Below are 270782 nucleotides of genomic sequence, written 5' to 3'. Positions count from 1 at the left end.
AATTGGTGCTTTACTGTTAATCTATTGTTTTCAGTACCTTTGATGGTGACTTTAGATTTAGTGGATTCACTTCCTGCAGCATTGGTTGCTTTACACACGTAATCTCCTGCATCTGTTTTAGCAGCAGTTTTCAGCTCCACTGTTGCTGTTCCTCTAACAAAGGTGACACTACAAGTATTTGAAGACTTGAGTTCCCGGCCAGCCTTGAGCCACTGAATCCTGATTGGTTGTGATCCCTCTACATGGCAACTGAGCTGCAAGCCCTCTCCTTCAGTGACAGTCACTGCTGACAGTGGCACATCAAACACTGGAGGCTTTTTGGGTTCTGGGTAAAAAAAAAAAAAGAGAACAAACAAAAAAACTTTAGTCCAGATCACTGACCTGATATTTAACACAAGTAGACAGATTGCTACAAATGCCAGAAAACCCACCTTTGATAAGTACTGAAGAAGTACACAGGGCACTTCCTGCATCATTTGACACCTTACAGGTATACAGGCCAGCATATGCCAGAGTGGACTTTTTCACCTGAAGAAGCACCACATTGTTCCTGAATGAGATTTCATTATTTGCTGACTGCTCGACTTCCTGGTTATTCTGGAACCATGAAACAATCAGTGGTTGTGAACCAGCAACGCGACCTTCTAGTTTAAAGGAGTTGCCTTCTGTCTCTTCAACAGTTTCAGAAAGCTTCTTGGTGAAAGATGGAGGCACTTTTCGTTCTGTCGAAAACAAATGATTATATAAATAATTGTAACTAAATATTGTGCTCCCCATGGCCACTTTTTCTGTGCCATCCCCGGACCTTCCTTCTGCCAACTCCAGTGGCAAGAACTGTTCTTTACCCATTAGGAACATTTATCCTGAAAGTGAGAGTGTGCTGTTCCTACTTCCTACACTCCTGCTTTCCTAGATCTGGGCCACGGTGACCATTTCACAAATCAAAGTCTGTACCTATCTAGGCTCTCTGTAGCATATGAAGACAAGTTGTGACCCTCCATCAGTAGTGGTACTACAATTCCCAGCATGCCATGCCAGACTATGCCAGGCAGGTCGTGCTGGATCTTGGAGCACCACAATAGCTTTGACACTGTTTGTGTATGCCTGACCTTTCATAAGTATGGTACGATGACTACAGCCAATTAACTTGTATTAAAAAATGAATAATGAGGTAACAATGAGTAAATAATGTGCAACTCCTGTGATTACTAGTGGAAACTAGGATATATAATATAGGTTTGTTATATTGAGTATACTTTAATCTACTTAATCTCATCTTGTAATTTACAAGGATATAAGAGGTTACAGATGAGTATAGTGACCATATAATGGAAACAGGTGACTTCAAATATTCTTACAAAATCTATTAGAGGATGGAATTGCTTTAAATACAGAGGGGCATATTCAATTCCGATCCCGATTCGCGGGATCGCGCCGGAACGGCTGCGAACCTAATCCGCGGTACCGCAATAACGTGGATTTTCGTTCGCAGCCCACAGGGCTGCGTACGAAAATCTGCGTTATTGCGATACCGTATTACCGGCAGTAGTGCGCATTTTCAGCGGTAACGCGCGTTACCGCGGATCGGATCGGAATTGAATATGCCCTAGAGAGTTCATACTGACATGAAAGTGATGACATAACTAACCCCTTCATGATATTTTATTGGCTTGTGACTAGACCGAACTTTCTACATGTTTGATATGTAATTCTTAGCTGCTAAGTGTACCCTACTAGGGTTCAGCACAGGTACAGTAGAGCTTTCTGTCAGTAGCATAATAAAATAAATAGCTTTTTATTATAAATGCATTGCACAGGTTAAAACAGTTAATTGCATTAAAATATACATTTTTCTGTAATTCCATGTTAGCCAAAAAGGAATCTATTAGATTTTCCGAATACAGGAAATATTTGTATTTTATGTAAAGTATGATGAGACATATGGCATAGAAACAAAGGAGATTTAATTTTTTACATGTTTCTTTTCAACAATTTTTTGTTATATTCTTCTTTTTTTTTTAAATTAGGGGAGTCTGTCTCGGAACTCTGCTATTGCCAGTACTGATATATTCAGTGTACATTGTATCTGAAAACAGCTGAGTATTGGATCTATCAGACCTGGTACATAGTCCAGATCTGACTCAGATCTCCCTTGAGAGTCTGCAAAATATTGAATTTCATGCCAGTTCACTTTGAGCGCTGTGTACAGTGATCCAATCAGCATAAACCATAGGTAACGCTTCCTGGTTGCTTTCCAGGAATCTAAATCTGTGGCTGAGGCTACATCGATTTACATAAGCCTATGCCAGGCAACAAGGGATTTAGCCCCCATTATAAATGATTATATCAAAAAGCACATATTAAAAAATACTAATGAAGAGAGTGTATAAATAAAACAACTTGCTCAGCTGCTGAAACATGGAAAATCTGCAGCTACTGTCTATTTTTATTTGCAGAAATTAATACCTTGTACACCAAGTTTCACTGAGCAAGAATCTTTCCCAACATCATTGCTGGCAGAGCATGTGTACTGGCCAGAATCTCCATGATCGGTTTTCAGAATTGTAAGCTTTGTTGTATTCTCCGTCTGGGTAACCTTAAAGTTGCCACCAGTTTTGACTTCTTTGTTCTCTTTCGACCAAGTCACTTTGATAGGCTGCGTTCCTGTCACATGACACTCAAACTCTGCAGGATCTCCCACAGGAACATCCACTGGTGAAGGTTTCACGTCAAAGAATGGTGGATTTCTGCCCTCTAAAATGTGTCAAGTTAGGAAAAAAAAGTACAGTGTTAGCAATGCTGAAAAGTTTCTGGTAACTTTGGTAAAATATGAAAATAGGCAACACACAAACCTGTAAGAATGAGTTTGGCATTAGAAGAGGCAGTGCCAACAAAATTGGTAGCCGTACAAGTGTACTGCCCAGCATGGTGTCTGTCAGTTTGCAAGATTTGAAGAGTGGCTGTTTTATCTATATATGACGTTTGAATATTATAGTCATCTCTTAATAGTATACCATCTTTATACCAAGAAACCTCAATAGGTTCTGAACCAACTATTTGACATTCAAATGACACCGGTAAGCCAACAGTTTCCTGTATGTCCTTCACTTTTCTGGCAAAGGAAGGTGGAAGGATACGCTCTGCAGAAAGACACGATGCAGTAAAGATTGTTGAATGGTTTCGGAACACTTCATGATGCAAATAAAACTGCAGGAAGCTCTCACAGTTACGCATCAGCAGCAACATCACAATTACACTTCATATTCTGCCACCACTTACCACACAAGTGTCCTTTGTATTGCACAAGATAAAATAAAATAAATGTCAGTCTTAATTTAAAAAAAAAAGATCATCTTTACCTTTCACGGTTAGAAGTGCAGAAGAAGAAGCCGCACCGACATGATTTTCTGCTTTACATATATATTCGCCAGAATCCTGAATCTCCATTTTACTGAAAACAAGGGTAGCAACGTTGTTTTTAAAGTGCATTTTGCTTGTAGCGGTTGGTCGCAGTTTAGTATCACCTTTGTACCAAGCTACTTTTATTTCTGGCGTGCCTTGAATCTGGCACTGCAGGGATGCAGCATCACCTGCGCTGACCTCCACTGATTCTAACGGTGTAATGAAATATGGTGGTTCTAGGGCAAAAGACAATGCAGTCAGTACGTGTGCATACACTATACAGATAGTATATTGTAAGAGTTAAGTAAATGATGAAACTAGGGGGTAACTTACCTAATACTGACACCTTCGCTTCACAGGTGTCCTGTCCGCTTGAGTTTTCTACACGGCAAGAGTATACACCTTCATCATCATTGGTGCTGCTTGAATATTCCAGTATGCAAGATTTGTCTGTTGTCGTTATGCTACATCTCTCAGACTGAGACACCTCAGCACCATTCTTCTTCCATGTCACATGTATTGGAGGAGTTCCCTTATATGTGCACTCAAGAATAATCGGTTTCCCGGTATCTATCTGATAATTGTCCAGCTTCTTCACAAATGCAGCAGGTTCTATGGGGAACACCAATTATACAAAATGGTGAGTGTTTATAAAGTACACATTTAGGGCTAGATTTACTAAGCTGCGGGTTTGAAAAAGTGGGGATGTTGCCTATAGCAACCAATCAGATTCTAGCTGTTATTTTGTAAAAGGTACTAAATAAATGAAAGCTAGAATCTGATTGGTTGCTATAGGCAACATCCCCACTTTTTCAAACCCGCAGCTTAGTAAATCTAGCCCTTAGTGTGTTTTAAAAACACAAACAAACCACAACATTTCAATATATTTTAATGGACCCACCTTGAACAAAGAGTTGAGTTGAACAGGAGTCCTTTCCGGCATCATTACTGACGTGGCAGGAATAGTCACCGCTTTGTTGGCTGTTGACATTATAAAGCTCTAGCACTGCCAATGAGTCAGTCAATGTTATATTGCTATAGCTTCCTGGCAAGATCTCATCACTTCCTTTATACCAAGCTACTTTAAATGGTGGAGTTCCACGAATTACACTTGCAAAGGAAACTGTGGCTCCTGGAAGAGCTTCAACAGGATCTGGCTTCTCCACGAATGATGGTGGCTCTAAAAACACAAAAAAAGCCAGATATTTACTGGAGAGTCCAGGCAGTCTACCTTATAAACCAAGAAATCTATCTACTGTTTAGACAACTGACCTTTAACAGACAAAGCTGCACTGCATTCATCAGATCCAGCAACATTGGTAGCGTGGCAAGAATATTTCCCAGCATCTGATGGTGACAATTCACTCACTTTCAACAAACAAGTGTTGTCTGTGAGGGTAGTTTGGTACTTGTCCCCACTGATGATTTCTTTGCCATTGAAAGACCAGGAAACAAGGATGGGTGGTGATCCAGATACTTTACATTCCATGGAGGTTGTTGATCCAAGAAGTCCATATGTTTCCTTCAGTTTTCTTGTGAATGATGGAGGAATGATTCGGTCTGAGAAACACAAACAGTAAAAATAAGTGAGCAGAAAATGAAAGAAAGAAAGAATTAAATACAAATGCAATAACAACACATTAGTCATTAGGAAAATGCCACAATATATTACAAGGTTTAATGTATGCAATTACATCAATTGTAATAGGTGACTTGCCGGAGACTCTGATTTGAACCCCAAATGACCAGGTATAAGACAAAAATCAGAATATAACCTCAAATCAGCAGGAATTCTTTGCTTTCTATTGGTTCTTATGTAGACTGCTATTATAATACAGGTGTATATATTGCTATATAGTGGTCATAACCTTTGTCCTATGCATTATGCACTCTCTATTATGTTTTAGTTACTTATGTCCATGCTCCATGATAACGATATATTATCATTAACAATGGGATGTTGCCTTTAAAACGATGGAAGGTAGAATACAGAATTTACAGAAATGTCATATTGGTGGCTGAAATGATGAATTCCCAGTTGCCCATGTAGTAAATAAGTCAACCACGTCAGCGTTCTAATTCCTGTTGTAGCCATTTCAGTACTCTGTTGGATGTGCTAAAGACTTCTTTGGCACAAGTAGTGTGTGGCCACGACCACAAAACTGTTCGATCTATAAACTAAGTTTTACTCGCTAAACAAATAAATGCAGGCTTATATTCCCAATAACAGCAGTATGCAGTATGGCTGAATACAATAGCTAAAAAATTGTATAAAAGCACACAAAATAACCAACCTGAGACATCAACACTGGCTGTACAGCTGCTCTTGCCAACATTGTTCTTCACCTCAAACACATATTCTCCACTGTCAGCTTTATCGGTGGATAGTATCTTCAGGCTAGCAACTTTGCCAAAGAAGCTAACTTTGTATTTCTCGTCACTTGTCAGCTCTGTTCCATCCTTAAACCAAGTGGTTATGAACTCTGGGGTTCCACCAACAGTACACTCCAGAGTGCAAGAATCCCCCGCAGAAACGTTGGTCGGTTGTGGTTTTTCAACAATTATTGCTGGCTCTGGAATAGAAAGATATCATATAGATTTGGAAATAAAAAAGCGAATAAGCCTCTACTGGATGCTGCTAATGTGATATTTCTATGTGCTCTATATTAATTTATGTATATTACGATATTACTATTGATTTGAATGAATGAATAAATGAATGAATGGATGAATGAATGAATAAATGAATGAATGAATGAATGAATGAATGAATGAATTAATAAATGAATGAATGAATGGATGAATGAATGAATGAAAAAATGAATGAATGAATGAATGAATGAATTAATAAATGAATGAATGAATGAATAAATGAATGAATGAATGAATGAATGAATGAATTAATAAATGAATGAATGAATGGATGAATGAATGAATGAAAAAATGAATGAATGAATGAATGAAAAAATTAATGAATCAATCAATCAATCAATGAATGGTATGTGGTATCAAGGAGGAAATGTTTGATAGGTACCATATATGAGGTCACATACATTACCGAATTAAATCGCGGTTAGTAAACACTATTAAGGGATAATCTTTTGCAATAAATCCTATCATAAATATCTTCAGGCCCACAAATTGTGCTAGTAGGAGTCCTAAATCAATGCCAGAATAGTAGCAATAAATTACCCCCAATATATAAAAATATAATATTCCAGACGACAAGTATATGTAAAGTTAGATTCCTTAGTAGAGAACTGCATGAGTTAAAATCTTATCAATGTCCTATACTGAAAGGCTACTAACCTAAAACTGATACGTTGGCAAAGCATTCCTGTGCTCCAGCTTCGTTTTTGATCTGGCAGTTGTATTTTCCTGAATTCTCTGGATGGGTGGTTGCAAAGTGAAGAGTTGCAATGTTGTCTGCGAATGAAAAGCTGATGTTTTCACTTTCTCGAACAAGTTCTCCTTTGTCTTTCAGCCATGCAACGGTGATAGGCTGAGTGCCGTCAACCACAACTTGAAGCTGAGCTGGCTCTCCAACCACAGTGGTAATATTCTCAAGCTTCTGGACAAACCTTGGAGGTTCTACAAAAGACAACACTTGCTAAAGATTCTAGTACGGAATAAATAATTTGACAAATCATTTGCTTTTGCTAATAGAAGTAAGTTTTGGGAGTTTACCAACCTTTCAGCTTAAGAGAACATAAGCAAGTGTCACTTCCAACATCATTTGCTGCTTTGCATTGATATTCACCAATGTCACCAGCATCTACTTTAAGAATGTGAATGGAGGCAAGGTAATTATCGGTAATGATCTTGAATTTCTTGCTGCTCTTTATTTCTCTTCGGTCTTTGAACCAAGTCACTTCGAATGGAACAGTGCCCTTCAACTCACATTTAAGAGTCACGTCAAGTCCTTTTATGGTCAGTACAGGTTCTGGCTTTGTGATGAAAACTGGGGATTCTACAATATAAGAGAAAGTATATTTTATTTATTTCCATAATGCATAAGGTTACAGCAGAGGAAGATGAGTGATAATAAATCAACTTTTATTAAAGGGATGATTTTCAGAGGACTCATGAAGGGATTACAACTTCAAACCTATATACACAAATATCCAAAGGACCATTCAAAGTCATGTTGTTTAGGAAATTATTTGTAAGGTGGCTTTTAACTTCAGAAATCCCCTCCTACTTATTTTAAGGAGTTGTAATTCAGCAACAAAGAATAGCCACCAAAAGATTTAAAAAAAAAATTAGAACAGGAACATAAAAAATGATATATTTTTTACATCCAACTGAGTATTCTAAGAATATTGTATCCGTGCTAACGTTTTCAAAAGGGCACTGAATCCAAAGATTATAATATGCAATTTAAAGTGTAATATGCAATGAAATAGGCAATTAGAATGTGCAATGTAACAATCGCAGGACTGCATTGCTCGGTACTGCACCCTCAACTCAAAATGATCATTTTTTTGTACAATGCATTAAATTAAATCGAGTTATCTTTACCTTTCACTTTTAGTGCACCACTGCAGCTAGCACTACCAGCATTATTGTGAGCTTCACATGTGTAGTCTCCGCTGTCTTCGATGGTGGCATTAGTAATCTCCAGCACTGCCACAGAGTCGACAAAAGACATTGCATATTTGCCGCCATGTTGAATCTCAACATCGTTTTTGAACCATACGACTCCAATTTCTGGTGATCCACTGATTTTGCATTCAAACCTGTCAGAATCTCCATGTTTAATGACCTTTGAAGACTCCAGCTTCTTCACAAACCTTGGGGGTTCTTATGAAAAAAATATATATTAAGAGGTTAAAAATCTACAATAAATACATGAAACTATTTAAACAATTGCCAAAAGTGTTGGTCGCATAAAGCATTTTAAGTGTACGCACAATGAAGACAGTCATTTTGTTGACTGAACCAATATTCATGAAAATAAAGCCTTTCAATTGGCTAGGCACTGGTGACGTCACTGAGACAACCCACCAGTAATTCACTTTTATATGTCTAATAGGCTATAATGGTAACTGCTTTTTTGTACCATGCTAACAAATAACCCCCTACCCTTCCCATGTTTCATTAGATTTGATGGGAAATTGTCTGCCTATTGACTCATGATTATCAACATTTTTCAATGCAAATTTTAAACTTTTAGAAACAATCTTTCAATCTTTAATTTAATTATAAATGTATTTTTCTTAAAAAAATAAGTGCCACTGTTATATGAACTTACAGTCTCAGTAAAAATATGATTATCAAAACCTACTTAACCTAAAAACATCAAATGCAAATATCATAGATTAAATACAATCAGGATATTTTTAAGTAGGCACAAGTGCAGAAATCTGTTCTGTTATAACTCTACCTTGCACATCAAGGGAAGCTGAGCAAGAGTCTTTTCCAACTTCATTGCTGGCATAGCAATTGTAAAAGCCAACATCAACCTTGCCGACTTTTAGGATCTTCAAATGAGCTCTGTTGTCTGTAAATGTGATCTTGTAGTTTCCACCAGGGCGGATTTCACGGTTGTCTTTTGCCCAGGAAACTTTGATTGGATGTGCCCCAGTGACGTGGCACTCAAAACTGGCTGCTTCTCCAATTGGAACATTAGCAGATTCAGGTTTTACGTCAAACACAGGAGGTGATTTGGGTTCTGGAAGTAAAAGAGAATTACGATTATGCTTACATGTTCCTGGAAAATGCCTGGAAACGTTACTTTGTATTTATTAGAAAATAAGACTGAAGTAGACTACATTGGATTCAACAAACCTGTGAGGGTAAGTTTAGCACTGGAAGATGCAGAACCAATAGGATTTGAAGCTGTGCAAGAATACTGACCAAGATGGTCAACGCTAGTGCTCAAAATATGAAGAGTTGCAACGTTGTCTATAAATGATGTTTGCACATTATTGTCATCTCTCAAAAGAACACCATCCTTATACCAAGAGACCTCAATTGGCTCAGAACCATTTATTCGGCAGTCAAAAGTAACAGGTAAGCCAATAGTTTCCTGAATATCCTTAAATTTCCTTGCAAATGAGGGTGCCATTTTACGGTCTGTAAAAAAATATGTTTTAACATCATAAGAGTTTTGCAAACCTCAAGCAACTTATTTTTCCATTGAATTGTAATCACAGATAAGAATTTATATTTAAGAACGTTAACTTCACCTTGTACAACGAAAAGAGCACTGGAAGACGCAGATCCAACACTGTTTTCCACTTTGCAGATATATTCACCACTATCTGCCTTATCCACTTTGCTGAAAACTAATGTGGCAACATTGTTCTTAAACTGCATTTTGTAATCAGGAGTTGACCTCAGCTTTGTGTCTCCCTTATACCAAGAAACTTTTATTTCTGGTGTTCCTCCCACTTGGCATTGTAAAGATGTAGACTCTCCAATGGTTACCTCCACTGGCTCCAATGGTGCAGTGAAAAAGGGTGGTTCTAAAGAACAAACGATGGTTATAGGAACCATTAAATCAAGATTAAGCAGCAGATGTTTACATTTATAATGCTCACTAATTAGGTACAAACCTAGGATGGATAATATGGCACTGCATGCGTCCTGACCAGCCTCATTTGCCACATGGCATGTGTATTCACCATCATCCTCCTGGGTGGCACTGAATATTTCTAGTAGGCAAGACTTTTCTGTGGTGGTTATACTACACCTTTCAGACTGGTGTATTTCCCTGCCATTCCTTTTCCATGTAACCACAATAGTGGGAGAACCTATATAAGTGCTTTCCAAAGTGATAGGTTTCCCTGATTCAACACTAGAGTCGTTCAGTTTCTTCACAAATGTTGCCGGTACTATTGAAGAGTGGCAAAGACAATAAGAATGTGTTATAATGTGTTATACTGTATTGCAGATGTCTTGTTCAAAGAGTTCTAAAATGCTTAATACAACTAACCTTTCACAAGGAGGTGTGTCGTGCAGGAGGCTTTGCCAGCATCATTACTTATCAGGCAAGTATAATCTCCACTCTGTATGGTGTCTAAGTTGTACAACTCCAATGCAGCAAATGAATTTTGCAAAGAGATATTACAGTTAGGTCCTGGTACCAGTTCACTGCTCCCTCTAAACCAGTTAACTTTAAATGGTGGTGTTCCTTTAATGACACTGGTAAAGGTAACACTTGAACCTGGTAACACTTCCTGTGGGTCAGGTTTCCTCACAAAAGAAGGTGGTTCTAGATAGAGATAGAGTAATAATAAAATAATGATTATAAGTATTAAGCTGAAAACTGTAAGTTTAATACAAAGAATGTTCTAAGAAGATGTTTGTACATTGGCATCCAAAACATTTTTCAGAGTCTCAGTCTATGAAGAACAATATTTTTTTTTACCAACCTTGAACAGTCAAGGATGCACTGCATTCATCAGTTCCTGCCACATTAGAAGCCTCGCATGTATAGTTTCCAACATCGGCAGCTACTAATGAGTTCACCGTTAAGCCACAGATGCTGTCTGAAAAGGTGATTTCATATTTGTCACTACTAACAATTTTGTTCCCATTTTGATACCAAGAGATAGAAATCGGGAGAGAGCCAGACACTTTGCATTCCAAGCGTGCTGAAGATCCCAATACGCTGTTGGTATCTTTCAATTTTCTGGTGAAAGATGGTGGGATAACACGATCTGTGGGAGGATAGTGTGTTATGAGTGAACAAAACATACCTTTTATATAAATATATTAGAAAATCTTAGTAGTAATATAAGACCACACTAACCAAGAACATCAACAGAGACAGTACAGCTGTTTTCTCCAACATCGTTCATGACTTCGAATGTGTATGCCCCGCTGTCTCCCTTGTCAGCAGAGACAATCTTAAGTGTAGATCTCTTGTGAGAGAAACTAATTGAGTACTTATGGTCACTATGTATCTCCTTGGCATTTTTATACCACTTAGTGATTAGCTCAGGTGAGCCAGAGACTGTACATTCAAGAGAAAAGGTATCACCGGCAGTAACTCTCATTGGCTCAGGCTTCTCTACAATTCTTGCAGGTTCTGAAACAAAATGGTAAATACCCTCTTTAAAAATGTAGGGGAAACCTTAAAACTTTACTGTATATTTCATAACTTTAGTTTAGGGTCTAAGTTACTTGTTAAAACAGTTCTTCTAAGTTGCTATTCAGGAAGAACTTTAGAAACTAGAAACAGTATGTATACTGTAGAGGAACATTTACTTTAATGAAGCCACTAAAGAAATGAATGCTCAACATTTTTCAAAGTTACCAACCTATTAAAGAAAGGACGGCGGCACATTCTCGCGCTCCCACTTCGTTTGTGGCCTGGCATGTGTATTTTCCTGCACTTGAAGACTGTGTGCTGGCAATTTGCAAAGTGGCAACATTGTCCGCATAAGATATTCTGACATTTTCACTTTCTCTAACAATATCTCCTTTGTCTTTTAGCCAGGTGATTGAAATGGGCTGGGAGCCCTCGGTAACTGCCTGCAACTCTGTTGGTTCACCGATAAGGCATGAGGCATCACTGAGTTTTTTCACAAAGCGTGGCGGTTCTATTGAAGAAAACAATTGATCGTAACTCATAGAATTAACTTTTGTGGAAGAACGAAGCTCACACTTTTAAAGAAAAGTTAATGCACAGTGTCTACCAACCTTTGAACTTGATAGCACAGACACAGTTATCACTTCCGACTTCGTTGATGGCCTTGCACTGATATTCACCTATATCAGCTGCCTCCACATTAAGAACGTGGATGCTAGCAAGGGTGTCTTTGGAGGTGACCTTGAATTTTTTACTGCTTCGAATTTGTCGCCTATCTTTGAACCATGCGACCTCAAATGGTGGGGTTCCCAAAAGTTCACATTCAAAACTGACATCAACACCTTTTACAACCTCCACTGGACTAGGTTTTCTAACAAAAACAGGGGGTTCTATAAATAGAAAAACAACATTTTTTTAAAAAATATAATAGGTTAAAAAGTGACTATTGTACATGGTTTTTAAAAAATTGCACAGTGCCGAATTTACGCATCTGTATAGGCAGACAATCTGAAATGGTGGTGGTGCTCTAGTCTTGCTTGCAATTTGGGAAACAAAATCTTAATGCTTAGGAGACTAAATCAGAGTACTTCCTGTACTCTTGGTTAATTTACAGGGTAAGTACATTCAAATAATAATGCCAATATTTTCAAAAGTTTACGTACTTTCTATTTTTAAACGTCTTTAAATAAAAAAAATATACTATATATATAAATGATATCTATTTACATCTATCTATATATATTAACCAAAACCAATTTCACATGTGCATAAATATGTGTATTATTTCAACTTGTGCATTGTCAACATTGCGCATTAATTATAACAAGGACACATTTCCACATTATGTCTAATGCACATTTGACAGTACAATGCAATGTAAAATGCAAGTTTTTGAACTTGTGTCCTTGTAAAAATACGATTTCGGTATTTGCATTCCAGATTTAAAAAAATGTGGATATAAACTTGAGATATGTGGATATGAGCATTAACCCACTCACACATTCATCATAAATATTTGATGCTGGAATTTAAGCTAAATACCTGTTCTTGATGAACGTACTATATGGTTCCGAGATTCATCATTTCTAGAACTAGTTTTGAATCCACAAATCCTGCTCCAGAAGTGGAGTAATCTTCAGTCTGTTCTGATTTATACAAATGACTAAGACTAGTGCTTACGTGTTATGATATATTTCCAGATTTTCTTCAAAGACTGTACATGCCACCACTATCTCCTATTATATTTAAGTAACTACATTACATGAGCATATTTACCTTTCTAAATATAAATGTAAAAAGTTATATTTCTGAAAATGTTTATACGGAAGCGAAAGACAGCAACATCGGGAAGACAATAAGTAATATTGCACCTTTTACTGTGATTGCTGTACTGCAGCTTGCACTGCCAGCGTCGTTATGAGCTTCACAGGTATAATCCCCACTGTCTTCATTGCTGAAATCATTAATTTCAAGTATTGCCACATTGTCGGCAAAGGATAAGTTGTGTTTTTCACTTGGATGAAGCTCGGTGTCATTTTTGTACCATACAACTTTAATCTCTGGAGAGCCGCTAATTTTGCATTCAAACTGATCGGAGCCACCAAGTTTCACAATCTTTGAAGGCTCTAGTTTCTTTGCAAACTTTGGAGGTTCTATGGAAGTAGAGGAGAAAAGTAACTATATATTCAAGCAAATAAAATAGTGTAAGTTGCACTTCCTTACTATATTTTCTTTGTATTGAAATGTGTCATTGTAATGTTAAAATGTATGTGTTTGTTTCTCTAGCTATCCAGTGCTACCAAAATTCAGTGTAGCTCACCCTTATGTAGGATCATTATTATAAAGCTCATACCTGTATGCATCTGCTTGGTGAAACAAACATATCCTAAAAATCAAGACGAACACAAACCAAAGACAAAAGAAGAGTCCACTTTTCGCACCTTTTTCCAATTGTTTAGCTTCATAGAAAGAGAAAAGTAAGAACATACTTATTGCTTTTTAATAGTACATACAGGTAAACAACAAAATACCTTTCACACTCAGTTCAGCTGAACAAGATTCTTTCCCAACATCGTTGGCTGCTTGGCAAGAGTATAGACCGGAATCTCCTTTGCCCACTTTTAGAATTCTCAGGTGGGCTGTATTACCAATGTAGGTGATCTTATAATTTCCACCTGTTTTGATTTCTTTGTTATCTTTGGTCCATACCACCTTAATTGGCTGTGTTCCTGAAATGTGGCACTCAAAATCTGCACTCTCTCCGAGTACAGCTCCTACAGGCGCTGCTTTTTTATCAAAGAAAGGAGGCCTCTTGGGTTCTATAAATCAAAGTGAATAGCAAAAATACTTAGTACATCTCTATCTAAGAGGAATATGCTTTGAGCCAATATGGAAGTAACAGCTGCCTAACTACGTTCAAATTATTAAACACAAACCTGAGATTGTGAGTTTAGCAGTAGATGATGCAGTGCCGACTGAATTTGTAGCTGTACATGAATATTGCCCAGCATGACCCTTCTGAGCTTCAAGAATACGAAGAGTAGCTACGTTATTCACAAATGACATTTGCACATTATGGTCCTCGGTCAAAGCTACACCATCCTTATACCAAGAAACCTCAATGGGTTCTGAACCATTGATACGGCAATCAAATTTCACTGGCTGTCCAACCGTTGCCTCCAGATCCTTCATTTTCCTGGCAAATGAAGGTGGAAGTTGACGGTCTGCAAAAGAGTAAGTATATCAGAAAAATCTGATCCCTGCTTTTGATTTTTTTTTGCTACTAACTACACCACAATAAAAGAGTTAACGAAGCGAAAGAAAATTATTATGATAAATAAGAAAATCACCTTGAATGGTAAGCACTGCCTTAGAAGAAACAGATCCTACAGAATTTTCTGCTTTGCAGATGTATTCTGCGCTATCATTCTTATCCACCTTGCTGAAAGCTAAAGTAGCAACGTTGTTCGAAAAGTACACTTTACATCCTGGAGTGGACCGGAGTTTTGTATCTCCTTTGTACCATGACACCACAATTTCTGGAGTCCCACCAACTTGACATTGCAAAGATGTTGAATCACCGACTGTTACTTCCGTGTCTTCTATGTTGGTAATAAAGTAAGGTGGTTCTATCAAAAGAATAATTAAAGTAACTAACATGTTCTGTTACCCAGCCTAAAGAAAAAACACTAAATGTATGTGCAATATACCATAAGGACACACCTAGAATTGTCACCACGGCTTGACAGTCATCCTGCCCAGCCTCATTTTCAACCCGGCAAGTGTACTCGCCATCGTCTTCTTTGGAGCTACTTAAGATTTCCAAGATACAAGATTTTTCAGTTGTAGTTAAGTTGCATTTTTCAGTTTGTACTATCTCTATGCCATTCCTCTCCCAAGTTACATAAATGGGAGGTGTACCAGTGTACGTGCTCTCCAAAATAAAAGGCTTCCCCGTCTCTACACTGTAGTCTTTAATTTTCTTCACAAAAGCGGCAGGTTCTGATTGAAGAAGATACAAAAGGGTTAGCAAAGCTTTTGGAAAGGTGACAGCTAATAAGCGGTAGCGGAATTTTGATAAAGAAAATTTACCTTTTACAAAGAGACGGGTAGTACATGAGTCTTTTCCTGCATCATTAGAAACGACACAAGTGTAGTCTCCACTGTGAGTTGTGTCCACCTCATTCAATTCCAAGATGGCAGCTGAATCTTTTAGTTTTATAATACACGTGGTTCCAGAAATGAGTTCACTGCTTCCCTTAAACCAGTGCACCTTAAAAGGGGGTGTTCCCTTTATAACACTTGTAAAAGAGACATTCATGCCAGGTAACGCGTCCAATGGTTCAGGTCTTGTCACAATTGAGGGGGGCTCTGGGGAACCATAGTACATATCATATGGTGAAACGGCACATTATGAAAATATGTTACCATATCGCTTTACAGCAAGCAAAACTCATTTTCCATGGGTGGAAGAAAAATATTAAATCACACAAGATAGTCAAAGACTGTTGAAAGAAGTAAAGAAAATATATTCATAAAGAGATATGCCTACGACAACTTACCTTGCACAATCATGGTAGCACTGCATTCACTAGTCCCAGCAACATTAGCTGCTACACAGGTATATTTACCAGCGTCAGAGGATTCCAAGTTATTAATTTTCAAGACACAAAGACTATCTGAAAACTCAGGCTCAAACTTGTCTCCACTGAAGATTTTGATTCCATTGTGAAGCCAGGTTATAGACATAGGTGGGGATCCGGTGATTTTGCATTCCATAAGAACAGAGGAGCCTAATGCTCCAGTGGTTTCCTTTAACTTTTTGGGGAAAGAGGGAGGTATGACTCGATCTATTCAATGAAAAGTAAAAATAAATGTTTTATAATAGACCTATTCAACAATCACTATTATTATTATTATTTTTTTTAAATCCCAAAAGATAAAGTAACTAACCAAGTACATCAACGGTTGCAGTACAGGTGCTTTTGCCAACATTGTTTTTCACCTCAAAGGTATATTCTCCACTGTCACTACTGTCTGCAGATAGGATTTTAATAGAAGCTATCTTATTGGAAAGACTGAGCTTATATTTTTGGTTGCTGGTTAGTTCTTTGCCATCCTTGAACCAGCTGGCTGAAAGTTCTGGTGTGCCTGCCACTATGCATTCAATAGTGCAGACATCTCCTGCGGTAACTCTTATAGGTTCTGGCTTTTCTACTATTATTGCAGGTTCTGAAATAAAAGACAACCAAATATGTGTGTTTTACAATTGATTCAACTAATTGAATAAAAGAAAAGATAGCAATTTTTTTTCTTTTCTTGTTTTGCTGTTTTTTTTATTTTTACCTAGAACGGATACGTTGGCTATACACTCCCTCATTCCAGCATCGTTCTTAATCTGACATATATACTTTCCAGCGTTAGCTGGTTCAGCCTTCCTTAATTGAAGAGTTGCAAGGTTCTCAAAGTAAGAAATCTTAATGTTTTCACTCTCCCTGATGACCTCGTCTTTTTCCTTCAGCCAAAGAACCGAGATTGGTTGTGAGCCTTCGATCAATCCTTGTAATTCAAGAGGTTCACCAGAAATAACAGTGACACTTTCAACTTTCTTCACAAATCTTGGTGGCTCTGGATAAAAAATGTAATTCACACATGTATTAAGAATGCTATTTTTTCCATCTTGTTAGTTTTTTTTTTCAAAGTCTATATAAAAACATTTACCTTTAAGTTTTATACTACAAATGCAAGTGTCACTCCCAACATCGTTGGCTGCCTTACAGTGGTATTCGCCAATATCTGGGGCCTCCACATTAAGAATGTGAACAGACGCAAGGTGGTTTTTGGATGTGACTTTGTACTTTTTACTACTTCTGATCTGTCTGCGATCTTTAAACCAAGTCACTTCGAAGGGTGGTGTTCCCAACAGTTCACATTCAAGACTAACATCCACGCCTTTGAGGATTTCTGCTGGACTAGGCTTCCTGCTAAACACAGGGGGCTCTAGAAAAATAATGAATGCAGGTTACTAAATTGTGTAGAAATGGCATTGAAAATTAATTATTTTCATAAAGCTCACATGGTGTACAGTCAGCTTATATATTCAAAGCATTGTTAAAAATAAATAAATTAAATTTGAAAATTTAAAAAAAATATGAGAGCACAGAAGATTTAATTAAATGAATACTGTACTATGTAAATTAATATAACTGGTTTTTAGTAGCAGTTTTGCTATTAGCAAAACTACTGCACAGGTTTCAATCAAAACTTCATGTCCTATTTAGCGATGACCAGATTACACTATTAAAGGCTATTTAGTAAAGTTACTAATCAAAAATAGATATCAATAAATAAACTTTTACTAGTTATTAATTTATTGTATTTTCTTGTCTTTTTTGGGAAAATATATTTATGCAGTATATGCGGCACTTTAAAAATCCTTCCCAGAAGCACTAAAAAATGTGCAGATTACTTAAAAATATCCAGCAATTTTTATAGTAGTATAGTTTATTCCTATTCATATTTTAGCATCCATTCCTATAATTAGCAAAAGTAACTAAAATAAACCAATTAGAATAGAAAATATTTCTAAATTAATATTTACAGATTTTATTTCATTTAAAATTTTTAATGTATTTATCTATTGTTAACCTACCAGTATTTTAATAATATGCAACATTAAGGAAAGCGGCTTTGATCTAGCGCAAGGGTAGAGAAGTTCAAGCTTCCAGTGGCCAACAGTAGGCCAAGTTTTCTTAATATTCCTGATTATTCTCAGGTGTAATTTTCAAAATGACTTTTAGCAACTGTGATTAATCAGTGATATCTATGAAATTTGGTCCACTTTTGTCCTCGAAGCTTTGACTTTTGCAGCCCTTATCTGGCCTTTGTCATTTGTACCTTAATATTGGTATCTACATCTTTTAGAAAATCAAATGAAGATAATGTAATTTGCAATTGATGAGAATATACAAATGATCAAGTCAGTGCAAAATGTTAACTTAATGGTGAAAACTGTATATTATTACTCCATTAAATAATTATTTAAACTTTGTTTAAAAGTGTGATTCTTGTTAAAACTCTATCTTTCACAACACACAGTCTGCATGTTATAGACTATAGAGGAACATGTAGGAGATTTAAAGAGAAGGACCTTTCGATTTCATAAAATGGTTTATAAAATAGCTCATTAAATAATATATGGAAAATCACTTTCTTTATCAGAGGAGGAGGGTGGAACTTATTATAGAATGCTATGCAAATATCCTGGGGTTACATTGTCTGCAAAACTCACTGAAATATGTTAAATTACATATCTGTGTGTATTGCTAAAGCCCTCGTTACTTGCTAAAATCTGATTTTCCGGGATAACTATCAAACAACCAGATTGTGGAGCAATTTGACCAGGCATGTGCAGCCAAATAGGGCTGATGTGATTGCTGAAGTCCCATATCAAACAACCAGATTGCAGTGTTCCCACCGGCTCCTGCTTTTTTAGGTGATAATAATGTTGTCACATGTAAGTGACAATAGGAGTCATCAGTCAATCCGGTTTTCCGCCATTGACAATCTCATCCAATCCAATTTAATTTGATTTTAATCATGTATGAGGTGCTCACACCGTACAATGATTAATAATTTTTTGTCAAGTTAACCGAACTGACCAATCAAAATTGTGCCATGTGTGGCCAGGCTGATGGAGGCTACATATACTGAGATTGCCATGGGTAAGTATGCTGTTTTAAACCTAACCGGTTGCAATTCAGTGCATGTATGGATCCAACTTGACCACCATTCCTGATCCACATCACATGTAGCAGAAAAAGTGGTCAAACTATGACAATAATCCACATTTGCAAAATAAGGCGTTTTCCCTGTTAATGTAAACACACAATCTCCCTAAAGGTTGCTGAATGCATGCATTTAAAAACATTTCTAACCTTTGACTACAATCTTGATACTGGAGCTGGCACTGCCAGCATCATTATTTGCTTCACAGGTATAGTCTCCACTGTCTTCGGTGCTGAGGTTGTTAATCTCAAGAACTGGTATAAAGTCAATAAAAGACATGCTGTACTTCTCGTTTGCCTTAATTTCGCTGTCATTTTTATACCAGGTGATTTTGATTTCTGGAGATCCACTGATCTTGCTCTCACATCGGACAGAGTCACCCTGTTTGATTACCTTGCTTGATTCTAACTTCTTGATAAACTTTGGTGGTTCTATAATGCCAAAGGGAAAAGACGAGTGAAATTAGTATAGTTGCAACTGTTAAAATTGCAGACTGACCTTGATGAAGAGATGCTTAAATATATGTGATGTGATTTACAGTAATTAAGATGCTTAAGAAAGTAAACAATACTAAAATAAAAAAAAGGACAAACAGAAAGAAGACAAATTTACAGAAAAACCTCGCACCTTTTACAAGCAACATTGTGCTACAAGTGTCGCTACCAACGTCATTGGTAACTTGGCATGTATAACGTCCACTGCTGGAACCATCCACTGTAAACAGATTTAAGAAACCTATTGACCCCTCCATTCCAAGAAAATATTTTGCTCCAGAAAAGAGTTCCACCTCTTCTTTGAACCATTTAATTGAGAACGGTGGTGTTCCTTTTACTTCGACTTTAAAATCCACCAAAGAATCCGGTATTGCCTTTTGGCTTTCAGGTTTTACAATGAAGCTTGGAGGTTCTGCGACGTTGAAGAAAGAGATTTTAAATAAACCATTATTAAACAAAGTTTTATCGGTTTTACTTATACTTTGCCAAGAAGAGTTCAAACTTTATTACATATTCATTAAGAACTTTTTTAGTCATATTATTATCAAGATTTCAGACAGCTAAAGAGTAGTAGAAGGTTAAAGATGAAATAAGTAATAGTTTCAAACCTTTGACAGTTAAGATGGCGCTACACTCAGCGCTCCCTGCCACATTCACTACTTTGCACTTGTAGTTGCCGTCATCAGACACATCTAAGTCAGCAACAGTTAAAGATACTGAATTTTCATGACAGACAAGTCTGTGCTTTGCACTGTGCAAGATTTCACTGCCATCTTTGAACCATTGTGCATTTATGGGCAGTGAACCAGAAACTTTGCAATCCATTTGAATGGAGGATCCAAGAACTTTATCCATTTTCGTTAATTTTTTGGTAAAAGATGGTGGTATAGCTTGATCTGTCCAATAAAGAAAATTAGAGCTAGTTATTCATGAGAGTCATACTCTTGGCAGGTATTATAGAAATGAGTTGCGATACAAACCTAGAACGGTCACGAAGGCTGTACAGCTACTGCTTCCAAAATCATTCTCAACCTTAAATGTATATTCTCCGCTATCGTCCTTGCTCACAGATTGAATCCTCAAGCTCGATACATTATCCTCAAAGCTTAAGGTGTAAAATCTGCTTGGCATAAGTGGCCTGCCATCTTTATACCATTTCACTAGGAGCTCTGGCGTTCCAGCCACAGTACAATCCAAGGTTACGGGGTCTCCTTCAGTTACATTGACCGATTTTGGTCTCTCAATTATCTGAGCTGGTTCTGTGGCACAAATTAAACTCAAATTAATTTGAATATAAATGTAAATGATTATATATATATATATATATATATAAATATGGAGTTATTAATAAGTAAAGTTAAAATAGTCTACTACCAACCTTGAGCGATTAAGGAAGCAAAGCATTTATCTGTCCCTGATTCATTGGAAGCCTGACATATATATCTACCGGTATGGCTGGAATCAACAATTGATATAAAGAGAGTAGCAATGTTGTTCTCAAAGGTAATTTGAGTGTTGTCATCTTGCTCTATCATCTTGTCTCCTTTTATCCAAGATACTGTTATAGGGTCGGAACCTGCTATTGAGCACTGAAATGCAGCAGGACTTCCAAGGATAGTGGTAGCATTTTCTATCTTCTGGACAAATGTTGGAGGTTCTAAGCAAGATAAAGGATTTAAAAAAGATGGTTTAGATGTCCTGCTAGTTATGGAACAATAGAATGATCTGAAGCTGTTTTATTTTAACTAACCTTTTAAATGGACTGAAGCACTGCAGTAACAGCCTCCAGCTTCATTTGATATAGTACACTGGTATTCTCCAGCATCGGAAAAGTCACAATTGAAAATGTGGAGTTCAAACACTGAGTCTTTTTGCACAAGTGAGTACTTTTTACCGCTACGGATCTCCTTTTTGTTCTTCGAAAATGTGACTTCAAAGGGTGGCGTGCCCAACACCTCACAGAACAGCTTCACATCAGAAGCTTTCACTACTTCAATTGGCTCAAATACAGTTTTAAAAGTGGGGGCTTCTATAATTAGAAAATAAATATAAAATAGCTTATTGAATGCATACAGAAAATTTAGGAAGATAAAAGAATCTTTTAAAAAGGGCCCAAAAAACTAACCTTTCACTTTAACATCAATACTGCAGCTCTCACTGCCTGCCTCATTGGTAGCCTCACAAACATATATTCCAGTGTCCTCCACAGTGGAACTGACAATATCAAGAGTTGCTATTCCATCAACAAATGAACTTCTGTATCTGTCACTTGTTGTAATATCATTTCCATCCAAGTACCAGGTGACCTTGATTTCAGGTGTGCCAGCTATCTGGCACTGAAACGTTGTTGATTCTTCTTTTCTCAACAACGAAAATGGACCTGGCTTTTTAACAAAGCGTGGGGGCTCTAAACACAGAAACATCAAGATATGTTTAAATATGCATAACTATAAATATAGGCCTACAATTCAATTAAAAAGGCTTAGGTATAAAAGGAAAGAAAGCAGACCTTTAACAAAGAGAGTTGCTTTGCAAGTCGCTGTTCCAACATCATTGCTAACTTGAACTGTGTAACTTCCAGAGTCAGCAACTTTGGCAGACTGCAGCTCAAGGGTACTTGAGGACTCGTCTTTCCAAACCGAACGGTTTGCTCCTGAAAGTAGTTCTTTGCTATCCTTAAACCATTTTATTAGCATGGGCGTGGTACCATTTAAAAGAGCTTTAAACTGAACTCTAGAGCCTGGGAGAGTATCTTGTGACTGAGGCTTCTCAAGAAAGTATGGAGGTTCTAAAACACGCAAATAGAAAGAGTTAACCAAGCAATCCTAAATATGTTACAAATGGATTTTTTTTGGTAAAAAATAATACAAATGCAAACCTTTAACTGTTAAATATCCACTGCAATGGTTCTTCCCTGCTTTATTAGTGGCAGCACATGTGTAGGTTCCACTGTCTGAACCTTCTAGTTCATTAATTTCCATAAATGCTATGTTGTCATGGAAAGAATATTTGTGCTTTCCACTGGGTGTAATCTCAATGTCATCCTTTAACCATTTAACAGCTATGGGATGGGAGCCAGAAACTATACATTCAAGATTGACGAAGGAACCTTTGACACTGTCCATTTTCTTCAGTTTCTTTGTAAATGATGGTGGTATTATCAGATCTAATTAACACAGAAGACAGGAACACTGTGTTAACTGCAATTGCAATATATGAGAGTGAAAATGGGGGGAAAGCTTACTGTAGATATAAAAAAGGTATTTATTAAATAATACCAACCTAACACGTTGACAGATGCGGTGCAAGTGCTTCTACCAACATCATTTTGCACCTCAAATGAATATTCTCCACTATCAGACTTGTCTGCTGAAATTATTTTTAATACAGAAACATTCTCAGTGAAGCTGATTTTATATTTTGGCCCAAATTTTAACTCGTTTCCATCTTTGAACCATTTGGCAGTTATTTCTTTGGTTCCGGAAAATTTACACTGTAAGGTTGCTGGGTCACCTTCAGTGACATCAACAGATACAGACTTGTCAATGATCGTAGCTGGTTCTGTTAGAAATAGGGGACACTATAATTTAGAACTTGTTCATCCATTGAAAAGAATCTTTATTTATAGGTGTTAAAGCACAAAACGAAAGAGACCAACCTTTTACTGCCAGCATAGCAGAACATCTTTGAACTCCTGCATCATTTTTAGCCTCACATGTATACTTGCCACCCAGGTTACTTTTAATGGAAGTTATGTGTAAGGTTGCTACATTATTTTTAAATATTGCCTTTATGTTTTCATCTTCCATGACTTCATCGTTGTCTTTCCACCAAGATATAGTGATGGGTTGTGAGCCTTTTACAGAACACTGAAAGGCAACCATCCCTCCAATTAGGGAGCTAAGGTTTTCAATTTTTCTTGTAAATGTAGGTGGTTCTAAAGAAAAATAAATTATGGTGAGAGGCAAATTTACAACCAAATTATGATTTTGAAATAGAATGTCTAATTTTAAGATTTACTAACCTTTCAAAGTCACAAGGGAACTACATAGGCAACTTCCAACATCATTAAATACCCTACACTGATATTCTCCAATATCCATGGAGTCAAATCTTTGAATGTTGAGACTTAACAACGTGTCCTGGAAAAAGGTTTTGTACTTTCTACCGCTCCGAATTGGTTTGTTGTCTTTGAACCATGAAACCTCAAATGGTGCCGAGCCTACAATTTCACCTTCCAAAATAACATCGGAATCTCGCAAAACTTCAGTATTTTGAAAGTCTTTTACAAATGATGGGGGCTCTGTAGTATGAGAAAAATGCTTTCTAATTAATAAGATGCTACTAAAGATACAAAGAAGACTGTTTTGAGATTGTTTCTGATAAGAGTAAAGAAGAGGTAACGACAAAACACACCTTTAACTATGACGGCACAGCTGCATATGTCTGTACCGGCTTCATTCTTAGCTTGACATACATATTCGCCAAAATCTTCAAGGCTTATACTGGAAATATTAAGAATTGCAACAGATTTCAAGAATGTCATACTGCAAGCATGGCTCTCTTTAATTTCCTTGTCATTTTTAAACCATGTAATTGTAATAGTAGGTGTACCAGCTACTTTACATTCCAGCTGTACAGAGTCACCCTTTTTGAAAAGTTGGGATGGCTCTAACTTCTCGATAAAAGTTGCAGGTTCTGGAAGATTTAAAAAGAGTTATTAAGACAAACCTGTGACGCAAGGAGTAAAAGAGTATATGTATCACTGTAAAAGTAAAGAGGATGCAAACCTTTCACAAACACATTTGCGCTGCATTCTTCAGCGCCAGCCATATTGCTGACTTTGCAGACATAATTTCCTGAATCTGAAGCTTTAACCGCGTAGAGTTCCAAAGAGCTGGCAGTGTTTTCTTTGGAAATGTAGCAAGACCCGCCAGTTTTTAGTTCTTCCACACCCTTAAACCATTTAATGGACAAAGGCGGTGTTCCCTTAAAAGTGGTCTTCAGACACAAAGTAGATCCTGGTAGTGCGTCTTGTGAATCTGGTTTTGTTATGAAGCACGGTGGTTCTAAATGCATGAAGAATAGACATTTTTTTACAAACTCATAAAGAAGAATTAAGAACTGTATGTTAATTGAAGCTAATAGAAGAGGGAAAAAATTCATAAGCAAACCTTTCACAGTGAGCGTTCCTTTGGTTTCTTTACTCCCTGCAGAGTTTGTTGCTCTGCAAGTATAAATCCCAGCATCCTTCATGTCTAGTCGACTTATCTCTAGAGAGGCAGTACCTTCCACAAATGACATCTTATATTTGTCAGGGGTAAGTTCTTCCTCACTTTTAAACCACACAACTTTGACAGGCAAAGAACCAGAGACTTTGCATTCCAATCGGCAGAAGACATTTACTACACTGTCAATATCTCTCAGAGATTTGGTAAAAGATGGGGCAATGGTTCGATCTGTTTGAAACAGAAATACATATCTTCATTACAATATCAAATAAAGCCATTGGAGAGCTATACTATTTGTAACACCCATAAGTGGGATTTTAACGTCTATATATTGTACTAACCTAATACTGTGAAGGTGGTCTTGCAGCTGCTGCTACCCACATCGTTGGACACCTCAAATGAATATTCACCACTATCCTGAATTTCGGCAGAGTAAAACTTTAAAGAGGCAATGTTATTTTTAAAGCTGATCCTATACTTTTTGCCAGAGGTTATTTCTTTACCGTGCCTAAACCATTTCACTTTAAGTTCTGGAGTGCCTGATACAGTACATTCCAAAGTGGCTGGATCTCCGGCAGTCACTTGGATTAATTCAGCTTTCTCAACTATTTTGGCAGGCTCTACAATAAAATTAAACACATTTTGTTAGGGAAGAGCCTGAAGGCAATGGTTATCAATAATTAGGATACAGTAAGTGAATGGCTAACTGACCTTTTACCACCAACTCTCCAAAACAAGTTTGGCTTCCTGCGTCATTTTCAGCAACGCAGGTGTATTTCCCAACATTGTTAATGTGCACATTGCTGATTTGAAGAGTCGCAATACTATTATCAAATTTGATTTTGATTTTGTCATCTTCTCGGACGACATCTCTTCCTTTCATCCAGGTCACCGTGATGACCTCAGAGCCTTTCACAACGGCTTGTAGGGCAATGTTGTTGCCAACAACCGCGGTGACATTTTCAATCTTCTTCACAAATGATGGTGGTTCTGGTTTAAAGAAGAGTAGTAAGTAGGGAAACCCCTATTCCTACTTCATTTAAATTGTATGGATTGCGTACATACAGCTACTGTCTGAAAATACTGTTTTATTTCTAATGTCAGTAATAGTTCTATGTGTAGATGGTACAGACTTTATGGAAGCATTTAGCTCACTAGTCAAAGAGTCTAGCTTTCCCATTAAAGAGAATGATTGTACCTGTGACATTTTGTGCAATTGTGCAATATATTGTACACTAAAGCCTGCTCCATATGTTCATAAAGATACTGTAATGAGTCATCATTTTCAAAAGTAGTATGTATGTATGTATGTATGTATGTATGTATGTGGACATTAAACGACTATAGCCCCATGTGTTTAAATAAGCATGCAAAAGTGTCTAGATTCCCTAGTCCTCTGTCCCTGACAAAGGATCTACCAGTGTCGGAAGTGAGGACACTCGCTTCGAGAAGACCTATGCCCTAGGGGGTATTGCCATATACCCTCTCCCAATGCCCTGTTATCACCCCCAGGGCATTGTCACAGACATCTAAATCATAAGAAATCATCTGCAAAGTTCTCCCTTTATTGGCAGTTCCCAAAGAGTCGTAGGTGCTAGCATTTAAGAAGCTAGCCTGTGATATAAATGAAAATACAGTTAACTGTACTGTCATCTATAAAGCAGATGTCCCTTTTAGTACATGGGAATATCATCCTAACTCTCGCTTGCACTTAATCCATATGCCCAATGGTTCTTAGAAACAAAGCTTTCCATTCTACTTCAGTCATAAAGTCGGTAGGATAAGAAAGATTAGCGGCTAAAGATATTTTAAGGTTTATCTTGTCATTAGACGTATAAAGTGAGAAGAGAGACGAAAATCATTACAATTGCAATACTAACCTTTAAGTCTGTATGTTGCACTGCAGATGCACTTGCCAACTTCATTGGCTACAATGCACTCGTATTCACCAATATCTGCACTATTGAAAGAGGAGATTTCCAGACAAGCAAGAGATTTTTGATATATCAACCTGTACTTTTTGCTACTTCGTATTTGTTTCTTATCTTTGTACCAGCTAATTTCAAAAGGTCCAGTGCCAGACACTTCACACTGAAGAGTTGTGTTTGATCCTTTTACTATCTCTGCCGGTTCAAGAGTTTTGACGAAAGAAGGGGGTTCTAGAAGAGCATTAGATTATCAGTAAATGATTTACCGTCATACCAAAAGAGACAGTTGATGTATAATATAAACCTAGCATTAAAATGTAAGAGACAAACCTTTCACGATTATTTCAGAAGTGCAGCTTTCACAGCCAGCATCATTAAGTGCCTCACAAGTGTAACTCCCGCTATTTTCAAACTTCATGTTGGCAATGTCTAACACGGCCTCCGAGTTGTCGAAAGACATTGTAAACATATCATTTGGGCTAATTGCCGTGTTGTTCTTGTACCAAGTGATGTGGATTTCAGGCGACCCTTTGACTTTGCACTGCAGATGTGCAGACTCACCCTGCCTTAGCAAATAAGAAGGTTCCACCTTTTTCACAAAAGACGGTGGCTCTAAAGAAAGAGTTTTAAAAAGAGAAGATACTGGAATAAGAGAAGAGTTTGCCAGATTCCGTCCGCTGGCCATTATCTTTGTTCAGCAATAAACCATTCACACTTCCTTGGATACAGTGGATAAAAATCATTCTTTCACATTGACAATAAAAAAACAAAATTTGTGCTGCAGACAAGACGAAAACAAGAAAAACATAATAATCTGCTAATTTAAATATATACTTGTACAACAATAAAATCACTGTGTCCTGCTCCTACACCACTTAAAGGGAAAAGAAAAAAAATATCATGATGTCGTATTTTGAAATATGTGTTTATGTTGGATCTGTGTGTGTTGTGTTTCTCTTACCTCTTATTGTAACAGTTGAAGAAGATGAGCTACTTCCTGCATCATTTGTAGCTGTACACACATAATTCCCAGAATCCTTTATCTTAGCCACAGGTATTTCAAGAGAAGCCACTTTGTCTTCAAAATAGATTTTGTAATCCTTCCCAGGAAGAAGTTTGTGGCCATCTTTTATCCAGGCCACGGTCACTTTCCTGTCTTCGTCTACTTGGCATTCAAGGCGAAGGGTTTTATTCACAGCAGAACGTAAAGGTTCTAACTCTTTGATGAAATGTGGCTTGTCAATAACTGCTAAATCTGCCTGGCAGGTATCTGTTCCAAATTTGTTTGAGGCTTTGCAAGAGTATGTTCCTTTATCGGCAGTGGTAAGACTTAAAAACTCTAGAATGTGTTTGTTGTTTACAGCTGAGATCTGACAGGTCTCTGAAGAAGAGATGGGTAATCCATCCTTCTGCCATATCGCATCAATGACCGGGGTACCTGACACTGTAGCTTGGAATTTAGCTTTCTTACTCACAAAAGAGATAACAGACTCTGGTCTGGTTACAAAAGATGGTGGAAAGGCTTCTGCAAAAAAACAGAGGATTCAGTATCTCATCAGTATTGTAAAGCCATAAAATGTATGCTTACTATCAAACAAGAGTGATAAGAAAGTAATGCCAGATTTATCGATGACTAGTTTATTAAAAAGAGTAAAAATAACAGATGTCGATTTATCTGTTTTCTAATTTGATTCAGATAAACATTGGTATAAAGATAAGAAATAATGCATAAAAGTCATCTTTGTGGAATAGTCACATGACTATGCTGTTTATAATCCCTATTGTTTGCTGTACTTTCTTTTTCTTTTAAAAAAAGATTGTGTCCATTGCGATATATCCGCTTGGATTATCATCTAAATTGCTTCATACTTTAAACCTTGAGGTGATTTACAACCTTACAAAACCATATTAAACCAGCAACTGAATCTTCAGCAGTTTATGTGTTGCAGGTGTAAAATTCTTCATATGTAATCTAAAAAGACTCTTAAAATATATGCATTAAAAATAAATAAGATAAATAAACGAATAAATAAATAAAAAGTGCAATCTCCAATAAGAGTATAGCGAAGAATGCCATTTACTTTGAAAGCCCTTTCTAAGTTGATCGGAACAGTATTTTCTCAAGATTTTTCAAATCACCCAAATCCACCCTTACTTAGTGATGTTTCTGAAAATATATTTCTAACCTATGATGTCAAGAAGCATTTCACAAAAAATAGATATCTGCTTAAAAGATGTGCGTTATTTGTGTGTTTTCACCTTCATGGATATCTACTCACCAGTAACAGTCAACGTTGCAGTGGTGCTTACACTACCAAACTGGTTAGAAGCTTTGCAGCTGTATTCACCACAGTCAATGACTTGAGGTCTCAGAACTTCCAGAGTAGAAAGGTAGTTAAAGGTCTTCACAGAGTATTTGTCGCTCTCGTATAGCTCCCGTCCAGACTTGAACCAATGGAACCGGACGTTCGGTGTAGGTTCTGTTTCACAGGTGAAAAATGCAGTGTGTCCGACCGCTACTTCCACTGACTCGATCCTCTTTTTCAGCACAGGAGCTTCAGATAAAGGAGAAGAAAATACAATCTAAGTATTTCCTCAGATATAATGAACATGTTAAGAATAAAATGATTGAAAAGTGAAGTTGAGTGAGCAATCCAGGAAAAGTGAAGGGAGAATGGCTGTGGGGATGAAAGGATATGGTTAGCGGTGTCTTCTGTATTACATGACTGCACCAATGTAAAACGTGGAATTACAACCCTACTGCAAATCAATGTGAACATGCACAGGAGATGTGGTTTATTATGACACAGAAAAAAAAAACATTTAACAGCTGAAAATGAAAAAGTCATTAGATTATTGAGTTCACAAGTGATTACTTTGAGGCAATGGATCTTTTATTTTTTTACTTTTAAAAAAAGAAAGTGCGTTTACAGCATGCGTTAAGTTACCTATTTAAAAATCGTGATTTCCAAATGAATAGATGGACATAGTGCAATGGTACAAAAAGTGCTAGAAATGTGAACTATGAGGTACACTTCAGTGGTTTTGTGGATATGGGGATGGGAGTGAGACGAAACAACCAGGGTTAGCAATACTGTAGAAGCTATATTTCCATATAAAATGGCTTGGCTCTGAGTTATCAAAGGTTGTTGTTTTTTTTCTAAAGAAATATATTTTAAAATATAGTGGAGGTCATTTCTGAGGCGCAATCGCTGCACACCACAAAAGCCTTGAGTTTGCACCAACCCTAACTCGCAGTAGAAGCCTCCACAACCTATTATCAAGTCTACCTGTGCAGAGAGGTGGACAGGTCTCCAGAGGCATACCATGCAAATGGCAAATCCAGCCTCCTTCCCCTTTAATCCATGCCTGTTTTATAAAAAAAAAGTTTCTGTTTTCTCCTAACTGCTTGGTTTAGCTTCATTTATAACTTCATTTGATCATAAGAGTCAGGAGGAATTGAAACTGCCTTTATTACATGGGGCAATGATGTGAGTGCTAAACTGTTTATTGCATTCCTGGAAGTGGACCAGCACATGCACTTCTACACTGAAATACAATGTAGAAGTGCAAAGCAGGCCTCAATAAAAGTATAGGACTCAAAGACAGCCAGCTCTAAGCTGGTGTACAACAGAAATCCTTTTGCAGAGTGGAAATGGCAATGAAGGCCCCTAAAAATGCAGTCTGTCTAATTAATGTACTGCTGCGCAAACTGAGGCTCCTGATGCACCTACTCTGTACTGCTACTTGGCCAGGACTGCACTCTGAACTCTGCACTCTGCACTACGCCAAACTCCTCCCCTCTGGCCAGAGTCTTCTCCTCTGCAAATGCTACTATCTTGCTCCACAAACTTCAGCAGAAATCTAGGCACACATCGAGGGTCCAAACCTGCTTTTGCACTGTGCAGCCGAAGATTTACACTTTGTAAATGACTTCCATTGTGTCAAATTTTACTTGAAAATGTCCTTAATACAGTCTGTTTTAGCCGTAGGCTAACATTTTCTATCCCTTTTCTTGCGGTTGGTAATTACTGTCTTTATAGAAAACACTAACGTAAAATGAAAGTCTACAATAGTCCAATAAAAAAACAAGTCAATTTCAGCATAAGAAGCTGGATATTTCTTTTTTAAAGGTGAAAAACTTTAACAACCATTGATAATCTTAGTTCAGTTTGTTACAAGATGACATGTGACATAATATTAGAAAAATGATTAGGACACAGTATAGATTACACTAGTGGGATCTACATAAAGATATTACGTGTGAAGAATGCTATAACAAAACGGCTGCACTTTTGGTCATTAAATGTATAATGGTAACCAAAAGGCTTGCAATGGGCAACTATGATTGAATGAAAATAAAATTGAACCATGAGGCTTAGTCAGACCCTTGGTATCATGGGAGACATTTGAAGAGCTGCTGGCACTGCAGGGGTGTGGCCACCATGGGGCTGTGAGGTGATTGGGGCCCGGCAATTTCAGGTTACCTCCCTGAAAGCAGAGCGGGCTCTGCTTCTAGGCATGCGTGGGTCAGGCACAGGCGCGGGGAAGCCCTTAGTGGGAAATATTTCACCAATAACTAGCCACCGAAATGTCATGTTTCCAACTTCTGGATGTATGTAGCAACAGAAGTAGCCAACAAAGGTGACATTTCCCACAGCAACCTAACAACTTTAATTTGGTAATTAGAATCAGACTTGGTGCTACGGACGACAGCGCTTTTTTACAATTTCTCATAAATGTCCCCCATAATCCAAATAAAATATTTTAGGGATAACAGCCCAGACTGCTGCAATTTGCCATTTACTTGTAAGGTAAAATAGCTCAGCCTTAAATTAAATTATTAAAAGTTAGAAAGAAGAATAGGAATGACTTAATGGTCACTTAAATTTAATATAAGTTAATGAAGATATATTAGTCGGATAATTTGTTTTGTTAGAATCAGTGTATAGCATAGAGAAAGGCAACCTTTGTCTCTCAACTTATTGATGATTTCAAATGTTTTAAAGGCTTATGGTAAAGGTTTCTACCGATTAGCGATTGTCATGTGTTGCCTCCCTATACTATAGCATCAATGTATGCCTTTAAAGTTAGCAGACAAGTGTTATTCAAATTATTATCCCCATAATCCAACCTCTTTTAACAACTGTAAGATGCGCTGATGTTGTCGATTTGCCAGCATCATTCAAAGCCTCACACGTGTACTCTCCTTGGTGCAAATCCATTTGTACTTTGTTGATTACTAATGTATAGATATCATTATGTTGTGAACACGTGAACTCTATGCCTGAAGACAACAGATTACCCACAAAGTACCAGTTAATAGTTTTAGCACTGGATATAGTTGTTTCAAAGGTCACACAATCTCCATCACCAGCAGTAGTATCCATTAAACTTTGTTTTATTAAAGGAGCCTCAGATTCTCTTAAAGCCTCTTCAAGATATATTTCTTCCAATGTTTCTCTTTTTTTCACTATCTCTACTTGTCCCTGAACCAATGCAGATGAAAACATAACTTCATCTGTGTACGCTGCTGTACCCACATCCTTAATTTCCTTATTCACTAAAACAGCACTAGGTGTTTGCTTTGGTGGCATATCTTCAAATTCACCTGACTCTGTAGCCACATCAAGCTGCCTGATTTCTAGGCTATCAATAACAGACCCATAGTCTTCATGGATCGTTGGTTTATCTGACACAGTAATTGCCAACATTTCCTTTTGGTGTGTTGTAGTAATCAGAACGTTCTCCCTCCTGGAGATTATAGCGCTTTCTGGTCTTTCAGTTTCCAAAATCTGCTTTTCTTCACGCAATACAGCCTGTAATGCGGCTCTAAGGTCAGACTTAAGGTCAGCACTTTGGGGATAAACCCTTGGAAGTGACAAAGTAATTTCCTCAATGCCAAAATTGTTTGTTGTGATAAGGTACGTGCATAAGGTGTGCTTGGATTCTTTGGTTATTATAATGCTTTTGACTTCTACATTTGCTACGTTCTTCAGTATTTCCGCAGAAAAAATATGTGGATTGGTTTGCAAAGCAGAATATAAAGCTTTTTTTATATGACCTTTAATTTCTAGATTAACTGTTTTTGGATCTTCACAGACCATGGGCCCTTCTTTGTTAAAGATTTGTAGATCAACTAATTCAGGTGCACTTGTTGGATCATTTGCTTGAGTTTCCACTTTTAAACTTTCAATTTCTGACCGTTTTACCATTTTTACATTTTCCTCTTGTATGATGTGTTTTTCCTCAAGAACCAGAGGAAATCGTATCGACTGTCCTTCCTGAATTCTTGATGCATAATCTTGTTGGGCTTTGTCTAAAAGGTTTACACTTTCTATTGGGAATCCATGGCTCTTAATGCAAGTAGTTTGTAAGGGAAGTATCGATTCATGTGTAATTTTACATACATGCGTGTGAGTGTCTGGCACAACATTGTCATGGCTCTCATCTATCGTCCTACTTTCACTTGTGGTACATAGCTTAATAATAGGTTGGTAGTCTTCTTTCTGTATGGAAGCTTTTTGCTCTTTTTGTGCTGCAAGATGGACTTCTTTTGGCATTAAAAAAACATCTTCAACAATGTTAACACATTTGTGTTGTTGGCATTCCAATACGAAAGTAGGATCTATTCCTTCAGGGAAGATTTGCAATTCTTCCAAGGCCTCTCCTGAAAGGATACTTTTTTCCTCAAAAGCCAAACTATGAGTGTACATTTTCTCCATTTTGTTTAATGCAGTGTTTGACCCAGGTTTCATGAAAACAATGTTTTCTTCTTTGGGTAACGTTAATTCTGAATTTACAGTTTGTAGGTGTAAAAGTGGTGGTTGTTCTTTAGTAAGATTCAGTTTTACTTCCTCACTAACACCTTGAATTTCACCAGAATCCTCACAAACAATGGCAAGTTGGTTATCAGTCAATGAAGAAAGTAGGAAGACTGGGTTTTTGGTGAGCCCAGCTTGGTCTTCAGATGGTACATTACAGTAAAATGGTTCTTCGCTTGGTAGTTGTGTATTAGCATTTACAATTTGCAAATGCATCAGTTGTCTCTGCTCTGCCTTAAACTCTGCAACATCTTTAGTTTCACTTTCTGGTATTGGTGATGTGTGGTCACATGGAATCGGATTTCTTTCTTCTGAAATTACACTGCTTGTTATAAGTTTATCTTTGATGAGAATAACTTCAACTGTAGTTTGTTTTAAGTCAAGTTCTTGTTCCTTTAACAAGATGTGTTGGGAATCTGTTACAGATACACCCAACGGGTCAGACAAAACTGTCTCTGCTGATGTACGCAGGTGTGGCACACCTATCTCCAAAAGCTGTGGACATTCTTGTCCAAGCAGATGCTCTTTTGCGAGCTCCTCAACAATCTCCACATTGTGAGTATGCAAAACCTGTTTGATTCCATGTGTAGGTATTGTGGCCACTGGTTCCTTAGCTGGAATAGACCCAGTCATTTCACATGATATTACATGTTTTTCTTCTGCTACAAGTGAGATATACTTTGATTTTTCCTCACTTGTGAAACCTAACTGTAACGTATTTGGGTAGCTATCTTTTAATTCTATTTCTTTATCTGCTGTTGTAGTTTCTTCAGTAACTGGTACTTGTAGAGGTTGGGTTTGTGTCACAGGTATGTCTTCACTAGCAGGACATATGATATTATCAACATGCTGTTCACTAACATCTACATGTTCTGTGACTGCTGATGCAGTTAAAGGGATGTGTTCCTTTGGCTTAGATTCAAGATGGACTACTTGTTGTTCTGAACTCAACACTTCCTGTACCGTATCAACTTCTTGACTTTGTGCAGAATATTTGCCTTCAATGCCAATTGTATACAGCATCGTATTATGTTCCTGTAGTTCACCCGGTAAATTAACAGCATATAAGCGTGTTTCAGTAGTCTCTGTCACAGAAGATTTCTTATACGACTTAATGGCTTTTTTCTGAGGTTCTTTGCCACCAGTACTTGTATCTTGGTCTACTACTAGGTCTATGGTCCAAGATGACTCCCCAAGATTATTAAACGCTTTACAAGTATAAGAACCACTGTCTTCCTGCTGACACTTGTGTACAGTTAAAGACCCAGTTCCATCTTGCTTATAGCAAATCATGTGACGTTTCCCAGGCAATATCTGTACATTATTCTTAAACCACTGAACCTTAGGCTTTGGATTGCTGATAATTTTATATTCAATAATAGCTTTATGATTCTGAGCACACCTAACAGATTCTGGAGGCTGTACAAAAGAAGGTGCACACTTTTTAGTAGTGTCTTTTGATGAAATACTGACCTCTAAATCTGTCTCTATTTGTTTGCTGATCTCTTTGTGCTCTACAGTGAGATATGAGCTACACATGGTCTCGCCAGAATCATTAGTGGCAATGCACATATATTCTCCCTCGTGTTCTATCTTCACATAAGGAATGATGCAACTGTATTCATTATCATCATACACAAATGTGTAAGACTCACAAGTGCTCAGCCTATTTCCGTTGTGCAGCCACTGGATTTTTGGCTTGGGGAACTCACTAATGATAACTGATAATTTGGCAACATCCCCTATTTTAGCCTTCACTGGTACAAGTTGCTTAAGGAATACAGGAAAGCTAGCTTCCTTTTTAAGCTCTAGTTTGCTGGAGTAAATTGAGGATTCAGGCATAGATTCAACGGTTTTAACTCTAGGTTTTAACTGTAGGTCACTGCTGTAGGTTTCTGCGGTCTCCTCCTCAGTAGATATTACAAAAGAATTAGTCACGTCTGTACAAAAAAGAAAGTTGATGACATTATATTAATATAATTCCTACATCAGAAAATTGAGAGCATGTACACTTAGCTGCAAGAAACAACAGTAAAAATTCCAGTTTTATGACCAGATAAGTTTTCTATGCAGAGAATGCATAACGTCGGTGAAAAACAAATTTAAAAGAGAACTTCACCTAAAAAGGTTTTGTTTCGTAATTCATATCCCCCCAATCTATTTGCAAATCACTGCTATTATATTTTCTGCTGCCTGATGGTGGAAATAAAGCATTTATTATAGTGATTTTTAAAATATGTATAGTACTTGTCTGCAGAAGAATCTAGCTGTGCTTTGTCAATAAAGCTTTAAAATATACAAATCTGGCATTCCTCATACCCTTTACCCACCCTTCTTTGATTCATATGCTAGAATAGACATTGGCAGGCCACAAAAGCCCTTGATCATTTTTACATCTTAGGGTCAGATAAGCTCTACGAAGAAGGTGAAAAATAATAACAATAACAGAACAATATAATAAATATGCTATGCAACTATTGAAGGATATGAATTAAACAAACGCAGGTGAAGTTATCCTTTAAAATACATAATTTAAGTTTTTAAACAGGTTTGCTTTGAATCGAACCATCTGTGTAACATGAATCAGATGCTCCAAAATAATTGTTACAAGTTTTAAATTACAACCTTTATTTTAAATATTTTCACGAGTGAGCAATATATGTACTAGAAAATGCAAAAAGTAGATGTTGAAAATAGTCAAAGGAAAAAAAAGGCATCAACCAAATGTCATTTTCATTTTATTTTATTGAATGAATAAAATTATACAATGAAAGATAATTACAGAAGCATACTATTGAAAAAGCAAATATTTACCTTAGGTGCATAATGATGTCTCATTTTAGATGATGATGTAAATGGTTGTTAAATTTTGATATTCACCAAAAGTTATATTTTATATAATTAAACATGTTTGCAGTATTTACAATAAACTATAACACAAAAGTAGTGTGTGCTATAGACCAATTCAATCTGGTAGTATGCTCCCTTTATTGTTTTGTTGCTAAGGTCAGAGAAGTCTGCTTATACACAGTAATACATTCAATATGCCTTTATTTAACAACAGTCTTAGTTGTATACAAATTTCAGCTCAGGCATGCTACAGAGCTCCATTTAGTAGTTGCTTACTGAAGTCTCAGGGTATTCTATTAAAACTATATAGACTTAAATGTGCAAACTGAACCATGCAGTTGGCAATTACTCTGGGGTCTCCAAGTCCAGATGTAGGATTTATTTTAAAGGAAGGCACTCAGTTCGCATTAGCATAAGATCTTAGACTGGAAGTTCAATTAAATAAAAACTAATAATACTAGCTGTATTATTGTTTAAATTAAAAGTTCCTTTTCAAATCAACTATTTAATGGCCACTAAAGCTCTTGAACTAATACCTCTTATTTAAATATGGAAAGTATGGTTTACAACAAAAAATGTCATACAATTTAATAAAACAGCATTATAAGGGGGAACGGAGGACACAGTTTGATACTATAACCAAATACAGGCAGCTGGCTAATTATTAAGAACAAAATGACAAGGCATACATTATACAAACGATCATCACACAATCTTTAGATGCATTGACTAATTAAGACAAAATCTAGATTAATAAATCAGAAACAAACATTTAAATGCAATTTAGGTTAACTACATTAACACAAAGCAAAACACATGTTTTCAAACAGAAAAAGATACAATGCTACATCAAGTTCTAGAAACATTTTATTTTTATCTGATTAAGGAATTATCATAAGAAATTATATGTTTTAAAGAAAGAAAAGCACAAAAATCACAAAGCCCTACACAACTCTTATGTCCTAGACATTATATTTCCACTACAACAACCTCTACCAAGTAATATTTACATTAAAAACATAGATATTACAGCCATATCTAGTTCGTCATCGAGCCTTGTTTTTTTGTATAGGAAGCAAACAATAAAGAAAAGCTATGGCAAACATTGGCAGTGATCATTTTATTGACACCATGTGCCATCAAGTTTTATAGAGTGCAAAATGAATAGCTTCAAAAGTAGCAACCGGTTTCTAGATTATAACTTCTATTATGTTATTATCAGTGAAGCAACTGTTTCTGCAGATCCTTCCTTATTTGTAGCTACACATTTGTATTGGCCTTCGTCTCCAGAACCAACATTTTCTACTATTAGCTTATGATAACCAGTTTTCTCTTCTTCAAGTATATACTTTTCACCCTGAACCAATTTATCATCCTTATACCAAGAAACATCTGGCACGGGAGAGCCAAGAACTACACATTGGAAACATGCCTTTGTTCCTATTGAAGCCGTTGAGTCTAAAATTGGTTTCAGGAATCTGGGTGGTGATTCTGTGACTTGAAACTCAAAACGACAACTCTCAGAGTCCTGAGCTTTAAATTGTATATCTTGCTCTAGAGAAGGATTATCAAAAACATCAAGATGTATACTTAAGCATTTCTCACCACCTTCTTCACATTCACTTCCAGCAACAGCTACCAACTCAAGAGCCTTACTAACATCATTAACATCACCTTTAAATTCAAATTCAACTTCTATTTCTTCTTGATCATCACTTGGAACTTTCTGATCCATCACCAGGTCAAATGTCTGAGCCGTGCTCTCTTCACCTTCAAAAGAAGCTACATTTCTCAATTTTTCTTTTGCCATGCCTGCTTCTGCACCAAAAACGCTTAAAACAGCCTTGCAAGACACCTCACCAAAACTATTCTCTGCTTTGCAATTGTAAGTCCCTGCATCCGAAACTTTCACACTATATATTAAAAGACTTTGCTTTTCTCCTTCCTCCCTTATAACATATTTTCCATTATCTGCTACAATGCACTCATTTTCTTTGAACCATTTAACAGCCGGTCCTGGAATACCAATAACTGAACACTTAAATTCTGCATCCGACCCAGCTATTATATTTAGGTCTGAGATGGTCTGTATAAAACAAGGTGGTTTTTCAGTTACTTCAACGTTAATCTTAACATCCTCACTATCTCTTGTATTACTGGCTACATTTTGGCCATCGTAAGCCAAGGGAAGCACATCAAGGGAAATCACCATGCTTTTACTGTCTGGGCAAAATTCTGGCATAGTTATGATCTTGACTTGCTTCTCAAAGTCCCTAACTTCACTTTCATCCAACTCAACTTCCAAAAGTATTTCTTGAGGCGAAGGTGACCTGGATGTTGTATATTGCTCCATATCAAACTCCATAACATGCTGATGGGTTACAGGGGCTGGTAAGGCAACTGATTCACCATCACGCGGCAAAACGTCAACCTGGGCAACATTTTTGGCTTCCCCTAAGGGATTCACAGCAATACAACTATATTCTCCACTTTCACTTACTTTAATATTGTAAATTTCCAGTGTATGCACATTTCCTTCATTCCCTATTTTAACTCTCTCTTCTTTTTCAAGTAGCAATGAATTTCTATACCATTTCACTACTGGGGTGGGAATCCCCACAACTTCTGAAGTAAAACTTAATGTATTATTTTCAAAAACCCGTTTTTTTAGAAGTGCTTTCATGAATGATGGAGGAATTTCAACATCTTTGCTTGGTTCTCCTTCATATTTTTCTGGATCTTCCAGCACATTTTGAACATTTGGTTCGCCAATGTTTTTAGGTACAGGAACTGCAGAATCAGAAGTCATCTGACTTTCTGTATCACCAGAGTCCAACATTTGCTCAACAGGTGTAAAGTAATGGTCTGGAGAACTTGCTGGAGTTAGAAACGTTTCACTTAATGGAGAATAAAACCGTTCGGTGGAAGACGGTGGAGTGAAAAATTGATCAATATCTATAGCTTCATCACCAGCTTCAATTGACATCTCCGATTCTGGAGAAAATGGACGAGCAGACTGATTTTTATAAAATTCATACACCGTATCAAAGGTTACGTCTTCAACTTCTAGTGATGTTACACGTTCCTCCCAAATATCTTGCCTGCTTATCGCTTCCTCTGGTGGTAGAGATTCATGTTCTGCACTAAATGTGGATTGTGGTAGAACACATTTTGGTTCTGATGGCTTTGTGCCATCAGGGTGTTCTAAATGACCATTTCCGGAAATACTAAAACCTCCCTTCTGATAATAGTTTTCCTCAGAAACTTCTAGGTTATTTGCTTGTCTATTCATTCTCTGCACATTTGTTTCCCACTCAGTGTCTTCATTGCTAATTGACATCAGATAATCACTGGTTAACAAATCTTCCCCCTCAAAAATTCCAAGATATGAAATATCTTCAATTTCATTCAGATTTTGTACATCGTCTTTTTTTACTAATTCATCTAAATGTAATCGGAACTTGTTATCTTCTGGGACATATGTTTTCGCATTTTCAAGCACTTCAAAATTCTCTTTCTTTATCTCAGGAGTCTCCTTTGTATCAAAAAGTTTTACCTCTAACGGTTGTAGTTCAGTATCTGTTCTAACTGGAGTTTTGACCACAGAACGTCGTCTTTGTGGGACTATTGGTAATTCCTTCTTTACAGCAACATTTTCTGCTTCTTTATTTAAAATGCTTTGGTCTTGGTCAGTTGTAGTGGTTTCATTGGCAGAATTCTCTCGTGTTAATGGCTTCCTGTCAGTGTCTGTTACAGGTCTATGTTTCACAAAAGATCGCCTTCTCTTTGGCACTACTGGCAAGGCTTTCTTCATGTCTTTGTTTTCTTTACTTTCTATCAGTGAACTGCTACTCCCTTCAACTGTACTGCTCTCCACATCAATAGAGGATCTACGTCTAACCAAAGAGTGTCTTCTTTTTGGCACTACTGGCGCTTCCCTTTTTGTGCCAGCATTGTCAGTATCTTTTGTTACTGAACTGAGGCTTTGTTGTATAGTACTTTCTTTGACAGCATCAAGCTTTATTTCAACTGTCTCATTGCTTTTAAACTGTAGAACTGCAGATTGTGATTCCTGATGCAGGTTTTCATTGATATCTTCCACAAACACTGAAACAGATGAACTTATTTCTTTAATTGATTGTGCAGGAGTGTCTTCTACAAGTTCCTTTTTCATAATATCTTGGATAGAACTCTTTAGATTCTTGACAATTGCTGCCCTGTCATTGACATTTGCAATCTCTGCACTGTCATCAACATTTGTGATCTCTGCACTGTCATCGACATTTGTGATCTCTGCACTGTCATAGACATTTGTGATCTCTGCACTGTCATAGACATTTGTGATCTCTGCACTGTCGTCAACATTTGTGATCTTTGCACTGCCATCGACAGTTGTGACCTCTGCACTGTCATCGACATTTGTGATCTCTGCACTGTCATAAACATTTCTGATCTTTGCACTGTCATAGACATTTGTGATCTCTGCACTATCATCAACATTTGTGATCTTTACACTATCATCGACATTTGCAATCTCTGAACTTTCATAGGTGGAAGATTCCCACAGAGTGTGGGCTTTGTCTTTTTCTTTTCTCTTATATTCTAAACTTTCCTTGTTAGTTATCTCATTGATAGTAATTTCCTGCTGTGTGAGTTTATCACACTCTGGTGTATAATAGTCTATTAATTGTGATACACTTTCAGCATTTCCAGCATTATCTTTGGCAACAGCATCATGTTCCTCGCTGTCTAAGATATCATGCTTAATATATGACATGTCTTTGTCATCTGTCTTTTGAGGGCTGATTTTTTCTGATCTCTCCAATTCCATGCTGCTTCGGTGCCACGAAACCTGTGGCTCAGAATCCCCTGATATTATACATTCCAATACTGGACATACCTCCTCTTTGACATCTACTTCTGTTTCCTTTTTTGGAGTTGTCTCCCGTGAATCCCTGGCAACATCAAAACCAAATGTAAACTTGTGCTTAACTGCTTGAGTATTTTTCGTAGGTTGTGTTTTCTGTTGAATTTCAACTGTTTGGAAAGATCCGTGTAATTCTTCATCATATTCAGGAACGGGAGTAGGAGCAGTTACTTTAATTTCCACAGGCAGTGATAAGGATTCATCTGATTTGCAAGGTATGTCATGGGTAACTTGTGGAAGCTGAAGGCTGAATCTTTCAACACTATCTAAAATACGTTTTTCCTCAGCATTGTCAAAAAGTGACACAAGTTCTTCTTCTTCACCTTCAGTAAAATGTTTTGAAATGAGAACCTCACATTCTATTGAAGTTTTAGATGCATCCTGGTATTCATTTTTTCTGCTTTTAACCTTAAGTTTGCCAACTGTTGTATCAGTTCCATATTGGTTAAATATTACACATGTTATGGAACCATTATGTTGGGGGAAGACAGAAGTGAATGTTAATGTAGACTTGTTTTCTGTGGTAACTATGACAAAATCTTCATTACGGCGTATTGATTTGTCATTATTGTACCAAGAAACTGTTGGCTGAGGATGACCATGGAAATGACAAGTAAAAGTACATGAATCACCTTCAGATGCTTCTTGAGAGTCAATATCATGAATAAACATAGGTGGACTTGGAATTAGCTTCTCAGGAACAGACTTTTCAGAGCCCTCATCAAGCTCTTTTCTAATTTCAGGTTCTATTTCATGAAGAGTTGTAATCTCAGTTTCTTTCAATGCCGGCAATTCTAGCTTCACCTCCTCTATGGAGCCATAAGTATCATGGCTGAATGGTTCACTAAACTGATCAGCTGAGTTAAGCAAATTTGATTCCTCCATAATATCCTGGGGAAATACATTTATTTTTTCTTTCTTATCTTTTTTCTTTTCAGAACATACTTTAATAGATGCATCGACTGCATAGGATTCTTTATATTTCTCTGTAGTCATTGTCTCTTGCTGTTCATTATGGGCTGACACAAATTCTATATCAGTTGTTATTGTATCTAGTTTAATTTTAGACATAATGGGTTCATTGACTTCATATGATTCTGAGAACTCTAATTCAGCATATTCAGTTTCTGCTGGGAGACTAGCATCAGTAATCAATGATTTGAAAGTGAAATCAGATGATGTTATTGATACGACTTTCTCATTACTATCCAAAGGAAAATAGTCCTTCCTCTCGGTTTCCTTCTCCCTAGATATTTTAGGAATAAAATCTTTGCTGACTTTGTTGGATGTCTCCAGTTTAATTATTTCTTGCTGTTGGTTGTGTATAAGCGAAGATAAAACACCAGTTTCCAATGGTTTTTGTTGCATTCTAGATGTAACCGGTTCATTTATTTCAATGGAAATTGTCAATTCGGATTTAACATCATCATTTAACTGTTTAACAACAGGAATGTCCCCTTCTGTAAGTTTTACACCCTCCTCAGTGTCCAAAGGAAAATATTCCTGTGCCACTTCATTTCTGTTTCTAAATATTTCATCACAAGGTTGTTTGTCTATACTGACCTCAAATTCCTCCAGCTTATTTTCTCCTTGTTCCCGTTTGCGTGTGCATGTTTGAATTAAATCTGACTGTAGCAGTTCCTGCAATATTCTACTGGATTTGTCACTATCAATGGATTCTGACAACTCTAATTCCACATCACCTTTTCCATCTTGGACACCTACATTGCTTGTTGATGGTATAGATGAAGTATCCAATTCTGCATATCCTTGTTTCTTGGGAAGAACCAAAGGTAAATCCTTCCTATGGACTCCATTAACTCCTTTAGAGTCCAACAGCTTTTCTTCTTGCTTTTGCTGAAATACAGTTAAATGCACTAAACTAGCTTCTGAAGGCTTTTGCAGTATTTGAGATGTAACAGATTTGTCTATATTTACAGACTCTGGTATTATTTTAGCTGTAATTGGTTCAAACATTTGAACCAGTTCTTTAAAATCTAAATCCGTCTTATCTTTTTGAACTACAACACTCTTAACTAGTGGTGTAACGTTGGTCTCTACAATTATCACATTATCATCCAAAGAGATATTTTCTCGGCTTTCTTCATTCTTTTTCATATCTTTTTCATGGACTTCACTAACGTTATCAAATGCTTGTAGTCCAATTTCTCTTGGCTTAATTTTTTGTGTTGTTGAAATTACTGATCTCGTGTCATAAGATCCCTGCAAAATTTTAGATTTAACAGGTCGATTAATTTGAACAGGTTCTAATGATTCTAATTCACTCTTTCCTATTTGTTTTTGATTGTCAGTCTTAACTATTGACTTGCTGGAAGTCTCTGCTTCAAGTTTTGATTTATCTTCAAAATGATCTAAAAGTATCTGCTCCTTAGTTCTTCCTTCTTCATTAAAAGTCCATGTGCTTTCTTGAGTGACCCTCAGCGATTTTTGCAGTTTAGAATCTTGCTTCTTTTTCTGTGCTGTCCCATGCACCAACCTTGCTTCATAATGGAGTATTCTAGACGTAACAGGTTGGATTGGTTCTGGCAATTCTATCGCTATCCGATCACTTTGTTTTTCTACAGCGATACTGTAAGGTAATGATGTGACAGAACTATGTTCTGCAATGCTGGGTTGTATTATGTGAATATCTTTTAATGCACATTCCTTTTCTTCATAATTTTTTGTGGAAGGTTTATGAAAAGATCCTTTGCTGAATACAGTTGATTTATCAGATTTCTGTAGATTATATTCTTCTTGGACACTTTTGTGGTAACTTGAGTATGAGTATAAACTAGTCTCAAATGGTCCTTGTCGTATTCTGGACTTGACAGGTTCATTCATTTGAACTGGTTCTCCTGGTAATTCTATTTCGTGCCTTTCATCTTCTTTTTTAACTGATACAGGTAATTGTTGATTGGAAAAAGATTCTATCTTTGCTGGAAAGTTTAATTCCTCTTGTATCTTCAAAGGCAGCCTTACTGTATCAACTTCAGTTTTATCTCCATGTATTTCACTAAAAGTACTTCTGTAGGCCTCAATGGCTCTCTGCGGCTGATGCAACTTTATTTCACTCTGACTAAATTTTTGTGCTGTTCTACGTACATAACTGATTTCGGAACGATCTTGAAGTACTTTAGATTTAATGGGTTTGTTAATTTGAATAGACTCCAGTAATTCCAAATCTCTATTCTTTGCTTCCTTTGCCTCACTGCTAACGCTAACCACTGATTTAGCAGGACAAGTGCTCAACTCTATGGATAGTTCTTTACTATCCACATGTTCCTTCTTCTGTCGTTCATCCCTTTCAATAAATATTTCATGAAAATCACCTTTAGATTTAATGGGTTTGTTAATTTGAATAGACTCCAGTAATTCCAACTCTCTATTCTTTATATCATTTGCCTCACTGCTAACGCTAACCACTGATTTAGCAGGACAAGTGGTCAATTCTCTGGATAGTTCCTTATTATCCACATGTTCCTTCTTCTGTTGTTCATCCCTTTCAATAAATATTTCATTAAAATCACCTTCAGATTTAATGGGTTTGTTAATTTGAATAGCCTCCGGTAATCCTAACTCTCTATTCTTTGTTTCCTTTGCCTCACTGCTAATGCTAACCACTGATTTAGCAGGACAAGTGGTCAATTCTATGGATAGTTCCTTATTGTCCACATGTTCCTTCTTCTGTTGTTCATCCCTTTCAATAAATATTTCATGAAAATCGCCTTCAGATTTAATGGGTTTGTTAATTTGAATAGCCTCCAGTAATCCTAACTCTCTATTTTTTGTTTCCTTTGCCTCACTGCTAACGCTAACCACTGACTTAGCAGGACCAGTGGTCAAATCTATGGATAGTTCCTTATTATCCACATGTTCCTTCTTGTGACGTTCACTCCTTTCAATAAATATTTCATGAAAATCACCTTGTTTAAAGTCACTAACTGTGTCAGAGGTATACAACGTAGTTCCTTCTTGTGCCATTTTCTGTGTAGATGAATCCAGAGAGTCAACTTTAGGCAATTGGTGCATGACACTGCTGATTTTAGGTTCTTTTATTTGTTCTACAGTTTCAGAAAACGTGTCTAGGTCAGCGACTTTTGTGTCATAGCTAGTGTCTCTTGGTACATCCAAAAATGAACTGAATTTGTGCTTTTCCCTCGCAATGTGAAAACTTACCGAACTTGTGTCACTTTGCCAAGACTCCAGGTCTATATCTGAACATACGTCAGAAGAGCAAATGGAACTCCTTGCCCTTTTAATCTCACGCAACTTTTGCAACTTTGCCTGAATTTCCTTGTCCAACAATTTATCACTATCAGAAATCTTTTTACTGTGACTTTTGTCACTGGAAAATATTTTTTCAAAGCTTATAGTTTTGACAATCCCTTTCTTAGGATACTGGCTTCGCAGTATTCGTGTTTCCCTCCGTTTATCATAGGGAGACCCAACACACTTGAGGTCAACTTTTAATTTGCTTTCCCTTTTTTTCTGAACTAATGAATCAATACTTTTATGAGTTTTCTCGGAATATCTCACAAAATTTAAATATTTGGGATTCTGTTCTTCCCTCAGTGCCACAAGCAATGAAGCAGTGCTCTCCGCTGAACCTTCACTATTGACAGCAAATATACGATAACTTCCAGAATCTTGATCCTCTACACTTTTAATCAACAAACTACATCTATGAATGTGCATATCACTTTCCGTTTTAATTACCCTGCACTTATCTCTACCAATATGTTTATTGTTGTGAAACCAAGAAACTTTTGGCAATGGGCAGGCCACCAGTTTACACCGAAAAACTGCAGGCTCTCCTTCTAAAACTGATCGAAACTTTAACTTCTGGGTGAAGGAGGGCTTTATGAACTCTGACCAGGAACTGATAGATGATGTCCGACTTGCGCATCTTTTAGAGGAGACAATTCCGTGATCCAAGTAGTCTTCTGTATCTGAAAAGGCGCCTCGCAAATCTCTTCTGTTTTGACTCTCGTTTTCGATCTCCTCGTTGAAAAATAATTCTGCCAATGATAAAAGGTAATGTATTTTAAAAAGAGCTTACTTCCTCAAATATTTGAACTTGAAATTAAATATTTTGTTTCAACTATACTATACATGTATAATTCATGCTAGATAGACTACAAATCCATAAAAATATTCACTCACCATATTTGTTCGAATAAACGCAACGCCTTGTTCTTTTTTAAAGACAGCAAAATCGTTCACTCTGTGTTCTTTTCTTCAAACTGTGGAAATGTCTTCTTCAACGGACGCGCGAATCTCAGAAATGTATAATTAACATGTTTTCTGTGTATGTACAGCTGTCTGAACATTTCAGTGGGTTTCAAATTTAGGATTAAAATTTTACCTGACTTGCAGACAGCAGAATAAACGCCCTTTCTGATCCTTTTGGATGTGAGCAATTTGTATCTATCCTTAAAATATCTACATTTGAATGAGAAGGCGTTTATTCGAACTAATACAGCCAGAAAATTATGAGGTTATGCAGAAAACAGCAAGCAACATCGATTACATACCAAACTAGATGCCATCTGCAAGCCAGGTAAGGTGTTTAAATGCACCGAGTTTTAACAGAGTATCAGACGGAAAACAAAGCACCTTGATAAAAATATGGCACAACCATCCATAGTGGTCATAGCAGTTTTTTTTAAAACATTTATCATGCAATAATGGAAAGCTGTAATAAAATGTTTTACAACTTGTGCCAGAAACTCTAAATAATACTGTAAAACTACATATTTGGAGAGCGAAGTCATGCACATTTCAAAGTCATGGGACAAAGGATAATACATACAGCGATATCAAAGGATAATCATGAACACACAGCATCATTTACATTACAGATTAACAAAACATTCTCATCTAGTTGAAAAAAAACTTACCTTGGCTTGATTGACGTCTCCATTGGTTTCTTTATCAGCATTTAGTCCTTACTTCACACATTAAACATTATTATAAGGTAAACATTATCACTTTAACATACCTTTCACTTCAAGCTCAATCTGTTGTTCAATCTTCTCCTGTAGAACTTTCTCCAGTGCTATATGAGTAAGAGAGAAATAAAGTATTTAAGTTGGGACCTATGTTTATTGTTCTGGAGCTTAAGTTGCTTTGACCTCTTTAAAAGACACAAATAAAGTTGACATTTCAGACTAGGAATGAGCAAATATAAAGGAAAAAAAGATGTTGTTATATCATTTAGAATATTTTAGTACTAAGAATAAAATGAAATGAAGAAAAAAATCCACATTTTCAATTGTAAGTCAGCACCAATAAATGATTAGTGATCTATCCGAGGGATTGAGCCCTGACACTGTCAAATAAAAGACCTTTGCCCATTCCTGTCCCAGACAATTAACACCCACACTAACATATAAAAGCACATGCCATAAAAATATAAAGATGTGAGCCGATGTACTGGTAGCTAAATATCAAGTGTGATTTGTATTGAATTCATAAGACTATCTTGTGAAGGGAAATATCTGAACATGCCTTTACATGCCTCATATTTAACTGGAAAATACTTAAATTTAAGACATTGCCAAATGTATTTTTTATGTTGTTGTCCATTGCATACAATGATATGCAAGAATTCATATGTGGAAGGAACATGCAGTTAGTTGCCAACCTTTCACTCTCAGTTGAGTGTTGCATTCGGCTTGTCCTGCAGCATTAACTATTTTGCATGTATACATGCCACTCTGCTTTGGAAGAACTTTCAATAGCTTTAAGCTGCAGAGTGACCCATCATTTCTTAAGAAACAAGTTGCAGACTCATCAACCAGAAGTTTGTTAAAGAGCCAGATAACACAAGGAGCAGGTATGCCCTTTATGATGCAAAAAAGGGAGACGTCGGCGCCTTCCTTTGCAAAAGTTTCTTGGGGAAGCTTTTCAAGAAACGCTGGCACTACGGCACAAGATTCTATTAGATCTTCATATGGTATGATGTCGGGGTAGTATTCTCTGCTCCTTTGTCTTTCAAGGTCCTGTGGTCTTTGCGATGGTGTGATAGAAATGCTGGATGTTTTCGTGACGGTTTCCTGTTTGGCTTCGTAAGAACTCTTAATTTGAATTTCTTTGTGAGTTTTAAAACTTTTTTTATCTGATTCAAGGTCTATTTGTGCTACTGCCTTGGTGGTGGCTTCTTGTGCTAGGCAAGAATAAATTTAGGAAAGTGTTAGTTATAATGGTTTGGAAATACAGTGCATAATACTATAGAATATTAGATCAAATTAGATAATGCTAAAGTGGTTAGTATTATTACTTTGTATATCAGAAATGATTTCTTGATGGTTCTATTTACGTCTCTATGTTTAGTGCAATGGTTGTTATATTTATAGTCAACCTGTACATTACTAGCTTTCAAGGTACAAGAGGAGCATTTGATTAAATCAAATTTAAGGTATACTAGATAAGCAAATAAATATTGTTAAGGGCTAAATCTACTAAAGAGCCATTTCCAATTGTAAACTTGCATCTTGCATGTACTTCTTCTGCTCATGTTAAAGCGATATATATATATATATATATATATATATATATATATATATATATATATATATATATATATATATATATAGCCAAATTGGTATGCCGCCACTTCTCCAGTTGTATAGTTTCCATACCACCACTTCCATATTTTCTTGCACTAAAATATTATTGTGTAAAGATTATTGTGCACAGTTGGCACAAAATCTATATTATTTATAATTTTGTTCATATTGCAATAACGAGCCATAAATTAAAATCTCTGTAATTTCAGAACACGAGGATGAGAACATTGCTCCTTAGTATATTTAGCCCTCAGTAGTGTGATATATCAACAGCCTAACGAAATGTAATTAATCACCATGCAGTTATAGACATGTAGTTAACAGTCAGCAAGTGCTCTTTAGAATTGCTATATTTTTTAACTAAAGTATATATATATATATTTCAGTTTTCATAGTACTCAGTTTATGGGTGCCCCTTCTTTACAGTACAAGGTTGTTTTGCGGTTTTAATTTTAGGGATTAACAAATAGAGCCACTTAGGATGATAAAGAACCATCATTTTACTTATTTGGAAACAGTGCAGATAAGCTGTAATATTAAAATTAATAGCCACCTTCTATGGTTAGTACAGCAGTAGTTGTCTTCTCTCCATTGTCATTAGATACAGTGCAACTGTATGAACCTTGATCTGTCAACTGAACATTCTCTATAGTAAGTAACATAACATTTCCATTTTGTGAAACTTTCACTCTTGCTGAGTCTTGTATTGTTTGGCCTTCATGCTTCCAAGTAAATTGTAGGTTGCCCTCCTGCACAGCACAGATAAACTGGGCTACTTCTCCGCACTTCACGGTCATGTCATGAAGTCTGAGTAGTATCTTTGGTAGCCGATCACTGGCATCCTGCACCTCAGCTCCGGTGAACTCTTCCGTGAAGCTTTGGCTGATGGTTTCTGCGCGGCGCGCATCTAGTTTCTTTATCGATGATGCGGTTATTGTAGAACTTTCAGAAACGCTTTCAAAAACCTGTACACCTTCTTCAGAGGAAAGCCCTTGTACTGAATTAAATTCTTTTAAATACACTGTGGCTTCTGACACTGACTTTGTGCTGATAGACTCTGTAATGCTTTTCTCGGAACTTGTAAAGCTTTGACTAACTACCGATTGCACTGTGTAATCAGGTGAAGAAAAAAAAAAAAAAAGAAAATTAACAACTAAATTGTCCACTTGTCCTTACGAGAAAAACAAATATGTTGATCAAGAAGACTAAAACAGATCACTTGAAAATAACGCATGCCAACTGCATGCTCGTTTACAAAAAGTGACAAAGGATGGAGCATTGGAAATTCATGCTGACATAGAAGGTTGCATCTTCTTTCGTTGTCGCTTTCGAAATTTCAGATTAAGAATTTTCCTTATTGATCCAAAGTAAGAGTGAGACCTGTATTACTACTGGATTAAAATAATTTGAATACGTTAGATAATTTGGCTAAAGGTTGGTTCAACTGATAAATTGTGCTGCGATGGAGGTTCAAAGTGAAAATGTTAACAATATTTGGGTTTTATAGTATAGGCAATGTTCTAGATATTGGGTAGGTGAATATAAGGAGGTGAGTTTATGTTGCGTAAAGATTTGTGAAGAAATAAAAGTGACATTAGTTATAGTTGCTGCTATATAAGTAAACTAACTGCCCAATACAAGAGGTGAATACCTTAAGAAGGACGAAAATATTATTAGTAAGAGTGCTCTAGTGCCAGTTCTCAAAATATACCCCACTGGAGAAAGGGGGCTTTACCTTCGGAAGTCACCGTTAAGGTAGCTGCACAAGATACTTCACCAGCACTATTTCTTGCATTGCAAGTATATTCTCCAACATGCTCTATGAAAGCATCCACTATAATGAGTATAGCTGTATTTGTAGATTCGTCAAAATGAAAGACTATGTTTTTGGAAGGAAGAACTGTGTTTCGGTTGTGAAACCACTGAATTTCTGGCTTAGGCAATCCAGAAACTCTTGCTACAAAGCGCACAGTTCCCCCACTCTTTACTGTACAGCTTGAAATAGGCTGAATGAAGATGGGACATTGTGTAACCAGCTCCTTCTTAAATGACCCAGATGAAGGAATCTGCCAATGGGGGACTGATGTAACATCCGCATCATGTTTAAGTCCTGAAAAGAAGCATGTTCTGCTTTATTTGGAAAACGTGACTTGCAAATTGTTGGAGTTATTTCTATGGAATTGATTGACACTGCACAAACACTACAGAGAATGTATTCAGGGCTTGATTAAAAAGCATCCCTGTCATACAAAATAGGTGCTCAAAAATGTTTTTTCCCAGCCTGACAATAAGACCACCATCATTCACTGGGCATCTCACTATCTACTGGCATCCACTGACCCAGTGTGGTAGTGGGTGTCAAATACAGAGCAGGACTGGAAGGCAAAATGAGAAAGACTGGAAGACTAGACAATTTCCACAAATATTTAGGAGCCCAGACCAGTCCACTGATTCTCAGAGGCAAATTGGCCCATCTAGTAAATGCCTGATTGTGATAAGATATTTTTTAGAATGTACCACTAGAATCTGATTAGCAAAATAGGACATTATGGTCAATAATGGTGAAACAGGTACAAATCTATTTTATTTAAAAGTATGAATCATATTGTGTGATCTTTCTACCAATGGAATACCGCTTTGTTTGTGTGGTATTGACACATCTGATTGCGATGTTTTGCTTTATAGCCTATGCACCATATGTTTTGGTTTCCTTGTGACACAGAAAGACTGCACCTTTGAATATATATGTTCAACAAGATGGAAAAGAGCTGACAGATAGAAATGCATCACAGAGAAACAAAAAAAAAAGGCAAAAACGCTACTAACCCATATTCTGGATAAGAATATGTACGCTTTAATGACATAGATAATGATTCTATTAGTGGAATTAGTTGACAATAGTAGACATGGACTATGTTAGCACCACTGTTAAAATGATTTACATTTATGTTTTACAAACAAATGCTTGCTGCCCATGTACCTTCAAGCCTGAGGTTTCCAGTGCATGAGACTTGGCCCAGAGCATTGCTAGCAGCACATGTGTATACGCCTTCATCTTCAGTGTAGGCTTCTGCGATTTCAAGTTGATAGGTGTCTTCATACTGGGTCATTTTAAAGAAGCGTGATGGTTTGATCTCCTTGTCTTTGCTGTACCAGGAAACCTTTAGATCTGTATAAACCAACATACATGATACATTTAGGTTTATGGCTTATATGTAAAGAAACCATAATGTGTGGGATTGCGTACACCCTAGTGTCAAATACTACATAATATTAGAAACAAAAGAGGATTTGGTGCCCATTATAGTATCCTTATTATATACATACTACTGATTTATTATAATGAACACAAAATCCTGAAAAATGTGATGAAGTCACCAATCACACATTATAAAGCTATTATATACAACATTTTAAGCATATATTGAGTCACTACTAATGCCAGCATACTGCTAAAATGCTAACTCTGCTCTGTTCATATTTACTCTTAATATATTGCTCAGTTCCCAAAATTGTTCAACTGACCTGTGCCAGAGACGCGACACTGGAAGATGGCAGACTGTCCTTCTGCGGTGATAGCATCACGGAGAGGTATGATAATTTCAGGGGGGTACAGCGCTGCCTCAGATTCAGGGGACACTACTTCTGGAACTAAAATATAAGACATAGGGTTAATCACTGCAGCCTCTTGTCAACTTTACCGCCACTATCACATTTACATAATTTGCTTTCTCAAAATAGTAATAAATAGCTGTAAAATCTGGACGCGCCACTAAACTACAAAAATAATGTTATATTTCAAATATTTGCAAAGTATTACATTTCCCATATAATGACAGTTTAGATGCTTGATAGTGAATCTCAGCTTGATAGCTACCTCAGCGCAAGCTACTACCTTCTGTTATCAGACATTTTAGGTGCCTTAAGGCTGGCTGCATGACCTTTAATAGGCTGTAGGTGCCTTAAGGCTGGGTGCATGACCTTTAATAGGCTGCAGGTGCCTTAAGGCTGGGTGCATGACCTTTAATAGGCTGTAAGTGCCTTAAGGCTGGGTGCATGACCTTTAATAGGTTGTAGGTGCCTTAAGGCTGGGTGCATGACCTTTAATAGGCTGTAGGTGCCTTAAGGCTGGGTGCATGACCTTTAATAGGATGTAGGTGCCTTAAGGCTAGCTGCATGACCTTTAATAGGCTGCAGGTGCCTTAAGGCTGGGTGCATGACCTTTAATAGGCTAAAGGTGCCTTAAGGCTGGGTGCATGACCTTTAATAGGCTGTAGGTGCCTTAAGGCTGACTGCATGACCTTTAATAGGCTGTAGGTGCCTTAAGGCTGGGTGCATGACCTTTCATAGGCTGTAGGTGCCTTAAGGCTAGCTGCATGACCTTTAATAGGCTGTAGGTGCCTTAAGGCTGGGTGCATGACCTTTAATAGGCTGTAGGTGCCTTAAGGCTAGCTGGATGACCTTTAATAGGCTTTAGGTGCCTTAAGGCTGGGTGCATGAACTTTAATAGGCTGTAGGTGCCTTAAGGCTGGGTGCATCACCTTTAATAGGCTGTAGGTGCCTTAAGGCTAGCTGGATGACCTTTAATAGGCTTTAGGTGCCTTAAGGCTGGCTGCATGACCTTTAATAGGCTGTAGGTGCCTTAAGGCTGGGTGCATGACCTTTAATAGGCTGTAGGTGCCTTAAGGCTGGCTGCATCACCTTTAATAGGCTGTAGGTGCCTTAAGGCTGGGTGCATGAACTTTAATAGGCTGTAGGTGCCTTAAGGCTGGGTGCATCACCTTTAATAGGCTGTAGGTGCCTTAAGGCTGGCTGCATGACCTTTAATAGGCTGTAGGTGCCTTAAGGCTGGCTGCATCACCTTTAATAGGCTGTAGGTGCCTTAAGGCTGGGTGCATGAACTTTAATAGGCTGTAGGTGCCTTAAGGCTGGCTGCATCACCTTTAATAGGCTGTAGGTGCCTTAAGGCTGGGTGCACGACCTTTAATAGGCTGTAGGTGCCTTAAGGCTGGGTGCATGACCTTTAATAGGCTGTAGGTGCCTTAAGGCTGGGTGCATGACCTTTAATAGGCTGTAGGTGCCTTAAGGCTGGGTGCATGACCTTTAATAGGCTGTAGGTGCCTTAAGGCTGACTGCATGACCTTTAATAGGCTGTAGGTGCCTTAAGGCTGGGTGCATGACCTTTCATAGGCTGTAGGTGCCTTAAGGCTAGCTGCATGACCTTTAATAGGCTGTAGGTGCCTTAAGGCTGGGTGCATGACCTTTAATAGGCTGTAGGTGCCTTAAGGCTAGCTGGATGACCTTTAATAGGCTTTAGGTGCCTTAAGGCTGGGTGCATGAACTTTAATAGGCTGTAGGTGCCTTAAGGCTGGGTGCATCACCTTTAATAGGCTGTAGGTGCCTTAAGGCTAGCTGGATGACCTTTAATAGGCTTTAGGTGCCTTAAGGCTGGCTGCATGACCTTTAATAGGCTGTAGGTGCCTTAAGGCTGGGTGCATGACCTTTAATAGGCTGTAGGTGCCTTAAGGCTGGCTGCATCACCTTTAATAGGCTGTAGGTGCCTTAAGGCTGGGTGCATGAACTTTAATAGGCTGTAGGTGCCTTAAGGCTGGGTGCATCACCTTTAATAGGCTGTAGGTGCCTTAAGGCTGGCTGCATGACCTTTAATAGGCTGTAGGTGCCTTAAGGCTGGGTGCATCACCTTTAATAGGCTGTAGGTGCCTTAAGGCTGGGTGCATGAACTTTAATAGGCTGTAGGTGCCTTAAGGCTGGCTGCATCACCTTTAATAGGCTGTAGGTGCCTTAAGGCTGGGTGCTTGACCTTTAATAGGCTTCCTGACAGGAAACTTGTTTTAACGTAGAACAAAGCCCGCACCCATGATCAAAATCCTATCATAAATATTCTAGTTTCAAGCTCTAGCAGTGAATATTACCGATATTTGCAAATATTTAAGAGGAGGGCTGGCAAATTTTAATGGGAGGGAGGAAAAACACAACTAAGCAACCTATTTTAAAGGACAAAAATGCAGGTGGCCCAGTGACCCAGCCCAAGGTAACCCACTATGGGACTGGCCCAGCCTTCAGCCGAGTACTGTGGGCCTTCTCATAAGGAAAGAAGCAAGTTTGGTACAGTGGTCTTTGGAGACACCAATCTACAATCTAATTAGAAGGTAATCTATATGTTGGAAACAGCACAAAGTGGTAATACAGTAGTAAATCCCTAAGTAGAGCAAAAAATAACTGAAATGGGAACATAAGCAAATATGTTTAATCTCTTTTTTCAACCCAAATTTTTTCTAAAGGTCAATACCTTCGACAGTCAGTGTGCCGGATGTGCTGGCCATTCCAGAATCATTGCTTGCTTCACAGGTGTAGAGTGCCGCATCCTCAGGGAATGCCTCTATTAGCAATAGGGTGTATTCCTGTCCATCATGGAGAAACTTACACTTGAAACCCGGAGAAAGCTTTGTCGAGTCCTTAAACCAAGCTACAGTGGGCTGTGGCTTGCCTGTCACTACAGTACAGAAGCGTGCAGGTTTGCCAGATTCCACATGCACATCGTCAAGCTTTTGTATGATCACAGGAGGCTCTGGAGCTGTTAAAGATAAAACAAACTCCATTAGAGAACAATTTACATCTAGATGAGCGTAAGTAGCTGCAAGTTCTATGGCTATCTTACACATTGAGGGCCTGAGTCATTAAGCAGAGCAAAGGATAAAAAAGAAGTAACTTTTGCACCTGAGCAAAACCATGTTGCATTGGAGGTAAATTTAAAATGGTGGGACAGATTTATAGTTGGGGTAGGGCATGTCCTAGATCAACTTTAAATTTCAGTGTAAAAATAAAGCTATCAAGTATTTGTGTGCTAGATAAATAAAACTCATTTGCACCCCTTGTATTATAATTTTCTTTTGTCCTGGAGAACATTTACTCCTTTTTTTTGCCTTACTTTCCATAATGACTCTGGCCCTTAATGATGCTAAAATTAGTACTGAATACATTTTTATATGTATTTAAATACATGGCTATAAATCACAAAGTATTTGTCGGAGTGGCAGAATAAATAACAACTTGCTTAATATAGAGAAGAATCTCAGGTGACATTGTTTTCACTATTCAGTCACTCACCATTCACATAGAGAGTAACAGAACTCCTGTTTTTGCCGGCCAAAAAGGTGTATTCTCCACTGTCACTTATCCTAGTTTCTGTGATGCACATGCGATGTACACGTCTTTCCACAATGTACTGATATCTCTCTTCAACATGGAAATTGATGTCAATGCCATCTTTCATCCAGCGCGCATCTACGTCATCCTCGTTGACCTCAAACTCAACTACTGCTCTTTGTCTCTCAACAGCCTAGAGACCACAAAGATAATAGAAAGGTTTTTTGTACAATACAAAATATCATTTTAGAATTCAGCTATAAACTAGGAAACAATAGCTATAAATGTATTAGCTAATTCAGGGTCCATCAATAATATAACTATTATTTTTTATTTTAAGCCGACAGCGGTTATTATTTAACAAATCACAAACATAATAAAAGGATATATTCACTTGTCTAATATGTTGAATGTTTGTGCAAGTTATTATTAAATAATAATAAAAAGAAATACCTGAATCTCTTTGTGAATGCTTGTGATACGGACATCGCGGCCTTCCACGTATAAGTTGGCCGTGGACATGTTTGCACCAGCAACCACAGAATATTGTCCAGCATCAGATATGCGAGCAATAGGAATTACAAGGCGGTGGACGTATCTCTCACTTTGAATTTTCACTCTGGGTTAAGAAGGAAAACACATAAGCCATAAAACAATAAGATATTATATTCTGACAATAATGACCTTGTTGCCTGTAAGTGTATATATATATATATATATATATATATATATATATATATATATATATATATATTTGTTCAAAATTGTGTTTTAAGATAGAAAACATGTTTGCGTGGGCTTCTTCCGGGTGCTCCGGTTTCCTCCCACACTCCAAAAACATACTGGTAGATTAATTGGCTGCTATTAAATTGCCCTTAGTCTCTTTCGTTCTGTGTGTGTGTGTATGTTAGGGGATTGAGATTGTGCAGCGCTGCGGAATTAGTGGCGCTATATAAATAATAGATGATGATGATAGAAAGAAAATCAGTTACCGTTCTGTGACTTGGAGTTCCTGTCCATCCTTCATCCACTGGACAGACAAGTCTGGCTCAGAGATTTCACACTCAAATGTTGCTCTTTTCTTCTCAATAATTTTAATTTCCTTGATGGGTTTCCTGAATTCAATGTGTCGGGCTACAGGAAAGCAGCACAGTAAAATTACATTAAAAACACTTGTTGCTAAGTTGTTGATTTTTTTAGCTACTTTACACAATTGTTTTTATATGGCTACAATGATAATGTATTGTCAATTTTATTTTTTACCCTACTACACGATTAGCTCATATTACATATTATCTCCATTTTTTAAAATGCAAAAAGTTTTATTCTTTTGAGTCCATATGTAACAAAAAATAACCTTACCTTCAACATACAAGGTGGCTTTAGAGACTGCATTTCCTGCCAGAAAGCTGTATTCTGCAGCATCACCAAAGTGGACGTTTCTAATGGTAAGAGAATGGGACTGTTGTTTGGCTTTTATCTGGCAACGGTCTGTAGACTTTATTTCGACACCGTTCTTCAACCATTTATAAGTGATTCCCTCATGGTTGACCGTCACTTCAAAAGTGATGGTGTCTTTTTCTTCAGCATTGATGTCTTTCAGCATAGAAGTAATCAGGATAGCTGTAAAAAGTTTAATGGGTCTTTAGTTTCTTTGTAGACACACCCATATTCAAAATACAAGAATAATTCACTGTACAGTGGATGCTTTTTCTTATTATAAATTGCTATGATAATAGGGATTACCTACATTTTAATGACAATTCCCTTCTAGTTGCAATCTTCCTATGTAATATGAATGTCTAATTAAATTGATCGTTAAAGCAAATATTTTGCTAATTAACCAAATGTATGTTGTAAAAATAATCCAACAGTGATATTGTTTCTTTTTGAAGATTTCCCTGTTTTCAACTTGTTTTTTCAATTTCTAGATACAAGCAGTAATCTTTTAACCATTGCTTGCTGTCCTTGATAAGACACCATATTTTAATTTCAATTCATCTTATATCTTCAGCAAATCAAAGTTCCTAAACATTTTGGAGACATAATAATTCCCATTCTGCTATGCTACTTCAGCATCAGATCTTAAGGAAAATCTAAATATTCTTGCTTGCTTTATTATGAGTTATTATAATATTATAATAGTTAGTGTAATATAATGATACATAAAACATTCATCTGTTTGGCAGGTTGTACCAAACACCTTGCCAATATTTAAGGTGATTTGAATTCAAGATTGATATTTGGAAATAGATTATAAAAAATGGGAGAATGCAGAAAACAACGCAACATAAAAGTGGGGTACAAAAGGACAGTATAGGTATAATAAGTCATAGAAATACATACGTTTCACAGTTAAAGTCGCGCTGACTTTGTCGTTTCCACAGATAAAGGTGTACTCAGCGGAATCTTCGCTACTCGTGTTCATAATGATCAGTTGGTGAAGTTTACCCTGAACAACAATCTTAAATTTCTCGCTCATTTCAATTTCAACTCCATTTTTCAGCCAAATGGATGGCACGTTGAAATGAGACACCTCACACTGAAATGAGGCTGCTTTGGTTTCAGGGACTTCAATGTTCTTCATGGTCTTTGTAATATGTAAAGCTAAGGAGGAACAGGAGATATACATTGATTAACACACACTGTGACAGACGTAGAATTCCCAACCCACAAACTGGTGTAAGTCAATTTCACTTTAATAACTTATTTGTATGGATTATTTGTACTCTACATATATATTTATATCAGCCTAAGATTGGTCAGCTTCCAAAACTGAGGGGGGGGCGAAGTGGCAAGAAGGGAATTGCCGCCAAGACCTGTCCTATTGTAATTTGTAAGGACTATAGGGACTATATGTTAGAAAAAGTCCTGCTCAGAAATTGGGAAATTCAACTCAGTGTATTTACAGGTAAAGTCAGTTTTCGCACATTCCATCTCAACATCTTACTTAGTTACCACTCTGTAATTCAACTGCGAATTACCGTTTTTGGATTAGATGACTTAATATAACCTAAGTTTGGGAGTGATAAGGCCACCTCCATCTGTGCTTGTCTACGGACATGGTGATTGTTATTTGAAAATAAATAAGGTCAATAATTTATTGATAGCAGATAATACAAATAGATGTAAACAATTTATTAATTGCAAATCAAACAAATCATAAGGAAACAGAAAGATAATATTAGAAATGTTCTTACTCTCCACGAATAGCTTAGCTTTACACTCCAGTTGTCCAACCACAGCTGTGTATTCTCCAGTGTCTGCAGGAGTGACGTTCTGCAAGACGAGCTTGTGGACTTTACGTTCTGAGACAATTTTGTGCTTATCGCTTGTTTTCAGCTCTGTGTTTTTAAAGAACCATTTGACTGGTACAGTGTCATGAGAAACACTAAGTTCAAAGGTAGCTGGTGTACTTTCCAGCGCAGTGACATCCTTGGGTTTCTTGATAATTTTAACAGCTGAAAAATAGTAAAAAATAAAACTTTAATAACAAAACTGTAATAATGACAATAACAATATATGCTCAAAAACTGTATTTATTTAAAAATATATACCGCTCATATCAATGACATTTACAAGAAATATTGTCAGACTGAACACAAACATACATCTTATCAAAACACTAAAAAGAGCTAATTAACCAAATGTTTGTGAGCTCGAATCCCTTAGCGGTTATCAAAACCCTGGTTTAAAAGGCACTCATATCTAATCTTAAGTAACTTACTTTCAACATGAAGTCTGGCATTAGCGCCAACCTTGCCAAGCTTGAAGCTGTACACGGACTCATCTGGGACGGCGCAGTTTTTGACTCTCAGGGTATGTACCGGTCCGTCCACTGTGATCTCATACTTGTCATTGGATTCCAGCTCAACGCCGTTCTTGATCCATTGGGCGCCTTTCACGTCAGGATGAGTAAGTTCCACACTGAAAATGGCATCTTGTGTCTCAGTCACAGTCTGGTTCTTCAATGTCTTCTTTATTTTGACAGCTAGAACACATGGTACAGCCGTATTACACAACACTAATCATTGACAGGACAAGTGCACAATGTTGGTAGGAGGGTTCCAAACTTATATATAAACATTATATATGTTTCCTGTTCTGTATAAGTCTAATCACAGTCGCCTACAACAAAGAGTCATGTGATGTACTATAAGAAGCAATGCTACAGTCTTTCTGTAGATTTTAAACATACGTTCTGGTCTGGAGGAAGAACCCCGGGCATCTATAATTCCTCTGTACTAGCCTATAATTATCTGATCTTGGGATTGTCTGTTAAAAAGCATTTATATTTTGTGTGACATAAAATATAATTGCAATGCTACACTTCCTATAATCCAAGGATTGCGACAGGCAATGTATTATGCCAGAAAAGTGCATTAGTTTAGAGTAATGTTAAATCACTAACCTTCAACTTTCAGTTTTGCAGATGTTTTTGAGGTTGCTACTTGATAAGTGTACTCCCCAATATCTTCCAGCTTGCTGATAGGAATTATAAGCTGTCTTTTGCCACCAATTGATGCACTTTTGATGCTGTCGCTGAAGCTTATTGCTTTTCCTTCTCTCAGCCATTTTCCTTTGGAGTCTGGGTTAGCCACCTCACACTCAAAAACAGCTATCTGGGATTCAGCCACTGTGAGATCCACCAGTGGCTTGCTTATAGCTCCCCCTTCAGGAATGAAATGAAAATACATTAGAGGAAACAAGTAATTATGCTCTTTATGCTTTATTGTTTATAACTAGGACTATATTTAGGTTTATGTTTTCTTTTGCTTTTCCTGGATTGATGCTCAAAAGGGGAAGAGATGTAGTACCTGAAACTGTAAGTTTTCCACTAGTTTGCTGTTCTCCAGCAAAGAAGGTGTACTGTCCTTCCTCATCCTTCATCATATCTGTAATTGTGAGTCTATAGATCTTGCCCTTGGTTTCAATCTTGTATTTTGGGCTTGGCTTAAGTTCTTCGTTTTTGAAAAGCCACAAGGCATCAATTCCAGAATGGGACAGTTCAACCTCCAAGGTGACATTTTGTGTCTCTGTGCACGTTTTATCACTGAGTCCTCTAATTATGGTGATTTCTGGAAGAAAACAAGTAGATTTACACATTTAATTTCTGTAAAATTGACAAAATAGCAATAAATAATAAATAAAAACAATAAACAATAAAAGTTAAAATACATATTTGCATTGGTCTCGACTTAAAATGGCCATGAGGCTACAACTTACAGAATTAGAACAGCCACCGAAGAACTATTTACAGTAATTTAATATAAACTCTACCAAAAAACAACAAAACTCCTTTTACTGTAATCCTTGTTATTATTTTAGAGAGGATGGGCAAAAAACTCTATCCTGCACTAATGATAAGCCCTGATAAGGTGAATAAGTCTATGGGGCATATTCAATTCTTTACTTTTTCCGCCGCAGGAAAAAAGAATTACCATTATTACGGTAATAATAAGCCGGATTTCAGCTCGCAGCTCCCTGAGCCGCGAGCTGAAATCCAGCGAGAAATGTACCGTAATAACAGTATTTACGCGCACTATTACCGTAATGACGGTAATAGTGCATGGAGCGCGTTACTTTTGGCTGTAACGCCAACAATTGAATATGCCCCTATGGATTGGATTTCTATTCTGTCCTGAATACTCTGTGGCTAAGGAACTGATTGGAAGGGCTGCCATGTGAATGGTCATTGGCAGAAGTTTAATTTATTTACCCATGAAAATACTCACTTTCCACAGTAAGATTGCAGCTGGTTTCCACTTTACCAATCAACAGTTTGACCTGTCCTTCGTCGGAAGCGTGAGTTCTAGAAAATACCAGACGCTGCTTGGCTCCTTTAGCAATTGCCTGCACACGGTCATCAAGTTTGATCTGCTGATCATTAATGGACCATTTAGCAGATGTCATATCAGGAACTGACACTTTACATTCAAGTACAGCCTTTGTTCCTTCAATGGCATGAACATCTTTTAGAGGGATGACAATCTCAACACCTGTGGAATACAAACGAAGTATTTAGACTTATGACTGATAATTTAAGATAAAATAAAATATAAATTGATTTAGGGAAGTATATATTCCTAATGAATATTAACACACTCACTATAAACAGACAGATGGCCAGATGTGGAGAGATCATGATCTGGTATAGCAAAGGTGTATTTTCCAATATCATCGGCTGTGGCTTCTTCAATGAGTAACATGTGAGACTGTTTGTCAATTACAATATGAATCCGATCACTTGGCTGGATCTCCTTTCCATCTTTCAGCCATATTCCTTCAGCATTTTCAAGAGACACTTTCACTTCAAGCTGAGCAATGTCCCCCTCGCACACTTTCTGATCTGAAAGTCCTTGTAGGACAGAAATAGGACGAGCTGTGTAGAGAAAAATATATAGTAAGTTGACATGCATGAATGGAGAGGGAACCAAAGAAATTGGCTTTGCAATGTATAAGAAAATAAGCTTACGTTTCACTTTCAGCTGAGCAGTGGTCTTTTTCCCAGCTACCACAAAGCTGTATTCTCCTTGGTCGTCCTTTGTGACATCTTTGACTGTAAGAACATGGCGCCCTCTACGGGATGTAATCATGTGTCTGCTGTCAGACTTGATCTCAGTATCCCCACGATACCATTTACCCTCTATGTCTTCAAGAGAAATGGCACATTCAAGTTCTCCAGATAGTGTTTCTGGAACTTCGATGTCCTCAAGCTCTTTAGTAAACTCGACAGGAGTACCTGTGATGCAAAAACAATATTCCAAATTAAAAGCAGCTAAACACAGAGCTATGTTTCTATAGATGTAATACAACGATGCTACTATATTTTTACGTTTACATTAGCAATGTACAATACTTCTGAAACAATCACTTTGCGTTAACATTTACTGCTTTATTTTAGTGATTTAACACACTGTTATATATTATTATTCTTGCTGTACGTACATTGGATTCTATGAGGACACTTTAATGAGATTTTTTTTTAATTAATTCAACATTGTTGTCTTCTCTAATGCTGATCATGTGTTGTACTATTAATAGTTGATAGTTTATGTGGTGTTCCCATTACCTTCAACTATGAGTTTGGCTGTTGTCTTCACAGATTCGTCTTCTTTAAGGATGCAGCTGTAATCATCAGCATCGGACATGTCAATTACAAGCACAGAAAGAAAATGGGCTTTCCTTTCAGAATGCATTCTGTACTTATCACCAGAGTGGATCTCCACACCATTTTTGAACCATTTCACTTTCACAAACGGCTCTGATGTATCGCACTCAAAGGTTGCCATAGTGTCTTTCTCCTTTGCTGTTAAATCTTGTAGTTCTTGAGTGAATGCAATCAGCTGTTTGCCTGCATGTGAAGAAAGGATATTATGTTAGGTTACAGCCCAACAAAGCAACATTTAATGCTAATGGAACTGTTAACATTTTGGTATAGCCCACCTTGCACAAGCAAAAATGCGTGGCTTGAGGTTTCCCCAGCCACATTGATGGCTTTTACCATGATGCTGGCTGAATCTTCTGCAACAACATCTCGAATGACCAGTTCACACACATTATCTTCTGGCCAGTACCAATAGATGCGGTCAGACCTTTCAACCTTGACACCATTTTTAAACCATTGGCACTCTGGATCTGGTTTTCCAACAACACGGACGCGGAAGTGAGCTTCTGCTCCCTGAGCAACTGTTTGACTTTGGATTCTTTCTAAAATCTTGGGTGCTTCCATACTCGGTGATAGCTCAATTTTGTCTGGTTTGAAAGTCGGAATAGTAATTTTGCCTTCTTCTTCTAATGCTTTCCTTTCCTCCTCAGTTAGTTCCTTGGTCCAGTGAAGAAGGTCATCCTTTGTCTTTTTGAGCATATCTTCATATGCTTCATCTTTTCTGCGTGATTTCAGCTCAACAGCAGTAATGGCTTCATAATACCCTTCTTCTGTCCGGCGCTTAAATTTGCTACGGAGTTCTTCTGATTCTTCAGAGACTTTATCATGGCTAACTCTTTCAGTCCTTTTAAGATTTACAAACTCTTTTCCTCCGACATCAGCCGCTCTGTCTACTTTTTTAACTTCAAACTGAAGTTTTCCTGTCTCAGTTGGAGGAGCAGCAACTCTTGGCTCATGAGATCTTCTAAGAACTGACCTAAAATCTTCTTTCTGTTGAATTTCTAGTTTTACTACATGTTCAGCGACACCTTCAGGGTTTTCAGCAGTGACCTTAACCTCACCAGTATCATAGGATTTACAGTCAACAATTTCAAGATAGTATATACCGTCATAGCGGATTCGGAATCTTTTGCTTTTACGGATAAGCTGTCCGTTAAGGTACCAATTTACTTTAGGTTGAGGATATCCAGTAACACGGCAACGGAACCTTGCAATTTCCCCTTCATAAACTCTTGCAGGTTCAGGGATCAAAACAATTTCTGGTTTTTGTTTTTCTTTTACATCCTCTGAAACTCCTGTGAGGGCACCTTCATGGGCCAACCTCTCCAGCTCTTCAATTCTCTGCATACCTCGTCTGCCTTCTGGCAGCTGAGACTCCTCAACTAGACTCTTCTCATCTTTTACAATTAAAGTAGCTGATGTGTGGTCTGTTCCATATTTGTTAGTTGCCCTACAAGTAATAACACCACTGTCTCGGGGGTAAGCAACTTCATAATCAAGACTGCAGTACCCAAACTCATTCACCATTCGGAGCCGGTTGGCAGCATCTAATGGTTTCCCGTCATGAAGCCAATCAACAACCATAGTTGGGTCTCCAATTGGTGTAAGACGACACTCAAAGTGTGATGGTCCAAAGCGTTTAAGCCTCACTGAAGTAAGCTTCTTCTTAAAGAATGGTTTCTGCTGCTTTTCTTTGTCATATAGATCTCCTTCTTCCCACTGCTCCTGGCCATAGCGAAGGTGTAGGGGCTCTAACTCAGGAGCTGCAATCTCTTTAGCTTTGTATGTTCCCTTTGGAATGATAAGCTTTCTCTCTGGTTCAGGTTCAGCAAACTCAACCTCTACATTTACTTTGCATCTTGTAGTGTCACGTCCAGCTTTATTAATGGCAGTGGCAGTATACCATGCAGCATCATGGCTTATTGTAGATTCAATCTTAAGAGCTGCTTGTCCCTTAGTACCTTCAATTCTGTAATTTAAAGATAATTTACATCATTGTCTCAAAACCACATTCACTTTACGTGAAAAATAGGATAAAGTTACCAATAATGTACTCACCTTATATTAGGAAATTTGTGCGGAGCAATGATGTCACTATTCTTCAGCCACACAATATCCGGGTTGGGGTTGCCCGAAGCTTTCACTGACATTTCCAGTTTAGAGCCTTGTTTGACGTTAACATTTTTAAGTTTTTCCACAAACTGTGGTCTTTGTAAGTGTTCCTTAGCTATAGAGAGAGTAAGATAAGTTCAAATTAAAATCCAGTGTTGCCATAAATGTTGCCAGAATGCAAATACCGCTGGCAATGCAAAAATATTGTACCTTCCACAGTCAATGTCATCGAGACTGAGGTCTTGCCAGCTCTGTTCTGAGCTATGACGGTCCATTCTCCAGAATCGGTTGGCAATGCTGGGACTATGATAAGGGACTGTGTTCCATCTTCCTTTACAACAATTTTATGTGTATAGTCATTGACAATTTGCTGACCTATAAAATATAATAACATGATTAATATATGTGATGCATGTACATATTTCCATAATATATAATACAGTAATTTATATACTTAAATACATAATATGTTTTTACTGCATATGTGCAGTCAACAGGATCATTTGGCAATAATATCAATGGCCGCTTAACAGGCAAATTTTGTTCTTTGCCACCCCTGGTTTTTCAATCTCTTTTCAATTTCTGCCCCATACTCACCCACCTCATTGCCACATATGCCCATTGTACTGTACCACACTGAATCCTATCTGTATGATGCGAATATATAGAGTGCTGTCCTTACATGTCTTGTGCCAAACCTATGTGACCTTTACACAACTACAGGCTCGTTTCTTTAACTCCAAAGCTTCAATCATGAATGTCAGTTATTTTGTTATTAGATAACAAGTAGTCAATATCTCCCAAACCTGGTGTGATAACTTGTCAGTTACGTGAATACTTGTGCGTGATTTAATGAGGGATACCAAGGCAACGGTTTCAGGGTGCAGATTTGGGGAAAACAGCAAAATGTGGGGAATTGAGTAAAAAAAGATATATGTCATTGATTTAGAAACGTAAATTAGTGAATTCCTAATGGCAGATTTAAAATGACTAAGCAGACCAATTTTGCCTTTTCTAATGCACAGTGCTCTATGCCAATACTAAAGTGTCTGGTAAGGTAGAGAGAGAGATGCCATATCATTAAATGTCTCAAAATTATTAAGCTCATGCCTGTGTATACTGTGAAAGAACCATGTTGTTTGAAGTCATAGCTTAAAATAGGTCATATGAGCAGAATAATGTTCAGCTCTGGCCAATGTGGTTGATTGATTTACTAGTCGTATTTATATTGCTGAAACATAATAAGCTATTAACAGACAAATGAATACTATTTCCATTAACCACTTTCCTGATATATTTATAGGATAAGCAGTGCTGGATGTGTCTCGCTATGAATACAATTGCTACGACTACTGTACTTGTCCCAACAACATTCACAATGAATTGAAGTTGACTTTAGACATGAAGTTGCATAGACAGAAGTCTTTTGAAAATATGGCAATTGTGGATTAGTAATAATTCAAGGAATAATAGTTACCGTTGTGGAACCAAAACGTTTCTGGCATTGGTCTTCCAACAACTTTCAGATCAAATCGTGCAGTTTGACCTTCAGAACATTTAAAGGATGCAGGTTTCAAGACAAAGACTGGTTTATATAATCTCTCCAACTGGGACTCATCGGTTTCATCCAATCGGCGAGCAGGAGAACGTGCAGGAGAGCGTCCTGGGGAGCGACTTGGTGACCTTGGAGATACAGACCTATGACGGCAAGATATGTAGCATGTTAGTTTTCTAATGATCTTAAGTATTGAAAGATAATTCTGCTTTGAGATTAAAAATATTTTATTTAAATCTAAATAATACTGCATAAATATACATGAAAGTAGACATTACCTTATTCTTTTAACAGCATCAGGAGTTGGTATGTAAGCTGGACCTCCAGTTGGGGCAACAGGCTCCACATATAACTTTCCTGAGCAAATGGCATTCCCCTTAAAATTACTGGCCAAAGCTGTATAAATTCCCTCATCTTCAGTCATTAAAACAGGGATGCGCAGACTGGCCCTTCCATCTTGCAAGGTTTCCATCTGGTAGCGTCCTCCCTTCTTGATGCGTTTACCATCCTTGAACCATGCGATCTGCAAACATGACATAACAACAGCCTTGCTGAATTTGTCTGGGAAGCCATCATTCTGTGTCATTTCAACACAACAAGCACATAGATTACTTCCATATCTAGATTATTTTAACAATTTTGCATCTTATGCCTCACACTATCTCTTCTCTTCCAAAACCAAAATAGTTAATTGCGTCTTTCTTGATTCAAGACCTGTCCAGTCCTAAACTGCAGAAGTTTGGGAAATTTCTATAACCCCCTAGAAGGTTTGATAGACACACATCCCACTGGCATTATACTTCTGCATTGCTAAAAAAAAAGAAGCTTGTAAGTAACCTGCTTGTAGGTTTTGAGAGAAGCTAACTGGACAAGACAGAGCAGAAGTCCAATCATCTTCATTGACATCCTTACAATGCATACAAATCCACAATACTCCCAGGGAGAAGCATCAGGTGCAGATCATATGGGGCTAAGTTCACCCCAACTGTTGTGGTACAGGAGGTGGGCTTTATGGACAAATAAATGGATCTTTCCTTTAAATTCAAAGCAACAGCAGTGTTTAAATCAACATTCCCTGATACCCTGAAAACGCTTAAAGCCAGTAAAGACCGTCAGTGCAGGGGAACCATCACCCTAGATGGAGCTTGGGGCGTTGCTACATATAGCTGTTAACCGCTTTTAAATGGGATAGATAGATAGATAGATAGATAGATAGATAGATAGATAGATAGATAGATAGATAGATAGATTTGAGATGGATAGATAGATATGAGATGGATAGATAGATAGATAGATAGATAGATAGATAGATAGATAGATAGATAGATAGATTTAAGATGGATAGATAGATGGATAGATGGTTAGAAGTTCCAATGCCATATATATATACATATATATATATATATATATATATATACATATATATATATATATATATATATATATATATATATATATATATATATATGTATATATACAGGACTACTTGACGTACCTTTGGTAGTGGGTAACCAGACATTTTACAGTGGAAGGTGACCCCCATTCCTTCAAGGATCTGGTAACTCTTCAGTCTTATATCAAATCCTGACTCAATTATTTCAGATTCAGGTACATCGACAATCATCTCCTCTCCATCCTCTTCAAGTAATTCTTCCAAGCTGATTTTAATAATTCTGTACTCAATTTCTGTGATAAGTTTCTCTTCAAATGCAGTTAGCTGATATTCCTGCAAAAAGTAACGCAATTAAAAGTAGAAACTTTTGAGTTATTTAAAAATAATTAGCACATAATTGTTAGCTCTATGTTCTAAAAAAAAAAGGACTTAAATGAACGTGTTCTTTCTTTTCCCTTCCATTTTGTATCAGTGGAGCCACGGTTATCCCAAATGATTTTAGCATAACTTGACCAATTTGAATCTAATTAACTAGTATGAACTATAGCTTTGCAAATGGTTTCAGAGCTAACTATGATAGTTTAATAAATGAATGTGGGATAACTGTGGCTCCATCTGTAATGTCTCTTTATTGGTTTGTCATTTATCCAAAGTTTCCGTTTACCTCAGCATGAATTGTAGTTTTCACTAAAATAGTATCTTTTGCCATTTTCTTTCTGATAAGGGCTTGTTCCCGTTCATATTCCTTATCATATTCAACCCGACTAATCTCTGGGGCAACTTCGGCTATCCGTGGTTCAGGTACAAATGAAGTCACTTCTTCGTGCATCCTCATGTAGGAGTCGTATTCACCTATTATTTAATAAAAGTATAGAATAGAGAAAATATTTAATAGATTTGTTAATTTGTAATGACAAGACCACATTCCATTCTCATTGTTTCCATTACCTTCCTCCAACAGACGAGTAGTTTCAGAAGTCTCTCCATGTTTGTTACGAATAACGATGCTGTATTCCCCAGCATCATCAGCAAAGGTCATGGAAATCTCAAGTTTGCATTCTCCAGTATCTTTGTTATAGGACAATTTATATCTTTAAAGAAACAGACCAGTGTTGTATATAACTAGTTGGTTGATACGTAGTGCACTCAAGTTTAAACATATACGTGAACACAAATTAACAGTGTAATACAATAAAACATGCAGTAAATTACACAATTCAGTGGTGGGTTAAAACTATAAACAATTGTGTAGTAAAAATAGAATAAAATACAAAAAAAAAAGATTACATATCCTTATTTTATATATCTGCCAATAATTTATTTGTAACACATTGAATAAGAAATTTTGATAACAATGAGGCCTGAGATATTTATATTTTTAGTATTATAATTTATTCACGTCTGTGTGTGTATGTTAGGGAATTTAGACTGTAAGCTCCAATGAGGCAAGGACTGATGTGAATGAGTTCTCTGTACAGCGCTGCGGAATTAGTGGCGCTATATAAATAAATGATGATGATGATGATGATGATGATTCATGCATAAATATTTTTCTCACTACTATTTATAATATTTCGCCAATTGGTTAGAATTATTAATTTTGGGTTTATACATTTTAATAATAAATAAATGAATAATAATAAATAAATAATAAATAAATAATAATAATAATAATTAATAATAATAATAATAATAATAAAGATTTATTTTTGGCAAAAGTTACTATTTTGGACTTATGAGTGCCTCCACATGGAATATTTTTTTCTGAATCATGTGGATTATAACTATCATGGCATGGATAATGCCCCCAGAGCACACACCTCTTTATGTTTGATCATTCACTAGACAACCAGGCAACTTTTGAGTCAAAAATTTTCAAAACATCCAGTAGGCTCCTTGGCTTCAAGTATATTAACATACACAAGAAGCCTCATGCAATAAACAGAGAGGACATCTCCCCAAATTCATTAAAACATACAGCAAGACCAAAGGCACTGAATTTAAATATATGTTAAATACTTTTGTGTCAAAAAAGAAAAAAGTATTATAGGAGGGATACCTTTAGTGGCTAACCAAAAAAAAATCTTATTATATTTGCTAGCTTTCAGAGCACAGAGGCCCCTTCATCAGGCAATATCACATAGATTTTTCTGGCTAACACGGTACTGCAATAATAATTTTTTAAAATATTTTTTTTGCTACACATCTCAAATTTAAATATAGAAAATCTGGGCTCACTTGCAGCTCTGGACCTGGGGTTACAGACCCAGACCCAAACACCTATATTATAACACACCACTGATACAATTAACTGGGCTGGAAATATACAGTATAATCACATATAAGTATATGGTACTGAAGAGAATAAAAAGAAATCATCCACAAGAATTAATCTAAAATATAGAAATAAGCTCCTTGTTGAATAAGACCTTACATACAAAAAAAGGCAAATAAAAGTCAACTGACAAAATCTATATTAATGTTTAGAAGCAAATGTCTATATACAGTACATACAGTATGTTTCTATTTAATGCTATTTGGTATAAATGTGTAGCTTTTCCCTGGACACTGAATCAAACATTATTCATCCTTTTTTTTTTTAAAGACCTTTAATATCTCTTCCTTCTTCCCTGTACTATTTTTTATTTTTATCTCAAGTATTATTTTCAATATACCACCTAAATGATATCATGTCATGAGAAAACACATTAAATCAGCCATAAATAAAAGTGTTCATATAGATTAACTGATATAATAATGCATGAGTCTTATTTACTAGATAATTGCATCGTACAGCGCTGCGGAATTAGTGGCGCTACATAAATAGCTGATGATAATGATGACTGATGTAGTGTGCTGCATATAATAATTACCTGTATCCAGTACTTAGAGGGACGCCAGCCTTTTTCCAGTAAATATGTGGCATGGGGCTGCCTCCAATCTGACAGTCAAATATTACTCTGCCTCCCTCCACCAACTTCTGAATCGTTGGTTTTCTGATGAAGAATGGAGCTGCTCCTTCTCCAATCTCGACAGCAGCAGTCACCTCCACCTCCATCTTCTGCTCCTCTGCGTATCTGCAAAGAGATTGTCCATGTCATTTAATAACTTTTTTTACGATATGTTTATATTTTTTAAACTCATCCCATCTTCTACATCATAATCTTGTTTTGGGAGTGTTGGATATTATGTGAACGTAACCAATATTTGTGAGAAGACGGCTTACCAATTCAAGTAGAATTGGTGACATGATTGATGCTGCTATCTATCAATTAGCTAGAAACCAGTTACATTGCCGAGGGACTGTTTCTAATATTGCTGTTTGTTACATTTTGTGCTTCAGTGAATGTCGCTGAGTATCTTGACTTTTGAGTCAGCCCCTAAGATAGCTGCCTTCAATGTGGTAGGCGACAGATGCACTTTAAGTACTGTGGGTAGCACAGTGGCTTAGTGGTTAGCACTTCTGCCTCACAGCGCTGGGCTCATGAGTTCAATTCCCGTCCATCGCCTTATCTGTGTGGAGTTGGTCCCTGTGTTTGCGTGGGTTTCCTCAGGGTGCTCCGGTTTCCTCCCACACTCCAAAAACATACTGGTAGGTTAATTGGCTGCTATCAAAATTGACCCTAGTCTCTGTGTGTGTGTGTGTGTGTGTGTGTGTCTGTGTGTGTGTGTATATTAGGGAATTTAAACTGTAAGCTTCAATGGGACAGGGACTGATGTGAATGAGTTCTCTGTACAGCGCTGCGGAATCAGTGGCGCTATATAAATAAATGATGATGATGAAGTATGAAAATCTGCTTTGGTCCAGTTGCGATACATATGTATTCTTTTCGTTAAATGACAGTTGTCTACCAATAAGCTAGATTATAGCTATTTCCTAACAATTAGGATACAAGATACTGCGTAGCAACTGATGATGATGACCACATTAATGTAGTTAATAAGAAAAGAAAAAATAACTTGCAAGCAACTTGTTCAAACAATTAATTGAAGAAAACATAATTACTCTTTCATTTCTGTGATTTTTTCAGTAACGGTTTCTCTGGCTTCATACTCTTCAGAAACTATAAAGAGAAGAAACAAATCAACAATCGATAATTATACTCAAAAAATGACATTATCATTTGTCTGTAGTTTATACATCATTCATTATCATTCAGAATGTGATATCATTACACAATATACATATATAACATTAAACTTTGGACAGTCATGAGATAAGTCAGGACAGTGTATAAACCAGTGTATAACATACAGCTCAAGAGAGTATTGTCACATATACAATATATAATATAACCAATTCCAACAATATATAAGCTTCTCTCCAAAGAAAAACAATGAGCAATAGACAAAGTTATACACTTCCGCCTCCTTATCACACAAAATTCCCCATTCTGTCCCTCACACATTTACTATATCATGAAGAGTGGGGGATGAATTCTCCCAACAAGAACATCATACGGTCAGGAGAATGTGTGGACTTAAGCAATCTCTCCACGAGTTGTAACTCAATCCCTCCACACTGCGGAATACCTCTTACACAAAGTCATTAACTCCCCATTTATCTAATCTAGCCTGAGAAGAGTTGTATTCTCCAAAAAGAACCCCACCTGCAGGCTTGCAAACTATCTCCAATGATCTATACTCACTGCCCTTCCTCTGCTCTAGCTTGGCCCCACCCTGATCCCCCTCCCTTCATCAGGAAGAAAGCCGTACCAGTGGAACTAACATTAATTGGGGACTTCAATTAGCCATAATGTGTCCTGCAGGCATTCCGTATACACATTGTGGCGCATATTTTTACAGAAATATCCACTCATTTTTCCTCGAGCCCCATAGAGGTACAAGGACAAATTTGCTGATAGTTTTACCACAGTAACGGTAAAACTGCGCAAACGCGATATTCTGAGAAACATCGCCGCTAACTGACCCCGCCCCCACAGTCTTCATTCCCACAAAACATGCACTCTAAGTAGATTTGGCTTTTTCATTGTTTACATGTAAATATAATACAACAAGGTAGACATTACAAAATCTATTTACAAACAGGAGAGCATAATAACTGCAAACATCAACACAGTATTTACTTTCATCTGTGCAATACACATCACCAATCATTGGTGGATATCATAAAGGTGGCAGCTGTCATTGGTGGCTATCATAAAAGTCTGCTCCCTTATTGAGGGGTTATGAAACTGAACTAGGATACAAACCTTTAGAACTGTAATTGTAGCTTTACTACAGGTTTAAATATAAACGCTATTACACAATTATTTATTTTATTATCTGTATCCAGACCCAGTAAAACATTGTACCTTAATGCTGTCTAACATTTAAAGAGGCAGCGTTGATTTATGTAGTACACAGGTGGCTGTGTACTCTATACACCATTTCATACACAAACAAGCATAGAAAACGTACAAAAATACACATGAACTACAAGTTGCCCTCTGACAGCTACAAAACATATGCACTATACTATACACTGACAAGAGTTCACAGTTATATACACGCCAAGGAAAGACATACTTGCACAAAAACACACAGTGCCTGGAAGTTTTAAGTCTTTCATTAAACCGTCACACAAAATGTGGCAAAGACTGATTAACTATTGCTAACTGAAACATAAAACTTATACAAATGAATACAATGAAACAACATGTTCTACTGATCATAAATATTGCTGCATAATTATCAAAATAAACTAAATATATAAAGCCACATTAAATACATTTTACAACATAATAAAAACAAAACTATAAATCTCTTTAGTAAGGATAACACAAAAGGTGAAATTAGCCGTGTGACTTGTCCCTTGTTATCAAAACAACTATAGCTAAAGTACAAGCTGTTTCTATGAAAGACATGCTAAACTTACTAGTATATGTGTAAATATTTCAAACGATGATTAGAAAAGATAGAACTATTGTCAGTAGGGCAATGCAAGCAAATATATTAAATTATTCAATAAAAATCTTTACAGATATATTTCTGAATGTTATAATATGCATTTTTAGATTGAATCAACTTGTATTTCTTTGTTAGAGTTGTATTATATGCATATGGTGTGTTTGTTACTTTCCATGTATATTATATGCCTATGGTGTGTCTGTTACTTTCCAGTTGTCTCCTTATATTTATAGTAAGCTCATAAAACGCAGCCGTTCTCAACACTCTGCACTTTTGCTATTTTGATCCATCATCCAAAATAAACTGAAACAAGTGGTGTTGGCTTACCCTGAACGAGGAGGTAGCATGATGTGCTAATGGTGCCCGCCTCGCTGGCAGCTGTGCACGTAAATCTTCCGCTGTCTTCGGCAAATGCCTCACGGATTACAAGACGTGAAATCTCTTCTTCAAAGGTAATTTGGAAATCAATTGAATTTTCAATTCGGTAATCCTCACGGTACCACACCACAGTCGGTGAAGGGTAACCAGAAATGCTACACTCCAAAGTAACAGACTCGCCTTCAAGGACTGTTACATCTTTCAAACCCTGTTACCAAAAATGAAAAACATAATGTTCTTACGTTGTATCACACAAGTACCAATGAAACGAATGGGCAAAAAAAGACCCACTTAAATACTTAATATTTAAATTTTTTAAACATTCTGCCCAAGAGCATCTGCAGAACCTTAGGCCAGTTACAATTCTTCAAAACTGGAAAAATAAAGAAGTAAAAAACTGGGAAAATAAGTTAATTTTGTAAGTTTGTTTTGCAGGAACTGTAATCCTTCAATATTAACTATTGTACAGATGTCTGTTATCTACCTTTAGCAATAATTAAGTAGCCACCATCCGTTCATTCATTTATTTCCGCATTTCAGGAGGTAGAGATAAGATAAATATTGGCAGGGATCCAAGAAAAGATTTACGCTTCATTCTAAAGTTTTACTTACAGCAACGATAGTTGGAGGAGTCATGGGCACATCTGCAGGTCCAGGTACCCGGGCTGCTTCTTCAGCCTGAAACATATAGAACACGGTGAGCACTTCTATAGGCACATTGTCTAAAAATAACCATCATAGGAGAACTGGGGTAAAGAATTTCTTCTGCTTATGGTCATGTTAGAAAAGCACTATTAATACTCCTGCATGTAAGGAGCACCGAGGAGAAAGGGGATAGTGTTGAAGAGCAGAAAGAAAAACTATTTTGTTATGGCTTGTCATTATGCCAGGGATCAATGAAGATGAATGAGTTTCTTGATAACCAACCTCATATTGAAACTGAAATCTTTCTTCCCGCGCTAAACCGCCTGAAATGCTCACACCTATATCTCTTTTCATTTCAACATCGAAGCGGGCTTTATAAGCGTCAGTTGTCTCCACCACAGGATAGGGTTGGGAGATGGCTTTTTCTCCCGGCGCTTGAGGTCTTAAATGCGGAGCCTTCACTGCTTTGGTGATCTTTTGTGAAGTCGCCGTGGTCAACTCCTTTTCCAGAGTCGCTATAGCAGATCCTGCAATGGACACCTGACCCACCCAAAAGGAAATCTGTTACGATAAGATCACGTAGCGGTTCATTTTAAAGATGCGCTCTGCTTTTATCCACACGCTGTCTTTCAGGTTGGACACAAATTTCCTCAGAAAATCCTTGTCAGTCAATAATTCAGATGGATTTATCCCTTTTGTACTTTGGTTTAGCATTATATTGTAACCAAGGAGCAGCTGAATGTACTTGGACAAAGAATAAGAATAATATATCTAAAGATTTTGTCTCAGAAAGGAATGACTTTCATACTGCAGTACTTTTCCTGTTCAACTCTGTGTCCTGTATTAAACTGGGCCCCAATCAGTTCTACAAGTCTTCTGAACACGGTTTGTGAACTGTTTAATTCATGTGTAGATCAGGCCTAGACAACCTGTGGCTCTCCAGGTGTTGTGAAACTACAAGACCCAGCATGCTTTGCCAGCTGATAGCCGGCTGATAACTGGCAGGGTATACTGGAACTTGTAGTGTCACAACACCTAGAGAGTCACAGGTTGGCCAAGCGGATGGGGTACCTTTTTACAATGCCCATCTCGCCGATACCAGATACATGACAGGAATACACGGAAGGTGTATTCCCCGGCTCACTGGTAATACTGACAGCTTTAATCAGTGACCGGAAACCATGGCGACGAATGAAGAAGACGGCAGGTAAGGATGACGCCACTTTCGTGCCGCCCATTATGTTTGCTGTTCTTAAGCCGGTAGTTTAAGGAGCCGCTGGCTGTACAATGTTATTTTGAAAGCCTAATACATTGTACAGGTGGCGCCTCCTTAAAACACCAGCTTAAGAACAGCAAACATAATGTGCGGCATGAAAGTGACGTCATCCTTACCTGCCGGCTTCTTCATTCGTCGCCATGGTTTCCGGTCACTGTTTAAAGCTGTCAGTATTACCAGTGCGCCGGGGAATACAACTTCTGTGTATTCCTGTTGGCGTATCTGCTATCGGCGAGATGGGCATCGTTTGAATGTCTACCACCGGGCCAAGCCTGGAGTAGATTGACTTAAAATGTTTATTTTTGAGCAGAGATGGATCATAGCAGAAAGTAGGTGGGCAGAATGGCAGAATGACTTTTGTGTGTTCTATTTTAGTAGAATATTGACCTGCAGATCAGCGATAACATGCACAAAGACTGCCCTGGGCCACTTCTGTATAGTATGACTTGTGCTGGAAGTTACCAGATCTCCCATGGACTGCAGATCAATTAGAAAAACATTATAATACTGTGAGGAAGAGGAGGACTGGTTAGGGGATCCTGATTTAAAATCATTAGACTACAAATGTTACTTTGGGGCTGCATTGCCTTGCACAGTCTTCACATACTGTGATTGTGATGTATACTATTGCTGTATATGAGGAACTTTTGTCTGAGACCAAAAACTCTCCATAAATAATATGTAGTAACAGTATACAACACTGCCACAAAATGTAAAGGTCGTCAGAGGTATTGCACGCCACTAACATTCTCAGCAATATATAATGCAACAGGAAAAGTACTGCAGTACATAGATTACACTATACAGATAGTGTATGAATTATAAAGTCTTCTGCCAAACGTGATTGGAATATCTTGCAAGTGTATATATTTTTCCAGGATTGATACACCTAAATTGTTCTTTAAACTTTGATGAGGAAAATGACAGAGCACCTTTAAAATCAACACAATAAGGAAAGCATTGAAGAGTTGCCACACACAGAACAGACAGGACGAGTAGAAACATCAAAAAACAAACTAAAGACATTTAGCTCAGGGAGTTGTTATGTGCAGAAGAGGGAGAAATAAGAGTGTAAAGGATTTCTTATACGTTAAAGGTATATCGCAGCTGAAAAGAAAGTTTATATTAAAATACATATTATGTTAATGTTCAGACTTTTTAGTATGCAGTAAAATAACTGCTAAGTTAAAGAAGATAAGTAAATAGTTCTGAATTGTTACAGTAATATAAATGCCGGGGTGCTTAAATGACTTTATATTCAAACTACAGGGTGTATGTCAGGCAAGATATTACAAATATCCATTTGTTAACGCAAAACAAATTAACAAGTTTATCAATTAAGAAACTACTTTGAAAAGAAATGAGTTTGCATCGCATTTGATTCGACTGTTTCAAGTTCATAACTATTAAATGGATATTTGTGACATGATGATGATGATGATGACGATGAGGATGATGACAATGGTTTAGTGAAGCCACAACACCACTAATGTAGTCAATTGAGTATCGTCAGTTGTGGCGATACGTTGGCTGATATATAGGTCAGTCAGCTCTTACCTCTTGTATATGCTCAGCTTTAGGTACTGTAACTTTAGCAACGGTAAAGTGAGGAATAGGTGTGTGTGGCATAGTGTGCTCCAATTGGACAACTGGTACGGTCGGTGGTTCTGGAATTCTTTTAATCTACATTAATCGATAAAGTTTTGTTGACTTTTGTATGACATACAGTATAGAATGTAATAATAACAGAATAAAAACGTTAGGGCCTAACCTGCGGGACAGGTGATGGAACAACAGGTGATGGAACGACAGGTGATGGAAAGTGTTCTACTGGGACAATTTTTGGCACTGTTGGGACATGAACTTCTGGAGCTTTTATGGGTTTAGTGACAACTGGGCGCTCAGCTGAGAAATCAATGGTTTTTCTAGCAGAAACATGCTCTTTGTATTCATATTGCTGAGCTGTTCCTTCTGCATAACCTTCTTCGGTGTATTCGGGTAGTCTAACACGGGCGAGGTCAACTGCAGCGACAACTGTAGCCACAGCTCCCGCTCTTTTCCCAACTCCAATCTAAAGACGACATTGACAGAGTTCATACAAATCTCCACAGAGAAATGACAAAAAGAAGGTACAAAACACTTGCAAGTAAACATGGAAGCAAACAAGAATATCAGTACATTCACTGTAGTATTGCTGGGAGGTAAACAATGCATTACTGTTCTACGTGTCCTAACCCTCTTATCAGTTGTCAGGATATACGTGGGTCAGTAATGTCATCTTTTGACCCACTGTTTTTGCTACTTAAGGCCTCAATCATTCAAAAAATTTTTTTAAAGCATTTAGGGTCTGGTTCATTAAGGAAAGAAGGCAAAATAAATGAGTAACTTTGTACCTCGGCAAAACCATGCTGCATTGGAGGGGGAGGTAAGTTTAAAATGTGGTGGCAAATTTATAGTTGGGATAGGGCATGTCCTAAATCAATTTTAGATTTCAGTGTACAAATAAAGCTATCAAGAATTTGCGTGCTATATGAAAAAGCAGCCAGTATTTAAGTTTTGTGCAAAGCAATAAACTAATATGCACCCCTTGCATTGTAACATGGTTTTGTCCAGGAGAAAACTTACTCCTTTTTGTTGGCTTACTTTCCTTAATGAATCAGGCCCTTTAATATGCATTTTCAAAGCTTATTAACCCACTTTGTCATGGATAGTTAAGAAGTAATGTAAGTGAATGTACTTTTAGACACAAACTTTTTGAGACACGTTCGCTTCACTTTCAACATTACCTGCAGTATTCAGAAGCAGTAACACCATACTAGTAAATATACTATGGAGCACTAGAGGAACACTTATTAGGCACATAGTACACTATGCTGCAGGGATGCTTTTAGATGTATTTAGTATTTTTTGTAAACTCCCATATGTATGAACCCAAATGCTTAAATAGCACCGCCATTTATACAGGGGGTAGTTAATAATTTATGACAATGACACTTCATAGCGCAAGTAATATTTATTTTTGGGTTATTTACTAACAATGCTCACAGGTGCAAATCTGCACTGAAATAACCAAACAAAAACTAGTATGTATCTTCTTAAAGCAAGTTAAACAAAACAAATCTCTGATTGGTTGTTAAAGCTTTCACCTTTGTCCACTGTTAGTTAATAACCCTCATTGTCCCTAGTGGAGAAGATGTTTAATTCTGAATGTTGTTTCAGCACAAGAAATGGCTCTATTGTGCATAGGTGACAGGCCTGTATTAAGCAAATGTAAGTTGTATTACTTATTATACTCCATAGTTGCCTAATCTCCCGGAATGTCCGGGAGACTCCCAAATTTCTGGGAGTCCTCCTGGACTCCCGGGAGAGCAGAACAACTTCCCGGATTCCGGCAGCTCGGTAAGGTAAAATGAGGGGGCAGATCTAAGTGACGCAATTCACTTGTCATCATGGCTTCGCCCCCTGCTGTTATAGATCAAATATGGCTATGACTGTTTATGGGGCGGGGCCAATGACGCAAATGTCCGGGCCCCACCCCCACATGCCCACCTGCCCCTCGGTCCTCCCGGAAAGCTAATGCCAAGAGTTGGCAAGTATGTTATACTCTACTGTATTCAAGGGCTGCAGATTATTATGTCTATAGAACACAAAGTATCCTAAATTTAAACTAAAGTACTCATTAAAGTGGTAGTATGCGAAAAAGCTGCTTATGACATATTTTCTCTTGGTACTCCTTTAAGCATACCCCTATGTCCTCTGCACTGGTCTATAATAGGATATGCTATTATAATAAGAAAACATGTATACATATAAAACACAGGTACACAAACACATCATCAACGATAGCTGCTCATATAAAACAAGGAGACAGTTCTCTGTTGTTATATGGCCCACCAGTGTTAGCATGCAGGTGGCTTGTATGTGCCAAATCACAAATGGCAAACAGAAAGAGGTGCTTGAGAAGTGAAGATTGTAAAAAGAGGTGCCCAGAGGGAAGAGGACGGTGCGCGGATGTGATCACACTGCTTGTACCTCCTCCTCTGTAGCAGCCGGCACATCTGAGATGGCTAGCAAGTCTGTTCTAAGAAGAGTCCGGCTCCTGGCTTGCTGCACCGCGGCCAGAACCGTAGCCACTGCCGTTACTTTCTCTGAATCATAACTCATCTGTACAGCCATTAAATGTACACAATAACACACGTTTAGCTGCTTTATCCGCCAAGAAGGTGGTTTGCATAACAAATCAGATGGTTTAAATTTGTCAAAACCGAAATTCATACACGTGTGGCCAATGCCAGAGGCGGTTTACCAGAAACATGTCATGATTTATTTTTGTGCGGCAATTTGGAGATCTCCATTCAGTTGTGAGGATATATATCCCACTGGGGCCTTGGTAACGCCAGTGGTAGTGGTCACAAGATTTTAGTTAGTAGACATTCCTCATAAAGGATTAGATAAGTAAAAAGTAAAAAGAGTAACGGCGTGTCTTGCGCCTCTGCAGCTCTGGCCATAATACAGGGGTTACGTTTTATTTAGGCACATCCAGCAGTAGAATTCACCTGTTCCTGAACTGCTTGTATCTGTTCACGCCTGGCTGCAACACCTTCTACCGTTCTTGTAACTGTCTCTTGTCTGCTTTTTTCACCGGACACAACTACAGTGCTTACAGAGGTTTTTTCGGCTTCTTTCCTTACCTGGTATTTACAAAATAAAAGGTTGCTTTGTATTAAGAATAAAAACTGCAAAAGATGTTGAGCACAAATAAATGGATGAATTGGAGAGAGGGAAGCATGAATATGAACGTTAATCTGATGAAGATGATGGAGCAACGATGAAGGTCAGTGAAGCGTATAGCAAGCTCTTGTTATAGTTTTGCCGGTGAATCAGGGGCAAGCTGGACTGTGGTGTTACCATTCCTTTAGTTTTTAGGGATTTGTAACATCCAGAAAAGGAGAGGCAGAACCAAATTGCTGAAACAGTAGCTTAATTGGAAAAATGAGCTGTCAATCAGGGGCAGATTCAATTCAGCGCGAGGTACTTCCGAACATCGCCTCGATGTTCGCATGTGCATATTGCCACCCGTAAGGAAACTCAGCTGATTTTTCTGCGCAACTCTATGGGACACGAGGGAAAATGAGCAGAGATTTCAGTCAGAACATCGAGGCAATGTGTTTACGCAGCATTTTCCAGAGACACATAGCGGCACCTTGCCCTGAATTGAAACTCCCCTTCAGTGTTTAAGTATGAACTGTTTTCCAGTGCACAGTTTCATAAGCAAATGCCAAATTTCAAGAAACAGGGAATCCATTGACAACTTATCTTTCCAAACAATGCCACATCAGCTGACATCTTTCACTACATCATGTGACCCAGGCAGACTTAATAAAAGTATTATAGTTCCTTCACTGATCATAAAGCCTGATATCTGGGCCTGTAGGGAATAATTTTTGCCGAAAGTCCAAATGGTGCCAGCCTGCCCCTGGTTTAGCTGCATTTTTGCTCTAAATGCTATAACAACTGGGCTTCACTTTCTACCTGCTCATGGACAGGCTGAATGTGCACGGCAGCCATTGCTGTCCTTTTAGCAGTCACTTCAGTGATACTTGGAGTAGGTTCTCTCACTCTGGCTAGGTCAACAGCAGCAACTACAGTAGCCACAGCTGCTGTTTTCCCTGTTCCGGAGACCTGTATCTGCCACATTAAAATACATGTTTCACAGGTAAAATTAAACAAAAATGGAAAATGTTGTTCATATCATGTAAAATAAGAATATATATATTTCCAAATAATTATTTACTATTATTTTTATCATAATAACTGAATATGTTGAAGTGGAATGTAGACTTATTTACCTCTCTAGCTTCCACTCTAGTACTTGTCACCTGCGTCTTTTCTTCCCACTTCTGCTCCATCTTCATCTGTGAAGCTGAAGAAGACACAAATACCTCCTGCTTCCACGGAGGGGGAACTTCAGCACCAGCCAGTGTTGGGGTACCCCTTGCAGGGGAAGGAGACTTCACAGATCTTATTGGTGAGCTAGACAGTCCTCTTCCAGCCGGAGAGACTGACCTAATGGGTACATCAATTTATTGCTGTTATAACATACCATAAGCCAGGTGTTTGCACACGCACAATTTATAGACAGGGCTTAAAGAAGATGTTACATAATGGTTCTTAAAGTGGTTGCGTTCCTTCAGATCATTTTAGTATCCTTTTATTAGTTGGTTTTTACCTAACATCCCCGAACTTTTACTATATACATTGTTCATTGCTTGCTTCCTATGCTTTTCAGCAAGTACTTTATCTCATTGAGACAAAGCTGCTTGTTAATTAATTAATTAATTAATTAATTGCCCTTGGATATGACATAGAGAGAATGTAGAGAACAGCTCTGTGACATATTCAAGATCAATAAAAAAAACAACAACTCTATCTATCTGGTATAAATACATTGCAGAAGAAAACATGTACAGACCAGCACCTTAAAGTTAAATGGAAAACACCTTCTAATTGGACCTGCTATTCTTACATAAAATTAAATTAGAGCCTACAAACTATTGAATAAGGATTTGTCTAGTTGATAACGATCTGTTGTTATTATATGATTTCATGTTCCCAAACTAGGCATCTGTAATCTTTTCTATGTTGGAGTGTTTTTATATTATCAAATACAAAAAAATGAAAATTATAATGGGATATGCACTTTAAGAGTAATAGAGTATACTATCAAAAAAATCAAAATAATATTCAGTTCTACTGTATAAAGTGCATTAGAAGAACAGACAATTCCATTGTAGTGACAGATTAATATTGAATTAGAAAGTGTGTTATGCACAGTGCCGGATTAAGGGAATGGAGGCCCCTGGGCTAAGGGGGCCTCCATTCCCCCGTGAGGCCCCCCCCCGTGATCCGAGCCCCCCCCCCCCGTGATCCGAGCCCCCCCCCCGTGAACCGAGCTGCCCGCCCCCCGCCCCCCCTTCCCCCGGCACTTACCTCCTTCCCCGGCGCGCTGTACGCTCTTTACTGAGGAGATCTCGTGAGAGTGAGACTCACGAGATCTCCTCAGTAAGGAGACTACAGCTCGCCAGAGAAGGACCGCAGTGAAAGTGCTCAGCAGCACTGATCGCGCTGGGGGCGCCCCCACCCCCGACTGATCAATACTGCTGCTGAGCACTTTCAAGGGCCCCCTGGATGCCATAGGCCCCTGGGCTGTAGCCCAGTTAGCCCTATGGTTAATCCGGCCCTGGTTATGCAGTAGTTGATATTGTTACTGAAAAAAGGTCATATACATGTACTGATGAAAAGGCTGTATTCTAGGGAAATAACAGGAGATGGTGCTAGTGTTCCACAATAAAAAATGCAAAGCCAATGAAACCCACATAGGCAGAGCTGAAAGTCAATTACAAATTTGTCGTAAAACCAAGCAGATGTGTTTTTTTTTTTTTTACACAAATCAGTTAGTTTTTCTATATTTCATTGTGACATCATGACTAGTAGCAATCATTTTGACATGTTGGTATCAGTCGGTTATCTTAACCAGGTTTAGACAACTTTTGCCTCTATTAGTATCAATATTTTTTTTATTTGTGGTGTCACATTTCACAGGTTATGCTGTGAGTTGTAGTTCCACAACAGCTAGAGAGCTCCAGGTTGCCTTAAACTATAATTAAAATGAATGATACTAAGATTTGAACGATGACAGTAACCTAATTTTACTCACTAAGTAAAGGCCTGCACAATAAATTATTCTATGCTACATATTTATAAATAAATGCTGTATATTTTATGTTGTGTGTTATAACATTTGTAACCCCCAATTATTAATGAGAAAAGAAGAAGTCTGAGCTCTTCAAGTTTTTTCAACTATGAAACTGCTCACTGCAAACAGATAAACCTTTGTGCTTCAGAAAAGCTGTTTAAACATTGTATCAGTGAGCACAAAGACGATTACCTGACAGGTGACGGTACCGGTGCTTTCACTGGTCTGACAGGAGAAGGAGAATGCCGCACAGGTGACGGAGATTGCTGTCTGGCTATTTGAATCTTGGCCACTGGGGGCGTTGGAGACTTGGAGGAAGGCTTTGGAGGAATTCTGGGAGGAGTTTTATGTGGCAACTGCACTCCTGCAATTCCTTCGATAGTCATTTCAACTGTGGTACTGGATCGCGCATCAAAATGAGCCTCTACTCTCTGCAAAAGAGGGGCATTGGGTGAATTATGTACATGTGCAACGATAATTGTAGTCCTTTAACCGGAAACAAAGGAACATTGACAGATGACACAATGTGGAATATTTTATTTAATCATAAATAATATGATTCACATGCTCCAACAAAAAAGGACAAGTGTTTAAAATGTAAATAAAAATTAACTGTTTTGTTAACATTTTTAACAGATCTTAATAAGTGACAGTGATGTGAACTGTGTGTAGCTATACAATGCACTCCGCCAAGAGGTCAAGGCTGGAGTAGGCGGAGCTTCATATAGCGCCCTCTGTGCTGGCGTATTGGGCAGTAGCGTGGGAAGAGTTCCTGATAAAGGAGGGACATTTTGAGGCCTCTTATATTTGTAAATTGGCAAAAACAAGCTAAACTATTATAGAAAATTACCTTTTCGAAACGTGCTTGTCTTGATTGGGAAATCTGAGCAGTCGATACAATTGTTTTCGTCTTTTTGGCAGGTATTTCTTCTTCAGCTAATTTGGAAATTAGAGATGAAATCAATGTAAGTATACTAATAAAATATATGTGTTCGCCAAATAAACAAATATTTATGACAGTGGGAAAAATTGTTTTTCCTCCTAATAGTTTTGCATGATAAAGAAGCTTAGCGGTAACCTAAATGTATACAAAAAGTCATGACCAATAAATGATTAGATGCTATACACTAATAAATAGATGCCATAACAAATAAGAAAACTATGTTTTGATTAATACATGCTCTTTTACACTGGATAGTTAAGTTACAATATATTGATGATATATCTGACTGACTTACATATCTAAAGTTTGTCTAAACCGCATGAAATACCTTGAACTGTGAGTTCAGCTGTTGAAGTAGCACGTCCGACATTATTAGTTGCATTTACGGAATAGGTTCCGGAATCTTCTGGGTAAGCTTCTGCAATAATTAAACTGTAGAGGTCTCCATCTTGAATGATCTGAAAATCTTGGGAGCTGTGAATTTCAGCTCCCTCTCTGTAGAACTTCACCACAGGTGTAGGGATTCCACTCACTCTTACGTCAAGTCGAACTTGACTGCTTTGTCTTACTGTCATAGTTTGTAGTCGTTGTGTAAAATTTGGGGGTGCTGTTTCAGCTGCAGAAAATGAAGCACAAAAATCCCAGATTAAAAATGCCAACTTTTATTACATTGCATTAGATTAAATTAAATTGCACTAGAAACCTATTTCTGTAAATATAGACATCCTGCTATATATGAGGCTAAAAAAACTAGAGGACATATCGATATAGTTGTGACATTTTGTATAAAATATTTCTGTTACATCACTTTTTACACATGAGTAAAAGCAATTTCATTGTCATCTCACAATAGTTTTACTTTGCTGGGTAAACTGTTAAACCAGCTGCTTTATAAAGACAAATTAAACAATATGTATTTGTGAATGCAGCCTATGGATTCACTAGGAATCAGTAATGTCACTGGTCCCTAGTGACTTGATAAGCTCTTGAATATTTGTTTAGCATGGAGGCAAAGCGTACACTTGAATTATTTTAGTTTCAACAACACATTCATACCGGTAACAAGTAGCTCAGCGGTACTAGTAGCTTGTCCTGCTCCATTGGCGGCTTTGAGAGAGTATCTTCCACTGTGTGCTGCTGTGGCGGCAGGGATCACAAGTTTAGCGCGGCCATCGCTAAACGAGATCTGCACGCCAGGCAGGGTTGCAGCAGAAAGAACCTGACCATCTCTGAACCAGCTCACCTCCGGAACTGGAAAACCTGTTAAACAAATACAGAACAAGAAAAAGAAAAACGAAAACTCTGAGTATAATCTGGAATTGCAAAAATTCAGTACAATTTTTTTTTTTTTTTGCACTCAGTAAATTATATTGTTCCCTAAAGTATTATGAGTTTATAATGCACACAGTAAATTTGAAAGTATATTTTTGGAATGTATTTAGTAAATGGTGTTATATCATATACAGTATAGATTGTACAGTATTCATAAAATGAGATGGTTGCTCTGTCTTTCCCCTAAATATCCTATGAAAGTAGTCCCAATATTCTATGGACATCTCTGACCATACACACAGTGAAGTCATTTCATTGACCTAACCAATAGCGTTACTTAAAATTACAGTTGGAGCAAAGAAATCCTCAGGGCATGGCTTGCAAATATACACTACACTATCTGCCTTAGGTTTATGTGACTTGGGGCCTGATTCATTAAGGAAAGTTAAGTAAAAAAAATTGAGTAAGTAGTCTCCTGGACAAAACCATGTACAATGCATGGGGTGCAAATTAGTTTTCTATTTTGCACATAAGTTAAATACTGACTGTTTTTTCATGCAGCACACAAATACTTGATTGCTTATTTGTACACTGAAATTTAAAGTTGATATTTGTGTGCTACATGAAAAAACAGTCAGTATTTAACTTATGTGCAAAATAGAAAACTAATTTGCACCCCTTGCATTGTACATGGTTTTGTCCATGAGACTACTTACTCATTTTTTTTTACTTAACTTTCCTTAATGAATCAGGCCCTTGGATAGAGAAGATTGAAATTAGTTTGCGCCAGCAACACCTATATATCATGCAATGACCCAAGTGGATTTCTTAATTAGGGGAAATGTGTTAAGCTATACTTCAGCTTTCTTTAACAGGCTCTATGATTAAAACCACAATGCTATTCTATAGCTGCCCCCACACACACTGTTGTGTGATCTTCTTCCAATATGGCAACAAACGTGTATGGCCAGATCTTGTCATTCAGTGCAAAGTCCAAATAGATTGAGAGGGGCACAATTTTTCCCTGTTGCCCTCTGACTATACACATGTGCCAAATCAAACATCAGGATTTATCACTCACATCAAAATTGCATTTGTAATTTTGTTATGTTGATATGCAGTAACAAAATACATATAATACAGTGAACTAGAAACTTGGCGTGATGTATGTTACTGCAGTGTAAAGAAACCTTAATAAAAATGAGGTCTTTAACTTCAACACATAGAAAATGCTCTGAATTATCTCCTTCTAACAGGTTATGGGCCTATTGCAACAGTCAAGGTCACAAACTTAAGGAAAATAGCTGTTGATAGCAACTTAATCTCACAGACTAGAACTACCAGTCATGGAAGCTTACTAGGGGAATGTACGCTCCCTGCGCTCAGCCAATGATCGCCGCCTCTCCTCCACTCTGATCACCTCTTCCCACTCTAGAATCCAAGACTTCACCCGTGCTGCCCACCTTCACTGAAACGACCTCCCTCGCTCCATTCGTCTCTCACCCAATCTGTGCTCCTTCAAGCGGGCTCTTAAAACTCACCTGTTCCTTAAGGCCTACCAACCATCCACTTAACCTCTCACCTCTTCTGGTTCTCCCCTGCCCCCTTTCTCTCTCCCCGTTGCTTCACTGGTTCCCTTATGTACCTGATTCTGTTTACACTCCCTTAGGATGTAAGCTCGTATGAGCAGGGCCCCTCTTCCCTCCTGTCTCCATACCTGTTCTTCCGCTCCGTCTCTACTGTATCTGCCTGCCTGGAGTTTCTGAAGTACTGGTACTTTGTGTTTATTGTTCTGTACTGTCTTACCCTGTATAGTCTACTGTTTGTACCATGTACGGCGCTGCGGAAACCTTGTGGCTCCTTACAAATAAACAAAAATAATAATAATAATAAAAATACACACAAGACGCCAGGTCTGGGCCAAACCCTATTGACTGGATTGAGAACGCTCAAACAGCCCAAAGTTTACCTTACCAAAGATGGTGATGACCATGTTCCCATATGCAAATATGAAACTGCAAAATGTGAGAGGAGCTATAGAAAGTGTATGAAAGAACAAATCCCAGCAATAAATTGTATTTAATCAGAAACTATATTAAACTAAGCTGATTACAGGCCTATCAGGACTACCTATGGAACAAATGCCTATCCTTAATGGTTCAAACAAAACACAACCCAAACCAGAGTCATGGAAGAAGATGCAAAGTCTGCTTAGCCATAAGAAGCAGGCGCGGATTAACTACCGATGAAGATTTGAAATCTGCCAACCAGTGAGTCTCACAACAAACATGAGGATTACATGATAAGTAGAGATGCAGTGAAATTCAATCAACGTCCTCGACCTTTTGGTCAAACCGATCTCGAAAGTCACAAAATAACTTTTGGGTTCAACCACCATGGTGTATATTTTATATCTGTTAAGCTGGTGGCTTGAATTCAAAGTTCGTCTCAGCAGTTTGCCGTTAAAAGACTTTCCTGTCTATTCAAACTGAAATGGCTAAACTTTAGAGTATTTTTGTAATTCAAACAGCGAACTTTATTTGGTTTGGAGTTCAAACTTAGAGTTTACCATTCACATGCAAAAATATTAAAACCACTATAGAATGTAGCCAATTGAAGCTGCACTGCCCCCTAGTGAAACAAGTTTGAGCATCATTTAGAAAAAAAAAGCAACATTTTTTTAACTTAAGCAGGTCTGGACAATGTCTTGTATTATCTGCTGCTAACAGTATACTTGATTAAATAGCAAATAGTGTTATCATTAGCCCCCGGTGAGTCAATAGGCTCCATTATTATGAATACTCGCTTTCTCCACTGAAAACTGTAAGCCTACTGTGAAGAAGCACTTAAAGACAAATTTAGGGCCATTGAACTTAAATTGTTGCAAACATTATGTAAGCGCACAACAAATAACAAATATGACTTTTAAACTGGCTTGTGCTAAACAAATTGTAACAACTCCGCAGGGGAAAGTCAGTTTATCTAACTGAAACGATCGTTGAGTTTTTGTCTCTGTAACGCTCATTAATGGTTGGTCATTTTTATAAATAAACCTTTATATTTTTAAAAAAATATATTTTTTCAACTCTGGTGCTGTTTTTTGTCCCTGTTTGGACAAATGGGTGTTTTACATTATCACTATGAACAATGCACAGTGGAATTCTTGTTAATGCTTTACTACCCAGACTAACTATCTTTGTTTTATGCATCCACCACCATTATGACTGATCAATATAATCAAGGTACACAGACAATAGATTCCAATCCAGAGGTTATTAGCTAAACAGTAACCAAATTAACCAACATACAATACTGTATCCTCCTTATTGTTATCAATCATGGTGATTTGATGTGATGTCAGCGATATCTATTACTGAAATAAATATGTATTTAGCTACATTAAACAGTAGAACATGTCATTTTTGGCCACTATTTAGAGAACACTCTGCAGGCCATGGTGCTAGAAAGATACTAAGGGGTCTATTTGCAAATATATGGTTATTATATGGGCTGTTTGTTTTTTTTATCACCGCTTATTGCAGCAATGCAAAACTACCTATCACCATGATTCAATATTAAAATCATACCTAGGTCACTGAACGATATACCCAGCAGCCATGGCGGTAGCAGGGGTGGATCTAGAATATTATTTTACGGGGGGGGGGTGGCAATTTAGTCCCCGCCCCCTTTTTGATAGCTTAGGCTGACTGCGGCTGCACACTGTGTGTGTAGGTCCGTTCGGCAGAGGCAGGCAGGGAGAGTGTACTGCCCGGTCACTCTGTGTTTAAAACACAATCAGAGCAGCCAGGTAGGACTCTCTGCCTGTCTCTGCCAAACGGACCTGCACATAGTGTGCAGCAGAAATCGCCCCCCTAGATTCGCCAGTGTGGCGATAGTGGCCCTGAGCGGTAAGGGTTACCTCGCCGCGTCACTAGCCAAGTCTGAGGGGATGAACAGTGCCTGTGTGACCCAATGAAAACATGGTTTATTTAAATAATAAAACCTTTTTCCTTGAATTTCCGAGATAGCGATAACAGGAGAAGGATTGTGGCGGTACATGTACCGGTGCTAGCCTTGTTAAATAGGCCTCCCTGTGTTCTGTATGGGGCAGCTTTCTCCAGCGAGTCGCAGCAAATCTTTTTCACCAGCAGGGTCATTGCTATTGCCGATCGTGTCCATTTAGGGCGAAGACCTATCTCTGGTCAAAAACCACAGTTTAATACGGAGATAGGGCTTTTTGTCCTTTAATTAACACAGCCCTAATCAAAGCTACACACACATGCAGATATTAGGACAGATCATTTAATCAGTTTAATCAAACTGACCCTAATCTCCACTTGTGTGGGCCCACATCACTCAAGGTCAGACCTGCCTGGAAAGCCGGTCAGCCAATCATTGCAATCTGCCAAAGTGTGTGGCCACATTGAACACAGATCTGATTGTTTTGTGCTCAGGACGAGCAGACAGAGCTGTCCAGGTGCGGGCAGCATAATATCAGCAGCCAATTACATATCAGCTTTCATCTGCTTTGTATAAGTTACACTAATGAAAGTAAATGTATCATTTGTTGTGACCCCGCTATTTAAAACCTATTTATGCTCCATTATACAGATCATATGAAACAAGTAAAAAGGCATATTGGATCCAGCCTTTAGACTAGCAAATTTAACTCCTTGCCTGATATCAAAAGAAATCACTTGTGCACGTCAGAGAATTGTGTCTTTTAAACATAAACCGATCACATCATGTGCCATAGTATTTCTAGCTGTTTACTTTTATACACAGCATCCAATTCAGATCACAATTCTTTGTAGCCTAGCAATAGACCAAAGTTAGGCAACCTAGCTGGAAGCAGGTGCTGGGATTTATAGTTCCATAACAACTAGAAAGCCAGGTATTGGACTGATACAAAAACATACTGGTAGGTTAATTGGCTGCTAAAAAAATTGTGTGTGTGTGTGTGTGTGTGTGTGTGTGTTAGGGAATTTAAACTGTAAGCCCCAATGGGGCAGGGACTGATGTGAGTGAGTTCTCTGTACAGTGCTGCAGAATTAGTGGCGCTATATAAATAAATGGTGATAATAATACTAATAATCCAAGTTATTATCCATTTCTTACTATCGATTACAGTTATAGCTGTCATTTTAACAGGACACATATAAAATATAGTTGTTGCATGGGTGCTTTGTAATTAATTCAGCTATACGCCATGTGCAGCCTGTCTATATCTTATGGTTCCCAGCTGTTCCTAACTTCCATTGCCCTATTTTACAGATTTGCCCCTGGAAACGTCTGTGCCTGGATATGTTCCTAATCTTCAACGTTGACCAAGTGCACAATACAATTTCTAATATTTTATATACTTAATGCAACTTTTCCAAACCTTTCTTAATCCCTTTTCAAGTTAATATTTATTGAAGCAGAGCATTTACAGTCAGTAACCGTGCCTTGGGGAGGAGCGTGGTGCACACTCTGCTGAGATTGTACAGCTCACTTCTCATAGCCTACTGAGCGGCAAAGTGTCAGCGGGATTTATTAAAAAATGTTGGCAATTTTGTATTTTATACAGGAGCGTAACTATAGCAATGTTACTGCTAGGAGCCCTGGCAGCACAGAGGGCCCCTTCCCAAAGGAAAAAATGTACCTTAAAGTACAAACTTATTATGGCTTTATAGCAAATTTAGCCATGTAGTTATGTGATTTGGAAAATAACATGGATAAAACAACAGTGTAATTCAGACTAAGGCCACAGATTACTGCCTTATTGGAGGCTGACTGGGGATGTAACCCAACAACCAGTCATATTCTAGTCATTATTTGTCTAGTACAGTTTAGGAGAAAAAAGAATATTCTACCAATACTCTACCAGAAACATATTGTTTGTGAAATGCTAATATATGATGTATTATTTATAATATATATATATATATATATATATATATATATACAGGGTGATTCAAAAGTCTCAGTACACCCTTTTATTTCAAAAACTCTACAGGAAATTGGGAAACCTGAATACTCCAGTAAGGTATGGGTGACATGGTCTATCTTTTACTGTATGTACCAAACATGGGCGCCATCTTGAAATCGGCCATATATATATATATATATATGTGTGTATATATAAAACTAATACATAATAATGTATTGTTTGTATGTAATATAAATATATATACATGTATAATAATAAATATGAACACCGAAATAACAGAAAATATATATAACACCTTCGGATCCATCTAAAGCACATTGTACATGTATGTAACATCATTGCACACATTGGTTTCCTAATACTGCGCCTATTCTTACACCTTCACAGTTTAATTTGTTTGACCTAATAATAAAGCAGATACAGTAGTTAACACATTGTTAGTTTATTTTGTCCATTCACATCCCATTGTCAGTATGTGAGAACTGCAGTCTCAGTAAGTTTCTATTTTAGAAAAGACAGCTGGAGTGAAGGGTTTTGATTGACAGAACAATTTGTTGGGGCTATGACAGAGCTGGGAGATATGGGCAGGGGATCAACACGCCAACCCTTTTATAGAGAATCAGCTGTCTAGCATATAGCTTTAGAGAGGATCAGCCTTCCTGAAATAGCGCTGCACAACCGCTTCCAATAGCATCTGATCCTTTGCACTAAACTTTCATTTGTCATCATTTCATTGTGCTGCCAAAGTCAGGTCACTAAACATTTGCATTGCAATCGATAGGCCAGATTCAGTACAAGTCTGTCTGCGAGTTCCCTCACCTACAACAAGTTATACAATCTACACTTAGTGCAGAGACAAGGACACAAGTGAAACAGGATTCCCCAAACTCAACAGCTGATCACCTATTCAAATTCCAATTAAATATTATAAAAGATAAAACAAGACTAGGAAACATATTTGTATAAAGCAGACTCCACTTGTGGTCTTCTCTTGTTTTGAACTTGTATCTAGCACTGATCAATAAACAATATTTGGAACTAAAAACTCACTTGTAACTGCTACTGGTTTGACTGAACATAATTTTGGTGCTTTTAACATATTCTGGAAATTTATCAATATTAATGTATTCAATTGTGCAAAAAAAGTTTGTTTCAAACTTTATGTGATTCACTTTCTCAGGTATATAAGTCATATATAGCAAATTGTAAGACTAAGTAATTATGTAAATTGTAATACTAACAGGAATTACATCATATCCCCATATATGTTATTGTGCTACACCAAGATAAAACAAAAACCATTAAATACGGTTTTAGGCCAATCGAAAAGAGTGCTTATCAAACTGCGCAATGTTTTGAGGGAATGCAGCAAAAGATCCTTTAATATATATATATATATAAAACACACCTATATTAATAACATATAAATCGTTACAATATGTGTTAGATTAATAGCTTCATTTGGATGTATATCTTTTAATAACTAATGAAAGAGACTGCACAAAGGGGTATTGATTCTCTGAAGACACCAAAGCTATGGATTTTCTGTATGTTAAATTTATTTTTATTTTTTTAATGTATAAGCCAAAGGTTAAGTCAGTGACGTTCATGATGGCCCATAACATCTGATTCTACTAAAGTATGTTAGAATGAAGGCACAATATAGCCGCTTTATAAGACTATGACTAGGCCCTGATACCATAAAAGGCATGGCGCCATAGGCCAAGAGCATTGGTACTTTGGTACTGTGTATAAAAGGAAGTTTCCTTTTTATCTACAGCAATGATTTTGATATATATATATATATATATATATATATATATATATATATATATATATAGTACTTTATAAAACAGGACTTTAAGAGTCCTATCCCAATCCTATAACAGTTGTCCAATTGTAACATCACCACATTCAGATGAAGTGAACAGATTATGAGTTATTTCATAAAACAATCATGTATACATTTACGTGATTATAATAATAACTAGGAAAACGAATGATAAAATATGATCACACATGCCCTAATAAAAAAACTACAATTATTATTGTTTTACACCATAAACATATCAGTAAGAACTGTTGTCCTGAAATTACAGAACATAATTTCAGAATTTGTAGAAAAGATAAAGAATTAATCAGTAAGATATATTTAATCGCTTTCCCTTCAGAGTTCTCTATGTCCTAGAGAGTTGCAATCTATTTGGTGTCTCTCTGAATTATGAGAATATTGTTTACAAATTAAGTTTATATAGAATTGCTTCTTTTATGTATTATCTGTAACTCTAAGGTTAATGTAATAGTGATAAAACAGTTAAGATCATGGAATTTAAAATGAAAATATTTCAGCCCTCAAAAAGAACATAATTATGTATATCGATCTGATTGCCACAATACAGTAAAACATTTTCTATAATTAATTTATAATTGAAATATATATATAAATAAGTTCCTTACCACTAATCTGAGCCTCAAAGGTTGCGACACTACCCTCCAGTGCCACAACACTTTGTACCGGCTGTATAAACGTCGGTGCTTGCGAAGCCATGTTTTAGGCACTCTAAAAGAAAAACAAAATTATAAAGATAAAATACCTGTATTTGAGAGCATATCCAACACCTAAATCATGTAAAATTGACACACGGCGCTTGTCTATACTTTGGGGGGAAAAAAATATTTTATTTTATCTTAGAATCAGGGTTCCACTAATAGAATGGACCCATTTAATGAGATGCTAATTATGGGTATATGTACATGAACAAAAGTAAGGTAAGTTTTATTTTTTGGGACGGTAGTAGAAGGGAAAAATAAGCTTAAGGATGGTGGAGAGGGGATGACTAGCTAGCGGAGGAACCTGAAGTAAGAAACCACTAAGTCCTTCAAGATGATATAATTAATAAGAAATATATATGAAAATAATATAATATATCTGAATAAACTGAAGATTAAAGTAAATAAATGTAAATTAATATAAGTTTCCAAAATACTTAATCTAAAGTATATTTATTAAAATTAAGAATCACACATACTGTGAAGCTTCATAAGGACAAGTTCATTATAACTTTTCAACTATTCTGGCATCATAAAATGCTTTTTTGTAACAATAAACCTTCTCTGTTATTTTACAACCCAAATTAGACCTATAATAAGACCTATAATCATCATTTCACAATTTATTTTGCATAGCTCCACCAATTATGCAACACTGTATAGAGAATATTTGCCATTCACATCATAATATAATATAATAATTTATTTCCTCACAGCACATTAACACACATTTCACTAAATACCCTAAAATAGAGAAGGCAGCGGTGTAAAAATGTAATTATATTTCATTTTTATTTCAGTACACGTATATAATTACATGGGCAGTAACAATATTATATGGTATGTAGCTGCATTTTGGCTTCCATTAAAAATAAATGTTTCAATTTATAAGGCAAGCTGTAGGCTGAAAATGCAGAACAAAAACTATAAATCACATTATAAAATGTTATTTTATTTGGGTAACAGTTTCAAATTATATGTGGATAGAAGATTTATTAACAAAAACAGTAAGAAAAATAGTAATAATCATGTGGTGCATCAAGTATTTGTGCAGTCATCAAGGATCACAAAAGGGCATGCTCTAAAATTAGCAGGGAGAGCTGTGATTGACAGGAGACAAGTGGTCCCAGCAGGGGATGTTATAGATACGGGAGCAGATGATTCCCATAAAAAGTCAACAGAGTTTAGCTGATGCCTGATGCATCTTATCAGAGTTATTTCTGGCAATACCCTGTCTGTGAGTAATAGAACCTTCGTCACTTTACTTAAGTAGAACAAAAAGTTCCGTAAAAACTTCCCTTTTATTTTTCTATATTTTTTTTTAAAAGCTAAAGGTATCAATCGACCCAATACATTTAGTTATATGTGGAACAGCATATTTTTCTTTTTTAATTATATAAAGTTATGTGAAGCTCATATAAATATTTAGATTTTTTAGGCATATATATAAATTTAATAGGTCATTTTTATATCATAAAATATTATATACGAGATAAACTATATACATATCAATATTAAGGATATTTTTGCATCGGAATAACACAGATTTTTTTTTATATTATTACGGCTGTACTTAATGTATAAATATATTCAACTATGTACAGAGATTTTTTTCAAAAATAACTATGGGGCACAAAATATAAAATTCCCCAACAATGAAGAATAAACTGACTACTGACCTGATATCTTCAGAGTGCCTTAAGGGGGTTGGGACGGAGCCCAAGACTTAGTTGGAAAACGACGTCCTTATCCCAAAGAATAATGTTAGACAATCCCAGTGTGTAAATGGTGGTGCCTCTGTGCCTAGAAAACAAAACTACACAGGGGTTGGTTGTGTGTAGTTTTGTTTTACTATGCAATCCCTACACCCGAGGCAAGGCTGGGGATGCACGAACTGCTCAGAAGTGCTAAGATAGTGCTTTTACCTTATATACCCCAGATCTGCTGACAGCCCTGCATCGTCACTTCATGGGCCGCCCCCTAGTGCTCAGCTACAGCAAGGGATGCTGGGAGAGGGTGGTCTATTTTATGTAATGTCACACCTGTCTGCATGACTGGTGGTGCTAAATTTGGCATCCTTAAATGTGTCTTCGCTGAGGGGACTCAGCATGTGCACAGGGGTGGGGGGTTGTGCTAGTTCATGCTATGTCTTTTTATTTCACTGAGGAGAAACGAGAGCTAAAGACAATGACAATCATCATCATCATTTTGGTCACACGTTGCATTCAAAATTATTTCGCAAGACGGTTCTTACAGATACGGAACACATGAAAAGTTCCTCTCCCCTATAGACGTTGTAATGCATTTTTAAGAAATTGTCAGTACATTTTTAAGAAATTGTCAGTACTTGTACATTGTTATATGTCTATCAACTTAAATAAAACTAGGTACGGGGGCGATTAGTCCTATATATGCTGTATACATCATGTCCAAATGCTTTCATTCATATAAGTATGGAACTTCTGTTTTTAGGGACTGCTAATTTCTAAACTAATTACCTCAGTGACTAAAGTAATAGAATCTAAATAGCATAAGGAGTTTATATTGTATAAAATTAGCCCCTCACTCTTCTCATTGCCAAATCTAGAATCTAACCTGCTAACATTTACAAATCCCATGTAAAGTGCTCTCAGCTTCTTAGACAAGTTTCATTTTGGAATTAGACAAAGTAATACTGAATTTGGATTTTATACAGAACATATTTAATGTATAAGTATAATTATAGTAACTAACGTACTTTTCTATATATTATATTCCCTTAAGTCTATATAAATAAATGCAAAATAGTTAAATACATTTTGATCTAAAAAGTGGTGTTGAAATTTAGTATTTATAAATCACTTTCATTTATTCTACTACTAATACAGGCTCTACAGCAAACATTGTAGCGTCCATATAATATATATATATATATATATATATATATATATATATATATATATACATCCATTTATATATATATATATATATATATATATATATATATATATAGATAGATAGATATAGATATATATTTAGGACAAATTAATGAACTCTGGCCCATATTTCGTAACTCTAACCTGCCCTGCTGTAAATAATATATTCCTGAGAGAGTAGTGGAACTAGATATTTCTGGGCACATTTACAAATTGGTTATGGGGTACTCACCTTTCTAAACCACTCCCAAGCCCACTTTCAATAAGATCAGCTCCAACCCAAAGCAACATAAAAAATTGTACCTCACTGTACTGAACTATATACAGTATACAAGAAGTCAAGAAGTAGCTGTTATATCTCATTGTTGCCTGACAAAATTAAAAGTCAATTGGTTTCACTGTGGAAACCCTTCAGACGGGGGGGACCATCCGTGGTGTGCTAAAGCATAGCGCCACAGATTGTAATCTGAACTATTGTCTTCAGCTCCTATATTTATAAGTTTTTTTAATGAACTAATTTGAGTTCAGTCAATTCATTGATATATAATAGGGTTTGCTAATTAACTGAGCCAAAGATTAATTCGATCAAAAGGTCAGTTGGAAATATGGGCGCAGGCAAGTGTATATTATTTAGTCAAATCGCCCAGGTAAAAGTAAATATTTGGGTTAAGTAATTTGCTGAAATGAGCTGAGAGGTAAAGAGGAGATTACAAACTTGAGGAGATGGAAGAAGGTCACTTACAGGTGTGAAGTGGGAGGTAAAAGCAGGAGTAGGTGGGAAATAGGGAAAATATTTGCAGCAATGGGAACATTTTTCAGGTTAGAAGGAAAATTGCAAATAGAGTGAAGGGTCCCAGTGAGATTTTGAACCCAGGCCTTCAGTGCGTCATTTCCTGCTCCTTAGTCTCTAGGCTATAGCAGCAGACATTGCTATCTCTCTTGAGCACCTTGTCCGGGCCAAGAAGTGCTGGTGTCTGTGCCTTCCTCTGTGCACTGTGTGGCTTTTTTTATTTCACCCTAACTATCAAGGGGCGAATGCTGATGATAGCACTGCTATTGTTGGAGGTAACCCTGACAGTGATAAGGTTTTCCAGGTTTCTCTGGCAATTGCGCCCCCATTTGACTTTTTACTTGTCACATAGTGGAACTGAAAGTCCAACTTTGGCCTTTACTGCTCCCAGCCAGTGTTGCAGAGTCAGCAAGATTATAATGATAAATCATGACAACTGGTGGTTTTCTATAGCTGCAATAAAGCGGCAATAGAAAACCAACCCTATCACGATGTCATCTTGCCTTACTGTAATAGCCAGCAATGTGCACAGTCAGACATTACCGCCATGCCCGGCTGCGCACATTGCCGGCCATTACGGTAAGGATAAACGAGCAGAGATTCCATCCTCAACATCAGCACTATGTGTCTACATGGACTGTTTCGGAGACATGTGGCGCTGAATGTAATCTCACAATATTACGTAACACTATAAGCAGTGGGTGAGGTGGGCTGGTATACGATGGGCTGGTATACGGTGGCACGCCATACCACCACTTCCTCTACTGCTTTCATTGCAAAACTGTCAATTTCCATTTGCTTACATTCCCATTACATAGTCCATTCCGCCACTTGCAAAATTACATACCACCACTTCTAAATTTCCACTTCGACCACTGACTATAAGTAAACTGTACTGCTTTAGTATTTTGTCATTTTAAATACATCTTTCTTGTAAAATAAAAAAACTATTAATATTGGTAGAGATTATATTACACATGTCTCTACAGTACTGGAATTCTATTACACGTTATTGGCTGGAACTGTTATCTAAGAGGGCTATAAAGAGCTATTTCTAACCTCACTTTTGATTTTAAATATTTACGATCAACAGGCTGATGAGAATGTGTCACTGAACGCTCAGTCTGGCACCACAATAACCTAGCAACATAAATGTGCTGTGAACATGTTAGTTTCTCCTTCTGATTTAAACCTTGGTCTTACACTAATCTAAATTATTTCACAATAACAGACAAAATCATGATTTTCTACTGTTCTGTCTTGTAAAATAAATACCATCATCCAATTTTTGGCCAAAATCTAATATAGACATGGCATCATGGTTTGAAAAGACTCTATAATATTCCTTACGGAAACATTTCAACAAGTAAAGAACAGAGGGACTTATATTGAGCTAGACGCAGTTTATGCTGAAATGCGTCACTTCAAAAGATCTACTTTACTTTCTATTCAGAGGGGCAGGTATCTTTATGAGTGCAACTCTGCATAGTAAGCAAAATGTGTACATTTAGCAAGATACTCTTAACCCTAACCCCCGCTCTGCCTCTCTACACGCGCACCGGGGAGATATATTTCAGTCTGCATGCGCAGTATGGAAAAACACATTTTGCGTTTCCGTTTCTGCCATTTGTCCGACTCTACATAAAGCCCAGAATCTATGCAATCACCCCCTTCTTCAAGGTTTAAATTAATCATCAATATAGAAATAAACTGTATCATACAGGATATAGTGTTTCAGCAGATACCGTGTTACAAAATCAAGCAAAACATGATAAGTCTGACTACCTGATTTCCATGGACTAAACCTGTCCATTTAGTGAACTTTAGTGAACTTACTGCCTTGATGGACTTTTCTCTCATATCACTGACCATGATCTGCTGAATAAGCTACTTATGTCAAAATACCTGTTAAAGTTCTCGACTGCCGTGCAGCATACTGATATTGAGATTCCATAACAGTCTTCAATGCATTAGTTTTGCCAGAAAGTGACAGGACGGCCATTGATATACCTCTTAGTTATGGTCTTGGACATGTCTAGCAGTAGTCCTACAGCAGCGGAAGTCTTAAATTATCTAGCAAAAAAGATAAATGGAGAATTATGTAAAAGAAAAAATAGGTGTGGCTGCTACATGCTAATAGTAATACAGAGTATATAAATGTCCACCCTTTGTGAGCAACCATATTGGAGGCTGAACTAATATACATGGGAGCACAGTCTATCAGCCTATTGAGGGCAGCATGGTGGCACAGTGGTTAGGATTGCTGCCTCAGAGTGCTGGAGTCATGGGCTTGATCCCAAACAGGGCCCTATCTGTGTAGAGTTTGTATGTCCTTACCGTGTTTCCATGGATTTCCCTCCACAGTTCCAAAACATGCCAGTAGTTTAATTGGATTTGAGAATCTAGAATATAATCTCGAATGAGGCAGGGACTGATGTGGATATATATATATTCTCTGTATAATATGACTGGCACCAGTGGTTGAAGTGGGCCAGTATATAACATTATGTTATACTGACACTTCATCCCACTGCTCAGTCTAATTCACCACTTGGTGGTCAATTGTCACAATCAAATTTGTCTCCAACGCAGAAGCCGCAGTGGCTGACCTATTTACATACGCAGGCCCCCATGTATGGTCTCCAGACAAATGGCTGCAGTTTGTTTGACTTAGTAATGGAGATATACTGTAAAATAGAAGTTAATTCACCTGTAACTGCTGTTTTGGCTAAACTTCATTTAGGAAATTCCCCTTAGCAGAATGAACAAACCAAGAGTTCTATTTATTTCCTCATTACGCAAACACCAATCTCAACATAAATCTCTGTACCTATGTTATTCTCAGTCTCTATTCTATGTGTGACTGTTTGTTTTTGTTTGTTTGTTTGTTTGTTTGTGTGTGTGTGTTTCTCTGTGTATCTGTCTGTTTGTCTGCCTGTCTGTCTGTGACATGGAAGAGGTGGGGGGGACAGAGCCCTCATTATAGATGCTTTTAGTAAAAGATGTCTTTTATATTTTACTTTTTAGTAAATAAAACAAAGACATTTTGGGTGGTATTCAATTGACGGCGGGATCGCCAAAAATCCAGCGCTCAAAGAATATTACCGTTAATAAGGTAATCCTGTGCGGGGAAAACCGTTATTACGGTAATTTACTCGCTGGATTTCAGTTCGCAGCTCAGGGAGCTAATTAACGGTAATATTCTTTGAGCGCGGGCTTTGCAGTGATCCCGCCGTCAATTGAATACCCCCCTTTAAGTGTTATCACTTAATCGTACTTGTCAACTCTCCCGAAATGTCCAGGAGAGTCCAGAATTTCAGGTAGTTCTCCTGGAACCCTCGGTAGAACAGGACTTTCTCCCGGATCTCACCCACTTGCCTCAAATCATGTAATTTTGGAGCCAAAATGATGCGATTTGCTGCACAGCGACCAACAACACACATTTTTCTAATTATTATATTTCATATTTCAAGATGTTATCATTGTAGTTATATTTGGTATACAATAAAGGCTGGTTACTCTATACTTCATTGAGCATACAACGAGGTCTTGATTTTAGTATATGCTTGTGTTAACATAGATATAATAATGTGATGTCTGGTTGCCAACTGTCAGTACATTCACTGAAAATCAGAAAAGATTTTCCGTCAGAGAGTTCTGTCAGTAACAGAACAATTAGAGGAACGTTCAGACACCATGCAGTTATTACAATGTTACAGGTATCACACCCATTTTTAAAATTGTTATGGACCTCTCTAATCCCTGATCCCCCGCACTTCTTGTATACTCTTTTCTGGACAAATGTTGATAATATAAGAAGGTAACAGTAAAAAAATTAACAGCTGTAAGTAAGTAATTTCAGTAGTTGGAAATTATTTAGTGGCAGATACATTTGTTATTGTAACAAAAATAAATTTCCCCATTCCTTCGATGAGAATGACATGTACTCGCCCATCAAAATAACTCAGATAATCATACTTTTACATATATCACACAAATGTACCTCCACACAGAGATGAAGGACACCAGTAACTGGGTAAGGTTAATGGCACATATTTATTGATAAAATACAAACCCTCAACATGATTTATAACCCACCCAATCAGACATCTTGGGGTCTATTTATTAAGTGGCGAAAAATCTTTCCAAAATTTGGTGGTATCCTGAGAATGTTTATCATAGCTCTTCTCTTAATTTATCAAGGAGTTAAGGCAGGGGAAATCAAAGATTCTATAAAAAATAAATATTAACGTTAAAATGAAAAATAAAATAAACAACAACAACAATTGGGGGAATTCAATTAGCAGCAAAGTGTCTCCGGAACGCCCGTGAAACACTTCGCAGCGGAGATTTGTCAGAGATCTCCGATCATTATTCCTTGCACCCCAAAGAGGTGAAAGGGAAAATGAGCGAAGATTTTTATCATTATCGCCGGCAAAGTGTGTGGCATGATGTCCGCGCACAACATTGCTGGCAACTGAATTTCTACCAATGAGTCTGAAATGGGGAAGTCTGTTTAGATTCATATACCAGCAGTAAAGAGACTTCACCATGCATCTGAGGGGGGATCATCACAGGATGCCCCCAGCAGTGGTTACCCACATGTGATAGCAGGCAACAGCCCTTACCGACTGGAGGCTATGGCAAATAGAGAGAAGCAACAAATCCTGTGAAAAATTCCCATTTTGCAGGATTTAGGGATTGTCTCCCTTTAATAAATAGACCCCTGAGTCTGAAATGGGGAAGGCTGTTTAGATACATACGTCATGCACATGTGATCTTGAGGAAGGAGTCCAGGGGGTATATTTACTAAACTGCGGATTTGAAAAAGCGGAGGTGTTGCCTATAGCAACCAATCAGATTCTAGTTACTATTTATTTAGTACATTCTACAAAATGACAGCTAGAATCTGGTTGGTTGCTATAGGCAACATCTCCACTTTTTCAAACCCGCAGTTTAGTAAATATACATCCAGGTCTTCAATTCTCAAATTTGAGGACACTTATTTGATGTAACAAGATATATCATGTGGTTAAAAAGTAGGTAGTGATATATTTGAGCAATGTTTCCCTTTGTGCTTCCTTGCGATGTACTGTTTCCATGTCCTTTTGGTCTCTTATATGTGCAGTACTTTGAACACTGAACAGCTGCTTAATACCAAATGCCTGACTTGCTTCAATGAGATATAGAGCCTGACATTTTACCGCTCTCTAGCCCTAGAAATTAGATATCATTACTCAATAGCAGTCTGTAGATGTTACAGAATCCTTTTTTTATTACAGCTTTTATTTTGTGTGGGACCTGTCACTATTTTCATTTGCTATTCCTCCTTGTATTGAGTGTTTTTGTTTAATGTTACTCTTGTGTGCTGGAGTTGCTGGAATCATCAGCTTTTGTATACTAACATCATGCTGTCAGACAAACTCTATGAAATGACAACACATCTGAAAGAGTTTTCAATTGCTGTTTCACAAGTGTTGGCTATATTGCAGCAGTCAACCTTTTAAATTAATTTCATCCCCACTGTATGAAGTGCTGTGACCAATAACAGTTCAGATTGCTTTCCAATTAGTTTATCTAGTTGGATCCAGCTCCTGACCACTTTTCCCCCCAGCGAGAGAGATCACTGTGTAATGTGGTTCCTAATAAACAACTTATATGTTTTAACTACACTAGCTTCAATTTCACCAAATGCATTTTGATATGATAAAGTAATAATTTGCTATTATACATAAATGTAAAAAACAATAAATGAAGACAAGCTCAGGTCTTGAACAATAAAATATAAACCACTTTATTTAGATCATAGAAAGATCAAAGCAGCAATCCTACATGGAAGATGTATACTTTTCTTTAAATAGTAAATTAAATACCTTTTAGACATGCATCTGTCATTTTTCTTACCTATGTTCCTACAAATCATTATCTCCTTTTCAAAAGCTCTCTGGATGGCATACAAAAATGTCTGCCAGTCACAGACACAGGCTCACAGTTATCAGCATGTCATGTGATGCAGAGGAGGAAAAAGAGAACTCAGAGGGGCATTCCAAAGCCTCATTGTTTACTATTATAAATCATTAATAGCAGCCTGAAGAAAAAAACAAGGGAAACTATAAATGCCAACATTCTTTTTATAGCATTCTTTTATATAATTATATACTCTCTTTAAAATTAACAGCAACATGCCAGGAGAGAGAGCCACGCTGGTTGTGTCGTGCTGTACAAGTCACTTAATCAGAATGTGTGGTTTAACATGTCAAATGCTTCTTTTTATACTAACAGACAAAATTACAATAATAAACAATTAGCGATTAGGAGGAAAACAACAGTTAACATTAAAAATAATACACAAGGGAAAAACTGATGTCAAATGTAGATTCATAAATAATTCATCTACAATTCAATTAAAAGTTATTCTATAATTCATTAAAGCATAAAAGAAAACAAAAATTATCTGTAATTAGGTGGGAGATTCAATTGTCTGTTACCCCCTTTAAAAGGTTGTTTGAGTTCTTCGATACCAAACACAGAGACCTTGGAGTATATTTACTAAACTGCAGATTTGAAAAAGTAGAGATGCTGCCTGTAGCAACCAATCAGATTCTAGTGATCATTTATTTAGTACATTCTACAAAATGACAGCTAGAATCTGGTTGCTATAGGCAACATCTCCACTTTTTCAAACATACAGTTTAGTAATTATACCCCCTTATGTTGTACCCTACAATGTTCATTCAAGAATTGTTCATAAATAGCATAAATAGTGTTTAAATTTATGTTGTGTTTATTATGCTTAATACGTATGGTGAAAGCACTGATCGCATGTCCCACATATTGCTTAACACAAACAGGTTCTTGCACTGATTTCTCTTGTGTAAACATGTGTGCGGTAAGAACATACCTTATTTTGTTCACTCTATACATAAATGTAACTCTGTAAGTGTAAGTACACACCGCCAGTTTGTCATCTGTTACCATCACATCATGACATACCAAACACATAACACATAGTAAACCACTTGTGTGTTGCTGTCTATACCCTTCCACCAAAAAAATCACGTAACACTTCTATACTTTTAAAAATATGATTTATTAAATTATACTTTTCGTTTAATTATAACTTCAAATTCAGTGTTCATGTTCCATTGTAAACATTTTTATATAGTATGTCAATTACATCAGATGAACACATCAGAATAATGTGATAATCTCTCTAGAAACAAAAAACTGAAACTGATGAATTCATAATGACCAGATCTTGTTCTGCCCAGTAAAGTCATAATGGCCAGATCTTATTCAGTCCATTAAAGTCATAATGACCAGATCTTGTTCTGCCCAATAAAGTCATAATGGCCAGATCTTATTCAGTCCATTAAAGTCATAATGACCAGATCTTGTTCTGCCCAATAAAGTCATAATGACCAGATCTTGTTCTGCCCAATAAAGTCATAATGACCAGATCTTGTTCTGTCCAATAAAGTCATTATGAAAAGATCTTCGGCCCATTTGGCCATATACAGATGGAATAAGAGTGAACAATTTAGGCTGTTTGGTAGTTGGGACGACAACCACATCACTAGTACATTGGTGACCCCCCATATACAACGATATGTTTATTGGCCAACAGGACTTTTGGACCTACAATACTCAAATCCAATCATTTGTACCCTTCCGAATTGCCCATTCTTGTGTATCTGATTAAGCAATTATTAATTTCTCAAAGCCTACATTCTACCCTTGCTGAATTCTACACTCACACCTTTACCTTTACCCTGTTGTAGTCTTCTCTCAGATTTCCCACAAATTCTACCATTCCTTGTCAGATTACCATTCTTTCTCTCGGCAACATATCATGAAATTATCCCCCTTCTGAATAGATGTTCATTGATCAAATGTATCAATGAACATCATTGTCTCAAGGAAGCTCATTGCAGCTAGACCCCACATGGGATCTAGCGGCTTCTAACCAATCAGAGCAGCTTTCTCACAAACTGACCAATTAGACCAATCGCGATGGGGCTTTGCAAAGAGCAGGTCTGCGTCTTCCATGTAATTTTTTTTATTCCAGTTGGATTAAAAGCCAGAAGAATAGAGGATCCTCATGGATTTAGGTGATTAATAAATTGGTGAAAGAAGAATTCAGGGGAGTCTTCATTTAAATAAAGGATTTAATCAAGTGTCTGTGCTTGTATTTTAAAAGTATTTTTATGTAGCACTACATATCCCAGTAGGCCCATGATACCAGGGCATGTCGGTATTTGTAGTTGTATAAACACCAGCCTGCTCTGGCAGTTACAGACATACTTGCACATGTATTCTAAAAGCGCCAACATGCCCAAGCCGTTCATGGCTACCAGAACTTACTGGGATCAGTAGTGCCACATACACAATTGAACACTATTCCGCCAACACTCACCACACACATGTGTTGGGAGAAGTCCCAGTGCTATCAGCATGGGTCTGTTTATCTCTAGGGGGAGCAGGGGCGCACGCAGGATTCCCCCCCCCCCCCCAAAAAAAAAGAAACCTGCGAGAGAGCTGCCTGTCATAGCCTGGTGCTGGTTATGGCCTTGTGGCATGACCCCACATGACCACATGCTGTTTGTCCCCCTGCAATAGCCGTAACCGGCCGAGACTGTAAGTCCAGTTCAATTTGGAGGAGGGGGGGGGGGGGGTACACTCTGTTTTTTTCAAATATACTTATTTAAACCTTTTTTAAACACATTACAGTGCTATACATCATCATCAGTGATGAATGGAGTCTCAGGTATGCCGACACATCATGATTTGCTTGAAGTGTTTGTTGATGTGCTTTAAAGACAAATGTACTTCCCCAATCATTCTGAATTTCACGTATTGTAATATATGTGCAACTCAAAATACAGACAGAAATTTGTCATTTTTGCAGCATGCACCTTATGTCTAAATTTTGGTAGCCCCACAATGTACCCTATGTAGGACAACCCCTTCAAGCCAAAGCACACTTGCTCTTACACACCCGGTCATGTGGCACATAAAGGCAAAATCTGCAACAACAATAACTGAGTGTGCGGTTGTCTGTTACCTTCAAAGCATAATTCATGGCCCATTCGTGAAAATCCCAGGGCTGTTTTCTCAACTTATGACCACACTCACTTGATTCAATTTCTTTTTAGGCCGACACTCTTCTCTTCCACCTGACCACATTCAATCCCACCCGTTCCCATGTATGACACATACACTGCACTGCTCTCTTCCTTCATACCTATCCCTCTGCTGCACTCCTCTTTATGCCCAGTTCTGCCACTGCACCATTATCATCACCAGTTATTTATATAGCGCCACTGATTCCGCAGCGCTGTACAGAGAACTCATTCACATCAGTCCCTGCCCTACTGGACTTACAGTCTAAATTCCCTAACATACACACACAGACACACACACAGACTAGGGTCAATTTGATAGCAGCCAATTAACCTTCTAGTATGTTTTTGGAGTGTGGGAGGAAACCCACGCAAACACAGGAGAACATACAAACTCCACACAGATAAGACCATAGTCGGGAATTGAACTCATGACCCCAGCGTTGTGAGGCAGAATTGCTAACCACTGAGCCACTGTGCTGCCCAGCTCCCTGCCAGACTAATCGCCAGTCTTTCTCCATTTCTGTGTAAAGCACATTTTACATCTTGGGATGTAAGCTCGTATGAGCAGGGCCCCTCTCCCCTCCTGTCTCCACACCTGTTCTTCCGCTCCGTCTCTACTGTATTTGCCTGCCTGGAGTTTCTGAAGTACTGGTACTTTGTGTTTATTGTTCTGTACTGTCTTACCCTGTATAGTCTACTGTTTGTACCATGTATGGCGCTGCGGAAACCTTGTGGCGCCTAACAAATTAACGATAGTAATAATAATAATAATAATGTTCATTGAATAACAGCAATACCTGATGTGTTAGATACGTTAAGATAGAGTTTATTACATACATTGTATTGCTTTTGTAGAGCTGAACATCAGTACAATAGAACTCCTATACTGTAGAGTTTTGATATACCGCAGTGTTTATTTATGCACAATACTGTTAGTATTATAGACCAACTGTTTACCATTATCTATCATACTATATACTTCACTGCATCTGTGATTAGACATACTGCTATCAACACAATACATTATTTACAAATAAACCCTACAGTGTAATGTATAATGCCCCTTCTGCTCTTGTATTAAGATTTGTGTCACCAGTAAGACAACTAAATATGTTTTTTCTTTCCTAATACTTCAATAAGAATAATCTGTTATATAGAATAAATTTTAATATCTTACAACTAAATCCACTGTTTTGTATATAACATAATGCAGTTTCACTAGTAAAAAGTAAAATACTTTCAGCATAAGTGTTTGTATTTAGATGACTAGAATTTATCATCCAACTCAAAAGCATTAATAACCCTACCTATGGGAGTCATTTCCAGTTAGTGCATTTGCTAAGAAAGTATCCAGTACATCACTGATACGCAGACGTAGATGACAAATAATGTTAACCAGTCGACTCCCGAAATTGGCGACCTGCTTCCTGCCAACTTGGTGTCTCCATTGGAAGTGATAGTGGCTTTATAGATTGAGGTGTGAGCTATGTATTGACCAACATCCTTCTTACACACCTCTCGAATAATCAAGGTGTGACTGGTTTCTTTCTCACGGTTGGCTAGGTGATCAGAGTGTTTCTTATCCTTTGTGTACCTAAAGAAGAGAGTTAGTATTTGTGTGAGGTTCATTCAGAAATATTCCAAAGAAGGTGCTTTAAGTAGATATATGTTTATATACATTCATGACTTTCAGATGAATTTTTCTACACATGACACAATAGCAATTTCATTTGAAATGAAAGGCCAGCAAAACACATTTTCTTAAGAATATATGATATGTACAATATGGATGAGTGTCACATATAATGTGAGAGAGAGAGAGAAAGAGAGAGTAAGCAATGGGAACTCACCCTATAAGAATTAGTCATATAGAAATGCAAAGATATGCAAAATATCCTTGATCTTTTGCATATCTTTAGTACAATCTTGCATGATTATATATATATAAATAAATATAAATATATATATATATATATATATATATATATATATATATATATATACTTTCATATTTTTAATTACATTTATTTTTAATTACATTTTAAAACAAATGTTTTATTTACTAATATATTTCATTTGGGAAGACCCTATCGTTAACAGAGGCTCTGATAAAACTCCCCTGCTCACTAAATCTATTAGATCTGGGGGTAAATGTATTAAGCTCAGATTCTAGCAAATCGATGTGTTCAAAGGCAAACTTTGCCTTTACATAAATTGCCGTTTCAAATTTGACCAACAAAGTCACCAAATATCGTCAATTTGTTAGAATCAGAGCTTAATACATTTACCCCCTAGTGTTATTTGCATCTAATAGCTGCAAACAGTCTATATGTAAGCTGGTTGCTATGGATCTAATAGTATTATTGGCAGAGAAGGTCTATTCAAGACCTCCCTTACACTGCTATTTAGCCATCATGACATCACCAGGTTACCCAGAATCCCTCCACTGCTGTATGGAATGTGCTTTGCTAGTAAGAATTGAATCAGTCACTGACAGTCCAGATCCAACAATGGCTATAGGAGGAGGCAATTGCTACTTCTGGCCAATGTAAATTTACATTAGGTTAGAGATATTGAGCCTCTAGCCTGTCACAAACTTACTGTGGCCAGTTGTGTGCTAGTTAAGGATACAGTATTTATTTTGTATATATGTATCATCTTCCCCTAGGTGATTTTCAACATAAACTGTTCTCACTATGAGCTCTTATTTATTTTACACAGCTGGGTTCTGTGAATGGCTGCATATTACATGTAGTAATATAACCACAAACAAAATAAAAGAATATTTAATTTCTAAACTAACAATGTTTATATTCCAAAGGTTTAATAATCCTTTCCATGGTAAATGACTGACAACATTGTGGAACTGTCAGGAAATGAGAGGGAGAAGGCAGATTAAAAATAACAACAACAAAAATGTTTCTGGTCTTTACTTCAACCCCCAAGAACATGAGACTGGATGATCCTTCCCCTATCTTACAAATACTGGGCATACTTAACCTCTGATGCTATAACTACCTCTCCTTTACCACTCTGACTCCTTTTGTGTCCTGTCCAGACTGATTATATCTATGTCCTCTGCTACATATTTGACAATTAGCTTATGTTTAATAATTACTATTGATTAAAAATTGTCTTTTATATTTACTTTGTAATAAACTCGGAAAAAAGTGTTTCTGGAACAAATTGTTACTATGATATTTAGATTTATGATGCACTATTCAGTCACAAAATGTTAATTCATTTTGACAGGTTCATGTTAACATGATAAATTGGGTGTTATTTTAACTTCGACATTGTATAGTCTGTGCTATAAAATACTGATAATACCAATTTAAAACACAAGTTTAGCTGATTTGAAGAAATGATCTAGATCAGGCCTGGACAACCAAAGACTCTCCAAGGTGTTGTGAAACTACAAGTCCCAGCACGCTTTCCAAGCTGATAGTCAATAGCTGGAATGGTTAGCTGGATCTTGTAGTTTCAGAACACCTGGAAATAAAATTGGCACAGGGCTGGAATGGAAAATCCATTGTATATTGTAAGACACAGCAGTAATCATGGATTGTCAATGACTTATGTGTGTGGTTCACTTTTATTACTTATTTCATTTTTTATTTCACTTTTAAACCCAGACTTAAGAGAGATAAACTTGCTACAGTGCAACTAGTTGAAATTTCTGCTGCAGGCTGCAACCTTTACTATGTGACATACAGCAAAACAGCATAGATGTAAATGAATGGTCTACATTATATGTATTTCGTAAAAAGTGAAATAAAAAGTATTTTATTGTTATAACTTGTAAATCATTTATTCAAAATTAAAATCTAACAGAGAAAAAATATGAACATGCTGTGTAACTATTCTGAAATTATTTCAGGAGAAAGCCTGTAGATCTCCACATGTATGAAATATATGGTTGCATAAAAACTGCAGGTATGCATCATGCATGTGAAATAATTGCAGTGCAGCCATGCAGCTTATATGTCATGTTTTAAAGATGCCCCCCCATCCACTCAGAGTGTCCCCCTCTCAGGTACTGCATCCCCCACACACTTACTGCTTCTAACCTGTGTGGAGCCACAGGCAGAGGAGGGGGCTTCAGTGCTGCACTCCTCCGTGTCATTGACATCCCAGCCAATCAGTGACATGGAGCAGCACGCACAGGGCGTTCAAGTGAATTTAAATGACTTAACACACTGTCAGCTAATGAGTAAGAGGGAGTGTTCAAATTAAATATATGGAGTGGCTGTGTTCAGTGCAGGAAAAAGAAAAGCACTAAGGGCCTCATTTAGAGTCGGACGCAATGTGCATCTACGACGTACATGCAAGAGCAGAAGTGGGAGTGTGCCGCAGCTTGGGAGGGTATTACGAGCGGCATGCAACCCCAGTTGCATTCCACTCGTACTACCCTACTGAGCTGCGACCAGTTCCTGCAGCTAGCAAACTACTTGCGCCATCTAATTCCTACCGCACTTTTTCAGTCTTTTTTGACGTGTGTTCCGTCTGCGTCTTGATCCGTCTAGGGTTTTTTTTGCGGGTAGACGCTCATAGTATCTAAATTATTCACGGTACGACTACATAACTCCGTGTTCCACCCTTTCCCTCATACTGAGACGCAAGCTGTCGCAATTGTACAGTGCGTCTGAAAAGCAGATGGAACTGATGCTAACTGCGCATGCGCGTCAGGGGAAATGTGCACAATGCGTCCGACTCGAAATGAGGCCGTAAATGAGTAACATGATGTCACTTATTCAGCGTTTAAAGTGCCCCTGAAATGATAGCGCTTGAGTTCGCCAGAAATGAATTGCTCACCCGCTAATTCTAATTGTAAGCAGAATCTGTGTCCCCCATTTAGGAAAGTGAAATAATGAAATCTGGAGTATAAAGTGGACAGTACGATAGAATTATAGCATTCGGAAATACCACTCCAGTGCTTTTTTTCTTCTCTTTCATGTGTTTCTTACAGTTCAACCTGAACGTAACCACTGGAGCAGAAGCTGTAGAATTACTGATGTCAATTCAAGACTGGAGGAGTATTGATTGATAGATCTCAGGAGCCGCTAATATCAAGGAGTGGAATAGCGGGCTTTACACTTACTAAGCTTCCACCAATTTTAACGGTTTTAATTAGTTTTATGGATTAATCAATAAATCCTTTGCACAAACTATTTCATGGAATATTCTAGTTATTTTGTAAACCAACCCCATTATGCTAATCCTACTACCTTTATGAGCACATATTATATAATGATGTATTTCCGTGGATAGGAAGTAAGTACTTTTGAATTTGTATTTCACTGTCCTGTCGCTACATATCTTCCAAATGTTCTGATTTTGGTGGGACAGTCCTGAATCGTGGAAATGTGTGGGTATAATTTATAGACATTATTTTGTGTTACAGACTAAGGCTTTATCATTTTGCACACTGATTTCATTGCATGTGTTGCCAAATAATGTTTTTTCATTTTGTTACGAAATCACTATGACAAAACTGATGACTGTGTAACTAAAATCTATTTTAGATTTGAGAATTATTTTTATTTTGCATCATATTAGTTCGATGAAATGACATTTAAAGCTACAAAAAAATCTGTGCACCTAGTTAACACAATTATCTATGAGAGTGTACAATTTGTGACCCAGAATGTAGTAGACAAAATATACTCTTGGTAAACGGTTCCTTATTTCCCTAAATGCAAGCAAATGCAAAGTATTTTGGAATATTCATCCCTTCTTCCCCAATATGGTATTACCTCGAGGCAACTATGTAGTAACATGGCAATTGAATGTGACAACATTAAAAAGCAGGTTATTTCTCACTATTTTTATATTTTCTGCACAAGAGAAACAAAATTTGTCCTCAATATTTTTGTATCATTCTTTCTACCCTGCTCCTGAGCCTGACAGATAATCTCTGAAACGTATCTTTCTCTATGTTGCATTACATTTCTTACACCCCTAGCTTTCTCTCCTTATCTGATGGTCAGTGTTGGTTTATTTGTTTAATAAAGTGCTTTCCAGTTATCTGTTGATTGTCCTAAACTAAATAATGTCTGGTGGTGGTACTTACTATGACACTAGGCTAATATGAAACTCTAAAAAGTCTCAGTGATACTTTGAATTTTGGGGTTATTATGAAAATTGGTTTAAAAAAAGCTCTGCAACTGGTCAGATTGATTTTTATAAAAGAGGAAGAATAGAGATGCTGCCTCAATATGTTATTAAGATCATGCCTCCATGTACTCCAGATTCCATAATGTTTTATACATATATCTATCTGTATATATGTATATATATATATATATATATATATATATATATATATCTCAATTCTGCTGCCTCTTATATTTAGGAATGAAAAGTGGGCGTGCTTTCCTTACTGCCACAGTAAAATGTAACCTTAGAAGAATATGCGGTATGTAGTCTTTTTTTGCATATATTTTTCAGTGGATAGCCCTGCACACCACAATAACAAAGTAAGAAATTATGACCACAAAATGTCTATTTTCTTAAGAAAGCACAGAAAAAATATCTTGAAGGACATAACTGGTGTTTTTAACACCCTAATATTTTTTTTTAGAAAAAATACGGTGTAACATTGTATAGTTGTTGCATTAGAGATATATTTAAGGACATTTTCCTCTTTTATAGTTTCACCCCTTAAATGTACTGTTGAAAATGTGTTTGAGTATCCTGCTATTAATCTTCATCTTCTGCTAGTCCTCGTGTTCCCAGTTTCAAGTGCGCAGGGATAGAATAATGTACAACCAATGAGATAACCAGAATGGTCACAGAAGCACAAAGTATATCAGGAGATTAGTGTGCTGATCTGGTGGGTGGTGGTCAGGCGTGTGCTTATCATGGAGCAAGCAGCGGTCTCAAGCATTTTCATGGACGACACATTTTAGAGAACTACGTTGAAAATGCTAATTTTATTATGGAAAAAAGTCAAAATTTGTGGGTTGTACTCTTCTGGTTCATATAATAATGATGAAAGTGACACTGTATGTGTTCTTTACAGTAGTAATGTTAATTTGTGTAAGAGGTGAGAAAGAAGCCATTTAATTTGCCACTTCAGGCAGCAAAATGCCTAGACCCAACCGTAGTGCTAGTAACCTATAAACATTATTGTCTAAGGGATAGCAGACATTTATTATAGTGGCTATATATGTTATTACATGGCAGAAGGTCAGAAAGAGTCTCCAATGTGACCACACACAAAGATGGCCAAATTGGGCAGATCTGGTTGCTTAGTGGCCGGGCAACATGTTTGGATTACATATCAGTGTAGTCGGCCGGTGACTGCCCACACATCCAAATTATGGTCATTGGCTGATTGAATTTTATGACTGACTGGAAAAATCTTTCAGATGTTTTCACACTGACAGATCATTACTGGTCAGTAGATACCCACAGAGGGGCCAGTTTCTGGTCAGTTTGGTCTAAATCTGTCAACACTCAGCAATAATATTGTAACAGACCACTGAGATGGTGTATTGCATATGTTTGCAGCGGACAAAATTATTACACACAGCCGATTCAATAATAAATTTTATTACAAATGTGTGGATCACATACCAAAGTCTATTCTAGTGTCGGTTGAGTCCATATTTTGTCACGTTAGCTATTAGTAACCTTCCTCACAGCTACATAGATTGGTTATGAAAATTGGCTTCTAAAAAATGACCAAATGACTGTGAATCACCTAGTGTGGCAAAACCAATAGGACATTTTCACACCAAAAGAACAATTTCATACACTGTAAATAATCAAATCATGCAGCAAAATAAAGTAAATTTAATCGTTCAGTTGAGATCATGTTTTCTATCCTGCCAACAGCTTTTGTTCTATATAAATGCTCCTCTGGCACAAACACACAGTATAGGCTGATTATTTTCAAGTACGTATCTCAGTGATAAATGTCATTGTGGAATGTTGTGTTATAACAGGAACAATACAGTAGAAACTAATAATGTGGAGTTTGAGCTGCTGGAATAGAAGATAAATGTACATTAAAACGAAATGGGAACCATGCTATTTTAGGGATGCAGTGGTCTTCACAAGGCCCTCAGGGAACCTCGTATGGACCAAGAATGAAATTATATCTCTGAAATAAACAGGTGGTTTCTTCTGCCAGAAATGTGAAATTATATAAACACTCTGTGAGTCTAGTCTCCTTTAATAAAAAAAACACTTTAGATGTTTATGAATATGGAGCTAAAGTCATTTTAAGACCACTACAATTAAATAAATAAGTTATTTATGTTGTCTTTAAACTGGAATTTGGTACATTTAACACCAAATTGAACTTCCAAGTTTGTGAATAAGTAGATAATAAGTAGATTGGGCTTAAAAAGGTTCAAATTTAAAGTAAAAAACAAATGGCATTATTTTAATTTACGTTACTAGTACGGACTTCTAAAATGGTTTGTAGTGTTTGTGAAGTTCTCCATCAATGATGAGTGACACTGAGGTGAACAAATTGAGCTTCGTGGTGGAACAAGAAATTTCTCAGAGGTGCGAAGGACATGCAATTTTCGAGTTCCACCTTTATTTTACCACTCCTTGAATTGCCATCCTGCATTGTCCATTTGTATTTTGCAGAATTGGTTGTTTAAGAACCACAGTCAGTTCATCCTGCGGTTTGGCTAAATTCTGCCAGCTTTGAAAATGTTGGTCATCTATATTTGCTATGAAACAGTTTAATTTAATTAAATCAAAATGTAAGTAATGATAACAATTTATCAATTGTTGTGATAGTGGTAATTGCTTTATTTCTGTTTTGCATAACTTCAGTTTTCATGAAATGTATTACTCAGACTTGAAAAGAAGTCACACAAAATTACTTTTTGGTTTGGATAGACTACTACAGCTAATTTACTTGTTTTACTGATAACATTCACACACACACACACACACACACACACACACACACACACACACACACACACACACACACACACACACACACACACACACACACACACACACACTCACACACACACTCACCATGGGGAGCCATTTGAAGCCTATAATGGCTTTTATCAGAGGACAATTACTTGTGTTAAGATAACAAGATTCCCCGACCATGGCCTTATCTGTGTGCAGTTTGTATGTTCTCCCTGTGTTTGCGTGGGTTTCCTCCAGATGCTCCCGTTTCCTCCCACACTCCAAAAACATACTGGTAGGTGAATTGGCTGCTATCAAATTGACCCTAGTCTGTCTGTGTGTGTGTGTGCGTGTGTGCGTGTGTGTTAGGGAATTTAGACTGTAAGCTTCATTGGGGCAGGGACAGCCCCAATGGAATTAGTGGCGCTATATAAATAAAATGATGATGATGATAATACATAGAGCCATTCACTGTGGGGGAACATCAGTTACAGAACCAAAAGATATGTATGTGGAAAAGATGCTATTGTCACCTATATGTCATGTAGGCCAGGTCCAACTGTTTGATTCATTTCATTCTTCTAACGACTTAATGTATGTATAGTTAGACAGTAGCAGACATTTACAACCTGTTTTTTGATGTTTTACTGAAGACACTACATATGTACTTATTATAATATTATGTTACTACACAATTCTTAGAGGTAAATTTGCTAATTGTTCTATGTTTTGTTTTGGTATGGTTCCACTTAAATGATATTTCTGCTTCAACACAGGTGAGTAATTTAGTTTTCCAGGCTGGCCTGTGATCAAGAATTTAGGTGATTGAATGTTTTTGCTCTTATTGCTGAATGTCAACACCAGCAAGTTCAGCCAACCACCATAATGTCAAATCTACACCCAGTGCCTAATTGTTCATGTGTCGTTCCCTGAGGACTGGATTCAGAACCACTGGTGATGAAGTTATGGTAACACACACAATGCCCCCATACTATAATCACATTAGTGCACACAAAATAAGAATAAGTAACTATATTTTATCTTCATTATAGGCTACCCACCATGTTAGAGTAGGCTCTGGATATCCGGTAACTTCTACTTCCAAAGTCACTGGAGAGCCTTCCTTAACCGTGACATTAGGTAGGTGCTTGGAGAAGCCAGGACTTTGTCCTGCCAGGCTAACACTGTTGTGTTTTCCTGAAACACTTCTAATCGCTTCTTGGGTAACCATATGCCTCTGGCAGCTTTTGGCAGGGTCTGATTGAAACATGAGACCAGAGAATTCATCTGGGACAGCATGCAGCCTATCTTTAGTTCTAGCAGTGTTATCAGAAGCATGCAATGGTTCTGTTTTGTCCGTGCTCTCATAAACAGAACGGCTTTGTAAATTAGTTTCATGCACCTCGTTCATCATATGGTAGTTGGGTTTTGCTTTGGCAGGAGAAGCACTCAGGGCATAACGGGTTTCATTGACCACCGTCATGTGGTGGGAAAAAGGAGATTCCGTTTTGTATCCAACAGTGGGAGAACAGAATCTCTCATTGTAACTAGAAGTGTTTTCTCTTTTGTTACTCGATGTGTCAGTGTAAGCAACAGGTGTTAAGAAATCTGAACCATCCATCACTCTTTTGCCACTGGTGTTTATGTGCATTTGCAAGCTGTAGGAGCTGACATGCATACTATGGGAGCTGTAGCGATTCTGCTCATCCTGCTCTGTTTCAGACTGAGGGTGATTAGATTCGGGAGTCTCAGCAAGCGGAGGCAAGGAGATGTCATCAGGAGATATGCACTCATATTCATCGCCAGAAGCAGCTTCTTCAGGCTGCAAATCAGCATCTACTAGTATACTACCATCCTTAGCCGATAATGGGAGCTCTGTCATATCTCCAGTCTCGTCCCTTATGGAAATCTCTGGCACTTTCTGTGGCTCCTTTGAAGAAAGAAAATATTACAGTTTAACAAAAGTGCGTCCATGTTTTTTTTTTCTTCAGCTTTGATATTTTTGCATATGTTCACAATTTAAAAGAATATATCCTATTAGAAATCATTTCAGATAGTTCAGCACGGTGGCTTAGTGGTTAGCACTTCTGCCTTGCAGCACTGGGGTCATGAGTTCAATTCCCGACCATGGCCTTATCTGTGTGGAGTTTGTATCTTCTCCCCGTGTTTGCGTGGGTTTCCTCCAGGTGCTCCGGTTTCCTCTCACACTCCAAAAACATACTGGTACATTAATTGGCTGCTATCAAATTGACCCTAGTCTGTCTGTCTGTGTGTGTATGTTAGGGAATTTAGACTGTAAGCCCCAATGGGGCAAGGACTGATGTGAGTGAGTTCTCTGTACAGCGCTGCGGAATTAGTGGCGCTATATAAACAAACGGTGATGATGATGATGATGATGAAGTAGACCATTTATAGTGATGTATATTTATTATATGCAGAGTACATGCTTTCAACATCCTGTTGTACATTTGTTTGGTAGGTGACATTTACACTGGAAGCGATGTTGGTAAAACATATGATACCGTACCTCCAATTTCTCTTCTAGTTCCTTTAGGTAGGTACATAACTCACTCACGGAGTTGAGAGCCTCCTTGTGTTTTACTAATGTCTTCTCCACATACTTGATACCATCCTCTGTTCCTGCAAACATATTCATATAGACTAATTTGTAAATATATTAAGAATTAGACTGAATATATTATGAATAAATACCTTGCCTAACTAGCATCCATAGTGCATATATGCTAAAAATTATGATTACTATTAATTAAGACCTAGATTATATACTCTTGTTTTATCAAAACAATATCACTGGCAGAAATTTTACATTAAAACCAAATGCATTAATAACATTTATAGCTGCTGAACTCAAATCGATTAAAACATAAATACAGTGCACATCAATGTGCCTCATACAATATATACACTATAAGGCATACAATGATGCTGCCCTCCACAATACCAACAATAAGCATACAATAAATTAAATCATATTAAATCAGTTATAGCCAAGTGTTAGATTGAAAAGTCCCACCAGTCCCAAAAATACAAATAGTCAATCTTCCAAAATATTGGTAGAATGGATTATTATGGGTTGATTGATAGTTGAATAATCCTGCGTGATTGTTAGGAAGGCAAGAGGAATCGGAATCAGACTTCCGGCCTTCATGATATAAGTATAGAGTTCCCAGTCATAGTGAACTCCGATATCGGACCAGCACATAAGTCCGCTGGGTACCCGGTCACTCGGTCAAACCGCAAGTATTATCCTCAACATAAACTATGACTGGGAACTCTATACTTATATCGTGAGGACGGAAGTCTGATTCCGATTGCTTTTCAAATCTAATAAATATAATAGTGGTGGATGATGAACAGTAAAGGGGGAGGAAGGATTTACTTGATAAATGTTGGGTTACACAAGTAGGTACGTTAGAAACAAATTTAATATATGCATTTTTTCATGTAAAGGAAGCAAAAAATATTAAACATTAACTTTACAGCTACTTTGTCAAACAGGAAATATTAGGAATAGAATGAAGAGAGGGCGACTAAAGCTTTACTTACAGGGAGTATTGTGACGCCATAAAGTTAAATCTAGAGGAAGGTGCTGTCTGGCCTTTCATAAGGCTTTAAATGTTTTAAATACAGGGCAATTTCTTAGAGTAAGATCCTAAAATGCAAACTGCATTCACTGTACGTTGGATGCACTATACCTAGAACACCAGTTGTTTCGCCATATCCTTAATGCCCTGTTCATTATATGTTAACAGTAATGTTCTGAACTTATAGGTAACACAACAATGAAAATGTGTAATATTAAGGATATGTTGAACAATCAGTCACAATGTTTATTCACTGACATAATTTTGGTCCCGAATAAAAAATGGTAAAGGAACCCTGTTCTAGAGGCTTTGAGTAGTCAGGAACAGTAGAAGACCAGTAACAGTCTTACCATAAATATGTTTTGCAATATTGATCATCTGCTGGATCCTTTCTTCTTGTTGCGGGACGGCAGGTTGAACAAACTTGTTGAATTGCTTCATAAGAACCTCTACAGCTTCCTTTGTTTTGCAGTCTGCAGAGTAACGTCCCACTCGGACAACCGTCGCACAGGCTTCTTCACACCAAAACTGACTCTTTTGTTATTAGAAGAAAAAAATGTGTTAATTTCGGGTAAACTATATCAGGCAAAGAAGATGGCAACACTGGCCTCATTATAATATTTATTTCACTGGTGGCCTTGGCAGCTGGTGGCCATACATGGGCAGACGGTATCATGTGATTGGCTCACATCCTCAGATGCCCTCTTCACCAAAGTACTCCTCACGGGTCCTGCCACTCACCTGCCCCTTCTTCTACTACACCCCGTCCAACCCTTCCATTATCCCCACCACCACCACCACCACCACAAACGTCCAAACGATGTGTTGGATATGTTACCTGTTGTAACCTATGTGCCAAATCTAGCAACTCTTGCCACCTATATTGAGTAAACTGTGAATTGTACTTTTGCCATGTTATAATTTGTATTATTCTACTATGTTTTGGCATCTGTCTTGAATAAAAGAGATTTAATTAAAAAATATAAACACACAGAAGTTATGTATCTATAGTATATACTTGGAAAATATTTTTTTTCGCCATAATACTTCAAACATACGAAAATGCATTTTTACAAAGCTCACATGTTGCTAATCACTGCTCTTCTTCCATGAGATTAATTTTGGCTTTCTTTACCAAATTTTTGATTTGTCACATATATGTGATACATGACAAGTGTTTTCTTCCTGAGCTGTGTATTTGTACCAGTCTGACATTTCATCAACACTATCTAACATATCTGACACTAACTAATATATCTGATTGAGTTTCATTTTATCCCGCTTCCTATACCTGTACAGGGGCGCATGCAGGATTTTTAAGGGGGGAAAAAAATAGAGAGAGAGAGCTGCTGCGCAGGAGGCCGCGCATGCGCAGCAGCTCAATTTCGGTGACACTGTACTTTACAGCAGCCGCGGCGCTGTCAAAGAAGCGTCCACGGCAGTGCTGTATTGTACTACAATACAGCACCGCCACGGACGCTTCTTTGACAGTGCCATAGTGTGTGTCTATATTAGGGAATTTAGACTGTAAGCTCCAATGGGGCAGGGACTGATGTAAGTGAGTTCTCTGTACAGCGCTGCGGAATTAGTGGTGCTATATAAATAAATGGTGATGATGATGATGATGATGATGATGCCATGGCTGCTGTACAGTACAGTGCCGCTATGTAGGAGCACTGTTTAGCCCCCGTTCTTCGCAGAGGGGAGGGGTTTCTGGAGAAGCAGAACCTCTCCCCCCCCCCCCCTGCGTGCGCCCTTGCTGTATATGTATACATGATTCAGCACTTGTACAGCAGGAATATAATATTTTTCCTTAATATTCGGTAATTAGTTTTGTTAATTTTGTTTATTTTTTTTTACAGATTGTATTTAATATTATTTAATAAAATACATCTTAATTTTATATATTTAATGCATACACTTACGGTTACTCAAATGAACCCACCAAAACTGAACAAATGCAGAAAAATAGCACTAACCATGTATCTGATAATTATTATATTCCAGTTACCTCCTCCATTATATGTTGTAGGTCTTCAGCCATTTCCAGGTACACTTTATAATCGTTCACAACACCATTAAATTCATTAACATGTTTCTGCAGATCACAGATTGCCTCCTGAATAATATCTGCTTTGTTCATTTGCTGGGAAAGTGTGTGTCCCAGTGTTTTCTTTTCTAAATGATCAATTTTCTTCTTTAAAACCTACACAAATGAAAGAAAGAATGATAATCAAGTGTCACTAATGTAACAAAAATGACTGAAGTCGTAATTATGCAAATTGTCCATATTGGACGGCATCAATGTTAATCTCTAAAATAAATACACTAGTCATGTTCATGAAATCTAACAATCAAAGGTGATTCGTGTAGTTTCACTAGTACAGAGACAAAACCTCTGGCTCCCCAATGCTGTAGAACTACTAGTCCCAGCATTTTCTGCCAGCCTGTGGCTGACAAAGCATGCTGGACTTGTTCCACACAAGATAGAGCAGGGGCAGGCTGGGCAGGGGGGCATCTCTTCCCCGGGCTAGTTCATTAGTAGGATACCTTGTGCTGGGTCACTGGGCCACCTGCATTTTGTTCCTAATAGGCTGCTGAGTCGAGTCTTACCCTCCCGGCTAAAATTTGCCAGCTCTCACCTGGGCTAGAGCACCATAGTATACACTAGAAAATGTTGTGAAATGCTGCCAAGTCATGCTGAGACTTGTAGTCCTACAACAGCTGGAGAGACATAGGTTCCTAACCGCTTCACTAGTTACACTTCCATTGTATCTCTGAAACATGTTTTATATAGGTGGGTTTAGGCTTAAGGTCTCTTTAAACAGCTTTTTTCTATTTAACCACCGGTCTCTATTGTGTCAAACCACAAAACATAAAAAACCATACGAGCCATACATAATTTTGCCTTAAATAACATTGTTTCCTGTAATTAACATGACAAAATGTTTGTTGACGTGACTAGTCTACATCTTTACTGAAACGCATGACTTTATATCATCTATGTAGATCTAAGGATGAAAATAAAGTTTTATATATTACTATGGAAATATTTCTGTCTATTTCCTTCCCTTAGCTCTGTTTCCTTTTTAAGACTCCTCGTTCACTAATGATTGGCCTCCGGGAGTCTCGGTGTAGAGGTGGGCGTGAGGGGGCAGGGCTCCGAGAATCACATCACATGCGGGAGAATTGTCAGCTCTCCCGGGAGTCCAGGAGACCTACCCGGAATAGCGGGAGTCTCCCGGGAGAGTTGGCAAGTATGACTTATAAACAAGTGTTTAAACAGCACTGATCTCCCTCCCAACTGCACTCTACAAAAGACTTAGCCATGTGAATATTGTGCAGAATCCCTATTAGGGCCATTTTACTTAACGACTCCTGGGGAATAAAAAACCTTGGCCCCCTCACTTGTTTAAAATAATAAACCCTAAAAAACGTACTATCTAGTAGAGAGTACCATTGGGTCCTTACCTATTACCCAGCCCCCCTAGACCCAACAGTGGCAGGTGACATCGTCATGGTGTGAGCAGGTAATGAATTGATGTCACTGAGTTCTCTGTACAGCGCTGCGGCATTAGTGGCGCTATATAAATAGTTGTTTATTATTATGATGATATTCATGATTATACTGTATGGTACTTCTGCATTGACAATTCCTGGCAGTAAAACAATCACGTTCCTCTGCTGAGGAGCTGACTGAACATTTGGTATTCGTTATAAAACAAGTAATTACATTGAATAGATTTTACATGGTTTTGACAATTGTTTCATAACACGTACCTGATTTTTTTCTAAATACATTTCAACTTGCTGTATCTGGTTCTTAATTACTTTCAGATTCCGCCCTTTATCAGCCTTCTTTGTGTAGTTGAATTTCAAGTTGTTAAATTTCTTCTTCAGATCCTTAAATGATTCTTTTAGCTAAAATGATAGAGGCATTTTTATTAAATTACAAGAATCCTATGATGTAGATTTCAACATATTATTATTATTATTATCCTTTATTTATTAGGCGCCACAAGAGTTCCGCAGCGCCGTACACAGTACAAACAGTAGACTAAACAAGGTGACACATTACAAACGGTTAACAAAAAATACCAAAACTTCAGAGACTCCAGGCAGGCTAATGCAGTAAAGACGGAGCAGAAGAGCAGGTATGGAGAACAAAGGGAAGAGGGCCCTGCTCAAATGAGCTTACATCCTAAGGGAGGGTAGACAGAACTCAGGCACACAGGGAGCAAGTTGAAGTAAGTGGGGAGAGAGCAGGGGGGCTGGGAGGAGAGAGGGGAAGAACAGGTGGAGGAGAGGTTAGGTGGAAGGTTGGTAAGCCTTTAGGAACAGGTAAGTTTTGAGTGCCCTCTTGAAGGAGGACAGATTGGGAGAAAGACGGATGGAGCGAGGGGTGTCGTTCCAGTGAAGGGGGGCAGCACGGGAGAAGTCTTGGATTCTGGAGTGGGAAGAGGTGATCAGGTGATATTTCATAGTTACCCATTGCTTCCAATTGGATTTATTTCCATCTTCATCCGATCCAATAAGATTTGATGTGTATGTTTAGTGTCAGTAAAGACATCATCTCAATGTTCTGCCTGCTATAACCCTCACTTAATGTAACCTTTCCAACCACTGTGATCTTTATTTCCCCCTTATTACTTATTATAAAACTCATGACGTTAAGTGGGATTTGGAGATGACTATTTCAAATGTCAAACACACTGGTTTAATTGGACATATAAATGTACAGTCTTTATAAACATGAACCAAGATGGAGAAAAAGGTTTTCCATTTAAAATATCGTCCACGTACCAATTACTGTCACCTCCAAGTTGATATAACCATTTGGCCATCTTTCCCAGCTGCAGAATTAGTGGCGCTATATAAATAAATGGTGATGATGATGATGATGATTGCTTACATATAGGGAAGGCAGTGAGGCAGCAATCATTCATGAGAATGTAGCCTCTGTGTCTGTTCATTAGGAATCAGCAACATTACTGAAACATGCCCACAGAATACATACTCCCACTGTGTCTATGTAACAGGTACACTATAACACATTGACAGCTGGACAAACCTTGATTTGATGATTTACTGAAGCCACTGGGCCTGATTCAATAAATAAAGTTAAGCAAAAAATTGAGTAAGTTTTCTAGACAAAACCATGTTGCAATGAAAGGGGTGCAAATTAGTTTATTATTTTGCACATAAGGATAATACTGTCTGTTTTTTCAGGTAGCACACAAATAGTTGACAGCTTATTTGTACACTGAAATTTAAAGTTGATCTAGGACATGCCCTACCCCAAATATAAATCTTCCATCACATTTTTAATTTACCTCCCCCTCCAATGCAACATGGTTTTGCCTTACTTACTTTTGCTTAAGTTTCCTTAATGAATCAGGACCATTGTGTATTTCAAGGATGGGTGTTCATTTTCACCACAAAATCTATTGTTGAAGTCTCAAATGTACTAATCTGTTATATGTTTACTATAATAATTATCGAGTACAATATAATTAAAGTATGTTACAATCTCTACTCTGCTAAAAGAAAGGTGGATATTGGGACTTTTGACATTTGTCACAATACTCCCCACAGTTTGTCAGGATCCTCCCTACTTTGTGCAGCTGTTCCTTCCCTAACCTTAGGCTGGGTATACACTACAGAAAATTTCTCTCGATGCAATATCATTAACAATTTTACCAACAATTCGAAGTCCCGATCAGCATGCCGATTCATGTGTAAACACTCTACCTGATTTACCTTCAGATCTGTGCTCTTCATCTATCATAACCATCGGCTGAAAAGATTGTGACCCTGTAAACTTTATGGAGATCCTGATTGTTAGTGCATACACACTGCAGAATTGGAACAACGTTCCATCATTGAACAAAATTTTTAGTGCGCTTATAAAATGAAATGAAACGATACAATGTGGAACGATAATTGTTCATTGTTGAACCATACACACTAATGCGATATCGGGCGCAACTGTCGTTTATCGTGTGATTGGCCCGATAATCAGTTGAAAAACCTGTAGTGTGTACCCAGCCTTACTCTCAATCTTCTCATTCTTGAAGAGGTCGCTGCCTCCCAAATGACCAGCGTACTCACCTCTTGAAATACTTAATACAAGCATTCCAATGATCTGATTGGCTACAGGTTGTTCTACACATAACCATTTTAAAACTGGAAACACATGGATGTGCATAAGAGGAAGATTCAATACAAAAAGGTTGTCTGGCCCTGGTCAAAGGGTTATTTTATATTTAACTTGGCTGGTTAATACTTCCAATAACAGTAGACTCATGTGGGAAAACCTTTGGGGATGTTGGCCTATGCAAGCGCAACTCATCACCAGTGTTCCTTGAGGGTGTTAACAGGGCATAAATGGAGAGTTATTCTTACTACTAAAAGTGTGTTAAATGCATTTTATCCAATATTGATTTAATCTAGTAGGCATCTCTAAATTTATGCCTGATTGGAAATCTATGTGAAATATATATAGGGGCCCCCTTAACTTACCTTTCAATCGCCTAAGTCCGATCACCTTCTCTTCTTTTTTCTTTAGTCTTCCGTGCTGTGCTCACAGTGAATGTCGGGCATGATGATGTCATCACGCATGACATTCACTGCGAGCACAGCACGGAAGAGGGGACCAGGGAGGGAGCCGGATCACCACCTGAACGGTCAGGTGACCGCAAAAGGAAAGGTTTTCTTGTTTGTTTTTTTTCTACAGGATTTTTTATTTTCATTGCCTTGGGCCCCCTTTCCCCCTGGGGCCCCTGGCACCTGCCCATCGTGCCAAGTCAGATAGACGGCCCTGTTTAGAGTGCTAAATTTCCTTCTGCAGTCTTCCTCTGAAATACACAGTTCGTACATATTTACCTTACAATTGATCAACAGTGTGCAATGTATGAGAAGCATCATGACTGTGTACATGTAACTAAAGATGTTTATGTATTCATACTGTGTAGTTCAGACAAATGTCATTCCTAACATGTTACAGACCAGACACCATAAAGTCAGGACTGCTGTAGAAGCGATTACTAACTTGACACTGGAATACCCAGAAAGACTTAAAGGTGAATGGGTGAAAATGGTGGTTTACTTAACATAATAAATCAGTGTAGAGAGGTGTTTTTGTTTGCACATGCTACATGCTATGGGGCAGATAGAGGAAACAGCCTTTCAATCTGGAGTCAGATCGGGGCCAGCAGCTGCAAGCAATCACTTTGACACGTGAGACATCTTTTCTGAGACTTGGAGCTCTGATTTCATGTTCTCCCTCTGTCCACTGGAGAGCTGCTGTCATGGATCCTCTCTCGGATGTACTTACATTTTCTGTTTACACACTAAGTAATATATATGGTGGTATGTTTAAAGAGGATCAATCACACTTTTTGAAAATTCTAGTATATGGTTTCCAAATGTGAAACTAGTACGTCAGTCAAAAATTGGGAGCACTTTTTTTCTATATAATCATGTGTAGCGCTGTCTTATAGTAAAAGCTGGCACTGTTATTGGAGGCTTTTGGAGAACTTTAGCCAATGACTAAGGAGCATATTTTGAAAGATCTGGAATAACCACTATAACATTTTAGATTAAATTCAATTAAAGTACTTTTCTTCGCATGACATCAACATTTCACACAACGTGAATAAAAGTCCATTAAACATAATAGATTTTGTTAGTCTTAGCAGCATAATTGTTTTATGGCCTTTTTGGGCAAAGTGAAAGTTTCACACAATTATAAACGGAAGTTTTTTGGGCCTGATTCATAAAGGAGAGCAAGGCAAAAAAATGAGTACATTTTCTCCTGGACAAACCATGTACAATGCAAGGGGTGCAAATTAGTTCATTATTTTGCACATAAGTTAAATATTAGCTGCTTTTTCATGTAGCACACAAATACTTGATAACTTTATTTTTATACTGAACTTTAAAATTGATCTAGGATATACCCTATCCCAACTATAAATCTTTCACCACATTTTAAATTCACCTCCCCTCCAATGCAACTTGGTTTTGTCAAGGTGAAAAGTTACTCATTTTTTTTTTTTGCTTTAATTTCTTTGATTTTGATTGCTTTAATTTCTTTCTCAGTCCCTATGTGTTTTCCTTTCAAAAAAGAGGAGGGGCATAGGGTAAAACTAGCCCACATAAAAAGTACTACATTACAGCATAAAAAGGCCTCTAAATATCTTCACAGACTATAACACCTGTAATCATAAAAATATAAATATAATAACATATTATGGTTATTAAACGTCACTCCGGATTTCTATTACCTGCACTCTACCTACATGTGGCTCTAACGGGGTTGTGAAACTTCAAGTCCCAACATGCTTTGCAAGTAGATAGCCATTGGATAGCAAGCTGAACATGCTGGGACATGTAGTTTCTGGGTCTGTAGGCCTGGCCAACCTGGAGAGCCACAGGCTGACCGGTCCTGGCCTACAACCTTGTGCTGTTACATGGACACAACCCTGGGTGACCTGTAACTGCCATATAATTTACAGCATTAAACATTTTACCCATAATGATATAAAATATAATAACTATAGTACAATTATTTAGTACAAATCTGGCACAAAACTTATGGAGCTGGGAAAAGAACCAATTAGTTTTTTTACATTAAGATGTAAGGAAGTTTAATTTTAAATATTGTATTTTGCACTACTTAGAAAAGTCTTTGAGGAAAAAATCATTTGTTCACGTATTTCACAAAATTCACGTGCAGTTTTAGAGATGTTTCTCTGGAAACGTCCCTGTTTTTTTCAATACTGAGCAACTGTACAGTACAATTTCTCTGTTTATGTGATATGCAATTCTTAATCTCTTAACCTAATAAAATAATATTTATTGAAGATAAGCATTGTAGTGCACAGGGGCAGGACCACATGCTATGTGCTTACATGCACCTGTTTGTCAACAAATGGTCTCATGCATTTATTTAAAAACATTGGCAACTATAAAATAATCAGTGTAAAACACTTCACAGGCTATTTACATGACAGTGAAAAGAACATTTTCTAATGTCATAAAATCTATTGAAATTGATTCGCTGTCCCTTGTGTATATATATATATATATATATATATATATATATATACACACACACACACACACACACACACACACACACACACACACCTTCCCCTCAGATCCCGTTACAATAGCTCACCCCCATGTGTTAACCGTTTGTCTGCCCCATTCCCTTTAGAGTGTAAGCTCTAGTGAGCAGGGCCCTCTTCCCTCCTGTTCTCATTACCTATAACTTTTGCTCACCAGCTACACTGAGCACCTCTTCCTTGGGCTCTCTGTCCATTGACTCCAGTCCTTCATTGTCTTTGCACCTCTTTCAGTGGCTCTAACCCTTTAGTTGTGCCCACACTAATGGGCTATAAATAAAGGTTATTATTATTAATAATAATAATAATAATAATAATAATAATAATAATAATGTTAATGCACTTGTCCTTGATGGTCTAGCAGAGATAATTTTTCTTTCAGAAATCTATCAATAACGATTGTATAAGAGAAGAAAGAAATTGTATGGTATAGCTGTGTGGAAGCAGCCCATTGTATAGGCCTAGATCCTGCTCACATAGGTGAGTTCTGTCCATGTCTGGTGTGTTCTCACAACATCCATGCAGAGCTTCTTGCCTCAAGGGGTTATTGAGCCCTGTGTTAATATTATGCTCTTCACTAGTGGGTTGAATCAAAATGTATTACAAACAAAACCTGTGAGTGTAGAGGTTTTGGTCTTTAGTACATGTAGTTTTTACACACGACAAAATAGTATGTGTTAGCATAAGGATCAATGATCTGAATGCTTGCAGCAACATCGTCTTTGCTGAGTATGTAGTATGTAGTATGGTAATGTACTGAAGTGTAAAAAAACAACTACGCAAAAAATCATCATCATCATCATTTATTTAAATGCCTTGTGAACTGATATATTCATATCAATGCCACATGAACAGCATACATATTTTTTGGACACTTTTCTTGCTTGTTTTTTATGTGTTTTTCAATATATTGAATTGATGCAAAAATATTTGAACATTTGCTGCAGTCTATGAAAGGCTCCGGCCCCAGACAGCAATGTGATTCCGGCAAAGCCTCATTAGAAAACCATTTGTTTTATTTTCTCAAACATCATTTCATTCGGATTGTGAACTAGTACAGAAAACTCCCATGAAATACACATCGGTGTGAATGGACCTAAAGCGATTAAATTATGGTAAAGGTCTTAGCTAAACCAACCTGAAATGTCAACAGGCAATAAATGAAAGACTGTTATTCCCTCGCAGCGCTTATTATGCCCTTCAGTGTAGAAAACGCCTCGTTAATGGATTGCTTTTCTGCTATACCACCACTTAGAAAATGCCACCATAAAGATAGAGCTGATGGATGGATTAGAAATCTAAAAATAATTTAAGAGAAATTAGAACCCACTGCTGTGGACGAAGCTGACATTTGTGCTACAGCCTCCAAGCTGCAGACGGTCTCTACTTCACTGGTTACAAAACAGAACACTGAGCAAAGATTGCAGTTCTTGAAGCCACTAGTTTGGCAGAACTACGAGTCAGAACACTGCTCTCTGCTTCAACTTTAATTCTTAACTTGTGTATGCAATTATTTTTTCATGTGAAAGAATACAAGAGAATTAGAGATAATTGTTTTGTTATGATGGAATGACAGACAAAGCTCATCAAATTTCCAAATGCACAATTAAACATAATGAAAGTATTCCATTCTTGTCGTTACTCATTTAAATCAGAGATCTTTGGCTAGAAGCATGCTTACAGTTATGTTTTTATAGGTGCTGTAAGAAACAGTTGTGTAACTGTTTCCTTACCAGTATAATTGGATATATTATTAAAAAAAATTGAGTGTTTTGGAGTATTGGTATATTTAAAATATTACCAGTTAATGTGCATATTGAAAGTATGAGTTTCAGGGAGATTCAGCGTAGGGGGTATTTTCTATATGTGGGCAAAAAGTGGAGTTTGTATGTTCACCCCATGTTTGCGTGGGTTTCCTCCGGGTGGTCCGGTTTCCTTCCACACTCCAAAAACATACTAGTAGGTTAATTGGCTGCTTTCAAATTGACCCTAGTATCTCTGTCTGTGTGTTAGGGACTTACAACTGTAAACTCCTTTGGGGCAGGGATTGATGTGAGTGAGTTCTCTGTACAACGCTGTGGAATTAGTGGTGCTATATGCATAAATAAATGATGATGACGATGATGACAACCCTTTTAAGCTAAGGCTCTGATCACATCAATGTGTTTGTAAAACAACACGCATGATTGGTTCATTTTTCAAGAATTATTTTTCATAAATTATCATATACAAAATAGAAGATGTGGAAATTTCAAAATGCAATGTTGTGATCAATAGCAACACAATAAATGTTCTCTATTTCTACTGGGTTTTGTGTGTTTTCAGATGTGTATTATATATTGGGATTAGGGGGTATGGGCCAAGTATGCCTTTCATTTATGGTTCCTGCTTCACTGTATTGGATTATTGCTTTCTCATTTTACCTACTTTTCTATAACCAACAAAGCTATACCGGTTTAAACAGCCAAGTTAATTTACAACATGGGTTTTAAAAGCTATGTATACATTGCAAACATGGGAAGAAGTGTGAAGTCATTTGGAATATTTTAAGATATGCGGTGGCTCTTGTGGACTTTATAGATAGATTAAAAGAATATTACCATGACTCTCTCTACCTTTATATATGTGTCTGTGATGTTTCTATCTTGTTAGTATCAAGTCATGGCATTTTGATGTGGTTAGGCAAAAAATAACTACAGTGAAGGGTTTTGCAGGAGCTCAGAGACCTGTTCTTTTGATTACACTTTAAAGCCAACAATGTAACAAGACAACTAGGAAAAGGTCAGATAGAGAAAAGGAATGTGTTCCCTGAAAAAGGTCATTATTTTACATGACTGACGTGTAGTACACAAGCAAATGAGCCACTCCTTCATTGATGTGGCATAAAATGGGTGTAATATACCTTCATATATCAGATTTACATCTCAGAGTGAATAGTTATCCTCATTACAAATTAAAATGCAAGTTACTATGTGGAAGGAATCGCAGAAGAAAAGAGAATTGTCTATAGATGGTGAATGTACAGACGCCATTAAAACAGAAATTGAAGTACACACTGAGATTATATCATACTTGCCAACTCTCCCTGAATGTCAGGGAGACTCCCTGAAATAGGAGTGATCTCCCTCACTCCCTGAAGAGTCTGACATTCTCCCTGATGCTGAGCCAGTACAAGACGTGGTTGGCTTTGCCATCTGTGGCACGGTGAAACAGTTCATAAATTGTGTCCTATGTCCATGTATTGATGCCTATGGAGGTGGCCATTATCATGGAGACCAAGATTTAACCAAAGACTGACAGGTAAGACAACATGACTTCAGTAATGGAGACAGAAATGTAAAAGACACTTTAGTCTCTAGAGATTCATTAGCTGCTTTTCTTTAACGCATAGTTGCCTACTATCCCGGAATGTCCGGGAGACCTCCCGGGAGAGCAGGGCAACCTCCCGGTTCTCGCCCCCACAAAAGATAGGCGGTGGGGCCGCAGCTTAATCACGCAAATACCGCGTCATCTTAGCCCTGCCCCCTGCTGTAATTGGCCAAAATTGTGACATCCGTTTAGGGGGCAGGGCCAAAATGTTGTGATTTGTCAAGCCTTGCCCCCACACGCCCACCTTCCCCGGGATCTCCCTGAAGCCAATGAGGAAAAGTTGGCAAGTATGGATTATATCAAGAGTAAAGTTTGGAGGTTTTCCTTTAGAAAGAGGCTCTGCAGCAGCTGCAAGCTGTGGTTCTTGTGGTGTAAAAGGGGCCTCTTACGGTGGCAGAAATCACAATCTCTGGGGACAAATGCTAGTTGCTTTAGAGGCTGTGGGGAGTATACATCTTTAGAGAAGGGTCACACACTTGTTGTATTACAAGGTGACAATGACAGCTGCTGTGAATAGGATGAGTGAACCAGTTCCGACTAAAACATTTTATTTATTTCTCTCCAGGCTGATGTGACTCTTTTTACACTAAAATGGGATTCATTCCAGGAGTTGGCTTAATAACGCATTACAATACATAAAGACTTGGTTACACTCCTGCTGTTATATGCCGATAACTGGGAAATGATTCCTTAGGCTACATGCATCTATTTTCTCTCAACTTTACACCACCCTGCTATGAAACCCTGTAACCACTCGTCTTCAAAAGTGATCACTTCACTGTGCTAAAACGAGAGCTTGTAATGTGTATTGCTCTGCTAGTCATTACATGCACCGCTTATATCTTTTCGTTGCGTGGGAATACAATATCATATCTGCAACGTTACCTGTTTGTCTATTTATATTATATGAATTATATTTTTAATACTTTAATCCTGGGGTATAAAATCTTTTTTAGTCCAAGGGCCACATTGGGAGATTGTACTTAAGTGGCTGCAATACAAATTGCGTAAAAAATTTAAATACGTTTAATTTACTACAGGAAAAGAATAACCTGCTTGCAGTCATGCCATACCTATCAACAATGCATGTTTAGGATTGTGTGTGTTGCCATTATGCATACCTCAAGGGGGCGTCTCACCTCTTACACATCCCTTACCCAACTCTGTAGCAACACATTTCCTCACAAAGCTCCGCAGTGGTACAGAGACAGTCTGGCAGTGAACCAAAATGCAGCTCACTCATTCAGATCTCAATGACGATCCGTTGAGTTTCACTGCAACTACAGGGTTTGGGTCTGAGAGAGTTCCCCGCTCCCCGCTGGTACAAGACAGATATAGGGGGGCCCATATTTGCTGGGACAGAAATACTACTTTACTTTTATTTGTCAGGGATCCCTGTGTATCTGATCTGCTGACAGTGGGCCACAAAAACAGATGCATTAGTGCTTTAATATGTCTGTAAGGTTCCATTGGATTTGACTAGCAGTTTGTAGGAAATATATTATGGGTGGATGATAAAAAATAATCTCTGAAATGGAGTTAGAGTTCATTCCAGGGTCTGATCAATCATTAGGCTCCCGGGTGGGGGGGTGCAGTGCTGCCGGCATTTAATATATATTTTTTTACCTTTTGTCTAAAAATAAAATGACTGGCATCATCAGGGCTGCCCCTGGTCTAAAGGGGTTGGCCCTGTCAGTCACTATACAGACAGGCAGCTTGACAGCAAATCCGATTCTGTTAGCTGTCTGTTCCTGCGGCCACGGAGCTCCGAGTCCAGTCTCGCGAGATTACCTTACCTCACGCGACTTGACTGAGCACTCTCTACCCCTGCTCTGACAGGCAGCTAACAGCAAGCGGATTTGCTGCCAGGCTGCCTGTCATGTAGAAGAGGATGACTGCTGTGACTAAGGTAAGTGGGTCTGGGGGGGGGGGATGGCTGCAGGGGAGGAGGTAAGAAAAATAGCTGCAGGGGGGGAGTAAGGAATAAAGCTGCATGTGGGAAAATAAGGAACTTGGCTGCAGGGGGTGAGGTAAGGAAAATGACTGTGGGGGTGGCGGTGTCTGTAGGGGGAGGTAAGGAAAATGGCTGCAGTGGGGGGCGGTAATGAAATTGGCTGCGGTGGGGTGGTAGTGATCACTTGAATGCCAAATACTAGTCACATGGGTCTGGTAGATGTTTTTATTTTATTATAGCTCTTTGCCACAAATGTTCACATATTGTCTATATATGCCTGTGCTAGGGGTAGTTGTATCTACCAATAATGGAATGTTGTGTTGTGTTAGCATTTTGCATTATAATACAATGTTGCATATTTTCAAGACAGGACCCCAACTTTTCAGAAGCCAGCTAGACGATAACAAAGCTGCAAGAACAAGCAAGAGAGAAGAGCAAGAACGAGAGAACGGCACAATCTGTCTAAATTTGAATACTGGAGAATACTCCTGAATATTCATATTAGGAATATTCCTATACATCTATACATCATGTGAGGAAGGGGATTAGAGGGCAATACAGGTGTATTATCCTAGCGCGGCCAGAAGCCTTTATCAGGACCTGGTCCCTCCTCTGCCACGTTAAGCTTATTTTTCTACGTTATTCCATTCAACTATTAGCTATTAGTCTAAATCAGGCATTCTCTAACCTATAGGTTGGGACACAAAATGGGTCGCAGTAAGGTCGCCATGACCCTCTCTCAGCAAACTTACTGACATTCTACAATTCCTACTTATTTAAAATACCTTATTTGTCGACAACAGTGGAGTCCGAGGTATGTTATTGGTGAACAACTAAACAAATGGTTACAAAGTGATTCATGGACAAAGGTCTGGAAAATTATGAAAGCCTGAACGTCTGGTCTGAAACCATAGACAATACTTCTCCAATACAGGTAAAAACAACACACAATATATCTGACTTAATAAAAATGCCTTTGAACATGTCGTAAATAAATCTATCTAAATAAACTAAGTTTAATGGTAAAAGAAAGTTTCCAAATATATTCTTCAATTAACTTCTCTTTCAATTAGATATTATTTTTCATTATTCTATGTAAATATCTGTAACATTATTGTTACATAGAGTAGTATTCCACACAAATAGAGTAGATTTTGTGCATTTTATATATTCATTGTTCGGCTCGTTAACTACAAAAATAACTCACCTCGTTGACATCCTCTATTGAAGTACTGTTTAGATTGCTGGAAACTTTTTCCTGCTGCTTTTCCACATTGGAATTCCAGACAACACTCTCATGCTCCAGGCTATCAAGCTGCCGCTGCAGATCATTTAGGGGTATAGTAATGTGTTTCTATAAAGAGAGTATGGTACAAATTAGAAGCATATAGATTTTCTGATACATTTCCAGCTGTTGGTGCCACTCTGTATTTCCAGGGCTCTGCCTAACCTTGCTGGTTTGAAAGCGTTTGTGCCTCTCTCTGTATTCTATCCACATTTTGCCAGTAAAGAAAGCTCTGGCTTCTCTGCTAGTGACATTACACCTTCATCCTAGCTGCTGGAATCCCCGGACTTTCAGTGTGATGTACTACTTCATCCTGTCCAGAATGGGAAGACAGAGGATGAAGACACACTGGGAGGGATTCCTTCACTGGTCAAATTTGGCGAGAATACTGAGTGAAGCACAGAAAATGTAATATACCAGAAAGGCCTTGGTAAATAGTGATTTATGTTTGCTGTTGACTTTACAGACTGGTCATCAGAGCCTAAAAGTTCATGCTGTGACTTATACTTCCACAACAGTTGGAGAGCCACAGGTTGTCTAAGTTTGGTCTAATAATAAGCACTAGAAAAATAGCTTGGTCCACCTATTGGCCACAGTTGGTATTGCATAAGCTGCACATCTCTTTTCTTTTTTTCAATCACAACTTCTAAAGAAATAATTAATTAATGTTCATCTGCATAAACCCAAAATCTTGCCTAAAAATCCCTTATAGGATAAGGTATTAATGATAAAGAGCCTGAGCTACCCTACCACTGCAGCATCATAAAGCACAGAATCACAATCCTTTTATTTGTGTTTATGTACATTCACTTTTTAGTATTCATTGTTCGGTATAATTGTTATGTGTTATCTCACTAGGTGCTTATAGTAAATAAAAATATCAGAGATATTAGCATAAATAAAACCACAAGTAAGAAAACTGTGCTTCCAGCAAACATCATCATCATCATCATCATTTATTTATATAGCGCCACTGATTCCGCAGCGCTGCACAGAGAACTCATTCACATCAGTCCCTGCCCCATTGGAGCTTACAGTCTAAATTCCCTAATATAGACACACACTCACACACAGACAGACAGAGAGGGAGACAGACAGACAGACAGGTAGACAGAGACTAGGGTCAATTTTTGATAGCAGCCAATTAACCTACTAGTATGTTTTTGGAGTGATCTTACTTACAGAATAATGTGCTGTGGATATGATCTGTGTTCCCAAGTTAAGGATTATTTTATACAGACTGTGGATATGGGCTTGCTGCTCCCGTCTCTTCACTAGCTGAGTGTCACTGATAACATGAGCTGGTGTCGGAGGTTCCAGTTCTGTCTTAAGAATGTTCAGCTGCAGAAAAAGATAGGAAAGAAGTAATGTGTATGCAATAAATAAATGAAGACATCTCTTTGATATTAACTATGCTTATCAGATCAGACATGTAAATCCTGAGACAAATGAAACACAAAAGTTTCTTTGCAATTTGTTCACATGCCTGCATAGTAAAATCTGTACTATGTGCAGCTACACGTGTAATTCATATGTGTCTGGATGTGTATAGCTAATCGGATGACCCTAAATATGTTCAGTTTCTTTTTCAGTCCTAAATTATGTGAAGCCCTACAGGAATCTTTGCCCACCAGGTCTTGATTATCCAATAGACTCACTAGGCTGCAGCCTAGCCTAGGGTGCAAGGCTTTTGGGGGCAAACATATCTAACATAATAGACCATGCCCTGATCCACCCAAAGCACTACCCGATCCAAAAAAACCCTCTCCTGTCTACTAAACCACACCCCAAAGTCGTGAAGCTCCATTCTAGGGGGTACAGTGGCGGATCCAGGGGCTTGCTGCCGGCGGCTGCACACTATGTGCAGATCCGTTCAGCAGAGAGAGTTAGGGAGAGAGTCCTGCCCAACTGCTCTGATTGACACAATCAGAGCAGCCGGGCAGGACTCTCTCCCTAACTCTCTCTGCTGAACGGATCTGCACATACTGTGCAGCCGTCAGCAGCCTTAGGTGTCAAAAAGGGGGCGGTGCTAAATCGCCCCCCCCCCCCCCCTAAATCGCTCCCGGTACAATTAACTTCTGGATCCGCCCCTGAGGGTATATTTATGAAACTGCAGGTTTGAAAAAGTGGAGATGTTGCCTATAGCAACCGGATTCAACCTATCATTTATTTAGTACATTTTACAAAATGACAGCTAGAATTTGATCGGTTGCTATAGGCAACATCTCTACTTTTTCAAACCCGCAGTTTAGTTAATATACCCCCTAGACTTAAAGGGCAGAGGACTCTTCCTAGGTAAAAAAAAAATGCTGCTCCTTATAGAATACAGTAACAAATACAGAGAAAAAGGGATGCAATTTAAACTACAGAGTAAGTCAGATGTACAGCCTATACAAAGAGTGTAATTAATGAATCGCTAAAAACAAGCCCTTAAAAAAATATATGGTAAATGAGAACTTATATTAAATTATTTGAAAATGGGGAAGTGGGATGTAATAGAATAAAAAAGAAGTATAAACAACAAGGGATAAAAGTGTAATAAGTGACACTGGTAATGTTTATAGCTCTGATACTGAGTAAATGGTGTATGGAGCAGTAATAAGAATTGAGAGATAACTTGAGACTGATATCAACTATCAACTGGAATGTAATGTAAGGGCTGAATAGGGTAAGATTCAGTCAAGTTCCTATGCTTGACTTCCCTTAATGAATGAGGCCCAATATGTCATTATCAACAAGAAATGCGCAAAATTCATATTTTAGGATTAAGACAAATTCTTTATAGAAGTTACCACCAAATACTGGCCTGAGTCAGAACTTCCATATTAAAATTATGCAGAAAAATGCAAATTTATTTGCAGTTTTACCTCTTGCAATTGATAACGCTCTGTTCTAAAGTACAGGGAAATTCAGATGATTTCGTTTCTGGCAACCCTAAATCCTGAGTCCTGAATTGGTGTATTCCTGTTGCCACAAAACTACATGTGTGTGCAACAGCAAGAGCAATATAATGGTGTGCGTGCTCTGTCGATTAACTTTATAGCTGCTATGTTTTGTTTCATACAGTAGACATATAGTGTTATTATTTATACATCTATGTGAAACACTGGGGTTGTTGTTCACTTACTTCTGTCTTCATCTGGTAAAATTCTACAATTTTGTTAAAAATGTCTTCATATTCCGTAATACTGTCCTTCAGCCTTTGACGATGCTGAGCAAGATCATTGTTAATCTTTCCTACTTTTTCATTTGCGTGTGTTCCTTCCCGAGCAAGGAGTTCAGAAATCTTTACTGCGTGTTCCATTTCATCATTTAGTTTCTGATGAGACATCATATATAAATCATAATACCACCTAACAAACCTCTGCACCTGTTGCTTATGTTCAGTTCACTTGTAGAAATCTTAGACAAAGCTCATAACCTAGGTCTCAGGACTTTGTTCCTGGTTGTAGTAGCTCTAGTATCTTCACTGTCCACATCAAATGTTATATAATTCATTGTTATACATAAATAATCTGGTATTTGTTAATTTAATGTATGCCACTTGTAGGGGGTGCTCTATCTTGGTGTATTCTCTGTATTTTGGATGGACTGGGCACCTGTGCACCAGCATCACCAACAGCCCTTCTCACTTCAGTCACCAACCCCTAAGACACTATTTGGGGTTCCAGGAATGATGTCGTGTTCCACCCCTGACTGGAACACACTAATCTGCAATTAGAAGCACTGTTTAAGTCTGTAGTGATGGGCTTGGTTATAACTAGGGGTTGTGATATTATCATTGTTACTCCTGGAATAATACAAACCCTACAACAGATAATAAAAGCATTTCAAATGAAATTGAAATAACATCCTGTAACCTTGGGATATAATCTGGTAGTCTACAGTAAGGCAATACATTCGCTCTCATATGCATCACCCCAAGTAAGCCTACAGCACTGGGGATTGTGTTGGTGCTATATAAACAAAGATAATATAATTACAATATGGCAATTTCTAACACAAGTGATCACAAACACATTAGCTTCTTGTTTTCAACATGGATCATCAGATACATAACTAAATAAAAATGGCAATTCAACAATTCAAAATTACTGAAAGAACAAGAAAACCACAAGATTAGGAAGAGGCTTTGGCTGTGAAACTGACAGGCCCCAGTCCATATGGTATGATGTTTTATTAATAGCATTTGGGCTGCAAGCACATGGTTGCAATATATACACGTCCGCCTTTATGTACTTTATGGCCCTCTTCAATACGTAGACAGCATTGTAATAGTCCACTGTCATAGTGAAGGGTATGGGGTTCTAGAACTATATTCTTATTTTCTTACATATTCTTATCTTTCTGTTCCTATTTTTAGCCAGCAACCAACAGATTTTCCATCTGAATTCTGTCCCTTAAGTAGAACTCATAACTGACTCAAACAGCTTGAAGGACCATTGCCGGCCCTTATTGTAAGAAGAGAGCTACTATGTGCAGTACCAAAGAAGTAATAGTGGTAATAAAATACGGTGGTACTCGTTAGTCCTACGCTTCTAATCCGGACAACGAGTATATAGACAAACAAAATGTGATCACTATAAGAGCGACATGGTTTAAATGAAGACTTAAAACAGATATGGGACATTTCCAGAGACACTCACATCCAGACTGGTAGAAATTGCGAACATACTGCATGCCGGCACTTCACTTTGATGTCAGAAAACAGAGTGACATCGAGACTTCTGAATTTAAAGCGGCAATGGCAGGACCCGGCAACTAGACAATTGCCGCTTTGAATTCAGAAATCTCAATGTCACTCTGTTTTCTGACATCAAAGTGAAGTGCCGGCATGCAGTATGTTCGCAATTTCTACCAGTCTGCATGTGAGTATGTCTTCAGAAATGATCTATGTCTGTTTTAATGTAAGTCTTCATTTAAACCATGTTGCTCTTATAGTCATCGCATTTTGTATGTCTATATACTCGTTGTCGGGATTAGAAGTGTAAGAATAGCGTAGCTCCCCCATAAAGTAGTACAAGTATAGTGCTAATAATAAAACGCATGGAAAAAAATAAAGCTAATGAATTGCACGGTAAGGTAACGTGTATCTATAAATGTTTTATTTACATTGTGCCATAAAAAATAGGCATAAATTCATTATAGTAAAAGTAAGTACAATAATAAAATGGCAGCATGGTGGCTTAGTGGTTAGCACTTCTGCCTAACAACATTGGGGTCATGAGTTCAATTTCCAACCATGGCCTTATCTGTGTGGAGTTTGTTTGTTTTCCCCGTGTTTGCGCGAGTTTCCTCCGGGTGCTCCGGTTTCCTCCCACACTCCAAAAACATACTGGTAGGTTAACTGGCTGCTATCAAATTGACCCTAGTCTCCCTCTCCCTCTCTCTCTGTCTGTGTGTCTGTGTATGTTAGGGAATTTAGAATGTAAGTCCCAATGGGGCAAGGACTGATGTGAGTGAGTTCTCTGTACAGCGCTGCGGAATTAGTGGCGCTATATAAATAAATGGTGATGATAATGATGAAGTGAATTAACACAAGTACAGATCTGCAATTAGCATCAAAGACATGGAGGTAAATGTATCAAGCTGAGAGTTTTCCGGCGGGTTTGAAAAGTGGAAATGTTGTCTATAGCAATCAATCAGATTCTAGCTGTCATTTTGTAGAATGTACTAAATAAATGATAGCTAGAATCTGATTGGTTTTTCAAACCCGCCAGAAAACTCTCAGCTTGATACACTTACCCCATGAAATTAAATTGCAGTCTTGAAATGAAGATGGCAATATTTGTCACAAGGTCTCAGATGGCAGCAAGAGATTCAGTTTCGGGTGGAATATGGAACAGGTTATCTTCGCTTATATGATGTTCTCGTACCTGAAATTTTGCTTTAATATTATACAGATTCTCTTGTGCAATTAAAATATTCTGGATGTCGCTTCCAAGGCTCAGCGAAGACAGAGGTTGTAATTCCTTCTCCAGTTCTTGGAATCTGCTAGCAGCCTAATAAAATAATGATCACCAGTTTCTCACAGATAGGGATAACTTTGACATCTTTTAAATGAACATGGTCTTAGCAGTGAAGATACTAAGGCAATAAAGGCAGGTATCACGCGTACAAAATCAATAAAAAGCAAACTGTATTTTATGTTTTAACTCTTGAAATACAATGACTAAAATACATCTAGGATCTTTTTGAGTCGGAATTTCTTGGCTTCCAGGTATGAGATATACTGTAGATTATATCAATAATATACAATTGGCCACTTTATAATTCTTAAAATTCTGATAGAGTGTAATTTCATTTTTAATTTAAAGTAGAATGTTATGTAAAGTGTATTGTAGTTAGTTCCAAATGCTAAATGGCAGATTCTGATCAACATGATATCCCACATGTGCGGCCAAATTGGGCACAGATCCAGCACATGGCGTTCTGGCTGAATGACTAGATCTGGATCTGGATAGTTTTACCCCTTATAACAGTGTTTGCCAACAGGGACAGGGACCACTAACATGGATGTGTACGAATTCCACATTACCTATCTATAATATGGGTATCAGTGACTTACTTAAAAAGACACTCATGTGGAAACAATTATTTATTTTGTGATTCGGTGAGAACACCTGGAAGCTGTGCACTGTTAGGGATCCATGAGCAGTTGAGAAACATTACCGTACAAAACATAGCGCCCTGTTTATCAAGCCTTTACTCCTGATAATAATAATGATGATGAGGTACAGAGTGCAGGCTCAGGCAACTTGTGGCTCTCGGGCTTCTGTGAAACTACAAGTTCCAGCACCTGGGGGAAGGAGGTGGGTTTCTGTCACTCCTAAACATTGTCTCAATGAGAAGCTATCATATTATGTAACATTTACGTCCTTTGCTTGACAAGGAATATATGTTACACTAATTATATACAAAGATGGCAGAACACTTGCCCATGAAGTGGGGAGAGTTCAACCACAGACAGAAATTAGCAAAGTTTTCAAAACCGTTCTGCAGAACATTCAGCTCACTTTGTATAGGGCAACAGAAATTTGCTCCTCAGTACAAAGGACTTTAATTCTGCTCCAGAGATCAGGGGGTCTACATTTTACTGTGGTCTCTAGAACAGACCTCTAGAAGAAAGTTGGCATTGAATAGTAGTCTCTAGTAGGCATTGTGTCTTGATTAGTCATCACGAGAATGCTCTTTGTACTGTAATGAGGTCACCAGAATGTTCTATGTATTGTAGAGTGTTTATTAAGATGCTCTCTGTATTGAATAACAACCATTCCAATGTTCTCTGTATTGTATATTGTTTATTAAGACACTCTCTGTATTGCCTATTAATTGTTAACGTGATCTCTGTATTGTATTTCAGTCATTTGGATGTTCTATGTATTGTATTTTGGTGCCTGTATTGTATAGATGTTACTAGAATGCTGTGTATTGTATATCAGTTACTAGAATGTCCTCCGGATTATACAGATGTTCATAGAATGCTCTCCGTTTTGTATAGAGATCACTAGAATGATCTGTGTATTATATATCGGTCACTAGAATGCTGCCTGTATTATATATAGAAAGCTATCTGTATTGTACATTTGACACTAATATACCCTCATTGGATAGTAATCTTGTGGGGCTGGTCTGTGTTGCATATGATTATAGCTATTTGACATAAACATTTTTCACTTACAGTATTTCATTGGCTATATAAAACCACCCTCATAGTAGACAAAACACACCCTCAAGGTTCTCATCATGCCCCTTTTTCTATTTTAACATATTAGTTAAAGGGCCACCTGCTTGTTATAGAATTTCAGGCTAAAAGATACAAGCCTGCAAAATCTTGCTGTAGCTTTGCTCATCCCTAAAAATAAACATTTGAGTGGCAATGAAGCACAGTACTGCTACCACAGTGCTGCACAGCCCTTCATCTGTCTTGGAAAGTGCTATCATCTGAATGTTGCAGTGGCGCACGCAGGGGGGGTTTCTGAGTCTCTAGAAACCCCCCCCCCCTACGCTAAATAAGTGGCCACTGTCCTATACAGCAGCCGCGGCGCTGTCAAAGAAGCGTCCGTGGCGGTGCTGTATTGTATACAGCACCGCCGCAGACGCTTCTTAGACAGCGCCGCGGCTGCTGTATAGGACAGCGCTGGCTCTCTCTCGTTTTTTTTTTTTTTTGTGTCGGTCCCCGAAAATCCTCCGTGCGCCGCTGTGTTGGTACACCCTTAGTGTGATCTGAAGTTTGCTAAGACAAAAAAAAACACCCTTTACTTCCTATTGAGTTAAACAACAACCAAGAGTTTCAGAACCTATTCCCACAACTGGACAAGGAGTAGGTAAAAAACAAATCATGAATAAATCCAATTGTAATCTTTTGCATCCTTCACTCTGTAAACATTTGAATTGTTTGTGAAGAGATACTGAAATTAAAATATGCATACAGCTCATATATACCAATATCAGCTGATCTTTAATTGTCTTCCATTGCTGGGTGGAGGAATTTACTTGATTGACATGTTGTCGCCAGGCAGACCACAGATTTGTTATCTCAGCCTTTTCCTTATTCAGATTAGCCATTGTATCCTCCACTGTCTGCATGTGTTTGTCCTTCAGAATTGTGTTCTTTTTCATCTGTAAACACAATAGTTCATAAGACTGCATTGATTTACTATAACAGTGATTTATACTCCCAAGTTCACTTGAGCATGTTCTTACATAAATACCTGAAGAGAATGGATGTCTGATGTGAATAACATTTATCTTCATAAAACTGCTTCAGATGTAATCCATAACCATTTGCATCTAATACTCAAACAGTTTCAAACTGAGACTAATATATATATTTCTATTATATGATTATATATATATATATATATATATATATATATATATATATATATATATATTTATTTCTATTATATAATTATATATATATATATATATATATATATATATATATATATATATATATATATATATCTATTTCTATTATATATATATATATATATATATATATATATATATATATATATAATATATTGTACATTAACTTCTGCCATTGAACTAAAATGCCACTTTAAATCAACCACGGTCGTATATGAAAGTGCAAATGCTATTTGTTCCTGTGCCACTTTTTCAAGATGTGTTTCACTCCTTTCACCATAGGCATCTCCAGTTGGACTCACAGTCCCAAAAACATAGTATATAGCTACAAAAAACAGTATGTGGGGGATCACCTCAATAATTTACATGATATACAGATGAAACCTGCAGACTACGAGTGCATTAGAGTAAAGGGAGCTAACTCTAGTCAGGCTTGGCATAGATGAATCAAATACCCTCTACAGGCTGTACTCAGTAATTGCGGACAGATGTCCTGGCATTGGAAGATGGTTATCTCATGTTAAAAAATGTGTGCACAGCACTAAGTCATACAGCTTTGCTTCTACATGATTCTTTGCTGTCCACAGCATGGACCCTCTGTGAAGGCTGTGATTTCTTTATGGCTATAACAGATGGATATGACATGAATACGGATGGGACAGTTTATAAAAGGAAACATGGGGGGGAGAGAGGCCCAATCTCTTTCTTGGAAACTGCTAAGCTCACGTTACACTAAAGGTATATATTCAAGAAGTTGTTTTAGATGTGGTAGCTACTAATGTATACAATGTATATAGCTAGTAATGTATACAATGTATACAGCTAGTAATGTATACAATGTAGACAGCTGCTAATGTATACATGCTTTATTAGTCTTTGTAATATGTAGGTTTGTATAAAGCAGGAAGTGTGAGTCCTTACTTTTATATCAATAAAAGGAAACTCATTTTTACAGGAAGTAAGCAATTTGGTATAAATGAGAAGCTCTGTGCACCCACATATGTTCTGCTCTTGTAAATGACCTTCATCGTAGGTAACTAAAAAATAATTGTATTCAGTATAACATACATTAAACATCAGTATCAAATAAAGCACTCAGTGGCCTCACCATTTTTATAATATTTAAACAATTTTGTCCCATATCTTGGACTGAGAAAAGCTCATCGAGCACACATTGTATGTGTCTTTCTACCGACTCCATCCTGGCCACCGACGCCTCCTCTGGATTAGGTGTATAAAATGCCTTTAGATTTTGGATGTGAGATTCCAGCTTAATAAATACAAAATACAATTTTGTTAGTCAAGACATATTAATGCTGTAACAAAACTATCCCACTAACTAAATAACAAGGAACAGTATTAAGCCCTGTCTGATTTTAAATTTGGAAAACTGAAGTGAAGCACTACTAGGAATAAGGGAACAATGGGCGGGCTGGCAAATTAAAGTCAGGGTGGGGGGAGGGCACTCGAGACAGCAGTCTATTAGCAGGTGCGGGCTGACAACAAGCAGCACAAGGGGCGCACAGGCGTCCGCATCACATGACACGCGATGCAGCCGCGTCATTGATGACGCGGCCGCATCACGTGTCATCAGATGTGGCCGCCTGTGCGGCCCGAACAGCGGTCACTCTGAGCAGCCCAGTGGACCGATGCACCCACTGCCCCCCGGGCCAGCCCGCCCCTGTCTATTAGGTACATTTGAAAGAAAGAAAAAATAGTAGTCCAAGGTAGCCCACTATGGGACCGACCCAAGGGGTAGATGAAGATGAAGGGAACAAGGAGCATACTATCAATTACCGCTGCTGAGTTTTGGGTGCAGGGTGGCTTTGGTAAAATTTTAGCCTAAGGCATTGCATATTAATTTCATTATTTATATATTCAATTTAAATTATACCTTCAAAACTTAATTTACCTCTTTTGAAGACTTTAAAAATGCAATGTATACATTTATAACTTCCAATTTCTCATCAATACTTTGATCCAGAGCTTTCAGTTTTTCATCTAGAAGCCGTGAGTTGCTAGTAAATACTCCGCCACCTGATGGCGCTGTCTGTGACACCTCTTTTATGAGTTCAGCAGCTGATTCCATATATTGGGATGCCTCCTGTTTAGGATTATACACAATGAGAACTGAACTGCCTTCAACCTTCTGACTACAAGATTTTCCTGGTGATCTTGGCACAGAGGTACTAAACAACAAGGCATATGCATTTGTTGAAATAGAAATATTGGTTCTGTTCTATGCTCTAAATTATGAGTTGTGTGCACCCTTCATGCTCAAAATTTTCTATTTGGATCACATTCTCAATTATGTAAAATAAATACAGTTAGCATAAAACCATTATATAATTTCTATGAACACACTTGCCCTAGATAAGTGTCTAATTGGCCGATGTGATCAATACAACTTTGTCTATAAATGTACCACCATGTGTCTACAGTGGGAATGGAGGCAAGTAGGTGGCCATGAACTGAGTTTAAATAGTGGAAGGAACAGCGTCCCAAACAACACAGAGGAATGTTATCAGGCGCTTTTGTCAAACTGATGCTTTAAGATTATAGAAACAGAATTCATACAACCAACTTCTTTGACCTTCCTTGGCCATATCAAATTTTTGGAACTAGGATATGACAGTAAGAGAAGAGAGAGAGAGATACAGAAGGGCATATTCAATTGTTTACTTTTTCTGCCGCGGAAAAAGTATTACCCTTGTTACGGTAATATGAGCCGGATTTCAGCTCGCAGCTCCCTGAGCCGCGAGTTGAAATCCAGCGTGAAAAGTACCGTAATAACGGTACTTCTACGCACTATTACCGTAATGACGGTAATAGTGCGTGGGGCGCATTACTTTTGGCTGTAACGCCAACAATTGAATATGCCCCTGAGAGAGAAAGGGAGGGGTAGATCAAGTGTGGGGGATTTCTTGCAATTTGTAACACTTTTTTTTACATTTATGACCCACTCTGACTGTTCCCCATATAACCTAATACATTTAGTTTATAACCTTTCTGTCACCTTTGTTTGTTTAGCCAATTCTCCAAGTTTATTCAGCACATCCTCACATTCACCGATACTCAAGCCTGGGTCACTGTATCTTTTAAGATCTGTATTTATATTGTGGATCCATGTCGATACCTAATAAATAAAATGTTCTAGTTTACTGGATTTTGTTTTAATAATACCAAACATAAAATAATAAGTAGACAGATGAATATAAAGCAATTTCTCTGCCGATTACAGACCAGTGCTGCCTTAGGTCTGTGTTCTATGGCCTTACACTACATGGTAGATGCAACTAAAATACAGTCCCCTCTATATAATTCTCTGTATTTCTCAACACAATACTGATAATCTATAAACCAGCACGTTCAATACAATGGGCTTGATGCTGGGTTGGTCGCAAAATGGGTGCAACTTAATAAAAAATAAAATTAAAAAAAGGGACACAAAAATAGAGTATTCCTGACCATATACAGGTCCGTACACATATCAGTGTATGGTTACACCAAGTGACCATGGCCTTATCTGTGAGGAGTTTGTATGTTCGCACCGTGTTTGCGTGCGTTTCCTCCGGGTGCTACGGCTTCCTCCCACACTCCAAAAACATACTGGTATGTTATTTGGCTACTAACAAATTGACCCTAGTCTGTGTCTGTCCGTCTGTGTGTGTGTGTGTTAGGGAATTTAGACTTCCCCAATGGGGCAGGGACTGATGTGAGTGAGTTCTCTGTACAGCGCTGCGGAATTAGTGGCGCTATATAAATCAATAGTGATGATGATGATGATATATTTGCACCTACCCCTGCGTGTTTCTGTAGGAAAGAGGTGTGGTTTAAGCATTTGTGAGCAGCATCAACAGATATGAGCATTGTTTGGGCGGGTCTTGGTGTGATTTGTAAAATGGGGGTGTTTCTAATTTGTGTCCCAAGTGGGAGCTATTAAAAGCATTACAAGCAATGTCAGACACCTGAACTTCTGTCATAAGAATTTGGATTCATTTGTAGTTTAGATTTACTGGGCCTTCAGTAAATGTGACTTTCCTTAGGTTCTCTATTAGGTACTGTTAGGTGCACGTCATCATACACTTAAGCTATTAGCAGCCCTACATGAAGGTTTAATGTTCAACACATAATACAAGGATTTAATGAATTAGCAATATGTAAAATGTGTCTTCAGTGCTCTAGTCAAAAATTAATTTTGGAGGAGGCAGGACTGTTTATTGTGGAACTTTCAGAACTCTGGGTGACATTTATGATGGACAAGAAACTTGGTGCGCAGCACAAAAGCTGTTTTTGCTTTTGCGACATAATTGCGCCACCTATAAAGCCGCCATCTTACCTTAGGAAGAATTTGACTTGATATTGTGCGGGCTGGGACCGGCCAGAAACTTTACCCAGCAGACCATAAAGGGAGTTGATTAGACAAACTTCGAGCCCTCCTTATGTGAGGGATCTCAACTTTTTCAAAGCACAAGCGCAGGATTTTGTATGTGTGGTCAGGTATGGAATAAAGTCCGCTTTTATGTGGGAGCTGCTGAGTGGTTTGAGGTACATGCACGTGTTCAGCATACAGATGTGTTCATAAGAAATAAAAATAATTAAAGCTTAAAGCCAACAACCAGTCACATAAATGCCTCATTGCCACAATGCTCCCATAACTGATTAAGCTGATTAATCACAATGTGAGAGTCAGACAAGCAGTTCATTAATAGCAACAGTTCATTCACAGTAATATGGAAAAAGTTGCTTTAATTAGGGAATAGGTCCAGAGAGAGACACAGGTAGACATTGCATGACTATTTTGGTGACACTCAAGAAGGCCATTATACCATCTACGTGCCAATGGATTATACAGGGTCACAACATGGAATGGAACTAATTACACTTTGAGGGTAGTTTGCAGCAGGCAAACAATTTACAGCAGAGTCTACTACATGTCCCTGGGTTTAAGTGTTGTATACTTTGTATACTGTACCTCTTTAAGATGACCCTCTAGTGACGCGACTATCTCCTGTTGCTTCAGAGAATTTTCCGTAGATACAGGGCTGTGGCAGGTTAGTTGATCTACTCTTTTCTGAAGGTAGCCAATCATTTCCTGAATTCCAGTCATCCCAGGGCTAAATATGAACCATACAGCTGTTAGCACCTCCATTGATTTGGGTAATAGCCAAGCACATAACATAGATATAACATTTCTGCTTTACCCAGAAGCCAGGACTCAGAGAACTGCATTCACTAATGCTCTCGGCATATGCCGAAACCTAATGTAATCATTATCCATTTCTTTTTTTGTATTAAAAAAGTGCGCCCTACCATCAATTTTCATTTGTGATTTTTTGTTATCCACTTTTTGACAATGTTTTAAATATTTTAAAATGTGTTCCATCTTTAAAGTTTGTGATTCGGTACAAAAACTTTTTATTTCTTTGTCGATCCAAGTACATTTATACCTTGTCCATTTTCGAGACAGGGGGCCTGATTCATTAAGGATCTTAACTGAAGAAACTTCTTATTTCAGTCTTCTAGACAAAACCATGTTACAATGCAAGGGGTGCAAATTAGCTTTCTGTTTTGCACATAAGTTAAATACTGACTGTTTTTTCATGTAGCACACAAATACTTGATAGCTTATTTGTACACTGAAATTTAAAGTTGATATTTGTGTTCTACATGAAAAAACAGTTAGTATTTAACTTATGTGCAAAACAGAATGCTAATTTGCACCCCTTGCATTGTAACATGGTTTTGTCCAGGAGACTGAAATAAGAAGTTTCTTCAGTTAAGATCCTTAATGAATCAGGCCCAGAGTTTGCATTTGGTTCCATATTAGAGTAAACACTTTTATTTTATTAGATAGAAAAACAGTCAATTAGCAATGAAAAACATAGCGGTTAATTTTTTTTCTTCTGTCCATGTTTGTGTCCAATTTAAAGTTACTACATTACAGATTGGGTGCTATCTCCTGATTGTAATATTGAGAGTATATATAGTTAAGCGTATAAGGATACCAAATAACTCTACTTTACTTTTTACACATCTTTAAACAGTTACGGGGTTAAAAATGCGGGCATACAGTTTATTTTTTTTAACAGAAAATTCCCCCGATGATTTAGAGAAATTCTAACAGGTCTTCCGTGTTGCTTTAAACTGGTTACACACCTATGCAATTATCGTGCAAATCACGCGATTCACAGCCGCTTGGTCAAATACTGCAAGAGTGTGTACGCTCACACAATCATTTTATCGTACCAAAACACATTACATCTGTTTATTTGGTTTTATAAACTTCAATAAAATCATGATACACGATGAATCAATGTCTTTTGCAGCAGATGGTTATGAGAGATGTAGATCACAGATCTAAAGTTAAATTGGGTAGGTGTGTACACATGAATCGGCAAATTGTTAGAGACATAGCATCTGAAGCATGATTGCATAGGTGTGTACCCAGCTTAAGATACAAGTTGAGGCAGGGAGGCAGGTGATTCAATCTCCATTGCTGTAACCCCATTGTAGGTACCTCAAATCCGGGAGTATAAATTGTCTTTTGAACCAATATCTCTGCTGATACTATATCAGTCACAGTTTACAGCAAAGAATATATTGTGTAAAATACATTTATACAATAGTTAATTATGTTAATGTATTTAGATATAAATAGTAATAATAATACTACAATAGCTAGAAGCATTACATTTCAAACATTTTCTTCCTCCAAATCTAAAAGAATGGGTGAAGAATAATTAATTGCGGAATCACCTGAATGGGGAACAAGCCTGGAAGAAGGAGAGCCACAGATCCCAGACCTCGGTGAAAAATCTTCATCATCATCATCATCATCATCATTATTTATATAGCACCACTAATTCCGCAGCGCTGAACAGAGAACTCACTCACATCAGTCCCTGCCCAATTGGAGCTTACAGTCTAAATTCCCTGACACACAGACACACAGACTAGGGTCAATTTGATAGCAGGCAATTAACCTACTGGTATGTTTTTGGAATGTGGGAGGAAACCCATGCAAACACGGGGAGAACATACAAACTCCACACAGATAAGGCCATGGTTGGGAATCAAACTAATGAGAGGCAGAGTGCTAACCACTAAGCCACCATGCTGCCAGTCTTGAGGAGTTGCGAATAATGCTAGTCATGTATTTCATTCATTGAGTCTGCGAAACTCTGTTAATGGTGGTCTGCAGGGAAGGTGGAATCTGCTGCCTCTAATTCGCCACAATTGGCATGTGGCTGCCGAGCAGATGTGTCTAAACAACTTATTCTGATGGCGAGTTTGGGTTCCAGAGGAACAACCACCTGTAGAATCCCTTTTATCAGCTGTTTGATCTCAGAAACGTGTCAGTTTCAGGCACGTCAACCAAATATTGAGGAAAGAATCCTCGTGGAAACACCCCTGCCAGCAGTGATCAGAGGAGTCAATAAGAATTCTATGGAGTAGCAAGGGCACATAGTACCAACTAAATAACATCTTGTAGGTGTTCTCTTTAATTCTAATGCAAATAGAGCTTGAGGCAGCATTCTCATGAATCTTGGACCATTCATCATCCATTTCGTCAACGTCTTGCTCCCAAGCTAGTTCATGAGGGTCCCTGGAGCCTGAAGTAGATGGCGCGAGTGCATACTAAAGTGTAGAAATGAGACCCTTTGTGGAGAAGTTGCATAGGCAAAGAGATTCAAAAGTAGTAGGCAGCGGGAGAAAAGGCGAGATTTGACTGTGTTATGGAAGTGTCGTAGCTGAAGGAATTGGTAGAAGGAATGGGATAGCAGTTTTGAATGTCTGAAAATTGAGGAAATAGCATGGTATATGTAAGATGATTGAGGTAACTGATTCACTGTGTGTGCCAAGGCTGAAATCAGGGCTGCCAAGAGGAATTCATGGCCCCGGTACAACAAATTCATGGGGCCCCCCCCCCCTTATAGTTGAGTATGTTAAAAAAAATTGCGCCGCCTTACGGCGGTGCAAATTTTTTCGGGGTTAAGGCCATGCATTTGGGGGCGTGGCTAACACATCAAAATCACTAGGCTCTCAATTCGCCCGAGCGTCACATATGTCCAAGCACTCCTGACTTTCAGGACATCTAGCACCACAGCGTAGTATAGAAAAAATGCAGTGTGTACACAAAGAGTTCAGTCTTGGCCTGCACCTTACATTGGGCACAACACTCACCAAAAATTGACATTGTCCCTACTAGAATCACAACATTTCACATACTGTCCTGCTCTCTCCTACCTGTTCTTCTCACTTTCACCACCTGTGGCTGCATGTTTCTTTAGTTGCAGCTTGTCTGGATCCTGGAATGCTGGGGGCCCTATTTGGAAAAAAATAGCTACATTTAGATAATTCCAAACAACCCTGGCGTTAAATCAATACCATCCATGATTAATAATTAGGCCTTCCTCCAGCTCCAATATTACAATAATGTGCCCCTTCATCATCGCCATGCCTTATGATCACACTGCGCCCTCCATGCTGCTTTTGCCCCCTTAATCTGGCTCCTCTTCATCACACTATACTATGCTGCTACCCCCCTTTTTCAATCCCACTGTGTCATGCCTCCCCCCCCTTTTTAACCCCACTGTGGCATGCTGCCCACCATTTTTTAACTCCACTGTGACATGCTGACCCCTATTTTTAACCCCACTGTGCCATGCTGTCCCGTTTTTTAACCCCTCTGTGCCCCCTCATCTTTTAACCCCTCTGTCATGCTGCCCCCCTCCCCCCGTTTTTAACCCCTCTGTGCCCCCCTCATTTTTTAACCTCTCTGTCATGCTCTCCCCCCCCCCCCCGTTTTTAACCCCTCTGCGCCCCCCTAGTTTTTTAACCCCTTTGTCATGCTGCCACCGTGTTTTTTAACCCCTCTGACATGCTCCCCCCCCCCCCCGTTTTTTAACTCCTCTGTGCCCCCCTTCATTTTCTTCCCTTCACTTACCTTTTCTCCTTTCTTCTTTCTTGGTCTTCTGTGCTGCTCTGTGCTCCATTGCTCCAGACTGACTGAATGCTGGGCATGACATGATGACGTCACACCCGGCATTCAGACAGTCTGAATGGAGCACAGAGCAGGAGGGATGCCGCCTCCGCGATCACATGAGTATGTTTTGGGGTTTTTTTTTAACTACCCTGCTCCCCCCACCAACGATTGAGCCCCCCCGCCGCCCCCAAAAAAATAAAAAATACAGTAGGAATAAGTCCTGGGGAAAAATCTGGGATGTGGATTAATGGTATCACAGGTGAGGAGTGGGGCAAAAGGCCTAAATAGTTAAAGAGTTTGAGATGGCTGGGTGGAGCATGGAGCATTTTGGGCGCTGAGCCCTTGGGAGCCATAGGAGAGTTGAAGGCGAAAGCAATCCCAGACCCTCTAGCTCAGTACTGGACCAGACTTGAGAATTTACTGTGCCAGACCATAGAACACATTGTGCAAGCTGGGCGGAGAAGTAATAGCTGTAAAAATCAGGAATCCCCAGAACCACTCCCAGCGAGGGCTTCTGAAGAATCTTAAGTTGAATCCAAGGGGGTGTTTACCAGACCAAATGAATTTAGAAACACGAAACTGAAGAATTTTAAAAACATAGGGGGGACACACAGATGGGCAGGGTCTAGAAAAGATATAGCATTCTAGGAAGGATATTCATCTTAAAAGCATTTATGCGGCCAATACAGGAAATATGGTGTAAACAACATGACTCCATGAACAGGGCTGCCAAGAGGAATTCAGGGCCCCGGTACAACAAATTTGTGGGGCCCCCCCTTATAGTTGAGCATGCAAAAAAATTTTGCGCCGCCTCACGGCGGCGCAAATTTTTTCAAAGTTGTAGTTAGGCATTTGGGGGCGTGGCTAACATCAAAATCACTAGGCACTCAATTCGCCCGAGCGTCACATATGTCCAAGCACTCCTGACTTTCAGGACATCTACCACCACAGTGTAGTATACAAAGAATGCAGTGTGTACACAAACAGTTCAGTCTTGGCCTGCACCTAACATTGGGCACAACACTCACCAAAAATTGGTATTGTCCCTACTAGAATCACAACATTTCACACACTCTGCTGCTCTCTCCTACCTGTTCTTCTCACTTTCTCCACCTGTGGCTGCTGGTTTCTTTAGTTGTGGCTTGTCTGGATCCTGGAATGTTGAAGGACCTATTTGGAAAAAAAAATGGCTACACTTAGAAAATTACAGCCAGCCCCGGCGTTAAATCAATAGCACCCACAATTAATAATTAGGCATTCCTCCAGCCCCAACATTAAAATAATAGTATTCACATTTAATAAATAAACCTATTCCCTTCCTGCAAACAGCAATACCTATTTCCCGCAACCATCACTGCCATTAAATAACTCATAGTCACATTTAATAAATAGACCTCATTCTCCCCAAACTCATCCCCACATTCAATAGCCCCCAAACCACCCCATCTTAAATTAAGTCCCCACTATTAAATTGCCTCCCCATCACCCTACAAACAAAATAGCACCCATTAATTTGCCACCATCTACCTCACACTCACTACATTGCAACAAGCCCCCTGTGCACATTACTGTGCCCCTTCATCACTACACTGTGCCCCCTTATGTTCACACTGCGCCCTCCATGCTGCTTCCCCTCCTTTTTATTCACTCTGTACATTTCTCCCACTTTTTTTTCATTCTGTACATCTCTCCCCACTTTTTTTTCATTCTGTACATCTCTCCCTGCTTTTTTTTCATTCTGTACATCTCTCCCCACTTTTTTTTTCATTCTGTACATCTCTCCCCACTTTTTTTTCATTCTGTACATCTCTCCCCACTTTTTTTTTCATTCTGTACATCTTTCCCCACTTTTTTTTTCATTCTGTACATCTTTCCCCACTTTTTTTTTCATTCTGTACATCTTTCCCCACTTTTTTTTTCATTCTGTACATCTTTCCCCACTTTTTTTTTCATTCTGTACATCTTTCCCCACTTTTTTTTTCATTCTGTACATCTTTCCCCACTTTTTTTTTCATTCTGTACATCTTTCCCCACTTTTTTTTTCATTCTGTACATCTTTCCCCACTTTTTTTTTCATTCTGTACATCTCTCCCCCTTCTTTGTCACACTCTCCCTTTCTACTTTCCTTCCCTTGACTCTCTGTTCTTTACTTACTTGTTAGTTTCTTTCTTTTCTTCTGTGTTCTCTTCTTTCTTCTTGCTTGGTCCCCTCTGCGACGTTCCTCACTGACTGTCGGGCGTGACTTGATGACGTCACGCCCGACAGTCAGTGTGAAACGAGCAGAGAGGAGGGAGGGCGGCGCGATCAGGTGAATATGTAAATTATTTTTTTTTTTAACTATCTAGCTCCCCCCACCAACGGACGGGTCGGACACCCCAAGCCCCCCCCCCCCCCCCCTCCCCGGGAAAAAAAAAAAAAAAAGAAGACAAAAATAAAAAAAAATTGCAATAAAGAAAAGTGTAAAAAATAAAATAAAATTCAGCGGTGGGGGCCCGGTCCGGGCCCCCTGGCATGGCCGGGCCCGGGTAAATAGTACCCGCTCCCCCCCCCTCTCGGCGGCCCTGTCCATGAATCCAACCTGCCTTGTTTCAATGGTGCAGGTGGGTGGTGGTGGTGTAATGGTGTGGGGAATGTTTTCATGACAAACTTACCCTTTAATACCAATTGAGCATTGTTTAAATGCCACAGCCTACCTGAGAGATGTTGCTGACCATGTGCATCCTGTTATGGCAACAGTCTACTTTTCTTCTAATGGTTACTTCCAGCAAGATAACGTTCCACAAAGCACACGTCATTTCAAGCTGGTTCTACGAACATGACAATGGGTTCAGTGTACTCCAATGGCATCCGCATTTATCAGATCTCAATCCAATAGAGCACTTTTGGGATATAGTGGAATGGGAGCTTTGCAGCATGAATGCGCACCTGACAAACCTGCAGCAACTGTGTGAAGCTATCATGTTGCCAACATAGACCAGAATGTCTAAGGAATGTTTCCAGCACCTTGATAAAATTATGCCACCATGAAGAATTCCAGCAATACTGGAGGCAATTGGGGGGGGGGGGCAGGAGGATCATACCTAGCATTAGAAAGGTGTACTTAAATAAATAAAGTGGCCACTGATTGCGTATGTGTGTGTGTGTGTGTGTGTGTATTATATATATATATATAAATTAGACACATACACACACATTAACAGAATATGTGGCACAGTTGCCTATATCTAATTTAGTGTATTTGACAACAAAACAAAGTGCTTGTCTGTCGGAGGCTCTTATATGAATTATAATTTGTAATGCTTTTAAACAGTTAAATACAATATTGATTAAAATATGCTGAAAATACAAATTATAAATAAGACATAGAAATGCAACAGTGTAAAAAATTCAAAAGATGCTACTAGTGATATGGTCCTCTTCTATGGTCCTAATTATAAATCAAGCTATGTTCCTGACATATGGGATTAATGTAATGCCAGTTATAGCCCTGCCTAGTTCAGCAATGTAACTGCACACATATAGCAGTCATACACATTTACATACTTATTCTGGAGTGTTCAGCAACCTGTGGTATAATTGAACTTGACTTTTACTTTTTCTTTTTTATACTTGAAAATGTGGATAATCCACACATTATTTTATTCAAATATTCAAAGCAAAAATTAGCCAGGACTCTGATGCAGATATATGGCTGTGGAAAGCCATAACACCAAACATACAATATACAATATATAACACCAGCCAAACAACATAAACAAAAAGCCAGTACTCTAGAACCACTTGATAGAAGAATTCTTCAATGAGGCGGTTCCAGAGTGCCGACTTATTGTTTATATAGCACATGTGTAAAACCCCTGCTATTTAGGGAAACCCAGCCCCTATGTTAGAGGAAAGAGCTGTCAATGCTAGCGAACCAGAAACCCAGGCAGTCTGCAGAGAGGGTTCAATTTTACCTGGGCTCCTCTTTCAGCACATATACACACAGGTGTTCCACATGGGTCTACATGGGTTTATTGTTTGCTGTAATTTGTTTGTATTGCTGGGGTGGAGGATATAAACACAGTTTGTATTTTAGGGCGGGGCTACTGATGCCAGTTAGTGGCCAACTAATAGTGAGGGAACTACTGTTTAGCCAGATGTAGGGTTGTGGGAGAATTGTGATGCTTATACTGGATATGTCTGCTGTAACCATTGCTGAAACTGCTTAAGCCACCCTGACAACTGCCAATAAACAGTAAAATGGTTCAGCCAAGCTTTGTGAGACTCCAGTGAATGTCGTGCTTTATCACAATACAGAGAAAAAGAGAGAGAAAAAGAGAGAGAGAGAGAGAGAGAGAAAGAGAGAGAGAGAAGGACAGTGCCAATCAGTGTGCACTGTTTGCACTGCCCGATTCCCCTCTTCTGACTGTCCATGCTGAAGGAACAAAGTTGCAATCCAGTAATGGTTATGGCCTGGGGACCTCCACTAAGAAGGTACTTGAAGGGAATGCCAATAAATAGCCAAGACTGTTCAGAAATGGTCAACCACAAATTATGTCCAGCTGGACTCTCGGGCGGTATGCAATTTTTCATATATTTTTGTACTACTGAACTATATAAACATATATTTCAAATGGATTAAAAAAAAAAAACATACTGGTAGGTTAATTGACTGCTATCAAAATTGATCCTAGTCTCTCCCTCTCTGTCTGTGTCTGTGTGAGTGTGTGTCTATATTAAGGAATTTAGACTGTAAGCTCCAATGGGGCAGGGACTGATGTGAGTGAGTTCTCTGTACAGCGCTGCGGAATTAGTGGCACTATATAAATTAATGATGATGATGATTATCTCTGAACAGTGAAGATATTGACAAATACTATATTAGAGTGCTGTGTATATACGTAAAAAAGAAGATTTCAACCTTTTAAAATATGTTCGTTTAAGAGGACGATCAAGACTTATAGATTGGGACAAAAGAGATGGAACATTGTGTATCATTTCTGGAATCATCCTCATACCTAAGTGCACAATATACTTTCTATGCTGTTTATGATTTTATGAAAAAGCTAGGAGATAAAAGCTGAAAGCCTAATTTATGTGAATAGCCTTTCCTTTCCCATTTCATCCAATTTGCCAATACAACTTCAGACAAAGATGGAAGTGGGCTAAAGGCAGAGTTTAATAGTTCCATTTGACAAAAAATAAAATAACATCTGCACTCAAGAGGCCATAACATATGTCCCGGAGAGAAAACTTTATAGCTGAATAAAAATGTTTCAAACTAAACTAACTCTGAAATCTTTGCGTGTATCAGACACAAATTTCTACAACAAATATTGCAGCTAACATTTTGATAATAGTATGGAACATACAGTTCTGAGGTATAAAGCAATCTGTACATGTTTAGCGGTACGAATGGCCCCTCTCAATATCCATGTCAACCAATAGAACCAACAAAAATACAGAAAAATCATAAAGAAAAACAAAAATATAAGATTTAATGTAATCTTTTCCTGGATTGTACCTGAATAATATTCTCATTGTTGCGAGATTAGAATATATTTGTGTATATTAATAATTTCTAACATTAATTGTGAAATTTAGACTTAATCTGACCAAAAGTATTCCTAAAAATTCCTACATAGATAATATTCCTTGCTTGGGATAACTAATTGTTTTTAGCAATATCTAGAGCAATGGAGTTCACAATTTGTTCATATTTTCCTAATTAGTTATATAAACTGCAAGCACCCTACTCTCAAAAAATGTCTTTGTGTAACTGTGCATGGTGTAATGTAATGCATATATAGTGACAACTGAATCATAGCTAATGATTACTGTAAGTGGAAAATCTGCGCTATCTTAAGACACCTCTTTAAATAGTTTAGCTGTAAATAGCTTGGGATATTTTGGTTAACTCAGTGGTCAAAGTGGAAATTTAGAAGTGCTGGTATGGAACTTTCACTTTGAAATGAATGGCCGCCTAGGCTTCAAAAGGTTTAGGGAATGTAATAGAGTAAAATTAATTTTAGATACATTTTAACACGATATATACTATAATATAAAACATATTAAATGATGCAGGGTTATCCACCCTGTATCCCCCACCTCTCCTGTGTCCAATTACTTTTCCTCTGTGTCCCTCCACCTCTCCCTTATGACTTCCTTTTGTGCTTACATTTTTTCATCATATTGAGATTATAATAAAACTTTCCAAAATATACCCCTTATATTTTACATGTTACCCTTTATCTTTCCTTTATCTGTTTCCTTTCTCGGGGCCTGATTCATTAAGGAAGTTAGTCAAGAAATGTCTTACTTACCTGGACAATGCCATGCTGCAATGCAAGGGGTGAAAATTCGTTTTCTATTTTTCACATAATTTAAATACTATATTTGTGTGCTACATGAAAAAACAGCTAGTACTTAACTTATGTGCAAAATAGAAAACTAATTTTCACCCCTTACATTTTAACATGGTTTTGTCCAGGAGACTTAAGTAAGAAATTTCTTGCCTAAGTTCCTTAATGAATCAGGCCCTCTGTGTGGCCCTATCCTTATTGCAGGTATCCCCTTCTCTCCTTCCCTACCTGCTCTCCCCTGTGCCTCACATCCTGCTTCCCTCGTGCCTCCCTTACTCCTTGATCATCTCTATCTATCCCTGTTCCTGCTCCTATTATTCCCTTTTCACTAGTGAATGCACACTTTTGCCCCTTCATAATTACACTGTACCCTCCTCCATCATAGTGTGCCCTCCCCTTCATCACATGGTGTCATCTCCTTCATCATAGTGTGTCCTCCCCCTTCATTACATGGTGCCATCTCCTTTATCACAGGGTGCCATCTCCTTCATCATAGTGTGCCCTCCCCTTCATCACAGTGTGCCATCTCCTTCATAATAGTGTGCACTCCCCTTCATCAAAGGGTGTCATCTCCTTCATCACAGTGTGCCATCTCCTTCATCATAGTGTGTACTCCCCTTCATCACATGGTGTCATCTCCTTCATAATAGTGTGAACTCCCCTTCGTCACATGGTGTCATCTCCTTCATAATAGTATGCACTCCCCTTCATCACAGGGTGCCATCTCCTTCATCATAGTGTGCACTCCCCTTCATCACAGGGTGCCATCTCCTCCATCATAGTGTGTCCTCCCCTTCATCACATGGTGTCATCTCCTTCATCATAGTGTGTCCTCCCCCTTCATCACATGGTGCCATCTCCTTCATCACAGGGTGCCATCTCCTTCATAATAGTGTGAACTCCCCTTCGTCACATGGTGTCATCTCCTTCATAATAGTGTGCACTCCCCTTCATCACAGGGTGCCATCTCCTTCATCATAGTGTGCACTCCCCTTCATCACATGGTGTCATCTCCTCCATCATAGTGTGTCCTCCCCTTCATCACATGGTGTCATCTCCTTCATCATAGTGTGTCCTCCCCCTTCATCACATGGTGCCATCTCCTTCATCATAGTGTGTCCTCCCCTTCATCACATGGTGTCATCTCCTTCATCATAGTGTGTCCTCCCCCTTCATCACATGGTGCCATCTCCTTCATCACAGGGTGCCATCTCCTTCATCATAGTGTGCCCTCCCCTTCATCACAGTGTGCCATCTCCTTCATAATAGTGTGCACTCCCCTTCATCACAGGGTGTCATCTCCTTCATAATAGTGTGCACTCCCCTTCATCAAAGGGTGTAATCTCCTTCATCACAGTGTGCCATCTCCTTCATCATAGTGTGTACTCCCCCTTCATCACATGGTGTAATCTCCTTCATAATAGTGTGAACTTCCCTTCGTCACATGGTGTCATCTCCTTCATAATAGTGTGCACTCCCCTTCATCACAGGGTGTCATCTCCTTCATAATAGTGTGCACTCCCCTTCATCACAGGGTGCCATCTCCTTCATCATAGTGTGCACTCCCCTTCATCACAGGGTGCCATCTCCTTCATCATAGTGTGCACTCCCCTTCATCACAGGGTGTCATCTCCTTCATCATAGTGTGTCCTCCCCTTCATCACATGGTGTCATCTCCTCCATCATAGTGTGTCCTCCCCTTCATCACATGGTGTCATCTCCTTCATCATAGTGTGTCCTCCCCCTTCATCACATGGTGCCATCTCCTTTATCACAGGGTGCCATCTCCTTCATCATAGTGTGCCCTCCCCTTCATCACAGGGTGCCATCTCCTTCATAATAGTGTGCACTCCCCTTCATCACAGGGTGTCATCTCCTTCATCACGGTGTGCCATCTCCTTCATCATAGTGTGTACTCCCCTTCATCACATGGTGTCATCTCCTTCATAATAGTGTGAACTCCCCTTCGTCACATGGTGTCATCTCCTTCATAATAGTGTGCACTCCCCTTCATCACAGGGTGCCATCTCCTTCATTATAGTGTGCACTCCCCTTCATCACAGTGTGCCATCTCCTTCATCATAGTGTGTCCTCCCCTTCATCACATGGTGTCATCTCCATCATAGTGTGTCCTCCCCCTTCATCACGGTGTGCCATCTCCTTCATAATAGTGTGCACTCCCCTTCATCACATGGCACCATCTCCTTCATAATAGTGTGCACTCCCCTTCATCACATGGCACCATCTCCTTCATAATAGTGTGCACTCCCCTTCATCACAGGGTCCTATCTCCTTCATCATAGTGTGCACTCCCCTTCATCACAGTGTGCCATCTCCTTCATCATAGTGTGTCCTCCCCCATTATCACAGGGTGCCATCTCCTTCATCACAGTGTGCTATCTCCTTCATCACAGTGTGTCCTCCCCCATTATCACAGGGTGCCATCTCCTTCATCACAGTGTGCTATCTCCTTCATCACAGTGTGCTATCTCTTTCATCACAGTGTGCCATCTCTTTCATCACAGTGTGCCATCTCCTGATGGAGTCACGCGCCCTCTGATAACACATCATGTGGCTGCTTCTTCTGTAGAGCCGCTACACACACACACACACACGTGTGATCGCGGCCTGTACCCAATGTGGGGGCCACTGCTGTGTGGTATAATATGAGCTGGGGACACTACTGTTTGCATGATATGAGCGGCGCAGCGCAGAGTATCCCTCGCTAGATTCCTCTGGGTGCAAACCCTAATGAAATGTGCCTTTCACACTTATATGTACACAGTTGGCCTCAATTAGAATGTGACACAATTTGCGCTCTGAACATACATGCAGAGATCGTGTCACAATAAAGCGTATTCATGTGTATGTTGGGATGGACTCAAAAAAACGAAAACAAAGTATTTCTGCATCAAGCCTAAGAATGTGCTTGACAATGTTGAGCGATATTGTTAGTAGTAAATGCTAAAGTTGCACTGTTCTGTTTGTACACAATATAATAGTATAATGAAATGGCATATACACAAGAGAGAATAATGTCTTGACAGAGCTATTACTAGATTTGAAATTTGCATTTGCAAATTTTAAATAAAATGCTATTAACTACAAACACCTCACACCCGTTGCTTACTAATTTGAAAACGAAATGCGTTAAACACAGATTTAGAAATGTGCAGTACATAACTGCTTATATTCATGTCACAAAAAATAATGTACGCCAACTCTAAATGAGGGCTGCTATGAGCAAAGTTATGGTTTTGTGACTTCCTACTCCTTTTTTTTCGCTCAGATCCCTGTTCATGTCTCCTATTACATCATACCATGCCCTGATGTCATCAGACACACCCCCTGTCTGTCTGATGACAGGGGGTGTGTCTGATGACATCAGGGCATGGTATGATGTCATCAGACACACCCCCTGTCAGTAGGTATACACCCACATGATGTTGTATAATGAGATTATCCTACATGAAAAAAATTCACAGGACTTTGTGAAGAGATAGACAATAGCCCTCTATGCTATGCTATGTCAGCAGGCTAAGTGGTATCTTTATAAAGCTTCATTTTACAAAAGTGCCAACATGCAACTCTGCTGCATAAATGTCTTTTTGTAATGCTATGCTCCCATTTTGACTCAAATGCACCTTATTCTATGGTAAAGTGTTAGGTGGAGTAAGGGTGCAAAATTTTATGCCATCCAAGAGCAGAACTTGGACACACTGAAGGTATTCTTTACTATCATTTATTTTGACGAGATAAAAGAGTAGACAAGACACAAACAGGGGTTGTCCCCTGTTTGTGGGAAGGGGCACAGCCAGTCTCTCCCCAGCAAAAGGACACACTTTTTCCATCACCTCTGAGGTTCAGAAGATTGGGTTAGGTCCCTAAAATTCTAATGAGACACATTTTGCCCATTCCAGTTGTACCTCTGAGGAAATGCATTTACAGATGCACTTCAACCAATGTAAGAAAAATGTTCAAACACATAAGTGACACATATAATAATGATATCTCTGATAATCCCGCATCACAGAATGCTTTAACTCCTGCAGTGATCTCTGCGCGTTTTGCAGCTTTCATTGTTAAATTATTCTTAAAAGTAGTTTACACAAGTCGAGATAGAAAGCTGATCATGGTATGCTGTTTACTTCTCTTCTCACTTTGGGCTAGAGTTTATAAACCTGTGATAATTGTATCAGTACATTTGAGTAATTTTATTGTTTTCTTCGTATTTCAAAATGCAGTATATAAAAATAAAATTCACAAGGCGATAAAAAAGGAGCAAAAATTGACTTTGGTGAATTTTTTTTTGTTACTATTTATTTTGAGAAATAGTACCGATATACAGACAGGGATCAACAATTAGTACATTGCAAAAACAGGCACACATAAATAACAATGCAAAGAGAAACATTGACTTTGGTGGATTTGTGAATTGTTGTTTAAATCCTATGTAATCCCTTAGGGAGTGAAGAGTACCAGCAGCAAAACTTTTTTCAGTTGCTATCGATAAACTTAGCCCGGCACTAATCTTAGTGCTAAATGCTTAATTTTAAACCACCAGACTTGAGCAAGCATTTGTGGATACCTCATATAGCTAATACAGATCTGTCACTCTACATGATATGGCTCTGTTACTGCTGCTGACCATTCACGTGTGACTTTTAAAAGGGGCTGATCATAAATTGCACATTTAATAAATGGATAATGCCACTCCTGGGGATCTCCTTACAATTCAAGACCAATGAGGTCTGGGATTTAAACACTAAAGTGTAAACAGATTACTAGACGATAGTACTACTACACTGACTGAGGCTGCTCTGCCTACGATCATAGTAGGCAGAGCAGCGTCAGTCAGTGTAGTGCAGCTAAACAGGCTAATAAGAGGCTTTCTAAATGAGATTCATTGTGTGATGACGTAACTATCTACCCAGCACTACATTGAGAATATCCAATATCTATTTAAAGCGGCAATGCCAGGACCGTGCGCATTTATAATATAGAAGGCGTGGGGTCCTGGCATTGCCGCTTTAAATAGAGAAATCTTATTGTCGCCTTCATTACTGATATAAATTGAAAGTGCCAGCATTGACTGCAATCAGAATATATAGAAGCCCTGTCCCCCAGGTGCAGTGTCTTTGTTATGGTAAGTCAGGAATTCCTTCTTATCGGTCATCTCGCAATCGGAATTATTTTGTAGGTATACAGTGTGTCGTCATTGTGACCATTGTAAAATCGTACCCAACTCAGAAGACACTAACATCCTAATAAATGTATTTCATGGTGAATTTATTTTATTTTTATTTATTTTTTTAAAAAACTCTTTTTTAACTGTTTTATTATTAATGCCTATATTATTAACAGGTGGCATTATTTATTTATTTTTTTCCTGTGTTTCTTTTGTGAATTGATAATCCACATAGGTATTGGACGTATCCTACAGCGTCTTGTGTAGTAGCGCACAGCAGACCTACACCTGATTTCAAAAGCGCATGTATCGTGAGATCTGTGTCTTAATGAATTCGAGAGCACACAAAGCCTAAATACGTACGTATAATACTAAACGCAGGTTGCGCTCAGCCTACGTGCCTTGATGAATCAGGTTCCTGGTGTGCAAATATAAATATCCTGCATGTTGCAGTTAACAGCTGACACATAAGAGGAAATCCCCCATCATAGCCCTAATCCTGCCTGTACCACATCCTCTGGGAATCTATAACTGTTCGGGCTCTATTCCTGCCTGCACTACCATTTGCAGATATATGTAAGTGAAATACTAGTACAATGTAAAATACATAACACATTATTAGTCGTGTTTAGTTTTTGCCCCTTTTTTAAATCACAATTTATTGTAAAATGTAAAATGTTACAATCAGTTCTGTCATTATTACAAAGTTTACTTGTAATGGATTCTGATGTAAAAATCTGACATTTACAACCATTGCCACAATTTGTGTACAGTCATGGACAAAAGGTTTGAGAATGACACAAGTATTGGTTTTCACAAAGTTTGCTGTTTCAGTGTTTTTAGACCTTTTTGTCAGATGTTGCTATGGTATACTGAAGTAAAATTACACTTGGTTATCACTTTTGCCTTATGGCAAGGTGCTCCATCATGCTGGAAAAGGTATTGTTCATCACCAAACTGTCCTTGGATGGTTGGGAGAAGTTGCTCTTGGAGGATTTTTTGGTACCATTCTTTATTCATAGCTGTGTTCTTAGGCAAAATTGTGAGTGAGCCCACTGCCTTGGCTGAGAAGCAACCCCACACATGAATGGTCTCAGGATGCTTTACTGTTGGCATGACACAGGACTGATGGTAGTGCTCACCTTTCCTTTTACAGAAAAGCGTTTTTCCAGATGCTCCAAACAATCTGAAAGGGGATTCATCAGAGAAAATGACTTTACCCCATTCCTCAGCAGTCCGATCCCTGTACCTTTTGCAGAATACCTGTCTGTCTCTAATGTTTTTCCTGGAGAGAAGTGGCTTCTTTGCTGGCCTTCTTGACATCAGGCCATCCTCCAAAAGTCTTCGCATCACTGTGCGTGCAGATGTACTCACTACTGCCTGCTGCCATTCATGAGCAAGCTTTGCACTGGTGGTACCCCGATCCCACAGCTGAAACAACTTTAGGAGATGGTCCTGGCGCTTGCTGGATATTCTTGGGCGCCTTGAAGCCTTCTTCAAAACTATTGAACCTCTCTCCTTGAAGTTCTCAATGATCCAATAAATGGTTGATTTAGGTACAATCTTACTAGCTGCAATATCCTTGCCTGTGAAGCCCTTTTTGTGCAAAGCAATGATGACTGCATGTGTTTCCTTGCAGATAACCATGGTTAACAGAGGAAGAACAATGATTTCAAGCAACCCCCTTTTTTAAAGCTTCAAATCTGTTATTCTTACTTAATCAGTATGACAGAGTCATCTCCAGCCTTGTCCTCATCAACACTCTCATCTGTGTTAACAAGAGAATCGCTGATCTGATGTCACCTGGTCCTTTTGTGGCAGGGCTGAAATGCAGTGAAAATGTTTTTGGGATAAAGTTCATTATCATGGCAAAGAGGGACTTTGAAATTAATTCCAATTCATCTGATCACTCTTCATGACATTCTGGAGTATAGAAACTGAGGCAGCAGACTTTGTGAAAAATAATATTTATGTCATTCTCAAAACTTTCGGCCATGACTGTACAAGAGTGCCTGTTAAAGGCTTATTGCAGCAAGTTTTTTGTATCTTACAAAAAACCCTCTTTAGAAATACTGTGTTTGCCCCCTGATGTCAGTAAATGTCATAATGATATCCTGTCAAACATTATCAATAGTGACCTATCCAAACAGAGGGCGGGGTCAGGATGACACATTTAGCCCCGCCCCACTTCACAAACAAAGAGGGCACAATGTGGGAGGTTTACCCGCTCTCCCGGGAGTCTGGGAGAACTTCCAAAAATTTGTGAGTCTCCCAGACATTCCGGGAGAATAGGCAACTATGCTATACAGTGGTACTGCCTGACAGGGACTGATAATAAAGCATTTGAGACACATATGCTTGGAATACTAAGGATTAAATAGAATATATAGGTAAATTATAGTTAGGGATTATGTACATTTGTCTTTTCCGTTATGATCAGGAAACATATAAGTATAGTCAGGGGCATAACTGGACATGTGTGGGCCATATAGCAAAATTTTGTAAAGGCCCCCACGTCCACACAATAGTGAAAAACTCACATATACACATGGGACTTTAACAGGAAAGACGGGCCCCTTAGTCCTAGGCCCTGTAGCCAGGGCCGCCATCAGGGGAGTACGGGGGGTACTGTTGTACGGGGCCCGGGCTCACCAGGGGGCCCGGTTCAACAGCTCAGCAAAGACTTACCTGATCTGTCACAGGCAGAGCACATGATCGCAGGGGGAATGAATCCTCCACCCCTGTGAACGGATCCTGGTGCCTGGCTGTCACGGTGACAGCCAGGCTGAAGACAGAATAGCGGGGACCAGCGGCGGGCCCCAGATAAGTATGTGTTGCTCATGGGGGGGGGGGGGGGGGCGCTCATGGGGGTGGGGGGCCCGCTCATGGGGGGGGGGGGCCGGGTGGCACTGGGCCCGATTTTTTCTGAAGGCAGCCCTGCCTGTAGCAGCTCCACCCCTGCTATTATAGTAGTTACACTTTTACATCACATAGTACAGGTCACTTGTTTGAATTTATTACCACAAGGGGGCGCTGCTGCTGCTTGCTCTCTATTCTGGAATATTTTCTATAAATGTTGATTTAAGAACTTGGAAGATGTGCAGTGTGTAATAAACGTAGACATACAACAATATATAATCAACGCTGTAAAAAAAGCTCAGTGTATGTAAAGAATTCCATCAGATGAATGTAGCATGGATGTACTGGTGTGATATACCACTACAGACAAGTAGTGGTGGCAGGTGATTGAAGCGCTGACGTATATGGCAGACTGGTATATAAAGGTGATATAAGGCACAGAAAACAGGCCTTAGTGGAGACATTTTCCGAATATAAGTGGCAAGGTAATATATATGTATTCAAGCTAAAACAAACATTTTTTAGACTGGTTGTATCTAATTCTGCATGATTTCTGTTTGACATGCTATAATAACTGGGACTGACTATTTAGGGACAGACTGCACCCCTCAAATGGACTAAATAAAGCACCATTTGTTTCTGTATTTATTTTAAAATTACATTCTACTCTTTTTTACCTCAGTGTATGATTATGCTTTAATTAAAGGAAGTTTCTACTTTCAGATTAGAAGATCTATGTGGCTTTGTGAATATTGGAAGAAACTGATTTTATTTATCCATTTTCTTTACTCACTGGGTTTAATTTCACAAAACAACAACCAAATGTTCTTCTTTTGTAATACATCTATTCTCCTGCTCCCACTATTATGGGCACGTGTATGTCAAAATGACAGCGACTGTGGGGGGAGCATTGATTTGTTCCTTCTGAAGAAAAAAGTGAATCGGGGTGTGCTATGGAGACTGAATATTTTGGGGGTGACACCCAGTTTAGTATGTGTCCGCAGAGCTTTTCCATATCGTCAAATTACTTCTTTTTGGAATGTCCTCTGAGGTGGTGGAGATTGGCATCATCCATTAGCTTCAGTAGAAACCATATATGCACGGTTTATATACAAAGATGGGTGAATCAACTCAGCTGAATTACAGCCTGTGAACCAGGCCAATCACAGTGCATCAAATGTAAAAAATATCCAATCAACAAGCATCAACTAATGTCACATGTCTATAGCCTGGTAAACGTAGTGCACAGCCCATGGCACATATTCTTCCAGGATTGTACTGAGGGAAAACATCTGTGGATGATCTTTGTGACTGACTATTAGTAGCCCAAGCATATGCACAGCTCATTTCATTAGGGTGTGCACCCAGGGAAATCTAGAGAGGGATACTGTGATGTTCATATTATGCCAAACAGTAATGCCCCCAATTCATATAATGCCACACAGTAGTGCCCCCCAATTCATATTACGCCACACAGTAGTGCCCTACAGTTCATATTACGCCACACAGTGGTGCCCCCCAGTTTATATTATGCTACACAGTGGTGCCCCCCAGTTTATATTATGCCACACAGTAGTGCCCCCAGTTTACATTATGCCACACGGTGGTGCCCCCAGTTCATATTATGCCACACAGTGGTGCCCATCAGTTTATATTATGCCACATAGTAGTGCCCCCAGTTTACATTATGCCACATAGTAGTGCCCCCAGTTTATATTATGCCACATAGTAGTGCCCCCCAGTTCATATTATGCCACACAGTGGTGCCCCCCAGTTTATATTATGTCACATAGTAGTGCCCCCAGTTTATATTATACCACACAGTAGTGCTCCCCAATTCACATTATGCCACACAGTGGTGTTCCCCAGTTCATATTATACCACACAGTGGTGCCCCCCAGTTTATATTATGTCACATAGTAGTGCCCCCAGTTTATATTATGCCACACAGTAGTGCCCCACCAGTTCACATTATGCCACACGGTGGTGCCCCCAGTTTATATTATGCCACACAGTAGTGCCCCCCCAGTTCACATTATGCCACATGGTGGTGCCCCCAGTTTATATTATGCCACATAGTAATGCCCCCCAGTTCATATTATGCCACACACTGAAAGGGAGGGTGCCGCTGTGCTGTTATGTTTTGGGAGTCACCGAGTGACTCACTCACTGACAGCTCATCTGAAAGTCGGTGACACCGAAGAGCACGAAGATGGCATTCGAAATTAGGGTATGTCTGGACACAGCTGGCACACCCTGTGCGCACACCTATGGGCATATGCTGAATACGTAAACTATGTAAGCAGTACTTAAGGGTTGCCCAATCTATCATTTCCCTTTGCTTTTCTTAGACATTTTACACCCTCACTACAACACACTGACCCCATGAAACAGATTAAGGAATGAGACTTAAACAAAGTGGATTTTATCTACTTACCAACCAAGCAAACCTGGGTTTTACACTGAGCTAATATATTCAGCTTCTTAGATGCGAATGTTTTTTGGTAACATCACATGCCTCAATTACATTTTGTAGAGCAAAGTTATTATAACACAATAAATGCTATATATATAATGGGGTATAGAGTGCCTATTTTTAGGAACGCTACTTTTTTTAGGAAAGGGAACACAACCATTTGCTCTCTGCAAAAAAACTTGAAAGTCTTTGAAACTGGGTAAGGCAGATAGGAAATCTTTTCGGAGTAACACGCATCTAATTTTGTGTGCCAATAGAAATTCTGGGGTGTCATATATCTCTATTTATTCATAAAAGTGTACAAAAGTGACACGTAAAATAAAATTAGTCCTGATGTCCTCTTATTCGTCTGACATTTAAAACATAAATGAGGCTCTAACAAGCAGTATTTTAGGAGAAAAAATGTTTTTCGTTAATTAAAGGATGGTCCAAACCTGCAAATAGGTATTGCTGTGAAATGTTGTAGAAGTAATTTGTAAGAGAGATTTGTGAGAATAGATGTCTACTGTGCAGATGATGTTTAGACAACTGCTGTCAGTGTCCTTTAGGCAGGATTGTTTGTTATTACAGTTACTGAACAGGTGCCGCACACCGGTCTGTCACCACTTACATACTGTTAGCCTGCATGCTTCCTCCCTTCTTAATAATATATCAGGCAGCTCACCAGAGACACCTACTTCTCAAGAGAGACATTGCTCTACATTCATCTACAGACAATAATCCATCTTATGTAGTACAGTGTAATATTCTATAATATTGTGATAGTGTTTATTTCTCTGCAGTGTTCCATCTTAATAAATTCCTAGCCTGCCAGTCCATGACTGACAAATCTAGTAACACTAGATATAAACATATGCAATATTAATGGTACAGTGTGATATTGATATATGCCAAATATTTTACTCTTCATCTCTCCTAAATGGAAATATTTGTATGTTTCTTATATATCTGTAGTGTAACAGAACTGGTGATATTGGGCCTGATTCATTAAGAGAAGTAAGTCAAAAAAATGAGTAAGTTTTCTCCTGGACAACCATGTTACAATACAAGGGGTGCAAATTAGTTTATTATTTTGCACATAAGGAATATACTGGCTGTTTTTTCATCTAGCACACAAATACTTGATAGCTTTATCTTTACACTTAAATTTAGAGTTGATCTAGGACATGCCCTATCACAACTATAAATCTGTCCTCACATTTTAAATTTACCTCCCCCTCCAATGCAACATGGTTTTGGCCAAGTGCAAAGTTACTCCTTTTTTTTTTGCTTTACTTTCCTTAATAAATCAGGCCCACTCTATGTTACTCCTTCAGAAGACCAATGATATGTTAATAACAAGGAAATATATATATTTAAAGAGAAAGAATTAACCAGCATATTAAATGTGGCATTATACTAAAAAAAAGTAAATATGTATCAGGTGATATTTGCTTTTGGTCAGTCAACATCTAAAGCAGCTCTTTCAGATTACTTCAAAAACATAATATGAAATGTCTTATACTACCAAGCTTGTCACAGGAAAGAGCTATATATATCATGTGTTTGTTAGATTGACTTGTTTATTATTCAGTGCACACGATACAGGTTGTACTTATGCAGGCAGACATGTTGGCCAATCTATTCTGAGAGACACTAAAAGGTACATAAAACCTAACAGAGAAGTACTCTCATATTTTCATTCATCTTGAAATATTTTACATTACTTTCCATTTCTTACACAGCTGAGTGCAAGTTGTTCTCCTCAGTTATTAGCCACTTCAGACAGCGACAAGCAGACTGTGCACACAGATATATCTCCCCCATGTTCACAGCTTTACCTCAGATATCTGCAGCTGTAAGCTACTGTCATATGTGAAAGGTTTTAGCTTCGGACAGAAAGGACCCTAGTGTGTGCGTGACTGTTTGTTATAGGACGTTAGACTACACGCTCCAACGGGGCAGGGACTGATGGGAGTGATTGCATGTTCTCTGTACAGCACTGTGTAATATGATTGGTGCTATATAAAGAAACTATAATAATAATACTTTAATTGCAATTCGTCCAGACCATAACTAGGGCCGTGTAAGAGGGGCAACAGCCTAGGCACAATGCTAAGGGGGCCTCAGGAAAGAGGTGTGAGGTTTTTACTAGTTACGGCTCTGCAACTTGTATTTTAAAGGGGTGTGGTTTAATGAACATTAACCGTCTTTAATTCAAGTTTTTTAACATTTAGTAGTTAACCATTTTAGTAAGCGGATGAAAGAAATTAAAAAAAAAACCAGTGTTTTTATTACAACTTTACAAACTGTTATTTGGTACACATTTACACACTTCACTGGTAAACTTTAATAGACATGAGGGGATGACAGATGAGAAACATGTTTGAGACGCTTCTACTGTGTTTACACTTCCCTTAAATGTGTAGCTGTGCTTTAAATTCTAATGAAAGTTTTAGATTGTCTATTAATAAAGAAAGCCTATAGAAGATCATTATATTTTCAAAGGAAATAATTTCAGTGAATTTACATTCGTTCAATTGAAGTCAAGGGTCATATGTAGATGCCTGTAGTTGGGAGAGGGGGTCTGGGGGAGAGTACAGGTAAATAGCACATCACTAACATAAATAGCCCAGGATGTGCCAGCATTTGTGTGTCTTGCATTATAATCTTTAATAATGTGGTGAAATCAGTGGCCGCTGGTATAGGCCAATTAGACTGTGCCTTTTAGCGCGACCTCGTCCTTTGCGTGATGGCCTTATCCTACGGCTCCTCTTGCAACCCTTTTAATAGATATTCACAAGCCTTTAAAAGGCCACACACGGAGTGATCAAGTTTGACAATTTCTACATCATTGACCAAGTTATTTCATCAGCAAGCTTCCTGTGTGACTAAATTGGCCAGATTCCTCATACTGACATTCAGATTTCCCATCACTCTCCAGCTATTAAACAACCACATCTTATAGTCACTCTCTCAGTTGATGTTATCGGCAGACAGCACTGACTAGTCCCCATGTGACCCAGTTATACGACTTAATGTCAAAACAGCTAAATCTGTTTTATTTAGCCCAAAATGTGTGTGGTCAAATTGGAAACAGACCTAATTGTTCTATGATTGGGCTGAGAAAATGGATCTGAATGTGTGTGACTACCAGTAATGAAATGTAAAAGAAACTGACCTGAAAGGAGATTTCTTGACAAGAGTCTGCCCCTTGTGGAAGGCATCAGAAGTACACTTCCTGATCTCGGCTTCAACTTCCTTTTGCTTGGCTGACAATTCAGGCAAACTTATATTATGCATCTTCAGGTGTTTCAGGTAAGTCTCAATGCCACCTAGTTTGTCAAAAGCCTGTAAAATATATTTTAATATTGAACAACCATTATCAAAAGTAAATCTTCATAACCCATAACCACTTCAGCACAATACTATACTGTTGAGTAATATAATGTCATTGGAGAGCTCCCCATTTTCTTCCCTTCTTCATCCCACCTTCTTTCCATTGCGCTTCTAATACTTCCCCATTTAGTTGCTTGATGTTTTATCTTTAAAAGATAATATGGGCAGCTGGCTAAGTGGTTAGCACTTCTGCCTTACAGCACTGGGGTCATGAGTTCAATTCCCGGCCATTGCCTTATCTGTGAGGAGTTTGTATGTTCTCCCCGTGTCTGCGTGGGTTTCCTCCAGGTGCTGCGGTTTCCTTCCACACTCCTACTGGTAGGTTAATTGGCTGCTAACAAAATTGACCCTACTCTTTCTATCTCTGTGTGTGTGTGTGTGTGTGTGTGTTAGAGAATTTAGACTGTAAGCTTCAATGGGGCAGGGACTGATGTGAGTGAGTCCTCTGTACAGCGCTGCGGAATTAGTGGCGCTATATAAATAAATGGTAATAATAATAACATGAACAAAAAACTCCATTTGTTTCAATAATGAAGCGCAGGGGCATTTTGTTTTCCTGTAATGAACCTAACCTTCCAAAAATATATGTGTTATATTTAAAATCCTTATTACGGACCACTGTAGTGACAGCGTCTTTCGTTTTAAGAGAAGTCATATAAGACCGCCATCTTCTGTCCATTCCAGGCAAGTACATGCATTTTTATCATTCAGTCTTCCACTGTGTGTGCTTATATCTATACAGTATGTGTGTGTGCATGTGTGTTTATATACATACTATAAAAATTATTAGACTTTATATACTTATAGATAGCATTTTTCTTTATTGCTAGAGGAAACTCTATTGAGGTAGGGATTCTTAACCAGGACAGCAGTTGATGGGATGCTCTCCCTCATTTAGAACACGTTACACATTGCAACCAATACCATCACCAAAAGATTGAAGATCACATGTAATTTCTACAAGTTATGATGATTGCTAAATGTTTTTAAGCAACATTTTGCTGCAACTGTATTTGGTAACTACAAATAGAACCTATGCATATTTCACAGTAGTGTAGCCTAACCTATATTCATCAATCATCAACATTTATCTATATAGCCCCAGCAAAGTCTGTATCCCTTTACATTTGGGAACAAACATTAATAAAACAATACCGGGTAATACATACAGACAGAGAGGTAAGAGAACCCTGCTCGCAAGATTACTTACAACTTATATTCATGATTTTGTCAAAGTGATGGATACCTTTATACAAAGGAATAACACAAAGGGGGTTATGTTGGAACAGATTAGCTTAATATTACTCCATTGTATTTCACAATTTCTTTACTTTTTTGTAAGGTCTGTGTTGTAAATAGTGAGGCACTAACATATAGTGTAATGAACCAACTTTGAATTCTAACTTACAAATTGTAAGGAAGCTCCACCTTTAAATAATTATATTTCCTGTGTGTATTTATGTGTATCCCTTAGATATGACAACAGGTAATGTCAGGTGTGTGCTTTGGATACAATGGTATCTAAATGTCAGACACAAAAATTCTGCTTGGACAATGCAGTTATTTGAAGGTGGAATTCCCCTTTACAAATTAGGCTGGAGTTGCCTAAATGATCTTATTTGTAGTTTAGTTCCTAGTTTCACCTCATACCAAACCAAACCCTAAATTTGGGGTATCTCTAATTATAAATTATAAAATAATTTTTCTGCAAATATGTATACACAAAACGGATAAACACATTTGTACAAAAAGAATTGCACTTTTAAAAATTAACTTTAATGCCTTTAAAAGCGAGCTGCAGCTTTAAACCTGTTGTAGAATTCCTAACGCTGCATAGGCTAGGTTCTCAGTGATGGGACATGCTGAGATCTGTAGTCCCACAAGAGTGGGTGTATTGCAGAATGCCCTAAACCTGTGGTAGGTAGATACATGCATTTTTATATTTTCGATTGGAATACCTTTGCAAGTAAAAATATAATATATAGGTTATACTTTTAATAGTGAACTATGGTGAAAATGTTTGCAAGTTGTCCAGGCTTTAAGGCCTCTTTGCCTGGTGGATTAACAGACGACGGGGCCAAGGAGATTGAAAATGTTTCCACTGTAGTTATCTTTTATATGTATTGCCTTTACAGTTACGTTTGCTGTTTATATTTGCGAAAGCACCACCCATTACATTAATTTTTTATATTGAGTTTTATATTATTTTATAAAACTCTTATGAAAATGTTATGTTTTTAGCATCTATAAAAGCGTTTCCATTAGTAGAACTTCCTTCTATACATCATTTGAATAGTCCCTGTTTATTTACCTTGTTAACACATTTAAAAAAGGCATTGGCTTCCTGTAAAATAGTTTGTCTCCGATCCATCAGTTCCCAGAACTCAGCATGGAGAGTGTTCAATTGTTGATTTGAGTTGTTTAGTTTCTCTCTATCTGCACAGTCCCTCGCTGCAGCAATCCGCTGAGCCTCTGTATTTAGCTTTTCAATGGCCACATTCCAATCCTAGAAAAATATGTACAAAAATAGATGGCAAATTAAATCATACCAGTATTATCAACAAGAAAGTGTGTTATCAGGCAGCTAGCAATTCATTTCTACATTTAGGAGTCAGAGAGATCACAGGAGGAGTCAGATAAGGGGAGGAGTCACAGAGATCACAGGAGGAGTCCGATAAGGGGAGGAGCCACAGAGATCCCAGGAGGAGTCCGATAAGGGGAGGAGTCCGATAAGGGGAGGAGTCACAGAGATCACAGGAGGAGTCAGTTAAGGGGAGGAGTCACAGAGATTACAGGAGGAGTCAGATGTGTGTGTTAAAGAATTTAGACTGTAAGCTCCAATGGGGCAGGGACTGATGTGAATGAGTTCTCTGTACAGCGCTGCAGAATTAGTGGCTCTATATAAATAAATGATGATAATGATGATTTATTGTATAATGTTGGAATGAAATCTAAGTTTAAATTACCGCACCTTGCTCTCAAAAATAACACGGCTGATTGAATTCTCCCCTCAGAACGCTATAATTTTGCTGGGAAAAATTCTCCATAAACATTTTGATAATGTTTAAAAGGATGTTTTTATATTCATAAATATATACAAAAATATGCATATGTTTAAAATCTGGACTGAAGTACAACTAATTTTAATTTACCAGTAAAGTATAGTTCACATATTTGCTGAGCTGAATATCTTCAACTTATTTTAAGATTGTTCCCATGTTGAGTCAGTAATAGCCTAATTATGGCTGGTGTCACACGAGATGTTTTCAATCAGTAGGAACACAGCCAGGAAAAAAAGCTCTTCAATATTTCACACACGCTGAGAGAAAAAAACACTGTCTGGAAAGCTGTACATAATATGTAAGCAGTTTCCGATGAGCAGTTTAATCGCTCCAGTGACAGGTGCAGGAGAAGTAATATAGATTTCTATGAATAACTTACAGCAGTTTTGCTGCTACTGATTAAATAAAAGTTATATTTTAAGGAACCCCTCTGGGAGTCCCCCTACTTTTACTATAGGGAATCAGTCCATACTCAGTTGTACCAAATATGAAATAAGCTTAGATCTCAGTGTTGTTTTAAATGCTGTGTCCGTGCAGAAAATCTTTTTGTGACATAATCTGGGAAACATTAAAACATTAACAGATTTTAATAGGGAGACATTCCCCACAGCAGAAATGCTAGAATGTTTCTGTTACCAACTAGTATGACATCACAAAACAGGCAGAGGGGGGTGTAATCCTTACTTAAGGAATATGTAAATATATAAATATATGTCCTTTTGGACCATGGCACTCCCAGAAGCCCCTGGTTAATAGCACAATAGAGCCAAAGATATAGAGCCATATATCTAACTAGCATACATTCCTTTATTGAAAGCCTGCAATGCTGCTCAGTCAATATCCTGGTGCTTAAAGTGTACACAGCAGTGCAAAGCAATAGAGCACTCAGTTGCAGACACCACTGCATGTACTGTATATATTAATGGGGGTAGGGGAAGCAAACGTGTAACACCCTTTGAAAAGCACAGGTAGCGCCAGATATGTAGCCATTTATTAAACTTGCATACTGCCGTTATAAGCTTATCTCTCATCGTTACAAGAATCAGAACAGTCACTTCCACATTTTGTGACACATCCAGCCTTTAAGACCTGCAACTGGAGTTTTCCACTTTCTGAGGTAACAAAGAATGGAGGCTGATCATGACATGACTTTAGCGCCACCTACTCAAACTTTATAGGGGAATGAGTATTTATATGCATACATAAACCAATGTAATAAAAACATAAAAAACATACAAATTTGACACATTCAATAAATATCATCAATATATCTTTGCTCCCATGAGACACAAAGGAGCGGTATTTTATAAGAAAAAAGGAAACATTGTAATAAAGTAGGTCATCTGTGGGTGAGAGTGTGCAGGACTTCAAAGTGATATTTTACTTTATGGCAATTCTGCAAAATATTGTGCAACCGGTCTATGCGCAACCGGTCTATGCGCAACCGGTCTATGCGCAACCGGTCTACGCGGATGCACATCAGAAAGCAGAAAGAAGTTTGCATCTGTGTATGTGATGTGCCTTTACATTTGTTTTTACTATTCCTAAATCTTCCTCTATATCTTTTCGCTAATACACACAAGAAAGATAGGGAAGAGGAAGAGCGAAACAGGAACAAAACAAACAAGCAAAAAATCTTTTGCTCCTGGGCAGAAGTTGGACGGAACTTAAACCTGAAAACAATAAGCAACTCAGACACTACATACGTCTTAAAAAAAACATAATTCTTTGTCAATAGTGTCAAAAAGTCTTACAAAATGCTGCAAATGTCAGAAAACCAAAGTCTGCCATTACTAAACTCTACGGCATGTAATAATCAGTGTAGTTACACCTGCTCTTTCCTCAGGTTTCACCATTATCTCCTCTTATCTCAGCGGTATTCTCTCACAATGGAGCTTTATGATGTGCGTTACCACTGGGAATGAGCTCATTTGTCTGATAAGGTATTTGGAAGTGTCTAATGTCTGCAGTAAAGCGGCAGTCACACAGACATAATATTATTTCTTGTTGGTAGCTCTGGCGGAGGCTGTAACGTTTCACTTTGCAGCTCCCCAGGATATGTTGGCTCAGAGCTTTTCCATGGAAAGGAAATATGTGCTCCCAAATTATAATTAGCTACAATTTAGGACCTATTCGACAAAAGCTACATTTGCTTCTACGAAAGAAGATCATTAGCTACCTGTTTGTTATTCCGTAGGTATTAATAAAAAGAATCTAAACCTTGTCTGCATTAAGTGCACGCCCCATTCTGTCCCCAGAAAATGAACCTGCTCACACTTTATCCGGAGAGCAGATATGACGTAGGGGAATGAGTGAAAACTGCACTTCAAAATCCATCCTTTAGGACGCCATTTATTACATTTAAACTCTCCCATTTCCTCTGAAAATGAATATTGGTTTAGCATTTTTTATATCTTAAATAAATCACGAGAGTGACTGGATTTATTTACATGTCACTTTGTGTGTTTTTGTGTTTTTACCACACTAAGGGGCATATTCAATTGTTGGCATTATAGCCAAAAATCTCGCGGTGCGCACTATTACCGGCATTACAGTAATAGTGCGGTATTACACTACTTTTCTCGCTGGATTTCAGCTCGTGGCTCAGGGAGCTGCGAGCTGAAATCCAGCTTACCATTACCGTAATACCGGTAATAGTTTTTCCGTGGCAGAAAACGCAGAGAATTGAATATGCCCCTAAGTACACTAATCGTACTGCACTTCCTGTATAACATGCGCCTGGAAAGGAGCCCTGTTCAATGTATAGACTGAGGCTTGGTTTCCACTAACTCTGAGGATGTGTAAAACTCAAGTCCTCCTGCAGGGAGGATCATGTCCTAAAGGACTTCATCCTAAATACACCTCCTGCACTATTTGGGGGAGATTCAATTGCTGTGGGCACACTGCCGGCAATTATGGTAGGAATCTCTGCACAGCTTTCGGTGCGAGGAAAAATAAGCGGAGATTCCAGCCAGAGGTGTCTCTGCGGAAGGAATGGAATCCCTGATGCTTCCAGTTACTCCCATCAGAGGATGCTACATGTTGCACAGGAGAAGGCACAGCCAAGTGCAAAAATCTATGGGCACAGGTGCATGCATGCCAACACAGGAGTAAATAGTGTATAGTCTGCAGAAGATACGTGTTTCATACTTATAACGTAAAAAAAAATATTTTATAGTGTACAAGGCAGCACCTGCATCCAACAAGACAGGGTAAGGGATGGTCAGACATCACAATGATGTACACAGCCGCCCACAGACACATTCCAATAAGTATTAAACATCATAGATTTAGAAGGCACCACAATATTAAGTATTATTTTACAATGGGGAAATTAAGCATAATAGCAAGAGTTAACAAATATAACAAGAAAAAGTATAGAACTGTCAGACTACGTCCATGCACTCACCGGAACAGATGCATTCCTTTTCTAAGTTGAAGAGCCTCCATTGCTCTGCAACAGGACGCACCTTCCACTCTGGAGATTGGAGAATCTTTATGCTAAGCAACAGAGACGCTTCTTCCTCCCGATCTCCATGCGCCCCATTCCTAGCAATGAGACGTTTTCTGGCAGACGGCACTGGGGTCATAAGTTCAATTCCCGACCATGGTCGTATCTGTAAGGAGTTTGTATGTTCTCCCCGTGTTTGTGTGGGTTTCCTCCCGGTCCTCTGGTTTCCTCCCACACTCCAAAAACATACTGGTAGGTTAATTGGCTGCTAACCAATTGACCCTAGTCTGTCTGTCTGTGTCTGTGTCTATATTAGGGAATTTAGACTGTAAGCTCCAATGGGGCAGGGACTGATGTGAGTGAGTACTCTGTACAGCGCTGCGGAATTAGTAGCGCTATATAAATAAATGGTAATAATAATAATAATTCCAGGTCACCAGCGTGACAAGAACATAAATAAGCATTATTAAGGATATACAAGAAACATACTGCAAAAATAAAAAATAAGCACTACAAATAAAATGCACTAGTACAAGCAAAGTACAGAACAAACAAAAATCATATTACAGAGCACACAAGTGCCTACAGGCATATATATATATATATATATATATATATATATATATATATATATATATATATATATATACACACACAGTAATTACTCATACACACTTGCCCTCAGATGTATACAGATTCACATATATCCAAAAATTTATGTAAAAAGAGTTACAAATACAGTTCACTTACACAGAGTACAATATATTTTTATATATGGACTATTCTTCAGCACTACTATCAAAACAGCTACATCAAGTTAATCTGTACTGATTTGAATCTACACATTTCTTTATATTCCCAAATTGGAATTCCTGCTGTATTTTAGTATTGCTCCAAACATATGGCTGTACATCAAAGTATTCATTTACTTTTCAGATTTAAAAGCACTGTACTTTGGGAAATAACTGGGTTGCTTTTACAGATAGTTAGACAAATTTGTATCTTGCTAAATATCTCATATAGCATGGACCTTAAACAGTGGAGTGGTTGTAGAATAACTAACATGTCTGCTCTAATCCACAGGAAACCCTGTAGATTACAATCACCCAGAGAAATGTTGTTGGTTTCTCTGACATAACATTTTGGATTTTGATTTTGTTTATCTCTTTAAATAGTAATTGCTCTTTAGGTGTATTCCGTAAACCATAATGCACTACCGCTGATCAGTTCCATGAAGTCACAGTGCGAAGATGCAAATCATGGGTGGGTTCAGCCCACCACCAGTCTGACTGGTTTGGCTTCAGGGAGATTGACAAATTCTCAAGAGTCTGGGAGATCTTCCACTATTTCAGATGTCAGCAGGTATGCTCTTATGTCTCCCAACATATTTAAAGTTTCCTCAGTGGGATCAAGAAGCGTTACTGTATAGTGATAACGGAGAATCAGCTTCAGGTAGGTTGTAGATGAAACTTTAATATAAAAGGTTCCTAGATTCTGCTGCTGCTCCAATCTTGTATTGTGTAGGACCCAGTACTTTTGCACCCTCCAAAAGTCTATTGGATAATCAGACCCTGACTAGCAGACAGGTGTTACAGTCTGATTATCCAATAGACTTTTGGAGGGGGCAAAATTTTTTTGGGGGAAAAATTGTGACAGGGAGAGGTATAAACTGAAATTCATTCATTTTAAAATGTAAGAAATTCATTTTTCTCCAAAGTAGTAGTCGGATTTTAAGTTAAGGACAAGTTCATTGTTACTTACCATGTATTAGCCTGGCGTAAACGGTGTGGGGGTGCCATGAGCGTATTAGTCTTGGGTGGCCAGAACCCTTAATCAGGCCCTGCTAGTAGAGATTTTTTAGTGTATGCTATGGACAGCTCTGAAAAGAGGATGATCTCTTATAGATAAAGTGCAGGATAAAACAACAATAAATGTACAATAATCTTTATAGTCCATATGGGCGGATGATGCCGCTTGCAGTTGGAACGTAGCTCACTGAAGGTGACCATATATTTCTCCTAATTGCAGACTGGCTGATTCATCATCATTTTATTTGTCTATATGCTGTTTTGTCATAAATCATTATCATCATTTATTTATATAGCATTAAATTACACAGCGCTGTACAGAGAATATATGTTTTTGGAGAGTGGGAGGAAACTGGAGCACCCAGAGGAAACCCAAGCAAACTTGGGGAGAACATATAAACTCCACACAGATAAGGACATAGTCAGGAATTGAACTCATGACCCCAGTGCTGTGAGGCAGAAATGCTAACCACTGTGCTACAGATATATTGCAGATGACATTTATCGCTTTGTATCTATTAAAGACGCCACTTACACTTGATCTATTGGAAGTTCTTTACTTCCTGCTTATTCCTAGCAACTTTCCTAGGACTATAGATACAACCATCCTATGTCTTATATATTTATTTTACTGCAACATTTATAAAGCATTAAAGTAAAAACAAGTCCATGCATTAGGAACATGTTGTTGACAAACAGTTGTCATTTGACAAACACTATGTAATCCATGTTATTATATCTCTGTGATTTCCGTTTGGTATTATCCAGGTCTCTTTTTAACTTGTTCTCTAGATTTGTAATGAACATTTAATTGCTGAACTTACAATGTATGTTTATATAGGTTTAGTCTATTTTAATTTCTGTAATGTAGACCTTTTTCTATGGGGTTGTTTTGCCTGTTTTGTTGTTCAATGAAATTTCAATAAAAATATGTGATTAAAAGAAGTATTGCTTATAAATGGGCACGTATTTTTGTCATTTGTCAAAAACAACTAAGGAGGGGAAGGGAATGCAAGACATTCATTATTACTAGGTCAATGGTTAGAGAAAATTGCAACTGCATTGTAAGTTTTTAGTACAATGCACTATAATTACAATAAACATCCACAATAATTAATAGCAAGAACATGCACTATTACGAAATACATAAGAAAGCCACTAGATGGCACTACTGACACAGTCTGGAAGTAAATAACACATAAATAGCAAACAGGCAACAATCAATTGTATTTAGCCCTTAGCAATCAGCCACTGCAATGGTATTACATTCATAGTTTTATTGATGTAAAAAAAAAAAAAGGTCATGTACCACCAAATGGTTTAGGACTCCTTGTATAATGTTATATAGTGTGCCACTCATTATGAGATTGCTTTCATTAAACTCCTGCCATTATTTATTTATATATTTTTATGGTAAGTTTTCTCATTTCACAATGGAAATTAAACACATTAAATCATAATGCAAGTTGCGTTAAAAGAGCACAGAACATGAGCGCAGTTCCGACTGTATTCAAATCCAAACGGATCAATAGATACATTCAATGTAAATCTAGGTGTAAGTACGCTCTGCCTAGATGTTACTTGTTGTCATGTCAACAGACAGAACAACGTGCAGTATATGCACAACCATATGTACAATATAAGGACACATCAGAATGCAAGCAAAAAAAAATTATATTCTAAAATAAATGAACAACTCTAAACAGTATAAATCATTAATAAAAAGATGTCTGGATTAAAAAAAAATTTTTTTTATAATATTTTATAATTTTTTATTACATTAAATACTATCAGCCAAGATGTTCTTAATGCGTACTGTACATACAATGTGTTCTGTGGTCTAATTTATTGCATACGCATGTTGTGTGCTAGCTACTGGAACGCATATGTGTACTTTTCCAAATAAATACTATGACGTGCCAGTCAGCACTGTAAATGGACCACTAGGAGTAGCCTCAATAATGTACTGTAGAATTCACAAAACTAATAAGTTATATGTGGGAGCCCCAGGACCTGCGCCAATGACTTGCACTGTTATTACAGGCACTAGGTCGACGATGTGCAACCTTCAGCCTCCAAGTCATTTCTCAAATATAACCATACTTGCCAACTCTCCCGGAATGTCCGGGAGACTCCCGCATTTCGGGTGAGTCTCACGGACTCCCGGGAGAGTATGGCAATCTCCCACATTTAGCCACTTCCTAGTGAAATGTGCAGAATTAGGTCCAATATGCTGCGATTCTCCGGGAATCACGGCATTTGGCCCGCTGTAAAATGACGCGTTTGCGTCATTACGTCACGCCCACCTCCCTCGGGAGGCTCCCGGACGCCAAGTTCAAAAGTTGGTAAGTATGAATATAACTCCAAAGCTGCTCAATGTTATTGAACTAGGCATCATATAATATGTAGTTCATCATTAGCCATAGTGTAGGACACTGACCAACAAGTCACAAAGTATCAGTATAGGTATTCAATTATAAGTAGCAGCATACTGGTATACGAACGTGTTCACCATGATTGAGTGGGGCATACCTGTATATATGGACATTTATATATAATAACATTGTGACCTTACCTTGGCATTAAGTATAAGTTGTTGGTGTTTGTGAAGTAGCTCCTCGTTTTCTGTCAGTGATGCACCTAGCTGGACATCGGTCAGATATAAATCTATATGCTTTCTCAGCCAGCAAGTAGCCTATGGGCAAAATAAATACATCATTATTAGCCAGTATTATCAAAGCAGTGTGCATCCTCACTGTTACACGGAGCAGTAGAATAAGTGACTAATAATACATATAGATTATACCCATAACAAAGTGTAAAGAGGGCCCTGCTTGTGGGAGCTTACAGTAACAAGTACGGATTCTCATCCTATGGGTCAGGAGCTGTAAACGTGGCACGGAGATCTATGGGGACAGCGGTACTAAGCACTGAGTTAGTGAACGCCAGAGAAATCTATAATTAAAGTCTATGCCTTAAAGAACTCGCCTCTCTGGATCAGGCGCGGGCTGGCAAATGTCAGCACAGGGGGGCGCAGAGGCGGCCGCATCACATGACACGCGATGCGGCCGCGTCATTGATGACTCGGCCGCATTGCGTATGATGTGATGCGGCCCCCTGTAATATTCAAGAAATATGGCATCCACGGGGGGCAGCCAGCCCAAAAAGCGGCTAGACTGATCGGCCCGGGGGGGGGGGGGGGGCGATGCCCCCGCCCCTGCTCTGGATCCATCGCCGCGTCCCGTCGCGCATGCGCAGTACCCAAACAGGAACCGCTTTAATTTTAGTTACTTTAGGAAGGGGATTCACCTGGGCTCGTCAATAAGCGCTGACTTGGTAAATACAAGTGGCAGCACATTGTGTATCACTGTGGCATGCAGCCATACGAAACGATACTTAATAAGTATTTTTGTCCTGGCCTAAATACTTATTACGTATTATTATTTTAACCCGACCACTTAAAAAATGTGCAATTATTTTGGCCTTGAAAAAATTATGGAGACCCTAAGGGTGCGTCGAACTGAGAAAAATTGGGAAACACTGTGTTGTGGTGTTGAAAAATAAAATATAAAACCAATGTGTTGTGAAATAGTGACTGTAAGATTAAAATTCTCACATGTGACAATATGACAATATGAATGTAATAATTAGCTTTTTTTAAAAAAAAAAAACAACTGGCACTTCTGTGGCTAAGGATAAATTCTGACTGAAAACAAAGCGATGGAGAAGTCTCTCAAGTCTCCATCTTGGCAGCTTGTACTGGACATGGCATGCTCTGCAAGCACTTACTCCAAGCTCTTAGACTGAGTAACAGCTGTTCTGCAGCATAATGGCATTTACAAAATCTCTGATCTTTGATCCTGTGTTACCTGATGCAGCTATGTGACACTGAACTCATTAAAGTGAACATGTCAGTTATATGCAGTGAAGACAGAGCAGCCATTTTGTGTTCTGAAGAATATATTAATGAGAATTATGCTTGCCTACTCTTCCGGAATGTCATGGAGGCTCCCGAATTTCGGGTAGTACTCCCGAAACTCCCAGAAGTCCAGGCACCCTCTTGGTGAAGGCAGGGATTAATGACGTGATTCTTGTCATCAGCCACCGCTCCCTGCTTTGCAATGCTGTGAATCCTGGCATTAAACAGCAGAGCCACTGTGACGCCATGGCGTCCCCATGCCCAGTCCCGCACTTGTTAGGGGGAGGTAATAAAAGCTGGCACAGTGGCCTAGTGGTTTTGGCTCACAGCACTGGGGTCAATTCCCGACCATGGTCTTATCTGTGTGGAGTTTGTATGTTCTCCCCGTGTTTGCGTGGGTTTCCTCTGGGTGCTCCGGTTTCCTCCCACACTCCAAAAACATACTGGTAGGTTAATTGGTTGCTATCAAAATTGACCCTAGTGTGTGTGTGTGTGTGTGTGTGTGTGTGTGTGTGTGTGTATATATATTAGGGAATTTAGACTGTAAGCTCCAATGGGGCAGGGACTGATGTGAATGAATTCTCTGTACAGCACTGCGGAATTAGTGGCGCTATATAAATAACTAATGATGATGATGGCACGTATGTCGAATGCAGCCTAATCGATGATGAAAGAGATAGATCTCCACATGAAACTTGTCACTAGATATAACTATGCTTATTAAGCTTTGCAATATATTTGCCTTTGGAAATTAGACTTGGCACTACATATGACTGTACATATTATATTTTACACTAGATATGGTTCTCCATATTAGACTTTGAACATAGTAAAGTTCTTCAACAAAAGCTGACACTAAGGGCTAGATTTAACCAATAGATAGTAACCAATCAGAATCTAGCTGTCCTTTTGTAGAATGCACTAAATAAATTACAGCTAGAATCTGATTGGTTGCTATAGGCAACATCTCCACTTGTCCAAACCCGCAGTTTAGTAAATATACCCCTAAATGATTTTTGCCCCGGATGAAATAAAAAATTTTAGTCACCATTATTTTATTTATTTTTTTTGCCTTAAAACAAGTTCAAGACTATTTGAGGAAATACCAAGAATGGTTTACAAAATGACGACTGGTTTTAACCTAGCAGATGCCAATACCAGAAACTGTAGATGCCAATACCAGAAGAGACCTGCATCATTAGGTCCACACGGTTTAAAGGTGAAAGGTTTAGGGTCAACAGGTCAGTGGTCTTCATCGTGAATGGTCTTGTTGTTTTGGTCAAGGTTTATAAATTCATTTTTTCATATGTAGAAAAAAACAGTTTAGATATCAAATCTATTTTCAATCTCATTTTTATTGCTGCAATACAAAAATTGCTTTTCACCGTGATTTACTATTATATCTCCATGGTACTCATCTGCCGTATCGATAATGTAATAGTAGGTCCCAGTGGAAAGCATTTTTTTTTTACCACTGCAATAAAGAAATTATTGTTCACCATAATACAATAATATTAATAAATAGATCCCATAATCTAAAATATCCAGACCGATAAGGGCAATTATCTCTGCTTCAGCTGTACTGAGCATAGCATGGGACCAGATCATGTGCGGAATTGGAAGCTTAGATTTAGCTTCCAGTTCACATTGGAAAATAAAATTATATAAAAATTATTTTTTTTATATACTGTGTATTAGGTATAATATAAAAGTTATATTATATCAAACTGTCCCCCCCCCCCCCATAAAATAATATTTATTTTATTTATTAATAATAAATTATGTTTTCAGCCTATCCTGTCCTAATGTTGTCCTGAGATGACATTATAGGACAGGTAACGAGGCAGTACCAGTAATAAATAATCTTCCCTATGCAAGGCATGGGAAAGTATTCACCGAATGTTATACGTGTAGGGTGAATAGAAAAAACTCCCGTTATCCCTGACAATAGAACTTTTCGCCCTTTTGAAACTTTACTAATATACATGTCTATGTGAACACTGTGAAACCTGATTTTCTCAATTTTTTTTAATGATTCAAAAACTCTAAAATTCCAGTGAATTTTCACATTTTAGAACAGTTTCATTGAAACGGTTCTAGAACTGATTTGAGCCACTTCAAGCATGGCTACACACAGCAAGGAACATACCAAGAGGGTATAACACATAGGGGAATATTTATTATTGTTGGCATTCCCCCCTCCTGTTAATAATCATCCCTCATCGCAAACATAAAGGTATGACATTAACAACTCATTCTGGGACAGCACATCCGGTGAGAGGCTGTCCCGGCAATGACTGCTTAACTAACAACTCTGGGTTCTGACATTACTGAGTCCGTTTCGTTATTTAATGGAAGAAAGAGCACGGACCCTGACAGAGAGGGATCAGAAGATCTCTCCCCATAGGACAGAGCGGCTGACACCATCTTCATTAATTAGCCCAGACCTCAGTCACCATTGAGAATTATGGGGACTGCAGTATTCTGCGATGCTTAGTTTTATGCATGAGATATCACTGATATCTTCTGTGTTAGGCTATTGTTAAATAACTATGATACCAAAACACGTGGAAACAGCCGTGTTTAAGGCTTTATATGTGATGTGTATATGGTTGTAAAATTATAGCGTGAGTAAAAGATATTATCATATATATCTGCATTGTAATTATGAGTTATTGCGCTGGTATAAATAGTAGAAGAATAATTGTGGAAAGGGAGCGAGTAATTAACAAGCTCATCTCCGAACTGTATAGTAAATAGTACATAATAATATTATTACAATATACTGTATATCTCCTTTTTCAGTAACCATAGCGCATAAGATGGTGATGCAATTTCTAATATTTTGTGAAAAATGTATTATTGAATTAATTATTTTTTTTTTATACTATTCAAGTAATATATATCCTTATATTTGGTGAGTAGTGATGTCATTCCTGTAAAGTAGCATTTAGATTTGGCTAAGTATCCCTTCAGGGCCCTTTGGTGGCGTTCATGGCGGGGTTGGTTGGATATATCTATCTGAGACGGTATCTGGTTGGGGAAAGTGACTGCACAAATGAATAACTCTTGGGGCTAGATTTACTAAGCTGCGGGTTTGAAAAAGTGGGGATGTTGCCTATAGCAACCAATCAGATTCTAGCTTTCATTTATTTAGTACCTTCTACAAAATGACAGCTAGAATCTGATTGGTTGCTATAGGCAACTTCCCCACTTTTTCAAACCCGCAGCTTAGTAAATCTAGCCCTTGGTCTGTGCTACATGCACATCATCTGCTTTTGCCTAAGCTGTACATGCAGCAGGAGTGGGAAGTCCATGCGGTCACACCCCTTAGGTTGTGCATGTTCAGCCTGGGGCCCCCATAAGTAGCACCAGGCCCACAGATTCCTCTCAGCCGCCATGTTATTTATATTTTACCCATTATATATTAATGTAATAATGCTATGCAGACACAAAGCTTCCCCATTTGCAGTTACTGTGAATAGCACTGCTAAACAATGTAAAATAGAAGGTAATTCCAGGGGAAGCTTGGGAAAAGGCAGGAGTAAATAGTAAATGTATTATAATATCCTTCAAATGCTCCCTCAAATCCCACCTCTTCACGCTTGCTCCCACCTCTTCCTAGAACCTCATGTCCACTCCCTCTAGTTCCTCAGTCCAACACGTCCAATTTTATCCCTTTTGCTCCTACTGTCTCTCATTGACCCCTCCCTATAGAATGTAAGCATCACATGTAGAATCCTCTCTACCCTTAATCTCTTATATGTCTCCTCTCTCTCCATCCACCTCGTATGTCCTGGACACGTCCGATGTTGAAGTTTGTGTTAAACACTATATTGTTAGTTTACTTACACACGTGGAATTCACACCTGTTTCTGTGCTCACTGTGACTGTTCTCGCACAACACACTCTTATTTGTATCTCGTGTTGCTATTTTGTGTTATTGCTTTTATGTATTTGTTACTATGTTTAATTGTATTCATGTATCTGTTATTATGCTTATCATGTTCATATATGTCACATGTGTATAACGATTGTCTGGTCGCTACAGAATCTGTAGCACCCTATAAATAAACGTTGATGATTAGGGTAATATAGTGTAGTATAAATGTATACATAATACATGTGATGTCGATGTATGTATGTATGTATGTATAAACTCTGGTAAATAATAACTGTATAAAGAGCTAGTTCTGATGTCATCACTTCAGTTTGTTCAGTAAGAAACCCTGTGTAATAAGGAATATTTTTCTCCCTACTGTAATTTATTACAGCAGACGTGTGGGGCATTGACATGAATGAAAAATGGTTGCTTGTATCAGCTGCTTATTTACATACATGTATTAGCAAGTCGTATGGGTGTGTATTAATGGGGTATTGGCAGAGCATATAGTTGTTTATTAACTGTATATTTGTGATACATATGGGTTCATGCAATTCACCCTGCAGTAACACAGTGTCACTAAAGTCCGGTTACCATTATATTACAGAGATTAGAAACATGACCTATATAAAAAGTACTCATCCTACACGCTATGGACACAGAACTCCCCTGTGACGTCTAACATCCAATATATTTACATTAAGAAGTGTATTATCCTAATACAAACACTTGCCATGTAAACAAGAGGAATATCTCAGCAAAACAATAAATATTACACAAAATCCTAATTTTGTTTGTTCGCAGCAAAAACACAGAACGTTGATAATTGTTCTCATTTAAAGAAAATATACAGGGTTAATAACTTAATGGGCAAATCAGGATGGGGTAGGTTTAATAATTTGTTTGGAAATCCATGTATTATCTGTGGTGTTTTATTTCTGCCAATAGCTGAAGGCCAAGGACACATTGACACCAGATGGCAGCCATTTAATGGTCTTTCATGTGCCACTGTGCAGAGAGGGGAAAAGACTCACAGATGGGTAAACACTAAACAATTTCCTTTACACAAAAAGACAATGTTGTGTTCTGACACCGAGTTTACGGTTATGACCTGGGGAAGCAGGTGCTGTGCTGATATTCTCTCTGTAGTACCTTGTCTTCCTGTTGGTGCCACTCACTGACTTGCAAGACCTGCTCCAACCTTTGGCGGTGTTGCCTCATCTGCTTGTCCAGCTGCCTCCTCTTGTCTTGCAGTAATTCCAGGAGGCCTTCAATTTTGGAGCAGCTGCTACGAGCGCCCTTCATTATTTCAGCGTTTGCAACTGGCTGGAGAGACTTGAATTGTTGTACGAATTCAGTCACTTCCTGGCTTTTATTTAGCAAGGTCAGTGATCGCTCTAGGAGAGCTAAAATAAACAAGGGGACATTGACAAAGGTCTTGTATATTTTGTATGCTATTCTTTAATGTATGCAACTAATAATATAATCCCCAAATTAAATGTAGAGAAATATTATTAAGACATTTCAGCAAAATCAGTGAAATATTCAAGTAAGATACCAAATTTTACTAGGACAAATACTTTATCTATTGTGAATTGTAGTGAAAAAATAAATAAATAGTAAAATAGCTAAATAAAACATTAAACATAAATTAAAGGCTAATAGATTTAACAGACACAAATTATATATCTATCTATCTCATACTCTCGGAAAGCCTGGGAGACTCTCGAATTCCAAGTAGGTCTCCCAGCTCCCGGGAGAGCAGGAAATTCTCCCGCATCCTGGCCATTTCCTAGTAATGGGAGCTTCCATGACGCCATTCACAGTGACGTGCATCATTTTTATCCCGCTTCTTGCAACAAAATTACGCTTTTGTGTCAAAACGCTGCAAGGGCCGGGGCAAAATGACACGAATCACTGCATCCTGCCCCCTCTCGTCCTCCCACACAGCAACATCAAACCATGATAATCCAGTTCAATACATAAAATATGTATACTATAATATTGTATTAAATCAAGTTCTACTTAGTCTGCTATTTACATATAAAGTATATAATGATGAAGGGATTTAATTTAATTTCTTCTGTTTGGAATTTCTAAATACAAAGTTGGCAAGTATGATCTATCTATCTAATCTCTTTCACCTCCCCCTTGTGCCCCTCTCTCGCTGCATTCCCTTGCTCCCCTCTCTCGTGCCCCTCCTTTGTGCTCCTCTCTCTCGCACCACTCCATCTTATTTATATCACAACTCTCTCTCTATCAAATCTATATTGCACATTTCTCTCTATCTTATTTAAATCTTATTTACCTTATTTACTTACTTATTTACCTTATTTACTTACTTATTTACCTTATTTACTTAACTTATTTACTTATCTATCTTATTTATATCTCTATCTTATTTACCTTTATCTCTATCTTATCTATACCGCACCTTTCTCTCTATCTTATCTATACTGCACCTTTCTCTCTATCTTATCTATATCGCACCCTTCTCTCTATCTTATCTATATCACACCTTTCTCTCTATCTTATCTATACCACACCTTTCTCTCTATCTTATCTATATCACACCTTTCTCTCTATCTTATCTATACCGCACCTTTCTCCCTATCTTATCTATATCACACCTTTCTCCCTATCTTATCTATACTGCACCTTTCTCTCTATCTTATCTATATCACACCTTTCTCTCTATCTTATCTATACTGCACCTTTCTCTCTATCTTATCTATACCGCACATTTCTATCTTATCTATATCACACCTTTCTCTCTATCTTATCTATACCGCACCTTTCTCTCTATCTTATCTATATCACACCTTTCTCTCTATCTTATCTATACCGCACCTTTCTCTCTATCTTATCTATATCACACCTTTCTCCCTATCTTATCTATACTGCACCTTTCTCTCTATCTTATCTATATCACACCTTTCTCTCTATCTTATCTATACCGCACATTTCTATCTTATCTATACCACACCTTTCTCTCTATCTTATCTATACCACACCTTTCTCTCTATCTTATCTATATCACACCTTTCTCTCTATCTTATCTATATCACACCTTTCTCTCTATCTTATCTATATCACACCTTTCTCTCTATCTTATCTATATCGCACCTTTCTCTCTATTTTATCTATATCGCACCTCTCTATCTAGATTTGGCCACGTGCAGTATCAGGTCTGTATGGGCAGTGTAGTGCGCTATGACTTCCAACATGTAGTGTTAGCTTTATGCTACATTTTAGCATAATACAAACCAACAAACTAATGTGCCTCCAGCACAATAGGGAGAAGCCATATGAAACTGCACAACTGACAAGGGTAAAGTGACTGTTATACTCACTGATACCTCTGGTAATTAGGATACGAATAAGGGGGGCTTGGATCCTGGGAGAATCTCTTTACATACCTCCCAACATTGGTACCGATCCAAATTAGGTCAAAGTGTGAGTGGTTATGCCGTGTGGGGAAGAGCCCCAATCTGCCTTCCCTACCCTAACAAGACATTTAAATTGTAGCATGCACTAGTGGCTGAAGCTGGCATCACTCACCATGGTGAGCAGGGACATACCTCCCAAACTCCTGGCAGTCTGGACAAAAGAACTGACAATTGGCCTGTCCTGCTTAAATCAGGGCTGTTGGGAAGGAATCCTTAGATTTATATGGAATTGATCAGTTCTGATCAGGTAAGACCTAATTTTCCTCTCTGAACATCTCAGCTCTAACCCTGATGTTATTAGAAGACTAGAAGACATTTATTTAGAAGAAAAACAAACTTACCCTTTGTATGTTGTTGGAGCTGTTGAAGATATTCTGTAATGGAATCACAAGTGTCTGGTGTGTTCTGAAGGAAGGTCTCTGCAGTATCAATTGCATCAGCAAACTATAGAGCAGAAGAAAATAATTCATTTTCATGGTAATATCCAGGAAACGCATTCTGCACAGAAAGCCATATTACTGTACTCTGCATATATACAGACTCATGTACCAGTGCCCCCTGGTGGGCACATTATTATATAAAATAATGGACAGCATTGCCAAGCAGTGGGCCTCTTCTTACAAGTCACTTTCCAGATATGGTAGTACATGTATAGTACATGGTAGTATATGGTAGCTTTCACATCAAGAATAAATGTACATGTATTATTTCATTTTAAGACTATACTAGCATACAGTAAATGTAAAAGACTAAGCAAGCATTAATTAAGGCTTAATAGCTATGCAAAAACACTGCACATTTACTATAATGTTGTATTTACCACTTGATATTTGCAAATAACACACTAAAGATCATTTTTGAACAAAAAAAAAAAAAAAAACACATTGCAAATTAACTTTTATGACATCAAACTCCTGCATTGGCATTAGTGTGGCTAGTTGAGCGAGCATGAGTACAGATCTGCAGTCCAAGATGCTTATTGGGAAGCAGAAGGTTTACTAAGTTTTACTAGTCTTACTAAGTACGGTGTGGTGTACAAGTGGACCTACTTTTGCAGTGAAGTGCAAAAATGACATTGCATTATTTAAATGAGATAAATTGGCGGAGAAGTTGAATTTTATAGGAGCATTCCCTGTTTTGTGGGAGGGTACACAGACTCCTTCCCCTCACAAAAGAACTCGGGGTATGTTTATTAAACTGCGGGTTTGAAAAAGTGGAGATGTTGCCTATAGCAACCAATCAGATTCTAGCTGTCATTTTGTAGAATGTACTAAATAAATGAAAAATAGAATCTGATTGGTTGCTATAGGAAACATCTCCACTTTTTCAAACCGGCAGTTTAGTAAATATACCCCTTGAATTCTCTGCTACTTCAAGGGTGCTAGAGGTCAGGTCTCATCCCTATACTTATAATGGAATGCACTTTGCACTTCCCAGTTGTACCTCTGCAGGAAAGCACATTTATAGCTGAACAAGTGAAATAAAAATCGTCAAACACACAAAAAAGTTACATATGAAATAAAGACAGTCTTGATTAATATAAATCATAAAGACAGTTCAATGTTTTAGGAGAGCAACTGAAAAGTTGAAATTAAGGGGTGGTCATAAAGCGATAGCTTGGACTTTGATGTGACTTTTACTCTTCCTACCAGTTTAGGACCACCCTATTCATTATTTCTAATTTATTTTTTTTCTCCTAAACAGTGCTCAATACATCCTTGTTTAGGTGAGACAACAGTAGTGTCTTTTTTACATATGTTACTTTTATGGATTAGGATGTATTTATTACATTGATAGAAATGTGTATTTCCATATAAATTGTATTGGAAGGTGCAAAAGGACGATCGAAAATATAGAACGAGATCTGATTTCCACCATCCCCGAGGACATCTAAAAAAGCAAAACAAACAAAAAAAAACAGTCCTTCTGTGGAGATAAAACATTTCTTTAGTCCATTCTTAAACAGCAAGACAGATCACAAGGGTGGGGTACAGTTATACGATGGTGGTAATTGCGACAATCACTATAGCGACAAAAGAATGGCGATTACAATAATCTCGATATGGAGGAAATGCAGATTTACCATAAAAAGATGGGATTATTGTTTTCGGCATTCTTTTGTCGCTATAGCGATTGCCGGAATTTTTGTAATCGCAATCATGACTGCTACCGGATCACAATTCTCCTTCTCCACCTCCTCCTAATATTCTGAGCTCCTCCCATCAGTAGATACAAAATTTTGCACACACACAAGATGCCACCAAAACTATCTGTAGTTGTGTAAAACAGGTGCGTGACATAAAACCTTTGACATTTTGTAAATGACCCTTTATGTGTCCAGGGTCTAGAATGTTTCTGCTTATAGGCAGCCAACGCCTTAAAGACATGGCATGCAAGTGTAAGATGCTTGTTATTTGCAGGTTTTCCAAATGATGTAACCCTAGACAAGAGGTCCTCAAACTCAGTCCTCAAGAGCTACCGACAGGTCATGTTTTCAGGATTACTGTCTGCAGAAACAGGTGGGATAATTACTGACCAAGCCAAATAGGTTATCTCACTTGTGCATGATTAAAGAAATTCTGAAAACATGAACTGTTGGTAGCTTTTGATGTCTGACATTGGGCATCTCTGCCCTAGACTATACCTCCCAACTTTCCCGATTTAGATGGGGCAGTCATAATATAAGGGGACTGTGCCAACCGTTGGCACCTTTGTCTTGAAAGCCAGGAAGTAATGTTTTCTCCTCTAACCATAGAGACGGTTGCTACCTGCACCTGCCCCTGGAGTGTGCAGCAATTCAAGAGTCTTTTTAGGGGTAGATAATTGAGGTCTAGAAGTACTAGGCATGCCCCCAGAGTGTGTGATCACTCCCCCTTTTGTGTGTGCATCACCGCAAATTATTAAGACCAGAAGCAATGTAGGTTGGTATGCTCTAGAGCAGGCCTGTCCAACCTGCGGCCCTCCAGGTGTTGTGAAACTACAAGCCCCAGCATGCTTTGCCAGTAGACAACCTGCTGATAGCTGGAAGGGCATGCTGGGACTTGTAGTTTCACAACATCTGGAGGGCCGCAGGTTGGACAGGCCTGCTCTAGAGTCTAGACCAATGCCTTCAATGGCCTTTTACTGTGTGGCTGGTAAGTTATTGCAGCTATTTAACATTATTTAATCGCAATGGCAGCTGAGCAATACAGTTGACATGGTGAAAATATGAAAAGTGGCGAGTGCTTTCAGGACTTACTTCCGTATACATTTATATATAATACTTGAGCATGGATTCAGATAGGGTCTGATTTATTAAATCAATTCAAGTAATCCAGTGAGGTAACTTTCTCAGACAGGAAGTTCTGTGTGCATAAAAATTAAGGGAATTTGAAAAATTACAGATTTTAAAATCTAAATGGTTGGTATTTACCTTGCTGATAAATCTAATAATTGAATTTCCTTCCTGTATGACCGTTTAGGCGCACACACCTATTTGAACGTTACTTATGCGCCTCTTTGGGTGTTGCACCTACGTAGGCACAGACAAGTGTATTTAATAAGCGCTCTCACTGTTACTCATTTTCCGCTATAGATCTAAGTTGTTATTTCCTGGGTGCCTGTATCTCTGTGTATCGAATTTGCCTGAATCCTCAATTTTGATTGACATTTTGCTTATTCTGATCCTGCCTTTGCCTGTCCTGCCTTATGTCTGATCTGATTCCTGACCCCGGATTATTTCTACCTTGCCTTCCTCCTCCATATGTCAAATCTCTTTCCTTGAGTGGCAAACAGAGTCTCGATGAGCACATCTTGATTTCAAGAAAAAGGGGCTGCTAATGGTGAAGAGCACGTGTAGCCTGGTTATTGGTGTTCACAGAAAGGGTTCTGAGTAGGCTGACATTTAAGCAATTATTCAAATGACAATATTGGTCTTTTAAGTGCATTTACAAAAGGTTTCTAGTAGTTTGTATAAAGGATGAGAAGCGCTCTAGCCACAGAATTTGTGTCAGTCATGTTTACCCCTTGAAAGGGAATGAGAGTTGACAATCCTATGGGTTGATGCATGATTACATTTCAATTTAGTCAAGCACAAACCTGTAGGGCGATATCAAAGAAAGCAGCACTCATTTGTAACAGATCTCTCCGTTTCTCTAGCACAATAACGAGGGCCTTCCATGCTTCTTTCAGGCTCCACGCCATAGCGTCGTACACTTGGCTTTGGTCTTTATTTTGCTCTGCTGTCTCGTCCGCTTGGCATAGCAAATCCCGTACGTGGTCTTCCAAAGACTTCATAGACAGAGAGAAAGAAGTTTTAAAATGGAATCACTGATGCAAATTTGGTTGCACGGTGGCTTATTGGTTAGCACTTCTGCCTCACAGCACTGGGGTCATGAGATCGATTCCTGACCATGGAGTTTGTATGTTCCTGACCATGTGGAGTTTATATGTTCTCCCTGTGTTTGCACGTGGGTTTCCTCCGGATGCTCCGGTTTCCTCCCACATTCCAAAAACATACTGGTAGGTTAATTGGCTACTATCAAATTGACCCTAGTTTCTCTCTCTCTGTCTGTGTGTGTGTGTGTGTTAGGGAATTTAGACTGTAAGCTCCAATGGGTCAGGGACTGATGTGCGTGAGTTCTCTGTACAGCGCTGCGGAATTAGTAGTTCTATATAAATAGCTGATATGATGATGATGAAGGTAACTATGCAAATGTGAAATCGTTACCATCTTAATGCATATTCTTGAATAGTAAAATAGATTTAGGTTTGCAGCATTTTTATTTTTGTGCCCTTACAAACATTCACATGTCCAATGCTTGGGAGTCCTGTCATCTGAGAGATGTCCTACCCTCCCAAATGGCTCCTATGGCTGGGGAATGTTGGAATACAGAGCTTCTGACTAATAGTAGCTTGTGGTGTTCAGCACCAATTGTTGAGTGCCTGACATATGACAAGTGGATACATGTTGGAAGTGCTGAATTTAAAGCTTCTCCTGCCATTGGTGGACATCACCTTTAAGAAAATGCAAAAATTAAAAACTGACACAGCTGTTACATTTTAATACCTTACCCTAGCATGGATTAATTAACGGAGGTAACAAATCAGAAGTAGACCATATGGTATAAGTTAGCAATAATGTTTGTCTGCAAGAATAAAGTTAAATAATTAAATATGTTTCCTTTCCACAGCCAGCAATACTGTGTTATGCCAGCACATCAATATCACACATAGCTACATTTCAGACACTACATAACACAAATATAATCACCGTGGCCTTTACCGTGACAAGTAACAGAGCTTGCTGGAGATATATTAAGAATGTGGTTGTCACACAGATAACAGAATCAGTGCAATAACAGTGTTATCAAGTTAGAAAACACGTAAGGTTGACACAGCAACAATGTGACCTGACAAGTGGTAGATTGGAGGATTTACAGTAAAGAGGTTGTATAATAAGAAAATAAAAATAATTTATTTTAATATTTAAATCAAATTATTGAATTTTAATGTGTCTTTGAAAACCATAGAGTTGTGTGTGTATGTAACGAAAATCACTTTTTTGTGTTGCCCCTCCCCTTTTCAGGAATGCTCTGTCTGTCTGACCTCATTAGAATACTGACACTCCCCAGGACCGCCTATAGGGGCGGTCCTATGTCACTGCATTGCTATAAATGGAAATCACAATCCCTGTTTATAATACAAAGTACATTTTAAAGTAGTTGTATAGCATCAAAATGTTCTAGTGCTCTTTAATATATTGCTAAAAGTGAGGGCAGAATATCAATTTCTACATGTGTGTACCATGGGGATAAATCCTTATCGCCTCACAGTGTTCATTTAATGGTTGTGCTGAGCATAATATATCAATATGTCTCTAATTAGAGAGTGTTGCTCCCGTCCGCTACACTTAATGTCAGATGATTATCTTGGTGTGAATAAATGCTGCTATTACTCTGATAGTACTTTTCTTGAAAAGATTTATGCTGGTAAGAGGTGAACCCATTTGTAAAAAGCAAAGAAATAATCGTGCTCATCTTCTTATTGGATTTTTGTTTAGCTACATATGTATGGAACTAACAGTCCCTGTTTTTACAGTGCATTTTATAGTAAATATATACTGAACAGGTAATGCTGAAGTCATTATTTGGTAGTACATGATAGCTTTGCAAAGAGGGGATCATCAGAAACGACCCTAATTGAAATATAGTAATAATCCATGTTTCTAGTCCTGGCCTGTAGGTTAAGAATCCCCTCTTTAAAAGATAACATTTACATGAACAAGTTGAATGTACGAACTTCATTTCCTACAGAGTTGCATTTGACACCACAAGCTTCCTGCATCAATGTGGCAGAAACCTCACATCACTTATCTGTGCTGTTGGAGGACTCTGCTCTTTCCACTATCTAAATCTCAGGCTATGGTCTCTCACTTGCCTTCATTCCCTTCCTCACATCATGCATCCATGTCCTTACTAACTTAATCACATGACTGGACTGGACACTGCCTCCCACAAGATCAGCTCAATTATCTGCTGCTGCTGTGACTATACCAATGATCTGATTGGCCATGCTGTGAAAATTTAGATAATCTGACGACTAATAAACAGGGTTCAGACAATGAGCAGGAGAGAAGATTGAATACAATAAGTGTTGCAGATTATGCTTGTGTGTTCAAGCATTAACACGTAGAGAAAGATTGTAGGACTAACTCTACTTTGTGCAGGTATAAACTCACAACATGAAGAAGTAACTAGAAGACAGAAAAGAGTAAACTATCACAATAAAGAGAGAATGCACAGTGGCTATGGAAGATACAGCGCCACCTACTGTTCCTCCAGTATACTTAGCTTGTAGCTGATGCTATTGTTAGGATTCTATCAAGTATTTTGTGTAGCTCTTGCAGTACCTCTGTTCTAACACAGTTGCTGCTGTACTTTGTAACTTTATCTGTAGGAGTTAATCTCCATTCTTCTGATTACTTGCATCTGCTTACCTGGCTTTATATTCTTGTCTTTCAATCTGCACTGGGCTGGTCATTAATTGTTACCTGAGAACAGTGTTCCCCTGTTAGTACCAGCCTACAGCTATTCCTCTGTTTTGGGCATTGCTGCAAAAAATGTTCAGAACTGGACCAATAGTAGCATAAGTTATAAATCTTTCTGCAATGGGGTTAATTTATACTGCTTGGACCCATTTGGAAATTTTCTCTCTTCCTTTCTGTAGTGAGCAATCTTTGTTCAAGAGTCTCTGTTTCTTGTATCTAAAACATGTTTCCTTATTGTGTGACTTTATATCTGTGGCTTTAAGGACCATTCCTTAGACACTTTCTATGTTGCCATGTGTGTATTCCTTTCTATGCTGGTGTTCATCCATAAGCATGATTTTCACAAAGTCTAGTGTTAATTCTGCTTCAGGCTTTGTTTCCAGGGTGTTAATCAGTGCACTGTATGTATCCGGTAGACTGCACAGAGGTACAGCTACCACGTGGCTATGCTTTATGTCCTCACCCATTGACCGGAGTTGCATTACTGTCTCTAGCACTCCATTTATATGCTCCTGCATGTCCTTTTCCGTTCCCAAGTGTCATCTGGTATTGTTTCCCTGAGCAGACATAGCTTACTGTTTAGACTGGATCTTTTATGCAGCTCATGTAATGCATCCCAATACCCTTTGTGGTAGTCTTATGTCTTATGTGATTTAGCTGGTCATCTTCAGCTAATAAACTTATGGTTACTCATGTCTGTTTTTTCTTATCCCAATCTTGGTTATTAGCCTCTGCTCTGTCTGTAAAAACCTCCCACGCGTAATCTCTGGAAGACAGCATCTCCAACCTAAATTTCCACAGCGGATAACTGTTATAACACAGTTTAGCCACTGCTAAAGCTGGCATCCTCTTTCTTTTCTTCCATTCCTCACATACTGCAGATTTCACTAGAAGATTACTTGTATTTTCCTGTACCACAGTATCTGCATATATAACCTGGTACAGATTATGCTTCTATGTTTGAGCATTAACAAGCAGGGAACAAGAGGTCGAAAGAGTACATTATCAAAATAACGAAAGACTGCACAATGACAACTTAAGATACAGCGCCACCTATACTACAGTATAGTATTCAAGTAATACTTAGCCTGTAGCTGTTGTTATACTCCCAGCAATTAGGTGGCCAGACCCTAACGTACCTGAAAAATATTGCGTTAAGCATAATATACCATAGCACAGTGGTTCCCAAACTTTTCAGTTTGCGGCACCCTTAGGCGCGTATTCAATTGTGAGCGTTAACGCTGAAAAACGAGCGCTCGAAAAATATTACCGTTTATACGGTAATATTGCGCGCGAAAAGCGTTAATATGGTAGTTTACTCACGGAATTTCAGCTGCGAGCTGAAATTCCGCGAGTAATTACCGTATCAACGCTAAGATTTTTCGAGCGCCCGTTTTGTTAGCGTTAACGCTAACAATTGAATACGCCCCTCAGAGTCTCCATAATTTTTTCAAGGCACCCCTCAAAAATAATTACTGAGCAGTCCTGTTTTATAAGTAGTTGGGTCAAAATAACATAATAAGTATTTAGGTCAGGACAGAAATACTTAGTAAGTTGTTTGCAAAAATAACACACATAAATCCAAGGGAAAAGAATATTTTTATATATTTTTTTCAATTATATTTCTGTCAAAGAATAATTTACAGCTAATATTAAGAGGAATAAGATAAAAAAAAAAAAATAACATGTACAAAAATCATCACACTGTGCCCTCCTTCATCCACGCACTCTGTGCCCTCCTTCATCCACGCACTCTGTGCCCTCCTTCATCCACGCACTCTGTGCCCTCCTTCATCCACGCACTCTGTGCCCTCCTTCATCCACGCACTCTGCCCCGATTCATCCACGCACTCTGCCCCGATTCATCCACGCACTCTGCCCCGATTCATCCACGCACTCTGCCCCGATTCATCCACGCACTCTGCCCCGATTCATCCACGCACTCTGCCCCGATTCATCCACGCACTCTGCCCCGATTCATCCACGCACTCTGCCCCTCTTCATCCTCACACTCTGCCCCTCTTCATCCTCACACTCTGCCCCTCTTCATCCTCACTCTGCCCCTCTTCATCCTCACTCTGCCCCTCTTCATCCTCACTCTGCCCCTCTTCATCCTCACTCTGCCCCCTCCTTCATTCTTTTGCTCCTCCATTGCTGTTTCCTATCACCATTTCCCCTCCGCTTTCTTTACTTACTATACTTTGTAACAAACTTACCTCCGTTCATGATCTCTTCCTCTCAAAAAACCTCAACCTTCTGGCAATAACAGAAACATGGCTCATGCAATCAGACACTGCCTCACCTGCAGCACTTTCACATGGTGGCCTCCATCTCACCCACACCTCCAGACCTGAAGGCAGACAAAGAGGTGGGGTTGGACTACTTCTCTCCCCACAGTGCACATACACAGTTCTACCAAATGTCCCATCACTCACGTTCACATCTTTTGAAGTACATGCTATTCGCATTTTTAATCCATTCTCCCTACGTGTTGCGGTGATCTATCGTCCCCCTGGAACACACCAACAATTTATTGAGGATTTCTCTGCATGGCTCCCTCACTTCTTATCTTCAGACATCCCCACCATCATCATGGGTGACTTCAACATCCCCATTGATAACCCACCTTCCAAAGCTGCTTCCAAACTACTCTCTCTAACATCCTCACTTGACCTCTCCCAGTGGATTGAATCATCTACTCATAAGGATGGCCACTGCCTTGATCTTGTTTTCTCTAGACTATGCTCAGTTTCTAATTTTATTAATACACCCTTCCCCCTCTCGGATCATCACCTTATCAGCTACACTCTCACCCCCACTGCTCTAACCTCTCTACTGTCTAACTCAACCAAGCCTCCTCATACTCGTAGAAATCTTAATTCTATTAATCTTCAACAATTTTCCACCTCTCTCCAACACCTTCTCTCCCCTATCTCTACATTCTCATCCCCTGAGATGGCAGTACCTCATTTTCACCTAACCTTAGCAACGGCCCTTGATCAAGTGGCTCCAGCGACACTTCATACTACACGTCGACTTCGATGTCAACCGTGGCACACCAAAGCAACACGAAATCTTCAAAAACTGTCCCGTAAAGCAGAACGTCACTGGCGTAAATCTCAAAGCTCTAATGACTTCTTCACATATACTTCTGTCTACCACTCCTATCGAAATGCTCTGGACACTGCAAAACAAACATACTTTCAATCTCTTATCTATGCTCAGGCTTCTAACCCCAAACGCCTTTTCAATACATTTAATCATCTTCTCAATCCTCCCACCCCGAACCCTCCATCTACTATCAGTGCTCAGGATCTTGCTTCCTACTTCAAGGACAAGATTGACAAGATCAGACTAGAAATGGTATCCTCTTCCTCAACAAGCCATCAGCTCATTTCCTTCCCACTACCCTCTGACACCCTTTCTTCATTTGACCCCACAAATGAAGAGGAAATTTCTACGCTCTTCTTATCTTCCTACTCTACCTCCTGTCCTCTTGATCCTATTCCCTCGCAAATTGGTAGATCCCTGTCTTCTGTGCTCAATTCACCTCTAACTCAAATCTGTAATCTCTCACTCTCTACTGGCATCTTTCCATCACTATACAAGCATGCAGTGATTACTCCTATTCTAAAAAAACAAAACTCCGACCCAAACTCTCTCTCAAATTACCGTCCCATCTCTCAGCTCCCTTGCCCCTCCAAGCTTCCAGAGAGACTTGCCTACACTCGCCTCACACGCTTTCTTTCCGCAAACAACCTGTTGGATCCTCTTCAGTCTGGCTTTCGTTCTCAACACTCCACAGAGACTGCGCTGACCAAGGTTGTTAATGATCTGATCACTGCTAAGACTGAACGCCATTACTCTCTCCTAATTCTCCTTGATCTCTCGGCTGCATTTGACACCGTTGACCACTCTCTTCTCATACAAACGCTGCAATCCCTAGGTCTTCAAGACACAGTTCTATCCTGGTTCTCATCTTACCTCTCTAATCGCTCTTTCACTGTTAATTTCTCTGGAGCCACCTCTGCTCCGCTTCCCCTATCAGTTGGAGTACCACAAGGCTCGGTGCTAGGTCCTCTGCTGTTCTCTATCTATACCGCTTCTCTTGGAAATCTAATAAGTTCCTTAGGCTTTCAGTATCATCTCTATGCGGATGATACCCAAATCTATCTATCCTCTCCTGATATCTCGACATCTGTGTTGTCCCGTGTAACTGACTGTCTTTCTGCCATTTCATCTTGGATGGCCTCTCGTCAACTCAAACTTAATCTTTCTAAAACAGAGTTAATAATATTCCCACCCGCCAACAAGAGCATACCTGACATTTCTATCTCTGTTGATAACATGACCATAAATCCCACCCCACAAGCTCGCTGCCTAGGTGTAATCCTTGATTCACGCCTATCCTTTGTTCCCCACATTGACTCTATATCTAAATCATGTTACATACATCTAAAGAACATTTCCAGAATCCGCACATATCTCACACAAGACACTGCTAAAACCTTAATTCATGCACTAATCATCTCCCGCATTGACTATTGCAATTCCCTCCTTACTGGTCTTCCCAAAAACAGACTCAAACCCCTAAAATCTATTTTGCATGCTTCGGCAAGACTGATTTTCCTTGCAAATAGCTATTCCTCTGTTGAATCACTCTGTATGTCTCTACACTGGCTGCCTGTCTTCTACCGAATCCAATATAAAATACTTTTACTAACCTACAAGGCCATCAACAAAGCTGCACCAACATACATCTCCTCTCTTGTCTCAAAATATCTCCCAACTCGGCAACTCCGTTCTGCAAAAGATCTGCGTCTCTCATCCACCCTCATTACATCCTCCCATTCCCGGTTACAGGACTTTTTTCGGGCTGCACCCACTCTATGGAACTCTCTCCCTCGCACAATAAGACTCTCCTCTGTTCTACAAACTTTCAAGCGTTCTCTGAAAACCTACCTATTCAGACAAGCTTATAATATTCCTCAACCACCATCTTAACCTCACTACCTTTAGCCTGTTACACAATTTCACACAAGACAACTACCCCCGGACCAACATTGTTGTGTGACAGGATCATTTAGCTTATGAGTCACCCTACCTTTGCAGTCTGGCTGGGCCAAGATGCAAAATGTAGACTTAACCTCATGTGTCAATCTCCCATTGTCCCATAGATTGTAAGCTTGCGAGCAGGGCCTTCTCACCTCTTTGTCTGTTTTACCCAGTTTGTTTATTAGTTTATTACGTTTGTCCCCAATTGTAAAGCGCTACGGAATATGTTGGCGCTATATAAATAAATGATGATGATGATGATACTTGACCTTCTTTCTTCTATCTTTTCTTCTGTTTTCTTACCAATCCGGCGGCGGCCGGGACCCAGCATCCACCTCTGACCTGTCACTTGTCACTGAATATGTCGGGCGTGACGTATTTTTTTTTTTTATTATTTCCTGGCCTCGGCGGCACCCCTGTGACAGCGCCACGGCACCCCTGGGAGCCACGGCGCACACTTTGGGAATCACCGCTAGCACATTTTGTTGAGTATGTAACTTGCTCTTTAATATGTATCACACACTATTTTTAAACACCAGGCAAAACATACTTCTGGCTCGTATATTTCTTATGAAGCATAGGAGTACTGGCAGATCTTTTATTTTACATAATTATATTACAACTTATTTTTAATCACAAACCATCCTGAGCCTGTCTACAAGCTACTTAACATTTCTTTTAAAACAGCAGAAAGCTGTATTTTCAAAGTATATTTTAGCTCTATTAAACATGAAAGAAATGTCTGCTAGTCTGATGCGTTTGGACATCTACTTGAAAGAATAATGATAATGTGATTATGAAATTATTTGTACTTCCATCACACCTGACACTTCAGACTGAGTGTGCCAGAGTAATGACAGCAAAAGAACCTTGAAATTAAGGTTTTTTTTCTGTACACTGAAGAATGGATAGAAGTGGAAGAACAAGGGGCATTCGTGTCTTATAAACTCAGTAATCTATCAATCATTGTATGTGAGTAGTTTTTGTATTGTGTACCTAAAACATCATGTCATGGGTGTTAATTTTAGAATGCTTAAGTGTACCAGAAATAAAAATATCCAACATATTTGAAGGACTTTTTTTTTTTAAATGTTTTTAATGCTTATTTTAAATTTCAGAATTACTTTATCCTTTACTTCCTGTCCAAAAAACTTTTAAAAACTCTTGGTCACTGATAATAAGTAACAAGACGGATGTTAGAACTTCTTTTTTATAAAAGGAGACAGCATGTGAGACGACACTCCAGCATCAGTGTGACAACGTCATACTTGCCAACTTTTCCTGGCTGACTTCAGGGAGATCCCGGGGGAGGTGGGTGTGCGGGGGTGGGGCTTGAGGTATCGCATCATTTTGGCCAAGAGGATGCAATATTGGCTAGAAGGATGCAATATTTGCGTCATTACACCCCACCCCCAGCCACTTATATATTGTGGGGGCGAGAACCGAGAGGTTGTCCTGCTCTCCAAGGAGCCCTCCTAGAAATGTGGGAGTCTCCCGGACATTCTGGGAGAGTAGGCAACTATGCGTTAAAGAAAATCAGCTAATGAATCTCTAGAGACTGAAGTGTCTTTTACATTTCTGTCTCCATTACTGAAGTCATGTTGTCTTACCTGTAAGTCTTTGATTAAATCTTGGTCTCCATGAAAATGGCCACCTCCATAGGCATCAATACATAGACATAGGACACAATTTCTGAGCTGTGTCATCATGCCACAGATGGCGAAGCCAATCACGTCTTGTACTGGCTCAGCATCAGGGAGAATGCCAGAGTCTTCAGGGAGTGAGGGAGATCACCCCTATTTCAGGGAGTCTCCCTGACATTCAGGGAGAGTAGGCAACTATGGACAACGTGGCATCATTACTTTACTGAAATTGTATGGTATTGAGGGGGCCACAACACATTTCATTGATTCATGTACCTACATTTCAATTATATGTTGATGCTGTCTACATACAAATAACAAAATATAATACATGGATGACAAGTTCTTCCCGAACTATCAGTCTGTGGTTTCTTCTTTACCACCGTTTCCACATTCACATCATGACACTGCATATATCACATCTAACATATACTTACCAACTATGGCAAGTTGGCCTCTGGGAGATCCAGGGAGAGGTGGGCATGTGGGGGCGGGGCTTTGTAAATTGTGTCATTTGGCCCCACCCCCTAAACGGTCATCACAATTTCTAGCCTATTACAGCAGGGGGTGGGACCACGATGATGCGTGAATCGCGTCTTAATCCCCCCATGCCACTTAACTAATGAAGAGTCCAGGAACCTGGAGGACTCCCAGAAATCCGGCAGTCTTCCGGACATTCCGGGAGAGTAGGAAACTATGATCTTTCATAATCACGCAAGTGGACAGTGTTAGGATCCTGTTTCTGTTTCTATTGCTGTTTCCCTGTGTGAAAAAGCATGTGTTAGTATTATTTTGTTAGATGTCAGGTTCTGTTGTATTCCCCTGTGTATGAGAGTTCCCCAACTTCAATTAGAGTGAGCTACATTGCCGGTGTGTTACCTGTGATAGCGTTTTGCTTCTAGTGGTAGTGTCCCTGTGCTGTATTATCCTGTGTCTAATTTCTGGTTAATACATACATAGTCAGACATAGCTATCTGATCCCTGGGTATGTCTGACTATGATTCTGGTTCTGATCCCTGGGTATGTCTGACTATGATTCTGGTTCTGATCCCTGGCTCCGTCCGACTATGATTCTGGTTCTGATCCCTGGCTCCGTCTGACTATGATTCTGGTTCTGATCCCTGGCTCCGTCTGACTATGATTCTGGTTCTGATCCCTGGGTATGTCTGACTATGATTCTGGTTCTGATCCCTGGCTCCGTCTGACTATGATTCTGGTTCTGATCCCTGGCTATATCTGACTATGATTCTGATCCCTGGCTAAGTCTGATTACGATCCCTGGCTATGTCTGACTATGAATCTGGTTCTGATCCCTGACTCCGTCTGACTATGATTCTGGTTCTGATCCCTGGCTAAGTCTGATTACGATTCTGGTTCTGATCTCTGGCTATGTCTGACTATGATTCTGGTTCTGATCCCTGGCTATGTCTGACTATGATTCTGGTTCTGATCCCTGGCTATGTCTCACTATGATTCTGGTTCTGATCCCTGGCTCTGTCTGACTAGGATTCTGGTTCTGATCCCTGGCTATGTCTGATTATGATTCTGATACTGATTCCTGGCTATATCTGACTATTCGTGTTCCTGGTACCTGCCTGGCTGCCAAATACTCAGTGCTCCATTCCTGGCTGAGGTGGTGGTGTCCCGACACAGCCGCTACAGCGTTACCATTACCATTTATTTAACCTGCTCTGTTTGCTGACATTTGGTGGTATATCTTTCTGGTGTTCAGCTACTCTACATCCATTCCAGCCTGCATTCTGACCATCAGTTGCATTTGCATTGACTTTTGTACTACTTCAAGCACTATTGTGGCAGACTGTTCAGAGGGACTCTGGGTCTGTCTCAGAATACGTTGGATACACTGGACTTTGTTATATACTGCTGATAAGTACACAGTGACATTCTGCTGTACCGTGTCTGCTGATTTGAGTTAATCACCTTCTCTGATGTTGGGATTTTCTGTACCCTGCATTGTTACCTGTTTATAGCAGAGCCATCTGCAAATGATTCTGAACCTGATAAATCTGCATCGGATACTCTGCATATACTGTTTTTTGCTCATCAATTGTGTTATAAAATAAAGACTGTCTCACTGGCAGCAAGCCACACTGCCTCCCTCATAGGCAAATCGAGGGGGGGTTTCCCTAGTGCCTGGAAATCCCCTCCAAACCTGGGGCTCTGTATAATTAAGGTGGCAGGGAGAGCTGCGTGCATCTAACAGTAGTCCACGCAGCATTGCACATGTATATTATAGGGATAGGAAGAGTTGGAGAGCAGCCAAGCACTGTCTAAAATTATAGCCACGCCCCCAAGCATGCTGGTCACGCCTACTGGCGGCGTGGTGTGGAAACCCCCCTCTTCAAATCCTGCGTTTGCCCCTGTCCCTACTTGAGTTTATATTTCCCACCTTCTCTTTTAATAAATGGAAAAATCTGTTCAGCTTTTTCTTTATATATTCTCAGTATCTTAAATGATTGTCTGATCACACTTTTTTGTTATTGTACTTGTTCTTACAACACATACTGTTTATGCATATGTCTTTTTATGAGTGCTTGTATGTTTCAAATCTGACATCGTTTGAGATTGTAAAGTACTGACCTTTGCATAAATAAATTTGGTAAAAAAAATAAAAAAATTATAAAGACCTCATTTTATGTCACTGTCTCACTGAAGATCAGTTCACTCATCTCCAGCTGCTGTGACAATGATCTGATACTGGTTGTTCTTTCCCCACCTACTTCAAAATACAGGACATTGCGGGGTGCAGGAAATGAAGGTTGTTGTAATTAATCGAGCACACGTTAAAAATTGACTAATGCAGTCCTGAATTAGGTATGTAACTCAAAAGGCCCTCGGTGTATGATCTCACCATATTTGTAGTCACTTTTGTTATGCACCTGATAATATAAAACAGACATTTTCTGTTTAAACTTTGTTGGAAGTTGGAAAAAAATAATTGACTTTTTTGTAGCAATGACCCGGGTCACTGTGCTTTTGACTCATGTATCAAGCGGAGTAATTCTGGCGGGTTTGAAAAGTGGAGATGTTGCCAATAGCAACCAATCAGATTCTAGTTATCATTTTGTAGAATGTACTAAATAAATGATAGCTAGAATCTGATTGGTTTTTCGAACCCGCCGGAAAACTCTCAGCTTGATCCATTTACCCCTGGGTCTAGGTTCCTGGGGCCAGGGCCTAGCAATGTCTTGTTAAAAACCCTTCATTTGCATGATTCCTTATCTCTAAGTAAATCTCTAGGAGAATTTGACATCCATGTATTAAATTGTATCTGTATGGACAAACCAATGAATTAATAAGTAGAAAATAAATAGATGCATCTCTAAGATGATACTTGCAAAATATTTTCGGGTACAACTGCCTTCTTTATTGTCTGGATGGCAAACAACATTCACATAAACATCCAACTTCCCTTTGATGATCCCAATCACTAATTTAACACAGATCATCTATCACATAGGTCAAGGGTTTCAAACTGGATGTTCATCCTCAGTTCTTTTTTGACAGGCGTCAAACCCATGTCTAATATATATTATATATATATATATATATATATATATATATATATATATATATATATATATATATATATATATATATATAGATAGATAGATAGATATAGATATAGATATAATGCTTCTGTCTTGTATATCTCTTATGGAGCATGGAAGCACACCTTATTTGCCATAATTATATTAAGGCTCCTTTTTAATCACAAATCATCCTGAGTCTGTCTGCAAAGTTCTTATATTTCTTTAAAACAGGAGATAAGGTGCCAAATATACTTTGAAAACACAGTTAATATATGAGACGTCTTTAAGTCTGATGCATTTGCAGATCTACATGAAAGAATAATGATAATGTGATTATGAAATTATGTGTAGCTCTTGCATCACATTTCAGACTGAGTGTGTGAGATGACAGCAAAAGATCCTTGAAATTAAAGTTTTTCATCTGTGCCGTGAAGAATGGAGAGCAGGTGTAGAAAAGGGGATGTACGTGTCTTACAAAATCAAGTGGTTTATTTCAATATTATTGGTATCGACCTGTTACATTGTCATTTGGATGCAGAATTAGATGCATTAATAGGACTAACCCACATGCAATAAGAAACCCTCTGATCATCCCAGCTACTGACATCAGAAGAAGAAATATGCTTATGCTGCCCCTGAGCAAGTGCTTCCAAATATGCAAAAATAGAGGCATACAATCCCAAATAACAAGGCAAACAAATCAAATTTGACTAGAAAAAGTTTTGCAGAGGTTCAGGCTCTCAAAATGTGAACTCCGTTTTTGCATTCTGTAGAATGACCATTTTGAACAATATTTGTAAATTTGCGCATATATATATATTATATATATATATATATATATATATATATATATATATATATATATATATATATATATCAGAGAAAAATAAGCCTGCGCTCGGTATATCCCATATTGTATGTGGTACCAGCTGCGTGGCAATATAAATGCCCATATATGTATACAAAACAAAAAGAAAGTTGTCAGCGCTTATCCTTTAAACTGCATATCTGTGTGTGTCTAGAAAAATGAAAACATGAGGTATTCGTTCATATTTTGATCAAAAGACTTAAGCCTGCACCCCAACGTTAAGGGTACCTCATTATATGCAGGTCCTACACTGACCTATATGCTTTAAACACTATTAAAATGCAGTTAAAATCAGATGCACTCACCTCCCAGGTATAGGGGTTTACATCTAGCAAAGGCTGGCTTGTGAGCCACACCCAAATGTGCCTTAAATAGGCTTGATGGACAGCTGCTATGACAAAAAGACAATATTTTGAAACAAAACCAGAGAAAAATAAGCCCACGCTCGGTATATCCCACATTATATATAGTACCAGCTGGACTAACCCGCATGCAATAAGAAAGCCTCTGATCATCCCAGCTATTGACATCAGAAGAAGAAATATGCTGCCCCTGAGCAAGTGATTCCAAATATGCAAAAATAGAGGCATACGTTTCCAAATTACGAGGCAAACAAATCAAATTTGACCAGAAAAAGTTTTGCAGAGATCCAGGCCCAGCCATACAAAATGTGAACTCTGTGTTTGCATTCTGCAGAATTACCATTTTGAACAGTACTTGTAAATTGGCAAATATATATATATATATATATATATATATATATATATATATATAATCTCCAAAATAAACTTTCCATCATTTTTGCTTGTTAGACACGTAAAAATTCAGCAAGTTTAGAGTTGACAGTTTGTGTCCAAGTTTGTAAAAAACAGAACAAATACACACACACCGCTTCTAAACTGACATGTTATATTAAAATATAAACTTTTACGAAAAACAGACTGTCAACCAAGCACTCTGTTAGTGAGTATTAATACAAATGGACTACAATATTATTTCCTGAAATTCATTCTTTGGCAGAGGATGCTGAGTAGTGTTGTCATTGATGAATATTCTTATCCCTGTGTTTTCATTATTCGGATGAATTTATTCCTTCAACCGGATGGTTTTAAAATGGACAGGATACTATATATCAGGCATGCAGACTGAGCTGCAATATTGCCATGTTCTTCATTTAGGAAGACAGGATGTTTGCTCGCAAACATTTAAAGGCGATCTCCAAACAGCAAACAAAATGTTCTAAATCAATGCACTTTGGCCATTGAGGTCCTCCTGTCAGGAAAATTACATGTAAAGGAAATGCTTAACAATAGCATTAGCATTTTTTTTTGCCTGCTCCCCTCCCACTTGCAGCAGGATCACTCACTCTTATCATACAGTTTATTTACTTTACATGATTGAAATTTTCATTTATGCTACTTGATTTTTTACCAATTACTTATTTTTCCCAGTAAAGAAAAATTTTGAAGCAGTGAAGAGCATAGTAAATATATCATACTTGCCAACTTTGGCAAGTTGGCCTTTGGGAGATCTGGGGGTGGGTGAGGGCGGAGCTCGGTGAATTACATTATTTGGCTCCGCCCCTAAATGGTCATCACCATTTCTAAGCTATTACAGCAGGGGTACGTCCACAATGACGCATGAATCACAACCTAAGCCCCACCCCCCCACCCACATTCTCAATCCTAATACATGAGAATCGTGAACCAGATAAAGCACTCTTTCCTTATTAATATTATTATCATTTATACCCCTTAGCACCTCTCTCCCTCATTCACAATCTATGGATCTGGTCTGTCTCCACTATCTATAGACCCTGGTTAATGTGCAACACTACCACAACAACCACCCACAAGCAATAAGTATTACTTTATTTCTAGATTTACTAGGTAGAGGAATCTGTGTTAGCGTACACACTGCTTGTTGAACATTAGAGGGCAAATAGGTTTTAGGGATGAGAATTTGGTAGAGCCAGGGCCCCCTCAGATGCCAACACTCCTCCCTATCCTCCTGCTACCACCCCACCCACCCCCCACTTTTTACCTAGTGTGAAGTGGGGGTGTAGTACATTTTAACGGTACTGACTACCCCGACAACATAGATAAGGACATGAGTCCGATTTAGTACTACACTGACCTGCAAAGAAAACTACTTACTGGAATGAAGATGACTTCAGATCCTGTACTAAATCGGAGTCCTCATGTCGTTCTCTATGTTGTCGGGGTAGTCAGTATCGTGAAACTGACTACCACCGTGGAGTGGGGCAGGAATCATCTGCTTGGGAGTGTGGCATTGGGCAGTGACATCATAGGCAAGAGACACATCCTCAAATCATTACAAACATGGAGAAGCAGACGGCAGCTTTACAGGTAAGGAGCTGCCAGCTGCTGCCCTTCCATGTCAACGGCCGGCGCTCAGTGTGGGTACACCCCAGTGATAAGACACTGAATATGTGACTTTATGTTACTCATTTAGTGTTATAGGAGCTCCATACACCCAGGCACCCTAGGCCACTGCCTAGGCTCTCCAAGTGGTAGCAACGGCCCTGGGTAGAGCCTGAATCTGATTAGCAACAAGTTTTGCAGAAAGATTGGGACATCAACAGTCAGTATTTGTTTTTGGGGAATTATCAGTGTAGGTTCGGTAGAATCATAGAAAGTCATTTAAAACTTCTCAAATGTCTGCTCTACAGCGCAAATACAGCTTTGGACATGTTCTGTTGCTTGATTTGTGCACATGTGCCTAGATTACCGTCAGGGTGTATAGGCTTGCGGCTACAGTTGGCATCATTTGCTAAGCAGCAGCAATTAGGACTGGCATACGGGAGGAGTTGGGTGGAGGGAAGACATTTCAAGAAAAGTACATTGGAACTTCATAGCTTGTGACTGGATAATTATTTCATGGGGGCTTTTGTGAAGGTTTCCATTTGGACTACGATAGAACAAGAAAGAAGAAAAAAATAATTTTATTTTACATTGAATAAAGTGGTAAATTACAGTTTTTACCGTTTTGGAGGTGTGTTTTATTTGATTAAATATATTCAAAATTATGCTTGCGTTTACTCTTTTGGTATAATGGTCCGATACCCCTGTCCATTTAACTTGGATCACTGCTGGGCTGGCAATGTTGTTAATTATCCAGGCCCCCACAAGCCAAGGCTGGGGGGGGGGGGGGGGTTCAGGACGAATATTTGTTGGCACACAATGGCCTTTTTCAACCAGGGAACTGTAAATGGGGCTGTTTGATTACAAGTGGTGAACATGTCTGCAAATTCACTTCTCCACCGAATAGGTCCCATATAAATTATAGGCCTTCAGAGGTGAAGGTCATTTCCAGGTGCTCTCCAATCAATCTAATAAGATCTTCACAAACACAAGTGACACGCATGATGGAAACAGACCTGATGGTTCCTACTTTCATGATTTAAGCCATAAGTAGGCTAAGCAAAAAGTATTATAGAATAAAAAGAGGATGCTGTATTGAAAGGGGTTGAACTAAATGAGTTGGAGGTTACAGGGCACCAGCTAAAGAAGTTTTCGCACATCAAGGCATGCTTTTGGTTTGAGAAGACAACTCCCAAGTGTAGAGAGGTGTCAGGAAAATTGATGTGTGCACTGAAAAACTAATGTTTTTTGTAGTGCACATAGGGTGCACTTCTTAAAAATGGTATATAGTGTTTTTGTGAAATGCTATGAGACAATGCATCAGCTTTAAAGTTCTTGGTATCAGGGTAGTAAGTGATAACAATATTGAAAGGGAGCGCATTTCTCCGTCTACTGTAATGGTTTCATCAGAGGAAGTAAAATACGAGACTATAGAGATGCTGTTTACACGTCGGGCTGACGATTACATGATCCCACCCGACCAATTAGTACATGATTCCGATTGTTCATTGTCCAAAAATAGTGCTGTAAATAAAATTGTGCTGAACGTTGTCATGGTGATAAGAGTAAACAACCCGAAACATCTGGCTGATGCTAGCAATTTCAAGATTCCAAGAGATCCTATATTGTAGTGCCATCAATGATAATGACAAATTGATATGATCCTGCCGGGAACAATTTAATTGGTATTGCGTCGCTATGGTTTATATAACAACGGTGCAGAAGCCTAAATAATAAATATAGATAGCACAAAAAAGAATACAGCCTAACATATTAAATACAGTGATAATGCAAGATACTCAACAACCAAGGTCCATAAAAATTCCTACTCAGTACTCAAAAAAATATAGATGATTGAAAAATTATTAATAGAAGTCAGTAATAAAAGATTATTAAAAAATATATAAAAATATACATAAAATTGATTAAAAATGATAATAAGGAATATAATGATAAATTGAATACAGCATCATCCTACAAAGTGTGTGACAGAACAAATAGCTAACTATGCAGACAGAAGGCACATGACAGCATATATATCATAACAAGCTACACAAAGTGCAAATAGCATATAGATCATAAGATAAGTAATAGATACTATTAACAGCGGCCCCTTAAATGGCAAAAGACCAAACTAAGCATCTTCATGACTGAACAGTTTGTAAGACTGACAAGACAACCTATAAATAAATAGACTATAGGTGAAGCTATGAGAAAACTTGCACAGTACCCAGACCTACAATAGTAACTATTCAAATATATTCTTTACATGTTTGTATTTGTTTCAGATTCAGATATCTGTTTTGAGAACTGCAGATCGGGCACGTATGCTGTTTATGATTCTTAGCGCCTGATCTATTTTGTTTTATTTATTGATTTACGTACAGGCTGCATGAATCAGCTTGGATTGGTTAAAGAAGCAGGAGGCTGGATTACCTCCTGCCAGGTTATGTGTGTAAAACTGTATAAAAAGAGCCCTGTTGTCCATCTAAATTGTAGTATTCCAAATGTACTTCTGAATGACCACTAGTACCGTCAGCTAGTGTGTATAAGTCAGTGTCAGGACTCCCGAGCAGTAAAACAGGCCTACACTCAAATTTCTTGCATGGCTGTATTGTGTTGAACCCAACATCTCTGTGTCAATGCTCTACCCGCTACCCAGGCAGTCCTGATCCATAGTAAGCAGTCAGGAGGTACCAGTCAGCCCACAGCAAAGAGGTGCTGCAGCAGCTATACCAGCTACCCAGAAGTAAGCGGTTCTAGGTGCCATGAAGGACCCTATTGGTGGCAGCGTGGTTCTACTACAACTATTGGGCAGTTGGCATTCGCAGTCGGTGAGTATTTGATGGCAAGGTGACACCAGTAGTGGTCAGTAACAATCGGTTACTGACGGTGAGAAAGAACCCAGATAAACTGTGTAACATCCTTTCATTCTTATTCCCCCCAACAGAACAGGTGGAGAAGGAAGCCCACCCGGTCACAGAATCTATCTAGTAAGAGAATTTACTGCAGGCAATAGATTAGTGACTTTAGATCAAGTCTACACATGACCTAAGAACAGAACTTTAAGACACACACAGAGTTATAACTATATGATTTCTAAATCTCTGGTTCATTCTCTCAATCATGAGACAGTTTCCAAAAGCATGGCTCTGAAAGTTTAGGTCTAGCTGGGCTTGTAATTCATCTTGATAATGTCAGCAAGCCCATGGAATCCAAATTCAAGATAAAAATAACTAGGTTATTCTTAAACAAATATTTTGTAGGGTTAGAGTTCATACTGAAGCTGATGGCCAGTAGGAATGCAGGAGTAGGGTCTTCATTACAGAAGGGGCATGTTTTATATTCTGTTCTTTGGTACCTCTATTGTCAGGCAATTACATGGTATTTCTGAAGACTGTGTTACAAATCCCTCCAGAAACAAACTAAATCAATGGTAAACATGTCTGAAATATTAGCTGAGTCTCTTAGAGATGCTTGTTCTGACAGATAAAAGGATAGCCGAGACTTCAAGGAAATGATTCAGCTTTGTTAACTATAAAAATTGTTCAAAGATAATGACATACTGATGTGTGCATGTTTTATATGCATTATGATGTATATATCAAGGAAATTTCTACACAGTTTTTATTTTACAATTTTTAATTTTCATTATACTTTACGTGTGGATCTTAAGCATTGTAATTGCCTAGGCTTATTCAGGCGGATGTACCAGAGATTGTGAAGACATCACTGATCTTATTGTGTCTGACTGTCAAAAAGACCTACTCCCTGGAAAAGAGGCTCAATTGCTGCAGAATGTGTCTGGGCCCCTAGTCTGACTCCTATTCCTCCGCGATGTGGTGAGGGAGGCATGTACTGTGATGAGGGGGGGAGGCATGTACTGTGATAAGAGGGAGGCATGTACTGTGATAAGGGGGAGGCATGTACTGTAAAAAGGGTGAGGCATGTACTGTAAAAAGGGTGAGGCATGTACTGCGATAAGGGTGAGGTATGTACTATGATGAGGGGGGGCATGTACTGTGATGAGGAATGGGGGCATGTACTGTGATGAGGAATGGGGGCATGTACTGTGATGAGGAATGGGGGCATGTACTGTGATGAGGGGGGCAGGAATGTGCTGTGATGAGGTTGGGGATGCATGTATGGCAAAGAGGAAGGGGGCCTATAACATGAGGGCGGGTGAGTCTACCAGATTAGTTTGTACTGAATTATGAGACTATGGGAACAATTGGAGCTATTTATAGATATATAATACATTGGGCAAAGTGCGTCTACAAAGGTGCTTCTCCACTGAACTGCAGCTGGGATGCACAAGACGTGTCCCAATAAAAGTATTGGATAAAACCACATCTGCCTACTCAGCGCTGGTCCTTTTGTGGAGTGGAAATGGCCATGTGCCTCTTCTCACAGTAAGGTTCACCCTTAAATATGCACCTTCTCCACAACTTTCTCATGGCAATAGTCTTGTGGTGCAAACTGAAATCTTATATTCCCACTGCACTACAGAACTGGTTGCACAGATGCATCTCATCTGTAGTTTGCAAGGAATTCTTTCAGTCCCATTAGACTTCTATTCATCTGCTAATGCTGCTATTTTGTTCCCTAAATATATGCACTATGCAAAAATATAATTAAGTTGGATTGAAGTTGCTTCCAACCTACCTACTTGTGAGCTGGGAGTTTCAGTTTCTGTCTTACTACAATTGAACTTGGCAGGCAACTAATTCTGCTTTTTTTGCAACAATATATAAAGTTACAGACAAGCTGATCCATTTAAACATTGTTTTCAAGCAGATGATAAATAAATAAAAAAAGTTTGTTGAACATTTTATTATGAATTGGATAATATGAAACAAAATAAATATGCTATTTTATAGATTAGTATGAAGTATTGCCATCCACATTTTTATGTGAAGAACCACAGGAAACTACTGTATGCTATATGTGTCAGATCCCCTAATAAATAACTTACAATAGAATCTGTAGACCCTTTCATGATATATAAACAAGCAAATAAAACATATACTACAATTTAATTTTTTTTAAAGCTTTAGAAAGTATCAAAATATTTAGCAACCACTTGAGAAGAGTTAAAATGTACATACAGCTGGAAAGTTAAATAAATGAATTAAAAAATATGTTTTCTCTATACATAATTGTATTAAAGGGGCTTCTTGCTGTCACTTGTGAAGCACACACTTGCAATGATTTATATTATATAGTGCACTTTTCTATACTTTGGAGTCAGATCACATATCTCAAACTTTTTTGCCAGTATGAAACATCATTCATTCTGTCCTCTGACCTTGAGTTTGTAGAGAAGAGCATTATGATCTTGTAGCAGTTTCTTGGCTTCATCGTGACTTTCTGGAATCTCTATTAAATTTGGTATGGCTTCTGCTAACTGCAATTCAACCAGTTCTCCACTCTGCAAACAAACACAAACAGTTGACAGCATTATATACAGAGAAAGATATATTTTGGGCTTGTTTAGTGTTCTTAAGATATTCATGCTCTGATTGGCTACAGGTTGACTTTAGTACTTGCCAACTTAAAAATGTTCTACACAAAGGAAAAAGGTGAATACAATAGATGTCTAATAACAAGCATAGTATACAAGGTGAATATTTATTAACTTGGTGCTGACAGAATTATAGTGGCTAGGAATTAGCTTATTGTACCAAGAGTTTTCATTTTTGTTCTAATGTAATAGTTTCTCTCACAGGTCAAGGTAGTCCAATTTCGTATAGAGGTTGGACTGCCCCCAACTTAACGCATCATTTAACATCATTTAACAAAAGGTCACCACATTTACCTGATTGCTCACCACAGGGCTCACTAAAAAAGTGATTGTATGATGTGTATCACCCCTTTCCTGTTATTACTACTGTTGTGAAGAGCTGCTCTCCCATAACTACAAATGGGACAGTTTGTTTCCTGGAATGTCCCAATTTCCAACACATCTGAATGAGGTAGAGTTTGTACAAATGTGGGTGTGGTTTATGCAGATCAGTCTTATTTTATTTCTTTTCCTCCAGCTGGGAATCTTTGCAGCTATGCTCTCCATGTTGGCCAGCCAATACTTGTGCTTAATTGCATAGAAGTGTTTGGACACAATGGGGAGACAAGTTAGAAATAGGGTGGCAATCGCTCTGGATCTGTACACATCCTGGGGGAAGTTAGGGGTGTGACACTAAACACACAACAGTTTAAGATCATTGTTAACATGATAATACTGAGTCAGCTTTCTGACAGTGTTAATAGGTTCCTGGAGTGGATGTGGAGAGGATTTTCTATTACACAAAAAAGCATACAGCAGTGTACAGCTGATACTGATAATGATATAAACGTAATACTGGGTTGTGTATCTATGTGAATGAGAAATAGTTACTCTGTATCTGTGTACATGAGAAATAGTTACTGTGTATCTGTGTGAATGAGAAAGAGTTACTGTGTATCTGTGTGAATGAGAAATAGTTACTGTGTATCTGTGTGAATGAGAAATAGTTACTGTGTATCTATGTGAATGAGAAATAGTTACTGTGTATCTGTGTGAATGAGAAATACTTACTGTGTATCTGTGTGAATGAGAAATACTTACTGTGTATCTGTGTGAATGAGAAATAGTTACCGTGTATCTGTGTGAATGAGAAATAGTTACCGTGTATCTATGTGAATGAGAAATAGTTACCGTGTATCTGTGTGAATGAGAAATAGTTACCGTGTATCTATGTGAATGAGAAATAGTTACTGTGTAATTATGTGAATGAGAAATAGTTACTGTGTATCTATGTGAATGAGAAATAATTACTTTGTATCTGTGTGAATAAGAAATAGTTACTATGTATCTATGTGAATGAGAAATAGTTACTGCGTATCTGTGTGAATGAGAAATAGTTACTGTGTATCTGTGTGAATGAGAAATAGTTACTGTGTATCTATGTGAATGAGAAATAGTTACTGTGTATCTGTGTGAATGAGAAATAGTTATTGTGTATCTGTGTGAATGAGAAATAGTTACTGTGTATCTGTGTGAATGAGAAATAGTTACTGTGTATCTGTGTGAATGAGAAATAGTTACTGTGTATCTGTGTGAATGAGAAATAGTTACTGTGTATCTGTGTGAATGAGAAATAGTTACTGTGTATCTGTGTGAATGGGAAAAAGTTACTGTGTATCTATGTGAATGGGAAATAGTTACTGTGTATCTATGTGAATGGGAAATAGTTACTGTGTATCTATGTGAATGGAAAATAGTTAATGTGTATCTATGGGAATGGGAAATAGTTACTGTGTATCTATGGGAATGGGAAATAGGTACTGTGTATCTATGTGAATGGGAAATAGTTACTGTGTATATATGTGAATGGGAAATAGTTACTGTGTATCTATGTGAATGGGAAATAGTTACTGCGTATCTGTGTGAATGAGAAATAGTTACTGCGTATCTGTGTGAATGAGAAATAGTTACTGTGTATCTATGTGAATGAGAAATAGTTACTGTGTATCTGTGTGAATGAGAAATAGTTACTGTGTATCTGTGTGAATGAGAAATAGTTACTGTGTATCTATGTGAATTAGAAATAGTTACTGTGTATCTGTGTGAATGAGAAATAGTTACTGTGTATCTATGTGAATGAGAAATAGTTACTGTGTATCTATGTGAATGAGAAATAGTTACTGTGTATCTGTGTGAATGGGAAATAGTTACTGTGTATCTATGTGAATTAGAAATAGTTACTGTGTATCTGTGTGAATGAGAAATAGTTACTGTGTGTCTATGTGAATGAGAAATAGTTACTGTGTATCTATGTGAATGAGAAATAGTTACTGTGTATCTGTGTGAATGGGAAATAGTTACTGTGTATCTATGTGAATGGGAAATAGTTACTGTGTATCTATGTGAATGGGAAATAGTTACTGTGTATCTATGTGAATGGGAAATAGTTACTATATATCTATGTGAATGGGAAATAGTTACTAGTATGTATCTATGTGAATGGGAAATAGTTACTGTGTATCTATGTGAATGGGAAATAGTTTGTCACTTCACATCTATCACAACATTATTACACCATAATCTGCACTTGAAGTGTAAACTAAACAGCCAGAGGAAATGAGACAGGCTGGTGTAAATAAATCATATGAGTAAAAGGGCTTTTCAGGAAAGGATTAACACTGAACAGTAATAGCACTAAGTGAAGACTAAACGCTAATGTAAGTCTGCTACTGTAACCAGTGCTTCATGCTTCTATTAAGTAATTTATTGTAACAAGCTTATTAACTCACTACTTAGCACTTAGTATGTTTGTTTTATCTCCCATGGAACACATGGTAAATGATTGTATTTCAGGCTGACTACAAGCTACAGTCAGTAAGTTTTATTTACAAAAATGAAAAGAGAAAAAGGTCCATGTTGGACCTGCATACAATGAGGTGCCCTTGAGGCTGGGATGCAGCCTTAAATGTTTTGATCAAAATATGAACTAATACCTCATGTTTTCATTTTGCTAGATACACACAGATATGCAGTGTTAAGGATAAGTGCTGACAACTGTCTTTTTGTTTTGTATACATATATGGGCATTTATATTGCCGCTCAGCTGGTACCATATATAACATGGGATATACCGGGTGCGGGCTTATTCCTTCTCAAGGCTTATTTACAACCACAGAACTGTAGTACCACAGGATAAATGCTGTTTTGTCAAGCCATGCACCTTTTCTTTAGAGTTGGACCCGGTTTTATGGAAATGCACATGGCTTAATCAGCATGGGTACAAAATATTGAACAAGCTGTCGGGGGAAGTTGGATGGCTCAGTCTCAGCTTGCAGCAAACAGGTAAAACATTTTTCTGATTCAAGATGGTGTTATTTATATGAAATCCAGGGGTGGATACGGACATTTACAGGTTGCTCCTGGTTTGCGGGCAGGAGCACAGCCTTTCTCTCCATTCCTTCCGATGCCCAAGAGATTGGGTCTCATATTTATACCTATAATGGGGCATTTTTCACCTTTCAGTGACACTTCTGCATTCCAATATATTTCTTAGCACTAGACCAAAAGAATAAGTGTTTCAAACATACAAATGTGTCACGTGTAGTAAAGACAGTCCTGCTGCCCCATCACTCTTACAATTCATTTCAGACATAAATTATGCTAAATGGAACTCCTGGGGAGACCGGTCCCTGATAAACCCTCCTTTTGGCTTCTCAACAAAACAAATATGTCCATGTCTAGCTTTAAGAAATCGCGCCTGAAGTTTCTTATATCAGCAGCCACAGCGGTCGTCCTGGTACATTGGAGATCCCCTCCCATTGTCCAGGACTGGTTTAGGAGGATAGGGTTCTATGGGTCTATGGAGGACATGCTTCTCTCGGCTGAAGATAAATTCGAGGTGTAGCACGCCATCTAGGGTCCTTGGCTGAACTTCATAGGTTCTCCTAAATATATATACGGCCATAACTTCCACCACTCCGACCTAATTAAGATTTACTACAGCTCGGAGCCCATGTAGCTCATTTCATGGATCAGCTGGTACCCAAAAAGTCTCTGAAATATTCATCTTGATCAAGTCCCCCTTTACTTTCCCCCTCAATCCTCCCCCTCCCTTTCTTCCCTACCCCAACCTGTCTTTCTGTTGTTTGTTCTAGGCTTGTTTTTCTCTGTGCACTTGAGACCAGTTTGTTAATATGACAATAGAATGGCCTGGATCTATTCTGCTTTATACATAACAAGAGGCTCCAAGTATTGTGATTTTGAATGTGCTTCATGTTTGACCTGCTTACTTTGTAAAGCCCAATAAAAATTTATTTAATTATTTTTTACGCTAAACGGAGCAGTGTTTTAGGAGACAAACAGAGGATTGGTTTAGATCCAAAGAGGAAGCAGGTGGGAAATAAATGTGATGTTCTTACCATGTTTACTATGTTCATATTTCGGAGCATCTGCCAACCAGCAAAACTAAACGTAGATTGATTTTTCCCTTACAGTTACAAAGACCAAGACGTGAGTGTGCTCCTTGAAAGGCACTTGGTGGACAGCTAAGTGAACACTAGGAAGCAGTGCAGGCCTAGGTTCAACAGTAAGCTTTAGTGATACAAACAAGGTATTAGGCACAAAGATATATAGAGGGATCATAGATTGATTTGGCCATTTTTGACAATTGTTGTGTATGTTTTAATTATTATAACTTCATAATGTTTTAATCTTTTACAGGCTCCTAGAAGGTGATGGTTGAAGAAACTAATATGGCTTTGCAAGCTACCAGAAAGCAGTCTATCAATTCTGTAAGAAGCAGTCAAATTACTGTGTGTCATGAACTTACCTGTTCCCCGCTCCGCTGCTCTGTCGGCGATGTCTGGCAGCTGTCTCTTCTCCGGCGGGTCAGCGCTTTCCTCTGTTCGAGCCCCAGGTCATGTGACTCCTGGGCGGGGAATTCAAACTCTATATCTCTTCTGCTCTGAGACACTATCTGTGTCAGAGCAATGTGTTTCCTGTTTCTGGCTCCCTCCCCTGTGTACCTGATCCCTGTGTTCCTGCTTCCTGTGTGCTCCTGCATTGTTAAAGATTCCTGTGTACCAACCCGGCTGTGTTCTGACTATCCGTTGGCTTAATCCCTGGCACCGCGTATTGGACCGATTCCTGTGTACCGACCCGGCAGTGTTTCTGGCTATCCTCTGGACTCTTCCCTGGCACCGCATACTGGACCATCTCCTGTGTACCGACCCGGCTGTGTACCTGACTACCCCTTGGACTCATCCCCAGTACTTTGCATATGACAGATACCGTGCACCGAACCGGCTTCTGTTCCAGACTACCATTGCCCGGATTACACGGTTAATTTACCTGCATCCACCTGTCATATTTTCCACTGCCTATCCATCACATAGTACTTTCTCCTTACGTCAGTAGGCTAACCTGGGAGCCGCGACCTGCGGTTCTCCGGCAGCAAAACCCATCCTACCTTGCGGTGGTTCTTGGTGAAGACCGGGAGGCCGTTAGACTCCGCGCCCTAGGAAGGCCGGCGAAAATACTGACTAAGGTACCTGAACCGTAACACTGTGGCACACAACGATGTCATTGGCCCTGTAATGACCGTTCTTCCTAGTGAACTGATGGGTTGCATTGTTATTATAATGGATATTGGATGTGCAGACCAGATGTATACGTTATCCACTAGAGTCATTGAAACGCTCTCTGGAGACAGCCATATGAGATTGCAGCCTATCGAACGTACTAGGAATCATGGACGTTACAAAGGCACAAATTTATGTCACTGGTTCCTAGTAGGGTAGTCATCTGGCCGATATTTTATGAGCATTGGAAGTAAAAGCTGGGCCTATGTTCTCATGTTATTAATAGGGGAGATACATACTCACTGACCGATATTCTTCCCATCACAAAAGATGATAACCCTAGTATCTAGTGAGTTGATAGGCTGCATTCTATGTTGATTATATAGCCTACTTAATGACTGTGTTTAGGGCATGCATTTATTATAATTACTGACATTACTGCAGTAGAAGTACTATAGATAAATTGAAGTATGCTTCCACCATTTTCTGGCCATAAGTGGGCGTATTGTTTGGTTCTTCATTCTTTTATCAAAAAATAACTGCACCAATCCTATCATAAAATATTTTGATTGTTAATAGATTTTCTCTTTCCCGACGAGGGAGTTTTGGTGACAGTTTTCTGAATTTCATTTATAAGGTCATTACCACTGCCATGAAGTCTGCGATAGGGACAGTAGGTACAGTACAGATTGAAGAATTATAGTTTTTTGCCAATAAGTAAGCTTTGATTTAATTTCGCCTAAACAACATAAGATACTGATCTTAGTTGTATCTGCGGCTGACTCCGGGCTCCCCTATGTGTGTGTCAAGATTGCGTATGTACAATTTAAAGTGACAGCGCATGTCATTGTATCACTCAGACAACCATAATGGGTTTTGCTTCTTGCTCTCACTTTTAGTATATTTTGCATTATGGTTGCTGTCCTTCGATTCGTTCCTGACCATTGTTCTTTGATGCCTGTCCTAATCTTAGTGCTTGGTTTTGAGTTTGATATCTCACCTGCGGCTCTTTGTGGTGCTTCTGCCCATTTGTGTATGACTCTGCCCACCTGACTTCTCTTTCCCTTACATTTGTCTCTTTTAGCCATACTGGTCAGCAACTATAGCAACATTTACAAGATGTGGGGGCGACCTAGTACAGGTGAACACATAAAGTGCTATGTAAAAGGTGAAGACCGCGATTAGCCTAGCTATAGTGGCTGACCTGCTGGTGTCACTGTTGACCATTATAGATAGCTAACAACAAGTACAGAAAATAATTGTTTTTGCAGCAGTCAGTGTGTTGTAGTTATGAGATGATACATCAGGCAGGCAATGCTGTTTAAATGGAGCAAATACAATGTGCACGATTATACAATAGTCTTGTCTACATTTGCATCTAGTACAATCCAGGCAGAAAGTGTGTCTAAGGCTGTAAGTTTCTTTTATAGGGCTATAACTGTGACGTAGGCAGATGCCTGTTTGCTGGCTTATTTACATAACATGCACTATGATTGGCCCAATTGTCTAGTGGGCATAATTTGTTCTGACATTTTTGTCAAATCTGGATCAGTTGACAAATTCAGTCCCTTGTAGTTTGACTGCTCTGTGCATGGGGTTGCGAAGCTAAATATATGTACGATCATGTATATTTTTCTTGTGTGTTTGGACTTTTCTTTCTAAATGTAACTTTTCCTGAGTTCTTCCCAAGTAATTCTTTAAATTATCTCCTGACAGCTAAGTTCTAGGAAACTTTGGGCAGGCTGAATGGAAAGCAGTATCTAGAGTTGTGGCATAGCGTCACAATCCTTAGTTAAACAAACAAACAAAGAAAGAAAAGTCTGTATTGTCTATTATTATTCACAATGGGGTCCAGGAAACATTATAAACCAGTTTCCAAGGACAATATGGGTCTGATTCATTAAGGAAAAAAAGGAGTAAGTTTTTTCCTGGACAAAACCATGTTACAATGCAAGGGATGCAAATTATTTTTTTTATTTTGCACATAAGTTAAATACAGTATGTTTTTTTTCATGTAGCACACAAATCCTTGAAAGCTTATTTGTACACTAAAATTTAAAGTTGAAGACATGCCCTACCCCAAATATAAATCTGCCATCACAATTTAAATTTACACCCCCTCCCCTCCAATGCAACATGGTTTTGCCTTACTTACTCAGGGCCGTTTTTCCCATTGGGCACAATGGGCAGGTGCCCGGGGGCCCTGCAGCCCAGGGTGGCCCGTCGGAGGCAGCAAAAAAAAAAAAAAAACCTGAAGAAAATACTTACCTTGCAGTCAGCTGGCGATCCGGCTCCCTCCATGGTCTCCTCCTCCGTCGCGCTCGCAGTGCTTGTCGGGCGTGACGTCATCACACCTGCCCGACACCCATTGCGGAGCGCGACGGAGGAGACAAGGGAGGGAGCCGGATCACCAGCTGACCGCAAGGTAAGTATTTTCTTCTTTTTTTTCAGGTTTTTTTTTTTTTTGCTGCCTCTGACGGGCCCCCCTGGGCTGCCGGGCCCATATATATAATATTTTATTTTTTTCTGTATATATAGGGGCCCCGGTGCACTGCTGTGACCGGGGGCCCAAGATGTTCTTAAGAGGGCCCTGTACTTACTTACATTTGCTTTACTTTCCTTAATGAATTAGACCCTATGGGGCATATTCAATTAGCTTTTGGATTTGCGGCAACGCGCCGGAACAGCCGCGAAACGTAATACACGGTACCGCAATAACGTGGATTTTCGTTCGCAGCCCATAGGGTTGCGAACGAAAATCCGCGTTAATGCGGTACCGTAATACCCGCTAAAACGCGCACTTTTCGCGGTAACGCGCGTTACCGCGAATCCAAAAGCTAATTGAATATGCCCCTATGTGTCTGGCCTGGTCATTCTATATAAGTTGTATGTGGAATATCTATCACGCTTTCTGACATCACATTATACTGGATCCAATCAGAAGACAATTCTATTGAATGCTAAATGCAGTCTTAAATCATGGTTGACCTCCTGAACCCCCAGATCAGTCAATTCTCCTGTGAGTGCATATAACTTTCCCCGCCCACTTGATGACCCGAATGGCATTGCAAAGTTTCCTTCACCTTTTCTTAACACTTACCCACCTCATCTCTCAGAAGGTAGATGTGATAAGTAGGTAAGTATGTCTAATACAGTTTAACTTCTGTGCCTTTGATGTATCTGATTAGTTTAACGGTAGCATAAATAAATATGTGCTTATATGCCTTGAACCTTCCTTACTTATAATAACAAGGGAAATATACACTTTTTGCTCACAGATGATTCAGAGATTTGTATTTTTTGCTTTAATAAATAGGGATTTTTTTTAAAATAAATGTGTGCATCAGTTTTCTTAAATGTCCCACGTGCAGTGTGGCCCAATGAAAAAAGCTGTGTGAAAAATGAATGTGATCCCAGGCCGCTTTTATAGTGTAGAGGGGGGTTATGTTATGAAGGAAATGGAGGGCCTGATTCATTAAGAAAGTAAAGCAAGAAAAATGAGTAACTTTGCACATTGACAAAACCATGTTGCATTGGAGGGGGAGCTAAGTTTAAAATGTGAGGACAGATTTATAGTTGGGGTAGGGCATGTCCTAGATCAACTTCAAATTTAAGTGTAAACATAAAGCTATCAAGTATTTGTGTGCTAGATGAAAAAACAGCCAGTATTTAACTTATGTGCAAAATAATAAACTATTATGCCCACCTTGCAATGAAACATTGTTTAGTCCAGGTGAAAACTTAGTAATTTTTTTGTCTTAATTTCCTTAATGAATCAGGCCCGGAGTGTGTGTTTGGGGTTAATGTTATACGGTTTAAGGTTATGTGGAGCCTATTAATACAATGTGCGTCCTCTGTATTAAATGTGAATGCTAGTAATTTGATTTCGGGGCTATATTGGGGGAAATAATCTTTTTTATTAAATGTGAATGTCATGGATTTAAAGTTGAAGCTGGTTGGGAGGAAAAGGCCTAATTATTAAATAAGAATGTTATTTAATGTCAGGGCTGATTGGGGGAAAAAACACAGTTGGCAACTATGGAATAGATCCTTCAGCATTTTCAGCATTAGGCTCATGAGGCTATTTAAAGGGGCACAGACGAGTCCTGGGGCACGTTCAAAAGAAAGACTGATCACTTCTTCCTGGTAAATGTCACTGTTGGGTATTTGTGGTAATAAATATAAATTAGGGGAACTAGAAAGCCTCATGCCTCAGCCATGTCAATAGTAAATGGGAAAAATGCATTTATTTAGCTGACAAAATGGCTGCTTCCCTTGTCTGTAGTCAGTAAGTTCAGTTTCTGGAAGTGAGAGGGTACGACATGGGGAATTTATAGTTACGAAAAGTGTAGATAAATTGAAAGTGAAGAAGACTGTCAGTAAACAATTTTTTGGGGGAATGTTAGTTAAATACAAATAGAGCACATTTATTTTTCGCAAAAACAGTGCGATCCTGCACCTCCCATGCTGCCAAGGAGGACAATAGAAGGGAGTTGTGGTAAGTCCGTGGGGATCTGTGCGATCAATACGTCATGTGATAGTTGCTCGATTGAACCGTTCATCTCAAATTATTTTTCTCTTCTGTGTTTCTTGGGCAACCTACAATTTGAACATGTGAATGGGTGATGGGCAGTACGGTGGCTTAGTGGTTAGCACTTCTGCCTCACAGCCCTGGGGTCATGAGTTCAATTCCTGACCATGGGCTTATCTGTGGGGAGTTTGTATGTTCTTGCCGTGTTTGTGTGGGTTTCCTCCGGGTGCTCCAGTTTCCTCCCATAGTCCAAAAACAAACTAGGTTAATTGGCTGCTATCAAATTGACCTTAGTCTCTTTGTGTGTGTATGTTAGGAATTTAGACTGTAAGCTCCAATGGGGCAGGGACTGATGTGAGTGAGATAGTCGCGCTATATAAATAGCTGATGATGATGATAAGGATTCAATGGACTGAAAGTGGCGAGGACTCAAGTGGGGGATAAAACATAGTAATAGTAATAGGGTTTATCGTTAAATTATTTTGTTACTTCTCAGAGAGGAGATTACCAGTATTTTATTTAGCAATATTACTGTTTTTAGGATAAGTAATATTTCCCAATACTATTCCTTTAGTCAAGGACAGCCAGCAGTCCTGATTTTTGGGGGACAGTCTCCATGGCCCTAGTGTTGCCACCAAGAAACGTAGCCGTATAATTTTTTATAAATTTTGTTTTGTTAACCAAAATGGCTTCATTGTCGTATGGGGGCTACTAAAGAGCAGAATGAAGGATCAACTATTGTAGATCACTAATAAAACTGCATGCTATGTTTTTACATGTTCAATCATTTCAATGTATTCTATTTAAGGGTCTTCCAGCATAAAAAGATAGATATAGAAGGAAAACACTACTTCCAATCTATTCCACATTGACTTAAAAATAGCATTTGCAACCCTAGCTATGGCTTGTTCTGCAGCTGTTTGCAGCGTTAGTCTGTTCTAATGAGAGCTACAAAATTGTCATTATTACAAAGATATAAGACACACATATATACTGTGTGTGTGTGTATGTATGTATGTATATATATATATATATATATATATAATTTTTCTTTTTCTTATAGCAGAATCCCCTTCTGTGCTGCCTAATTAGTTGGTAGAAATTGGTATTAAAGAAAAAATAGGAATATTAGTAATTATATATATTTATTATTTTGTGTGTGTGTCTAGACAAACACAAATATACCCCCCTCCCCAAACACACACAAACGCACACAATAAGTTTCAGAAACTAGTCAGAACTGAAGATAGTAACGTCCACCAGCAAAGCATGACGCGGGATGTCTTTAAGAGCCTAATGTGGTTTATAAATAGAGAAAAATAACATAGCAAGGAGAGCAGACTCAGACTAGACATCTGTCGCTTTGTTCCTCATAGATGAATATATGTCACTGGTTCCCACTAGTGAGTGGAGAGGCTGCATTCCCATAAATAGCCACTATAGCATTCTGACACAAGGAAAACATGGGCAAACCATTTTTCTCTTTGAAGAGGAACTCAATATTCTGTTATTTGTAGGAGCTTATACATATATTACCTTGTGTATAGTATCAGAATTTACCAAATTGTGAATCAGTACCCACAGTAAGACGTGTTTCAGGCTATGATAACATTAGTACCTAACCCAGACCCCTTATTTATTCTACAGTTCTTAAAGGTATACCATTCCTCCAAATAAAGAATTTGGAGGGTAGCTTTCATTGAACCAAATACAAATCTACTATTGCTGCAGTGTTTTGGTATGCAAACTGAGGGGTATAGTTACTAAACTGCGGGTTTGAAATAATGGAGATATTGCCTGTAGCAACCAATCAGATTTTAGCTGTCATTTATTTGGTACATTCTACAAAATGACAGCTAGAATCTGATTGGTTGCTATAGGTAACATCTCCACTTTTTCAAACCCGCAGTTAAGTAAAATATATCCCTAAGTCCCTGTGTGAACTAGTAAATTCTGCATAGTGTTATTGATCTGGAAATTGTTTCAGAATTTACTAGCATCAACAAAACACATGAGCCAACATGCCTTACAGATGCTAGATCAGACAGACACACGTGTGAAATACACATGCTACCTGGTGGCATTGCAGTGAGCATACAGTAATAGGATAATCACAAGGAAACAGGTTAACACTGCTCTGGCTGTTTGGGGATTTCTTCCCTTGGAGACAATGGTTTCTGCTGGCAGTGCCGGCAAAAGCCTTGAGAGCACCATAAGTGGCAACCCCTCTGTGTTGGTGCTTCCCCCCAGGCATTGCTTTCCATGGCAGGCGGGAGGTGTGGCTCAGGGTGTGACATTATAGCCAAGCACCGCCAGCGTTGCACTGACATTGCAGAGCAGCAGCCGTCAGCTTCACAGCTACTCCTTATGTCAGTGGCCCATGTGGGACATGGGCACAGGGGCATTAGAAACAGTAGAAGAGTGACATTATGTCTGTATATTTAGTGGTAGTACCGGCCCTGTCTGCAGATGGATACCTGCAGAATTAGGTATCTTAGTACAGCTCTGTACTAAGAACAGGGCCTGATTAAGGGTTCAGGCCACCCTAGGCTAATATGCTTGTAGAGCAGCCTCATCTTCCACCCCAGACTAATATGTGGTAGGTAAAAATTAACATGTCCTTAATTTAAAATCTGGCTTCCTCCATTCCCCCCTCCCACAGCCAATGTTTTCTTTTGCGTGTTTTCGAAACTCTGTTCCACTTGGCTTTTTAAAATGTTCACGGCAATATTTGTCACTCATTGCATTTAAATCAGAATGGAGTATGAACAGTCGCTACGGAGGGTGAAAGACGTGCAGGTGGAGAGTACTGTGGGACCTGTCGCCATACTTGTCTCTCCTCCTCGTTTATCTTCAAGCATCCACCCAGGATGACTCATTGTCTTTTCCTTTTACCATGGGAATATGGATTAAAACCTTATTACATTTTTCTTTTATGTTTTCTTTTTACTTTGGAGAACAACTATTCTCTTATATTTTAAAATTAATTTCAGTTTATACATCTCCCTATCACAATCTTGCACCCCACCAACCCAAAAAAACAAAACAAAAACAATCTTTGCTCCCTAGGCTGCAGCCTAGTTAGCCTATTGGATAATCAAGCCCTGACTAAGACCTACTGCCATAACTATCCTCATTATTGCCCACCATTGATTGCATTGCAAGTACGGCAGAATATGTACTTCAGATGTTATCATTGTTAAACAGCCACTAAACGTAAAATACAAGAACTGTAGTGGAATGTCAGGTTAAAACTCAACAATGCACTTTGTCTTAATGGTTCTAAAAAAAATAGTTGCGGGGTTTAGTGGTCCTGTATGCTCAGGCTGAAATGCAATGCCCTACAATCGTCATATTCACTGGAAGTCTGGGGTACATAGAAATAGAAAGGAATGGTTTCTCCATAAAGCTTTGATAAATTCCCAAGCTTACGCATATGTCATTGTGAATGTTATCGGTATCTCGTTTATACACAGCAATCTCTATTTTAGCTTTAGTGGTCCTTTAATTGGAAGGATGGCAAAACTAGCTGCACTGTGGGAACACATTTGCTGTACCAACAAAATTATTGGTTAATTGGTTCAGGTAAACACGGCCAGCCCGATTGGAGCAGTTAAAGGTTACACACAGTGATAAATTGCCATGTACATGCTTTTATAACTTTTTTCTGGGAGTATCTGGAAGCGAAAGGTCAGTACACATGACATACAACACTGTCTAAATGCTCTTTAAAACACTAACCCCTTACAGCTTTTAAAAATACCAGCGGAGACGATACTGTTACAAGCACTGCATAAAGTCATGCTATGCATTAACCGTTTCCTTACTGGTTAAAACTGTCTGTTCAGAAATGAAGGTCATAATAATGATAAAAATATATATTTATATATATGGTAATTCAAGCTTTTTTCCAGAGTTTTTTTTCCCACTACATAATGACGTGGACACACGTTATCCTAACACACAGTATAGGAGGAAGTGACAATTATCCACCGCTTACCTTGAGAATAGCAACTACGATTCTAGATTCCCCTGCTTGGATAGCAACAGAACTGACTGTGGTCGTGGATAGCAGTTCAGCAGAATTCCTTTCAGCAGACATGATGTCCCACAGATCAAGTTTACAAGAAACTATAGCAAATCGGTATATCAAGTTAAAAGGATCTTCCTCTAAGTTATCGATTGTAAAAGTAGTGACCAGGGATATTTGAAATCATTGAGGAGAAAGCTCAGCCAGCCCTGATTACACTAGCAGAAGGAAAGGAGGTTAAAAATAGATAGTCCCATTGAGTTTATCATCCTCCGGCTTGTGAGCTGACACACCCCTCACTTCATAGCACAGTTCAGCCAGTGCACTTGTACTATTATCAGAGATGTGGAGGCCATCTGCAGTACTCGGCTTCTCTTGCTGGACATGCACATGGAAATAAAGTCACTTTAGTCACAAGAGCCAAATTTGCTCCCACTGTCCCTATCAGTGAGAACCTTATAATCAGAATACTGACGTCTAACGTCTGGGTGCAGGGCTGCATTTAGATTTGACAAAGTAAATAAATAGACACTGAGGGCCTGAGTCATTAAGGAAAGTAAGGCAAAAAAAGGAGTAACTGATCTCCGGGACGAACCATGTTACAATGCAAGGGGTGTAAATGAGTTTATTATTTTGCACATAAGTTAAATATTGACTGGTTTTTTTTTTATCTAGCACACAAATACTTGATAGCTTTATTTTTACACTGAAATTTTAAGTTGATCTAGGACAGTGTTGGCTAACCTGTGACACTCCAGGTGTTGTGAAACTACAAGTCCCAGCATACCCTTCCAGCAATAAGCTGTTTTATATTGGCAAAGCATGCTGGGACTTGTAGTTTCACAACACCTGGAGTGTCACAGGTTAGCCAACACTGATCTAGGACATGATCTATCCCAACTATAAGTATGTCCCCACATTTTCAATTTACCTCCCCCTCCATTGCAACATGGTTTTGCCCAGGTGCAAAGTTACTCCTTTTTTATGCTTTACTCTCCTTAATGACTCAGGCCCATACATTACCAATTGTGTACCCCATATGCCAAAAATCTGTGCAAAGACCAAGTAGCAAAAAAATAAATGAAAAGGAAAATAGTAAATCATCATGAAACCATTTGTATGCTGCCCTCTTCTACAGTGCTTCATAGGCAGATGCCTAGTTTGCCTACATGGAAATTACAACCCTGCCTGTATTTCATGTAATTGACTATCATAGATTTGCATATTGTTGTTAATAATTTCATTAGGGCCAACTTTTATTGCGCCGCTATTATAAAAGAATGTACAATAATGTTGTGTAATTTACAGCAAGTATATTAACTATATTATTGTATTAAGTATTTTGAATGTAATAATATCAGTGTAATAGTGTAACATTAATAGTATGTAAAACTACCTATACTTGTCTATGATTGTTATATGCTCAGAAAATGTTTAGGTTTTTAATTTAACATTTTTGCTATCATCCAATGCATGTAATAATTTAATGTACTTAAAAACAGGACACATTCTCTTTCTCAAAGTGTTCGATAATTGAATACACAACATTTATAGACAGCCAAACACACCTCATATGATATGAGCATCACTTCATACAAAACGTTGATCATACGTTTCTAATTTTTCAGTACAGGCAGCTATTATCTAACATTAGTGACCCTCAATGCAGAAGACAAATGAAACAAACGTTGTACCAGTCTGTTTTTAAAGAAATATATAATCTACATTGTGCCTTTTTCTTTCACTTTACATGTAATCTTTTTTAGGCAAATTGTATACTGAGCATTGCCCCTGTTTTTAACTATATTTGGATTCAGTGTAAGTAGGTGCAATACAGATATCATGGGTAAAGTTAAATAAATCATGTGTACACTCATATGATTTACTGCCCCCCAGTGGCCAATGCTATAATGCTTACTTAGCTTTAATAAGTAGAGATGGTCACTGACCCCCATGTTTTGGTTTTGGATTCGGTTTTGGATCTGGATTACCGTCGTGTTTTGGTTTTGGTTTTGGTTTTGCAAAACCGCCATTGCGTGTTTTGGTTTTGGTTTTGGTTTTGTTTGGTTTTGTTTTGCTATTTTGTTGGAAAATACATGTTTTTGTGCCTAAAATAACCCAATTTAGTGCTCCAACTGTTTTAGAGATAAGTAATCTAATTGTTGAGGTAATAAATCATCCAAAAAAACTGTTTAATTCTTCGTTGGTAGGCCTTCATTTATTCTACACACAAAACAGATTGTCTTCCTCTCCATCTATGCATATTGGCAATGCAGCCATCGTCTTTGAATCTATATTACACCCTACACTTATAGTTAAATATGTAAAGAAATGGAAAAAGACAGTTTGCTTTCTGTCTCTATAGGCCCCCTCCACTTTTTTAAAAAAACAAAAAATTCAGCCATTATAGACTGTACAATATTAATTGACATGGAGAAAGCCAGTTTGGTTTCTGTCTCTCTAGGCCCCCCTCCACTTGTATAAAATACTAATAAATTCAGCCGTTATATACTGTACAATATAAATTGAAATGGACAAAGGCAGTTTGGTATCTGTCTGCATCAGATCCTCTCTCCACTAGGAGTAAAATAGAAAACTATTCAGCCGTTATATAATCTAGAATATAAATAGAAATTGAGAAAGGCAATTTGGTATCTGTCTGCATCATAATCATCAACATCATCATTAGCGCCCTCGTCGCCTACACAAATCTCCCCCTCATCCTCTTCTAATTCCAAAGTGGCATCCTCAATTTGGGTATCACCGGCTACACTCGGGCTATTAAGGCACACATCAGCAGAATGCTCACGATTAGACATCCCACTGTTGGATGGACTCTCCACAGGGATTGTTGTCATTTGTGAATCAGAGCAAATATTCTCCTGTAATGCCTCACTGTTATCTTGCAGCTCGGCTTTGACGCGTAACAGTAGTTGTGCACCAATTGTAGGCTGGGTAACTTTTTGGGATCTGCCACTAATAGCCAAAGGTGAAGGCCTCATTCTCTCTTTGCCACTGCGTGTGTAGAATGGCATGCTTGCAATTTTTTTTTTATCGTCACTTAACTTTTGCTCAGTTACACTTCTTTTTCGCTTCAATACAGTAAATTTTTTTTTGGTTTTTGTTTTTTGCACTAATTTGAAAACACTCTGTTGTTTGACATCGCCTTGGCCAGATGACGTACTGGGAACACTAACATCAGGACTGGTGACAGAACCTGGTTGCTCATTCAGATCATATGTGGACTGCTTTGAATCCATTCTGAGCGCAAACCACTGGGGAGTGCTAAAAATTATTTAGTAGATACTGCTGACAGATATGACATTTGACAGCCAGAAATATTAATGCACAATTAGGGAGGACACCCCAAAAACACTGAGGAGTGCTAAAAATTATTTAGTAGATACTGCTGACAGATATGACTTTTGACAGCCAGAAATATTAATGCACAATTATGGGGGACACCCCAAAAGCGCTGGGGAGTGCCAAATATGAAGAAAAAATAATAAACCTCTATCCTCCTCTCTGCACTAGCGATTTTGGTTAGAGCAATTGCAAGAACAATATTGTATTCTCTGTCCCTGCTCTAATTAGCCTATGACTACACCCTGCTCTCTCCCTCTGTCAAATGGCAATGGATTGCTGTGGAGGCGTGTATTTATAAAGTTGAAGTATCGCGAGAACCGAGTCCCGAGATCCGACGACGTCACAATGACGTTCGGCCTCGATTTGGATTCGGAATGGGCGGGAGAGTACCGAGCTGCTCAGCTCGGTACTCGGATACCCAAAGTTCGGGTGGGTTCGGTTCTCGGAGAACCGGACCCGCCCATCTCTATTAATAAGCAATACAACTTTGTGCTTTCTAGAATACGGATCACATTTAACAGAAAGCCAATAAGATGGAAAGTAAAAATACATTTTATTATGTTTAAAAGGAAACTATGACATATTTGTTGGGATGACAGGTCCAAGTATTAATATTAGTTAATATTATTTAAAATCTGAAATGTATTTACCCAAATATGATGGCCATTCAGAAACAACCATCTAAAACTGAGTTTCAAAAATGTGTATTCCTATTATCATGATTATAGTAAACTTTGATACTACAGACGATCATATGCATTATTATTAATCTAAATTCAATATATGAGATTACACACACCAAAGAGTGGTTAAAAAGACATTTTGCTGATTGTGGAATATTCTAGTTCATTAGTTACATTCATTAGGAGACCCTGGATATGTAACCAGCCTCCAAAACAACTGCCTGATTGTAGTTTAATACATGTTAATGACAGAAGTGACCAAATTGCGTGAACATTGTTTTGGCTGTGATATTTGTATTTCAACAAACCACTTTGCAAAGGCTGGTTAATATTACCAAAATTAATATTTGTTACAATTCATTGCTGTGAAATTTAGCTTTGGAAATTGGCTTGTTACAATCCCCTTTTCCTGCAGAAGGCTCCTGTCTAATTTGGTTGCTCCATTTCCAGTGCCATCTAGTGTTCCAGATTTTTCAGGAGTCTCCAGAATTTAACTCTCTGTTTTCCAGTCTCTTAATTTCATCCTTCAAGTATCCAGATTCCTCCCACTCTGCCACTGTGACTGTTGCAGTGGTTTCCCACCAGATGGTTTCCAGCTCTTGGACATTCACAACTTAAATTGTCTGGGGCTCCCAACATTCTGATTGGTGAAAGGCCAGCAGCAGTACCTTAATTTTCATTTACCATCTTGACTTTTCTGCCTCCTTAAGCGTTGCTAGTGCGACTAATCAATTGTGAGATACTGAGAGAGTTTTCTAGTTTGTAGGATGTCTGTTATATGTTTTTGGGGTCTTTAAGTTGATATATTTTGGTTATTAGTTAAGGGATTTGTTTGTTTTTAATTAGGTATTCTGGTAAAAAAAATATGTATAACACTGTGTAATAAGCCAGAAGAATCTATGGGCAAAACTTGTAATGTATAGCAGGACATGTGCAACCTATTTTGCTATATATTTATTATATTTATAAACTGTGCGTATGTAAGTGTGTGTGTATGTATGTATATATATATATATATATATATATATATATATATATATATATATATATATCACACAGTATATATATATGTGTGTGTGACACCACTGACACCATTCGACAAGATATTTCCTCATGCCAAATTCCACTCACTCTTCCCACCTTTACCTACATTCCTCAATCCACCCTTAATTCATTCTTTCCAGTAACTGAAGATGAAGTCTGTGCACTCATCTTACAATCTCACCCTACAACCTGTCCACTCGACTGTCCATTCCTTGCCAACTATTCCGCTCCCTCTCCTCCACTGCATGCCCACCTCTAACTCACCTCTTTAACCTGTCTCTCTCCACTGGCACATTTCCATCCTCCTTTAAACATGCGCTCATCTCACCAATTCTAAAGAAACCATCTCTCGATCCAGCCTCTCTTTCCAACTACCGCCCTATTTCTCTCCTCCCCTTTGCCTACAAATTCCTTGAGCGATTCGTGTACAAACGCCTGTCTCACTTTCTCTCCTCTCATTCCATTCTCAACTCTCTGCAATCAGGCTTCCGCCCCCAACATTCCACTAAAACTGGTCTCACGAAAGTGACCAATGATCTACTTACTGCAAAATCTAATGGTAATTTCTCCATACTCATTCTCCTAGACCTCTTTGCTGCTTTTGATACTGTTGATCACCCTCTTGTCCTAAACACCCTTCACTCCATTGGCTCTCGTGACACAGTCCTTTCTTGGTTCACTTCCTACCTACCGAGCCACTCCTTTAGTGTTTCTACCTCTGGCACATCCTCCCCTCCAATCCCACTATCTGTTGTGGTCCAACAAGGCTCTGTTCTTGGCCCTTTACTTTTTTCATTGTACACCTCTTCTCTTGGGGCACTAATTTGCTCATTCAGCCTCCAATATCACCTCTACACTGATGACACCCAAATCTATATCTATTCGCCTGACCTCTCTCCTTCTATACTATCTTGTGTAACCAACTGTCTTTCTGCTATCTCCACATGGATGTCCCAACGCTACCTAAAGCTCATCATGTCCAAAACAGAACTTATTGTCTTCCCTCCTGCCAGAGTCACCACCTGCCCTCAAATCTCCCTCACTGTCAATAACACCACAATTTCCTCAGTACCCAAGCCCGCTGTTTTGGTGTCACATGCCCTCTGCTTTATTCCTCACATCCAGACTATCTTCCAGTCCTGTCGACATCACCTTAAAATTAGGGATGTGCACCGGCGACTTTTGCGGTCTCGTGTTTTGTGTTTTGGATCCGGATTTTCGTTATTTTTGGGGTTCGGATTTGTCTCGCAAAACACTTGACGAAAGGTCTCGGTTCGGATTTAAGGTTTTGGATTCGGATTTTTTTTGAAAAAAACATAAAAAGTTTAAAAATCAAGTTTTTGGGCTTATTTTCACTCCTAGGCTATTATTAACCTCAATAACATTCAATAACAAGCATTTCCACTAATTTACAGTGTATTCTGAACACCTCACAATATAGTTATTAGTCCAAAACGTTGCAACAAGGTATCTTTCTGGACTGCGTAGAGGAGTGGGTCACCACAATATATATTAAAAACCCTGAACTTTTATGAATCGCACCAATAAATGTACCTGGACTGCGTAGAGGAGTGGGTCACCACAATATATATTAAAAACCCTGAACTTTTATGATTCGCACCAATAAATGTACCTGGACTGCGTAGAGGAGTGGGTCACCACAATATATTAAAAACCCTGAACTTTTATGAATCGCACCAATAAATGTACCTGGACTGCGTAGAGGAGTGGGTCACCACAATATATATTAAAAACCCTGAACTTTTATGAATCGCACCAATAAATGTACCTGGACTGCGTAGAGGAGTGGGTCACCACAATATATATTAAAAACCCTGAACTTTTATGATTCGCACCAATAAATGTACCTGGACTGCGTAGAGGAGTGGGTCACCACAATATCTTAAAAACCCTGAACTTTTATGAATCGCACCAATAAATGTACCTGGACTGCGTAGAGGAGTAGGTCACCACAATATATATTAAAAACCCTGAACTTTTATGAATCGCACCAATAAATGTACCTGGACTGCGTAGAGGAGTGGGTCACCACAATATATATTAAAAACCCTGAACTTTTATGAATCGCACCAATAAATGTACCTGGACTGCGTAGAGGAGTGGGTCACCACAATATATTAAAAACCCTGAACTTTTATGAATCGCACCAATAAATGTACCTGGACTGCGTAGAGGAGTGGGCACTGGGCACCACAATAAAATATATAAAAAACCTTCAACAGGTCTGCATTACACTACACATACGGCTGCTCCTCCATCCTCTCCATCATATACATGTTGGAGTTTTAGCGTGTGACAACCTCTTGTTTTTGATAATGTCAGTGCATTTTGAATATTTTTCAATTTGCCCCACACCACTGAATGTACTTTATCTATGATACGCATCTATCTATCTTGACTGCGTAGTGTGGTGGCCCCGGTACACAATTTGGTACCGAGGCCACAATATAATTAAAAAACCCTCCACGTGTCAGAATTCCACCAAACAAGTATCTGGACTGCATAGTGGGGTGGCCCCGGTACCCAATTTGATACCGGGGCCACAATACCTCCTCCAAACATGGTACAGACAATTCGTCATTGAGATCCCAGACAGACAGGGTCGAAGTGTTATTGTTTGACTTTGTAAACCCAAAAAACTGTCCCTGTTGCACATAGTCGTGCAATGGACAGTTACTTTTTTATTGAAAGACTCAAGCTTTCAAGTGTAGTGTTTATAAAATATAAACAACAATACAGTAGTTTTAGAGCACGTCAATACCTCTTGTTTTAAATTATGACACGGCATTTTACTTTTGGTTTCATTTCTTGTATTTTTTTAAATTTGGTTTTACTTTTTGAACAAGGCAAACGACTGTTGATTGGTCATATAATGCAAAAAAAAAAGGTCCAAGATGGAATTGTCCTTGGGCCCTCACACCCACCCTTATGTTGTTGAAATAGGACATGCACACTTTAACAAACCAATCATTTCAGCGACAGGGCCTACCAAACAACTTTGGCTGAAATGATTGGTTTGTTTGGGCCCCCACACCAAAAAAAGCTATTCATCTCTCCCTGTACAGACTAAACAGGCTCTACTGAGGCAAGATGTCGTCCTCATCCTCAACCTCTGATTCCTCTCCCCCTACAGTGTGTACTTCCTCCTCATCACACATTATCAATTCGTCCCCGCTGGACTCCACAACCACAGGTCCCTCTGTACTGTCTGGAGGGCAGTGCTGTACTTCATTGAGGAATTGATTATTCATTTTTATAAACATCATTTTTTCAACGTTCTGAGGAAGCAACCTCCTTCGCCGCTCACTGACCAGGTTCCCCGCTGCACTAAAAACTCTTTCCGAGTACACACTGGAGGGGGGACAACTCAGGTAAAATAGAGCCAGTTTGTACAGGGGCTTCCAAACTGCCTTTTTTTCCTGCCAGTAACAATATGGACTGTCTGACATGTCTACTTGGATGGTGTCAGCAAAGTAATCATCCACAATTTTTTCTATTGTGACAGCATCCAATGCAGCGACAGTAGACATGTCTGCAATGGTTGGCAGGTCCTTCAGTCCGGACCAGATGTTATCAGCATCCCCGCCAGCGCCTCTTTTGGGAAAACTGAGCTTTTTCCTCGCAGCCATAGATGTGGAAGAAAATGAGGGTGGAGCTGTTGGCATGTCACGGTCCTCTTCAGAGGACAATCTCCTGACCAGCAGGTCTTTGCACCGCTGTAGACTTGTGTCCGCCGGAAACAGAGACACAACATACGCTTTAAACCGAGGATCGAGCACGGTGGCCAGAATGTATTCCTCTGACTTTAAAAGAGTGACCACCCTCGGATCCTGGCAAAGCGTACGAAGGGCTACATCCACAAGAGCTACATGCTTGCTGTAATCGCAATGGCTTACCAGCTCCTCCCTCACTTTCTCCAGCTGCTTCTGCAACAGCCTGATCAGGGGAATGACCTGACTCAAGCTGGCAGTGTCGGAACTGACTTCTCGTGTGGCAAGTTCAAATGGCTGCAGAACCTTGCACAACACGGAAATCAGTCTCCACTGCGCTTGACTGAGGCGCATCCCCACTCCTTTGCCTATGTCGTAGGTGGCTGTGTAGGCCTGAATGGCCTTTTGCTGCTCCTCCATCCTCTGCAGCATATAGAGGGTGGAGTTCCAGCGCGTCACAACCTCTTGTTTGAGGTGATGGCAGGGCAGGTTCATGCTTTTTTGATGTGCCTCTAGTCTGCGGTAGGCACTGGCTGAATGCCGAAAGTGTCCAGCAATTTTGCGCGCCACCGCAAGCATCTCCTGCACACCCCTGTCACTCTTCAGGTAATGCTGCACCACCAAATTAATGGTGTGGGCAAAACATGGGACGTGCTGGAAATTGCCCCTATTTAATGCCCGCACAATGTTACTGGCATTGTCTGACACCACAAATCCCCATGAGAGTCTAAGTGGGGTAAGCCACTGGGAGATAATTTCCCTCATTTTCTCTAATATGTTGGCAGCGTTGTGCCTCTTATTAAAGCCTGTAATGCACAATGTTGCCTGCCTTTGCACGAGCCGCCATTTTGTAGTTGCTGCTACTGATGCAGCTGTTGCTGTTGCTGCGGAAGGGGATGCATCTACCCAGTGGGCTGTCACAGTCATATAGTCCTTCGTTTGCCCAGAACCACTTGTCCACATGTCCGTGGTTAAGTGGACAGTGGGTACAACCGCATTTTTTAGAGCACTGAGGACACTTGATCGTACTTCTCTGTACATTTTTGGTATCGCCTGCCTAGTGAAGTGGAATCTCGACGGGATTTGGTACCGGGGACACAATACCTCCATCAACCCTCTAAATCCCACTCCACTGATGGCGGACACCGGGCGCACGTCTAACACCAACATTGCAGTTACAGCCGCAGTTATACGCTTTGCAATAGGGTGACTACTATCGTATTTTGTGGTCATGGCAAACGACTGTTGGACGGTCAATTGTTTTGTGAAAGACTTAGCGGTCTTACGACTTCCCCTCTGGGAAGATGACCGACCAACAGCAGCAGTGGCAGTAGTAGGCGTACCGCTGCAGGATTCCTCGGATGAATCCCGTATTGAGGAGGACTCAGTCTGGCTGCTGACTTGGGCTGCAGGACTGAATCTGATGGAGATTGTGGAGGAAGTTGACGAGGAGGGTGTTGCTGGTGTGTATCCAACTGGACCACGGGATTTAGGTGTCCCTGTACCGATGAGGGTCCTAGCCCCAGTTCCTGAACTAACCACTGAACTATGAAGGTTATTCAGGTGACGTATAAGGGAGGATGTTCCTAGGTGGGCAAGATCCTTACCCCTGCTTATTTGAGCTTTACATAAGCTACATATGGCCATACATTGGTTGTCTGGATTTGGATAAAAATAACTCCAGACCGAAGAGGTGCATTTTTTGGTCTTCTGACCAGGCATGACGATGGGCTTTTTCATCCCATGGACATCAGCTGTTTCCCCCCCTGGTGCCTCATTTACAATAACCACATCACCATCCTCATCATCAAGTTCCTCCACAGCGCCAGCTACATCATCAATAGCCTCCTCCCGAGCCACCTCTTCCCGTACAGTGATGGGAAGGTCAGGCTTGACAACCACCAACACCCTTGGACTCGCCTTGTGGATTTGTGATAATTTCTCTTTAGAAGGCAGAGTTGTTTGCTGTTTTGTTGCTGACAGCATAACTCTCTTCAATTTTTTGTAGGGGGGGGAGGAGGAGGAGGGCTAAGATCCGTGGGTGAAGCTGAACCACTAGTCATGAACACGGGCCAGGGCCTAAGCCATTCCTTGCCACTCCGTGTCGTAAATGGCATATTGGCAACTTTACGTTTCTCCTCAGATGATTTTAAGTTTCTCTTTTTGCTACTTTTTCTTAACTTGGGCTTTTTGGATTTTACATGCCCGGTACTACGAGATTGGGCATCGGGCTTGGAAGACGACGTTGATGGCATTTCATCGTCTATGTCATGACTAGTGGCAGCAGCTTCAGCATTAGGAGGAAGTGGGTCTTGATCTTTCCCTACTTTATCCTCCAAATTTTTGGTCTCCATTATATGTAGCACAAGATACTGCAGAATGTGTGAACTTGGTAATATTGCAGTACCAATGGACTTATACTGCTGTATTGGTTTTGCAAATTTGGTTATAATAATTATTATATATTTTTTTTTTTTTAAATTTTTTATTTTTTTTTACTTTTTTTTTATTTTTTAAAAACTTGGGAATAATGGGGAAATAACTATGCCCTTAGAAGCACAGAGCACAGGACACAGCACCACTGGACTGAACAGGACACGGCACAGGACCCAGCAGCACTACGGAACTCAGCAGGACAAAGCACAGGACACAGCACCACTGGACTGATACTGCAGAATGTGTGAACTTTGTAATATTGCAGTACCAATGGGCTTATACTGCAGGATTGGTTGTGCAAATTTTGTGGTAATTAAAAAAAATTAAATTAGTTTTTGGTATTTTTTTAAATAACTTTTTTTTATTTTTTTAAACACAGGGGAATATTGGGGAAATAACTATGCCCTTAGAAGCACAGAGCACAGGACACAGCACCACTGGACTGAACAGGACACAGCACTGGACCCAGCAGCACCACTGACCTCAGAAGGACAGAGCACAGCACACAGCACCACTGGACTGATACTGCAGAACACAGCACAGCACAGCACAGCACAGCACAGCACAGCACAGCACAGCACAGCACAGCACAGCACAGAACTAAACAGCACAGCACGAGATCTACCAGGACAGAGGACCACCTAACACACCCTCCCTCTACCCTGATCAATGCCCGAGTGAAGATGGCGGCGACTAGCGGGGAATTTATAGGATCCGAGTATCGCGAGATCCGACAACGGGATTATGAGTCAGAGCCTCAGTTTCATATTTGAATTTGGCGCCAATACCCGGATCTGTCTCGGATCCGACTCGGATCGGCAATGTTCGGGTGGGCTCGGATTTCAGATATCCGAGCCCGCTCATCTCTACTTAAAATCATTGCCAGAATGCGCCCTTTTCTTACTTAACATGCTACCAGAACTCTTATCCATTCTCTCATCATCTCCTGTCTTGACTATTGCAACCTCCTGCTATCTGGCATTCTTGACACCCATATATCCACACTTCAATCCATCCTAAATGCTGCTGCAAGACTAATCTTCCTTTCTCACTGCTCCACATCTGCTGCACCATTTTGCAAATCCCAACACTGGCTCCCTGTGTCCTCCAGAATCATATTCAAATTACTCACCTTTACCTACAAAGCCCTCCAAAACAACACCCCTGCAAACATCTCAAATCACATATCAAAATACTCTCCCTCCCTCTCTCTTAAATCTATCTCTGACCTGCGCCTTGTCTCGTCTCTGATAACCACCTCTCACTTACTCCTGCAAGACTTCTCCTGTGCTGCTCCCCACTTATGGAATTCCCTACCACGCTCAATCAGACTTTCCCACAGCCTTCAAATCTTTAGATGCTCTCTGAAAACCCATCTCTTTTTTAGAGGTGACCTTATCCTCGATAACACTATTCACACTAATGCATCCTCACAGCTGTCCCAATCTCCACTCTGAGCCACACTCGCTCCTCTTGTTTCACCTGTGCCCTCTTCCCTTTAGAATGTAAGCTCTCTAATGAACAGGGTCCTCCATACCCTTTGTAGTCATGTATCCATTAATTTTGTCTGCCTTGTCTGTTCTTGTTTTACATATGTCCTTGACTTCCCTATTGTATGGCGCTGCGAAGCACTGTGGCACCTTACACGTTAACGATAATAATGATGATGCACACATGAACAACTTCTTGCTTTTTACTTTGCATAATTGTCAGGGTGGCAAAGTTATTGGCATCATAAAGTTCACACATTCTTGTGACCCCAACACTATATGAGCATAGACCAGCTTTCTAGACACTGTCCGACTTATTCAGCATTGGTCACTGTGAACAATGAAAACAGACAAGTTTTTATACTTGATACTCCTCCCACAGTCCTAGCTTGATGGGCAGGTGACACTCCCACCTTGCCTTTAAAAGGAGCTGTTTTTTTAATTTTTTATACAACTGTCTATTTGTACAGATTAAAATTCAACCTACAATGGCAGACAATAGTATACAAATAGACATAGAATTGTACAAATCATTCCAGAAATTCCGAATAGTCTATATATTATACAATAGCACAGATATTAAAAGTTTTATTAAACATTTACCGCTATTTGTACTAGTAAATGAGAAGAGGTTGTATGTAAGGAATATGGGGGAAGGGGGGCAGGACTGCATGGACATAAGTTAGATTACCCAAAACCCAAGTTGCAGAGAGAGCTAAGTTTACATATAATTCTCCAACTGTCTAACGAGAAACCATTTAGTTCCTTCAAACACCTTAGTAATATGAGTGTGAGTTTGATCCTCTAAACTTTCAGTAAATATACCCCATTTGGTATAGAAACTTTTAAATCCCTTTTCCAGATCAGAAAACGTAAAACGTCTTTCAAACTATAAGATCTTTAGTAACTCCAGCCTAATTTCTGTGACCATTGGAGCGAGATGTGAGGTCCATCCCCTCATGATGGCCTTCTTTACTAGTGTAGTAAAGGGAAAAATCTGCCTATCAGATAATTCCTCCTTTCAGTTGTCACAGCAAGCAAAAAGGAATACTTCATAATGGGGTTGCAACTGCAAATGGAAGGTGAAATTAAGAAAAGTTATTATTGTATTCCAAAATTTAACAATTTTCGGACAAGTCCAAAAATGATGTATGAAAGTGGCTACATATTTTCTACACTTGTGACAGATACCAGATTCATAGGACACCTTGTGCTTTTTCTGGGCTTGTACAATGTATGCTCTATTTATTGTTTTCAAATGAATTTCTTGCAGCCTTTATGAACTTAGAGCTGTCATTAAATATTCCATATGAGTTAGTATTTCATCTGGGGGCTGAAGATCCAAAAGATCTCCTCTCCAAGACTCCGACACCTTGGACCATAGATGTCTCATATCAATAACTATCAAATCAGAACTTCATCCTAAATTTATGAATACAAAAAAACCCCAGCAATGATTCAAGATTTTCTATGGGAGTATCCGGAAGCTGTGGAACATTCCTTTGTTTGCTTGCAATGTAATGACGAGTTTGCAAATAAAGGTAAAAATTAGTTTGGGGGCGTGCACAGGTGCTCTGTTTAATTACTCTTCACTGCAGGTTGCTGTAGCTGTGGAAAAAGACACTTTAAACCCATTTCAAAACATATAAGTTAAATCAGACTCTACTATTATTTTGTGCCACATCTGTCCTCCACCTGTATCTTTTTAACCTAGGTACTACTGTACAAATGTATAACTCTGTTGCAGCCTTGCTTTGCAGATTGTCTCCTCCCATTGAAGCCTGTGGAAAACTATATATATATATATATATATATATATATATATATATATATATATATACACACACTCACACAAACACACACACACATACATTTAAACCTGCCTAACAACGTAGATCCCCTCATTCTGCCACAACAGTGCTGACCCGTTGCGGTATGAATTACAGAGGACATCTGAAGGTGTCTTGTGGTATCTGGCACCAAGATGAGCAGCAGGTCTTTTAAGTCCTGTAAGTAGCGAGGTGGAACCTTCCTGGGTCAGACTTCTTTTTCCAGCACATCCCACGGATTATCTATCGGATTGAGATCTGGGGAATTTGGAGGTCAAGTCAACACCTTTAACTCTTTGTCATGTTCGTCAAACCATTCCTGAACAATTTTTGCAGTGTGGCAGGGCGCATTTTCCTGCTGAGTGGCCACTGCCATGTCGAAGTTTAATAATTGGATGAAACTGGTAATCAATATTTTTTGTACACTAATATTGGTTCTGAATAAATCTTCAGAATAATATACTGAAAAGTTGCAAGTCTATGGGGCACCCGGGCAACTGCCAGCGTCCTCATACATTAAGACGCATATATTGCATCAATATAGTAATAATCTATTCTTGCTACACAGTTAAATAAGCAGAACCTTACTCCACCTTATTATGTTTACCAACAAAGTCTGCCAGAAATGTCTGTATATCAAGCAGAAGTCAGATGACCTTAGTTGTAATGGTACAGGTGAATTTTACACACTATTTAAGCAGAGTGCACTGAACACTAATGTACAGTAGATTGTGTCCACAGATAGTGATCAGTCAATTGTGAGTTATCCTATGTGACCATCAGTGAAATATTACGTTTTTTGGCCTATATAAGAAGTGGTAAGGAGTCAAAATGGCAGCGTAAATGCCAGCAAAAGTCTCTTTTACCACTTTTGTTAGAACTCTGTGGGGACAGCAGCATTAGGTAATTTATTAAGCTGCAAAATGCAAAGCTTTTCACAGCAATGTTACGCTAACGCAGGATGTTACTGGTCTGGTATTCAGCTGAAGCCTCTTTGGCTTTGCTGATATTGGTACATATTGATTTCTGCAGCACCGGGGTCATAAATAGACCCCTTTGTCTTTAATGGTGAGCAACAATTTCTACTTCAGTGTCAGGCATCTCTAAATTACAGCTGAAATGCAATCTCTGTTTTTATTGAGAAATTAAGTCACATAGAAAGCAGAACAGCAATAGCTCCAGGATCGTATTTCCTGATGTGTTTCTGTAGCTTACAGATCTGGTTTCGTCAAAGGATATTTTTCTAACATTAATGTATTAAAAACAACATTATTACTAGTGTAAATACGTTGCTTTGTCCGTGGCTGTGTCTTCTCCTCAAGTCCCAGCACAATTCTTTTGTGAGTAATCTCTGGGAGAATTTTTAGCCCGTATATCCTGTGCTGCATTATACTACAAATGTTTGATATTTGCAACTTGCAGGGAGATGTTTTTTTGGGCAAACGCTCCAATTAAACTTATTAGAACTTTAATTCAATTGGTTCAACCAGCATATTAATAAGTGTGAGGTGTTTGAAATTCCATTCACTTACATTTTTCATACCACCACTTCTACAGTTCTATGTCACCACTTCTAAAGTTCTGTCACAAGTTATAAAGTTCTGTCACCACTTCTAAAGTTCTATCCCTCCACTTCTAATGTTCTGTCACCACTTCTAAAGTTCTATTCCATCACTTCTAAAGTTCTATTCCTCCACTTCTAAAGTTCTATTCCTCCACTTCTAAAGTTCTATTCCTCCACTTCTAAAGTTCTATTCCTCCACTTCTAAAGTTCTATTCCGTCACTTCTTTGACGGAATAGAACTTCTTTGATATTTGCAATATTAAGCATAAGCCCTAACAACAATTGTGGTTTTCACTCAAAACACTGGTAAAGAGGCAAGGATAGTGTTTTGTGCATTAGGTCAAACATTTTGTAGAGAACACAATACAATGTTCATCCTAATATCTGTCTTTGTTGCTGTGACCTTTGATGCCTAGAAGTGTGAAAAGGATCGGCAACAATGCCTCAAGAGAATTTGCCACTACAATGAAAATGCTGCCCAGTGTTTCCTCCTGGGCATTGTAACTCATTTTTACCATTGTCTTTAAATATGCTGCTCTACATCTGCTGCACCGCTATGCAAAGTTCTTCACTGGCATACTGTATCCTCTATAATCCAACTCAAATTACTCACCCTCACCTACACTACCCTTTTATAGACCTCAGACCTCATTTCTAAATACACTGCCTCATGCTCCCTTAGATCTGCCTCTGACCTCTTTGATAACCATCTCTCCCTACAAGACTTCTCCCGTGCTGCTACCCACCTATGGCATTACCTACCATGCCTGATCAGTACCTCTCTCAGCCTTCAAACTGTGAAATGCTCCCTGAAATCTCACCTCTGTTCGCTATTCCCTCCAAGGCTACTCACACTGGTATACCCCCATTACTGCCCCAATCTCCCTTCTGAAACTCACTTGCTTCTCTTGTCTTAGCTCTGCCCTAAAAACACGGCTCTTCCTATTCTTTGTTTTCACAACTGCATTTATTTTGTTTACCCTGTATCTCCCTGTTTTATCCATGCAATGTTTTCCCCACCGCCCAGTGTTGTGGAGCACTGTGGCATCTTACATATCAACTACAATAATCATAATAATAATTCCTATGTAGCTACCATGCATCAGTATGACAAACTGTAATGTAACTGTTGGCCCTAGAATTCTATGGGAGGTAAACAATGATGACTGTTTCGGTCACTCGGCCTGTACTTTTTCAGGCAAACCAACCACACACTTTACAATAACATGGATGAAAAAGCAGGTGGCCTGGTAAAGGGATCATGAATCATCATCAGTCTAATCAATGTTTATTTATTTATTATTGTAAAACTTTTTTTATTTATAAATTTCGGTACACAATAAACAAATATACAGCAGTGTCCCAAGAAGGCAGAATCAAGTTACATTGTGAATCGGAAACCGAAATATAACGAATAAGTTACAAAAAATAATCAGGATGAAGAATCTCACCACAATAAATCAATGATGAACCTTAAGAAGATGTTGGAAGTTGTGGTCTTGTATACCGTAGTGAAGGTAGGGGTAGGATGGAAAGAGGAGGGGTGGACAGGGGGGGGGGGGCAATTTGAAACCAGGGGGTAAATGTATTATGCTCCGGTTTTTTCATCTCGCGGGAGATCGGCGACTTTGCATGTAAAATTTAAATCGGTGCTGGCTTGTAAAGGCAAACTTGCCTTTAAATGCCAGCGCTGCTTTAAATTTTACATGCAAAGTCGCCGATCTCCCGCGAGGTGAAAAAAACCGGAGCATAATACATTTACCCCCAGGTCTGGGGACCCCAGTCTAATCAAATTTTGATTAAGTTGATAGGTTGTGGATAATAGTGAGGATTTCAGAAGTTGAAAAGTGACTGCAGTTTACCAATTACTTTACTAAAAGTAACATACATAGCAGATGTTGTTTCTGGTTCTAGATGACAGCTGTCTGATATCCTGCAACAGAGCAGCTGAGACACAGGACAGGAGTTTGGGGCACATATCTATCAGAATATCTAGGATAAACAACTTTGGGTGTCTGCAGTTATTATTTCTTGACATTAGAATAATACATTGCTAAATTCCAGAATGTACATTAACATATGAAAGAACACTTCATGTAGATTTCTGCACTTACAGTATAGGAGAGAATTGAGAATATACTTTGATTTCCTTGTCATTAAGCTGACAGATAAAAGCATACTGTGAATGTTCATTCTACAATCCAGCAGTGTAGTAATTAACCAGCCACACAGATACACTGGGAGAATGCCAATGTACTAGAGTAACTTTACTACGTAAAAGTGCAGCAATCTCCTACACACAGCAGAGGCAGACATTTTCTGGGATGAATTAAAAAGCAGACTGTCAATCCACTAGTAACTACTGGCATCACTAAGACTCATTTACAAACCACAAAAATGTGCATCTGCATTCATTTTTCATTTATGCAAATGTGCCTAATTCGTCAAGTGCATTTAAATGTGCAGATCCACTTCTCAGTGTTTGGAAACACCCCATTAAAGACAGATTGGCCCACATATGCAGGTTAAAGGATACTCTGAAATATATGCATAGGGAATACAGGAAAAAAATGTCACTGTAAAGCCTAATCTATTTCCATTATTGGGAACACAGCTTAGTTTAGGCACAGTTATGTCTTACAGCGTGTTGAGGGTGTTGGACAGTGTCCCTGCATGTGCTGATCGTGATGAATGAGTCAGGGAGGGGGGGCGGATTCACTACCACATAAACACACACACACACACACACTTGTTTTTATTGCATTGTGAGGACCCATGTCTGGAACGTGGCTTACAAGGACACCCCTTTCCTAATGCCCTGTCGACAGAACAATCATTAGGGTATATGTAGAAGCAGTTTGTCACCAGAGTTACCACATGAGATTTACACTTTGACTTTGCATAAAGTACTGACATGGACTGCAAGATGGGGAAAGTGTCATGTATTTTTGACTGTCCGAGGACATTGTGTGAAACTGTGTGCTACACCTACCTGTGGAAGTCTTGGCTGGGCACTGGTCCTGTGTTGCCAGGTCAATACACTGCCTCTCTTCTGACGTTGGATGTGTTGACCAAACACTTGACCACTTGTCCCTCTGTCACGGGGGATTGCTCATCATCTGACATGTCTCTCTGTAGCTGGACCAGTTCTGAAAAGAAACAGATATGTAAATGACTGAGGTAAAAGTCAAAAGTATGTGGACACCAGATTTCCTACTTACCGTCCAGATCAATGTGCATCTCGTCCAATTTCTTGTCTTTGAATTCGGCCAGTCTGCCACTCTCGAGAGCCATTAACAGTTTGCTGATCTTGACGAGTTGGAGGGTACCTTCTGAGAGGCGGTAATACTGTCGGTGCACCCTGATGTCGAACCCAAGGAAGTCTATCAACTGATCCAGTTCTGTGTCATTTAGGTTTAGGACCGTCGAGAGAGTGGCAACGTTCTTTTGAAGCTTCGTGGAAGACAGCGTGTGGGGATGCTTGGCCTCACACTCTTGGGCAAACAGTCGAATGCAATCGGAGCCTCTGAAGTGTGACAAGGCAGCTGGTCTGGTGAACATGTAGACATTTTGACTATCCCCTCCACATTTGCCACATTTTTTCGCAAGAAGTTCCCTTGCAGCTTGCATGGCTGGTATCAGCAGGATGGGCACTTTTCTCCCTCGTTTTCCTCAGATTTCAATGCGAGTGAAGTGTCGGCAGAGCTTCCTCTCAACCTCAGAAAGTGATAGGGACACATCTTCTTGGATATCGGAAGTATGGTCCCCTGCATTGATTAGCCTTGGGAAGCTTTGTGGGGAGCTCAATTTTTGTCCTCAGTACGACTCAGGTCTCCACAGTGTTGGTGTGTAAACAGGTCAATGTTCCTGCAAGCATATGAATGCAAGTACACACACACACACACACACACACACACACACTCTGAGGTTCCATGTTGCCTGTGGCCAATCAGTCTATCAGTATGTTTATGGACTTTTGGAGGAAACAAAAGCACCCAGAGAAAATTCAGGTAAACAGAGCATGCAACCTCTGCACAGATAGTGCCCTGGTATTGAACCCTTTCCGCTGGTAGGGTGTGTGTACCAATCTTTGTGTGTCGTGGTATTGAACCCATAGCTTCGGCACTAACAATACTAACTAATATCCAATACACAATTTACACATGCCTCACTAGTTTTATACCACTAAGACGTACATCTATCCCTTCTAATATCTCTCTAAACTTAATAACTAACTATCACTAGTAACATACACTAAACTCTATCCAGTGGCGGATCCAGGGGGGGGGGCGATCGGGGCATTCGCCCCCCCCAGCAGCAAAAAGCTAGGTCCCAGCCGCCGATTAAAACGGGAGGGGCAGGGCTAAATGTGGGCCAGCAAATCAGAGTGGTCCCAGCCGGCGACCACAACGGGAGGGGGTGGGGCAAATCGCGGGCGGAAGGCGGGGTTAACGCAGGCCAGCCAATCAGAGCAAAGGAGGGGCGTGATTATGCAAAATCGCCCCCCCTAAACATAAAGTCTAGATCGCCCCTGACTCTATCACAGTTACTTTATCATATCACAAAAATTCAATTGAATATTTGACAAACATATACAATCATGCAGCCTTTATTAATAGGAAGTACAAATACAGATCACTTCTTCTCTTTCTCAGGTGATTTAATTAAACACTCTCTTGTCCATTTTTCATCCAATTTAACACGAATACAGAATACAATTTGCCTCCCACTGTTCCCTCTCTTCTTCTTAGGCATAAGCATATAGTCACTGTAATAAAAACTGGCTCCTCGACACACAGTTATAGGCTTTCCCACAGATAGCAGATAATGCCAAAGAGTTTGGTGCAGTTTTTCTCAGTTTTAAATTCAATCTCTGTCCCCTATCTGTCCCTACACATTACCCTTGTTGTTGTATCACAGTCCCGAAAGGGTATTATACAATATTCTTCAGGTCTCCCCATCTGTTTCAGTTAGGAAACAGATGGGGAGACCTGAAGAATAACTGACTAGCAGGGCCGGATTTACCGCTAGGCAACCTAGGCACCTGGCACCTGCCTAGGGCCTAGCGGCTCTGGGGGGGCACAGCTGGGGGAGACAGGAGTAATTTTAAAAAAAATGGAAAAAAAAAAATAAAAAAATTGGCCCCTCCCCTAACTCGCGGGGGGTGCCGCGAGTCGGGGGAGGGGGGGGGTGCCGTGAATCGGAGGAGGGGGGGGTCGGGTGCCGCGAATCGGGTCCCGGCAGCCTCTTCTCCTCTCAGTGTCTCAGTGATAGAGAGAGGAGGAGAGGCTGCCGGGACCCGACGAGCGATCACGTGACTCTTTCTCTTTTTTTTTTTTCTTTTTTTTTACATCTGGACTGACGGAGGAGGAGCAGCGCGCAATAGAAAGGTAAGTAAAACAAGGGACAGAGGTGGTGAAGGGGCACAGAAGTGGTGATGGTGAAGGGGCACAGAAGTGGTGATGGTGATGGGCACAGAGGTGGTGATGGTGATGGGCACAGAGGTGGTGATTGGAACAGAAGTGGTGATGGTGAAGGGCACAGAGGTGGTGATGGTGAAGGGCACAGAGATGGTGATTGGCACAGAAGTGGTGATAGTGATTGGCACAGAAGTGGTGATGGGCACAGAGGTGGTGATGGTGAAGGGCACAGAGGTGGTGATGGTGATTGGCACAGAAGTGGTGATGGGCACAGAGGTGGTGATGGTGAAGGGCACAGAGGTGGTGATGGTGAAGAGGCACAGAGGTGGTGATGGTGATTGGCACAGAAGTGGTGATGGTGAAGGGCACAGAAGTGGTGATGGGCACAGAGGTGGTGATGGTGATTGGCACAGTGGTGGTGATGGTGATTGGCACAGAGGTGATGATGGTGATGGGCACAGAGGTGGTAATGGGCACAGAGGTGGTGATGGTGATTGGCACAGAGGTGATGATGGTGAAGGGCACAGAGGTGGTAATGGGCACAGAGGTGGTGATGGTGATTGGCACAGTGGTGGTGATGGTGATTGGCACAGAGGTGGTGATGGTGATGGGCACAGAGGTGATGGTGAAAGGGCACATGTGATATTGTGAAGGGGCAAAAGTGACAATGAAGGGGCACAGTGTGATGATAGAGGGACAAAAGTGACAAGAGCACATACTTGGATTTATGCATATTATTTTTGCAAACAACTTAAGTAAGTATTTCTGCCCTGACTCCAATATTTATTATGTTGTTTTGACCCAACTACTTAAAAAAACGGGACTGCTTGGTAATTATTTAGGGGTGCCTTTTTCTGCAGCAGGGTGGCCTTGCTCTTTTCCCATGTTAGGTACGCCCCCAAAGATGCAAGCCACGCCCTCACCTCCTTTGGCGGCGTGCCGCCGCTGCGCGGCGGCACATGCTTTCATACTTTCATATCTACTTAACTATAGGGGTATATGGTAGGCATGCGGCGGCACATGCTTTCACTTCTACATAACTATAGGGGTATATGGTAGGCTGCAAAAATATAGTGCTATGGATTGTTGCAGGGAGGGGCCCCAAAAACAGTATCCTGCCTAGGGCCCTATGAGGTCTAAATCCGGCTCTGCTGACTAGTAACAGTATCTGCATCCTTAATGGCTCCTCTCTGTTCAGATGTCTGGTAAGCTCTCTCAGGAAAATCTTTTCCACTCTCCCCTTGCGTCTCTCCCGTTTGGGGTCTCACTTTCACTCAGACCTCTGTTCAGCTCTGCAGTTGTATTGCTGCAGAGGACTCCCTAAGGATGTCTGTCTCCCTGAGTCCCTCTCAGAATGTCAAATGCTGCTTTTAATTGCTCCTTCACAAGTTCCTCCCCACTGCATGCTGGGAGATGTAGTTCTCTGTCTGTAGGGGAGGCATCCTGCTCGGGTCGCCGTCACCACACTTGTAAAGGACAACAAGGAAGGATTGGGTGGGGTGGGATAAAATGAGCCAGTAAAAATATGAGAATGAAATGGTGTCTGCAAATTGTATATATGGTTTTATCTGCATATATCCAAGCTATGAAACCAGCAGTTCTGCATGCCACAATGAACAAATGAGGAACAATTTGTCTGTCTTAGATTAAATTGCTTAAGCTAAGGATTGAAGCCCTAATTTTTGGCTTTGTGAGGCAATGCTAAATTTATGACAGGGAGCATCTGAATACTTTCTGCTTTAGGAAGCTTTTACTGTACTTAATATATAATGAATCAGGTCATTCCAGACTAATCTGAATTTCAAAATCCTTTACCAGTCAGCATTATCTAATGGAACATTTTGCAATATACAATGGTCAGCAAAATGTCACATAATGCTGCAATATAAAATATCATCAATTGCTGGCTAACAAGACGTAATACTGAACATATTCCTTTGACATAATGTTAACTTGTGAGGTCTCAGCATAGCGGACAGGCACTTTCAAATCTTTTTAATTAATTTACTGTAAAATAAATGTTTAAAATGCACATATAAGATACCATTAGTAAAAGGTACGAAAGAGGTTAGATGTATATACAGCAAATACATGAATGTATCTATATTAGTGGCATAACTAACTTGGCTGCAAATTTGCAACTATGGGTGGCCCCTGAGTTCAGGGGTATGGGTGTCCTTGGTCACATAGACTTCTACTAGATGAAAATGACAATCAAAAAGTACAGTGTTAGGGTCAAGGACTGCTGATTTTCTCCTAGCCCAGTAGTCCGCACACACCGTGTGGCACTGAGTTAGGGTCAGAGGACTGTCCGTACAGCCGACTCACGTGATATTACCTCCTGAGAGGCGCGAGTCTAACGGTGAGGGAGGTGTACGCCATGGACTCCCGCAAAGGAGTTTGGAGTTAGCTGCTCTCAGACAGCAGGTCGTGGCCAGGGCCTGATTAAGGGTTCCAGCCGCCCTAGGCTAATACACCGGTAGCCGCCCCCCCCCCCCCCCCCCCACCCACCACCAATTTATAAACAGTGGTCAAAGTTTTACAATGAAGACGGTAGAAGTGGCGGTATGGCATATAACAGTCTATACCAGCCCACTTCCACCACTGTGCGTGTGTGTAATATATATATATATATATACACACACACACACACACTTGTACAATATTAATACTTAAAACACAATTAATTCTGCAAACATATTAAAATGTCATTACAGCAAGATTCCGCAGTGAAAGTTAGACAAATTGCGCCGTTCTCTTACCTGATCTTGCAGCATAGACTACCTGATGCTCTTGCTTGTTCTTGGAGCGTTGTTGCTAGCTGGCTGGATTCTGGAAACTTGGAGTCCTGTATTAAAAATATGCAAAGATTTTATTATAGTGCAAAATGTTAACAAACCCTGAATGATACAAACACAACACTCCACTATGACCAAATAAAACAACCCCCTAGTACAGGCACATATAGACAATAAAATATTTAAAAATTATTTATAATCATACACTAACATCTACCAGCCCCATCTGTCTAGTATTTAATACTCTAATGAGTGACCGCTGAGACTACAGAGAGCATCCACGTCACAGCCACACAATACAGAGATCATGGCCCCCATAAGCTATTTCATCACCTACCCCAGTCATTTTTGTAAACCCTCACCAGAAAGTGTGACACCTCATTCATATCATCACCCACCCGACCACTTATTTGCTCACCCATCCCCCAGCCAATTAATCACCTCACTTTAACAAATCCATTAACTCTCCATAGCGAACACATTAACACCCATTCCCCGCTAGCTAGTTCATCAACAATTGCAGGTAATTCAGTAACCCCCCCTAGGTAAATTCATCAACCTGTTGCAGCCAATATATTGCTTTCCCCCCCACACACAAATCTTCAACCCACTGCAGGAAATTCATTAACCCCCTCCCCAGTCAAATTGATCACCCCATTGCAGGCAGTGCATTACACCCCCACCTCAATAATCAACCTGCTGCAGGTAGTTAATTAACTCCCCCCCCCCACACAAAATCATCAATCCATTGCGGGCAACTCATTACCCCCCCCCCAGGCAGTTCTTCAAACCCATTGCTGCTGAGTCATTAACCCCCTCCCCTACACAGTTGCCACCTGTATCACATCCTCTTCCTTTATATTCTGGACAGAACTTACCTGGCTGTCTTCTGCTCCTCCTCTCTGCAGACGCTGGAACGTCTGTCTTCTGACAGACAGCTAACAGTAATCCGAGGATGTTAGCTGTCCTGTCAGTGCGGGCGCGCTGTCACTGCTTAGTGTGGTCAGGTGAGATGTGATAATCTCACGTGACCACACTAAGAAGTGACAGCGCGCCCGCACTGGCAGGACAGCTAACATCCTCGGATTTACTGTTAGCTGCCTACCTGCCTCCTAATTGGATCTGCTGACAGTCGGGACGCCCCCTAGAGACGAAGGGGCGGCCTCCAGATTGAAAGAAGAAGGCGCTGATCACCGGTAATGAAAAAAAAATTGAAGTATGACAACAAATGTTACTGTGCCCGGCACTGCGCCCCCCGGGACGCAGCGCCTCAGGCTGCAGCCTGGTCAGCCTGTTGGCGGATCAGGCCCTGGTCGTGGCCCTCTTAGGGGGTGATGAGCGAGGCTGTATTGAGAACCAAGATAATAACTGAAGATGCCATGGATGAGAAGTAGCTTAATGACTGAGATACTAAGAGGCAGATTCCCAGGGCAACGGTAGAGCTAATGTACTGTGAGTATGAAACAGCAGGTGAGTATGCAGGTTATACTGGAGACTAGTAGCGATGATCTGCGGATAGACGTGATGGAGACTCAGAGAACAGGTAGCAATAATCTGCAGGCAATTACCACAGGATAGTGTGGAGTAGTCACAGAGGCTGCGATCTGCGGATAGATGTGCTGGAGACCTCAGAGAACAGGCAGCAAACAGGAGCCAGAGAACAGGAGAGTAGCCTGAAGATCTGGCAACTTGGTAGAGAAGCAGGTGCTTTAAATAGACAGAGCTGACAGGTAATTAGCCAATCAAGAGGATGCAGGAAGTATTGAGCAAACCAGGTGTGTGCATGCTTAGTTTAGATCAGCAAGTGAACGTAGGAAGAGGGAAACAGGGGACAACAGTAACCATAATGCAGGTTTAGCTGGTGCAATGTGTGACTCTGTGAAGGTCATTTAGCAAGTGCATCCACAAAATTCCTTGGTATTGCATTGAGCTGCATCTGCAAACTGAATGGCATTGTGTCCAATGTACATGTACCGCTCAGAAAAGTCCTCCACACTGCTCTTTTGAGGGGCCTCAAGGGGGCGTGGGGATTTACCTTCAGATCTGTGCTCTTCATTTGTCATAAGCATTGACTGAAAAGATAGTGACTCTGCACACTCCATAGAGATCTATGGACACTGCTGGTCCTGAGTGCATGCACACTGCAGGATTGGAACAACATTGTTCATCGTTGGAGCGTATATACTAATGTGATATCAAGCCAAACAGTAATTTATCGTGTGGATGGCCCGACAATCGGCTGAGAACCCTGTAGCGTGTACCCAGCCAAAGAAAAGAAAAAAGATTGTTTGAAATCTAATCTTTAATGAAATACGACTCCCCAAAACCCATGTTCCTCCTTTCTTTAAATATAAAAACCTTTCTATTAGCGCTCCTCTCATGATCACAGCATGTAAAAGAAAAAATACAACAGTTATGGAGTATCTATAACAATAATTTCATAGAATGTACCTAACAAAAAAAGGCTTTGATTTCCATTCCCAGTTTTACCTGCTACCATCAGAGATGATTGTATCCTTGTAATAGCTCGCTGACAAGAAAGGGCACACACATAACAAGACAGTAGGGTAACACCATTTAGCACTGAAAAAAGTGCTCACAATATAACAATTGCAAAAACAGGTAGAAAAATAACCACTATGAGAGTTAAGACATGCAATACACAGATGTTAGAAATTTAGTACCATGTCCTCACATCTGAGTTGGCGCCTCTATCTGAGCATGACATAGGTGCCAACTTGTGACACTGTGAGCTGTACTGTGGCAATGTCACCACAGTGGGCATCCCAAAGCATTATGAACTGGCATGAAGCATGTTGTGGCCGGGAATCTGAGTGGGCCTATTCAATCTAACATTTTAGCATTGCAGAGCTGCATGCATACCACAATGGCACACTCTTACATCATATCTGCCAACAGTCCAGATTTACAGTGTCAAGCAGTAGATCTTAAAAGATTTAGTTTTTTTTGGAGAAATGAATTAAAGTATCCTGATATTACAATCAGGAATATTATCAGGAATAAGGAGAGTTACCTTATGATAGATATAAATTAAATAGTTTAATTATAACTCAGTCTCTCCCAAAGTCCTAAGTAACATTTGCATCTGCAACAACTGAGCCCCTTTCACACTGGAGGACTAAGAAGGAGTGGAGGTACACTGGTATAACTGCCTCCAGGAATGTCTCAGTTACTTTGTAAGACATAGTAGATGTATGAACACCATAGCAATGCATTCACTACTTCATTAAATTGTGAGGTTTATTGTCAATCCAGCTAAAACACTTCCAAAGCCGGACAGTTCAGTTAGGAGTAATTCTGGCCACCAGCCACTTCATGTGAATACAATACGCTTTCTAGAGGAAGAGGGTTATCAGATAACACCTCATCTCCCATATTTAAAAAAAAATATATATTTACAAAAATCACAAGTTGCGCCTAGTTGCCCCTATACTGATGTAATCACAAATCAGCATTGTTCAAGGGACATCTCATACATTTATTGTTATACAATAACTATTTTTGCATCAAAGATGAGAAAAAGAAAGAAAAACACTGTTTACAGATCACACATATAAATGTTCTACGTCCCAACATTAAAAATTTCACATACAAAAGCATTGCTCGGTCAGACAAATCCTGGTTCCTGCTACTTCTCATTGAGGAAAGGATTGGGATATGGGGAAACCTGGATAAGACCATGGATCCACCCTGCTGTGTGTCAATAATACATATGGTGGTAACAGTGTGTTTGTTTTATATTGTATTGATAGGACTAGAGAAGTATGTTATTGTTATATATCCCATATTATATATCCTACTTCCACCTTCGGAATATATCTAAGATACGTCCCTTTCTCACCACGGAAGCCACGAAAACCCTTGTTCACTCACTTGTTATCGCTCGCGTTGACTACTGTAACCTTCTTCTCTCTGGCCTACCTGATTCTCGCCTTGACCCTCTTAAGTCTATCCTCAATGCTGCTGCCCGCCTTATTTTTCTCTCCTGCCGCTCTGTATCTGCAGTCTCCCTCCAACAGTCACTACATTGGCTCCCCATACCCTACAGAATTAAATTTAAACTCCTCACCCTCACCTTTAAAGCTCTTAGTCAATCTTCCCCTCCCTACACTCTTACCTGCCCCCTCCGCTCTGCCTGTGACCGTCGACTCACTACTTCACTGATCACCTCCTCTCACTCTCGTCTTCAGGACTTTGCCCGGGCTGCTCCCCTGCTGTGGAACGATCTTCCACGTTCCATCAGGTTAGCATCTACTCTCAGAGGCTTCAAACGTGCCCTTAAGACTCATTTCTTTATTCAAGTCTATCAGTCCTCCTCCTAACTTCCTTGTCCTGGCTCTCTCCCCCAGTTAGTACCACCCTATTTGTGTCTCCCCCTTCCCTTTAGGATGTAAGCTCTCTTGAGCAGGGCCCTCTTTCCTTGTGTGCTGCTTCTATTGTTCTTTCACCCTCTATACCTCTTGGCCTGCTTCGCTAGCCCTGTTTTCCCTGTCTTCTTAAGCTTTGGCCTTCTTCTCGCTGATTTCTACCATCCCTTTCACTATCTGTCCCAGATATAATCTGATTTGCTTTTCCGTGCTGTCACCTGTGTTTGTATACATTTTTATATCATGTTGTGTCTTGGTTCTGTTTTCTGTATATGTAATGTACGGCGCTGCGGACCCTTTGTGGCACCTTATAAGTCAAAGATAATAATAATAATAATAATAATAATAATAATATACATGACATAACCCTGCTCTCTTTCACTCCACTATAGCAGATTGTCATGTTTAGAGTGAATGTTACTTACTTTGGCTTTGTAGAACTGCTTGTTGTGGATTGGTATTCATATACAGGGGCAGGGCCAATGATGCGACAGCAGCTCAAATTACTGCACTCTCAGGTTTTTGACATATATTAGATCATAATAGGACACTTTCCTAAAGATGTGGCAGGTGCTTCAGTCACTGTAACGGAGTGGGAATGAAATGTTTTTAACGGAGCTGCAGTGTAATGTCAGGTCAACATTGAACAATGTATTTTACCATTATGTTTCGTATATGAAATTTACATTTTTGGGTTTGGTCATTTAATGCAATGACCTTTACAGTGATCATAACTCAACCCAGCTGAACAACCTATAGGACCCAGCAACAATTATAGGACACATTGGAGTCGACATAGGCTAGAATATCAATTTGGACACCATTTCAGTGCCTCAACAAATTCATATTCATATGGTAATAAAATGGGGGTACAAGTGGAGATAAGTTTCTGAGGGCACATATGGGAACAACTTAATATTAGTAGATATACCTAAAAAAAAAGAACGGATAGATAGATAGATAGTGTGAAAGTCAAATGATTGGATGAAGTGAACCAAATTAATTAATATTGTTTAACCTGCGATTGCGATTAGTACGCCACGTGTTATGACGCAATCACACGGATTAATAACACACACATTTACATTTGCACTTACACTTGTAAATTATACACATTTATTAAGATTCCAATCCACATTTATTTATTAGTAAAATGTATTAGACATTATTTATATATAAATGATAATATATTAAAGGTATCTAAGGCTCAGGATATAGGAGATGTATCATGTTTAGGGTCATTTTGATCTGCATATTACCATCTGGAATCTGCTACTATCCACGAAGCGATCGCTTCCTGCGATCACTAGTTATGGAAGATAAACGATTAATGCTAAAAATGACATTGTGTTTTGTATGCTAATAGGTTGGTAAAAACTGGTTTAGGTCAGTTTTTCCTTAAGCACAATATGTGCTCAGCTTTTGGTGTGAGCTGGCCACACCTTATCAGAGGAATCCTTTGAACTGACCTATGATTTGCATTATACTGGACTGACCTGAACCCTGAGCCAATGAAGACCTCTCTATGTGTTGCCTGTGTACATAGTGACATAATCAGTGTTTTTTTGTAAACTGAAACTGCATATTCTCTGGCTCATCTAGCTCTCTTCCTGACATGACTGTATCTGAAACCTTGGCCCAGGGGAAGCAAATACGTAATGTATTCGGGTTTTTATACTTTCCTGCTTTATTGTAATATATTTTATGCGTTATGATGGCTTGCTGTAAATCCTGCTATATTTTGCAATTAAATATCTTTGTGCATTGGAACCACAATAATCGCATTGGACAATGTTTATCGGTAAGCGATAAAATTAACTTAATAATAGATAGATCACTCTGAAACACTGATTTTATTTTTGGTATATTATAGCTAGTGATACTACTACAGGAAGTCAAATGTATTCAGAGTTCATAAGTGGTCTTTTTATACTAGGCTTTGCATTTTAAATTACATTTTCTAAACCCACGCAGCTCATGTTAAATTTAGATCAGACCCTACAAGACTCTACAAGAACAAATAGTAAATCTCAAGAATTTACTTAATCCCACAGTTCTTATTAAAGTTTAAAAGTAAAAACATGACATGTGGGAAACACTTGAGCTGGTGTTATTAATCGATATATTGTGACTCATGGCATGTTGTATTCCTTTGTGATTCACTGGATAATAATAGAATTAAGAATATGTATCAGATCTGTTTTTATGTGCCTCATTATTACCTCTGTAGCAATATAAGAGCATTATATTGCTGATCACTGGCAGACATTAACATTATTGTGCTTGTTGTTTTTTTCCCACTGGATTTACATGCAGGTAACCAGAGAGACATCCATATTTTGTAGGTATGTTGCTAGGGTCAGAGCACATGTAGTATTACCTCTTCTACATGTTCATGTGTAAGCAGTTTTGAAGTGGGCGAGGTTACCACATGTAGACAGAGAGTTCATAGTCACACATAGTATTTTAGGAGATGAGTGAGCTGATCACATGGGATACAGTGACCTGTGCACTCATGTGACTGAGGAAATGAAAGGAGGGCTGCATGTGATGGGACACCAAAAAGCTAAAGACTGGGGGCAAATTTATCAAGCTGCGGGCTTGAAAAAGAGATGTTCCTTATAGCACCCAGATTCTAGCTGTCATTTTGTAGAATGTACTAAATAGAATCTGATTGGTTGCTATAGGCAACATCTCCTCTTTTTCAAGCCCACAGCTTCATAATTTTACTTGAGAGTCAGGAATAAATTATATCCATATCCAACTTATTGTACATGCTTTAAATGAGACTGTACAATTAGCAGGCCATTGAAGGCTTTTTGTGGCCCGTTTGTTAGCACTTCTGTCTCACAGCACTGGGGTCATGAGTTCAGTTCCCAACCATGGCCTTATTTTGTATGTTCTCCCTGTGTTTGTGTGGGTTTCCTCCGGGTGCTCCGGTTTCATCCCACACTCCAACAACATTCTAGTAGGTTAATTGGCTGCTATTAAATTGACCTTAGTCTGTGTCAGGGGCGGATCTAGAGAATACTGCTACCCGGTGCGATGTAGGGGGGAGGGCGATTTAGGCCCCGCCCCCTTTTTGACATCTGGGGCTGTCGGCAGCTGCATACTATGTGCAGGTCCATTCAGCAGTGACAGGCGCAGGGACAGTGTGCTGCCCGGATGCTCTGATTGTGTTTAAAACACAATCAGAGCGGCCGGGCAGCACACTGTCCCTACCTGTCACTGCTGAATGGACCTGCACATAATGTGCAGCCGCCGGCAGCAAGCCCCTGCTGGGGGGGGCGATCGCCCCCCACCCCTGGATCCGCCACTGGTCTGTGTGTGTTAGAGAATTCAGACTGTAAGCTCCAATGGGGCAGGGACTGATGTAAGAGTGTTTTCTGTACAGTGCTGCAGAATTAGTGGTGCTATATAAATAGCTGATGATAGATTGTAAGCTTGCGAGCAGGGTCTTCTTACCTCTTTGTCTGCATCATCCAGTATTGTTTATTACTGTGTTTGTTCCCAATTGTAAAGCTCTACAGAATTTGCTGGCGCTATATAAATGATTCTGATCAATAATGCTGAATTTTCTAAAAAGAATTGTGCCCTCCCCGTGACTCTATTTGATGGAGGTATAGCTAGTATGATCCACAAATTAAACCCAATATTTTCAACAAAAAAAATGCCCATATGGCATTGCTGTAATAAGATATCCATACATACAGGATAATACAGACCCAAGGTTAATGATGGCATTCCAATGCTGATATCAATCATGTACTTGACAATATTGCAGGGCAACACACCATGAGTATATACCCTAATGAGTATGTACCCCAATAGTAAAGCCCTGTCTCTCTGGAGCACGCTGGAGATGATGTGCTTTGAAGCGGTCATACACACTAGACTGGACTGTCCTGTGATTGTTCATCACTCTGAATGAATTTGGCCATTCACTAGTCAAAGTGCAGACTGCCCATTTGGTGGCTTCTGGTACACTAATTTGTAAATGATAAGATCTACGCACCAATCAGAGTCCCAGAGTAGACAGCTTCTATTACTCTGCTGGATAGTGTTGGGCATTCACTAATCAAAGTACTGGACTATTCAGAAACTAGAAGGGTAAAAGTGATTATCCTGCACTCTCATTGGCAAATGGTCAGCACTATCTTTAAATCAGATTTCTGGGAGCGTAATGCCGAATCTTTGAAACTGGGTCTGTATACTCTTCCCCATAGTCCATATCCTATGGTGAATGGTGAGTGAATGTATTTTTTTTGTTAAAGTCCATTCTGGCATCAGTGGAATAAATGGTGTATCCTCTGTGCACCGCAAACAAATTATAGTAAGGAAAGAGGAAGTGCTAGAAAGTTTTGGTGCAAGCAGGGAACAGCATAGAACAGCTGTGGTAGCTTTAGTGTCACTCGCAGTAGTTCATCTACACCTGGTGTGGCTCAGCCTGCAGCTATTATAAGGTGGTGAAGGCTACAAAGCAGGTGTTGTGGAGCCAAAAGTACTTTCCTCTTAATGTGCTTATTTATCAAGAAAGGTTGTGATATTGGAGATAGAAGGATAAGCAGCAAGAAAGATCCTCCACCCTCAGCTGACACGTCGGGTCTAAGTGAGTCAGACAGGTTGGGCATCACTTATAGTCTGATTTGTTGATTTTGCAATCACTTCTTAGTTGTATACTAACTGGAAAAAGCAATTAAAGAGGAAGCAACGTATCATCTCGGTGTGTCTTCCCTCTCAGTTATATACATTTTATCATGTCATTCTGTACGAACAATTTGATCTTACACAGTTAATTCCTGTGTGAGGACTTCGTACTTTGTCCAATCCCAAGCATTAGATTACTGCTAGCAAATCACCCAATCATTTATTAAATACAGGAACCATACAAAATGAATCTGTTGTAATACCTGTTAGTAATTTGGGAGATGTTGCTAGCTATTACCACTTCTAACTCTGCTCTCCAGCTACTTTGCCCTCCTCCTCGAGGGCCCTCCTCCCCCCTCTGGGGGTCTCCCTGTCTTCCGCGCCCTCCTTTTGGGCCCCGTCATTTGCGGATACTCCCTCCGCCCTCACTAGCTGTGCATTGAGCTTACTGAGTTACTGTGCTTTATGTTTACTGTACTGTGCTGTCTCACCTTGTATTGTAATTCGTTTTTGTCCCTGTACGGCGCCACGGACACCTTGTAGCGCCTTATAAATAAAAATTAATAATAATAATAATATTACCTATTAGAAGGCACTCTAATTGGAATAAGTGCAATATCTCAGAATATCAAATTTATTATAAGAGCAATATTATAACTGAGTTTGGAGCAATTATTAAGGGCATAAACAACGGGCCACTATACCAACTATACATCTATTATATCTGAATCCAAAATGAAGACGTATTAATATTAAAATGAAAATTAGGGAACACACACTGCAATTTAAATTCACAGTTCACTTTACCACATATTTCACTGTTTTTATATATAAAAAAGTCAATTTTATTATAAGAGTAAACAAAAGTTAGGTTTTATTAGAAAAACTGACACATATATATATATATATATGACATTCAATTGATGTTGACGAAAGACATTACCACCATATTTCAAGCCAGTTTCTTCTTTAGAAGTATAAACAAGACATTATGAATTGCCAGTCTAAGTTACACTACATCTGATCTAATACACGGACCGAAACATAGAATGTTAATAGCAGCTGGACTAAAACTGACTAAGACTAAAGTGCCCGTACATGCTGCAATTCTGCCTGCATTTAGGTTGCTTTTAACTTTATTGTCTGCAAATTGCAGTGTGTATGGGCCTAAAACAAGTATTTCTCCTGCATATCATCTGTTCTAGAGCTTTCAGATGTCTATCTGAACATTGCGATATGTGCGAATTGTGCCCAATAAAATTGGGTTGTTCAGCCAGAGGCCTGCACGGCTAGATGCTTCCGATTTGGTGACAAGCGGCATTTTTACTAGTGCCCCAGTAGGCTCAACTCCTGTAGGTTATCTCTTTATCCGCAGTATAACCTTGTTAGAAACATTCTATTTGCTAACCAAAATAAACTTATTTCACAGGGTGGTTGCTTGTTCGTTCATGTATTTGTCCTATTATTCTTAAATATACTACCATTCAGATACTTGTTGAACTTCAAATTTACTCAGCAAACATACTGAGTGCTACATTAAGCTTGGTGCCCAATATGAAATTACATTGGGCTTTCACATATGCAGAGGTTTGACAACCATAGCAATTTAAAGCAATGGGGATGTGTACTTTTTTAACTTGTGTGGAAATCCACTACAGCCCTCTGGTGGAGTAAGTGAAAACAGAGACACAATAAGGAAGGTGATTGTTAGAAGAAAAATAAGGGGCCTAATATTTTCAGCATTTTTTTTTTACAATTTCATTGATGAGTTTCTGTTTCATATACTATTTGGTGTAGTATTTAAGTATTTCCCTGCACCATGCAAGGGTACAGCAGGGTGCAGTGAGCACAATTGGTCGGCCCAGCCCCTCTATACATTGTTTGGAGTGTGTAAACAAATTGGTACAGGAAGAACATGGGCTGGAAGCCTGGCACAGTTTATTATGTTTTTATCGCAATCCCCTTTATAAGCAGAATTTTTTTAAAAAAAAATCTAAAAACATTTCTGCAAGTATTGGTTATTATATGTGATTATCGGCCAACCAACACTTCATTTCTATATAGTCACCATTTACATGTTGTGCATGAACTGTGGAATTTCCTTCTTCATCCTGTCCCTTACCCTTCAAACTGTTTAAGGTATAGTAATCTAGTCAACAATAATTTACTTCAACAACTATAACAAGGACTATGCACACCAGTCGGTCTATCAAATTACCGAAAGCTTGTCTGCCTTTATATTCAAGGCAACCATGTTGTCCCCAGTTATTTGCCACTGGAGGCGTAGAACTAGGAACTTCAAAAGAGGAAGTTTGTAAAAACAGGTTTAATAGTTTTAGTCCAATTCTAGTAAATTTAGTCCGATCTTTGAACAGTGAATCGTAGCAGGTAAAATACAGAAATGTGATATTTGTGCAGACCTCATCGTCAGGCATGTTAAGCTGACACCATGAAGGGACACAACCCATTGTGGTGTACATTAACTAGAATTTAGACAATGGATTCTGTGCAGACACACAGACACCCTTTCTTATTCCATCATAACCCCTACAACTTCGGAGTCTTTACAGAAATGCGACCATGCTTCAGTGACCTTTGGCTCCTTGCGTCTTATTTACTGGGACAGACAGGAAGAAGCAATCAGCAGCAATTGGTAGAGTGGAGATTGGCTACCTCTGCAGATATCTTACAGTTTCTAAGTGATGGAGGGAGCTTCTTCTTTCCCACTGCTATTTTGTACTTAATTGCAGCAGCTAAATAGTAACGAGTTGTGAAGAATACGTACTTTGTGCCACCGAAAAGGAAGACGCTCCAGGCATCACTAACAATGCTGAACATAGGAATGCAAGCCACAGGTTCCGCTGAAGCCAGTGTCTATCTGCGGTTCCTCCAGCTGAGCAGGGATAGGAGAAAAGTGGTCTGCAGAGTGGAGACAGGCAATGGAGAGCACGATCCTGGAGACCGGGATCAGGATGGAAGGGAGTGGTTCTGCCGGACAGGACAGGGAGAATGTCACAGGAGGAATAAGACGGCAGGGAGTAAAATGTAGGTGGAGAGCCTTAATGTGTGTATGTCTGAAGGTGGAGTGTGCAGTGTAACTGAGTATGTGTGATGTAAGGTTAATATGCTGTACACAGACTTGGTATCTGCAGGATCCAACACTGCCTTACTATTAGGGTATATATTCATGGTGTGTTGCCCTGAACTACTTTTACTGAAGTTTATCGCTATGAGGAATGATGCATCAGCACCAGATGACTGGCAGTACTCCAGAGAGTACACACAGAGATTTCCTTATAGTGACTAATGGATCACTATGTTGAGGTCTGGTTAGACGGTGTTCACCTCCTAGT

The 270782-nt window shown here is 38.9% G+C and overlaps 2 protein-coding genes across 26 annotated transcripts in view; both read right to left on the bottom strand.

The window, feature by feature from the left end:
* TTN (titin) overlaps positions 1–97005 on the bottom strand; it is a 252740-nt gene extending 155735 nt beyond the window's left edge. For 20 of the 24 annotated variants that reach the window (XM_075180515.1, XM_075180537.1, XM_075180524.1 and 17 more), the window contains exons 1-95: positions 96796–97005; positions 95024–95126; positions 86419–86622; positions 85691–85978; positions 85270–85355; positions 84612–84850; positions 82513–82729; positions 82196–82351; positions 81220–81354; positions 78435–78734; positions 78221–78346; positions 75670–75927; positions 75355–75420; positions 74692–74950; positions 72461–72518; positions 71328–71531; positions 69403–69545; positions 69119–69306; positions 68557–68787; positions 67340–67584; positions 66984–67204; positions 65717–65881; positions 65453–65621; positions 63673–65363; positions 63299–63580; positions 62702–62968; positions 62336–62608; positions 61962–62225; positions 61044–61304; positions 60638–60898; positions 59954–60217; positions 59427–59687; positions 58573–58833; positions 57589–57849; positions 57219–57360; positions 56680–56845; positions 56188–56419; positions 55370–55654; positions 52585–52710; positions 52040–52228; positions 49613–50167; positions 48135–48656; positions 47490–47546; positions 29164–29439; positions 27846–28409; positions 27215–27496; positions 26837–27115; positions 25668–25946; positions 25298–25576; positions 24900–25184; positions 24516–24794; positions 24142–24423; positions 23750–24028; positions 23384–23662; positions 23008–23286; positions 22604–22891; positions 22235–22513; positions 21851–22132; positions 21476–21754; positions 21104–21382; positions 20706–20984; positions 20334–20621; positions 19859–20137; positions 19381–19662; positions 17165–17443; positions 16790–17071; positions 16397–16675; positions 16006–16293; positions 15536–15814; positions 15167–15445; positions 14794–15072; positions 14380–14667; positions 13975–14262; positions 13315–13596; positions 12055–12333; positions 11673–11954; positions 11162–11440; positions 10782–11069; positions 10343–10621; positions 9963–10241; positions 9594–9872; positions 9193–9480; positions 8789–9076; positions 7924–8205; positions 7094–7372; positions 6712–6993; positions 5697–5975; positions 4675–4962; positions 4304–4582; positions 3736–4014; positions 3360–3638; positions 2853–3140; positions 2467–2754; positions 432–722; positions 38–325 (exon numbers count right to left, since the gene is read on the bottom strand). In XM_075180515.1, coding sequence (XP_075036616.1) covers positions 38–325; positions 432–722; positions 2467–2754; positions 2853–3140; positions 3360–3638; positions 3736–4014; positions 4304–4582; positions 4675–4962; positions 5697–5975; positions 6712–6993; positions 7094–7372; positions 7924–8205; positions 8789–9076; positions 9193–9480; positions 9594–9872; positions 9963–10241; positions 10343–10621; positions 10782–11069; positions 11162–11440; positions 11673–11954; positions 12055–12333; positions 13315–13596; positions 13975–14262; positions 14380–14667; positions 14794–15072; positions 15167–15445; positions 15536–15814; positions 16006–16293; positions 16397–16675; positions 16790–17071; positions 17165–17443; positions 19381–19662; positions 19859–20137; positions 20334–20621; positions 20706–20984; positions 21104–21382; positions 21476–21754; positions 21851–22132; positions 22235–22513; positions 22604–22891; positions 23008–23286; positions 23384–23662; positions 23750–24028; positions 24142–24423; positions 24516–24794; positions 24900–25184; positions 25298–25576; positions 25668–25946; positions 26837–27115; positions 27215–27496; positions 27846–28409; positions 29164–29439; positions 47490–47546; positions 48135–48656; positions 49613–50167; positions 52040–52228; positions 52585–52710; positions 55370–55654; positions 56188–56419; positions 56680–56845; positions 57219–57360; positions 57589–57849; positions 58573–58833; positions 59427–59687; positions 59954–60217; positions 60638–60898; positions 61044–61304; positions 61962–62225; positions 62336–62608; positions 62702–62968; positions 63299–63580; positions 63673–65363; positions 65453–65621; positions 65717–65881; positions 66984–67204; positions 67340–67584; positions 68557–68787; positions 69119–69306; positions 69403–69545; positions 71328–71531; positions 72461–72518; positions 74692–74950; positions 75355–75420; positions 75670–75927; positions 78221–78346; positions 78435–78734; positions 81220–81354; positions 82196–82351; positions 82513–82729; positions 84612–84850; positions 85270–85355; positions 85691–85978; positions 86419–86622; positions 95024–95114 — 25612 coding nt within the window. In that variant the 5' untranslated portion in view covers positions 95115–95126; positions 96796–97005. The remainder of the gene's footprint in view (positions 1–37; positions 326–431; positions 723–2466; positions 2755–2852; positions 3141–3359; positions 3639–3735; positions 4015–4303; positions 4583–4674; positions 4963–5696; positions 5976–6711; positions 6994–7093; positions 7373–7923; positions 8206–8788; positions 9077–9192; positions 9481–9593; positions 9873–9962; positions 10242–10342; positions 10622–10781; positions 11070–11161; positions 11441–11672; positions 11955–12054; positions 12334–13314; positions 13597–13974; positions 14263–14379; positions 14668–14793; positions 15073–15166; positions 15446–15535; positions 15815–16005; positions 16294–16396; positions 16676–16789; positions 17072–17164; positions 17444–19380; positions 19663–19858; positions 20138–20333; positions 20622–20705; positions 20985–21103; positions 21383–21475; positions 21755–21850; positions 22133–22234; positions 22514–22603; positions 22892–23007; positions 23287–23383; positions 23663–23749; positions 24029–24141; positions 24424–24515; positions 24795–24899; positions 25185–25297; positions 25577–25667; positions 25947–26836; positions 27116–27214; positions 27497–27845; positions 28410–29163; positions 29440–47489; positions 47547–48134; positions 48657–49612; positions 50168–52039; positions 52229–52584; positions 52711–55369; positions 55655–56187; positions 56420–56679; positions 56846–57218; positions 57361–57588; positions 57850–58572; positions 58834–59426; positions 59688–59953; positions 60218–60637; positions 60899–61043; positions 61305–61961; positions 62226–62335; positions 62609–62701; positions 62969–63298; positions 63581–63672; positions 65364–65452; positions 65622–65716; positions 65882–66983; positions 67205–67339; positions 67585–68556; positions 68788–69118; positions 69307–69402; positions 69546–71327; positions 71532–72460; positions 72519–74691; positions 74951–75354; positions 75421–75669; positions 75928–78220; positions 78347–78434; positions 78735–81219; positions 81355–82195; positions 82352–82512; positions 82730–84611; positions 84851–85269; positions 85356–85690; positions 85979–86418; positions 86623–95023; positions 95127–96795) is intronic. The other 4 variants (XM_075180533.1, XM_075180529.1, XM_075180530.1 and 1 more) reach the window with 4 other exon arrangements.
* Positions 97006–108787: 11782 nt separating this feature from the next.
* CCDC141 (coiled-coil domain containing 141) lies at positions 108788–234403 on the bottom strand. 2 transcript variants are annotated; one of them, XM_075180514.1, is made up of 24 exons: positions 234004–234403; positions 219699–219821; positions 197937–198128; positions 194201–194303; positions 191563–191816; positions 185184–185303; positions 176599–176793; positions 174070–174239; positions 150032–150173; positions 148073–148192; positions 146969–147160; positions 146165–146326; positions 144628–144804; positions 142059–142184; positions 139310–139501; positions 137365–137523; positions 136105–136251; positions 124224–124364; positions 122455–122649; positions 120794–120977; positions 119366–119478; positions 118690–118768; positions 117900–118095; positions 108788–109540 (listed from the first exon to the last, which is right to left on the bottom strand). In XM_075180514.1, exons 1-24 carry the CDS (start codon positions 234103–234105, stop codon positions 109285–109287), a joined length of 3840 nt encoding a protein of 1279 aa, XP_075036615.1. In that variant the 5' UTR covers positions 234106–234403; the 3' UTR covers positions 108788–109284. The 2 variants fall into 2 exon arrangements, with proteins under 2 accessions (XP_075036615.1, XP_075036614.1); XM_075180513.1 differs by having other exon boundaries at positions 108791–109540; positions 117900–118768.
* Positions 234404–270782: the final 36379 nt, after the last annotated feature.

Source organism: Mixophyes fleayi, chromosome 7 (genome assembly GCF_038048845.1).
Source record: "Mixophyes fleayi isolate aMixFle1 chromosome 7, aMixFle1.hap1, whole genome shotgun sequence".
Classification (NCBI taxonomy): Eukaryota; Metazoa; Chordata; class Amphibia; order Anura; family Limnodynastidae; genus Mixophyes; species Mixophyes fleayi.
The sequence above is the reverse complement of the archived record's forward strand: the minus strand, read 5'-3'. Positions and strand labels throughout refer to the sequence as shown.

Excerpts from the sequence above, each read along its gene's own strand:
- CCDC141 (XM_075180513.1), bottom strand. The coding sequence starts at position 234,105 with ATGTCTGCTGAAAGGAATTCTGCTGAACTGCTATCCACGACCACAGTC. Across the intron at positions 142,185-144,627 it reads TTAAAGATCAGCTGATATTG|GCTGCTAGCAGATTCCAAGA; the intron begins GTATATATGAGC and ends TTATTTTATTAG. Across the intron at positions 119,479-120,793 it reads TATTGCAAAACATATTTATG|GAACAGAGGATGGTATCAAG; the intron begins GTAAGACTGTTA and ends ATATGTTTGCAG.